Below are 281,058 nucleotides of genomic sequence, written 5' to 3'. Positions count from 1 at the left end.
AGAGGATATGGGAAACAGGGGGGCATGAAGAAGGGAAAGGAGAGGAGCACAGAGAGAGAAAAGACTCTGGACCCCATTCCAGTGGGTTCCAAGACAGGCTCGGCCTCCTTCAAACATTGTTCTTCCCTCATACTCTGGTTTCTTTTAAATGTGTAAAAGACGGAGGAAACTTTGCTCACCCAAGCATGTATCACTGGAAACAAACATTGCATTGTGTTCTCTGAAAAACCATTTGGGGTGCAGTAGGGACTTGGGGGTGCAAGTTCCAAGGGCTTGTGCAGATTCCACAGGTGGGGGGCACTGCCCTCTGAGAAGCCTCAGAACATCATGCTGCTTCTAGAAGCAGTTAGAATAGGGATTCCAGAGAACCACTACCTGGATCTCAGTCTTCACCCCCCGCCCCGTTCGGCCACTGGCTGACTGTGTAAGTAAGACAGGACCAGTGGACTATGGCTTTAGTTTGCTCATCTGTAAGATGGGCACGCTGAGGGGAAAGGGACCTACCTCAGGGGTTGTGGTAAGGGCTTAGTGAATTAGCTTACGGCAAGCACTCCACAGTGCCTGTTAACTGCAAGACCAACAAGTGTTAGCGAAGGCAAGGAATGTGGCTGCTTGTTGGCATCAAGTCCCTGGGGTCCTGAGATCTCTTGAGTGTGCAAGGTGCTGGGGCACAGGTGAATTTGAGAAGAAAGGAACGTAGATGGGTTATGCACCGACTGTGTTCCCAGAAGGTATTCTGGACACGTGGCACCCAGAGCTTCAATCCCTCAGGGGAACTGGCAACTAACCAGGTCCTTTCAGATGGCGACCCCAACACACCAGAAGCTGGGAAGACAATGGGGCTGACTGGAAGGCTTCTCTGGAGCCTGTGGTCAGGGAAGGAAGTGGTGGAGAGGACAGAATGTTCAAAAGCGCCAGCCCTAGGGAGGGAAGCCATCAAAGAGGGGACAGCACAGGCTGGTTAACCTGCTGTAAGGAGGAAGCTGAGAGAACTCACCTTTGTCCTGAGGACTTGCTGAAGGCCAACAGGCTCCCTCAGGGACCTCTAGTGAGGAAAGGAAGGAGCACTGGTTTGGGAGTCCAGCAGACTGGGTTCCAGGCCCTGCTCTACCACTTACGTGGGCAAGTCACCAGAGCACCCCAGTCTGTAACACAAGGCAATAATTCCTGGGGAAGGCCAGCAGGCCTTGCACACCATGTCAGGGAGTACTGATCTCAAGAGACTCGAGCTAGTCATCCCATCTTCCCAGCAGGTCTGTCCCACTGTCAGTAGGCCAGGTGGCCAAGGCTGGGTTTAAGACCCTGTACAAAGTTCTACCTGCATTCTCGCTGATCCTCACATGAACCCCACAAGATATGGCTTCTCATCCTAATTCTAAAATGGGAAATGGAGGCCCAGGGAGATCAGGGATCCCCCTGCCCTCTGTCCCCAGGTCACAGAGCTAGGAGGTGGCTGGGCTGGGACTTGAACCTAGATCTGTCTGACTGTCACATCAAGCCATAGGAATGCCTACTCTGGGCCGTTAACAAGCAGGCAGTAAGCAGGCTGAGCTCAGAATGCTCAGAAGTTTGTGGAGGGAGGCCCTGGGAAGCCAGGCCAGAATGCTGGGGCCAGTGTTCCTTCCCAGGCCCCTGAGGTTGGTGGAAAGCTGAGCCGGGATGGCACAGGGAGAAATGTGGGATCTCTTCCAAGCAGCAGGGGCAGGACTAGCCTCCAGCCTCCCTTTAATATCCCCCCCTACCACCACCAGGAGGTGATTTTTTTTCAACCCAGACTTTCCAGCCTCACTCCTCCCCTCCCTGGGCGTCCAAACACCCCGACCCCCCCTCTCCACTCCAGACCGCCTGCCAGCCAGCCCTGCCTCCCTCCTGGAGCAGCCGGAAGCCAGTGGTTGCTTTGCAGACACCCCCTGGTGGAAACAGCTCATTACAGGATGGGGAAAATGTGCTAGAACATTAGCTTAATAAATCAAGCGCTCCTGGAGCCCATAGCCACCATGGCTCCGTGAGGCAGGGCCTCGAGGCACCCACCCCCACTGAGTCTGGGGGGCAGGGGGGAGCCTAGAACACCCGCCAGTCCACCTGCGGGGCCAGGCTGGCATTCCCAACCCGCAGGGTCCCAGCTTGTACCCTCTCCCCAACAGGGAGGGCGCGCATCCCCCAACCTGTGGCTACCTCTCCCACAGAGCCTAGAAGCCTGTGCGGGGAGAGGGCTTGGAAGTCCTGGCCACCCAGGGTGTGAATCCTCCCACTGCCCCTTGCCACGAGTGCCTCCTGGAACCTCAGTGTCTTCATCTCTACAATGAGGCAATACAAGACACTATGGATTGAGGGCCAGCTAAGAGCTAGTAACTTCCATAACTCTCACGGCTCTGTGAGGTCCCTGAGACCACCCCATTTTTCAGAATGAATAGACGTAGAGCATGTAGCTGGGTTATTTCAGTCCTGTGAACCCTGTGCCCAAGGTCAGTACCAACCCAGGAGCCCCTACCCCCGCTCCTCAAGGCGACTCTACGTGAAGACAGCCCTGCAGGATAGCTAGGTCCTGAGGAGCACAGGCGGGCCTCCCAACCAACTCCACAGCCTCCCTGCCAAGGAAATCCCAACCAATGGAAAAGGGCTGTCTCCTGTGAGGGACCCAGGAGCTCCAGGCTTCTTACAACAGGCTGCCCCTACTGTGTCTCACACCAAACCCTTTCCAGTCCCTGTTCTCCACATTCCTGGGACGGTGAAAGGGCTGCCTCCAGGTGGCCTTTCCCTTCCAGCCCTGGCTCAGGTAGCCACCCACTTAGTGCCTAAAGAGAATTCCTCCTCTCCCAGTGCCTCAGTTTCCTCCTCTGTACACTGCTTAGTCCCAGAGAATCCTAAGAAGGCTCCTGCTAACCTTCCTCTCTTCCCACTGGTCTAGGCTGGGAAGGGGATGCAACACCAGAGCTCCTTAGCAGGGAAAACCGCTGTCTAGAGAACTAATTCCTCCTGCTCTCTGGGGGGTGGAGAGAGGGCTAGAGGGAAAAAAAAATTCAATTACCAGACCGACTATTTGTCAACTCCTCCCTCCCCATTGACTTAATTTTCTCCAACCAGACCCAGAGTCAGAGGAGTGAGCCTGCAGGCCCAGAGAGGGAGGGAGAAAAGAGAGCAAGGGCAGGGATAGGGAAGGAGAACCCCCTACATGGACACAGGGATGGACCTACTGGACACACACCAAGCCAGGAAGCCACACTTGGGAGGCCAAACACAAGCAAGCAGCACCCAGAGAAGAGGAGCAGTTTTTCTTATGTGCCTAGCCCTGGCCAGGAGCTCAGAGCAGCATCACTTCCTCCAGCAAGCCTTCTCAGCTCTCCCAGGCCAGGTTAGGAGTCTCCCCTGGGCTCCCACAAACCCTTCGGTTCCCCCAACACCACGCTGCTACAGACTGTCAACATTCATCCATTTATCCAAAAAATATCTGAAAAGCATAACAGCTTCCAAGCTCAGAGCGGAGAACAGAACTGAAAACAAAAACTAGAGTCTGCCTGAGAAGACTGACAATAGAATAAGGATAAACCTGTCTGGATTATCTACTGCCGTGTAACAAATCATGTCAAACCTTCGCGGCTTAAAACAACAATCACGTGCGTTCCTCTCGGGATTTCTGTGGGTGAGACGCGAGGGAAGGGCACGGCTGGGCAGTTCCGGCTAAGGGACCCCCAGAGGCTGGGGTCAGACAGCGCCCGGAGACAGCCCGGCAGAGGGGCCAGCGGCTGGGCCGGGGCCGAGCATCTCTGTGTTCATTTAGCCTCAGGACCCCTCTGTGGCACCGCTCCGTGTGAGCGCGTTTGGGCCTCCTCACAGCATGGCGGTTTCAAGCCAGCCATGGCCGTCAGCTTCCACCATGATGAATCTCCCAAGGAAACAAAGCAGATGGGGCATGGCATTTTTATGGCCTGGCCTTCATCATAGAAATCGTGGCCTTCCACCATGCGTTGTTGGTCAAGGAGTCATAAAGGTCTACCCAGGTTCAAAGAGCAGACATATTAACCCTTGATTTGAGGAGAGGAATGTCAAAGTCAAATTGAAGAGGAGCATATGGGACAGAAGATACTATGGAGGCCGTTTTGGTAAAATACAATCTGCTACAAAACCCACTTAGAGGGGCACCTGGGTGGCTCAGTGGATTAAGCCTCTGCCTTCGGCTCAGGTCATGATCCCAGGGTGCTGGGATGGAGCCCCGCATCAGGCTCTCTGCTCAGCGGGGAGCCTGCTTCCTCCTCTTTCTCTGCCTGCCTCTCTGCCTCCTTGTGATCTCTCTCTCTGTCCAATAAATAAATAAAATCTTTGAAAAAAAAAAACCCACTTAGAATTAAATAAGATCACCTGAAACCCTCCATTCCCCCCTTGGAAGCTAACTCCTCCACATTTCACTTTTTTTTTTTTTTTAAGATTTTTTTTTTTTTTTTTTGACAGACAGAGATCACAAATAGGCAGAGAGGCAGGCAGAGAGAGAGAGAAGGACTCATGACCTGAGGAAAAGGCAGAGGCTTTAACCCACTGAGCCACCCAATCACCCCCATATTTCACATTTCTCCAAATTCCCCAGGGACTGATCACCTCAGATTCCAAATTCCTGCTTCTGCCTGTGGGGTTGATTCTGTCATAAGCCAGGGAACTTGGACAGTAACTCCACCTCTCCCCCTAGTTTCTAAAACACTCACCTGAGGCAGACGAGAATGTAGAGTCTCTGCTGAGGGTTTAAGGAGACAGGGAGTCAGGCACCCAGCTCTAACTAAGGCATATGCCTGGCCTCTTCACGCTGCACCCCTCACCCCACCTCCCACCCCTTCTCCCCCTCCACTCTCTGCCTCATCCCTTCCTCACAACCCTGGCCCCTCCCGCCATCGTGTTAGGTAGGCTAAGCACTTCCGCAGGACCCCTTGCCCTTGTCTCAGCCCCAGCCATCCTTCAGGAGGCTGGAACAAAAGCCCTTCCAAGTTTGGAGCTGCCTCCCTTAGAAGTTTCGGGTGGATTCATTGATTCAGCAATGACCTCCACAACCCAAGCCAGGACCATCCAGTGGGACGGAGGCTCTAATGCGGAAGCCGCTTCTTCATCCGTACCACCTCACTTACTTTGTCTTTGGAACGACTCTTCTGCCCAGTCTGCCTCTCTCACGGCACTGTGAGATCGTAGACGTAAGAACAGCCTGAGTCATTGGGTCCTTGGAGCCCACACACAGGACCCAACCCTGGGAAAGCACTCGGAAGAAGTTTACAAAATGGCAGCATATCAAACGACTGTGACACCAGTGAGCGGGAGCTCAGACCCTTCAAGCCAACTTGATTACTCCATCCCCAGAGGACAGAGCTGCTCTGAGGCAGTTGCTATTAGCTGTCCTCGATGCTGACCTTAGAGCCCCCCACAGGAAGACAGATCAGGAAACCCAGCAGGAGAACGTGCGAAGAGCATAACAAGCGATTCACAGAAGGAGAAAACCGGGTGGCTAACAGATGCACGAAGGCCTACGTAGCCTCACAAATTCACGTGCTGCACCTGACATCCATCACACTGGCAAAAATTAGGGTTGGGGGTAATACCAAGTGCTGGCAGGCAGGTGGGGAGGCGGGAACTCTCAGGTGCCGCTGGTGGGGTACCAAGTGGTTCAATCATTCTAGTAACCTAACAATATTTAGTAAAATGAAGTAGATGTGTGTCCCATAACACAGCAGTTGTCCCCTGGATATCCCAGGAAAATTATCACACAGATCCACAAGGCAACACATCTGTGTCTGGGAACACATTTATTTTTTTTTTAATTTAAGATTTTTATTTATTAGTTTATTTACTTATTTAGAGAGAGCACAAGCAGGTGTGCCGGGGAAGGAGATGAGGAAGAGGGAGAGAGAACTCAGGCAGACTCCCCGCTGAGCACGGAGCCTGACCCAGGGCTCCATCCCGTGACCCTGAGATCATGACCTGAGCTGATATCAGGAGTGGGACGTTCAATCGACTAAGCCACCCCAGTGTCCCCGGGGACACACTGACAAGGGTGTTTTTTCAAGGAATTATTTGTGAGAAGAAGACATCGGGGACGACACAGATGTCTTCACCAGAAGAGTGGATGTGAAAATATGGTGGGTGTCCACTGAGGAAACGATCCAGCAACAGGAAAATCTTCAGACACGTAGTGGTGAGTAGGGGGGTGAAATGAAAGATTCCAGAGTGCCACCTCTAGCACCCAAAACCACACTCTTTTTCTCACAATGATACGTGCTGTGGGCTTCACTGGGGTGAAGTGGGTGCTCTGGGAAAGAAGCTCCCGGGAGAGGGGACTGAATAGGGGGCAGGGGCAGTTAAGAAGAGGGAGAAAAATCCAACATACCTTATGTATTTACTATGAGGCAGGCACAGTATGAAGAGCTTTGTATGTATCATCTCATTTAATCTCTAGACTCTTCCTTGAAGTAGGGATCACTAACATCCCCATTCTTTTCAGATGAGAAAACTGAGGCCGTGATGCTATCCAACATCACATGGCTGCAGGAATCAGGGGAAGTGTCAGGTTTGGATCCCAGGCCTAGGATTGGTGCTCCCCTCCCCCTGCCCAGCCCAAGCTCACCCCAGCTCCAGTTCTGCTGAACTCTGAATTCAGCTCCATGAGCCCAGCCTTATTCCTCTGTCGGGTTCTATGGCCTTGGGGTGTCTGCTGGGCTGCTGACACTCAAACCCCAGCTTCCTCTTCAGACTCTGCCTTTCTTCTGGATACCTCCATGCCTTGGGATTCCCCCCAGCCTTGCCCCCAGCACCAGTCCCTCCAAACCCAGCCCCACTGGCCAGCAACCATCACCCCTCACCAACCCCCAAAGGACAGATCCCTCCAAGAGAAGCTCAAAGCTAGGAGTCAATGGCTCCTATCACCTGTACTCCAAGGCCCACTTTGTCCAGATGGTCAAGGCCTTCTCCCATCAGACCCAGCTGACCGAGGTAGCCTCGCCTCCCATGACCCCCCTACATCCTTCCAACCCTGGCACCATGTCACGCTGAGCCTCTGGCTTTGACTTGCCGTGGACTTTCACAGCCATCTTGAACACCTCCTTTCAGGTGTTCTCTGCCAGTGGAACCCCCATGCCCTAGAAGGAGCACTTATTTCTGGGAAGCCTTATTGGGGCCCCTCAGATGGCTTAGTGGACTGAAAGTGGTAGGACCAACAAGAGCTTAGGACTAGGCCACATGGGTCAAGTTCTAGCCCTGCCTCAAGTCAACTATGCCTTCTCTTTTTTTTTCATTTTGTAATGAAAGCTAACTATTTCTCAGAGTTTTTTCATACATAAGAAATATGAAATGCTATGGTAGTTCTCTTATCTTTTTTTCATTTTCAGAAAATTGAGGTACCATTTGCATGTAAAGTCCATGAGTTTTGACAAATACCCTCGTGGTTTGGATAATCATTTCCCTTCTCCGAGTCTTAGTTTCCCAACCTACAAAACAGGGTGATGACAACCTTAGAGGGTTGCTGTAAAAGAGAAAAGTGACAGGCGACAGGAGGCGAACACAGTGCCTGGCACACAGAAGGCAGACAGTAAAAGTCTAGTACTACTATTCTCAACAACAAAAACAACTAAGCATCCAGTCTGAGCCCTGGGTGTGGACGACCTGGAGACCCCTGGGTCAGTCAGAGTTGGCAGCTACTAGTCTCCTGGGGATTATTCAGCTATGCTGGGATGGGTACTGGGATAAAGAAGGACAAGGGGAATTGAGGGGAGGAGCCCAGCCCAGCTTTGGGGACCATAGAGGGCTTTCAAGAGGGAGGGAGAGCCTCAGTGACATCTGGAAAAAACCAGCAGTGAATGAAGAAGGGGCAAGAGGCCTGGGAGCTGGGAAGGAGGATTCCAGGCAAAGCAAACAGTATGGGACCCTGTCTGATGGCTAGACAGAATGTGGTCCATCAGGGGAGTAGCAGATAACAGCTGGTTAGAGGGGAAGGAGTGGGAAGGGTGCAGTCGAGGGGAGACGGAGAGGCCATCAGGGCAGACCACCACAGCCCTAAGTGCCATGCAAAGGAGGAGGACTTGCCCTGAGGGCACAATAAAGAGGTTTCAAGCAGGGATGAACAAGGACACTTAGGTGTATATTTCACAAAGTTCTCACTGTGCTTTCTTCATTCTGTTTGACCCAGTTTATTCTTTATCTATCCCAGCCTACGAGCTCCTTGAAGGCAAGAACCATATCTGATTTTTCTTTAGATCCTTTCAGATCCTCTGTGGAAAGAGGCAGGAAATAAGCAGGGCTGAGTAAATAAAAGTAATCATTTCTGCATTGCCAGGGCCTGGTTGCAAGAGGGCGGGCATTCCCAGCATGCAGTCCAGCCCAGGGCTCAGAACCCTCCCCTGCTCCCTAACACAGGCATGGACCCTCTGGGTTTGGCTCCCTCCCGAACTAAATCTCTCCCCACTGCCCTACCCTCTTACCCTTCAGCTAGGCTGTCTTCCAGATTCCTTATGCGGCATCCTCTCACGAGCTGTGCCTGCCCACCCTGATGCTCATTCATGTCATTTGTCTCCCCCTGGGTTGTCTTCCCTTTTCACCTCCGTGTATCCTAGTTCTCCAATTCCTAGTCCTCCCCTAAGGACTCAGCACCTCCTTCAGGGAGACTTCCCTGATTCCCACCCATCCCCGCCCCACCCCTGGGCTGGGTTGAGGATCCTCTTAAGACCAGATTCCAGAGCCCTGAAATCCAGTCCCACATCAGGTACCTTGCTCAGCGGGGAGCCTGCTTCTCTCTCTGCCTCTGCCTGCTTGTGCGCTCTCTTGCTCTCTCTCTCTCTGACAAATAAATAAAATCCTTAAAAAAAAAAAAAAAGACCACATTCCATCAACAATTATTTTTTTTAAAGATTTTATTTATTATTTATTTGACAGAGAGAGATCACAGTAGGCAGAGAGGCAGGCAGAGAGAGGGAAAGGGAAGCAGGCCCCCTGCTGAGCAGAGAGCCCGACGCGGGACTCGATTCCAGGACCCTGAGATCATGACCTGAGCCGAAGACAGCGGCTTAACCCACTGAGCCACCCAGGCGCCCCCATCAACAATTATTATATCTAATATGACCATGCTGGTTGTGTTTGCTGTGGTCTGTGAGCTCTCTGCAGAAGAGAGTGGTCTTCTCGTTCACTTCAGTATCCCCAAGGCCTGGAAGGACCCAGGGTCACAACTTGTGTGAGGCCAGGAAGCAAGACAGGTTCCTGAAGTCACATGCAGGGTCACTAGGAACCAAAAGATACACTAGACCCAAAGGCCCAGAATGAGGCTGGAGAGGCAGACAGGCCCCGGGTCACAGAAGATCTATCTACCAATGCCCCGCTGATCCTCGTGCAATGGGAAACAGAGCAGGGACTGAAGCAGAAAAGGATGCACTTTGTGGTTCAGAAAGCTAGTCACAGGGGACAGTGTGGATGAAGGCTCAGGGGGAAGAATTCAGAGCCCCCTGGAGACCAGCAGTCTGACAGACCAGGGTGGTGCTGAGGAATGGGGAGAAGAGGACTAGAGAGATATTTAAGGGGAGAAAGGACCAGACTTGGTGCCTGATTGTTCGTGGGCAGTTGGAGAGAGGGAGGAGTAGAAATGACTCCCAGCACAGCTCCCTGCTTCTCTAGGGAGAGAGGAAGGAGACTGGCAGCCAACTCGGACACCAGTTACCTTGGACACAAATAACCCCCAGGGACCCTGGTCCGCCATCGCCTAGCTGCAGCCTCTGACGGCAGCCCCCCCACCAACCCTGTTTTCCCAAGGGGTTGACTTGACGCTCTACTGGCTCCTTGCCCACCGCTCCCTCCCACAGTCAGCTCCGCGCCAGCCCTGAGCGGAGGGGAGGGGAGGGGCGGGGCAGCCGCAGAAGCTCTGCGGCGGTGGAGCAGTGGGCGGGTGGAGGGGTAGTGCTGGCGGAAGCAGCCAGCCTAGCCGACCCCTAACTGAACAGAGCCAGGGAGAGCAGGAGAAGAGAGGCTGCGACAAACAAAAGACTAGGAGCAGCCTAGTGTTATCAAACACTAAGGGTGCAAGATGCCTTCCAGATTCTCTTGCCTAGGTCCCATCTTAGAGATGGAGAAACTGAGGCCCTGACAAGGCCTCTAGAATCCGGGTTTCAGCAGACCCACAACCCCTCAGCTGGAACCAGCACCTCTGCCCTGGTCTGGCAGCAAGGGTATAGAGCACCACAGGGAGCCCCCAGTGGAAGACTGGCCAGCTAGCTGAGCCTATGGTTTATGTCCCCCCAAAGTCCCCATGGCATAGACAGCTGGGCTGAAAGGCAGGGGTTCTATGTCCTGATTCAGCTGTGTGACTGAACAAGTCAAGACATCTCTGATTTCTCATTTGAAAATGTCTGGTAATGCCTCTTTTGACAAGCCACCGAGGTCAGGGATGAAAAAGGGCAAAGCCACAGGACCCCAGGAGGATTGGGTGCAAATCCCACGCCCCTATGCAGGTTATAACCCCTCTCCGGGTCTCAGTTTCCCCAACTGCACAGTCAGGGTGCTGGATCCACTGCTCTTAAAGATCCAGTCCATCATGGGAAGTCTGCAAGATGCACCGAACTATCTGTCCGTTTTAAACTCTAGAGCCGACAAACCCTTATCCCCAGGCCCCTAGAACTTGCGCTCGGAAACCGTCCTCTAGCTTGTCACTAGTCACTGGGAGTTGTTCCTGCGACCGCTGCCCAAGTACACCCGGCTGGGTCCAGAACTAACCTCAAGGCCCCTGCCCGCCCCGGCTGCGAACCTCCGGCGGCGGCCCCTAGGGGGCAGTGTTGCTCCGAACTTGAGCATCCTCGGCCGCTGCCCCCGCCCCAACCGGCGCCGGGAGAATACTTGAGTTCTGGGAATGTTTGACGCCCCCAACACACTCACCGCCCCCCGTTGCCGGCCCCAGCCCCGGGGGCTCCCGCGCTGCGCGCAGCCTGCCCGGTGCGGACTTGCCGCTGGCTCCCCCACCTCTCCCAGCAGAATGCACTTCACAGGGATAGGGCTTTTGTTTTTATTTTTTTGCAAGAGCTGGGGGCAGGTATTGGGCTCAGGCTGCTTCGCGCGGAATAGGATGTCTGTGCACAGAGATCCGAAGCAGAAATCTGAAGGTCCATGAGGCTTGTTTTCCCAAGAACCTGTCAGCTGCTTCCCCCGTCGTCCCCTTATCCGTTTGAGCCCCCCTACGTTTGGTGGGCATCCACCCCGTACCTTCTCAGGACCCCATATCCATCCATCTCCAGGCATCCCCCAACCCCACCAGGAAGAACCCTCCCCTGGGACTGGGGAGATGCGGGGGGGTTACAGAATCCGACGTTTCCGACCCCACCACCAGCCTTGCTTTCCCAAGCTCAAGCCCAGGCCCAGGGGCCAGACCACAGTCCTGATTTGAGGGGGTCCTGGGTTTTGGGGTGGTGACCCCTGCAGTGAAGCCTACCCCACCCCCAGCTGTGAGCAGCAAAGTGTGGGTTTGGAGCGCAATCGGTAGAGGGGAAACGGAGGGAAAACCCCATTCAAGTTTGGTCCAACGGTTTAACGGGAGAGAGGGGTGTGGGAAGAATTTAAAAGCCCCGAACCCACAAAGCAGACTTTTTAAAAAATTATAATTGAAAACATCTCGAAGTAAGGGCCGCCAGAAGTGGGCCAGCTCCCCCCGCCCCATCCCCCTCCCCTGCTCCCCGGAGTCCGATGAAGTCATGATAAGTAGGCTGCAAAAAAAAAAAAAAAAAAAAAAAGGTGGGGGGTTGGGGGCACAGGGGTCCCAGGCTGGGGCCCCGCGTGGACACAGTTTGGATACTATGGTTACGCGATCCGACCCAAACAGCGAAGGCGGACAACAATAGCGGCCGCCAGAGGAGGAAATTCCTTCCGGGGTGGACGGCGCGGGGGGAGGGGCGCCTGGCTGGAACGCCGAGGCGGCTGTTCGGCCAATCAGCGCGCGGCCGCTGGCGGTTTCAAGGTGCCCCGCGCCGCGCGCCCCCCCTACCCCCCACCCCGCGCGCTCCGCTCGGGCGCTGGAATTGCTGAGACGTTTCCCTGCACGCGCCCGGGTAACCCTGCGGGGGCTGCTGCCCAGGCCGAACCCCTCCCCAGCCCTTCTCCCCCCCAACCTCCCGAAGCCCACCGCCCCAGGAAGGCTGAGCGTTCCGCCGCTTGAGTTGCTTGCACTTGGGGGTGGGGGGGGGATCCCTCCAAACCGCCCGTTTCTATGGGGTTGGTTCCTGTACAAGCCTGTTTTCTATTTTAAAGCATGTCTCAAGAAAAAATGAGAGAGAGGAGAGCGAAGGTCCACCCCAACTCAAGAAGCCTGGGAGGCTCTGACCCCTGCCTGCCTGCCTATCCGCAGGGTCTGTTATATAATAAGCAGGGTTACTGATATTGGAGGTTCTGGCTGGGCATCTGGCATGAAGAGGTCCAAGGGCAGAGCTGGCACTTAGACCCCCTAGTGTCGTTCCCCCACCCACCCCGTTAATGTTACCTGCCTTGTAATGGACCAGAGAAACGAGGGGCTCCCGCAGCCGGCCTCTGGGTTATATATGCGGCGACTGCCCACTTCTCCCCCACCTACCAGGGATTCTGTGCCCCAGTCCCCTCCTTTAGAAGCCTCAGACTGGTTCCCAAGCCTCCTCCCCAGCCGCCAGGCCCTCCACCGTGCCTCTTGCTCTCTTGCCAACTACCCAAAGCCAAAGCCGCGTGCTGGGCACTGCCAGCACCGAGTTGGTCTTGTTCCTTTTTTAAGCTCCCTGAACCAGGTTTCTGCTTTCCGATGCCTCCTGGGCACGGAGCACCACTTCCGTGGGGAGTAGATGTCTTTTAATTCATTGCATACTAAGAGATTCACTTCTCTGGAAGGATCTAACGTTCAAAAAGTATTTGCCTCTCTCTCCTACTCTTTTTCTCCCTCTTCATATATAGTGGGGATAGCCCTAATTCTCCAGTTCCTCGTGTGTCTCTTTATAAATAAATAATGAGATTTTATTAATTATGCACATATAGTATCTGCAAGCAGATTGCTACATCTCTTGATGCTTAATAAAAAAAGGGGGGGGGCTGTCCACACTGAAGCTGGGTTTTTCCCCCTCTGCAAGCAAACAGAAACTTCAAGAGGCCATATGCCCTCCAAGGAGGGAGAGGAAAACAGAAGTTGGGGAGTGCGTGGAGTAGAAAGGGAAGGATTAAAGGGGGTTCCTTTGCAGATTTTCAAGGCAGCTGAAGGCGAATTTTGAGTTGCCTGCTTCACGTTCGTAACTGAGCTGCCTGTCTGAAAACATACCAAGGTTCGCTGGGACGTTTGTGCACTGGGCAGGATGGGCAGCTGTTAGTAGTAAACAGGAAACCAATGAGAAGAGAGCCAGCCCCAGCCCAGTCCCTCTCTCAATTCTGTGCCCCTCCTCCGAGCCCCAAACCCCCAGCTTTCAAAACACACTTTCTGGGCACTTGTGCCATCACCTGTCTCCTGAGTGCCCAGCACAATTCCTGGCACATAGCAAAAGCTCCACAAATACCGGCACATGGAAGGAATGGCACACGGAACACACATAGAGGGGGTGGGGGAGTGGTCTTGGGGCACCATGCCTCAGAGTTGTGAGAGTTGGGGCTTCAGCCTTCAGACAAGGGGGTGAGGGGCTTGCCTTTCAAGTTTTCTGGTTCAGGAAATGACCGAGCAGAGCTGAGTGTTGAAAAACGAATCTGGGGGGCGCCTGGGTGGCTCAGTGGGTTAAGCCTCCGCCTTCAGCTGGGGTCATGATCTCAGGGTCCTAGGATCAAACCCCTGCAGGGGGGCTCCTCTGCTCAGTGGGGAGCCTGCTCCTCCCTCTCTCTCTGCCTGTCTCTCTGCCTACTTGTGATCTCTCTCTCTGTCAAGTGAATGAATAAAATCTTAAAAAAAAAAAGAATCTGGATGAGGGAGACCAAAGAGTGTGCAATGAAATGGGTGACGTGAGGCAGAGTCAGTGTGGCTAGAGAGGAAAGGATATGGGATATGGGGGATGTGCCGCCTTGGTACCTTGAGCACAGGAGGGAGTAAAGGGAGGTTAGGGGTGAGCTGTGATTCAAAACCTTCTGGTTCCGGTTCTGAACAGCAAGTCTGTATAGAAATAGAGGTTTGAAGCAAGCGTGCCCAGATGAGATGCGGGGATGCCTCTAGAACAGGCACCTTAGACTGAAATTTGAAAAGCAGGAAAAAGCAGACCCCAGAGGAGGCACATATGATTGCCCATAGGGCTGTTTGTCCAGGGAGTTGCTGGGTGCCTAGAGGCCCCAAGAGGAGCAAAGACACGTTGAGGGGGAGGGGGGCATGCCTCCTTCTCGAGTACTCTGTGCTACATCCTCGTGGCAGCAGAGCTTTCTCGTCCAGCCCAGGGCAAACCAAGTGGCCTGACCAAAGGGTTAATTAAATTGGGCTCGTGATGCACAAGTTCAAAGATAAGTTGTTGTTGGGTTTGGTTTTTTTTTTTTTTTTAAGGGAGAAGTTCTGGATGCCATTTCTCCTGCCTGTGAGAGGTCTATATATCACCAAGGAGTTAAAACATAAAAATAAAATTGTGCTGGCTGAGGTTACCACAAAGCTATCAAGCTGGGTCTTGTTGCTGGAGACTTGGCATCTGCTGTGTAATTTGGGGAGCACTTAGTCTTCCAACCGTGGGTGGGGGCGGCCGTCTGACTTCTCTCTTTGTATCCTCCTAATTAAAAAGGACCGGGATCCCTTTCCACATGTGTTAAAGAACATTTTTTTGTGCCCAGGAAGGGCAAGGAGATGCAGATGCTCTAGGCATTTGGGATTTGGGAAGGTGGTGCCAAGACGCAGCACAAACCCCCAAACCTCATCTCGGAGAATACGTGACCTGCTGTGTGAACGTGGGCAAGGCCTTCAGTTTCCCCACAAATCAAACTTGGGGAGGAAGGAAGGCTGGTTGAAGATCAAGGATCCTTTTCACTCTCTGGTTCTAAGATACAGGTCCAGCTGGACCTCTGGCTCTTTTGCTTCTGTCTGCATGGAGCCTGTCCCCATGCAGCCATCACGCCGCCTATTAGATCCCACCCCCAGTTCCAATTGTGGGTCAAGGTCCAAAAACATGAATTACCTTTAGACTACAAAGGTCCCCAAAGTACAGACATGCCCAACTTGTAAGACAGTGTCTTACACACATGCGGCAAAATCCTGGGGTCAGACGGGGTCCAGGCTGAAAGGTCACCAAACCCGGATCACTTGGGATGCACATAGACCCTCTGCAAAATCTCAGGCTAGTGTTTGTCCACCTCCTGCTTGAATGCCATGCCTGATCAGCAGCCCACACACCACATGTGAACTCCAGCACATTATATCCTGACCACTTACCACTCCTGTCCATCAAGACCTCCCGCTAATTTCTCAAAGCCAGCAGGCACCAGCATTGAACTCGATGTTGTCGTCAACAGACCTGCTCCTCCTTCCCCTTCCTCCTATGTGTCCTAGATCAGAAAACTGGCACCACCAGCTAAAAACCTGGGACTTATTCCTGATTGCCCATACCCCCCACCCATCAGGCTCCAAGTCCTGACCTTCCATCTCTGTCTCTCCGATCGGCCCCTGCCCCTCATCACTTACCTATGTGATGACACCAGCTTCCTGGCTTGGTCTCCCTGCCTCCTGACTGGTCCCATTGAAATTATCCTCCCTGTTATGTAGCAGAGGGCTCTCTCTAAAGCTTTCTTCCTGAATACAACACTCCTTTACTCATAAATAAATGACCTGAGTTGCCCCCATAACCCCATAACCCAAATCCAAATTCCTTAGCACATCATTCGAGGCCTTTCTTGACCTGGCTGCAGATACCCATGCAGTCCCGCTGACCACTCACCCCCGCTGATTTGCCCTACAGGCAGCCAGACCAAAGGGCATGCTATTCCCTGAACATACTTTGTTCTCTCACTCTGGTGTTCTCCTCTCCACTGTGCCCTCTCCTGCGGACACCCTTCTCGACACTGAAGACACGAGAAGTAAAGGTCCCTGCCCTAGAGAAGCCCATATTCTAGAGCCAACCTGTCCACTATGGTAACCACTCACCACCGGACTGACTGAGCGCCTGAGGTATGGCTGATCCCAATTGAGACGTGCTGTTCAGTGCACAACACACACCAGATTTCAAAAAAGAAGAGGAATAATATCCATTAGCTTGTTAGCAATTTGTTAATATCGATTACGTGTTTATAATATTTTGGATATATTGAGTTTAACACAGTATATTATTCAAAGTAATTCCAACTGTTTTGTTTTGTTTCGTTTTTAGTAAGCTCTGCTCCCAACGTGGGCTTGAACTCACGACCTGGAGATCAAGTCACACACTCTACTGACTGAGCCAGCCAAGTGCTCCTATTTTTACTTTTTTAAAACATTTGTCACCTGCATGACACATGGACGGGCCAGTCGCCTCAAAGAGCACACACATAAAAAATAAGTGACTCTAAGGATAATGTGTGTGGAAACTCTGGGCGCCCGAGGCACAGGGCAGGTGGTCCGCTCCGGCTTCCCAGCACAGCCACCCTCATGGGCAGCACCTGCCGCCAGCAGGCCCGCGGGAACGAGTATTGCTGGCAAAAGGGGAGGCCAGTATTCACCTCTCAGCTCTCCCCTGCTTTCCCTGGGAAGCCATCCCTGACCACACTGTCCCCTGCCCCAATCTGGGTTAGATCCCCCTGGGGGCTCCCTCAGCCCCCTCTGCTTTCCTGTCACCCATCAGTCTGCATTGTCATCGCCTTTAACTGCTGTGACCGGCTGCCCACCCCTCCCCCCAGCGTGCGCTGAGGGCAGGGCCTCACTTCCCTCGCAGTGAGGCAGTGCGTCCCAGGGCTTGGAGCAGGGGGGTGCCCAGTGAGTGTTTGTTGAAAGTTGAATGAATTCCTTCGTTCAACAAACAGTCACTGACCCCGGGTGACCTTTCCAGCTACATCCTTCTCCAGTCCCACACATCGTTAGACGTGCCTGCCAGCAAAGGCTGTGTGCCCATGTTACCACAGACAGCAGGCTGGGCCTCACTGAGCCCCGACCACCGGCTACAGGGTTCTTAGGGTAATCTTGTCGCACACCTGCCATAACCCCGTGAGATGGGCCCCATATACGCCCATTTGTGAACAGATGAGGAACTTGAAGCTTGGAGAAGGGAAGTACTTGCCCAAGGCCCAAGGGCACACAGTAGGTCTGGACGGAGCTAACTAACAAATCAGCCCTCCAGCTCCCAGGCCTTTGGCCTAAGACAGGACCTGCCCAGGGTGTTCCTGGGACTGTCCTAGTGGACCGCTCTCCATTCTCTCCTCTTCCCTTACCTCCTTGTCCCTCTCCTTCTGTCTCCAGACTGTGCAAGAGCAGAGTTTCACTCAGACCCCAGCGGCAGGGAGGGCCCCCCACCCCATACTCTGTGCAGGGGAAGCCCCCCCCCCAGCAAGTGCTGCCTGGGGCTGAGCACCCCACCCCCAGCTGGGGAAGGGAGGAGGCTGGGGAAAGAGAAACCCACCGGGGCCTCTGGGGCACAGCCCTGGAGGAGCCCCGGTGTTTGGTTTCAATTAGGAGGACAAATTCCAGGAAGCCAGGCCAGTGCTGAGGGGGATGGGGGTGTGCAGAGCAGGGCTGAGAATGAGGAGGCTCCTGGAATCTGGCCTCGGGAAGAGGCTCCCGGAGGGCTGAGGGGCCCATGGGGGAAGAAGCCTGGCCCACAGGGTCCAGCCTGAGTCCCGGGTCCTAGTCACCAACTTGACAGCGTGCTGTCCGTGGGTTAGGTGCCTGGCACACAGTAGGCTCTCCATCCCTCAGTCCATGGCCGCCAGCGTCACTTCTGTTGATGCTCACATTGCTCTATGAATTACAGTTCTGGGGGTGGGGAGTGGGGCCTGGTGCCTGGCAAGGCAACCTACTGCTTGCCTCGCCCAGAGGGCTGGGCTCTGGGGCCCCTGGTGACCTAACAGGAGAGCTCACTCACAGTCCAGGAGTCACAGGTACAAATAACAGCAAGGCTTCGGGAGGCCAGCAGGAGAGCAGCAGCAGAGCCCTAGGGGACTCAGAAGAGGGGAAGATCAGGAGGGGAAGGACCCTCCTCTGTCTCTTTCCTGCTGATCTCCCCCAGCCCCCAGCCCTATCCCTGGCACACAGGAAGCACTAATAGTCATCTGTTGAACTAATGGGTAATGAACTCTTCTGGGAAATTTCAGGGAGAGCTTCTTAGGGAAGGGGGTGCGTCTAAGCAGGGTTTTAGCAAATGAATCCAAGCCGAGACAGAGAAAGGAAGAAAGGGCGTTCCAAGCAAAGGGACCAGCTGATGCATAGATGGGGCAGCAAAATATTCACTGATTCACTCCTTCAACAAATACCGATGGCGTGTGCCTGCGATGGTCCAGGGACTGTGCTCAGCAGATGGCTGTGGCTGGCCGGGAAGGGGAGGAGCTGGAGCAGGGAGCAGGGGTCAGACCGCCCAGGCGCCCAGGCAGGGATGGGAGTGAGCCTGTCAGCTGTGGGGAGGTCCAGAGGGGTTTCTGTCTTCTGGGAAGGAATCACAGAGCTCTAGGACTTGCATGAGGGGGTAGAGATCTCCCACACAGATGGGGAAACCTGAGGCTCAGAGCCATGTTAGCCCGTGCTCAGGGACATCTAGATGGACAACAGCGACACTGGGCCTCGGGTGTCACAACCCAGGGTTCACTCTCCTGGACCAGGCTTGCCCTCCCCTCAGACCCCGCCTCCTCTTCAAGCAGCCCCACCCTGGGTCAAAATCCTGGGTCCTTGGCTCCTGTTGGCTACTTCCTTACTGAATGACCTTGGTTATGTCTCCTCTTTCTCTGGACCAAAGGGCTTCCACTGACACCAAGTCTCTCAAAGTTTAGGTCAGGCACACTGACCCGTATGGTCCCAGACCCAGCGGTGCAGCACACGGAACCTCAAGCTCATCTCAGGGAAGTTATTGCTTCAGCTGAAGTCAAGAAGGAGACAGGGCCAGCGTGAAGCTGGTATGTGTTTAACACCTCTCTAACAGTGGCGCATCTCCCATGATGGCAAAGAGGGAGGGGCCTCGTAGCAAGCAAGAGTATCTAAGCTAGAATTGCTTTGTTTTCATTGAATTTACCTTTATAGTTACCTTCTATTTTTTGGAAAGCCAACACATCTAGAGTACAGACACAGTTTCCTTTGTTAAAGTTTTGTAAAAGTGAGTTAATTCAAAGAAAACCACTAAGCGGATGAGGTCGGGAGATACAGCAGAAAGCGTGGAGGGGTACCAATGACTGGACATTAGGGAAATCCTGGGTGGGGCACCTCAGACTCGTGGGTCTAACATCAACCATTCTTCTAGGAAAGTGACCTAAGGTCTCAGTGCTGTTGTTCTTCTTTTTATTTTTTTATTTTTATTCTTCTTATTATTTTTGTTCATCTTTTTATTTAAAAGCAGGGAAGGTAAGAATTTCACCTGTCATTTCATGTTGGAATCAATGCTACTGGCCAAGGAATTTTCCTCATTGAACTTCAATACCAAACGTAGTGCCTTGGCAACTTCCCCCTGCCCCCGTCATGAAGGTAGGGATGGAAAGGAAACCCAGGCTGAGGTGACTCGTCTTGAGCCATTGTCAACCTCCTTCTCCCACACCCCCAGAGTCCAGACCAGCTGTCAGGAGGGTCCTCAGCAGAATGTTTGACCTTGCAGCCCTTGGGGGTGAGGGGCCAGTGAAGTCAAGGACCTGTGGGGATCCCCTTCACCCCTGGGAGGAAGGTGAGCCTCCTTGTGTGGCATCAAACAACTGAGCCACCCAGGCACCCCAAGATTTTATTTATTGATTTTGTGGCACTCAAGACTCTTTTGTGGCACCCCCCAATCTGTCTTTCCACGTGCCCTGGCTTCAAGCCCCCTCGTCACCATTTCTGGGGAGCCCCTTCTCAAACTCTCCAGTCTGAGCCAGGGCCTCCTGTGGGATCCCAGCCTCCTTATCATCTCAGCCCCAACCACCCTAGGTCATCACAGCCTGTTTGCGTGCCTGTTGTCCTCAAGGACGGAAGAAGACAGTGTCTATTTTGTCTCTCTACCCCAGCACCCAACACAGGGTCTGCAGCAGGGAGATGGCCTGGGAAAGCTTTGCTGCATTGAAAAGGGTACATTTTAGTGTCCCTGTGGTGACATCAGTTCCTTTCGCAGACCTGCTCTTCCTCTGTTGAGTCCCCTGCAGGGCAGGGTGCCTGTGAAGAATAGTGAGCAACAGGGGGAAAGGCCAACAGCCAACACCCAGCAGATGTGGATTCAAATCCTGTTGATCTGTTCAACTGATGTAGCTGAACTGGAGTACTGACACCTCTTAAAGGGGGATCCTAATCCCCACCATAGAGGCAGATGGGGGTGATGAATAAATGAGAAGAAGTGAGAAAAGCCCATCCACAGCTCAGGTACACACTTGCCTGTTAAATCATGGAAGTGTTAGAACTGTAGAAAGTGTAGAAAGCCCAGATGCCCAGGGCTAAATGGGAACTCATTCTGCCCATAATGACACAGGGAGAGCCCTCTAGTTGAGGGAACTTTGAGTTGGGCTTTGAAGGATGACTAGGAGCTCCCCACAAATAGTCAGAGTATATTGAGATGAGAGTCACTTAGGTAGAGAACTCCCAACCTCAAAGTGGAGCCATAGCAAGCAACATTTTAAGATTTAAAAAAAAAAAAAAAGACTTCTCTTCCCAAGCTTTGGTAAGAATTCTAATCCAGGATTTGACTAAAGGTGTAAAATGACCTGAAAAGGGTCAAGGGCCCCTTTACTGTAAGTCACCTGGTTAAAAAGTCAGATGGTTCATACCTCTGTGGCTAAGCCACCCACATAACTTTGTCCCTAAACCTGCTTCTTTTGTGTTAGAAGTGAGTTTGCTTTGAGTGAGTAGGGGAAGGAGAGGCCCCCCTGTTTCCTGGGTTCCTAGCCAATAGGCTGGGCCCATAGCCAAGCAGCCCCCTTCCCTCCCTCTCCAAGAGGCTGACTCTCATCCTGCCTGGGTTCTTCATTTCTCTCTGTAACCTTGACCCAGGGCAATGATACCAAATTGAGAAATAAGCCCCCTTTCCTGGGATAGGGAGGGAGAGGAGGCAAGGCCCATTTTCTAGGTCAGAACTCCTTGCCCTTGCCCTTCCTCCCCAAGCCCATGTTTTTTAAAACTAGACCTTGGGGAGAGAGGCGGGAGGGAAGGCAGAGAGTGTGGATGCTTCTGTGTGTGTGTGTGACCGAGTGTGGACGCCTGTGTGGAGAGAGGGAGAGGGAGGGAGAGAGAACAGAGCCTGGGAGTGTGCGTGTGGAGAGAGAGGGTGACAGAGAGAGAGAGAGAGGAACAGAGCCTGAAGTGTGTGTGTGGGGCTGTGTGACTGCGTGACTGTGTGCTAGGGAGACTGTGTGGGGTGTGCGTGTGTGTGTGTGTGTGTGTGTGTGTGTGGCACTCCAGCAGCAAGCTGCACCTTAAAGGCACAGACCCTGCGTCTGCCCTGCTCCCCTCCCCACCCCCACCCCCAGCCAGAGCCACCTTCCACCACCATCAGCTGGGAACCAGAGCAGCAACTCCTGCCTGAAGGGAGAGAAGCAAGCCCAGTCCTTTCTGACAACCCCCATCCCTGGCTGAGGCTTTGAGCGCTCAGAAAGGGTGGAGAAGGAAGGGGCTTTATTCCTGAGGAAAGCAGGGCCTCCCTGAGAAACGACTGGGGTCTGGGGAGGTGTGGAGGCCCAGCTCTGGGGCCACACTGCTGGCTGGGGTCCCAGCTCAACATTTACCATGGGTGGGGTCGGTGGAGGGAGGCCACAACCTCCACACCCTCTTTGCAGGGCTGGGACTGCGGTGCCAGTGGTCTGGTGGAGACCACGAGGGCAGTGAGTGGTGGCGGGACCACCATGGGGGTCTCTGCTGCACACACGGAGCATGCACCTCAGGTCTGCGCTCACAGGCAGCCTTCCCGCCATCTTGGCAGCTGGCACTGGCAGAGCACAGAGTGGGGACCTTTGTTTCCCCCCACACACAGCACCTTGCCCCTCCCCCCACCCTGACACGGGTTTGGGCTCCAAAGCAGCAGGTGATGGGTGGAGCACTGGGAAGCTAAGACCTAGTTTCTCACCGCCCTGCCTCCACGACTCGCTGTGTAACCCTAACAGGTTCCTCACCCTCTCTGGGCTTCCGTTGCCTGCTCTGTATAATGGGGACGCTTGGGTTCACGGTGGGCAGGGAGGTGGTGGGGAGATTGGGGATAGAGGGGTGGGGAGGGGTGGGGGGGGATGCAGCTCTGCCAGCTCTTCTATTTCCGACATTCCCCTCATCTGGGTCCTAGGAAGGGCGTCATTTGATGCGAACTAAACTCACCTACATCTAAGAAGAGGATGAGAAATTACCCAACCCTGAATCCTCCTGGGCCTATCCCAGAGCCATAAAAACTATGTGCGCTGAAGCGTGCATGAAAATCTCCTGGCCTGGGGTCCCTGGGTGGCCCAGTGGGTTAAAGCCTCTGCCTTCTGCTGGGGTCATGATCCTGGGATCCAGCCCCCCATCGGGCTCTCTGCTCAGCAGGGAGCCCGCTCCCCCCCCCAACTTCTGCCTGCCTCTCTGCCTACTTGTGATCTTTGTCAAATAAATAAAATCTTAAGAAAGAAAGAAAGGAAGGAAGAAAGAAAGAAAGAAAGAAATCTCCTAGCCCAACTCCTCCTTTCCACAGTCGGGGAAACTGAGTCTAGGAGGGAGAGAGCAAAGGAAGTTACATGCCCCAGATGTACAGCGATGGGAAGCCGAGGCCAGGACGGGGCCCTAACCTGAAGCTCCGAGGGAGAGCCTGAATCGCCAAGGGAGCAGCGGGAGCGGGGAGGTAGGGAGGAGGGGGAGAAGCCCGGGGCGCGCGCCTCCAGCCACGGCCCCCGTGGGCCCCTTCCGGCCCCTCCCCCAGCCGGCGCACCGTCCCGCCACCTGCTCCCCCGCCCACCGGGGCGGGACTGCCGCCCCCCGTCCCCATGGCAACGCACGGCCCCGGCCGGCTGCCCTGGCCTCGCTGCCGCCGTACAGCCCATCTGGCCCCAAGCCCGCCCCAGCTGGGCCGCCCGACGCCCCGGTCGCCGGGGGCCCTTACAGCCCCGCAGAGGTCTGAGACTAGGGCAGAAGCGCCTGGCGTCTACCCATGCCAGCACCTGGCCTAGCCGCTGTGTTCATCCTGATGGGGCAGAAGCCGCCCTAGAAGGACCATCCAGGATGTGCCACACAAACCCCATCCCCGTCCCTGCCGCCGCCCCCCCCCCCACCGCAGATGCACCCAATACAGCAGGAGGCGGCATCTCAGGATTAGAGGTCAGCTTTCTGGAGCCAGCCACTGTGGTTGCAGATCCCCAGGTAGTGTGGGGCAATTTACTTAACCTTTTACCCACCTGAAATTGGAGATGATCATAGAACCTGTCTCATAGGGTGCTTGTGAAGGTTAAGTGGGTCAATATAGAAAAATACATGGAGTCAACACTCAATAAATATCAGCTATTATTTTGAGTGCAGGTGGCAGGTGCTGCAAGAGAGCCTTGGCAGCCCCAGCAGGGGTCCTGACCCAGCCTGGGTGCAGCAGGGGTGGCTTCCTGCAGGAGGCGGTGCTGCTGGAATCTGAGGAAGTAGCTGTTAGCCAGGAAACCCAAGGGAAGAGGGAACAGCAGCAGTGAAGACATAGACATAGATGTGAAAAAATAACGCAGGGGAGGGGAGGGGCGGGTGTAAGGGAGACTTTCAAAGCCCCTCAGTGTTCCTGGAGAGTAGAGAAAAACTTGGCTTTTAGTCAAAGGGCACTGAGACAGGAGCCACTGTAGAGTTGTGAACGGAGGCATGACCTGTCCCTTGTTTTTCTAGAGATCATTCTAGATGCTATATACGCAGTGACTTGGAGGATCCAGTGGTCTTTTGGGGAGATGCTGAAGCCTGAACCCGAATGAGGGAGATACAAGGTCAGTGGGAGATGGGGACAGATTCATGGCTATTAAGGAAGGAGACCTGGCAGAAAGGTGACCTATGGCCTGGAAGTAGCTGGAGGGGGAGCTGCGGATGGGCACAGACACTCAGACTTGAGCACTGAGAGTGTGGCAGGGCCAGAAGAGGGGCAGGTCTGGGGATGGGAGGTGCTCCTGCTTGAGAACACTTGAGTTTGGAGCCAAGAGACCTGGAGACCTGGGCTGGAGAGATCGCCCTGGGAACATGGATGCCTGGAGGCTAACAGATCTTGCCAGGGTCTGAGAGCTGCCCCAGAGTCAGCAGGGGGGGGGGGGCTCACCAGACCAGAGAAGAGGATTTATGCTTCACAATTGGATTCTAAGCTTTGTTTTCCTGGAACCAAGTAGAATATGTCCAAATGACTTCTAACCCAAATTGTCTATGTGCCTTTATCACTGAGGTTTTGGAGTTCAGGGATGAGGGACGGGCAGGAGAGTGCAAGTGCTGACCAGTCCTAGCTCTGTCCATTGCCAGCTGGGAGGGCTTATGCAAGTCTTCGGTTTTGTTTGTTTGTTTGTTTGTTTTAAGATTTTATTTATTTATTTTGACAAAGAGAGAGACACAGCAAGAGAGGAACTTCAGCGGAGAGGGACGGGAGTGGGAGAAGTGGGTTTCCTGCTGAGCAGGGAGTCCAATGCAGGGCTCGATCCCAGGACCCTGGGACCGTGACCTGAGCGGAAGGCAGATGCTTAACCACTGAGCCACCCAGGCGTCCCTTCGGCAAGTCTTCTCACCATGCCTCAGTTTCCTCCCAGCTACCTACCTTGTAGGGTTATTGTAAGAATTAAATGGGGGTCACCTAGCTGGCTCAGTCAGTGGAGAATGCAAATCTTGATCTCAGGGCTATGTGTTCAAGCCCCACCTTGCATGCGGGAGGTTACTTAAAAACAGAATCTTAAGGGGCACCTGGGTGGCTCATTCAGTTAAGTGTCTGCCTTCAGCTCAGGTCACAGTCCTGGGGTCCTGAGATCAAGTCCTGAGTTGGGTTCCCCGCTCAGCAGGGAGTCTGCTGCTCCTTCTACCCCTCCCACTGTTCATGCTCTCTCTCTCTCTCACTCTCTCTTTCTCGCAAATAAATAAATAAAATCTTTTAAAAAATAAATAAAATAAAAATCTTAAACAATAAGAATTAAATTAAAAGTAAAAGGTCATGGTCTCTGGCCATCCTTATTAAATATGCAAATTCTAGAATCTTCTCCAAAGCCCAAGAATATGAATTTCCATGAGTGGGTCTGAGAATCTGCAGGTAAAATTGGCCCATCATTGAACTAAAGCCTCCAACTACTGTGCTGGGACTCCTCCGACCCTGGTCCTTCCATGGGGTGGCCCACCCCTCATATTTGCACCCTGGGGCAAGAGTTCAAATGGCAATCCCCTTGCCAGTTCTTCCTTCTCTCCAAAAGTCCTTGTGTGCAGGCCCCATGTCCAAGCTCCCTCCTTGTCCATCCTGCAGGCCTAAGGTTGCAGCAGAGCCCCCGGAGAATAGACCCAGGTCTTGGGAGTGGTCTCAGAGCCCTTTGGGCAGGGAATTCCAGATACCAGGCCCTTGGAGTACAATCTAGAATGATAAACTTAGGCTCCAGGTGGCTGTCCCCTTGGCCCCGTGTATCCCACACCTGGGAGGAGGGGTGGGACTGGAGGCAGGCATAGGGGAACCCGAGATAACAGAGCCAGAGCAGAGGTCTGGCTGCTCAGGTCTGTGGGCTCCCCTGCCTCTGTTTTCAGCCTTTGCCACCAGGCCCTCTGGCCAGCCTATCACTTCCCGGCAGCCACACCATGGAGCCTGCAGCCTCCATCTGCCTGCTCCCTGCCTGACCCTGGCCAAGGTCACCTCAGACTTTGTTTCCAGCCTCTGCTGGACTTGAGAAGTATGGGGATCTGGGGCCTCCCATACAGCTACCCTGTGGGCCATCACAGTCCATTCATGCCCGTCCCTGGCTTGACATGACAAGTTACATCATTCTTTTTCTTTTTTTATAAGATTTTATTTATTTATTTGAGAGGTAGAGAGAGAGAGAAAGCATGAGCAGGGGGAACGGCAGAAGGAGGAGCAGACTTCCCTCTGAGCAGGGAGCCCCTCCTGGGCCTTGCAAGAGCCTTGATCCCAGGACCCTGAGATCATAACCAGAGCCGAAGGCAGATGCTTAACCCACTGAGCCACCCAGGCTCCCCTACATTATTCTTTAAAACAAGGACACTGAGGCTCAAGGCAAAGGTGGAGTCTATTAAGAGCACTGCTGAGGGGCGCATGGGTGGCTCAGTGGATTAAGCCGCTGCCTTCGGCTCGGATCATGATCCCAGGGTCCTGGGATCGAGCCCCCCATCGGGCTCTCTGCTCTGTGAGAAGCCTGCTTCCTCCTATCTCTCTGCCTGCCTCTTGCCGACTTCTGATCTCTGTCTGTCAAATAAATAAATAAAATAAATCTTTAAAAAAAAAAAAAAAAAAAAAAAGAGCACTGCTGAAAGACAAGGGCTGAGGTGATACTTTAAAAGACATGACCAGAGCTCCTGGATGCCTCAGTCCTTGGGCATCTGCCTTCCATTCAGGTCATGATCCCGGGGTCCTGGGAAGGAGCCCCACATCAGGCTGCCTGCTCTGCGGGAAGCCTGCTTCTCGTCTCCTACTCCCTCTCTCTCTTGTGTTCCCTCTCTCACTGTGTCTCTCTCTGTCAAATAAATAAATAAAAACTTTAAAAAATGAAAATAAAAATATAAAGGCATGGTCACCTAACACTCCTGTCAGAACGATCCCCCATTTACGAGTGAGGACAGGGACAGGTTGGCTCAAGAAGGAGAGGTCACTGGCCCCAGGATCGCTCAGTTGGTGGGAGGCAAAGTCAGAATTCAAACATAGGCTGGTCAGACCCCCAAGCCCAGACCCCAGGGATGCGTAGTAGGCCTTCAGTAAGGCCTGCCAAGAGGAGCTGAGGATGGTTGGAAACCGGGACAAGCCACCTCCTGGGAGGGAATGTGAGGAATGTGGTCCCCCTCCCACCCCAGGGCAGGGCTGTGGGCAAGGTGACCTTTGGGAAGATAAAGTCAAATTCCAGTCCTCTGAGCCTAGCAGAGGTAGACCTGGGGTGGTACTGCCAGGGACCAGAACCAGTTGCGTAGGGTTCCCCCACTCCCAGCCCCTTCCTGAGCCCTGAGTCACAACTGAGCCCTGTGGTGGGGGTACACGAGGGGAGCCACTGGTCCATGTCAGCCCCTTCTCTTCTCTCCACTGGAATCTGCCAGTGGCACCTTAGCCATGATGCCACCTGGACATTTCCATTAGGAGGGCCCTGAGAGTCTCAGCCATAACTGTCAGTAACTAAACTCACCATGATCCCTGACTCCACCATCCTCCCTGGGGGTGCCACCTCCATGCCCCGACTTGATTGCTCAGATGGCAGGGGGTTAGCCTTGCCTCTTCCTTCCTCCTCTTAACTCCATCCAGACTCAATCTCCTGAGTCTCCACCTTCTTGCCCTGGTGCCCACCCCCGGCCTCCAGCCTCAGACCCTCCCACCCCATCTCCCCAGGGCACAGCCAGGTTAAGTTGCCAGATGTGGCAAATAAAATATACCGGACTCTCCGTTGAATTTTAATTTCAGATAAACAATGAATAATTTTTTTTAAAGATTTTATTTATTTATCTGAGAGAGAGAGAGCACAAGCAGGGGGAGCAGCAGGCAGAGGGAGAGGGAGAAGCAGCTCCCCGCTGAGCAGGGAGCCCGATGCGATACAGGGCTGGATCCCAGAACCCCAGGATCATGACTGGAGCCAAAGGCAGACGCTTACCAGACTGAGCCAACCGGGTGCCCCAACAATGAATCATTTTTTAGTACAAGTATATCCTAAATGTTGCATGGGACATACTTATACGAAGTAATTTTTTTTGTTGTTTGTTTATCTGAAACTTAAATTTACTGGACATCTTGTATTTTACCTGGTAACTCTTTTTTTTTTTTTTTTAAAGATTTTATTTATTTATTTGACAGAGGGAGATCACAAGTAGGCAGAGAGGCAGGCAGAGAGAGGGGAAGGGAAGCAGGCTCCCTGCTGAGCAGAGAGCCCGATGCGGGACTCGATCCCAGGACCCTGAGATCATGACCTGAGCCGAAGGCAGCGGCTTAACACCCTGAGCCACCCAGGCGCCCCTTACCTGGTAACTCTAAGCTGGTAATTCCCTCCAGTGGTTCCGGAGGGGTGGAGAATGGAGAACAACACTCCAGCTCTTGGAGCACTCCTTCTCTGCCTGTTACCAGTGACCATTCCATTCTCAGAAACCACCTCGTCCAGGAAGCCTTCTGGGTGAGGGGCTGCTCTGTGTCATGAGAGGCCACCGTACTTCCCTTATGGGAACCCCAAAGGCCCTGCTGGGCTCCATCAGTAAGAGCTCCATGAGACCAGCATCTTGTCATTTTTGTGCTCTGTGTCCCCTAGCGCCTAGCACTTTGCATGTCACCTGGAACGACTTGCTGTGGAACCCTGAGAGAGCCCATTGCCTCCTCCAGGTCACAGCCTCCAACGGTACGAGAAAGGGCCATGTGAAATGGTCTCTGAGTCTGCTTCCGGCTCTGATGTCTGCCCATTTCAGCCTGACACTGCCCTCTGATGCTGGAGATCCTGGGCAGGGTGGCACAGGCAAGAACTTGGAGCTCCACTTGGAAGACTGAGGACATGTCCTGAGCTCTGTCCCTTTGCAGCCCCAGAAAAGTTCCCTACCCTCCCTTAGCCCAGCCTTTCTCTTACGCCAGGTTCTGGACAAGTGGGGATGACAGGGCCTGCTGTAAGGACCTGAGCAGGTGGGGAAGGCTTCGATGAAGTAAGTCAGGAAGGTAAGCAACACAGCACAGCACACAGGAGGCCCTCCAAAACACAAGATTCCTGCCTGCTCTTCCCACTCAACTGGAAGGCTGCATGGCCTTGGGGGGGGGTGCTCAGGCAGTGGGGGCTGTAAGAGCTCCAGGGGGAGGAGGGAGGGAGAAGCCAGGCTGGGAGCATTCAGGCAAGACTTTAAATCTGGTCTTGAATTTATTTATTTATTTCTTTTTAAAGGGCCTGAGCATCTTCTGCAAGGAAACCATTCAGCCCGAGAGAGAGAGAGAGAGAGAGAGAGAGAGAGACAACCTGAAGTCAGCCCCCACCCCACTCCATCAAGGGGGTTAAGGGTTCTGCCTGTGTGCAAGGTGGGGAGCATGTGGGTATAGGTGGAGCAGACCCCAGAGACCCAGGTCCAAGAGACCCCACCATGGGGGACTCTCCAGCCTGAGAGCTCCCATAATCTCCTCCAGACCCCTAGGGCTTCCCCAAGTAAACATGAAGCTTTCCGGGCTGGGATGGGGCGGGGGGGGGGGGGGGCGGGACACCGAGTGCTCCTTGGCTTCAAAACAAGTTCTTCCACCACCCCTGGTTTGGTTCCAACCACCTTTCAACCAGTGGGCCCACAAGATGGGGAAATTCCAGCAGGCTCTCCTGGTGCCCGGTCACGGCCTTCCCAAGGCCCCATTGTGGTCTCATCTGAACAATTTGGAGTAAAGAGCAGGGGGTAGTTCCTTCCTTCTAGGACAGGTAGCCCACGGTTCTCGAGGGTAAGATGACAGTGGGTAACTCAAGTGCTATGAGCCCCCAGAAATGAATTCCTGCCTCTGAACAGAAATCTGAAGACCCGCTCTCTCACTCCACTTCTGTCTCCTCCTTAGGCTCTGCCCTGTCCCCTCTCCTGCCTCCTCCTACCTTCTCATACTGTGTCTTTGGGGCCCTGCTGAACTAGCTTCCCTGGCCATTAATCAGGCCTCATCTGACCTCAAGGCCAAAGAGCTAAGGGGAGGGAGGCAGGGAGGAGGGAAGGAGGAGGGAAGAAGGGAATTCGCCTGCGTGGAGACCCAGTCAGTACTGCTCACCTTTGCCTCCCTTGTCTCCTAGAGATCCCCGAGTCACCCCACAAGGCAGAACCTATTTATACAGGAGCAGACTCACTCTCCAAGAGCAGAGCTTTTCTGACAGGCACCACACAACTGATAAGGAGCCAGCTCCCCTACTCCTCCTCCTTACTCTAGGGCTCCCAGGTGAAATCTGGGAGCTTAAACTGACCCTGGAGGAAGAAGAGCGTCTCCCCTGTCCGGGGCTCTGGGTTCTAGAGAAGGTCATTCAGGGCTTAAGCCAGTTAGAGCAGGCAGGAGGGCTGGCCTGGCCAGTCCCTGTCCCAAACAGGCTGGGTGGCCTGAGGCAAGTTGCCTCACCTTTCTGAAGAGCCCTTTGTCGAATTAAAATCTGGCCAGAGCGACCTCTGCCCTCAAGGGAAAAGTGGTAAGTGCCCTAGCTTAGAGCTGGGCTTGATTTCATATTCTGGTTCTGCCTTTCCCAAGTGGACTAGCTAGAGACCAGTCATTCCCCATGCCTGCGAAATGGGGGTGATCAGGCCATCTCCCTGGGGTTTCGCTGAAGATTGGGAGGTCTCCCAATCTTGGCCGTGTGGTGGGGAGAGACACGCTGAGAAAGCCTAGTGACAGTGTAGGGACCTAGGAACCCTGGCCTACAAGATTCCCACCACCTTGCTATGGGACCAGGGAGGTGGCTCCCCCCCACTCACTCCTCCCCCACAACGAGGCCAAAGCACTAGAGACTCATGTCTGACCTTTCACCATTTTGGACCCCCTGAGAGCACACCCTCACCCCATCCTATCATCCTTGCCCAGACATACCCATCCTGCTCCATTCTTCCCCATGCTGGCCCAGGGCTCTGTTCCCACCCCATCCCCCCAAAAAAAGGGGCATTCGACATCTTTGTCCTATGCAGTCTCATTCTCCCAGTGTGGGACCCACCAGGCCTTTCAGCTGGGACCAGCCACCTTCCCCCAAGGCCTGGCCCAGCTCTCAGAACGTGGCACTGGAGGAGAGAGAGCGCAGATGGGAGGGGCCTCAAAGGAGAGTCCCAACCCCCACCATCAGAATTGGCCGGAAGGAAACCTGGTGGGGGAGGGGAAAAGGGAGGGTGCCAGAGCGGCGAAGAGAGGACTACATTCAGAGGACTTGTTTGAGTTTGGGGTAGGGACTAAGTTAGGGCTCAAACCTACTCTTCTCCTGGCTCCCAGCCAGAGGCTCTTTAAAACTAAGTGGGTTTTTAGTAAATGTTTGAGAAACTGGTCCCAACTCTGCCCTGATTTCTAGTTATGACCTTGGGTGAGTTCCTTTCCCTCTCTGGGCCTTGGTCTCCTCGGTATAAGATGAAGGGAAAGAACCTGGGGAGTATCTCCTCTGAGATTTCCTGAGCCGGACCCTACGCGGGCGCTGGGATACCACAGACAAGCCAGGCTCCCAGAATCTGGCTTTAGGACCCCATCAAGAAGGAGCACAAAATGACTCTCAAGGTAAAATACGTTTCTGTGAGAGTTGGATCCCCCCAAATGAATCTAACCTCCCTACCCTCGAACTGATACAGTCCTAGACAACCTCCAAAGCCCTTTACTCCCCTTGGTCTATCAGTAAGCTTGTAAGACAAACAAGACCAAATAGTGTTCTCCTTTCACCGAAAATAAGGCTGCAGGCGTACAGAGGACAGGCCCTGACCTGCCTTGGGAGAGATGCCTGAGCCAAGGGGGAAAGATGGACAGCAGATACTCTGGGCAGGGAGGGTGTGGGGGGGCACGTGAGCAAGGGAGAGAGCAGTGACACAGGTGCCTTGGTTCCTTAGGCTGGGGCTGGAGTGTGGGCTATCCCTGAGGGGAGCAGACAGAGGAGGCTGAAGGCTGTTGGCTCTCTGGCTAAGGAGCCCATGCTGTGGGTGCTGAGGAAACAGGGGTTTCTGCCAGGCCTGTTTATCCGCTACTGTCATCGGAAGGGGAGTGAACGGTGGCCCGGACTGAGAGGGAGGGATCCGGGACAGCTGTGCACACAGGTAGCTTCTGACAAAGGGGCCAGGGAGCCTCCCTGCACCATGGGGGCGGGGGGAGCAGAGCAATTCCTCTCTCGGGAAAGAGGGGAAGTGAGCGGGGAGATGAAGCAGGGGAGAGGAAATGAAAGATTAAGTGCATCAAGGCCATAAAGCTCAGAAATGTCCAGCCGGATGGATTCCCAGCTTATAGATACATTTGTGCGCAAGGACCCTCAGCCAGGTCTGGGACCCCACCAAGAGCCGCCACCCAAGGAGGCAGAGGCCATCACGGAGGCTGGATGGGACCCTGCAGGCCCCTGGCCTCCTCTCTGGCCCGCGCCTCCCCCCTCCCCACCATTCCCAACCTACCCCCAACTCCCCCGGCTGGCTGACAGCCCAGCTGCAAGCAATTGTGGGAGCCTCCAGCCTGGAGAGCTTCGTCCCACAAAGGGCCCTGGTAAATAGCAGCCCACACCCCAGACGGCCTGCACACCCCCCTCCTTTGCAGCCCCCTGCCCGGAAATTTAAAACAACTGCTCAACATAGTCTTAAATCCTCCAGGAAGGAGCTCCGGTAAGAAGGCCAGGCAGGAAGCCTGAAACGGGCCAAGGCCCTGCCTGGAGCTCCCTCCCTCCACAGCTCCCACACTGAACTCCCCTGAACTATCACCCCCTAAAGCCTCACTCTGGGCTTCCCAGCCCCTGGGGTTCCCATGCTGGGGTTCACTGCAGCTCCAGCTTCTCCGAATTGCCAAGGACACTGCGAGCACCCCGCGCACAGGATGGTTTTGCCCCCTGCTTGCACCCCGCCCAGGGCCTGCCACAGAGCCCACGTGCAGTGTATATGTGAAGGGTGAAGGAAGGAAGCCACCAGGGGACCCTGACCCATCACTCTGTTCTTGGGCCCTCAGTTTCCTCATCTTTCAAATGGGCCTGATAACTTTTACCCTGCCTACTTCCCACAGTTGTGAGAGTTAAATAAGAATCTTTGTGCAAGCATTTTAGGAACTGCAAAGCTGGCCTGCGTTTCTGACCTTGGTGTGCTCATCTGTAGAATGGGGGTCCCTTCCAGCTTTGCTATTCTGAGACTCAGGATGTTCCTTAAATACTCGCTGGGCATTCAGGGAAGGGCAGAGGATGTAGTGTCTGGAAATAGAGTCCGGTTCAGGGCTCGGAAGGCTCCTACTTTAGTTAGAGTAGCCCGCTACTCACTGTATGATCTTCTCTGGGCCTCAGTTTTCTTCTCTCTACAATGGGCATGGGTGGACACGGAATGCCTGACCTCTCACATTCAAGCTCTGTGATGACAGGACCCTAGCCAGAGGGCAGTGGGGAATCACTGATGGCTTTGAGCAGGAGAGTCACATGATCTCAGTCATGTTTCAGAGCCCTTGCTCTCACACTGTGGTGGTTTCTGGGCAGAAGGGCAGGGAGGCCAGAGTCTGGAGGCCTGGAGGACAGCAGCCTGAGTGCCTTCTTCATGCTATGCCCAGGCTTGGATTATTCTGCCTCTTTCCCATGTCCCTGCTTTTTCAAAATCATCCAGGACACGGTTCAGAGAGTACTTCCTCCCGAGGGTCTTCCCAGCATGTCTCTGATGCGGTCACTTCCTCTGCCTTGTGGTTTCCCAGCTCTGCATTCCCCCCTCAACGGACCAGTGTGGTTTACTGTTGTGTGTGTGTGTGCACATGAGTGCATGCATGTTCTCTCCCGGGCTGTGAGCTCCAGAGGTCAGGGTGGGTCGTCCCCCCCCCATATTTTCTCTGGCATCTATCACCTGGTCTCGCCCAGAGGAGGTGCTCAGTACTTGCATACAGAGTGCTGAGGATCCTGGGCACCCTGCTCCCTGAGTCTACCTGCCGGATGGGAGACTGGGCTCCAGCCCCAGCTTAACTGCTGATAGCCCTGTGACCTTGGGCCGGTTGCTTCTCCTTTCTAGACCAAGGACCTTTTGTGGCCAAATAGGAATTATCCTGATTATTCATTCTTTTTTTTAAGATTTATCTATTTATTTGACACAGAGAGAGAGAGAACACAAACAGGGGAAGCAACAGAGGGAGAGGAGAGGAAGAAGCAGGCTCCCCAAGGAGCAGGGAGCCCGACACGGGGCTCGATCCCAGGACCCCAGGATCATGATCTGAGCCAAAGGCAGACACTTAACCAACTGAGCCACCCAACTGCCCCATGACTATTAGTTCTTGAGTCAGGCCTCTGAAGGAAGGGAGTAATTCTTAGGCTCCCTCCGCTGGCCGCCTGCCTTCCCTCTCCATTTCCTTGGCTGTGCCCTGGATCATGGTGAGCTGTGACCAGTGCAATTCCCACCAGACCACTGAGAACCTCATCCATGGGTCCTGCAAGGTGCTGCGCACAGAGGGGCACAAGACAGGCCTGTATAGAGCTGCTTGTCCACTCCATGGCCCCAGGAGAGGGAGCCTTGTAAGATCTCCATAAACAGTGGTGTGCATCAAAAGCAGGGCTTAGCAAGCGGCTGGGAGCGTCCAGTGTCCAAGCCCCAGCCCAGCCTCAGTCCCCACACCCTCCTGCCCAGCCATCCTCCTGGAGCTAGCTGGTCTGGCATCCCTGAGAGGTGTGGGGAAGGGGTGCTGTCAGCCCCCAAAGCAGATGGATCTTTAGCCAGCACCACGCTGCCCCAGGCAAGCCCTGCATGAATCTCAGCCAGAATCCCCCTCCCACTTCCCCGCCCCCACGGGCTGGGACAGACCTCAGCCAGCAGGCCTCCCAGCTTTGATCAATACAGGGCAGGCAGCCAAGGCGGCTGCAGGCTCCATCCTCCCAAGAGGCCCCAGCTCAGCCGGGGTCACATGGGGGAGGGGCCCCGCAGCCTGGCGAGGGGGCTCTGGGGGTAGGGCGGGGCTGGGGAGAGCAGGAAAGGCAGATACAAGCAAAGCTCCTGCCATGCTTCACTCCGTCACCTGCTCACTCCCTCACCCACATCGGTGGGGTCCGCAAATATTTGCTGGGCATCAGCTTTGCACCAGGCCCTGGCATTGGCCCTGGGGCACAGGGAAGACAAGGCAGCAGCTTGTGAAACTGATGGTAACTCTCATCTGGGAGAGAGACAGCAGGGGAATGAAACAAAGAAAAATAAGAGGTAGTTTCAAAAGGTGATACATACAGAATAGGATACAGGGACAGAAAGATGGGGCGACATGCCCCACGGTGAGCTAGGAGGAAGCCGAGGAGGGTAACGTCTGAGCAGAGACTCAGATGAAGATACCCACCAGGCTGCCTCAGTCCACCTCCCAGAAGCAGATGCTAAGATGGAGAGCCGCAGGCAGGAAGAGGTGAGTGAGTGAGAGAAGCAGGGCAGAGTAAAGGAGGGAGGACTGTGCACTCAAGTCACAGCAAAAGCCTTTGCTGACCCCCGGAAATCTAGGAGCAAGGAGAGCCTCTCCAGGCTGTCCCAGTTCCAGGCAACAAGCCCGGCCTTTGTGCCCTCACACTGAGCCGCCACTGGGTAGCTAGCTGCTCGCTGGACAGGGCAAGACTTTGGACAGGCTGGCTCTCTTCAGAGGAGACATTCCAACAGAGTCTCAACTGAGAGCAGACGGGGGAGTGAGCACCTCTGCCCTAAAGGGGAGCCTAGGTGGCACCCCTCAGCACTGAGGAGGTGTGGTATGATTTGCAGGAAGAACATTCCAGATAGAGCAACAGCAAGTGAAAATCCCTGAGGCAGAAATGAGCTTAGCTTGTCTAAGGCACAGAAAGAAGGCCAGCCTCGCGTCGTGGAATGAAGGAGAGTTCCAGGACAGTGGTCAGAGAGCAGGCAAAGGCCAGACCAGAAGGGCCTGTGAACCAAGGGACTTTATTCTCCTAGTAAAGGGCCACCCCAGAGGGCCTTAAGGGGAGTGTGAGCTGGTAATTCCCCATTACCCATTACCGCTACCCTGGCGTCTGGGAGGGCAGAGGAGGGGATGGGGAGAGCAGTGGGAGGCCCCAGGAGGGGTCCAGGTGGGAGGGCTCCAGATAAATCTTGGCTGTCAACTGGGTGTTGTAGCAATGCTTCCAGCACCCTGTGGGGGACATTAAACCAGATGAATTTGACTTTTTCCAACCTTAAGATCCTGAAATCTTGGGGCACCTGGGTGGCTCAGTGGCTTAAACCTCTGCCTTCGGCTCAGGTGGTGATCTCAGGGTCCTGGGATTAAGCCCCACATTGGGCTCTCTGCTCAGCGGGGAGCCTGCTTCCTCCTCTCTCTCTGCCTGCCTCTCTGCCTGCCTCTCTGCCTACTTGTGATCTCTATCAAATAAATAAATAAAATCTTAAAAAAAAATAAAATAAAAGATCCTGAAATCTTTTGGCTTGGGGAAGGAACCTCAGAGACTCTGTCTTCGTTCCTCTTCCTAACCTAGAAACAAAGTCCCTTTCCAAAGCCCTTGCTGTGCCCCCAGAGGGACTGAGGAGCTCACTCCCGCCATGGATCACTCTGTTGGAAAGTTCTGGGAGTTCACTCCTTGTAGCTATTCCCAGAGGTCCCTGCTCTGCTCTGGGCCACACTAACCACATCTGTTCTCTCTGTCCCAGTGGTCCCCAGAAAGTGAAGACATGCTCCTCTCTCCACCCCCCCCCCCAGATCTTGTCTGGTGAGGATCTCACATGATGCCCCCTCCCTACCTCGAGCCGGGATCCTTGCCAGCCCACTGACTTATTGCTGTGATGTGCGTCTGATTCTGCAAAGGTATAGAGAGAAGTCATTTTGTAGAATTTGTAAGAGGAAAACATCTTCTTCTCTTATTTTAAAGAGATTTATTTATTTGAGAGAGAGAGAAAGAGTGAACAGAGGAGGGTGGGGCAGAGGGAAAGGGAGAGAATCTCGGGCAGACTCCCTGCTGAGCATAGAACCCAACGAAAGGCTCTACCTCACCACTCTGAGATCATGACCAGAGCCAAAATCAAGAGTTGGACACTTAACCAACTGAACTGCACGGATGCCCCATTTTCTCCTTTAAGAAACATTTTTTGTGTATTTTCTTCTGAGCCCTGACGCATGTAGAGGCCTAAGCAGGCTGGGAGTTAGGACCACGGGGCTCTGGCCTGTCCATGTGACTTTGGACTAGTGTCTTCCCCTCTCTGGGCTTCATTTGCTTCTCTGTAAATGAGGCTGGCCAACTGGGTGGTTTTTAAAAGCTGAACCAAAATATTGTGAGTCTATGTGTAGATCTGCCCTGTGTAGATCTTCTTCCAAACCTAAGCCAAAGGATTTTTTTTTTTTAAAGATTTATTTATTTATTTATTTATTTGACAGAGAGAGATCACAAGTAGGCAGAGAGGAGGGCAGAGAGCGAAAGGGGGAAGCAGGCTCCCCACTGAGCAGAGCTCGATGTGGAGCTCGATGTGGGGCTTGATATGGGGCTCGATCCCAGGACCCTGAGATCACCACCTGAGCGGAAGGCAGAGGCTTCACCCTGCTGAGCCATCCAGGTACCCGCAAAGGATTGTCTATTTTCTCTTCCTATGACTCCTAGGGTCAGAGAACTGCAGACTCTTGGAGCTGGGAAGGTCTCAGAAAGTTTAAGCAACTCCCCCTGCTCCATGCCACTGCTTTGCTGCACTTTGTTTCAACACCATCAGTTGATTATCTCTACCTCCAGAGTTTGCACACCTCCAAACTTGGGAGGCTCACTATCTCAAGAAAGTTCTTCAGCTAAACACAAAGAGTCTATGAGTAACATAGTGACTCTTGTCTTGCTCTGTGTCACTGCTCACTTGTTCATTTGTTCATTTTCTTTCACTCAGCAGTATTTATTGGGCCTCCATCAAATGAAGCAGGATACTCACAGCCCAGCATTAGAGCAAAATCATAATTATAAAGGTAGTTTATGGTCATTGAGCACTCATGCAAAGGCTAGCATTTTACTAAGCACTGCATACACACGACCTCATTCAATCATCACAGTTGCCTCCTTGTTTACAAATGAACAAATTGAGGGTTAGGGAAATGTGACACTGGGTCCCAGTAGGAAACAGATGGCAACTGAAGGGTTTCTTGCAGAGTCACATAAAAGGACAATTTACAGAAGTGGCAAGGGTGAGGGAGACCTACAAGGGTTGGTGGGGTGCCCCGAAGGTTAGCAACAATGGGGAGCCGTTACCACCTATGGGTCTGAAGGGAAAGGAAGTGAGAAGGGCTCTCACTAGCAACTAGTGAAGCTGGGGTTGTGAAAGTGGGGTTACCTGATGGGAGCCATGGCTGTGGAAAATGGGGTTAGGAGGAGAAAAATGAGTTCCCTTTTCTCTCCCTCCTGCTGGGACTTCCCATTGTTTGAATCCATAGGGAAACAGAAGGCAGTGTTTTTCAGTGATATCGTCCATAGAGTTCAGGCTTCTGGGCACAAGGAAAAATAATAAATCTTGGTGGGAGTGTCCACACTGAATCACCAACCCAGAGAGTTAGGTGACTTGTCTAAGGTCTCAAAATCAGGGAGTCGTGGAGCCGTGGAAATAAAGACATGGTGATTTGTGTGCTGTATTCAAGTTTTAAGATCATGAAGGAGGGAGTTGTCAATGGGCTTAGAAGGGTTTGGAGCAGCAGTTTGTGGGACAAGAAAGGGGAAAGGATATTCCAGAAAGGCTGAAGGTGATGCAGGAATACACCTGTTGGGCAAGAGTGAGCCACTCTGCAGGGCTGGAGAGAGCTGGGAAGGTTCCAGGAACCTCTTGGGGGAGGTGGAGAGGAAGCTTAGAAGTGTTAGTATTGGAACAAGATAAAGCCACTACTCATCCACTAATTTACTTAAAATATGTATTGATTGAGCTTCTGCTGTTTGCCAGGGACTGTGCTAGGAGTTGGGGTTATGGCCACAAAAAGTGCAGTTCGGTTCTGTGCAGTCATGGTCCTGACCTTGTGGAGCTTATGGTCTATTAGGGGGATGGTGGAAGCCATGCCATGAGCTAATGGCAGTGGGGATCAGTGGTCTGAAAAAGAATCTGGATTTTCTCCTGTAAGCAATGGGACACACTGATGGACATTGATATTTTAAACTTTTTAAGGCTTTTAAAAAATTGGGGCGCCTGGGTGGCTCAGTGGGTTAAGCCGCTGCCTTTGGCTCGGGTCATGATCTCAGGGTCCTGGGATCGAGTCCCGCATCGGGCTTTCTGCTCAGCGGGGAGCCTGCTTCCCTCTCTCTCTGCCTGCCTCTCCATCTGCTTGTGATTTCTCTCTGTCTACTTGTGATTTCTCTCTGTCAAATAAATAAATAAAATCTTTAAAAAAAAAAATTGAGGTATAGCTTACAAACAGTAGATTGCCCAAATCTCAAATGTACGGCTTGGTAAATTATAACCACCATTCAGATCAAGACTCAGAACATTTCTCATGCCTGGAAAGTTCTCTCGTGCCCCTACCCAGCCATACCCCCAAGAAGTAACCACTATTTTGATTTTTACCACCATATATTTATTTTTGCTTGTTTTTGAGCTCCATATAAATAGAATCCTATAGCATGCACTTGTTTGTGCCTGGATTCTTTTGCCCTACATTTTGCTCAAAAGATTCATCTGTGTTGCAGCAATTGGCAATTGTCTCTTCCTACCCAGGGCTGTGTAATTTAGTGTGTGCGTTTGCGTGCATGTGTATCTGTGTGAATGCATATATTTTTTATTTATCCATTCTACTGTTAATGGACATGTCAGTGCTTCCAATTTTTGGCTCTTATAAATAATGCTGCTGTGAATATTCTTGTATCTTGCTTGCTTTTGGTGCACATAGACACCCTCATTTCTGTTGGGTGTGTATCCAGTAGTGGAATTCCTGAGACATATACACTGAACCTCAGTAAATACTGCCAGTTTTCAAAGTATTATATCAGTGTATTTTCCTGCTAACAATGTATGGGAGTTCTGGTTGCTCTACATCCTTGCAAACAATTGGAAATATTGGTCCATTTCATTTTAGCTGCTCTGATAAGTGTGTATAATAGCATCTCATTGTCATTTAAATTTGCATTTCACTGGGGCACCTGGCTGGCTCAGTCAGTGTCTCAGAGTCATGCGCTCAAGCCCCACATAGGGTGTAGAGATTACTAAAGAAAATAAAAAAAAAAATGTAAACTTCTTACTTATTTATTTGAGACAGAGAGAGAGTGACCATGAGCAGAGGGAAGGATGGAGGGAGAGGGGTACAGACTTCCTGCTGAGCAGCGAGCCAGACAGACCATGGGATCATGACCTGAGTCAAAGGCAGATGCTTAACCAACTGAGCCACCAAAGGTTCCCCAGAAAATAAATTTTTAGACAAACCATGAGAGACTATGGACTCCAGGAAACAAACTGAGGGTTTTTGAGGGGAGGGTGTGGGGGATGGGTGAGCCCATGATGGGTATTAAGGAGGGCTCCTATTGCCTAGAGCACTGGGTGTTATACGCAAACAATGAATTGTGGGACACACCATCAAAAACTAATGATGTGTGGCTCAGTGGGTTAAGCCTCTGCATTCGGCTCAGGTCATGATCTCAGGGTCCTGGGATGGAGCCCTGCATCGGGCTCTCTGCTCAGCAGGGAGCCTGCTTCCGCCTCCCTCTCTGCCTGCCTCTCTGCCTACTTGTGATCTCTGTCTGTCAAAAAAAAAAAAATTCTTAAAAAAAAACATGTACTTTCCATACCCAGCATAGAGCCTGATGTGGGGCTTGAACTCATGACCTGGAGATCAAGACTTGAGCTGATATCAAGAGTTGGACACTTAACTGATGGAGCCATCTAGGTACCCCTCAAATTTTATTTTCTAATTGTTTGCTGCTAATATACATATATATATATAATTATTTTGGGGGTGCCTGGGTGACCCAGTTGGTTGAGTGTCTGACTTTGGCTGAGGTCATTCATGATCTTGGAGTCCTGGCATCAAGCCCTGCATTGGGCCCCTGCCCAGTGGGCAGTCAGCTTCTTCCTCTGCTCCTTCCTTGTCCCCTTCCCCGACTTATGCTCTCTTTCTCTCAAATAAATGAATAAAATCTTTTAAAAAATATATAATTATTTTTGCATATTGTCCTATATCTAGGAACTATCTTGAATTCATTCTAATACTTCATTTAGAAATATTTGTGGGGGGCACCTGGGTGGCTCAGTGGGTTAAGCCTCTGCCTTCGGCTCAGGTCTTGATCTCAGAGTCCTGGGATCAAGCCCCACATTGGGCTCTCTGTTCAGCAGGAAGCCTGCTTCCCCCTCTCTCTCTGCCTGCCTCTCAGCCTACTTGTGATCTCTGTCTGTCAAATAAATAAGTAAAATTTAAAAAGAAAGAAATATTTTTTTAAAGATTTTATTTTTTTAAAAGATTTATTTATTTATTTTACAGAAAGAGAGTGAAGCCAGTGAGGGGAGGGACAGTGGGAGAGAATCTGAAGCAGACTCCCGGCTGAGCACAGAGCCCAATGTGGGGCTTGATCTCAGAACTCTGAGATCATGACCTGAACTGAAATTACAAGTCAGATGCTTAGCCCACTGAACCACCCAAGTGCCCCTAAATATTTTTTTAAAGATTTCATTTATTTATTTGTCAGAGACAGTGAGAGCACAAGCAGGTAGAGTGACAGGCAGAGGGAGAAGCAGGTTCCCTGCTAAGCAAGGAGCCTGAAGTGGGACTTGATCCCAGGATCCCGGGATCATGACCCAAGGTGAAGGCAGATGCTTAACTGACAGAGCCACCCAGGCATACCAAAGATTTTATTCTTAAGTAACCTCTATACCCAATATGGGGCTCAAATTCACAATCCTGAGATCAATCATTATATGCTCTATCAACCAAGCCAGCTAGGCACCCCATTCTATTGCTTTTTCTTGCCTTATCACCCTTGCTAGGACCACTAGTATAATGGCTGAACAAAACTGGTGTGATAGAACATTCTTGCTTTGTTCCTGACATCAGGAAGAAAATGTTTGATACTTTCCATTAAAAATAATCTTAGCTACAGGATATTGTGGGTGTCCTTTCTCAGACTGAAGAAGTTCCCTTCTATTGCTAGTTTGTTGAGTTTTATTGTAACTGGTATTGAATGTTATTAAATGTCCTTTTTCTCTATTTATTGAAATGATCCTATTTATCTTGTTCTGTAAGTATAATAAATTATATTGATCTATTTTAGGATATTAAGCTAAACTTGAATTTCTAAGAATAAGCCCCCCTTGATCATACCCATAAACCATCCATATAACTTGAAGCAGAGAAAGCAGGCCTGGAAGCAGTGAACCCAGTGAGAAGGCTGGTGCGAAGGTCCTGGTGAGAGGAGGAGGGCTTGGACTAGGGTAGAGGCTGTGATAAGTCAACAAGACAGTCTGAGAGGGTGGAGTGAGCAGGATTTAGTAAGAAATAAGATTTGAGGCCCATAGAGAACCGGGGCTTCTGGTCTATCTGGCATCTAAGTGGGTGATAGTGGTGTCATCTTCTAGGAAGGGGACTGTAAGCCTGGCCTGATAGTGAATGATAAATTCTCTTTGATGTATTATATATATCTAGTGGAGCTGTCCAGGAAACAGGCACCAATGCAGGGCCAGAACCTTTAAGGAGGTGAAAGAAGCCTTGAGAACAGAGGACCTGGCCTGGGGACGGAGTGAAGACTGAAGAGTGGAGAGGCCCAGGACGAGCCCTAGGGAAGCCCTCCCCACCCCCCCACCCCCCACCCCCCCACCCCCCCACCCCCCACCCCCACCGCCAATTAAGAAGTAGAAGATGAAAAGCCAGGAAGAAGATGTAGAAAAGAGCAGCCAGAAAGGATGAAAGGAGGAAGTATATTGTTCGGGTCACACATCACAGCTGTGACAAAACAAGGACCAGAAACATGTCACTCTAGGTCCCATACTAAGTCCTAGCCTTTTGAATATTTCTCCCAATAATGACAGCTAACATTTACAAAGTATTTACTATTTAGTAAATAGGCACTGTTCTAAGCATTTCATAATATCAACTAATTTAATCCTTTTTTAAAAAAGGTTTTTATGGGGTGTCTGGGTGGCTCAGTAGTTAAATGTCTGCTTTCAGCTCAGGTCATGGTCCCAGGGTCCTGGAATCAAGCCCTGCATTGGGCTCCCCACTCAGCAGGAAACCTGCTTCTCCATTACCCACTCCCCCTGCCTGTGTTCCCTCCCTAGCTATCTCTCTCTCTGTCAAATAAAGAAATAAAATCTTAAATAAATAAATAATAAAATAAATTTTAAAAGGTTTTATTTTGGGGGTGCCTGGGTATCACTGTTAGTTAATTGTCTACTCTTGGTTTCTGCTCAGGTCATGATTGTGTGGTCATGGGTTGGAACCCTACATCTGGCTCCACATCCAGTCCGGAGTCTACTTCAGATTCTCTCTCCCTCTCCTTTATTCCATTCCCCTGCCCCTTCTCTGGCTTGCTCTTGCTCTCTAAAATAAATAAATAAACTTAAATTTAAAAAGAGATTTTATTTTTAAGTAATCTCTACCCCCAATGTGAGGGCTCAGACTCACAACCCTGAGATCAAGAGTTGTGTGCTCTAGAGTTCAGCCACTAGGTGACTGCCTTTGGCTCAGGTCATGATCTTCCAGGGTCCTGGGATCAAGCTCAGCATCAAGCTCCCTGTTCAGCAGGAAGCCTGCTTCTCCCTCTCCCACTCCTCTTGCTTGTGTTCCTTCTCTCACTGTCTCTCTCTCTCTGTCAAATAAATAAAATCTTAAAAAAAAAAAAAAAAGTTGCGTGCTCTACCGACTGAGCCAGCCAGGCACCCCTAACTAATTTAATCCTCAAAACATGAGATAGGTACACTTATTTCCCATTTTATAGATGAAGAAACTGTGGCACAGAGCATGGACAGAGTCCATTTTCTTAAACATTTCTCTATAATCCCTCTTTCAAACTTTAAAAACTAACCCTCCATGGATTTGAAAATAAGGATCCTATCCTCCAACCTTGTGATTTCTAAGTCTGTATCCATGTTCCCCTTGGCCTCCACAAAGTGGTGCCCAGGCCTTGTCCCTCCTCTGCAGCATCCTTTGGGAGCTCCCTGCTGCCGGCCGCCTAACCCTTGAACTGGTTCTGGTCCTCCATGATCTGGCCCCACTACACGTCATCGCCCCCCCCCCCGACATTGCCTCCCTCTGCGTTTCATGCTGCACTTTTGGTTGTCAGCAATGGAATCCAGTCAGGCATGCAAAAGCAGAATTGGGGTGCAATGCAGGTTGTGAGGGAGTTCAGAGAGTCATCAGGAGCGAGAGGAACAGACTTGGTAATGCACTTCACTCCTCATGACACACTGCAGAACCGGCCATTGGAGAACATGCTGTCGCCGCCACTACCAACACCGAAGCTAGCACCTCAACTTCAGTGGCAGCTGGTGTAGCTGTGTCACAAGCACCTATGCCACATGTGTGTCAGGCTGTCCCTTACACCACCTGCTCCAGTAAGGTGCTATGCCCTCATGTCACTCTGTCCTGGATCGAAGTTCTGGACAAATGCGTATGCAGAGCCTATGTCACTTGTCTGCCTTCAACGTGCAAGAGAGGTTCGGATTTGGTGTTCCATCTTCTATCCTGGGAAGGTGGGACTCATTAGGGAGAATCACTCTGAATACAAAAAAGAAAAATGAATAAGAAGATTATTTGAAAATGATAGACATGAATATGACATTCTGTCTCAGTGTCCTCAGGGCACCTGGGTGGCTTAGTCAGCTGGATGTTTGACTCTTGATTTCGGCTCAGGTCCTGATCCCAGTGTTGTGGGATGGAGCCCCACATCAGGCTCCACACGTGGTTGGGGGGGGTGGTCTGCTTAGGATTCTCTCCCTCTGCCGCTCCCCCTGCTCACGCTTGCTCTCTCTCTTGCTCCCTTGATCGCTCTCCCTCTAACTCTCAAATCAATAGATAAATCATTTTTTAAAAGATTTTATTTATTTATTTGACAGATAGAAATCACAAGTAGGCAGAGAGGCAGGCAGAGGAAGAGGAGGAAGCAGGCTTCCCATGGAGCAGAGAGCCCGATGTGGGGCTCAATCCCAGGACTGTGGGATCATGACCTGAGCAGAGGGCAGAGGCTTTAACCCACTGAGCCATCCAGGCGCCCCTCAATAGATAACTCTTTAAAATAAATAAATAAATAAATAAATAAATAAATAAATAAAGGCATCCTCAAGTGTTACCTCTTCAGAAAGCTTTCCCTGGCTCCCAGCCCATCGCAGCTTGCCTGGGTTGAGTTAGGTGCCCTACAGATCTCATGGCACTGATAACAACTTGCTAACATGCTGTGATCACCCTCCCCTACCACCACAAGATGACAAATTCCCCTGAGGGCAGGAGCTGTCTCACTGAGCTCTCATCACAAGCCTGACAGCCATATAAGCTTACTGAGCGTTTGTTGAATGAATAAATAGTCAAATGAATGGATTAATAAAGAGGGTGAGTTCTCTTCTACTTGGACTGTAGCAGCAATAGAGTTCTTCCCTGGGAAACTGAGGCCGAGGAGAAGGGATGTAGTTGCAGGGGTGGTAGGTGGCAAACAGAAGTGAGTAAGGGAGAGAAGAAGCTGCTAATATAGCGGACCAATATAACAAACAGGGCTGTTAACATTGCTTGGAGAGTTCAGCCTCCTGGTTAGCTCTACCTGCTGTAGGAAGAAATATTTGGAGAGGGCTGGGACTAGGGATAGAATTTTGGGTTCCATTTGAAATCTGAAAGAGTCTCTTTAAGTTCCTGAGGCAGCAAAATAGAGCAGAAAAAAAAGAAGGCAGATGGACCTGCGCTTGAGTCCCCCTCTTTTTTTTTTGCTACTGTTCCCTGAGTGGCTTTGACAAGTGTTTTCCCTTCCTTGTGCCTCAGTTCCCTCATCTATAAAATGGGGATACTAATATCACGTTCCTCTTGGGTGGGTGTGAAGAGTATATGTGTACGTTTGTGGAAGTGTCTGGCTTAGGGTTGTCCCTCAGAAAATGGGTCCCTTCTTGCCCTGAGCCATGAGCTAAAGTTTCCCGACTCGCTCTGTCCTCCCCCACAGCCTCTCTCCCCCACCCAGTCCTGTTCTCCTACCCTTTTATGACACATAGCAAACTTTGCTCTCTTTTTAAAATGTTCACTTGATTTACTGAAACCCAAAAGTAACTTAAGAAACTCACCAGCTCACCAGTGTGAAGCTACATGAGTGTCAGCCGCTGGGACGAGGGCTGAGCAACACTCAAGACTTCCAGGGATGTTCACACCATCCACATGCAGAGCCCCTGGCAGGGATGCAGGCACCCCAGTTTTATGTGGAGCCCTGAAAAGGAGAGCCTTCTTCAGTCAGTAAACGTGTATTCTTCTAGAAGCACTAAGGCAGGGTGGTGGCCCCCTATATTATTTTGCCTGTTTAGCATTCATTCCCCTTCTTTGGTGACAAGGCTTGCTTTTTCCCTCTCAGGAACTCACTCTGTCTTACTCTTGGCTCCAAGTGAGGTGGAAACCTCAGGCTCCCTGACCCATCAGAGCATTCTATGGCCCTGAGCACAGTGATTGGCTCTTAGGCAGTCACATGATCCACATCAGGCCAACTAGAGGAAGACCTGGGATTCTTGGCAGAGTTACCAGGAGAGAAATGCTGCTTTTCCATGGGAATTACCAAGCAGTGGAATGTAAGGCTGGAACCACTGTGGCCATCCTTGAGGCTTTCTCTGGGAAGATCCTGTCTGCGAATGAAGCCCGTGCTAAAGAAAGCAGAGCCAAAAGTTAGAAACACACAGGTAAGGGTAATATTGGAGGCCCTGGACCCTGCCAGATCCAAAGCTAGCACTAGCCCTGAGCTTTTCAGCTACTTGAGCCAAAAAATGTCCTGTTTTGCATAAGCCACTTTGAATTAGGTTTCTGTCAGATCCAAATTAAGTCACCAGGTGTGGAACCTTTTTCAATCTCCAAAATCACATTAGGAAAAAGGAATGTAACAAAATGGTCACAGATGGGCCCTGGGGGTTGCTGTGGGACAGCAGATAACCCTTTTCTTGAGTATACAGATACTTTAAACATTTTTTGACTATTAGAATGTATTTTCAATTTTTTTTAAAGATTTTATTTATTTATCAAGGAGAAAGAGAGAGGACACAAGCAGGCAGAGGCAGAGAGAGAAGCTGGCTCCCTGCTGAGCAAGGAGCCTGATGCGGGACTCTATCCCAGGACCCTGGGATCATGACTTGAGCAGGAGGCAGCGGCTTCACTGATTGAGCCACCCAGGCGTCCCTGTATTTTCAAATTTTTAATATTTTCATATAACATTCAGTCATTTACATTCAAGCCATGTAACTTGTTATTTAAAGAACAATAGAAACAATTTGCTCACTTACCTAAACACATTCTCTTATTTCTTAATTACAGTACTACTTTAGAAAACTTGAAAAGTACCAAAATATTCTAAAGAAGAAAATCCAAACATCTACAACCCCATCATGTTGGCATGGCTTTTTTTTTTTTTTTTTTTTTTTGGTCTTCAATTCCTTTTCATGTTTTTATTCCTGTCATTGTTCAATGTTTTTCAATTCCACAACAACCCTATGAAGTAAGTACCCCAGTGCCCCATTTGACAGAAGATAAAATCAACTTATAGAGAGGAAATGTGACTCACTCAAATTCAGAGCTCCTAACTGATATATATATATATCACACAGACATACACATCATGCGATATAAATTAGGGGGGGAATGTCTCATACTATGTAAGCACCTTATATTCTTATGTTTTTCACCTAAAATTATATCATAAACATTTTCTATAACATTGACTATTTTTTTAAAAGATTTTGTTTCTTTGAGAGAGTGGGTGAGAGATGAGAGGGGACAAGGCCCAAGGGAGAAGCAGACTCCCTGAAGAGCTGGGAGCCCAATGTGGGACTTGATTCTGGGTCTCCAGGATCACAACCTGAGCCGAAGGCAGTGGCCTAACCAACTGAGCCACTCAGGCGCCCTAACACGGACTATTTCTTTAAAATATGATTGCTAATAGCCATAAAATATTCTGTAATTTAACTGAAGCATTACTAATTTATCTAATCATAACGTATGGCTGTTACAACTGTTTCAATGTTTCTTTCTTATTAATTTTGTTGGGATGAACTCCCTAGTATGTAATTGTCCACTTCTCTGATGATTTGTTCAGGTTAAGCCCCAGAAATGGACTTAGGGTCAAAGCACATGAATCCTCTTGGCACAGGTTGCCACACTCCCCTCCAAATGGGCTGGATCCAGGTAGAGTCCCAGCAGCACCCATGAGCATGCCCACGCCACCACATCTTCACTGGCCCTGGTCACAGGTTGTTTTATTTATTTATTTATTTTAAGATTTTATTTATTTATTTATTTGACACAGAGAGAGACACAGGGAGAGAGGGAACAAACACAGGGGGAGTGGGTGGGGGAGAAGTAGGCTTACCGCTGAGCAGGGAGCCTGATGCGGGGGTCGATCCCAGGACCCTGGGATCATGACCTGAGCTGAAGGCAGATGCCCAATGACGGAGCCACCCAGGTGCCCCAGAAGCAAGATTTTAACATAAATGATGAAACCATAAAGTGCTGGAGGAGGGGTGCCTGGCTGGTTCAGTGAATGGGGCATGGTAGTCCTGATCTCACAGTCATGAGTTTGAGCCCCATGCAAGGGTGAAGATGGCATAAAAAAAATAAAAAAGTAAAACTTTTCTTTAAAAAGTGCTGGAGGGGGGCGCCAGGGTGGCTCAATGGGTTAAAGCCTCTGCCTTCGGCTTGGGTGATGATCTCAGGGTCCTGGAATCAAGTCCCGAATCGGGCTCTCTGCTCGGCAGGGAGCCTGCTTCCCCCTTTCCCTCTGCCTGCCTCTCTGCTTACTTGTGATCTCTCTCTCTCTCTGTCAAATAAATAAATAAAATCTTTTTTTAAAAAAAGACTTTACCAAAAAAAAGTGCTGGAGGAAAACACTGATGAATTATTTCATAACCTAGGAATGGGCACAGACCTTTAAGGATGACATTAACCTAAAAGCTGTTAAAGAAATGAATGATAAATTTGAGAACATAGAAAACTATGAATTTCAATACGGCAAAAATCCTGTAAACAAACTCAAAAGATATTTAATATATGTACAGATAAAGTAAGAAACATTTATATACATAATATATGTATATTTCACATACAGTAATATATCTATATATATATAAACTACTATAACTTATAAACAAATGTCAAATTTCATTAAAATATAATTTTTACGGGCACCTGGATGGCTCAGTTGGTTAAGCATCTGCCTTCAGCTCAGATCATGATCTCAGGGTCATGGCTTGAAGCCCCGTTATCAGGCTTCCTGCTCAGCGGGGAGTTTTCTTCTTCCTCTCCCTCTGCCTTTGCCCCCTGCTCATGCTTTCTCTTTCACTCTTTCTCTCTATCTCAAATAAATAAATAAAACCTTTAAAAAATACATATAATTTAGGGGCACCTGGGTGGCTCAGTGGGTTAAAGCCTCTGCCTTCAGCTCAGGTCATGATCCCACGGTCCTGGGATTGAGCCCCACATTGGGTTCTCTGCTCAGTGGGGAGCCTGCCTCTCCCTCTCTCTCTGCCTGCCTCTCTGCCTACTTGTGATCTCTACCCATCAAATAAATATAAAAAAAATATATTTTTTAAAAGAATAAAAAATATATATAAATTTTTAAAAAGAATAAAAAAATATATATAATTTTTTAAAGATTTAAATAATTACAATATATAATTAATTATGTATGTATATACAGTATATATTTGTATATTGTATAAGAATACATAAAATATGTATTTTAATATAAAATATATGATTTTTAAAAAAATATTTTATCCATTTATTGACAGAGATCACAAGTAGGCAGGCAAAAAGAGAGGAAGGGAAGCAGGCTCCCTGCTGAGCAGAGAGCGCCATGTGGGGCTCGATCCCAGGACCCTGGGGCCATGACCTGAGCTGAAAGCAGAGGCTTTAATCCACTGAGCGACCCAGGTGCCCCAAAAATATATGATTTTTTAAGAAGATTTTGTTTATTTGTTTTAGAGAGAGAGAGAAATAGAGTGGGGAGAGGGACAGAGAGAGAAGAGAGGGAGACCCCAAGCAGACTCCCCATTGAGCATGGAGCCCAATGAGTGGCTTGATCCCAGGACCCCGAGATCACAACCTGAGCAGAAATCAAAAGTCGGCCACTGGATCACCTGAGCTACCCAGGTGCCCCAAAATATAAATAATTTTTATAAGTTGATATGACTAACAGACGTAAAAGCAGATAAAGGATACAAATAAGCTGTTTGCTGAAAAAACAAATGGTCAATAAACTCAGTAAAAAGATGAGCAACCTCGCTTATAATTAAATTAATTAATGTAAATTAAAACAAAGAGATACCAGATTGTCAAAACTGTCGATGAGACATCAGACCGTTGAGATGAAAAAGACTGCAAGAATGTTGACAGGGAGGAAAGCTAACCGCAACTGACTTGGGCTTCGGGACTATGGAAATGGGCACGATGATTTTGGAGGGTGATTTGTTTCCCTGTGCTACACAGTGCGATGAAGCTGTTACAGAGAAGGAGCTGTCCCCTTCTGTAACATGGAAGAGGTCTAGGATGTATTGTTAAGATAAAAGAGCAAGGTACACGGCACAGCACATAGAACATAAACTCATTTGTTAGAAGTAAAAAGGATATATCTGTGAATGTGTGTCGAGGCGTCTAGAAAGCATTTGGGAGGATGTGCAGGAAATGGCTAACTGTAAGCTAGTTAGCTATTAAGGCTGCCTAAGGTTTAGGTGGGAGTAGAAGACAGCAAAGGCTTGCACTTTCCACTTTTTCTGTACCACTTGAACTTTAAAAAAAAAAACTTTTTTAGGGCGCCTGGGTGGCTCAGTGGGTTAAGCTGCTGCCTTCGGCTCAGGTCATGATCTCAGGGTCCTGGGATCGAGTCCCGCATCGGGGTCTCTGCTCAGCGGGGAGCCTGCTTCCTCCTCTCTCTCTCTGCCTGCCTCTCTGCCTACTTGTGATCTCTCTCTGTCAAATAAATAAATAAATCTTTAAAAAAAAAAAACTTTTTTATATCACATACGTTTTCTTTAAAATATATAAAAATATGCATACAATAGTCTTATTTCCCAAATGATATTCTCAAAGGCTCCCCTTTTCCTATAGGATCAAGTACAAAATCCCTCACTACCTCCTACCATTACCTCCCTCCGGGTCCCCCAAGGCACGGTGTTGTTTTCCACTCTGGGATTTTACCCTGCTGATTCTCCGTCTGCGATTCCCTACTCCCTGTTGTCTGCCTGGACACTTCCCCATCCTTCAAGACCCGGCCAGGTACTTCCTCCTTTAGACAGTCTCTCTGGATTTCCCATGATAAAATACTCCATAGTGTGTCCCTCTTATGATTTTCTATTCAACTTGATATTTGTATCTGTCAGCTTTATTAGACTTGGAGCTCCTGTGAGGGTGCAGGTACCTGATATCGAAGCTTACTGCCCTTAGAACAGGAAAAAAACAAACACACGGCTTGGTATGTCTGTATTCCACAATTTGTCTTTATTTGCCAAGATGTCTTCTCTCCCAGCCTTTTCTTCATGGTTTCCCAAAAGTGACATGGGGTTGGTGAGCACTGGCCCTATCTCCGCTGTGGAAGCTGGTACACACATGCACACACACACACACACACACAAAGACTCATGCTTCAGTTGCAGTGTTAAATCCATTCTGTGCCCATAAACTCCTGAAGCCCCTTACTCAGGGTCAAGACCTTGGTCTAAGCAGACCCACTCCTAGAAGCTGTCCCGTGAAGACCCTCTTTCGGCCTAGGAGTGCACCCACCCAGGGCTTTTGAGGCGATACAGGCCATCTTTGCTGTTCTCAGAAAGAAGCATGGGTGATAGAGGCAAGCGTATCTGTATGCTCTCCCCGTAAGGTTCAAGTTCTTCCTCGGATTCAGAGGAAGGCTATGCCCTTAGGAGACAAGCCTTAGTCCTCTGATTTTATCAAGGGACCTTTGAAGAGAAACTACAGAACATGTTGTGTTACTTTCTCCACTAGTTTTTGTTTGCTCTTTGTGAACTCAGGTACTCATCCATTAGCATTTTTCTCCCATAAGCCATAGAAACTCTGGCTAATGTGAGCCCAAAAGGAACTCGCTGGAAGATTACGGTGTGGCCTATAAAACCGAGAGAAAAGCTGGACCACTAGGCCTTGGAGGGAACACGGGAGGAAGATTGCTGGAAACCCCGACATCAGGACCCAGCAGCCTTTTGGGGCCCATGACAGATATCTCTTGTGCCCTGGCTCACATCCCCTCACCCACACCCCTTGCCCCCGCTCCACCCCGCCCCACCCATGCTGCCTCTGTGGTCTTTCCTGTACAGGTTTTGACCCAGTTTGCAAGGGCAGTGTCTCATCTCCCAGAGAGATGCACTGCATCCTCTTACTTCCGCCCCAGCTTCTGATGCTGCCACCTGAGGTCCCGGTGGGAGCCTGCTGGGCATGCCTGCATGGGCAAGCCAGGGACGCAGGGGTGTCCACCCTTACCCAGTGGGCTCAGGGGCCAATAGATGCTGGCCTCTCTCTTCACATCTCCCCGCCCCCTCTTGCAGACTATTCTGAGACACACTTTCCTCCTCAGAAGGTTCCGGTGGGTTGGAGCATCCAATGTGATAACGTTGAATTAGATTTCTCTTCCCAGTTCCTCTCACCTGCTCCTTGGAATTACTTCCCAAATACACTTCCTGCATAGAAGCCCTTGCCCAGTCACTAAATTCAAGGGAGACCAGATGGGGATGAATAGTTCAATTGTGAGACAAGTCAAGGTTTGGATTCCAGGGAGACTATTTAATTGTCCAGGCTTGACCACGGTCCACCTTTTAGACCAATCGATGGCAGACACCACCACCCCCCAGCCCCAAAGCCTCTATCCAGTGTCTGGGGGATGGTTCTCCAAAGCCAGTCAAGGTGGCTATCAGAAGTAAGGTAACAGATGCCTCTCAGCAGCCTTCTCTACACTGCTAGCATCTTGGGGCACCATGCACAGACCACATCCAAACCAAGCTTTGTTGCCCACACAACTCTTCTTGCATGGCCTTTCTCAGTGCATGGCACCTCCGTTCCCCCAGATGCCCACGCCGGAACCATGGCAGGAGCCTCATCGCCCTCCCCTCTACCACACTCAGTTGCTCACCCAGCCTGGCAGCTCTGCCTCTTTCCCACCTCTTTGACTTTCTCCTACTCCCACCTCTCTGCCCTCGCCCGTGAGTACTCCAAATATCTCCTCGTGCTCACTCCTGCATGTGCTCTTGCTCTCTCTCTCTTTTTGCCTCTCTCTCTCTCTGTCCTGCAAATTGTTCCTTGCTACAAGAGTGATTTTCCTCACGTGGATTTGAACAAATCACTTCACTGTTTAAAATTCCTGGGCCAGGGGCACCTGGGTGGCTCAGTGGGTTGAAGCCTCTGCCTTCGACTCGGGTCATGATCTCAGGGGCCTGGGATCGAGCCCCTCATCGGGCTCTCTGCTCAGCGGGGAGCCTGCTTCCCCCTCTCTCTCTGCCTTTCTCTCTGTGTGCTCGTGATCTCTCTCTTTCTCTGTCAAATGAATAAATAAAATCTTAAAAAAAAAAAAAAATTCCTGGGCCAGAGGCACCTGGTTGGCTCAGTTGGGAGAGCAGACAACCCTTGATCTTAAGGTTCTGAGTTGGAGCCCCAAGCATGGTGTAGAGTTTACTTAAAATAAAAAATAAAAAAAAAATAATAAAACTCTTGGCCAGCTCCCCATTGCCCTCAGAACGAGGTCCTGGAAGCTTCAATGGCATAATCTTGTCATGACTTGGCCCTACTGGCCTCTCTGTTGTCAGCCCTTGGCGTTCCTCCTCTCTATCTATCTTCTCCTGAAGCCATACAGAACTGCAGCCCATTCTCCCTCATCTACTCCTAGTACCTGGAATGTTCTGTGATGGCATGCTTTCAGCTGCAAATAACAAGACATCCTTTTGCTCACTGGCTTACACAATCAGGAAAGCCATTATCTCACTTGGCATGGCAACAAGATGAACACTGTATAGTGTTCAAAACATTGAGGAAACAGCTCTTTTCGTCTCTTTTCTCTGCCCCCATTGAGATGGTGAATCTGATCAAATCCTTTCTGGGTTAAAAGGAGAGGGGCACCTGGGTGGCTCAGTTGGTTAAGTGTCTGCCTTCGGCTCAGGTCATCATCCCAAGGTCCTGGGATCAAGCCCCACACTGGGCTCCCTGCTCAGCAGGAAGCCTGCTTCTCTCTCTCCTGCTCCCCCTTCTTATGTTCCCTCTCTCACTGTGTCTCTCTCTGTCAAATAAATATATAAAATCTTTTAAAAATTTTTTCTGTAATAAAAAAACTATTCTTTAAATTAGGGTGTAGCAACCTTTATACCCTGTCTACAACCAACTTTTTCCATCTCATATAGTATAAAAATCTTTCTATCATATTGTATTATTTTTAAAAATAGCTACATAATATTTCATAGTATTGACACACTGTACCACAAATTATTTAACCAATCCCTATGGGTCGTTGGGCATTTAGATTGTTTGCAATTTTTCAGCATTATAAACATTGTTATGGTAAACTTCCTTTTACATAGATCTTAGACAAGTGTATCTGTTCCCTTTGATAAATCCCTACCAATGGTGTGTGATTTCAAGAAACAAATGGTTGCAAATTCTTTGATACTCCTCTCATCAAAGGGTGTGGTCTACATCCCCTTCCCTGAAATCTGGGTGAACTTGTGCAGCTCTCACCAGGAGAGTACAGTAGAAGGGACAATTCGTGCCTTCTGAGGCAAGGTCATACAGTCATGTACGTTTTTCCTTGGCTTTGGGGAATGCTTTTTCTCAGGATTCTTCCTTTTGAAACCCAGACGCCAGGGAGTAAAATGCCCAAGTTACAATATACTGAGCCCAACTTTTGAGTCATCCTAGCTTAAGTGCCAGATGTGTAAGAGAAGAAACCTCCAAAAGATTCCAGCCTCCAGCTATTGGGGTCTTGCTAGCTGAGTTCCCCAGACAGAGCAGAGACCGGTCACCCCCCACTGTACCCCGTCTAAGGTCCTGGAAATCCCTGAGCATTATAGAAGAGTCATTGTTTACACCACTAGGTTTGGGGTAGTTGGTTATACAACAAAAGCACATGGAAAACTGGGAATTTGTCTTATAGTGTACACATTTTAAACCATTTGACTCTCAATTAAATAATTAAAATTTTATAATTTAATGCAAGAACACTTTTGTCTCCTTTGAGAATCTGCCTCCATGACATAAGGGGGAGCATGTTTATCTGTGCTGTTACCTTGAACAAGTTTGTCAACACGTCCACTTAAGATTGGTTTCCCTGGTGGTGAAGGACACTGGGTGGCTCAGGTAAGTGTCTGACTCTTGATCTCAGCTTAGGTCTTGATCTCAGGGTCATGAGTTGAAGCCCTGTACTGGGCTCTATGCTGGGTGTGGAGACTATTAAAAAAAAAATTGGGTTCCCTGGAAAGAAACCCTGACTTTGAGAGTTGCAGCCCAAGGTTTATTGCGAAGTGCTCTTGGAAGATGTGCCTGTAAGGCAGATAGGAAGGCAGGATTGGTAGGAGGCAGAAACTGACCAGCAATGTGGCTATAATTGAAGACTCAGTTGATCCTACAGAGAGGCTTGGAGCTGGGATGGTCCTTCAGAAATGTCTCAGATTAAGGCAAGTTAGCAGGCTCTGCAGTTCCATGTTAAGCTACCTTTGGGAGTTGGGGGGGGTAACATCTGTTGAGGACCCGTGTGTCACTACCTCAAGCTGAGGAGGGGTGGTGTGCCTTGAAGAGGAAATCTGGGTTGGACGACCAGAGAGCCCACTATAGTCCATCCCCCGCCCTGTCCTGATTCATTGGCTGCCATGAAGTTTGACCCACATGGAAATCACTTCACTGGGATTCTGGTTGGCTTTGTTTCCTGGGAAACTTAAAAGAGAAGGGTTAGTGGGATGAACCACCTCACTAGTTGCAGAAGCTTCAAGGTCATAACTGATACTGGTGATTGCCTTTACACTATCTCACCTGGAGTGTCCTCACTTTCTCTGCCAGTGTCTCTTCTCACCTAGGGAGCTTTCGTGGTGGAGACCCAGACCTGCACCACAAAGGGTTTGAGCCCCATGTTACCATCACCTGCTTGACTTGTCCATGTGCCATTAAAACTGGGCAAATAGCACAAAGGACACCCCTGGAAATCACCTGAGCAGGACACACCTTCTCCCCTGCTCTTGTTGCTTAACTGCATGGCTGTATCATCTCCTTTTGACCAGGGTCAATTATCTCTGCTAGCATGGGGGTTCTTTTCCTTGCAGATGATTTCTTAGCTCAAGGAGTTCAAAAATAATCAGGCAGCAGCCACGGTTTAAAGTTCACTGGAGCTCTCCCTGTGTCCCCTGATGGAAACATGAGCTTGTTGGGACTTCTAGATCCTCCGAGTAGGAGTAGAAATCTCCTCTTGAAGGGCGTGTGACTTTGGATGAAGTTTCCCTGCAGCCAAACTCCCAGGGAGGAATATTTACTGCAGGCTGACAGCAGCTGAAGTCCCAGGAGCTGTGGGACGAGGCTGTTGGGTCCAGGACAGGGAATCTCAGTGAGGCACTAGCACAGAACCCACGGCAACATCTGAGATTCACTGGGACTGACCATGGCTTCCTGGCATGGGTACTAGGAAGGAAATGAGAGGATATCTGTTAAAAATCCTAGATTGTACTCAACAAATGTCAGTTTCTACCCTCTTTATGTCAGGAGTTCCTTAACTGATCATGTTTCCTTTTTTGCCTTGGCCGGTAGGGAACTTATAGCTTCATCCAGTGCTTGGTCACAGCAGATGAGCTGCTCGTTTCCATTCTCTTTTTCTTTCCCTAGTCTTGCTTTTTCTTCTTTTTGTTTTTAAAAAGCCTGGAATGGAATCTCTTTGTTGCAAGCTCCTTGAACTGGAATCATGTTTGCAGAGTGGCTGAGGATAAATAAATGCTAGTAAAGTTGCAGTTCATCGTCTAAGAAGTGACAGTCCCTCAGCTACAATACAGCCCCAGTACCTTGCTATACCCAACCAAGCACTCTGCGCCTAGGCCTTTGATTTGTTTTGGCATCTGCCAGCCAGCCAGCACCTAGGCATGGGAATCTCTTCACTTAGAGGGTGACTCAGAGCTCTGACAAGCTGGAAAAATACAAAAATTGCGGGGTGGGGGTGGGGGTGGTTAGTGTTATCAGGTATTCCTATCAACTAAAGACACTGCTGATAATCTTTATTCCTTCCCTCTTTCCAGAAGGACCCCTCCATTCACCTCCTCCCCACCCCAGGATGGCTCAGTTAGTCATCTCATCCCATGCTTGGAATTGAGCCATTTAGGGGACAGAATGGGGCATATGTTGTCCAGATGTTGTGACCAAGCTAGCTCATCCCACTCCAGGCTGCCCACTGGGTCTGGAGCCTACCTCAAGGCATCTGGGGGACATAGCCATGGAGGGAGCAGGCTCCAGATGTGCCCATCTGGGGTTTCTGCCTTGAGAACCCCTCGCTGTCTCCAAGATAATTCTCGTGAGCAAAACCTCCCTCTCTTCCTTCCTCCTTGGGAGGCCTCAGAGTGCCAGTGGGGTGCCACGCCTACTATTCTTGTTTCCACACCAGTGTATAAGATGAACCACACTCATGAATAACATTTCCTGAAAAGCACAGCAGCAGACACCCTTTTGCTGAAGGATTTCACGTGTTCCATCATTCATGGCTCCTTCCCTCTCCACCACCCCCCCAGCTCCTCTCCCATTTGTGGTTCCATGTCAAGTTCAAGAGCTTGCACTGTCCTCAATGAGCTTCTCAGGGCAGGGATTTTGCTCCCACATATTGCTTCCTCATGCAGTCACAGCACTGCCTGGTGAGAGGGCACATAGGAGCATGGTCAGGTACAATTTATGAGCTAGGACCCAGCTTCCTGGTTTTGGGCAGCTCTGGAAGGGAGAGAGAGGTTAAAATAGTGACAATGCCAAGAAGGAGGCTGGAGTCCAGTCCTAACCCTATCTCCTGCTAGCTGGTTGAACTGGTAAATTGCCCCTTCCATCCAAGCCTTGCTGCCTCCCCTGGAAGATGGGCGAAAGAACATGTACTTTTAGAGTCATTGTGAGAGCCAAAAAGCCAACATTTAGAAAACTAGTAGCATCTAATGTTTCCTGATCACACACCTGATCACACACTTGGCCAAGCACTTTATAGCTATTATCTCATTTAATCCTCCAAAAAACCCTAAACTGTTGATGTGATGATCCTCATTTTACAGAAGAGGAAACCAAGGCTTAGAGAAGGTCAGCGACACAGCAGTAAGTGACCTCTCTGACCCCAAAGTTAGAGCTAGTAACCAGAGACTGGCCTGTAGCCCCAGCTCAGGAACTAGTGCTATACAGACATGTACTGCGTCTTGGTTCCATCTTTCCTGGCATATCCAACACGCTGAGGGGGCAATTGAAATGATCATGCACTAAGCACATACTGTGTGTGAAATGGTTTATATACCTCGCTCTGAATCTCACTCCAACAGGACGACAGCATGACCCCCATTTTCCAAATGAAGAAGCAGAGGCTCAGAGAGGTTGAGTGGTTTGCCAAGGCCACACAGCAAATACGGAGTAGAGGTGAGACTGAAACAGGTCTTCTGCTGGTCTCCATATCCACGTTCCCACGGTCACATCACGCTGTCTGTTGGGTAGGGGGCTATCTGTGAGTTTGGTATCTGGGGGCATAAACCTCTTTCTGTAAACCTCCACTTACTGCCTTCCTTTGCATCTAGGGGCCTACAGGGGCCCCTAGAGGGGTGTCCTCCTCCTAGAGGCAAAACCTTCATCCTCCCCTAGTGCCCCAGAGAACAAATTTTTAGATAGGTCCCGAAGGAGTCTGACAGCGACTAGGGTCATACCAGGTCAGTGAATGGCTGGTCTCAGAACCTTTTCTACAGCAGATCATTGGAGGGTCTGATATTTTGGCCCCTGGGGGTCTTGCTGTTCAGGAGGGACACTGGGCAGAGGGAAACGGTGACCCAGGAACCAGCTGAAGCAGGCACTGGAAACAAATTTGCCAACCTCCCAGTTTTGCTATGGGGCTGGACACCTGGTCCTGTTTGTGACAGTAATTGGGGGGATGGGGGAGTGCATGGTGACCGCTAAGGGTTGGAGCTGCAGTACTGAAGTTAGGTTTCCTAAACCCACATCAACCTAGGAAACATTTACAGGGAAAAATGCTGCAGATGGGTGTGTGGGGGGGTGTGCGTGTGTGGGTATGCTCATGCGCATGCCCCCATGTGTAAAAGAGGCCGGCAGCCACCGACAGAATAGGGAGAGAGAGAGAGAATGAGAGAGACGGAGTGAAAGAAAAAGACAAAGAAAGAAAGGGGGAGAGAGAAGCAGAAGTCCAAAGACACAACAGCAGCAGATGAGGACAAGAGAGAGCACAGAGAAGGGAGGCAGACACAGGCTGGAAGGGTGAGAAACAGACAGACATGTAAAGACATCATTCATTTGGCAAGTGCTTGCTGAGTACCTACTATGTGCCAGGCACCGTCCAAGACACTAAGGATTTGACAGTGGACAAAAGAGACAAAATCCCTGTCCTCATGTGTCTCTCAGGTGGGAGAAGAGAGAAATCCAGAGACACAGGTAGAAACCCAGAGAAGCCCATAGAAAGGGACTGAGAGGGAACAGTATGGAGAGATCCAGAGACAGAGATGAGTCAAGACATAGAGACAGAGGAAGGAGAGACAGACAGGAATGCAGAGACTGAGCAACAGACTGCAAGATGCCCCAGAGGAGAGGGCAGGGACTAGGAGCAGAACTGGCAGAAAGGATTCCAGAGGCAGAGAGAGGCAGAGCCCAGAGGACACTGCCTAGCAAACCCCTTTCCTGTGAATCAGTGCCTGTGGGTGACCCGTGTCCTTCTAGTTCCTCCACCCAGAGTCCTCGGAAGCAGGATCCCAGCCCTCAGGGACCAAGAAGCAGGTCTCATGTTCTAGTGACCTCAGCCTTGGAAGAGAGGCTGACTATCCCTGCCCCCGTGCCCATTGTTCTGGGCACCCTTGCACTGATCTGGCAGGAATCTGAGGTGCCCAACATGTGTGTGTTGACTCCTGGTACTTTTTCCTCCTTAGATGGATGGATGGGCAAACTGAGGCCCTGGCCAATGGGTCAGGATGGCTGTGAGCTCTTTCGAGTCCAGGCAGCACTGGATAAAGGATGGAGCACTGAGCGGGGAGCCAGGGCCCGGTGTTCTAGCCCTGGCTCTGCCCTCACATCACAGGGAGGGTGCGACGCTCTGGAAGGCCCCTGCAGCCCCCACAATTGTGAGGTCTATGAATCACGTGAGTGTAAGTTTTGGAAGAGACTCGTGTTTGAAAGCTGGGACTTTGATGGTTGCCGATTTCTGTTTCCGTGGAAACGGGGCTCAGAATCGGAGAATGAGCCTGTGAGCTCTGCTCTGGGTGCCCCAGATAGTTGGGGGAGAGGGCATTCCCATACCTCTTCTCCCGGTGGCCTCAGAGGGTGGCTAGAAAGGAGGTTTGGAACACAGGGCCTCTGGGGACATAGCCGACATTTACTGGGGCACTAACTGGGGCCTGCCTAGGACAGTGTCCAGCGCTAAGGGAGAGAAGCGATGACCCCCAGAGGAATCCTTGCTAACTCCTCAACATCATCTTTAGGATAGACTTACTCTGTCTGAAGCGGAGCCTTTGTTACTCAACACTCGTGGAAGCCGGGTATTGGGCCACACAGAGGTGGACGTGACCTAGTCCTTGCGTTCCCTCAGGAGCTATGGGGGACCAAGGTGGGTGTCCATGAAGTCAATGTGGAAGGGTGAGGGAAGCACCCTGAACCCCCTCTCCTGTCACCACACTACTCCCCCAACCCCCAACCCCCATGCCTCATGCTGTCCTCTTGCTTGGGATCCCTTCACCACTGCTGCTCTGTCTAGCAGACTCTTTTTTTTTTTTCTTCAATTTATTTATTTTCAGAAAAACATTATTCATTATTTTTTCACCACACCCAGTGCTCCATGCAAGCCGTGCCCTCTATAATACCCACCACCTGGTACCCCAACCTCCCACCCCCCCGCCACTTCAAACCCCTCAGATTGTTTTTCAGAGTCCATAGTCTAGCAGACTCTTACTCAACCTTCAAAGCCCCTGCTCCAGGTTTACTTCCTTGGCAAAGACCCAGCCCTCACTCCTAGACCATGAGCATCTTTTTTTTTTTTTAAGACAGAGAGAGAACGAGCAGGGAGGAGCAGAGGGAGAAGGGGTGAAAGAATCTGAATTCACACTAGGTGTGGAGACTGACTCGGAGCTTGATCTCATGACTCAGAAATCATGATCTAAGCCAAACTCAGAAGTCAGGTGCTTAACTGACTGAGCCACCGAGGTGCCCCTACCAAGAGTATCCATCTGGAGGGCACAGGCTGGGTCTCCTCATCTCTGCGTTCCCAGAGGTGAGTGAAGGAGGTCGTCCAGCTGTGTTGAGCCCCTTCCCTTCCCACCTTCTCAGGGACCTCACTGTAACGTTGTCCTCTGACTTTCCAGTACACTTGGCCTCTCCCTCTCTACTTGCTCCTTCCAGTTAGCATTTACACGGGATCCAGTCTCTCTCGTCTTCAGCCAAAACACAGCAAAGCTCCTTACTCCTGGCACGCTGGCCTCTGATCCCCTTCACAGCCCAGCATCCGAAGAGAATAGTCTGCACCTGCTGTCTCTATCTCCCTTCCCACATTGCCACTGCTGCAATGAGGCTTCTGCCCGGATTGCTCCCCTAAAATGCCCTCACCAGCCATCCAGTTTCTGCAGAGCTCTCTGCTGCTTGATCACTATCTGAGAGTCAACATTTTCTTCCCCAGGCACCCCTTACCCCAGATTTCCTCCTCATGGCTTCTCTGAACAGGCCTCCTCCATCACCTCCATCAGCTCCTCCTCCATCAGACCTGTTGATGCTCCTCAGAGCTCCCTTTCCAGCTTCTCCTTGAGAGTGCTCATCCATTCCCACTGTCTGAGGAAGGCCAACTCATCCTAGCCACCTTCTGTGACCCACTGGACCGGCATAATACCCCTGCACTCTGCCCACAGAGGCCTGTACCCACCATGGTGACACTTGGCACATTGTACCATAAGTAATGGTAGACTTGCGTGCTTCCACCATCAGGCTACAAACTCCCAAGGAGCACATCCATCCCCAGTCTCAGGACAATGGGGAGCAACAGGCTGCAAAGGGAGGTAGGGGCCAGATTACGAAGGACCTTGAACTTTTTTGCAGAGGACCCTGGGCTTCATCTTGTATGAGAAGGTAGCCACTGAAGAGTTTTGAGCAAAAAGCATGTCACATCTGTGCCTTCAACACATCCCTCTGGCTGGCCAGGAGAGGCCAGAGGGTTGGAAGAGAGTCTGAAGGCAGAGAGATCTGCTGGGGGTTGGGCACTAATCTGGGGCTGGATCACAGTGATGAGAGTGGGGGTGGTAGTGGACAGGATGTGGGAGGCCCACGGATCACCCAGCTGGCTCTGTCAGTAGAGCATGTGACTCTTGATCTTGGGGTTGTAAGTTCGAGTTCTATGTTGGGTGTAGAGACTCCTTAAAAATAAAATCTTTTCGGGGTGCCTTGGTGGTTCAGTGGGTTAAAACCTCTGCCTTCAGTTCAGGTCATGATCCTGGGTCCTGGAATGGAGCCCCACATCAGAATCTCTGCTCAGCAGGGAGCCTGCTTCCCCCTCTCTCTCTGCCTGCCTCTCTGCCTACTTGTGATCTCTATCTGTCAAATAAATAAATAAAATCTTTAAAACAAAATCTTTTTAAAAAAGAAAAGAAAAATGTGGGATGCTTACTAGATCTAGCTGACCAACCCAGGTGCTGTAGAGGGGGCAGTGGGCAAGGAAGAAAAGGAGATAAGACCCACTGTTAGGTCTCTGGCCTGGGTAATCAGCTAGATGTTGGTGCCCTGCACAGACATGGGGAGTGGGTAGGAATTGAATAGGGAGAAATAATGAGTCCAGTTCATGACACAGGGACTTTGAAACACCTGGGGGACATCCAGGTGGGAATGCCTTTTAACTAAACAGATGGTGGTGGGTTGGGGTCTGGTACTAAGAAAAAAATCTGGGGCAGAGGGTGGATTCAGGAATCATCATGGAGGCTGGGTGTGGTCAATGCCACGGGCATGGCTGAACTCGCCCAAAGCAAAAAGTGAAGGTCAAGGACAGAGCCTGAGAGAAGCTCATTCACGGTAGGTAGCTTGTGTAGCAAATATCCACCTCTTTTTCCATGGGAGGCAGACACCTCCCCACCGTGCCGATGCTGGGGTGGCCACTGGGGAGCAGGCGGATGCTTGCGTGGATCAGCTTGGCATCTGGTGCTCCATTCACCCACTCTGAAAACACACGCCAGGCAGCCTCTGCCCTGCAGCCTGGGCCCCAGCAAGGGGGACCCTGGAGCAAACTGAAGCAGAGCCGCCCAGACTGACAGCAGACCTGTAAGTGAGAAATAGATGGCTTTTACAATAAGCCACTGAGATTTGGGGGCTGTTTGTTATGTAACATTGTATCAGCAATAGCTCTCCTAATAGAATTTTAAGAGGAGGCAGGAGGATAAGAACCCTTTCTAGAATCACTGGAAGAACAACCACAGGGGAAGGAAGGAAATCAGGAGAGAGTGGGAAGAGAGCCTCGGGAGAGTCCAGACCTCTGGTGCTCTGAGGTTTGGGGGGGACGTTCGCACCGTCTGCACCACGCCTGTATGTCTTCTTTCCCGCAGGTGATGCTTGGGTCACCTTAGCTGCCTTGCTGGGCTTGAATCTGAATTCCAGATGTGGACGACTCCCCAGGCTACATCTTCAAGGCAGACTTCGCTCCAGAGCTCCAGACTATAATCTCCCTATCCCTGGATATCTCCATCTGGACCTCCGATGGGCTTTTCCAATTCCGCATGTCCAAGACCGCCTTCCTCATACTTGCCACCGACAGACCTGCTTCCCTTCCGGGGTCCCCCGACGGGCAGCCCCCTCACCCACGCCAGAAACCTGGGAGTCAGCTTTCACACCCTCATATGCCGTCAGCGACCGAGCCCAGGGAACTCTCTTCCATCGGCTTCCTTCCATCTCACCTGCCGCAGCACCTCTGACCACATCTGCTGCTCTCACCCCCACGGCCTTGGGGGCTCCCGCTTCCTCTGGGCCCCCCAGAGTGCTCTTCCTTAAAGCACAAGGAGGTCATTCCTGGTGAAAGCCCCTGCCTACAGGACAAAGACTGAACTTCTTAACATGACACCCAGGGCCCTGAATGGCTCAGCTCAGCTGAATAAATCCATGAATGTCACTCATTCTTGTCTGGAATATATTCCACACCTGCCCCCAGCTCCCACTCAAACCTCAGTTGAGACCGAGCCTGGTCTCAACAGCTTTCCAGATCCTTCCTACCACCTTCCACTCTGTTCCGCCTCTCCCCCACCGGACAAGTTAAATGCCCCTTCTTTTTATGTTCCCCTTTCCAAGCCCCATGATGTCCCATATTGGACCCCTTCTGTGCCCTCCCTCATCACTCTTAGCTCAGAGCCTTTCCTTTCTGGTTTTTATTGTGGTGAAATATACGTTACATAAAACTTGACCATTTTAACCAGTTTTAAGTGCACAGCTAAGTACATTCACATCGCCATGTGCCCATCACCACCCTCCATCTCCAGAACTTCATTTTCCCAAACCAAAACTCTGAATCCATTTAGCCAGCACCTCGCATTCCCCCTGCCCTGCCTAGCCTGTGGCAGGCGCCGTTGCAGTTTCTGTGTCTGTGAACTTCACTGCTCTAGGTCCGCCATGCGAGTGGACCCAGGCAATATTTGTCCTTTTGTGTCTCCTTATCTCACTTGGGATCACATCCTCAAGGTTCATCTATGTTGTAGCCTGTGTCAGAAGTTCCCTCCTTTTTCAGGGCCGAGTAATACTCCACAGTACCTCCGCTGATGAACGAGTCAGCTGATGGGTCGAGTCCGTGTTGTGGCTGCTGTGAATAATGCCGCTATGATCACTGGTGTACAGATATCTGTTTGAGTCCCTGCTTTCAGTTATTTGGGGTGTGTTCTTAGAGGTGGAATTGCCAGATCATACGGCAGCTCCCTGTTTTCCAGCATGGTTGCAGCAGGGTACATAACCCCCTACACTGCTCGAGGGTTCCCCTTTCTCCACATCCTCCAACACTTGATATTCTTTTTCTTCTTTTCCTTCCTTCCTTTTGCTATACTACCTATTATAAGGAGCGTGAAAGTGATCAGCCCACTTGTGACTCCAACCATTGCTACAGTAACCAGCTTCTTGAAATGTTACTTGACAGCACCTCCCCTTCTATGCAGAGGTGCTCTAGTTCTCTGTTCTGGGGTTTTCTCTAATGCCGTGGCAAGGGGCATCTGCTCCTGTCACAAGGACTAGCTATCAATAACCCCACATAACAGAGCTCCTTCCTGCCGTAGACTTCACTTCCCTATCTGGAACATTCTTCCTTTGTGTAGTTAACTCTCCTGCATCCTTTAGAACTCAAATGTCACCTACACTGGGAAGCCCTTCCTGATGACCACTCCCTCCCCCACAGAATCAGACTCTGCTCATAGCATCCTCTCCTTGGCACGGTTTGTCATGACATATTTATAGTTGCCTATTGAATTAACCCTTCTCTTGCTTGCTGGGCTGTGAGCTCTGAACAGAAGAAGACTGGGACTGTCTCGTTCACTGCCATTCTTGCCACCTATCAGGGGGCACAGCCATTACCAGATGCTCAGAAAATCTTTCTTAAATCAATTATTTTATTCAACATTGAGCATATTTTTACTGAGTACCTGCTTTAGAGATAGGGATAAAATTCCCACAGAGCTTAAATTCTAATGAGGGGAAAGGTAAGAAAAACAAGTAAACATATACTATGGTAGTTGGTAACGGTTGCTTGGGAGGAAACTAGACCAGGACGAGAGGGGCAGGAGCCAGTCCACACAGGTTCATTAGGGTGGGCTCTGGCCATGTTCAGACCAGGGACCTGGAGGAAGGGAGGCATGCGCTGGGGGGAGGTGCTTAGGTAGAGAAATGACGGGGATAACGATGGAGCAGGTGAGGGCACATGGAGACGTGCTGGCCCAAGGCCAGTGAAGCATGCAAGGGGGAGCAGCCAGGGCACACTGTGAAAGGCTTCATGGTGGGTGGTATGAGAATGAACTCATGGCCAAGACATCCTGGAGAGGAGGTTTGGGGGGGCACAGCAGAAACCCTGAGGGACCCGAGCATTGTCTTCCTCTCCCTGCCTACCCCCGGCAACACCTTGCCTTGCGTTTTCTTGCATTTTTCAGCGTCCCTGGCTTAGGGCCCAGTGTCCAGCGCTTAGTAGGTGCTTTCTTGATAGAACTAACCGCATTCAAGAAAATGCCTAAAACCATTTTGCTCTAACAAGCTGTCTCAGCACAGGTGTGTGTCCAGAAGAAGACAGTTCAAAACACATTTGATTTTAAACTTCGCTTCCTTCTTCCTTAGCACCTCTCTTTTTGCCGGCTCTGCTGTGCTAATAACATCAGGAGTAATCATCTTTTTCAATTTAGAGAATGTTTCTCCAATTACTCTCTCTGCTGAGCTCCAAACAGCCTTCAAAGCGGTGACTCTCCACTGTTCAGAGGCGATCAGGAGCACGGGTTTGGCCAGCACTGATTGACAGCCCAGCAGGCAATTCCCCTAAAGTTCCTGGACCCCAAACCCCTGCCTGCCCTAGACAGGGACAATGAGGTCCTCCTTTCCCAGACAGGCTCACAAGGCGAGGTCACCAGCCCGACATCCACCAGACAGGCTTGGAAGCTGGATTTTTGTACCCCCTCATCGAGGCTCCTGATCCTTTCAGGGAAATGTCGGGAAACATGAGGGCTGACCAGCCTGAGCAGGAGCCCCGCTACCCCCAGCAGAGGAGCCCAGGGTTTTTTTTTTTTTTTTTTAAAGATTTTATTTATTTATTTGACAGAGAGAAATCACAAGTAGGCAGAGAGGCAGAGAGAGAGAGAGAGAGAGGAGGAAGCAGGCTCCCTGCTGAGCAGAGAGCCCGATGCGGGACTCGATCCCAGGACCCTGAGATCATGACCTGAGCCGAAGGCAGCGGCTTAAACCACTGAGCCACCCAGGCGCCCCGAGCCCAGGGTTTTGACCAGAGACACTTCCATTCAATTCCAGGACCCACTGTGTCAGGGCAGTAGGGGGATGGGCTGCATTCTCAGTGACCACCGAAATAGCTGCACCCCCCCCCCCCAGAAGGGGAGCCCCATCCTTCTAGCAGCTGTGTGAGGAACTCTGAAAGAGACCTGCTCACCAGGGAGAGGTAGGGACAGCCTCTGGCATCTTTGGCAAGCAGTTTCACAGCTTGAGCCCACGGGCCTGGAGTCTTTTTCCTTTAACTGCCACCTTCTGGAGGCCTGGCCATTGCCAACCTGATTCCAGAGCCCAGGCTTTCTGCCCTCCGGTTTCTGGCAGCTGAGTGGAGGAGTGGCCATTCTAGCCCACGCTTGGACTTGACCTCTCCTTCTCCTCTTCCACCTCAACTGCCTCTTACTCCTCATTCTGGTCACTCAGTGATTGGAGTCTCCTTTCACCATAGTTGCTGGGCACTGGAGACCCGCGGGTGAATGACGACCATTCCCCCTGGGCAGGAGGAGCTCATGCTCCCATGAGGGAGATGCACACATGTCCACACCTACACACTGTGGCCTACTGCAGTCTGTTGTGGGTTGTTGAGGGGGGTGTCCCAAGGGCTGCCAGGGGATTCCTGGCCCAGTCAGGGAGCTCAGGGAGGCTTCCCTGGAAGGCTTCCTGGTAGAGGCGGTACCTGCCCAGGCTGGATTTTAGGATTAGGAGGCATCTGTCACAGAAAGAGGTTTTTGGACAGAGGATTTCCCAATAGCATAAGCTCGATGGAGTAAGGATTTTTGTTTGGTTTATTACCCAGTACCTGGAACAATGCCTGGTATAGTAGAAGCTCAATAGACAGATACTAAAAGAAGAAAAGGGAGGGAGGAATAGAGAAAGAGAGGAGGAAAGAATGAATGAGCCTGAGGTGGATATACTAGCAATGACTGGGTGTATTCTGAGGACCAAAAGTACAGTAGTTCCTCGAGGCTGTGGTTTAGGTGGGTGGGGCTGGGAAACGGGCCTTATCTCATCCCATTGTTGCTGGTGTCCCTTTCTTATCTCCACCCTGGGTCCGGAGCTCCTTCGGGGATGAGACCATTTTTTCCTTTCCTGGTTCCCCAACCCCTGGTACATACACTGAGTTGATGTACACACAGGTTCTGAACCTGTGCTGGGTGGTGGAGACATGCAGATGACTCAGACTTCGTTCCCCTCCCTGCCAGCTCTGGCGGAGGAGACAGACAGTAAACAACGGCTACAACAAGAGGCAGAATGACCACAGAGAGCCACTACAGAGGTTCAAACAAAATGAGACCAAGCAGGGGAATGGATGAGTTTTGCTTTGGTAGTGAAAAGCATAAAGGTCTTAGAGGAGAAGATGGCATCAAACAGCATGTTAGCCCTAAGCAATAGTCCAAGGGGGATGTTGGGGTGGGAAGAATTCCCAGTAAAGACAGCAGGCCCAAAGATGTGGTCGCCCAAAGATGCGAAGGTGGAGCCAGGGGATTCAGCGGGGAAAGGGAGGCTGGGGTTTGGGATGCTGTTTGTTTTTAGGGGTTTGGACTGGATCCTCTTGGATCACCATGTGCACACTTGGTTGGGGCTGCTGAGTGGTCCCACTTCCCAGGAGCCTGTCAACTGCCTTCTCTCCAGCAGGCTGGGGGCTCCCTGCTTCCTGTCTGAGTTCTTTCTTTTAGCCTCACCAGGAACCTACTGACACAGAACCTCATTCTGGGTCAGGCCCTAGCAAAGGGCAGACCACAAAGACAGAGTGCTCGGCACAGGTTCCCTGAATGCCACTCCTCTCCTCTTGCCACATGTGCTCCCAAAGAAGGTGCCAGTTCTTTTTTTGGTGGGGGTGTGGGGATGTGGGAAGAAGGGAAATCAGCATCACAGAACATCAGATTCTCAAGAGATATTAAAGATCTTCTAACCCTCCTTTCTCATTTGACAGATGAGGAAAATGATGTCCAGACAGGTTTGTGCTGCAGGCCTGGTGCTAATAGGGCATAACCAACTTGGTAGATAGACACTGCCATAGTCCAGCCAGAGAAGGGCAGTGTTTTCCTTTAGGCAGGACCTGACCGATACTCATGATCCTCATAATCTGTGGGCCTTGCAGACCCAAGATGAGTCAGGCTTCTTGTGAGTCAGTCTGTTGACAAGCCATCCTTGGCCATTCCTAGCCCATCAAAAATAGAAGTCCAGGGGAAGGGGATGAACAGGCCAATTTAATTAGTGTGGGCTCTAAGGTACCTTAAGGTAGCCCTATTAAATTAAACTGCCTAGGGGAAAAAATAACTGTAATTATTTCCTTCAACTCCCTCCCAACCTCCATGCTTCCCTCATTCACAAAACAACCTTTAAACTAGGGGCTTCCATACAGACAACCGTAGACTAGGGTTGGGTATTTCCCCTTTTCGGTACCCTTCCCAGGCGATCTCCAGGTCCCCCCAGAGAACAGAGTGCGTCCAGAAGCATCCGTAGGGCCTGGCTGTATTCTAATTTAGGGAGGCTGTTACACTGAGTAGAACATTATTCCAAAAATGCACCGAGTCTCCTTCCTGAACCAATGCAGATCGGTTTGCTGCGGGGCATTTCTTTTAAAAGCCCCTTTTCTCTTTTCAACAGATCAAAATAAGCAAACTTTAATGGTAGGGAATTATTCTTTATTTTGTTGAAATTTAGTTCTGAGTTTTCCTACTTGAAACGTGTTTTCCCCAGGACACTGACCTATCCTTTAATTGTTTGGTGCGAGGCATGTTAGGGGGAGGGGCGTTACTTGTTTATTGGAACAGCGCAGTTAAAAAAAAAAAAAATCAACCTAGGCTAACAGTTTCAAGGCTCCCCTAAAGATGTATCCAAACAGGCAGCCAATCAGCGCTTACACAGCTTTTTCTGCTTGACTCTTTTAAAGAGACAGTGCCCACAGTGTTTTATCACATTTAAAGAGAACCGCGCTCTGAAAGCAGTCTGAAAATGGGGGACTCTTCCCCTATTTCGCTGGTTTCTGGTCTCAGAAGGGAGTCATAGTGTCTACTTGGGGTTCCCAGCGTGGACAGAGAGGAGTCCGCGGCAAATAGCTGGGTCACTCTGCCAGCACCCCCCCCATTTCCCATTGTACACCTGGGTCACTGACAATGGAAGCTTCCCCTCCCCCCAAGCCTGACTCTCATGCCCCCCCCCCCAACTCCCGAATTTAGCTCCATTTATTTGAAGTTTGCAGATTTCTGTGGCGCGCATTTCCACGTTGCAGGGCACCCAGGTGACGCCCCGGTACCCGGGAACGGCACAGTCTCCTGCGGAGAAGCCAAGGGGCTAACTTTCGAGGGCTGCCAGACCTTAGAAATTTGGGAGCAATCACTCTCCCTTCTCTTAGCACAAGCCCCCCCCCCAGGCTCCCCAAAGCACGCCGAGGACCTCTATCGCGCGGCTCCACTTTGGGGCTTTCCAAAGTATTTTAATGATGTAGTAAAGGAGCAGCCGCGCGCCTCGGCGCCGGCTCGGGCCGCCCAGTTCGCAGCGTGGAGCCCCGGGCCCGACACTCGGAAGGCCGACAGGGCAGGAGGGAGGGCCGGGGGCGGGGCGGCTGGGGAGCTGACTGGAGTCTGAGGAGGGGGTCGGGGTCGGAGCCCAGGGGGGGAGAGCCGGCGAGGGGGAGGGGGAGATAAGGGCTGGGCCGGCGCGGGCCGGGCTAGGGGGGTGTTGGAAAGGAGGCGAGGGGCAGATAAGGAAGAGGGACGTGGCGGGAGGGAGCCGGTGGCGCTCCGCTTAGGGGTCCGCGCCCCCTCCCCTCCGACGCTGCCGCAGCGCCCCCCGCCCCCCTATGGTCCCCGCCGCGGAGAGCGCCGGGCAAACCCCCTCGTCGCCGGGGCCAGGAGACGAGAGCTCCCCCGGCCCGATTCGAGTCCCCTCCCCACAGCCACAGAAAAGAGAGGCGCGCGCCCCCGGGCACCCCCGGCTCAGCCGCAGAAGCAGGGGCAGCGGCTCGGTGGAGGCGGCCGCAGCGGGGACTGCCGCGGCCGGGCGCTGACAGGGCGTCCCTCCCGGGCCGCCGGGCCCGCCCCCGCGCGCCGATTGGCCGAAGCCGCCATCAATCGCAGGACGTTGACGCCCGCCTCGCTTCCTCGCCCGGGTAGCCACGTTCGGTTGAGCTCCAAGTAGACCAGCGGCAGCGGCGGCGGCAGCGGTGCCGGAGGCGCAGAGGGCGGCGCAGGCGGAGCCGGGCGGGCGGGCGCACGAGCGAGCCAGCGGGCGGCCGGGCCGGCGGGCGAGCGGCGGCGGCAGCGGCACCCCAGGCCGAGCCGGCGCGGGAGGAGTTCCACGGCGATGGGGCCGCGGCCGGGGCTGACGCTTTGACAGCTGGAAAGAGCGCGGAGCCAGCGCCTGGGGGGGAGGGAGGGGAGCGCGGCGAGGAGAGCGCGAGCGGGCGAGCGAGCGAGGCCGGGGAGGGGGCCGGGAGCGAGGGGGCAGCTCGGGAGCAAGCCGGAGCGGTAGCGGCGGCGGCGGCGGCAGCGAGGCTCGGCGCCCTCTTCTCCGCAAACCATGTTTGCCAAAGGCAAAGGCTCGGCGGTGCCCTCGGACGGGCAGGCTCGGGAAAAGTAAGCCCTATTTTCCAAGTGGCGGCCGCGCCGTCGCCGGGCTGCGGGAGGGCGGTGGGAGGCAGGTGGGCGGGCGGGGGCTGCTGCGCCCCGGGCCCGGCGCCGCCTGCCTGGCCCCTTCCCCGAGGCCGCGGCGGGCGACGTGGGAGAGCCCATTGTTGGGAGGCGGCGGAGGCCGGGGCGTCGGGGGGCGCCGCCGGCGGAGGGGGCACCTGGTGGCCGCGGGGCGTGCCGGGCGCGGGGGCCCCGCGGAGAGGGGTGGGCGAGGTCCCGAGCGCGAGCCTGGGCGCCCGCCGCGGCGGCCGCACTTTGCCCCGCGGGCGCGGGCAGGGGGCGCGTGGCTCCCGTAGCCCCGAAGGCTCCTTTTGTCCGCCCGCGGCGTGAGGAGTGCGTGCCGGGGGCTTTGTTCGGCGGGGAGCGCTCTCCCTTGCCTGCCCCTCGGCCTCGCCGCCCGCCCCGTGCTCTCCGGGGCGCCGCGCTGGGCAGGGACGGCGGCGCCGGCTTGGCCCTGGGCTTGGGGGACAGTTGCTTGGGGGGGAGCTGATGAGGGTGGCGCTTTGCTGCCCTCTCCAGAGCGCGCTGAGCACCCCGGAGTCCAGGACTGAGTCTCCCCGGACCCTCAGAGCTGGAGAGAGGGTGGCAATGAGTGGGTCGGGAAAAGGAGGGAGGCTCTGGGGTCGGGAGGCTTACAGAGTTTGAGAGACCTAGGTGGATTTGGCCCCGACGCCAGTTGGAAGTTCAAGTTTGGGGGGCTGCTCTCTAGCTCTCAGGCTCCAGGCAGCGCGTCCCCTGGTACCCACCCCCTGACTGCTTCCACCCGCGGCCCCGAGACAGGACCGAGCTAGCTGCTCACCTCTGGTTGGGGCCACAATGGGACAGCGCAGACAGGGCTGGAAGCCGGCTGGCAAGGTCCAGAAGCGAACGCCCCGTGTGATCTGACGCCTTCCCTCTTTTTCTGTGCCCCTTGCCCACTTTCCAGGTTAGCTTTATACGTCTACGAATATTTACTGCACGTAGGAGCACAGAAATCTGCACAGACCTTCTTGTCGGAGGTGAGTGGAACTCCCCCCACCAACCCCCATCATCCAATTTCTTGACACCCCCTCTTCCCCACTATTCTTAGAGCCTTTGTTTTCAGGAACAGCCACTGTGGCCACCATTTTGAATTTTTATCACCTTTTGGCATTTATTGTTAGTTGGTCTTCACAGCCTTTTGGCTCCGGGAAGCCCCCAGCCCACCCTTCCTCTCTGCTCCTCTTAAGCGGTCTCTGCTCTCTGCTTTCCAGATTCGATGGGAAAAAAACATCACGTTGGGAGAACCGCCTGGGTTTTTGCACTCGTGGTGGTGGTAAGTTTGTGTGATAGTTTTGCGTGTGTGTTTGTTTTGTTCTGAGACCTGAGTCTGGGTGAACAAAGACAGGCAGCCTGGAGCAGAAGCCCACGCCTTAGCTTTTGGGCTTGGCACAGACCAGGGCGCCTCTGGACATTCAGACTAGGGCTGGTGAAGGAGGAAAAGGACAGCAGAGGCTGGTTCCTGAAGTTTTTGCTTCTCTTTCCCCTCCTATTGAGAAGCTCCTAAATCATGCCTAGTGTTTATATAGAAACTCCTTTACTTTCCTATCTCTCTCCGGGGCACCAGGCGGGGTCTTGAAAAAACCTTGAAGGATTTTTGTCAATTCTACATGCTGCTTTAATTAGAGGGAGTGGGGGTGGGGAAGGGTGGGGAGGATACCAGGTCTGTTTTACAGCTGGCCTGTCCCTTCCTTTTTCTTCTGTGAGCTACAAACCTTTAGAGAGCAGCTCTACTGGGTCCTTTCCCAGGCACCCTGAGAAAAAAAGCAAGAAGGGGCTGCCACTTCCTTTAAAGATACTGATTCAGACTGACTGGACTTTCCTCTCCTCTGTGGGCCCTCCCCCTAACCCCCAGCATCCCTAAAACCACAAAGTTTCATTTTACCAAGAACCTTAACTGGTTGGTGTTGACCTCACAGAGTGCTTGTAGTCGGTAGTTGGTAGTTGGTGGCTTTCCCTTATTTGTGACCCTTTCCCTCCTTTATCTGGGTCCTGCTGGTGTGGGACCTCTGTAGGTCCCGGTCTCTCCTTGTAGGTTTGTGTAAGAACACGCGCTGAGGGTCAGCAGGAATGAGTCGCTGTGAGTATAAGACCTGGCTGTTTCGCGGGACCGATTGGTGGAGTCTCTGGCGTCCTTTTGAAAAGGACAAGAAAGCAGAATGGCTTTTGATATTTTGGTGGAGTTCAGAAGGATTGGAGTGCCACGTCTTGGGATCTTAGCTGTGCGTTTTTACCTGACCACCAGTTCAGGTTACTGTTCCGAGTCTCTTTGAAATGGGGGGGGGGGCGGCGGGGGATGAAGTGTCTGTTCTAACTTGCACAGAGAAAATGCGTTTTTTAATTATTTCTGCCAAACTTGGAACTGCGGTGCTGTGGCCTGAGGATTCTACCTGTAGGAGTGGGTGATAGGTTTTCTGGGGTGGTTTGGGAGAGCAGTATGTGAGCAGGGTGGGTGCGTCTGACCATCACAGATTTTTGCAGAACCTCGGGTTTAGGAGTAAAAGTTACTGAGAAGGGGGCCAGGGAGTTTGTAGTGTTCGAAATCTTTAGTGTGTGCTGTTAATCCAATGTGTGCTACTTCAGGGGACAGAAAGGAATGTTTTTGAGCCTCTATCTGCAGCTATTAGGAGCCTCCTATTTTCTCGTTCTGTCTGATTTTCTTGTTGTGTCCATAAGCAGCACCCCCCAGCCCCCGCCCCAATCTTCTCCAGCCTTGTCTCAGGCCCAGGAACGGGGAGAGTCTGTTGTGCTGGACCTGAGCAGTGGTGGCTCTGAGCGGCTCTGTCTGTGGTCTTGTTAGAAGTTGCTTCCGTGCCATTCGACACTGAGCGAATGACAGCTGAGACTCTCCAGGTGGGAGGATGCCTAGGCGCTGATTCGGAGTTGATCAGGCCCCGGAATTTGGACACCTTGAGCGAGATGGCTTGTTTGATGATCTGCTGAGTCGGTTGTTGCTGTTGGGGACAGGAGCTCTAGATTGGGAGTCAGACTTATGCCCAGGTGCCCGTTTCCTTTGAGTGGTTCCCAGCCCTGGGCCTTGGGCTTCTGACCTGAAGAGCCTTTCTAGGGCCCTGTATTAATACCAGTGACTACCGCATGTTTGTGTAAGCTTTTACTGGTTGACAGATGACTTGTGGGTCTGTTCTCATGTAATACAAAGTGTTAGAGTGACTATACCAAATCTTGGAGGCCCAGATGAGGCAGAGATATCTAGCCCTGCCCCTTGCCCCCTACCCCCACCGCCCTTTGCTGGATTGGTGGACAGGTGCCTCTCTGAGGAGGGCTATTTCAACATGAAAGGACAAGATACTGGGTTGTCGACAGCCTCTCCTTTGGCTAATTGATATGCATTCTTTAGGGGTGTGGGGGGGATGGTTCTTGCATAAGAATTCCTTGGGGGAGGGCCTGGATGGGACTGAGGGGTGAGATGGGAGGGGTGGGGGTGTGGGCTCTGAGCTCTGGGATTAAGAACCTGTAGGTTTCCTTTATTGCTAGTCACCCAGATTGCTCCGCCTATGAATCATAGTCCTGACTTTGACAGTTTAACCTTTTTGTGAAATGTAGCCATTTTGGTTGGGGGGGATGGTGGTGAAAGGAGCACAGATGAAGGAGGCCCAGATTCTTACCCAGATTCCTACCTGTCCTATCTGGACCCCCATGAATGGGTTGTACTAATCCATCCAAGCTTCAGTTGCCTCTTGAATAAAGGAGGGTTAGTCACCTTCCTTAAAGCACCACTGTAGTACAAGCAAGGTCACGGTAGTACAAGCAAGGTCACGGGCGGGAGGCACCTAGCGCACAGTAGGTGCCTCATGGCCAAGAACTAATACTCTTAGGGCAAAGGTCTGGCTTGCCAGAAGATGTTGGTCCATTGTGTTTTCAAGCCCGAGTTTAAAGGCTGGAAATGTGGGATTAGAGCCTTTGGGAGACGCCGTGCTGTTAGCCCCATACGTTGTGCACTTGTCGCGGGTACACGAGTGATAATTAGTAACCCGATCTTATTTTATTTTTCAACTTGCAGCGTATTCTGGGACCTTTACTGTGCAGCTCCTGAAAGGCGAGACACTTGTGAACATTCGAGTGAAGCAAAAGCCTTTCATGATTACGTGAGTAACAAATTTTTAATCCTGGCAATAATTACAGGGTTGGATAGCTCTAACTTCTTTAGTACCAGAAGCAAATACACAGCCATTTGGCAGTGGTCTTTGTTTTCTCCTGGCCTTTTTTTGTTCTGCCCACCTCCCTGCTGCCCTTGCCCCGTTCTAACTTGGGGAACCATGTTTCGTAATGTGGTAATTATGCAAAAGAGTATAGATACCTATCTGGAGGATAAAATGGTGGTGTTAGGGCTCAGCTGTAAGAGGCTGATGTTCAGAGCGGACAGTTAGCTAGCTGGGAAGGGACTGAGTCTCCTTGGTGTTGGTTTAATTAAAAAATTTGCCGTCGCCACTGCCACAAAACAAAAACAAACACGAAACTTGTGTTTCAGAGCTGAAAAGGGCTGGTTGAGTGAGAGTTTGGTGAAATGGACTCCTTCCTTACTTCCCAGGGAGCAGCCTTTTCAAATTATGTTTTGAGGTGTGTGTGTACGAGTGTGTGTATGTGCGCGTGTGTCTTTGTTGGAGGGCTCAGGTTGTGCCCACTGAGACCCATGTGTACTTTGAAGTCCTTGGCTGGTCCATAATCTTGTGTCCAAAATGTTTTTGTGAAGATAGTTAATTTCATCACATCATAGCGCTTGCTACCCTATCATTCATCCTCTACCTGGGTGAGTTTCTTAAGATTTATGAAATGCTTATAAGAGCGACGTCTGCTGCATATCCATCTCCCATGGCAGTCCCCCTCAAAAAAAAATTAGACTCCAAACATGGGTTGGAGTCAGAATTTATGATCAGATGAAACACGATCTGGGGGAGGTGGGAGATGGAAGGGGAAGCGTCTGCAGTTCTTCCCAGCCTCCTTCCAGGCTTCATCTCCCGATGGCCTTGTAGATGGGTATCTGTGTGTGTGTGTGTGTGTGTGTGTGTAAGAGAGTGTGAGTGTGCGTGTGCACATGCACACAAGAGGTGGTTTATTTGGTCTTGCACTTTTTCATGAGGTCGGTAGGAATGGTCTCCAAGTTCTAGGGTATGGAAGTTGGTTTCTTGAATGTTGTCAGGGTCCACCCACTTGGTCAGGCCATGTGTGCCCTCTGCTTGCAGAGGGGGGATGCACCTAGGACACCAGAAACTGGCCTAGGACACGCGAACCCATCTGGTTGATTTTCACAAGTGCCATTACCATGAATGTCTTTATGGTGACAATTGCTCCTGTAGTAGACGGAGTTAGCCGCTCCGCAGGCGGCTCACTGGTTTTGAGACTACTCAACGGGATGAACTCTTGTTGTGACTGAAAAGTTAATGCCCTTGGACAAGACCGCTGAGGAAGTGGACCTGTTCTTGTGCCCTCTCCAAGGTTGAGAAAGAAGCTGGCGCACGGTACTTATGGTCTGGTAAACTTTTAGTAGTAAAAGGTGAGGTGACTGGTTCTCTTGTGATGTGGTTCTTCTGGGAAAATCCGTGGTGATGATCTTAGGGTTTCCTGAGCTGGAGGATGGGGGAGGAGGCCAGAAGGAACATTAAGCATATAAAAATAGTTGGTGAATTTGACCTTTCTACCTAGTAAAAAAAAAATCTTCCTCCTTTTTTTTTTTTTTTAAAACGGTTAGAGAGTGCATTCCTGTGTGGCCAGTCTTGGCTGTGCAAATGGTTTTGTTTTAAAGTAGTGAGGGATAGGTGGACATGCCTATTTCAGGTAAATCTCTTGATAGAGGATGTCTTTGCTCTCTTTTGCAAGTCGTTGAAGAAGTTAATAATTTTTAACTAAGTTTGGTGCTCTACCAAATGATGTAAGGTGGTGGCAATTTGTGGTTTGGTCTGCATCTTGAAACAAGACGGGTGGCAATGAAAGTGCACATGGGTTTGCTTTCCATAATTTATTAAGGAATGGTGGCAGAATTACGTGGCAAGTTGAAATCGGCATAGATGTGTAGAAGATGCTACTAAGTGTTGATGTCCCACTGATTGAGGCCCAGGATTCACAGATTTGGGGGAATAAAATTCTTTTCCCTAGATTGGACTCCGTTTGGTGTCATTGGCTTGAGAGTGAGGTCGCGTGGGGGGGCGTGTGGAGTAATGAATGGCGACAGGGAGGGAACATCTGTATGGTGGAGGAGTTACGGGGTGACATTGGATTGCCGGGGTGACAGAGGACCAACTGGTAAATTAAGAGAAATTTAAGACAATTAAGAAAAGGAACTGTCTCTTCTCTTTGGCCTTCTCAGACCTTCGTGTCTTCTGTCCATCCTCACGGCTACCATCTAGTTAGCCCTCATTCCTTCTTGCTAGAATTGTTGTTGTCTCTTTCCAAGCTCCCTTCCTCTTGTCTGGAATGCATGCCTCTCTTATCCATTCAAATCGTATCCATCTCTTAACTTCTTTGTGGACTTCTGTGATAGTTTCCAGCACACTCTGATCACCCCACCTCATTGTCTGTGGAGACCATCTATCTGTGTACACAGAGTCTTTGTTGGCAGCTCTCCATGTACTGGGCCCCCGTGCTGACCACTTTGGTTTAGTCTCTTGTTCCAGCTGCCAGTGGCCTGGTAAGAGGGGTATTGTTAACTCCCATTTTGCAGATGAGGAAGCAGAGGCCCAGAGAGGTGAATCCACAGCTAAGGGGTAGAATGAGGATCCAAACACAGTCCGTCAGCGACTCCAGGGTCGCGGCCCCTGACTGCCGAGGCTCAGCCCCGCTGGTCCGTGGCGAGTGTCATTTGTTCGCACCTGTTCCCACTACTTTCTCTTCTAGGCATGTCTTTCCAACCGCAGCTTGTTAATTTTTTCCCTGCCAGAGGCTGTTTATCCGTCTACAGAGCTGTCCGTCTCTGTAGCTCCCACAGTACCTTGCACACAGTAGGCGTGCATGCTCATTGAATGAAGGGGTTGAAGACCTACGGGTAAGGAAAAATAGGTCATTTGGGCTCACTGACGAGCCTGGCCTAGAACGGCCCTTGGCGTGTTGGAAGATGTTCCTTTGGTGCTTTCACTTTTGCTGGGTGGTCTTGAGCGCGGCGTTCTAATGCTGGTTAACTAGTTACCGTACATCCTGTCGGTAAGAGTGGGCAGTAACTAGCCTCGGTTTGCGGGGGTAGTGAGTAGCAAGTCTGCGGGGCAGAGGTCAGGGAGGGGTTGCCCGGTTGCTGCTGTGGGGCTGGACCGGTCTTGGGAAAGGACCTGTCTCCGCTCTCCTAGGGAAAAGATTTTGTGTTCCTGACAAATTGTCTCCCCTTCCTGACAGCGGGGTCAGGGGTCAGGTGATCGTAAAGGTTCCTCTCAGGTCAAAGCCAGGCAGTAGGGCCTGGAATGAGCCAGGTGACTCAGTGGGGGAGGGGGCTTAAAATTTCTTTGAATTGCTGAGTTTTCATTTGAGTCAGTCTGTCCTCCCTCCTGCCCTCCCCCCCAAGCCCCCAAACACCTGGAACGTTATTTGTAAGCCCTGATGTTGACCACGTGTAACGTGGAGTGTTTGGGCGTTCAGTACGAGAATAGACTTTTCTGAGAAATTGGTTTATCCTAAGTCAGAAGAGCCCTGAGGTCCTGGGAGGAGGCTCATGGGGACCCTGCTGTGGTTTTGGGGGGCTCTTCTACTCTCACCAGAGCAGTGCTCCTCAGGGCATCGGTAAAAGGCCTTGGGGTACCATTGGGTTCTCTTAGACCCTGTTGTTTGGGGCCTGGCCTTTTGTGGGGTGGATACCTGTTCCACCTGTGTCTCTCACCTTGGGCCAACTTCTCTGCTTGCTTTCCCCCCCTGGCCTGTGTGGCTGGTAGAAAGAAGTATTTTCGTTGTCTTCTTGGCTGCCAGTGGCCCTTTCCCTTGTGTGGTAGCTAAATGTGTGTTTTCTTCTTGGTGGAGAAATGAGTGGAGTAGGTGTGCCCTGGCGGTGCGGCCTCTGACCTGGAGGTGCTGGAGAGCCGTGGGGGCTCCTTGCGCGGCTCATGTCATGGCAGTCGTTATAAAGCCTTTCAGGGCAGGCTTGTAGTTGGGCCTCATGGTGCGTCAGGGGTTATTCTTGAGTTTCAGCCCCATTTCACAGATGAGGAAACCGAGGCCTGGAGTTCAGATAGTCTGTGCAGGGGCATGTAGTGGGGGTGGGGGTGGGGCGGGTGGCAGAACTGGGACCAAATAGGATTTTTCAGGTTCTTCCTCTCAACTTTTGACAGCCCTCATTTGTGAACAGAATTCCTGCTGAATGGAGGGGAGGTGCTGACACTTGACCCCAAGTGTGCCCATGTATAGTCACTGAGGAAATGAATTGGGCAGCGAGTTAGTCTGAAGCCCCTGAGAGGTGAACTGCGGAATCACTGGCAGGGGGGGACAGGAGCTCGGGAAGGGAGTTTGTTCTGGTACAGTGGCTCTCTTGGCAGGGAAAATGTGATAAAAGCTCTGGCCTTGCCTTCCAGAAAATACCCGTGTCCCCACAAAGGAGACTTTGTACCTGATTTCGGAAGGTGTGCAGACTGCTGCCCCTGACCCTGGCCCTGGCCCCTCTGTGATTCCCAGGGAAGAACTTGGGGCAGATACTAGACATGGAATCCCATGACCTTGACGAGTGTGGAACCTCAGTTTCTCCGCTCTGAAGACCTGAGGTCCCTTTCTGCTCTGCCATTATGAGCCCCTGACAAGGAGGGCCTGGCTCCCTTTCCCCTGGTGCCCCCAGCTGTGAGCCTAAGTCTCCAGGCTGCCAGGGGGGATTAGGCAAGTGCCCCAGAGGCCTAGGCGTGGACGTGAGCTGAGGTATTTGTGGCTCTGTGGCAGGGGTCCAGCGTCCTTGGTGGGTTTGAAATAGCAAAGTGATATTTGAGAGGGCTCTTCTTGGATGTGCTGAGCTGGGGTTCCTGCCAGGAGGGGAGTGTCCGAGCCTGCCAGAACCCTTGGGGGGTAGGGGCGGGAGGGGGCGGGAGAGGAGAGCAGTGCAGGCAGAATGGGAGGGGAAGGGCCATGACCCGCCTCTGAGGAGCTGTGGAGTGCTCTCCCTAGAGATAAGCCTGCCTAGCCATCTGCCCAGAGGTCCTGGCAAGTTCGTAGCAGTTGCCTTTGGCTCTGACCCTTGGCACCCTTGTGTGGCAGATTAAAAAAACAAAACATACACACAGTTATTTCTTTCCCCACCCGCCTTGGAGCTTAGACTTTGTGTTGCATCCTTTCTTCGGGCTCCTACCCCATTTGCTGCTATTCCTCTCACCCCAAAGGCTGCCAGACTCTTCCATCGGTAGCTAATTAAACACTAAATGAGTAACTGGAATTGCATTTTGCCAGCACCCAGGCTGTGCAGCCACCTTAATGGGTTTCAAGTGGCGGCAAGACCCCAAATTGCAAATCCTTGCCCTTTATTTCAAGGCAGGAGGTGGGGCCAGGGCAGGGGCGGGTAGAGTGGTGGGGACCCAAACAAAGTTTTTGGCAGTGGTCACTTCATTTGAACTCCAAGACCAGCCGTGTGCACGTCTCTGCATAATGCCATCTTTGTTAGCTAAGCATTTGCAAACTTGGACCAAGAGTTAGCTCTGTGGGCCACTGGGCGGGAGGAGCCAGAGACACCCAGCTCTCCCTGCAGTGTCCCCAAGGCTGTCTTAATTTTCCAGGGGAAGTGGGTGCTCTACTGGAGACCTCAGGCCAGACCTGCCCGGCCCCCTTCCCCCTGACTTTTCTGCCTGTGTGTGTGTGTGTGTTTAAAGAGGGAGAAGTGGAAGGGAGGTGTGTGCGCTTGAGAGCCTGTCAGCCAAGATAACAGAAATGTTACACTAGCTATAGCCTTTATAATAGTGTCTAGGGTTTAGAGTATTTAGAAAAATTAATCTTTTTTAGCTTGGTAATAATTCTGACCACGGCACAAGTGCATTAGACGATTCACATAAACTTCTTTAATACATGTTGCTAGGAGCTTACAGCAAATAGACAATAACGATTGTTTGTTTTTGATTCGCCAGGGTAATGGGGTTTTCTGGAGCCCTGGCGAATGGGCTTAAGAAATGCTTCTCTCCCGTGTTTTGTTTTGTTTTTTCTTGGGTCTTGAATCCTCTGGATTTTGAAGGGCTTGGGCTCTGGCTGGTGGCTGGGACACACACCTAAGTTCCAGCCCTCACTGTCGGTTCCTGGTAGGATGACAGACTTTCAGGTTTCCTGCTGTGTGGGTGGGGGAGTGGTGATCCCTTGGCATGAAGGGGTATCCCCTTCAATTGAGTAGTATCCCCTACATAGAATGGTTGTCTCTCTGTGCCTGGTGAATTTGTTTATTTTGTCTCTGCAGCCTTAAAGTTTTCCCCCAAACCTTTTAATATGATGGGGACAACGGCATCTTTTTCTGGGAGGGCAAGCTGACCTGAGAGAAGTGGACACTTTAATTTCCCATGGGTACCTGCCAGTGCCTGTGCTCCCCTGATGTGCCATGGCGTCCCCCTTCGATACCAGTTGTCTTTTCTCCTCCCCACACCCCTGCAACGGGCAGAGCGGGCAGTCCTGCCACAAGCTTGCTCCGATAAGTGCTCCCCGGAGACGTCTGCACCCCTTATCTGTGTGCGGCAGAGAAGTCCTGTCCCCATCCCACATGGTGAAGTGGTAAAGACCCAGAGGGGGCTTGCGACTTGACATCAGCAGAAATCAGGATTCAGATTTTGGCTCCACAACAACCCCTTGTTCCTGGGGGAGCCTCCACTGCTCAAGGTCCATTCTCTCCATGGTGGAATAGACACAGGGTCATCCTGGCTCATCCTGCCGCAGAGGGGTTGAGAGAAAGGCAAGGAAGCCCGGCCAGAGGTTAGTTGTGTGGTAAGGTGCTGTGTAGATGCTGACAGGGATGGATGGGGTCGAAAGCCTCTAAGTCGAGTTCCCCTGTTCGATATGGAGACTGCCCTTGCCCGCCTCCCGTCTCACTCAACTTTTTGGTGGTGCTGGGAGTCCCAAAAAGGAGCCTTAGGAAGCGAGCTGGGGAAGGGTCGCTGTTGGGGGTCTGTGGGAGGCTGGTTCTGGTGCTGGGGCTGCTTCCTGATTGGGCTTCCTGGCTCAGCCTGAGGGAGGTGGCGGTTAGTCGGCTCCCAGACCAGGAGCTGGAGACACTGAGGTGTGTGCGGTGCTGACGGGTTCACTGATGGGCTGCCTGCTCCGTTCACCGTCTCACTGAAGAGACAGGTGGAGCCCAGGATGGGATAAATGCTCCGAAAGTCCTCGTGCGCGACGATCTCCGTCTTCTGAGGGACCAGGATGCTGTCAGGACGGGTGGTGGGAGAAAGTGAATGGTCCCAGCCCCTGTGGCCGCTGAGAGATGTATAGTATAGATACATGCACATACATGTATACATGTATGGATGTATAGTATAGATGTACAGATGGTGTATATCTGTCTGCAGCAGGGTTGGAGGTGATGGAACTGGAGGCCACCTTGTCATCTAACAAGTAGGTCAGCTGAGCTGCAGGGGGGAACCTCACCGGAGGTCCCCAGTAGGACTCACACCCACAGACCCCATTGGGATCGAGGACACTTTCCTCTGCCTTGCTGCACTCCAAGCTGTGCAGACTCAGGCACGTCAGTTGGCCTCTCTGTTTCTCGATTTCCTCAGGTGAAAAATGGGGTTGATGAAGTATAGCCTCCTTGTAAGGTTGTCTCAAGGATGAAATGAGCTGAGGTGCCTTTATGACCCTACACCCTGCCTCTCTGATAGGGCCTGGCACAGCAGAAACACCGCACCAGTGTGTGTTCTTCCTTTTGTGACTGCACCTGGGGCCCTGGATGGATCCTGGTTTTCTGGTGGCCAGAAGGGCAGCAACAGCAGAGTGGGCTTGGTGTGGGAGGTGTGTGCCCGTGGACTTGAACCGTCATGGGCTCTCTCATCTGTTGATTAGTGCTCTGGATCCCTGGGTTCGAATCCACCATCTTCCAAGTACCCCTGATCAGCTGGGGGGTGGGGTCCCACACACAGCCTCCAGACCAGCCCCCGTGCTCGTGAGGATGAAATGAGACACGCCCAGGGGCACCCTGGCCAGCACCTGGACTGGGTTGTTTATTTAGGCGACCGTTTTCTCTTATGTTCTCCACGTCTCTTGACCTAGGAACCTGGAGCTTTCCCCGGCTCCCCCACTGACCCTTTCTATGGTCCCTGAGGTCCCATCTGTGGTCCCACCTGAGATAGGGGCTTTTTCCTCACTTGCCCTCTGGCCCTTCTGTAGGGCAGATGCCAGCCTGGAACATGGTGGTCTCCACCAGGCCTGCCAGGACCACCTCCATGGGAACACCCCTCCTTTCTTCTTCTTTTATCCCCAGGAACTCTGTGTCTGTATTCACTTGTTACTTGCTGCCCAGAAGGAGAATGGTTAGGGTCAAGGTTGTATCTCTTCCCTTCCCAACTTGTAGATTGCAAGCTCTCGAAGGGCAGGAACTACCCCCCACTCCTGTGTGCTACCCCCCACTCCTGGAGCTTATTGCAGAGTTTTGAATAAATCCCTAGACTGGGGAGCTGGACTCTGAGCCTCGAGAAGCAGGAAAGGTCTGATACCTGCCCAGGGATCAAATGTGTTAGATACACATTTTGATGGAGACGGGCAAGTGGCACATGGTAACGCCTTGTTTTGCAACCTGTGAGCTGTGACCCATTAGTGCCTTCGGAAATCAACTTAGTGGGTCACGACTGGCAGTCACAAAAAAATGAAACCACTGTTATCACACGGAGTAAGCATAAGTATTATTTGGGGAAATCTCTGTTTTCTGGGATCGCCTTGTGAATACACACGTGTCCTGAGTTTGCGAAGTCAAGTTTGTCTTCTTGGGGATCTTCGTCTAAACTTTGAAAGCCACTAGCCCAGAGAGGGCTGGGATTGAGTCTTGGGACCCAGAGGTGGGCTGACTGAGGCCAGGTGACATGCCGTTGCTGATCCTGCTTGGTTACCTGTAATAAGGAGGGAACGATTCTCACCGCCACAGGTTCTTGAGAGAGCCGTTTCCTCACCGTGCCTCGTGGTTTCCTCGGTGGCCGCCTGTGGTGTTTGCTGCTGTATTCTTCGTGCAGAGAACACGTAAAAGGTGCTTGGCAGATGCTTGCCGAATGTTGAACAAGCAGTAGCTCCCACTTGAAGGCTGCCGCTTGTCCCTGCTGGCTGGCCATGGGGCCCCTCCTCCCCGGGTGTCTGCGGGCGAGGCGGGGTCCCCGGCACCCTGCGGAGGGGGGTGTTTGAACATCTGCAGGGCTCAGCCTCTGGCCATGGCAAGAATCTCAAGAACAGGTCTCAGGGCATCCTGTCTGACCCAGGTTGGCCCAGCCTCCCAAATTCTCTGTCCCTTCTCGGTGACAGCTGTTTGCACAGCCCCTGAGGCAGGCTTTGTGTCTCCCGTTCTTTGTGTGCTTGGGGGAAGTGCCTGACATTTCACTTCTGTTTCACAGTCCTCTGACCTTAAGAAGCACGGCTGCTCCCTGGGGCCCCTGTCTGAGGTTTTCCTCTGATCCTTCTCTCCCGGTCACAAAAGGCCATTTGAGAGAGCAGGCTGTGGGGTGGCACGCCTCCCCCGCGCCGGGGATGCTCTATGCAGCTTTGTGAGCTCTCGGGGTAGGCAGAGCAGGGCTTTGCAGACTGGAGTGGGAGCGCAGTGGGCCTTTAGTCCCAGGTGTCTGCCGTGGGCCGGCTCTGTGCTGGTTGGTGTGGGGGACCGAAGCAGTGTCACGGATGGTACACAGTATTTGGACTTGGAGGACCAGAGGTCCAAGTGCTCGTTCTTCCAGATGGCCTTGGGTGAGTCATTTGGCCTCTCTGAGCCTTCGTTGGATCATCTGTGATTTGAAACGATGTGAAGGAAGGCCTGGATTTTATTTTTTTATCCCCCTGCCTCAAGCATTTGGGGTGTTGGGTGAGAGCCTGTGAAAATGGTTTGTAAACTGTGGTTCCCCTGTTGAGAAGGAATGTGAACAGACTATCAAATCCTAGAACGTGTGTTGAGAAACACGCTCTCAATTTACAGATGGGGAAACTGAGGCATAGTGGGACAGTAACACAGCCCGTCTGTGGTCAGATGGACACCTGATTCCCGCAGCCGCCACTGAGTCTGGAAAACCTTTGTTCAAGAGTCTGGTGCCTATGCCTGTGCCACAGCTAGGAATTTTTCAGCTTTCTTTGGGCGATGCTGTGGGCTTCCTATGGCTTTGGCCCTCCGTGGCCTGTGCCGAGCGGGGGGCAGATGGCCCAGTGGGCAGGCCTGGCGTTGGGCGTGTGCACGCTGCTGTTCTTTTCTCACTGTCTTTTAGAAGGCTTCCAGTAGCAAATGTTATCCTCTCTCTGGAGGCCCTTCCTCTTGGCAGCGCCGGCCGCCCGCCGCCCGCCAGCTCCCGCTTGTGTTACACGAGGCCGCCCTGGCCCGCAGCTCCGGTGGCAGGTTTCGCCGCGGATCTCCGGGCTGGGGAGCCACTGCAGACCGGGGGGGTGGGGTGGGGGGCTGTTTACGGCATGACAGGGAGCTTCAGCCACCACGTTATCTCCGAATTGGCCAATTGATGGTTTCAGCAGAGCATTTCAGCATCGGGGAAGCCAATACAATTTGAGTTAGTTGTGATGACTGCCACTTTAAATACCGCAGTGAATTTCTGTCAGGAGCTAATGCGTGGGATAGGGAATTGCAGAAAACTTGATCACCAGAGTGCATCAGTCGATTCTGACCCCAAGCTATAGAAAATGAACTGAAATCTAGTTGACTGTCGCCATGTACTTTCTTTGGCATTATTTTGCTAGCAGCATCTCTGTTCCAGGGAACTTGAAGAGAAGAGACGAGGTGAAAATCATGGTGTTGGACTCCGGCCACCACTGCTGGAGGGGGCAACCGTCCATGGAGGCTGAGCCGTTGGGAGTTGGAGTGGTAGTTTCTTACTGAGGGATAAGTAAACCGTGGCGTTGTGGCATAGTAACAACTAGTCCCTCGTCTGATGAAGAAAACTGGTGTTTATTGAGCATTTGCTATGTGCTAAGACCTTGAAGAAATTGTTCTTATTTAGTTTTGTCCTGTTGGGGTAACACAGGGGACAGGATCTTCTTCCCGTTTCACGAAGGAAGAACTGTTGAGAACAGTGAACAAGTTTAAGTGCTAACTGTATGCCAGGCTCTGTTCTGTTCTTTAAGCTTTATCTCTTGTCCTCGGAACAGCCCAGTGGGTTAGGTTTGGTCTGCATTCCCTTTTTGTAGAAAAAGGAAAGAAAAGGAAACAGAGGCACTGGAGGGATTCGGTCATGTTGGAGGTGGACTTAATAGGGAAAGTGCTTTTCACTACCACACCATGCTGGAATTAGTACCAGATTTGACGTCTTTGCTGCCTAATTAACTGATGACCCACTGCCCAGGCCACTGTAGTTTAGTACTAGCGTTGGGAGCAGTAGGTGGGTGTGTGCCATGAGGGTGGTGGGTGAGCTGAAGCCCTGCGCGTGGGCTGGATGGTGTCTTACCAGGCTGGTTTTCAGTGACCTCGTCTGGGAAGACCACCTCTTGCTTTGGGCCTGCATAACCCCCATGGAGAGCTTTTCCCATCTCTTCACTGACAAGGCCACCTTTTTTTAATCCTCCGCCACCTCCTGTGGACTCCATGCCTGAACATAGTTCATTTGCAAATAGATTGCTTGCATCGAGTCATAATTTTAACTAAGAAATAGGAAAAATGAGAACTATGGCGTCGCTGATTAGAGCTGCTTAGCTGCTCAGGGGAGCTGGTGTGAGCACACCAGGTTGGTAGAATTCTACTCAACAGAACACACTGGGAATTTTGGTTCCATTTCAGTTGAGGTAGACGGGATTTTTGTTGAGCCAAAAAAGAAAAAAAAAAAAAAAACCAAAATCCCCCACCAGCCATGCTCTAGTCTCCAGGAGGTTTTTCAAGAGACCTGGTTAGCATCCTCTGGCTGGGAACCTGTGGCTTCCATCCTAGCAGTGTGGGAGGCTCCTTTGGCCTTGTTTTGGAATGGCCAGGGGTGGGCTTTGAGGAGAGAAGGCCCTTGTGTTTTCCACCCCTGGGGGTTAGCTGGGGCAGAATGCAGAGTTAGTCCTGGGTGGGTCATCCTTTGAAGGACAGGCTGCTCAAAGTCTTCCTGTAGGGAGAAAGCTAGGGGGGTTGGGTGGCCCAAGGGCTGTAAGACTGCTTGGAAGGCTCCCATCTCCAGAAGATGCTCCCTGGACCCCTGACCCCTCCCCTACAAATAAGTCCCACTTTCCCTGCTATTCTGAGCTGGCATCCAGGGGAAGGGATGGTTCACTGGGTAGAGCTCCTCTATCATAACCAGACTTCCCCACTGACTGGTGGTGTACGTAGCCTTCGACTGACTTCACTTTCCTGATTTATCCTGGGGCTGGTTGAGGGATACAAAAGTGATTTCTGGAGCAGTGGTGACCGACCTGCATTTGCCACACACCCTGGGCCAGGCCCTGTGTGTGGGCATGACGTTTATTCCTGGTCACTCTCTGCCGGGTGAAGGCTTTTTTATCCCCTTCTCTGGACAGGGAAACTGAGGCTTAACTGGTGATGAGGTCATTAAACAGGGGAGTCATGCTTTGACCCCCAGGCCCTTATTCCTAGTCTTCCGAGCCATTTATTCTAACAGACTTTTGGGTGACTTTCAGAGTGGGGGTCCTCGGGGGTCAAAATGCACTTTGAAAGAACTGGATCATTTCTGGTGAAAACTGTAAATGTGCGTCTTTAAAAAAAAAAAAAAAAAGATGTCAGTGACAGTTTGCTTCCCAGTGAGATGAATGCCGGTAAACCTATTTTGACTGTTAACTTATTTTGTTGCTTAAAAGCCAGTGACATGTAGCGTTGAATTTATTTTTCTTCACAACGTTTAAGTGTTTGCCACTTCTCGAGTGACGTGTGTGATTTTGGGAATTGCCTGTACTTTGGGAATGTAGGCCGCCACTCGAATTTCCAGCTTTTGCCTTAAGAGGGACTTAGGGGCAGGTGTGTGCGGGGCTGCCCCTGAGCTGTGGCCTGGCGAGCCGGGTGTGTACCTGTGTCTCAGGGTGTTGCCGGAGCCAGAGCCCGCTCGGAAGTTGGGGTCACAGTGGAGAGCCAATCACAGGAGTCTTTGTGACTGGAAGCCTAAATATTTATTCTGTTCTGTCCCTAATGAAAACAAATTGTCAACAGTTGTTCAGTAACTGACTAAATTAAAATCTGTAATTAGTCAATTAGATTAAAGAGTTGGCACAACCTGATTGTATCATGCTGGTTAGGTTATTAAGAGAAAGGGTGTGATTTTTAATTACTGAATGCTAATTTTGACAGTTTCAAATAGAAACAGACGTGTTTTTCCCCCTTTCCCTAATTCTGAATGGTTTGGAAAGTAAAGATACTCAGTGTGTAAATTATGGTTGTTTTTTTTTTCTTCTTTTCTTCTTCTTCATTTTTTTTTTTTTTTTTTTTTTTGAGGGAAAATAATCCGCGAAGGCCCTGCCATAGAGTAGGGAGAATTTACTTAAGAGGCCACATTGGATTTCATTGGACGGGTTAGCTAGAAATCCTTCCTTCTTTGAAGGATGGATGGTCTGGAGTTTGGCAGCTTTGTTTTTGCTTTAAATGAGAAGTTGGATCTGAGCTCCAAGTAGTTGAGTCATTGAGTTAGAGTTCTTTTTAGGGTCTCCCCTCATCTCTCACCCTGTGGGGCTTTTCTGACCAACACCCCAGAAACAGTAGTCTGGAAGAGACAGAGTCTGGTGAGGAAACAGCTGTGTATGGGAAATGTGGTGGGACTCAGAGATGCCAGCACACGTGAAGAGCCATATCTGACTTTCTAGAAAGTATTTTCTCATGTATGGGGCAGCCATGTGAGAGCGACAGACGAGGTGTAAGTTCTTACTGCTCTGCTTTATGGCTGAGGAGAACCGAGGGCCTAGGACAGAGGTACCCAGGTGTGGGGTTGCGGGAGGGGTGGACAGGTGGGTGGGAGCAGGTCTGTGGGCAGGCAGGCAGACAGGCAGGGGTTCTGTTAGGCACGTGGGTCAGAGAGGAGAGGGGCGTGGCAGGAAGATGGGGTTGGAAGGCAGGGCCCGCTGGTGGATCTAGGGATATAGAAAGCCAGCAGAGAGTTGAGGATGAATGGAGTAGGCTGATTTTAAAGTGGAGCAAGTCCCTCTATTTGGTTTTTCTTGGGGATGCTATCTCATTGCCTCCCCTGCGAACCCTGGGATACGGGTTGTAAGCAGCCTTGGAGCTGGGGGATGAAATTGGAGCTGTTTCTAGACCCCAGCATAGCCTGGATCCCACCTCCCCACCTTCCTACTCAGCTCCCAGGAGCTCACATGTGGTCAGCCCTGAAGGCCGTAAGGTGCTCTGCCCGTAGGTCATCTTATCTGGAGAGCCGCAAGCCATAGACGAGGTCCAGGGGCTGCTGCAGAAGGCAATCAGCCCTTGCTGGCTTTTGCCTGGGTCCTGTAGTGAGGGATTGTGGGTTGAGACGCTAACCCTGGGTTCCCCAGCTGCGGGGCTGCTGTTTCCTTACGGCCCGCTGGGCATCGTCCCATGCCTCCGGGAACCACACTGAATGGTGCTGCTGACAATGAAGTACAGCTCTACCATTTGCCCTCCGAGTTTTCCTTGATCCATTTTGGAAGCACCAGTTAAAGTGGCCATTAGTTCTCAAGTTTAACATTAAAGCAGCTGGTGATCCACAATGAGTCTTTTACAATTTTTTTATGTTTATGTATTTATGTATGTATTTGTTTTTTAAAGATCTTATGTATTTGAGAGAGAGTGAGAGAAAGTGCATATAACGTGGGGGCGGGAGAGGCAGAGGAAGAGGGAGAACTCGACCCCAAGATGCTGGGATCATGGCCTGAGCTGAAGGCAGATGCTTAACCAACTGAGCCACCCAGGCGCCCCCAGGATGAGTCTCTTTTTGATGGAAGCAGTTTTGCTATTTGTATTTTGATACATATATGGGGCTCTAGGGAACCAGAGTTCAGAGAAGAAGGTGAAGCAGCCTGGGCTCTAATCCCCAGTAGGGCTTTTATTTATAGTGTAACTTGTGCCAGTTGCTTAACTGAGCCTCAGTGGCCTCATCTGTAAAGCGGGCTACACTTAACTTGCAGTACTGTTTTGAGATAGGATGCCAAGCACTTTAGAAAATGCTCTTAGTATTTCTGGAATAGAAGAACGAGAGGCTAAAAGGTAGCTAGTGCTGTGGGGGACAGTATCCCTGCTTTAGGGAGCTGCACCAGGAATGTGTAGACACACGAGTAAATGAGAGAGCCTGAATAAAAAGTAGGAAGTGTTTTCAAGTGGTGGTTTGGTGTGTGTTCTGAATTTGGAATTCCTCTTTCAGACTCAGGATCCATAGCCAGGGTTAAAGAGGGGTGTGTGGGGTTTGTGTGTGTGTGTTAAAGTGTGTGTGTGTGTGTGTGTGTGTGTGTGTGTAGCGACAAATAGAAGAAAGGAAGTGACATGGCTAGGAGAGAGTTTATTTAAAAGCTTCCCCACTGGGACGCCTGGGTGGCGCAGTTGGTTGGACGACTGCCTTCGGCTCAGGGCGTGATCCTGGAGTCCCGGGATTGAGTCCCACATCAGGCTCCCAGCTCCATGGGGAGTCTGCTTCGCTCTCTGACCTTCTCCTCGCTCATGCTCTCTCTCACTGTCTCTCTCAAATAAATAAATAAAATCTTTAAAAAAAAAAAAAAAAAAAAAAAGCTTCCCCACTGATAGATTTGTAGTCCTGGGTAAATAGGGAAGCTTGTAAAACTTGATTCATTTTCTTCCTGAAGTCTGTTTTTGCTGGGGAGTGGGAGTGAGGACAGAGCTTCCCAGAGAACCAAGTGCTTTTTGGTTAGAAGTATTTGTGTGTCTCCAGCACGCTATGTACAGGGCAAGAGCAGGGTCTCACCTCCACCCCTTGCCCCCAGATCTCATCTTTCCCTTCCCAGGACTGAGTGCCTGTTGCTCAGCTTTGGTCTGGTCTCATCAAGGGATGAGCGAGAACTTCCTGCTCTCAGGATGACTTCCTACTTCCTTCCTGGCCTGTGCTGCCCAGAGCAGGTTGGGTTTTCCCTTTCCCTTTAGTTAGGCAACATACTCTCCCTCATCCCTGTCCAGGCCTGTTCAGGAGGCACGGAGAGGCAGCCTGAGTGCCCATTGTCCAGCTGGGAAGCTAGGGTGTGTCATAAATTGTAGGCCCATGTGAGCTGCTCAGAAATTAGAAGCTACTGCACCAAGGAAACCACTGCAGGAATGGAAAGGTGGTCAGCAGGGAAAGGTGAGAAGGTGTTAACCTTGTATGTTGGAAAAAGAAAAAAAACTGAGGGAATTTTGGAATGTTGGCTGTGTATTTTTATGGTTAGGGTGGAATGTGAACCCTGAAACTTAGATACCAAACATAGCCAGGCTGTAGTTAAGGGGAGGGCCAGGCTTCCTACCTCAGGGCCTTTGCACAGGCTATTCCTCTTTGCTTGAAGTACTTTTTTCTGTTCTTTCTCCCCGTGGGGATCTTTATTCATTTTTCATGTCACAATTCGGGTGTCCCTGACTTCTAAGAAACCTCTCATAATCATCTTTGAGTCATCAGGCAGGACCCATAAACTTGGAGCTTTTGACACCTGATGGATATTTTCACATTTGTGGACTGAAAGTGATCAGGAAGTACCAAGAAGCTGCCCACCTCCCAAGGCACACCCCCCCCCCCTCTATGCATTTAAATGGCTCCCTGAAGCCTTAATACCCTCTGTGCATGTCAAGAGTTCTGCTGCCCTGCCCCCGCTGTTCACCTTTCTTTTCTGAAATACGGCTTTGACTTTTTTTAAAAACAAGGCAGTTGATTTAGCAGGTGAGTTGTTACACACTCCTTAGCCACTGTCCTGCTAGGGCTTTGACGTGTTGGTGGTGCTTCTGACATGAAGTGTCCTCAGAGATGTGTGGAGGAATGCTCCGGGTTCAGTTCGCCCAACCTTTTGCCCACTGCTGAGGTCTCTGAGGCTGGAAGCCCCGTGATTACTTCTGCCTGGTTTTAGCCTTTTGTATTGAGGGCTGGGGAGAGGGTAGGCAGGCACCTGGCTGGAGCCTCGAACATCGTCTCGCAGCTGGTGCCTGAGTGCGGCGTTCGCCTGGCATTGTGGGAAATAGCTGGCTTCTGATTCTCCCAAGACTCCCGCTTATCTGGGCAGGAGTATGTCATGATTTGACCCCCTGTCACTCAGCATCCGTGGCGATTTTATCAGGCCACACAAGTCTGCAGTTGGCCTGTGCATTATCTGAGAAGATGGTTTGCTTGGCGAGGAGGATAAACACAGTTCGGAGATGGGGGGTGCTCAGGCCTTGGGCCTGGGCACTTTGTGCTGTGGGGGTTCTCCTAATTGCAGGTAGCTCTTCACCTCTTCTTGAAGGAGGGGAAGTCTGGCCACACCCCAGTGGAGGGGCTGCTTTAGTTCTAAGCCTACCATTCAGGGTTTTCCCAAGGCTTGAAATCACTTCCTCCAAATACTACCTTTTTTTTGGTTTGTTTGTTTGAAGATTTTATTTGTCAGAGAGAACCCAGGCACAAATGGGGGAGCACAAATAGGGGAGTGGCAGGCAGAGGGAGAAACAGGTTCCCCGCTGAGCAGGGAGTCCCCCTGATGCGTGACTCTGGCCTGGGACCCTGGGATCATGACCTGAGCCGAGGGCAGCTGCTCAACTGGCTGAGCCCCCCAGGCACCCCCAGACACTGCTTCCTGTTGAGGCAGTCCTAATGGTGCTGTTTGGGGGGAACATTTTTTCCAAAATCCACTGAGGGCTCAGAGCAGATACTTGTTTTTCTCAGATGTTCATCCCGTGGTTTCGTCTTCTGTTCGTCAGATAGTTGGTGCCTCTGAGGTATGGCCGCAGACAGGACAGCAGCAAATCATTGACCCTCACAGAACTTCCCTCCCCCTTCTCTGGGGTTTCTGTGTTTTAAGATGCTAACCGCGCATCTTTGAATGCAGATACATTTGCAGGTCCAGTGGGCTTGTCCTCCAGGAGGCACCAGGGAATGCTCCTGGTGGCCCTCGAAAGCGGGTCTCCCCGGAAAGCAGTCCCTTGTGCCCCAGCCTGCCTCCTCCTTGTGGCTGCCACGGCCTGCGGCTCTGGCTTTAGGGCTGGCTGCTTGGAGTTGACAGACTGTTCACTTCCTTCTCTGCGAAGTGGTGGTAAATGATACCTCCGGGGTCCCAGTGTCGGTGTGTGTGCGGCTGCACACTGCTGAGCTGACCGGGGGCCTTGTCGGGTCTGGCTACGAGTTTGGAGAAAGCCATGATTGTACCTTGGAGACAGAAGAGGCGGAACAAAAATGACCTTGCACGGCTGTTATTCTAGTAAAACTTCTTTAAAGATTGGTTATTGGAAACATGAATCCACAAGAACATAAACTAGAGAAGAATGAAAGAGATGCTGGTCTAGGGATGCTCTCAGGGACCCAAATTCTCTCAGACCTGAGACCAGACTTTGCCAAAAGCACAAATCCTCCTCCTGGTTGGGGGGTCGGACATTGCCACTAGGCCGCGGGCCACCTTGGAGGCACAGGTATGTGCCGCCGTGCCACCCTCCTTTGGTGAGTCAGTGAGTTCTGGAATATCTCGTCCTAGGGAGGGCCAGGGTCATGGTCCAGGGCCCGGCCTGTGCAGAGCGGCGTTGACACCTGAGACACACGTGACTTCTTTCCCCCTCCCTATTTTCTGTATGAAAACGATTACGAGGACCTTTGGCGTTCTTTTTGTGAGGACAGAAGCTGTCATGGAGAGCTGAGTTTGGATCCAGAGCGGATTGGGGCCCAGTCCTTGGCCTGATGATTTGGTGGGCCAGTTGCAGGGGCCCCATCCAGGGTGTTACTGGGACTCAGGTGTTGGTCCTGGGGCTGAGGAGGATCCGTGGGAAGGGAAGCCATAGGGGAGGTGTGACTTTGCCTGTCCAGGCTGAAGAGAGGGTCACTCGCCCCTGCAGCAGCAGTGTCTGCTGCTCTGGGCGAAGGTCCACCCCTGACTTGATGCCCCCCACCCCCGCCAGCTGCCCAGCCTAGTGCACATGGGAGGGAGGCACCTGGCACAGTTCTCCCAACCTCTCTCTGGTTCCTTTGGTCCAGTTCCATTTTCCCTTCTCTGAGCACAGGCTCTTTACCACTCCTCAGGCCCCCATTGTCCCCGCTGCAGGACTGGGAGTGCCTTTTCCCAGTCTCCAACAAATGAGTGAGCCCCCAGTGCCTCACTGTGTGATTGCACACAGTTGGTGCTCATTAAAAGCCTTGAGTTTTAAAACAGTAGGAGTGGAGGACCTGTTGCCTGGTGATTGGTGCTTTTGCCAGGAGGATGGGGACTGTGCTACCTGTGCTGTGCCAGGCGCTTTGGAGGGGCTCAGTTCTGGGGGAGTCAAGTGGTTTCCGGAGAGGGAGTCTGGCGTGGCCCAGGCTTGAAGGGCACCAGGGAGGGAAGGGAAGGAGGCAGATGGAGGGAAGGAGCTAAACACAAAGTGCATAGGAGGGCTGTGGTCTGCCCACAGGGGCACCGGTGGCTCCTACCTTTCTCCTACTATCCCTGCTGGTGGTGACAGCCAGCCTCCTGGCTTCACCCTTAAACTGCCCCTTTGTTGTCTTGGACCCAGGCGTGGACGCCAGATTTGCTTTGTTAATGTAAAATGTGATGGCATCCTGTCTTTCCCCTATGAAAATCAAAATCAAATAAAAATGAAACAAATCAGGAGCCACAGTGCAGACCAGCCCTGAGGTTTCCCTGACTGTGGGACAGAGGCTCCACACCGTGAGCCAGACATTCCAGGTCTTTCTGGTCTGACCTCGCCCACATTTCAGATTTTGCCATCTTGATTGCAGACCTCATCCAGGTGCTGGACCCTCTCTTCAATGTAGATTAATTATCGCAATCTCCCAGTGGGGCAGGTGGTGGTCTTAAGGGGAAAAAAACCCAAAGGGCCAAGCAGGTAGGATTTGAGCGTATGTGAGGGTACAGAGGGTGGCTGGTGTGTGGGTTGCTGGTGACAGCCCCCCACAGACTAGAAAACCCGGCGCCTCGCTCCTGCCTCCTTGTTCCTGTATAGAAAGTATCATGTCTGTCACTGGCTGACACTTTGAGGGTTTGTCTTTTCTCCAAATAAATAATTCTTTGTCTCTCTTCAGGGTGGCGGATGGGGCTGGAGAGAGGGAGCTGATCAAAGGCAGCCTCCCTGACTTTGAACAAGTGGGCTGAGGAAAGGGGGCCTGGACAGGCAGGAGCAGGGGTGGGTTGGGGGGTGGCAAGGAGAGCCACCAATGTGCCACTGAGGCGGGAGGGGTGTCCCTGTCACCTGAAGCCGCTTCCCAGAATGTGTAATTGTGCATTCCTGGCCCGGGGATGTGTGAGTGAAATATTAGGCTAAATGGAGAGTTCCTTCCTCAGAGGAGAAAGCGGGCTCCCTTTTCCTGTCCCTTTGTCTCTTGTCCCCTTTGTCCCAGCCCTCCAGCTCTGCGGCCTCCCCTCCCCCAGCGGTTCCTTCCTTTGTGCCCCCGCCACTCACTCACCAGTGAAACTTAACTGGAACCTCCAGTGGTGCCCAGGCCCCTGCCTTGTCTGCTCCCTGTGGAACAAAAGTAGCTGGTGGGTCCTGGCCGGGCTGTCTGCACGTGGACTAAAAGGGACTAGACAGAGGGACCCCAGCCCCCCAAAAGTGGTGGTTAGTTTTGAAGTTTGGTGCTTGGTGCTTGCAATTGGTAGCCCCTCCAGAAGGAACAACATTGTTGGGGGGCCTGCTGCCCTAGTTAGATCTGGGGCTGAAGCTATGCCAGGGGACCCCCCCTTGCCTGGTGAAGGGCCCTGGGGTCCCCTTAAGAGCTCCTCTTTCTCCTGTCCTGAGCAGTTTGGGGGCCCTTTTGGTCACATGTTTCTGTGTGTGACACCTGGAAATAACAATAGGCAAACTCTCAAAGAGACAAAACCACATTTCTGGGTCCCAGAGCACCCACTTTTGGGACAAGATAGGCTTCATTATCTTTAAACCAGTGCTATCCATCACGTGGGGGTTAAGCAGAGATTGGGAGAGGAAAACTGAACTTGGGGAAAAATCTAGCTGTTAACTGGTTGAGAATATGGAGAGGATGAGCCCCCATAAGTCTTTTTGTGTTTGAAATGGGAACTCCAGTGCCTGGTTTCAAACCTGGTGGCCAAGGGTATGAGGCTGTGTGATTGCTGAGGCCATGTGGCCGGGCACCTCACATTGGACTTGAGAGAGCTGAGGCCTGTGGAGGTCAGGTAGAGGCGGCTGTGGGTTTGCTGAGGCAGAGCAGAACCGAGGCTGGCTGGTGTGGCTCTGTTGTTGCCCACAAGTATTTTTCCCTACTTAAAGTATTTTGAGTTATTAACTTAATGATGCACATTTAAAATCATGTTACAAGAGGGATGCCTGGGGGGCTCAGTTGGTTAAAACGTCTGCCTTTGGCTCAGGACATGATCCCAGGGTCCTGGGATCTAGCCCACATCGTGCTCTCTGCTCAGCGGGGAGCCTGCTTCCCCTTCTCTCTCTCCGCCTGCCTCTCTGCCTACTTGTGATCTCTGTCTGTCAAATAAATAAAATCTTTTAAAAAAATCACATTACAGGAGATAATGTGTAAATTTAGAAGTGTTCTCTTCTGCTCTCGACTTACATAAAAAAATTGACTTTAGGTCTCCACGTGCATTTTTGGCGTGAGTGTCTTAAATGCTGTCACCCTAGCCACTTTTTTGTCTTCTAACCCACTTTTTGAGCATGTTTCACCAATACTCCCATCCGAATCGTTTGATAGATGGTATTTTTTTAAATTTGTGTAGGATTTCGTCTCTGGGAATTTTATCCAAAGCCACAGGGATCCGTTAGAACATGAAAACGGGCAGATTTGTAACATTTGGCTCCTTGGTACCTGTTGCTGGGGATGCTTTGTCAGATTTGAGACCCCCCATTTTGATGCTGGTGAGCGGGGGGGAGGTGCTGCCCTTTCCACATGCCCAATGTGATCCAGGACAGATGACAGTAGTGCCGAAGGCTCACTTCTCAGGATTCAGGATGTGAAGAACGTGGGGTGGTGCCCTGTGGACAGTGAGCTTGCAGCAAATGCGCTGGTGGAGATTGGACTGGTTGGAGCACTCTGGCCCTTCTGGTTTGCAGAGTGACTTTGAGGGCTTATGAGACGAAGTCTGGAGACAGTCCTTGTCTGGAAGGCCAGGACCCCCGTGGTTTTGATTTGGGGTTTTGGAGTGGGGGAACCATTCCAGAGGGAAAGGCGTGGTGTGGCACTTTCAGTCTTGGGAGCGAGAGGAGGCCTGAGGCCCACGGCTCAAAGAAGCGGTCCCCGGGGCCTGCCCTCTGGCATTCCTAGAGTGGAATGTTTTAAATTCCCTGGGTTTGGAGCCTTTTTGCCCAGAAGGTAAGAGAAGCCTTGACCAGTCTGTAGATAGGACTCAGAAAAACATTTATGTTCTGTCTTGCATGTGTCCATACTTCAAAGCTGGCAAAAGCTTAACTCAAGACTTGCGGGGCCACCAGGTTCTGCGTGTGCCATTGACCAAACAATGGTCATTGTTTGCCATCTCACCATGTTGGGTGACAGATGACATGCACACCCCTGGTCCTGGGTGAGGATGGACAGTGGCTGCGGGATGTGTGTGTGTGTCCAGCTTTACAGGGCACATTTGCATCACCCTTTGTAAATAAGGGCTGCTTTGAATACCCACCTCAGGTGCACCTGTGTAGCGGGCCCTGGGATGCCCAATTTAGATGGCTGATGGTAATTTGAAACTGAAACAATCAGAAGTACGTATCTCGAGAAAAAAATAAGAGCAGTGGGAGCCAAGACCCTTCGCCCCACCCCTGCACCAGAAGTCATCACCCAGCTCAGGCTTTCCATGTGGATGGCAGCGGTCCACTTGGACTGCCAGGCCCGGGCCCAGGCCCTGCCTCTAAGCCAGACTTTTCCCTCAGATACTCTGTTTCATTGAGAGAATTAGCAAAATGAAATGGAAGTGGCAGGTGTGTTCACATTACTTTATGAAGCTCTAAGCTATGCATTGTTTTTTCCAGCTGTGCACTGTTTTCCCGGACCAGCGGTTTCTGGCCCCAAAATGAGAAATGAGTATGGGGGTGGTAAAAATCAGGGTAAAATTAATTTCTAAAGATCGGAGACCCTGAGGGATGGTGTGGGGGTGCAGGGGCAGGGGTTCTTTTCTGAATGGGCAAGGCCTAAGGACCTTGTAACTGTGTGTTTGTGTGTGTGTGTGTGTTTGTATGTGTGTATGTGAGAGGGAGAGAGAGAAGGAGGGAGAATGGAGAGGTTGTGTGTGTGTGTGTGTGTGTGTGTATGTGTGTATGTGAGAGGGAGAGAGATAGAGAGGAGGGAGAATGGAGAGCGGGCATAGGGTCAAAGGAGATACCAGAGAGGGACCTAAAGACCCAGAGGGAGTGGGAGGGGGCCCTAGGAGTGGTGGCAGCTCTGGGTCGGGGGAGGGGTTACTATTTGCATAACTGATTGTTGCTCCAGGGGATTGTGGTGGGGTAAGGGAGGCCAGCACAAAGGCTCTTTCCTCCCCTCCCAAACCCCTCCTTTCTCCTTTCCCCTTCTGTCCCCCCTTCCTCCCCTTCCGGTGCCAGGCCCTTGAGCCTGGTCAGCACCACCTGTGCCCCCATGGATGGCTCAGGGTTGGCCTGGCCCTGTTGCCTGGCAGACAGGTCTTGACTGCTCAGGCTCCTGTTGCAGGCAGGGCCACCACAGCTGCCTGTGGAGTCAAGATAAAGTCCAAAGGCAGGCCTCTGGCTGTGCATCTCTCTTTAAAAGCTGGTACTTTGGGGGCGCCTGGGTGGCTCAGTTGGTTGAGTGACTGCCTTCGGCTCAGGTCACGATCCTGGAGTTCAGGGATCAAGTCCCGCATCAGGCTCCCGGCTCCATGGGGAGTCTGCTTCTCCCTCTGACCTCTTCCCCTCTCATGCTCTCTCTCACTCTCTTTCAAATAAATAAATAAATAACATATTTAAAAGAAAAAAAAAAAAAAACCTGGTACTTTGGGGTGCCTGGGTGGCCCAGCCGTTAAGCAGCTGCCTGTGGCTCAGGTCAGGATCCCAGTACCCTGGGATCGAGCCCCGCATCGGACTCCTTGCTCCCTGGGAAGCCTGCTTCTCCCTCTCACACTCCCCTTGCTTGTGTTCCCTCTTGCTGTGTTGCTCTCAAATAAATAAAATCTTAAAAAAAAAAAGCTAGTACTTTATAAAAGGCAGTTTCTGTATGAACTCTAAAATGCTTGCCCTGATTGTCTTTTCTGCCTGAAGGCAAGACTTCTGGGGGGAGACTGTGGCCTATGTCCCCTCTCTTAAGGTGGTTTCCCAGGGCCTGTTGTCTGGGGCCACAACCTGCCACTTGGGGATCCACCGGGGATCCACCAGAGTTGAGGGTGGTTGCTGGAGGCAGAGGGCTGGTGGCTGGGGTGACCCGAGCAGCCTCAACCAAGTCTCGGAATGGGAGTCCCAGGCTGGTGAGCTAGAGATGGCCTTGAGTGAATTCCGTGTTTCGCTGCCCGGTGCACGCTGGAAGCAGTACTGTCTCCTGTGCACCCCCCCCTCCGGCTTGGTTAAAGCAGTAACTGAATGGATGGATGGTCAGGCAGGGATAAAAGAGTACCTAGTAGTTTTGTCATCCACCTCTGAGCCACCTCCCTGCCTGAGCCTCAGTTTCCCCATCGGTAAAATGGTGATGATGTTTTTCTGCCAGGCTGTCCTGAGACTCCAGTGAGATTCACTGGGGTGATTTTTGCCATAATGCTGAGCTCTCTGAGTCCTCCAGGCTCCAGCTGGAGGGGCCTGCCCAGCATCTGGGGACAGGCCCTAGACTGCTCTGTGTACAAGTAGAGACTGGACAAGTGGAGACCATAGGGCAGAAAACTAGTGGGCAGTGCGGGGAGCTGCGCTCGGGGGTTCGTCAGTGTCAGTGACCTCCAGCCTGTCTGTCTCACCTTGCCTCTCCTCCCCTCTCTCCCGTCCTCTCCCCTCCGCTCTTCTGTTTTGCTTGCTTTTTCACAAGACACAGTTATCTGTTGCGAGGTAAGACTCCTACCTGTTTACCCAGGGCCTGGAGTGCCATGCTGCCATTTACGTCTTCCCAGGGGGGCTCTTCTCCCCTCCCCCAGGCCAGAGTTCCATATTTGTGTTCTCAGGCTTAGGCTGTTACCTTTCAACTGAGTGAGGACGGAAAGCATTTCAAAGCAGATTCCTGCCCTGGTGGCCAGCCAGTTCCCTGATCACCCAGGTTGGGAGGGGGATGTGGGGGTCTCCAGGGGCCATGGTTGGGTGCAGGTGTGGGCTTGCCTTGGGGAGGCACGTGCCCATGAACAGCTTCACTGTCGGCAGCGTTCTCTGACCCACAGCATCTTCATCTGTGAGGTGGGGCAATCGTTGAGGGTGATTTGTGAACCAGTTTCTCTCTGGAAAATGTTAGGTATTTGGTATTGATAATCCTGGAAAGGCTTGAGCAGGTCACGAACTTGAGCAGGGAGGGGCAGGGCAGTGGATAGGATGAAGGAAAGGATGGCGGGCGCCCCTTTTGTGGCCAGCCAAAGGGATTAGTATCTAAGGGCACAGGGGCTGAGACGGCCCTCTCAGGGTGGGTGCTCAGAGGAGCCCATGTCCACCTTGTGGGAGTCAGGAGCCAGCCTGCCAACGGCTGCTCTGGCCACCCCCCAGATGCCCCGTGTGTCTCTGCCTTGTGAACTTCCTGGGTGCAGTATAGCTTGTCTTTCCTCCCCGAGCTGGTTTCTAGGCTCGTAGGGATGATGGGCTGAAAATAATAGCAGCTCTAGCTCCAGTGGTTGCAAATCACATATAGCCCAGGACAGGCCCAGCTCATGGCACACAACTCTGAGACCTCGGTGTGTATCCCTTGGCGGGGTTGGGGGGAGTTGAAGGGGGTGGGTCTGCTGAGCAGCTTTCCTGTTTTTTAAAAACGCTTGCTGACCCATCTAAGTCCATCCAGCATCCAGCCGCACCCCCCCCCGCCCCGCCTCCTTCCCTTCAGGCCCAGCTGGCTGGATTTCGTTAACTCTTCTCAGCTCCACAACTAGAATTAGGGAGGGCAGTGCCTGCTTTTTCTGGAAGAGGAAACTGAGGCCCAGGCAGGGAAGAGACTGACTTGATTGATAGAAAGAGGCCTCAGAGGCTCTTGCAAATTTCCCTCTAGCCCTCAGCAGCCGGCTGCTAGGTCTCACCTTGCTCCCAAGGCCGTTGCCATTAGCAACCAACTTCCCCTGTTGGTTCTGGGGGCCCTCGAGGGGAAGAGGGAAGAAGGTGGAAGCCTGGCTGTCAGTCAGTCAGGTGGCATTTGAGTGTCTGTGTCAGTGGGTTAGTGCAGGTGACACTGGGAGGAGGGCCTGGGCACATCAGAGCCATCCAGTGTGGGGGCTCGTTGGTTTGCTATTAATTGTTCCCAGTAACGGGGAGATTACACACAGGGACCCTCGCTTTGTGCAAAAAGATGCCACATGGCTGTTACACCATACATGCAAAAGAATAGAAAAGGGAGAAAAGCATTGGCAAAATAGAGGACGACTAGGCAGCAAGGTCTGCTGGAATTGGGTAGACTTTGCTCTTGTCCTGGTGGCCTCTCTGAGCCTCAGTTTACCTGTCCATAAAACAGGGCAAGGTACAGGTGTACGTTAGTTTGCAGGTGTGTGATGCTCGGCACCTTCCCTGACACTCCCAGCTCCTTAGTGAAAGGAAACCTGGGAAGGGTGGCTGGCCAGTCAGTCAGTTACATCTGTCGAGTGTTGTCTAGGTCCTGCCAAAAGCCTAGTGTCCGGGGATGCAAAACTGGGTGAGGATCAAGTTGATGGTCCAGAAGGGCAGACGGATTTGACCATCGAGTGGGTAGGTCTTGGTCTGTGCTGGGTTGGGGACCCCGGCAGAATCTGAGGGGAGCCCTGAGAGGGCTGTGTCTGGCTGCTGCAGGGTTTGGGGGGCTTTCTGGAGGGGACATTGCAGCAGGGCTTCAGAGAAGACAGGGAAAGAGAAAGCAGAGGGAAGCACATCCCAGGCAGGCGCAGGTCCTTGTCTTGGAGGACTGTAGGCAGTGGGCATTGGTAGCGGCTGACAGTTGGGCTCTTAGTCTGTGCTGGGCTCTGGTCTTGCCTGTGTGAGGTGACTTAATTCCCAAAACCAACCCTGTGAGGCTGGCGTTATCCCATTCTGCAGTTGAAAACCTGGGCCACAGAGAAGTTAAGGGACCTTTCCAGGGGCACACAGCATTCAAACCCCTAGAGCCAGGATCCAGAGACACCCCCTCCACCCCCCATGGCCTTGAGTCACTGCCTGGCCTGACAGGATCCAGATCTAGTTGCTGAGAGACAGAAGTTCATGAACTAGTGGTAAGAACCAGTAGTTGGGCGCGTTAGGGAGTCCTCTCCGCCTCCCTTTATCTGTAAAGTGAGAATAACACGTGTCCACGAAACGAAGTGAGGTTCTTGGATGGAGTCTGCTGGTGGGGCATGCGCAGAGAGAGCTCTGTGAGCAGGGGGCTGTCACCCCCAGCAGCTAAAGGAGGGGTGGTTGCAACTTAGAAAATATTCAACTGTAAGGCAGGCTCCCCTCCCCCACTGTCATTGTTTGAGAGGCCAGGAGCCTGTGGGACTTGGGCAGGATTAGATAAAACGTGGGCAAAGTGCCCAGCACAGCACTGGCACGCGCAGCCCCAGTAAACAGTAGTCATTTTCATTATTGTGTCTTATCTCTCGATATTAGTAATTATTATTGATGGTCCTCTCATCAGCCCTGTGGGTGATTTTAGCTTCACTTTATAGAAAAGGAAATAGCGTGGAGGGTGGGTTATGCGTCCAAAGTCACAGGAGTTGCCAAGACCTGGGGAGATTCTGAGCTGGGTGTGTCACACTCCTGTCCCTGCCCTCCTGTGTTACATCATGGGAAGGCTCCAGAAGGCCCTCCCGTGTGTCGTTAAGTGAGGTTTAACACTTGACCCAGGCCTTCTCAGAGACAGCCTTCCAAACATGCCAGTTGTGTAGGGCAAAGCGTGCTTGTGGACATGTGGGCTCTTAGTCTGTGCCAGGCTCTGGTCTTGTCTGTGTGGAGTGACTTAACTGCCATAAACGTGTGACGCAGGCATTTTGCCATTTTGTGGTTGAAACCTGGGCCACAGAGAAGTTCGGAGACTTTTCCAGGCTCACACAGCTTGGAAGACCCAGCATCCAGACCCCGAGAGCCAGGCACCAGAGACCCCCTCCCACTTGGACGCTTGAGCTTGTGACTCTCCTCTACCAGCAATGTTGTTGTCCTGGGTGCGGGTGTATGACCCTGCCTTTTGCCAAATCCAGGCCCAGAAGACCTCAGTCTTGCAAGAATGTGCAGCTCCTATGCAGAAAGTCCAGTATGGTGACCCAGTACAGTTCTAAAAATAACGCAGAGAGAAGCATCCGCAGCTCTGGGGCTGCTGGGGGAACCTCAAGGCCCCCTTTGGGTTGTGTTCTGGCAGCGATGCCATGGCTTTTCTCCCACCTCCCCACTGCTGGGGAGAGACGGTGGCCCTGTCGATTTGCACCCTGGGCCCTCTGGCTTTGGGCATTCAGGTCCCCAGGCTGTGTGCGCCCCCGCAGCACAGCAGCAAGCAATGCCGGGAAGCATCCGTGAAGACGCCGCGATCTCAGCAGCCTTCGGCCCTTGTGCCGGGAGCAGAGAACCCTTCCCAAGTCTGGAACTGAGCCTCACGTCATCGGGGCTGCCACCCTCACAGCTCCCGCGCCCGTGCTAATTCTTTGTTGATTTAGAAGCCTCTTCAGGATCGTGTAGTGCCTCAGGGCCACTCTTGTGGAGAGGAGCTGTAATCCCTCAAATATCATAATCCCCCGCACTGGGTACTTTGGAACGCGGGCTCCCGTACACGAGCTTTTTGGCACCCTCCAGCAGTCCTGGGGGAGTGATGGACAAGGCTTCTTATCCTGGTTTGTTGATGAAAAGGCAGGTAGGTGGCTCTTGTGACTTTACCCAGTCACACGTCCAGTGTATGATGAGGCTGTGAGTAAAATCCAGTCGGAAGGCCAGTCACGGGGTACGGGACAGATGGCAGGTGCTCGGCACGCACACCCATGCCCCTCCCTTGCCTGTGTCAGACATGGCACACTGATCACGGTGACTCTTTCTTGTGCCCCGGGTTCAAGGTTATTTTCACTCGTGCGTTTAGCCAGCCACGGTCAGCTGAAGAACATCGGCCAGTGAGAGGAGTTCCTTGTCATCATTGTCCCACACCAGCTGGAAGTTGGCCGGTGACGTCGTGTACATTTCCTGGTTGTTTGGATTTCTAGATAAGTGGACGTCAGATGCGTACTGTAACTGGATTCCTGTTGGAGTCCCTGGACCTCCCTGCCAGAGCCAGCTACCAGCTTCCAGAAGGCCCAGGAGAGTCTCTGTGAGAGGCGCGGTGGTTGACTGAAGAAGGACTGCTTCAGTCAGAGTGCCAGATGGGGCCCCAGAAGGGGATGGAAGGTGGAACGCACTAACTGCTGAGACAGGATCGAAGCCTCCTGGTTGGAGGAAGCGTAGAGGAGGCCGCATAGCTCCTTTCTATTCCAGACCCCCTGAGCTCCATGCCACACCAAGACCCTCATAGGATGTGGGGATCCTGAGTGGTGCAGGGGTGATGACGTAGAGGGGTGTGTGCGCCCAGGAGGCCATGGGGGACATCCTGGGGGATCCCTTCTCGGCCAGAAGGCCAGGGATATGTTCTCAGACTGGTTGGTGAGTCTGAATATTCAGGCCTGTGCTGGGTATCTTCCTACACCAGGTTTCAGGTGGAGGTTGAGTTTGAAGTTCTCATTCAAGTTGAACTTTGAATTCTGCATCTGACCTTGGATAGCCAGACCACGAGCACTTCTTCACCTCAGCCTTTTCCTCCGTGCTGAGCCACAGAAACCATCCGCCACGGTCACCTAACTAGTGGCTCTCTTGTTTTGATCACGTAACTCTTCAAACATCAGCCGATTTCTTGCTGTCAGCCTCCACGTGGATATTCTTGACCTTGGTTTCCAAGGTGCCTTTTCATCCGTCCACTTAGCTGCGCAGACCCTCTCATCTCCCCCAGCAGTGTCACCCCGCTCCCTGCCTTCCTGCCCACAGGAAGGCTCCCTGGTCCATCCCCACCTCTAAACCCGTGGAGCCTCTTTTGGAGTAAGTTCAGCTCAAGCCCTCACCTTCTCCGGGAAGACTGGCGCGGCCCCTCCATTTGAGAGGACTCTTTCCCACATGAAATACACATTTAAAGAAAGGCAACCGGAACGTTTAGAAGGGACCTTCCAGGCATAGGATTCAGTGGTTTTTAACTAACTTTTTTTCCCTTTGTAGCTGGAGAGCCCTTTCTTTAAATGAGGTCTTACATGGGAGACCAAAGAGTAAAACAGAAAACACAGCTGTCCACTAGTATAAGGGAAGTGGGGGGCCGAGAGTCCTGCCCCTGAACTTCCCACCTTTATGTTTTCCCTCCTGCCCCTCGTGGCCCTCTGATTTAGTCCAGCTCCCAGGTGGAGGGGTGCTGCCCCAGTGAGGGGGAGGCATGAGGATCCCACATCTGGGGTACTTCCTAGTCTGTCAGCATTCCCCAGCTCATCATTGAGATGTTCAGACAGGTTTCAGGGAAGGGTCTGCAGCCAGATGCTTGTGAGAAATGCAGGGGTAAGCGGTTTCCTTACCGTAGGGCTTCTTGAGATTTCAGCGCATCGGGTTGCATTGCAGATCTGAGAATTGGGGTAGGGGAGGGTAGTGGAGGCTAGACAGTGTGGCTAGACAGTACACAATACAGTGATTCTCAAACTTGTTTGACCACAGGACCTTATCTGGTTGAGGGATCCTAAAATGGTTTCAGAAATACTAAAGGTGGGGGGGCACTTACGTAGCTCAGTTGGTTAGGCATCCGACTCTTGATTTTGGCTCAGATCATGATCTCAGGGTCATGAGTTTGAGCCCTGAGTTGGGCTCCATGCTGGGCATGGAGCCTGCTTAAGATTCTCTCTCCCTCTTCCTCTGTTCCTCCTCCCACTCTAAAGAAAGAAAGATAGAAATGCTGCAGGAGGGAAGTGACTGGGTTGTGAGTAGGTGATTGATTCCCGACCCCTCCCCAGGACAACTGTGGGTCCAGTTGTCAGTGGAAAAACAAGTCCTTTTCCCCGGACTATGGCATAGGCTCTCCATCTCTCACAGCTGTCTGTTCTTCATGAAGCGTCTGGTTGGGTATCCGGCAAATGGCCCCCATAAAGCCTCTGCCCAGCCGTGTCATTAGATACTTGCTGTCTTTTTCAGTGATCACCCAAAGCCTTCTAAGGTGTGACACAATTTACCTGACCCTCACTAGGGAACTTTTGGGATTGTTTCATTTTTCTCGTACTGTAAACAGCACTGTGATGAACATCCTCGTGGCTAAAGGATTGTGCCCATCGGTGGGATGGCATTCGTAGATGTGAAGTGGTCGGGTCACGTGGTATCCACAGCACACTGTATAAACATGATTGTGTCCATACCACACTGCTTCACAGGCTTCTGAGTCTCACTTGCCCGCGCAGTTCTGGCAAAGGTGCTAACCAGGAGTGTCGGAAGATGCCAGCCGCACCGGCAGCCTTGACCTTGGTAACCAGCACCTGGGAAGTCCACGCATGGCCTCGTGTTGTGGGCTGCGCTGCCCTCTCCAGCCAGTTTGGCCCTGGAGGGCTGGGACCCGGCCCCTCATTCGTTCTCCTCTCCCCCTGCCTGCTGAAGGCTCTAGTGGTTGGGACTTCATACATATTAATTGATTTAGATTTAGATGTTTTTCCCCATGTAAGAGCTTGGTAGCGGAGACCCATTTATCTGAATGCTTTTTATGTCCCTGAAACCTTGTGCAAGAGGCACAGATGGGACGACAGAGACCGTGGGGCATCGGGGGCCTCGTTTGCAAGAAGGTTTCTGTTGCTGCTTTTATAGCCTGGATCTTGCCTGGCTCCTGAAGGGTGGCCGGCCTTCTCAGAAGGGGAGTCTCGGGGGTGGAGGTTTACGGGCAGTGGTGGTTGGTGGCATTCTGTTTTCGCCCACGTAGATCATTTTGGAGAAGTACCAACTCGTGGATATGGACTAGAATGAACCCTTCAGAGCCATGGGGGAGGCTGCCATACTCGGGCCTCCTGTATGCAGACCACATCAGAACCACATGCCACATCACTGGAGCCTCGTGAAAACCCAGAGCAGGAGGTCAAGTTCCCCTCCTGCTCAAGGGATTCCAGGCTCTAAGAGTTCTGGTACCTTGAACAGTGTCACACAGCACACAGACTGGCAGCCGGGTCTGTCGAACTCAAAGCTGGACTGCAGTAAGCATTTTGTTCAGGAATCTCTAACGTTTTATTAGAACAAAATCTGAGTGGTTACAAGTCTTGTAGGAGATGAGGGCAACACCATGCTTAATTTTTAATTATGTGATTAGTACCTAAGTACTTCTGGTGTTGAATATTGTTAAAACACAGAGGTGTATGAAATAAAATGGGAAGAGCATCTCCCTGCCCCTTGCTGCCCCTTTTCTGTGTGTTAATGTTTGCCCTGGCTCAGCCCTGAAGGCCATTGCGATTCTGACCGGAAGCCCTATTGTGTGCCTGTGCTGTTTCTTTAATTTCAGCAAACCTGAATTAGATAGCAGCGTGCTAACTAACTCTAACTTGGGTAAGTCGTGCATCCAAGAGAGAGTAAGTGTTGGATGCCTCATCTGTATCCTTGGGGTAACAGTCCAGAGTGTCACGGGGGTTTTGAGAGAATTATGAGATAGCAGTGTCATGGCCCAGTATGGCACAAATGAAGTTAGGAGAAGGCTACCGAAGGTTGTGCTCCCAGTGTTGCAGCCTATGTGGAACGGGTGTAGTTAGTACTCTGCCTGACTGAGAGTCACATGGACGACAATGATATAAATAGCCATGAATACAAAATAAGCTATAAGTCAGCTATAAATGCCACCAGAGAGGTGTTAGCAGCAGATGGGGCTCCTGGCTCCAGTGCGGAGCAGTTAAACCACAAAGGGAACCAGGGAGGGCTTTCTGAGAGAAGTGCCCTCTGAGAAGGAGGGGTTGGGGGCCTTCATAGTACGAGCTTATGTTGCCTTGAATTGTGTCAGTCAGTATTCACGTCATTCCATGTAAACCGACACGCTGGGAGCTCTGAGGCCGGAAGCGTAGCGTTCGTTCCAGGTGAGGGGTCTGAGGCAGACAGAGGGGAAGCAGCCCGCCCTGGGTCACAAAGCTGGTAAGTGTCCGGGCTAGGACTGGAGCTGAGGTATTCCGTATTCCGTGCTCTCGGTGGCTGTGTGGCCCAGGCCGCTGGATTTCCAGGAGAGTCTGGTTGGAGGAGTGGAGCAACCCAGGCCAGCAGGGCTGGGTGCAGTGGGGGAGGCAGCTGTTGGCAGAGCTGGGAATGGCAGGGTGTGCGGGCGGTGGGGGAGTGGCTGTTCCTGACACGGCGGGATAGGGTGATGGTAAGCAGATAAGGGAGCACCTAGAGCCACTAGCATCCATGGTGGTTGGGCCTCTTCCCGCTCCTGTTCCGTCCCTTGAGTGGGGGAAGCTTCTGGCCTTCCTGGCATCCACCCGATGAGTGATGACTCCCAACCTGCCCGCCCGGCTCTCTGGCTGCTCAGTGGCTCCTAGGCAAGCGTCACCTGCCGTTGTGGTCCTTCTAGCGTCTCAAACATTTGAGCCTTCTTGGTATTTCGGTCATTGCTTTTTTGAAGTTCATTGAAGAAAATCGACTTCCAGAGTTGTCTTGTAGTAGCCATTACACACACACGCACACACACAGTATGCATTCCTTCCTTGAAGGAGCCATGTTGGTGACACGACTGAGCATGTCCTCCCCTCTCGTACCTGTGGCTGCCAAGGCCCTTTCGACATTGTGTGTGATGCCCTTGCCCTTTGATTGCTTCACCGTGCGGCACAATGGAGCCTCTGTCAACACGCCAGCTCATTAATTTTCACTTGGTCCTATTGCTTCATCTCCATGCGCGGTTCACGTTGTCCAGTGTTCTCCCTGGTGCTGGTTTGAGGGAAGCTCTGGAAAGGGCGGATGCGGATTCTGACCCTCCCCCCGTCCCTTCTGTGAGGGCCCGGGTCTCTTCAATCTTGTCTCCCTCTCCACCCTGTTGTCCACAGCTGTCTTGGGGAGAGTGCTGGGCACTCCTTTTGGGTGAGGTCTTAATTATTAGAGTGTTAAAATGAGCACAAACCTCACTAATTTGGTCTCCTCCAGGGCAGAGTTGTGTGAGAACCAAGAGAAGCTGGAATTGCAGATAACTGGTAAAAAAAAAAGACCATTTTGATTCAGTACTACCAAGTTCATTGTCGCTGTGGCAAGGAGGAGTGGCCATCTGCCTGGGGAGGGACAGGGCAGGATTTTAATTAGCACATGTGCTTTGGATATGTGGAAGGGGTATTTCTAAAATTTTTTTTTTTAAGATTTTATTTATTTGTTTGACACACAGAGAGAGAGATCACAAGTAGGCAGAGAGGCAGGCAGGGGGGTGGGAGGAAGCAGGCTCCCCGCCGAACAGAGAGCCCGATGCCAGGGCTTGATCCTAGGACCCTGAGATCATGACCTGAGCTGAAGGCAGAGGCTTAACCCACTGAGCTACCCAGGTGCCCCTTTTTCCCTTTTTTAAAAATCTTTTTTTTTTTTTTTAAATTTTATTTATTTATTATTTGACAGAGAGATCACAAGTAGGCAGAGAGACAGGCAGAGAGAAGGGAGGGAAACAGTGGAAGGGGTATTTCTAAAGTGCTCAAAACAGTCTGTCCTTTTTTTTTTTTTTAATTTAAATTTTTTTTTTTAAGATTTTATTTATTTATTTGACAGAGAGAAATCACAAGTAGACAGAGAGGCAGGCAGAGAGAGAGAGAGGGAAGCAGGCTCCCTGCTGAGCAGAGAGCCCAGATGCGGGACTCGATCCCAGGACCCTGAGATCATGACCTGAGCCGAAGGCAGCGGCTTAACCCACTGAGCCACCCAGGCGCCCCAGTCTGTCCTTTTGAGTATGAATTTGCTTAGACCATCCCATGTCCTCTTCCCCTCCCCATTTTTTTTACATTGCTGGTGTTAACCGTGGGCTAAGTATTAATATATTTTTTGTAGAATTTGATTCTGTTTATATTTTTTCCTGTCGCCGATTTTTTTTTTTTTAAAGATTTATTTGTTAGGCAGAGAGAGAGAGAAAACACGTGATGGGGGGAGGGACAGAGGGAGAGAGAGACAGAGAATCCCAAGCAGACCTCCCCACAGAGCTCTGGTTCCCAAGGAGGATCCCCACGCAGGACTGGCTGTCAGGATTGCAAGTTCATGACCTGAGCCGAAACGGAGAGTCGGGTGCTCAGCCACCTCTTGAGCCATCCAGGTATGCCTGTCACTGGTGTTTTATTTTGTGTTCAGAGGAGTGCTAGGTTGAAAAGCCGGAGGCACCCCTCTGTCTCTCTGGCAGTCTGACCCTGGCAGGTCACCTCCTCCTCTCCATGCCTCGGTTTCTCCATCTCTAAAGTGGAGGTGCTGAACTAGCTGTCCTTGTCCTGAAACCTGGCTGTTTTTATGCCCCCTTGTGTTGGGCTCTGAGCTTTCTCTGCGAAGGGCCCGGTAGTTAGGCTCTGTGGGTTTTATGCTTTTGGTCGCAACCACTCAGCTCTGGATTAGAGCCGAAACGCAGCCATACAGAATACAGAAGCGGAGGGGTGTGTCTGTGTTCCAGTAAAACTTTGTTAACAAATAGCGGTTTGGGGCTGCCTTTGGTTTGTGTACCTTAGTTTGCCAGTCCCAGCTCTAGAGTGTTCTCTTGGGATTTTGTAATGTTTTCTTGTGCACGAGACTGGTCTGTAGGTAAGAATTTCTTACTTGAGTTAGAGACCAATATTTGAGCCCTCTGAGGCTTGACCTTGCCAGGAACCTCGTCTGTCCCCAAATGTTTCCCCTCTGATAACGGGGGAGGTGGCCTGTCCGGACTTTTCTCTAGAGAGCAGGAGTGCTTAGCCCTATGCAGATTGCCGTGTTCTGAAGAGTTGTAAGATAGGGTAAATCTGAGTCTTTATTGACTCTGAGTAAGGAAGTTCTCCACTACAAAATAGCATACCTTTCCCTTATGTCCTTTCCCTATGTATTTTCCCTGTGATACCCTCTACAGTGGGAGAGCAAAAAATCAAACCCTGCTTGCTTCTGTCGCTGTATGGCTTTCTTGTTGTTTTATTTTGACATTAATAAAAAAAGTTGGTGGTTCACAGGGTAGTTTTCAGGAACAGCAGTGTTGTGCTCCCCACTTGTCTATGATGTCTTGTTTCTTTTCTAGGCTACTTCCTTGAGGGCCCGAGGAGACTGTGTTTAGTGAGGGGAAAGGAGCATAGATAAAGGTTACCCCTCTTCTTTGTAACTGTCAGTGTGGTGTCAGATGGCTGATTTGGTAGCAGGGTTGTCTGTCATTTCTTTGAATTGTGTTAAATAATGCTTTTGCTCCAGATGAAGAAGCTCATTATTTACATTATTGCTGAAGTGTGTGTGTGTGTGTGTGTGTGTGTGTGTGTGTGTCTCCTCCTTTGGCCCTTCCCTTTTGAATGGAGGAGAAGGGAACACTTGTCCCCATTTCCCAGACTGGCAGACTGGCAGAACAAGGCAGTATGCCGTTACGAGCTTTGCTGTTCTGGATTGAAAATCGCATCTGGCTGCGACAGGCAAACGTCTTTATCATTTTCCTGTGGACACAGAGATGTGACTCAGCAAACAGTCTCTGGGCGTTCAGGGGTGCTGCATTAGAGTGGGCTTCCGACAGGCCTATGGCCTCCCTTCCCCGGGAATGCCCTCTAGAGAGATGGCCAAGGCTGGGAGGGTTCTGCCCCCGCCCTCTCTCCCAGACTCCACACGTAAATACGCGGGCTGCGTGAAGCAGCACTTGGAGACTGAGACCGGTCACTCCAGCCCACCACCCCCATCCCATCAGATGAGTACTCCCAGGATGAGCACACGGCTCTTGGAAATGCAAGTCTCTGCTGTTATCTGGGGGGAGAGAAAGGGGGGAAAAAATTCACCACTAAAAGCAGAACTAATCCCCAGGGCAGCCTAGCATGTGACTGAGATACTCTGGCAAATGTTTGGACAGCTTAAGAAGATAAACTAGGACTTAAATAAATAAAACCAACTACCTGGTCTATGAACAAAGTTAGATTTGGGGGCCTGCTATTTCCTGAAGCTTTCAAGGCCAGGAGCATAGTGGGTGGGAAAGGGGCCATTGGGCGTTCCTTCCTGGTGGAATAAGCTTCCTTCTCCAGATTGTGGGAACCTGGGCCCATGGAGGACCATGGAGGACCCACCTGGGGGAGCCTGGGGTGGGGTGCAGGTTTTAGCCTGATGGAGCCCTCACTCATCCAGTGGACTGCCACCCACCTGCCCCACCCCTCAACCCCAGGGGGACCTCGGCCCCACTCAGCAATTAAGTTAATCTGTCCATGAGCGAGCCCTGGTGGCCCCCACTCTTTGCCACACCTGGTTTTGGGGATCAGCGGAGAGTCTGCTCTGTGGACTAGCACCACTCAGTGGGCATGAGGAAGTTGTTTTTTTTTTTTTTTAAAGTAATCTCTATACCCACCGTGCGGCTTGAACTCACAAACGTGAGATCAAGCGTCTTATGCTCTGCTGACTGAGCCAGCCAGGTGCCCTGAGGAGGTTTGTTCTTCACTGAGCATCTGTGGGTGTTGGGGATGGACCAGGGAGGGACCAGTGTTGGCAGTGAACACCCAGCAGGCTCTTGGGGGAGCTCCTGGTTCAGAGTGAGGAAATGAATGACCCGGGAGAAAAGGGAGGGATTTTTCAAGCATTTTTCCCTTGTGAAGATATTTGTGTGGACGTGTTGACTTGTGGTCTCCCCTGCTTGTCCTAACCATGGAGGGGAATACCTGGGTAAAGATAATCAAATAAGGTGCCAGACTGGGAGTCAAGAGATGTGAATTCTAAATCTTGCCTTAAGCCACCCCAGAAACCTTTGCCAGGCCTCATACCCCTCTTTCCTGAGCTGTTTTAATTATTGCCCCCCCCCCCCCGTCTCTTTCCAAGAGAACTTCTGGTTGCACACTCATTTAGTGAGGCAGGGAGAGGTGAAGTGGGGGTGGGGTGGGGGAGAGCTGACAATACCTCCCAGTCAGGGAGAGTTAAAATGAGGCCTTTTTACCTTTTTTTCTTTTTCTTTTTTTTTTTTTTTGAGGCCTTTTTACCTTTTAATGATAACGTGCATTGCCCGACTATGTCGTAGTGGTGTGGAGGGCCTGAATGTGTCTAGTGTGTCCAGTAAGGTCACTTGTCTTGATTTGGGCTGTCACTTCTGCAGCTCATAGATGCTGTGCTGATATATACCGCTGATTAGGGCCTTGCTTGTCTTGCTGGGGGCTGCACTGTGGGGAGGAGGATCTGCACGCTCCTTTCATCCTCCCCAAGGCCTGGGAGGGCTAGCTCTCTTGGGGGCAGCGTTTCTCTGCTTGGTGCTTGCCAGCCATCAGCGAGAGGTGAATTGCAGCTTCTGAGGGGCTCTTGTCTTTTTGTTAGGGGTGGTCAGTTGTCTCAACTATTTCCCCTTCTCTTCTTCAAACCTCAGTTCAATCTTCTGAGAAAGGAGCAAAAAGCTCAAGATGAGCTATGTAAGATAGACATTGATATCTTTTTGTTAGGACAGGCCAAGTTACAGATTGTGAATCTTTGAGTAGTGTTATTTTGTGAACTTGTCTTGGTTATACTTTGTCCCAGATCAGCTACCTCCCGTTGAGGGCAGAAGTGATTGGAAGGCGTAGAGCTGGAAGTGGCATGGGTCCCTCTGTGAGTGAGGGTCTGTGAACTCCCTCTGTACTAATCCTAATCCCTGCAAAGGGGCTTTGATGTGCATTAGCCTGTAATCCAGGCTGCAGCCTGAAGAGGCAGCGAGGCGTGGCCTCCCATTTTGCAGATGAGGAAGTTGAGGCGCTAGGAGTTTCCTGAAGTGACATCCCTTAAATCCTGTGTCTTGAACTGAGCTGGGATTTAAACTCAAACATTTGGGTTCTAAAGCCTGTGTTCTTTCTATGGCACCACACTGCCTCCTAGCTTCCTCCCTCATGGAAGCTCCTGGGCAAGACCCAGGCAGGCTTCTGATCAAAGCCATCTGTAGGCCAGCTCCCCTGGGTCACAGACTTTGGAACACATTAGAACTGGCTGGGGACTCCCTGAGCCCTTTGGCATTAGCATTTTATAGTTGAGAAAAGATGGCCTGTAGAGAGAAGTGACTTGCCAAGACGGTGCAGTGACGGTGTTTGCTGATGCTTTTTAGATGTTCGTCCAGTACGCACCGCGTACCAGCGTTCTGTCCTGTGATTGAAGGTAAAGCAGCGAACGAAACAGACAAAATTGTTAACCCTTGTGGAGCTCAAATGAAGGGTTTCGTATTCCTATGCCATAACTCTTTACCCTAAGGTTCTAGACAGCTCCTTTATCGCACCATAGATTTGGAGAATGCAAAAATAATTTTCGTGTAATATTTTGAGCCCAAACCCAAGGAGAGAGGTGAATCAGCGGGAGGAAAGAAGTTATGTAATCGACTCCAAAACTAAAGGAGAAGATACTTGGTTGGCTGATTCGTTTTCAATACCCATTCTTCCTACAAGCATTTCTCGAGCACATGTTAGGTGCTGGGCACTGTTCTCCATCCTTAGCATTCAGTAAGTGAACAAAGCTCTGAAGGAAGGACTAGCGATTACAATATGCTTGGTTCTCACTGAGACCCGGCAGCTGCCGGAGGTCGAGCTCTGACTCCTCCGTGGGTGATTGCTGATCTGTGATCTGAACATTGTCCCCGTGTAGGTGGTGAGTGTTGACTGCTCTCTGCGGCTCACCGTCTGCCCTCGGCGTGCCAGGTTGGGTGATGCTGGGGTGCCCGCTGCCAGTGCCCCCCCCCCCATGATGAATGCCAGCCTGCCTCATTCCTGCTCTCGAGTCTGTGCTCTGCAGAGGCACCCTAAGCATTTGCATGTTTACATCATGGAACTTTCTTAGTTATCCTGTGTCCCAGTCACCACCTGCAGCTTTTGCCAGAAAAACAATGAACTCTGCAGCCCAGAAGAATTTGACCAAGGATGTTTAGGGAAACTTTCTGCTGATAAAAAGCCCTCTGCAGGTTAGTGAGGGGCAGGAAGAACATTTTCACATCCCTGAGGAGTCCTACGCTTTTTTTTTTTTTAAAGTCTATTTTAAAATATGAAAGGCCTGACTGCTTCCCTTTGCATTTCCCTCCCATCAGCATTTTATCCATTGTTAAAGTTCCTTCTGAAGGGGAGAGCCTCCCCAGCCCAAGTTTTCTCTCCAGCATCTGCTTCACCATCCGTGATGGGGAACTCACTACCTATGGGGCGGCACGTTTCAGTTTTAGGGAATTAGAATTAGTTTGACTCCTCCTTCCTTATGGTTTTTTTTTTGGGGGGGTGATAAGTTAATTATAGCAACTCATTCATGTTCTCTGTTCTTCCCATAAAATTCCTCCGCCTCCACCAGTGGGTTCCCATTTAAAATAGCTCCCGTTCTGTTTTGGAAGGCATCTCGCCTGGCTTCTGGTTTGCCAATGTTCTTCTGAAACGGTGGCTTCCCAGACTGACCTCCAGCCCCACTCTTTGGCCTGGCACCCTCAGAGTGTCTGGAGCTGGCGAGAGGGAGAAGGGTGGCAGGACAGCAGGGCGAAGACGCTCTGGAGTCAGGAGCTGGCCGTGATCGGCTTTGCTCTGTGGTAGGTATTAAGTACGTTCCCAGGCCCGTTTCCTGCTTCCAAATGCCAACATCCCTGCCTCTTATGTGAGGTTTAGCTTAATCCCCAACCTTACCTAAATGTTACTTCTATTATTATTCAGAGCCGTGGGTAGAATTTCCCTGTGTTGTTGAAAGCGTGGGTGGGGATGCAGCAGCCGGACACCCACTCTGCCTGGGATTCTCTTCACTGGTCCTTTGTTCTGAAGCCCTGTCCAGCCAGGGTGGTGCTGTTCCCCTAATGTTGTTTATTAGGATGTCTGCAGAGATGAGATGGGACGGCCTCCTCGGTTTACAGCAGGGGATACTGTGGCCCAGAGGGTAGAAGTCGGCTTGTCCCTATTCTTCTGTCCCATGGCCAGTGAAGTTGGCCTTTGTGGCTGAAAGCCAGGCTACTTGTCTCTTTTTCCTGGTCAGAGCTGCAGCCCCTATAAAAGGGTCTTGAGTTTAATCGTTGTGGAATTGTCTAGGGGGTTTCTGGCTGGTTAGCTTTGGCCAACAGGTACTGGGGTTTACGCAGAAACCCCAAGGTTCTGTCCTTGTCTTCCTCTCTGTCCAGCTGAACTGCGCATGCTGGCCAAGCCTTGGGGGCACACCCGGTGAGAGTCCCAGAGTGCAGTGTATCCTTCAGGTCCCAAGGGCCTGCTGAGCACAAGGCGGGGGTGGAGAGCTGGCAGAGTATGGGGCTGGCTACCAGGTGAGAGGTGCTCCTTGAGGGCACACAGGTGTGTCAGTCTTCACGTTTGTCCGCCTGGCACCTGGCACATAGTAAGTGCTCAATATGGATTTGTTGAAAGGATTTGGATAAATGAGACCAAACAATGGATGAAGCTTGGCGGTAGCCTGCCCAGCTGGTGGACTGAAATGGAAAAAGCCAGTTACTTTTTCATCTCCCAAATGTTCTTGGAGCTCCTGCCTTATCCTGGACATCCCTTAAGAGGGATGTAAAGGTGTGGTCACAGCCCAGCCCAAGTAGGTTAGGGAAGGAGACCCTACTGTAAGGACACCCCATGTCTGGACGGTATGGGAAGTATTCTGTAAGCACTGATTGCCTGTCTGCCCTGGCTTTGGAAGGTCCTCCCTTGAAGTGTCCCTTCCCAGCTGCTCTTGAAAACGTCCCTCTGGGTATCCCAGTGGCCAGGGTGTGCAGCCCAGTGATAAAACTCTAGCCAAAGCTCGCTCTTCCTCTTCCTGGGGATGGACCTGCCCTCAGCCTCCCCCCACCCCATGGCCTCTCCTCAGCTCCTGTTAAACTTGACTGACGGACCGCTCCATGCAGAGGGCCTAGGTGACAGTGAACACGCTCATAAAAATCATCACTCTCTCTGGGTGCTGTGCCCTTTGTGGCATGTCTTGTTAATTACTTGGCAAAGAGAACATGAGGACTTCAAATCACTTGCCTGGATTTCCTCCCAGGTGTCCCCCTGCGTGGTTGAGAGAGGTGGAGGTGGCCACGCTGGCTGGACAGTGGTTGAGGGTGGTAAGGTGACAGGGGTAGGCGGGGTTGAATTTCCTCCTTTTTCTCTGCTAATAGTGTCAAGACACTGGCAAGTCACCCCTTCCTGCGCTCCAGAAAACCCTGTTGAAGTACTGCCCACCCCCTTGTTGCATATCCTACCTCCTACCTGGCTTTCTTAAAAAAAAAAAAAAAAAAAAAAAAATGCTATTTATTTGAGAGGACCAGCCCATGGGAGCGTACAGGGTTAGGGGAGAGGGAGAGGGAGAGGGAATCCCAGGCAGACTCTGCATCCAGCGTCCAGCGTGGAGCCCAACGTGGGGCTCGATCTCAGGATCCTGAGATCTTGACCTGAGCTGGAATCAGAGAGGCAGATAGATGCTCAACAAGACTAAGCCACCCAGGCATTCCCCACCACCTGACTTTCTAAGTGAATCCACAGCCTTCTATCAGGAATGGGGCTGTGATGTGTGTGAGGCACTGTGGCCTTGTTTGTCCCGTGCCTCCTGCTGTGGATATGAGGGTGGGGTGGGGGGTGTGCTAGGCTCTCTGGGGACATATGGCAGCACCTCTTCCCGCTGATGCTGCCCAGTCTGTCCTTTGGGTCCCTCCCAGGGTGCCTTCTTCCTTTCCTCCCCTCCCTCCTGCCTCAGCTTTGTCTTTGCTCTCATGGGGAATTGGCACCACTCTCCTTGCTTCCTTCCTTCCAAAGACTCTCTCTGGTCCTCTGGGGAAACCATACTGGCCCCTCGCTAGTAGGTTCATGGGTCAGGAGCCTGTGTTCCCACTGATGGGCCCTGGCCCCTTTCTCCTTGAAGTCTGCCAGCCATGGACGGTGTGTGAGGTAAGGGGGCTTCACCCCAGTGCTGAAGCCTGTGTGGCGTTTTTCTGCCCCTTTGTGGTTTTATTAAGTTTCTGCTGTCAAATCTAAGAGGCTGAGGGAAGTCCTTTGAAAGATTTATTCCCCACGGACCCCATGAACTCTGGACCCGAATGCAAAGAGGGTTTAGTGGGTGGGGGTGGGTGGGAGGCTCTACCCCTGAAGGGAGAGGGGCAACGTCCCTGTCCCTGCCGGTGCATCTCCCATTTGTTGGAGATGCAGGGGATCAGGGGAGGGACAGACTGGCCCCCTGAGCCCCAGCGCCTTGGAGCCTGCACACAGTTTCCAGGAACTCTGTGTGTGTGTGTGTGTGTGTGTGTGTGTGTGTGTGTGTATGTGTATGTAGGGGGCGGTGGGGGGTGGGAGGGCTGCGGGGAGGTGGGAGCTTGTTTGGCAGCAGGCGCCTATCAGACAACTGGAAAGTGCCAGTGCTTTGCCTGGCCATCTGTCCCCCTCCGCCTGGCTCCTGTCCGCCTTCTGCTTACCACAGAAGGGCCCAGCAATAGTCTGCAGCGCAAGGGCACGGAGCCTGGCCGGGAGGGGCAGGCATGGTCCCATCTTGCCTTTGTTTACTCCCGGCTCCTCCCTGGATCCTCCCTGGCTCCTGTGCCCTGTACATGAGTTGCCAGGTGCCCCGAAAGTTTGCTGCCGCCTGTCGCAGTGGCCTGTCGCCGTGGTCCTGTCGTGGTGGTTTTGTGGCTTGGCAGCAGAGGCAAGGGAAGGTGGATGAGACTGCCTTTCTTTTCTCCAGTTTTATCTGTTTGCTTTGGTGGGACCTGCCCCATCCCCCTTTCCCCCTGCCCCGTGTTTTCCTCCAGCCTTGGTTTAATGTGTGAGAGCACAGCCAGAGCCGGCCAACTCTCCAGGGTTTGGACTCTCGGGCACACCACCCTCCTGGAGCTCGGGAAAGGGTTAAATATTATGGGGAAGTTCAGCCGCCACTTGCAAGATATGGTTGCCGTAGCAACAGGCCTTCTAATCTGGTAGGTGACCTGAGAGACTGGAGAAGATGTAGGGGTTGGTTTGGCATTTCATTATTTCATGAGGCTGCCTCTCCAGCTGGTTTCTCTGCTGAGCTTAAAGCTTGCTGTTCCTGCCACTAGAGTTACTGGCACATTCCGAAACAACAGTGTTGATGGCACTAGCAGTGCGTTAATGGGGGTCTGGCCAGGCAGGGTGGGCGGAGGAGAGGGAGCTGGGTTCCAGGAGCCCGAATGTGGGGCTTGTCCCCTCACACAAAGAGGAGGGTGTGGATAGAAGGCTGTGCACTGGGGTTCGCTTTCCTGCATACAATAGCTGCCTTCTTGGAACACAACCGTGTCAACTGAATTCTGTTTTCTAGTGTCTTGAGAGGGACTGGCTTTGTAGCTGGATTTTCAGGGAACTTCTTTAGTTGGATGAGAATCCTTAGATTTGTGGAAGGGGCTCCCTAAGGTGGGGGGAGGCCCTCCCTACTGCAGTGTCAACACTGGGCTCTCTCCTCTTATATTTTCCATCAGGTGGATATGGTCCAGAAATTCCATTCAGTTCTGCACATCAGTTGCATGTGTCCTGTGCTCCCAGCCCTGTGCCCAGAGCAGAGAGATGTGGGACCAAATGCTTAGTTTCATTCGCTCAGCAGACGTTGGTTGGGTGTTGCCTGAGTCAGGATCCGCAGAGTGCGGGGAGGTCACACCACTCTCCTGGCCAGAGAGGCGCCCCGGTCTACAAGAGGCCTTCCTTTTAGAGTGACCTTGAACTGGGGGCACCTTTCTCGGAGGGGTCTGCTCTGTTTCTCCTCTTTCCCCCTTGACTGTGATTGCCCAGAAACCCGAGGGCCTGATAATTGGCTTGAGTAGAGGCTGTGCTCCTCTGAACACTGTGTCCTATGTGGAGTTCTGTGTTAGCCCGGGCCCGGGTTCAAAGGGGTTTCTAGTTGTTTGGCTTTGGGTTTCTTGCTTTTCTGAATTTCTTCCCTCAAGAGAGGTTGAGTGTGCCTGGGATCTGTGAGGGAATTTTACATGCCTTCCTCCCTCTCCCTGTTGAGAGAATGAGCTCTGTGCAGAGAGGTCTGTGTGTTAAAGGCCCCGGCAGACAGCTTCGGAGGCTCTCTGTTCCCATTTCATAGATGCACAAGCTGAGGACCAGAGGCCGTGGCGTAACCACTTCTGGGCCTTCTGGATCCCAGACAAGGACTTGCCCCACTGGACCAGGTCCTGGTTGGGCTGTCCATCTACTGTGTGTATGGCAGATATGCAAGAAGGTCCGGCTAGAATGTGGGTCTTGATGGGTGGGAACAGGGCAGGAGGTCAAGGGACGTGCCCCCTCCTAAGATCAGGAGAGTCCATAGACAGTATGGTGCACTGGCTGCAGGCTTTGGCTTTCTGGTTCAGAGGATTGGCTTGGGGCAGTGGGATGGGAGGCTCCCCATTGCTGGCTAGCATGACCCTGTGTTCGGATGTGGGAGTATTCTTGGGAGGGCACATGATGTATCCCCTGCAGCTGAGGGCCTGCAACCAGCTCGGGTTCTGGTCCTCGTGCGCTTTGGCTGGTAGGTCCCGTCTGCATCACAGTCTCCCACCTGTAAAGCGCTGGCATTGACCTCGTCATCCTCTGTCTCTCTCCCATCGCTTAGTCCAAGTCCAGGGATAAAAGCAGCATCTCTGCAAAGTCTCTCTGTACTTTTGGGCTTCAGACTGGCTTTTCAGTTACTGTAGGAGGTGGCTTTAGGGTTTTGCCTAGTTTTTAAATACTTTGGGTATGATTTTTGTCCATTTAAGTGCATTTTAATGCATTTCTCAAGCTTTTGTCTTTGGGCTGTACTGTAGCATTGGAGACTGGGGGGTCAGGCCATATCTCGGGGGCAGCCTCAGGACCCTGCCCACTTTTGTCTGACTTTCATGGAATCTGGAGACGTTAGTCTGAATTGGGTCCTAATTCTGCGTGTGGTTCACTTCAGTACACTAAGCTCTAATATCCCTGTGGGGAGAGAGCTTCTCAGCTCCGGCGGAGGGGTGGGGAGGGTAGCAGTTACAAAGGGCCTTTAGCATCTCAGAACAGCTAAAGGAAAAGATCCTTAGCGTTGAAGCTGTTGGGGTTGGGCTATGTGTACGTGTAGGTGTGTGTGTGTGTGTGTGTGTGTGTGTGTGTGTTTGTGTGTGTGTGTGTATAAGTGGGTAAGTCACTGTGTAGAGTGGGGCATGCGGGTTGAGGTGAAGATTTCTGGGACCTCGGGGATATAAAAGTAGAGATGATTTTGTTCTTTCCCACCTTGGCGGAGATTTTGGTCCAAAGCTCTTTCTTTCACAATGGGCCTGATTTCCATGGAAAGAATAGATGTGCTGTGTTCTAATTAGAGAGCTGAGGCCTTATTGGACACAAAATAAATAAGACAGACTGTATTCGCTCCAGAGCTGGCCGAAGCCCTCAAGAGGCCTGGCTTCCCCACAGCAGGGGTGTGTGGAGAGCCTTAGCAGTTTCCTCACAGATGAGGAAACTGAGGGCCACATAGGGGATAGAATGACCGCCTGAGAACACATGACCATCAGGGCCAGCTCTTCCCTCTGACCCACTGCCCCCCAGTCTCTCCCACAGTTCTTGGGTTTGCCATCCAAGCGATGTGCCTCAGAGTCTGCTTACGTTATATAGGATTGGGTAGTTTTTATGTTTGTTATGGAGGGGGGGTTCTTAGTTGAGCCTCACAGATCCTGTGGAGGTTCTGCTATCATTAACCATCCTCTGTTTTAGAGTAGGGAAAAATGGTGAAGAATTTACCCCCATATTGACATTTTAAAGCAGTTGATTGAGATGATGGGGAGGTTTCCTCAAATTTTGCCTCACCTGTGTATTTCTATTAACAGTAATGATTGTAGTAAGTACCGTGCCTATCATGGTAGACCCTCGGATGGCCAAAAACATGAGTGAGATGCAGCTGCTTCCTGCCACAGAGCCTATGAGGCGAGACTCAGGATAGCCACCTTGCTCTGTGTTTGCCTTGTTGTGTTAATGTTGCCATAGTAAGACATGATATGGATGACTTTCTTCTCTGGAGAGTGGGAGGTGAGGGGAAGCCAGCCGTGGTTTGGAGATGAGATGAAGCCTCACAGGAAGGGGGGTGTGTGTGGACGCAGTGGGGACAGTTTCTGACAGAGGTTCCCTGAGGGTATTTTGTGGGAAAGTTTGACTCCTTTTCACGATGTCCCTTGAGGAAGCCTCCATACCTACCAGCCAAGAAACTGGGACCCATTTGGCTTTCCTGGAGAATGTCACTTCCTGGGCTAACAAGTTCTTTCTTGCTAGGTGAAGGAGCACTTGAATCAGTTTCTTTGAAGTTTCCTAAGGTGTCCTATGCCACTTCTGAAGTTTCGCATTTTGATGAGGAAGCTAGCGTCTCTAGGCCTTTGGTCCTTCTGTGTACCTTGATCCCTGTCTAGCCCAAGACTGTGCAGACGGAGAGTTATTTTTCATAATAAGGAAGCCTGTTAGTTTGCCTGGAGAGTTCCCACTGTTTCTTGGGGGTTGGTTATGGAGAAGAAACAGAAATGTTTCAGTGGGCGGATGGGTAGGTAGGAGGGTGGATTGGGTGGACGGCTGTCTGCTTGAGTGGGTTGAGTATGTGGCTCCAGGCTCGGGTGAGTTAGAAGTCTTTCCAGGGGCGCCTGGGTGGCTCAATAGGTTAAAACCTCTGCCTTCGGCTCAGATCATGATCTCAGGGTCCTGGGATCGAGACCCGCATCGGGCTCTTTGCTTAGCAGGGAGCCTGCTTCTTCCCTTTCTCTCTGCCTACTTGTGATCTCTCTCTATCAAAAAAAAAAAAAAGTCTTTCCAGAATGCCATGTGACATTTGAGGACTTCTCAACAGCTGGGTACAGGTAGCAGGCAGATCCTGAAAGGGCCCAGTGGAGTTTCTGACCATTCCCTTTTAGCATCTGCTGGAAGTTCCTTCCTATTAGGTTCATCTGTGGAGGAACCTTGTCTTTTGTGAGTATCCAACATGCCAAAGGAATATGGAACAATGGAGGAAGATTGTTTTTAAAGCTTAATTTATACTTGAATTATCACAGCTTTACCCTTGAGATCTGAGAATTTTTAGCATTTGTAGCTTCAACAGTTCACAGGTGACAGGAGTAATTTATAACCTCCCAGAGTGTAACTTTGATTCTCGGCTTGGCCCCCTAGTCGCTGAGCCTGGTGGGTAAGCCTGGCCCACTGTCCAGTGCCCACAGCTCTCGTGGGGGCTGCTTATTCATACACAATCTAATTTCATCCTTACAGTAACTGGGAATTGGGTGTAATTGCTGTGGCTTTTACACCTGAGAAAACTGAAGGGATTCTATGTCCTGTGCACACTCATTTTGAAAAGTAGAAGGAAGAAAAAGTCACCCCATCATTCCACCACCTGTACGAACACTGTGCTAGCTTCTTTTGCGGGGTGGGGGGTGGAGGGGCATATTTCCTCTCAGGCTCTTTTCCTTCTTGTCCACTTAGCATTTTTGTGTAATGGTGTTCTAGTTAGAAAACTAGCAGTGAAGAAGCTCTGTAGGCTCCGTTTCCAGACTCTGGGTGCCCCCCCCCCCGGAAGGTATGGTTTTTGGGGGACTAAGGCATGGGGCTTCTCTTCACAGTCCCTGGGCCCAGCTAACCCAGGGAGCAGGAGTCTTCCATGCAGCCAGCATCCCTGGCTCAGGCATTCAGACCCGAGCAGGGCCCTTTGTGTCTAAAGTAGTAGTTGATTGGAGTGCTAATGAATCAATTAGAAAATTACTTGCTGCTGAGGTCCTCAGCCAAGGGAGGGTGTGAGCGGTCTTAGAAAGCCATCCGAAGGCCATATGCGTGTAAATCTCTCTTGGCTGTGGCCCTTGTAAATTGCGCTGCAGCCTTTCTTGGACCGGTTCATTACTTGAGAAAAACGGGACCTCTTCCGCTTTGCAAGGGCTGCCTTGCGCGTGGGCCAGTTTTCTAGTGTGCACTTTGGTCTCTTCTTCCGTGGTAAGAAAGCGAAGACTGGAGCACATAGTAACAGCATCTGTGTCTCACTTTGGAAGAGGAATGTTTAGGAGCCATTCCCTTGTTCTTTCTTTTTGTCCTCTATAACATCCTGGTCGGGAGGGATTGTTACCATCCTGTGCCAATTTTTATGGCTGGCGGGACTGGAGCTCAGGAAGGGGAAGCTACCAGCCCTTCAGTCACCTGCCCAAGGCTGTGGTTTGGCCTTCAGATCCCTAGTCTTCTAGGTGGCCTTCTGTTGTCCTGGCCTTCCACACAGATGCCCCCCGAGTCCTAGATCTTAGTGAGTCTTCATAGTCCCAGGTGGGGAGTGGCAGGTAGGACATGGCCCTTAAGGGTGGCATGGTAAAGGCATTTCTAGTTCAGTGCCCCCGGGTTAGGGTTTGGTGAGGTTTCATTTAGGGCAGAGGAGTTGGAATGACAGCCAGCACATGGCTGAAGGGATCTGGGGTGGGTGATGGACTGGGGAGGGGGGTCCAGGTGGCAACTTGTGTTATGCATTTCAGGACACTTGCTGGGGTGTTCGAACCTGAACCCGAACCTCTCAGGTTAAAAAAGTGACATTTTTGTGAGTCGTGACCAAAGTGGGAGCCATCTCTTGAAAAAGAGGTCTGCAAAACAATGATCTTGATAGGTTTTTCTGGCCTTTCCACACCTGTTTCCTCCTTGGCCTCCTATCTCCTGTAGTGACCACCCCCCCCCATCCCCGCGCCCGCCCAGACCCTCAATGAAGACCACTATGGTGTCACTAGTCCTTTACCTTTTGCTCCAGGAGGGGCCAATGTGCTTCTCCGAGTCTGAAACCAGAGGCACTGGTTTCCTCTTTTAATCTGGTTTAGGGGCACCCTGTGGTCCTTCCATTCCCCAGTTGCATGGGGTTGGAGTGGCAGGACAGGATTCCCTGTTTATAGCCTCAGATTCCTGTCCTTGTTTAGCGTGTCATGGCAGTTTTGATGCCTCTTCCTCCAGCGGCACGGGCTTAGATCCGTGGTACCCAGCAGCTGCTTCGTTTGTCTAACGTTTGAGTATCCGTCTGTGTCCGTCCCGCTTGTTAGGTGCTGGGAGTGTGGTAGGGAACAGACGGGTGCTGACCTGGCCCGTCCTTGTGGAACTGACATGCTGGGGGCTGGTGTTGTGGGAGGCCTTGGGTCTCCACGCAGTTTGTGCGATGCACTTCAAGACACTTGCCGGGGAATTTGAACCCGAAGTGGACATGGGTAGAGGGGAGAGAGGTTAAAAAACACCAACCCACCAAGCTGGCTCTTGTAGGCATCTTCTGTTTGTCCCTGCGCTCCGTGCTCAGAGGGGCTTCATTAAGGCAGGTATTGTCACTCCATTTTTGCAGGTGAGGCCACTGAGAGCACCTAGCAGGTGCTCAGTAAAGGCACGTGTTGGCCAGATGCTTGGCTTTTGGCTCAAAGGCAGTGGAGCTGGGTTTTCTAACCCAGCCTGGGTTCTCGACAAGACATCAGGCTTCCTATCCAGCGCTGGCACCTATCCCTCGAGGCCAGCTTCGTTTTGTGGATTTGCTTTGAGTGTGAATGCCAGAGCCTAGGAAGATTATAGTACAAGGTCCTGCTGTGGTCTCTAACCAACTAGGTGTGTATTGCCATCATCGCTGCCGCTGTCCCTACTGGAGCATTCCTTTGTTTCTGGTGGTTTCATAGACGTGGAAGTGAGATTTAGCAGCCGCTCAGCTTTCCCTGCAACTGTTGTCAGTCTGCTGGCCTCGCTGCTTGTGTGCCTCCATCTGAGTGTGAGTATCGCAGGGGAGTGTGACCGGAATCCACCTGCCCTTGTGCTTCAGGACCTCTGGTGACTCTGCTCCTTAAGTGGGCAAGGGTGAGGCAGCATGTGGAAACCATGAACCTCATTTGTCTGCCTGGCCAGCATCTTGGTCATTCTGTGTTGACCTGGCCACACCAGGTTTTAGATACTGAAAATCCCAAACAAATCAAAGCATAGCCCCTGGTAGGAAGCAGGTTGCCTTTCTCCTTGTGGAAGCTCAAAATGCAACAGCTCTGTGGGTAGTCGGCTCTCTGGTGTTAACCTGCTTGGCAGGCTGTTGAAGTCAAGTTCCAGGGGGTCGTCAAGTTGGTGGAAGAGAGAATTACAAGCATGGGGCTGGCTACGGTGGGCAGGGTAGAGGAGGTCCACTTTCTTTGCCTCTTGTCTGTGCCCTTGACCTTCAGGTCCTTCTTGAACTTTCTCCTTTGCTCTCCTTCTTTCTGCCAAGTCTCTTAACTTCCAGCCACCTTCCACCTTATTCCCCACATCTCTGCATTTCCCAATACCTTGTACATTGCCTCAGATTCTCCTTAGCTGCACTCAGTTGGCAGGCCAAGGGATAGAGTCCACCACCCAGTAAAGCTGACCTTGTGTCACTGTGACAGGACTCTGTCCTGCCCCAGCAGATGGTGGTGGAAGGTCAAGGGTGGTTGCATGGATGTGTGAAGGTGGGTCACATTACACTGCACTGGGAACAATGCAGAGAGGGAGGAAGAGGCAGGTGAGAATATAGTTGTAGGTCGTAGTGTTGGAGAGAATTCAGGATGGATTCATTTGCTGGGTTGTACTAATAGACTACCACAAGTGGGCTGGCTGTAAACAAAAGAAATGCAATGTTTCATGGTTCTGGAGGTTTGAAGTTCAAAATCAGGGTGTCGGCAGGGCTGTGTTCTCCCGAAGGCCCTAGAGGAGGATCTGTTCTGTCTGAGCCTTTCTCCCAACTTCTGGCATTGCCAGCAGTCTTTGGCGTTCCTTGGCTGTGCCTCTGCTGTCACATGGTGTCCTCCCTGTGTGTCTGTGTGCCCACGTTTCTCTAATTTCATAAGGACACTAGTCATAGGTGAGGTCCCACCCTACTCCAGTAGGATCTCATCTTAACTACATCTTCAAAAGACCTGTTTCTGGATAAGGTCACACGAACAGGTATCAGGATTAGGACTTGAAGTGATCTTTTAGAGGGACACAACTCAATGCACAACGCAGGGTGATCATGCCAGCCCCAGATCCAGAGAGCATGTTCAAACTCTGGTTTGAAAGGGTCTTAAATTAAGAGCATCATTGGTTCTGTAAGTTCAGTCCGTCCAGTACATTTGTGTTATGGACCCTGCGTGTGCTGGGTTCTGGGCTTGGCCCTGCGAGGAGAGGAGAGACTCTGTGTGGCCTTCACGGTGAGAAGTGTCTGTGGAGACTGGGGTTTTATATGCACATACTTGAGGTGTGACCTGAGAAAGGTGGACAGGCTTTTCCCTTCCTGCCCTATTACTTTTGAGGCCACCAGGATCCAGCCAGGATTTCCTCTCCCTGCTCCCTGGAAGGTGATGGGGAAGGGGGTTGGGAACCCCTGGACCTGGAGGTTCTTTCAGTGTTCGCTTTCCTCCTCCTGAGTGAGGGGAGGACTTAGAAGGTTTCTAAGAAGGTGCTTCCTGGGGTCCACTCCTGGCATCCGTGGGAGCTTGGAACCATTTTCTTAGAAGGGTAAACACTATCGTTTGAGGAGGGATAGTGCTTCATAGGGGCCCCTGTGTTTTGTTGTGGGTAAAAGTGAAGCCAGGGGTGGGTGAGTGGCCTATGCATTGGGCCAGCCCCTTTTCTTCCCTCCCAGAAGTTTCCTGTAGGAGCGACGGGAGAACCGAGATTAGTGTACTTGCCATGCATGAGAATTCTTCCCAGGACTTTACAGTCTCCCTGTGTCTGAGGAGGATTTCCACACAGAGGACAAGAGTGGAGCAGAAAGCATTTGTAGCTATTGTGTTGGTGAAAACCAATGTAATGTAAATAGGAAGTTGGGATTATATGTATCCTCAAAATGCTGCCACTGAAAACCACACAGGCCAGATGAAATTGACAACACACGCCTGTAGCCTCCAGAGCGCTGTCTGCAGGCCGTGGGAGGTCTTCATGCTCCTCGCTGTCCTTCCTCTCGTCTGGTCTCCCACCCTCCTACCCACGAAAAAAAGAGAAGGAAATTAATTAAGCATTTCCTCCAATTCCTTCACCTCTTACAAGGCCTTCACCACCCTGAAGATACAGAACATGTTGAGTCCAGAAGATTCAGCGCCCTTTCTGTTGGTCACTACAGGAGGACAGTTGTATGTCCCTAAATGACCAAACCACAGGGGATCCAAGGAAGTATCTAGGAAGGACTTTAGTCTCCCCATTCTGCCTCCAGAGTGATAGCTCTCCTGGGAGTGGCTTGGATCCCCCATCCCCAGAGGGGGCCTTCAAGAGTCCACTTCTACAATATTCATGATGTCAAGCCTGGGGATGGGCTTCACACAGGTAACTCCGTGAGTGATGAGTTTCTTGTCTTACTTTCAAGCAGTGTTGTGGATGTGTGTTCATGGTGAAGGAAATTAGATAAAATTCTGGCACTTCCACTATCCAGGGATTGGTATTCTTAATACCTTGATTTGTATCTTGCTGGTTGGACTTACTGTCGGAATGCGTCCCTGCCCCTAGGAGGTCAGGTGCAGTGGGATGATATCTGTAGTCTACTTGCCTGCTTGAGCCAGGCCATCCAACTATAGGAGCCCCTCGGCCAGCACCCTTCCCACTCTGTGCCTGGCTCCTTGGCCACCACCTCCTTTCTTCCCCTCTGGTCTTCTCTTCTTTGGAAGTGCAGACAGCCTGCCTCAGTTTGCCAAATTTCACGTCCTCTTCTGAGGTTCTAGAACCCATGTCGCACATGGTTTTCCTTCCAGGAGGCTTGCCCACACACTCACTACCTGTGGCGTTCCTTTCCCAAGTCAGGAGCTCCTTATAACCCATGTTACCAAGAACCAGTTTCTTTCCCTTGGGAAGAGGGGAATGGGGTGTAATCCTTGCTTCCAAGTCCTAGAGTCCGGGACTGCTCTGCCAGCAGGAACTGCATGTGGGTCCAGTATGGAGCATGGATTTAACCTTCACAGGCCCACAGATTTCCGTGGGACTGATGAATTGGGTGTCCTCTCCTAACAGTATGGGTGGAAATCACTGTGTGTGTGATAAGTCTGGGGATTTGAAGACCTTTTAAGCCCTTCCCTGCGGCCCTTCAGGGAGAGGCGTGCCCTCTGCCACTGGGCGTGCCTTATGGCTGACTTGGCCCTGTGGTGCCCATTTTGTCTTCCCTAGGATGGGGGCGGTGACAGACGGCCATGTGCTGGTTATGCTGTTGGGATAGTGACTGTGGTTGTTAGTAGCAGCTCACGTTAGGCTGGGTGCCCACCCTTCCCCGTGATCCAGCGAGGGGCTATACTCTCAGCCCCATCTCGCAGGTGGGAAAACTGAAACGCGGAGAGGGGAAATAAGGAGCCCAGGGCCAGGGAATCAGAGTCAAGAGTCAGGACCGCAGCACGGGCAGTGCGGTTTGAGAGCACGTGCCAAATACCCAATTTGCCGCGAGGGATGTAGTAGGTGCTCAATAAATGGTAATAACAAAAGCCGCAGGGGGTTGGGCACTGCCAACCTGTTGGTTGTGGGGCGTCCCCTCCCCTACAGGCCCCCACCTGTCCTAAGTATCTCCTTGATGCAGGATCTGGGCTCCAGAGCTTTGCAGGTGGGTGGAGGCGAGCTCAGATCCGCCAATCCTGGGAAATGTGTAAAATCCTGTTCCTGAAAACCGGCCGGGTTCTCAAAGTGTCCCGGCTGGCGTGTTTTGCTAGTCACGAAACATGATCCATACGCTGTATTTTAGGACTTCCCATCTGTCGGCACAGGGAGGGTTTTCACTTGAGGGAGCTCAAAGCGTGGCAGCTCCCCGGGGTGGGGGGGAGGGGATAGCAGGGGAGGTGGGCAAGGGGAATCTGTGACAGCAGGGTGGCTCTGCGCCTACACCCATAGCACAGCCTGCGTGCTTGGGGAGCCTGGCACCTGGCGGACAAGATTGGGGTCCTTGGGAGGTTCCGGTCTGCAGCAGCCTGGATCCCTTTTCCCATTACTTAACTCGGTTTTTAGATAGATTCCCCCGTTTCAGTTAAGCAGACTGAGGTACAGGAAGGTTTAGTGTCTTGTCCGGGGTTTCCAGGCTGTTCTGACATTAGAACTTAAGTCTTTTCAACTGTCCAGTGTCCTCTCCCTTCCCTGAGTCTGTCCTTCTGCTTCTTGGGGTTCAGCTCTGTAGGTGGTACAGAGGAAGGTGTGGGAGACTTTGCCTGGGAGGGAGAGAGGACAGGGAGGGGTGAGGTGTGGGCCTGGTCCCTGGAGGTGGAGGCTGAACACCCAGAGGGCTATGGTTCCACCATCTCCTCTGAGGGAGGGCCGCAGCACATTCGAGGCTTTCTTTTTAAATATGCATTAACTTGACCGTAAACAGGCCCCCTGTTTAAAAATAAATTAAAAAAAAAAAAAAAAAAAGACAAGCCAAACAAGCAGGAGTGGGAGGCAGGGACGGATCAGAACTGTAGAAAAACTAAAAGTGTGTTTGAGGGGCGTCTTTCTTGACGGGCAGGCCAACTCCAGGCCAGGAGGCCATGCCTGGATTCTGAACCCAGGGACCATCCGGTCCTGTGCCGCTCTGCCCCAGTTACCTGCCTCCTTGGCTCAGTTTGTGCAGGAAACTTCACCCAAAGCCAGAGGTTCCAGAAAACCCCCTCAGGGTTGAGGGTGGGTGGGGATGGAGGAGGCCTCCCATAGAGTGTGGCCGGAAGCCACGTGTGCAAACTGGCCTGACCAGCCCCAGCACAGGCAGTTGGGTCTCCTTTTTCACCTGTAAGCCACTTGGCCTTCTCTCGGTTTCTCACAAATGCCATTCCCTTCCTAGAAGGTACATCCCTCCCTTCCCTTGCCCCCTGGTCTCTAGTTTAGCACCTGCCCATCCTTCAGATCTCCGCCCCAAGGATACTTCCTGATCCTCCAAGGGTCAAGCCTCCTTTCACAAAGACCCCCAAGGCTCCCAGTACTTCTCTTTCGTAGTGCTGACCGCAAGTGTAATAAAAGAATTAACTTACCTTTTATAGCATTTAGCAGTGAAGCTTGGGGCAGGCAGGGACTAGTCTGTCCTGTTTGCCCAGCACGGCACAGCGAAGGGGGTAGTAAATGCTGGTGGAGTGGGTGGGTGGCAGGTTTGGCCCATGGAGGCAGTATGGGTGAGGATGGAGGGGAACAAACATGGGGAATCAGAATTCACTGCGATTTCCTAATGTTTCTAGAGGCGCAGGCGCCATTCAAGGTCAGGATATGGTTTCCAGTGGAGCGCCTAACACTTGAAAACCAAGGAGACTTCTGCCCGCAACACCTTAGGCCAGGGTGCACAGCCTCCTGGAGTCTGTGTGTCTCAAAGCCGAGACAAGCTGGGTGAAAATACACGGAGCCCAGAACCCAGAAAGGACTTGGCCGAGATGGCACAGCAGAGCCTTTGTAGACCTTGAACTGGGCCCCAGTGTAGTCGTTAAAAAGACAGTGAATCAGGCTCCCGATGCTAGATGCTAGGCATTGTTCCCTCGCTCTGTGTGGCGGCTCCGTTGGGGAGGTACCGTTTGTGGGGGAGAGGTGGAGGCTCCGTGAACTTGGTCACTTGCTTCAAGGCACAGCAGAGGCGGCATCCAAACTCAGGTCTTTCTGATTCCACGTCCTGGTGCCTCCTAGCAGCAACAACCCCTGTTATCCGATTGGCTCTGGTGGGGACCCTGGCTCCTGCTAGCCAGTGGAGGGGTAGCGACTTAGAGGAGACGCCCCTGCTTCCAACCATCTGTGCTGGCAAGGGGGACTGGTGGTTCCCGGAGACCCCCTTTCCTTGTCCATCTGGCTTCACCTTTCTCCGTGTCCTTTCTCACCACCTCTGAGAGAGCTGCAGGAACTCCTCTGTCCCCTGGGCCTCCTGGAAAGGGACGGAGGGTGATGAGGCAGAATTTGCACTGTTCTGGGAGTAACTTTCCATCATTTGTGGCTAAAAATAAAACGTGCACTTGCTTCTCACTGCCTCTGGGCTTGCTTTTGGGGTTTCATGGGGAGCCACATGCCCCTTGGTTTCCCCCACCTTTCCTCTCCTCTGCGGGCATGGGGACTCCCACAGTTTGGGCACATGGGGTGGGTTTATGCTGCTTGCTGGCCTGAGAACAGAGCCCACGGGGCCTGGACGAGGAAGTGCCTCTGTGCTTCCCTGCAGCCGCTAACAGCTGTGCAGGTGGGCTGGTGCTCCGGCATGCACGGGGACGCCCGCTCCCTTTGAAAATACCACTGCAGCTGAAAAGAGAGACAGGCCCCCTTAGAGGGCTTTCTTTGTGCAGCCTGCTGCTTTCTGATATCTAGAATGCACAGAGACAGGAGAGAGAAATTAATTTGTTCAATTAATTTTGTAAATATTGACTGAGCCGAAGTTTTATGCCAGTCACATGGCCGGGACCCGAGGGCTAACCGAAAAGCAGCAGGACACAGTCCCTTCCTCAATGGTGCTTATCCTCTAGGTGGGGGAGGAAAGATCTGAGTGTTCAGATAGAACCAGAGCTGGCAAGCTATTGGGGTCCTGACTCCCCACAGCACCCTTCCTCCCAGAATTGGTTTGCAGTGTCCGCCAGAGTGGGAGCTAAATGCAGAACCACACATTTTGCCGTTCCCTCTTTTTAGGCACTTTAATTCCTTTCTCCCCCCAGCCCTGTCCCCCAGGGGAAAAAAAAAGGGGGGGGATCCCTTATTTATTTATTTATTTATTTTGGGGGCTGGGGCTGCGTACCCCTCTAGTACTCTACTTGCATTCATTTCCCTGGACTCACAGTTACCCTGGGAAGTAATTTTTACTCTCATCCTTATTTTTCAGTTGATGGAAGGGAGGCCCAGAAAGGTTAATTAACTTTCCCAAGATCCCACAGCGAAAATGTTGCAAAGCTTGGATTCAGATGTAAGCACATTGATTCCTGACAGCTCACTCTCCTAACTGCTAGCTGTGTGGACACGTCTACACTGAGCATGTGTGTCCGTTAAGCACCTACTCTCTGTTCAGCATGAGTTATCCTAAAGGTGCTTTCTCCCCCCCCCCAAAAAAAAATCTTTACTATGCTTTCCCTTTGATCTTTAATATTCCTAGTGACCCTGTGGGAAGGAATTGTACCCTCAATTCCCAACTTTCCTTTAAAAGAAAAAAAAGAAACCCAAGTTCTCTGTAGAAGGCACCACCCTTTAGAGGCTGCTGTTAAACTCTCTTCCCAAAATCTAGATTCGAGCTGGTGGGGGAGAGAGAAGTCCTCCGAGAGCATTGTGCAGACTGTAAAGTGGCCCACGAAACGAAGGCCGTGGGAAAAAGCTGTGTGCTCAGAGGGGCCCATGGTCCTCATGCATCATACTTGTGGACTTCTTGCACTGTTGTCATGGTCTGGTTTCAGGTACCTGTGAAAAATTATGGTAATTAAAATGTAATTTGGAATTCCCTGTTGGCTCACAGCAGCTGGCCCAGATGCAGGAGGCTGGGGCTGGCCCCCGCTAAGCAGGCTAAGGCTTGTTAGGGGTGTCACTTTGTTCTGCCCTTTGTGTTGCTGAGGAGGAGGGTGGGGGCAAGAGATAGAGCAGCTATTTTTACATCGTTCACGTCATGTTCAGCATTACTGGATGTTTGTGGTTGGGTCCCTGTTTAGCCTCAGCCGGGAAGAGAGAACTCCCTCTGCTGCCTTGGCCTGTATGGAAACTCAGGCTCACATCCCTTGGGTTTATGTATTTTCTAAAGGCAGAGGGACCCAAAGTGACCAGGCAGTCACCCTGGATAGGCTAGAGTTGTCTTATTAGGGCGAAGAGTTCTGGGGCACCGCAGACTCCTTCCTGGGGTGGAGGGTGGCCTCAGAGGCGGGAGGCCCTCTTGGCTTCCCACACTCCTTTATTACGTTCAACAGATGGGTTTTCAGTGTGAGATATGCTGCTGGGTCTCTTTGCAGGTCTTTGAAGAGTGAAGTTGAGCCTTGAACAAACTCAGGGGTTAAGGGTCAGCCCCTACTCCATAGAAACCCACGTACCCCTTTTAACTCCCCCACAACTTCACTATTTCTAATAGCTTCCTGTTGACCAGAAGCCTTACCAATCCAAACAGTGGATGAACGCAAGTTTTGTACGTTCTGTGTCTTCTGTAGTGTGTTCTTAGAATGAAGTGAATTTGGGAAGAGGAGATGTTACTAAGAAAATCATAAGGAAGAGAAAATACGTTTATAGTACTGCACTGTAAGAAATCTATGTGGAAGTGGGCCTGTGTGGTACAAACCCGTGTCGTTCAAGGTCAACTGTATTACCCCTCAAGAATTTCGTAGTCTAGTTGGGGAAATGGAAAGTAAATGTTGAATTTGGCTGGGCTTTGTTGTAGGTACTGGAGACCCCGTACTGTCTTAGTAGGGGCCACAGGGGCTGTGGGAATGTGGAAGAGGGGCACCGGGATCACATTGAGGCATCTGAGGTGGCTTCCTGGAGGAGGTGTTGAGTTGTAGGACCTGACTTAGGGAATTGGGGGACAAGAGATTTCAAGTATGCATTTTGGTTCTCTTTACTGTTGAGCTTTACTTGTATACATACATGACATTATGGGTGGCTTAAGTCATTGTATCTTATTTTATTACTCAGTTGAAGTCCTGGCATTTTATTTTTATATCCAAAGGGCGTGCTGTCTTTGAAAAGTTTGAGGGGGGGAAAAAATGCTGTGTGTCAGCCAAGCTCTTGTTGCTTCAGAGGCTGGAGACTGGAGGTCAGCCTGGGCCACACAAAGCCTGCCCTTGAAGTCTCCATCTCTCCAGGCCTGTGGGCACTTCAGCACCTCTTCCTGCTCAAAGGGCAGACCAGGGTGGGTTATTGCATCAGAGGGGTTAAGGCAGCTGGCTTCCCCAGACCCTGGGCTCTGGCCTGTCTAGTGCCCCGAGCCCAAGTGTGCGTGACGGGGCCAAGCGTGTGGTCCTACCTGCATTGCCTGCTGTTTGAGGCCTGTCACTCGGGGACAGTGGGGCTGCTGGCGGACCCTACTGCGAAGACCAACTGTGAGAGCTGTTGCCAAGTGACAGTGTACAGAGCAGAGGGCACTGGGCCTGAGGTAGCCTCACATGGTATGGCACTTCAGAGCTGGACCTCACACCTCGAGTTCGCGAGAGTACCGCTTCCTTGTCCTTTCCACTTGCTCTGTTCGTAGGCATTCATCGATCTGATCTAGGTTCTGCCAGCAACGTAGCAACTCTCTTCCCCCATGCGTGGGTGCCATGTTGAGAGGCCAGTGAATTCAGGACAGTCCTGCCCCTGAGGGGGCTGCCAGTTCTACGTGGTCCCCATGCAGGTGGCCATGGGGCCCGATCTGCCGTGTGCAGTCTGGGACCCTCTGCAGATAGCTGGAATGTCTTGGCGTGTCCCCACCATCCCTGTGAGCCACGTGCTGACACTGCAGCATGCCAGCCCTGTCCTTGGTGTGGGATTATTTGCAGTTAGTATTCCAAATGTCAAGTTCCCCTTGACTGGAGCTGAGCAGACGAAACAAAATGGCAGACAGATTAGAAGGGGCTTGAGAAGCCTTTTAGGATTTGAAAACCTTCCGTTGTTGACTTTGAGAAGCTGCTGAACCAGGCCAGTCTGCAGAGGTGGGATGCCTGCCAGGTGCCCATTGGCTCTCGGGGCTTGGGAGGCTCCAGTCAATGCTGGCTTTTCTCCTCCAGGTGGATGGCAGCTGGGGTGCCCACTAAGCTTGGGTGGGAATTGGATCCAGTTCCTTTCTTGTTAGTACTCCCAAAGCAGGAGGGGAGGAGGGTGGGAGGTGAGGGGCCAGGGCCTCTGAGGGCTTTGGGAGGGATTTGGGTGGGTCCCCCAAGATAGGGGGCCATGTCAGGCAGTGTCTGTTTAATCTACGTTTTTTAAAAAAAAAGATCTTATGTATTTATTTGAGAGAGAGGACAGATATAGTGAGAGAGAGCATGAGTGGGGAGGAGAGGGAGAAGCAGATTCCCACCAAGCAGGGAGCCCAATGGGGGGCTTGATCCCAGGACCCTTGAGATCATGACTTGAGCTGAAGGCAGAGGCTTAACCGACTGAGCCACCCAGGTACCCCTGTTCAATAGATTTTCCTTGCCTACTGTGAAGACTCAGTAGGTAAAAGGGAACTAGGCACCCTACCGTATTAATAGTTCCTCTGGATGGCAGTGAACAGTTTAAATAGGGCTTGCCAAAGGTGTGGAAGTTCCTGGCTAGAACCTGAGGGTGGCTGCTAGGAGAACCCTAGGGGTGGTCCTGTTCATTCCCTATTTCCTGCAGATGTGGGAGCTGCAGCTCAGATAGGTTAAGTCATCTGGGCAAAGCTGCACAGGAAGCCGTGAAGCTGGAATTTGAGTCTCTCTGGCTCTGGTGCTCGTGCTTGCACCACGACGTCACGTTGGCTCTTGCTCCCGGTCGGGGTTGGTCCTTCTGAGAGACTCATGTGCCCTGCCCTTCCCCCAACTGCTTCCTTTTCCTGCCTGCATTCCCCAGGAATCCTCTGCTTCATTCAGCCTGGGAGAAGTCGTAGGAACTGAAAGTCTGAGTGGGCACCCAGTTCCCCAGCTGCTTCTCCACCACCTTCCAGGGGACGGAGTGCTTGTCTTCCACGATGGTGCGTGTATTCTCGTCTGCCCCCCTCCAAGGACAGGCCATGAGTCTCTCTCCTCGTTGGGCCGTTCCGAGTCCCAGAAAGTGAAATTGATAGGTCTGGCCTCAGGGGAGAGAGGCTTTAAATGGCATGAACCTCTGCCGACTGTGACGGGCCAGTTTGAGGTCTGGCTGGACGTGTGATCTTGAACGCCATCCTTGAGTCTGCCTCTGTGTCCTGCAGCCACCATGGAGTGGATGGCAGAAAGGTCCTTGTGTATGACGGCTTCTGCCAGTGGCCCGCTATTGCCAGACCCTGAGTCCAGGAGACAGATTTCACTCCTCTTCTTGCACACTTAGGCACAAGTGCCTTTTGTTCCCAGGAAGCACAGCTTGCTCGGTCCCCATCCTGGAACTATCAGCAGAATGTCATAAATCTGATTTGTGTTGATATTGAAGAAAAGAAACACATTTCTGTGGGGGGAATGCAGTGGAGGCTTCGAGAAGGGGCTTTGTTTGGGACAACAGTTGACACGTGTGGCTTTCATTTCGAGAGGATGGCGCTTTCTCTCCTGCCTTATAGGACTCGGTTAGTCAGAGCCATCTCGTGTCCTGGCATTGGGCAGACAGAGGGTAGCGCTGGCCCCGGGCCCTCACAGCTGCAGCTGTCCCCTGCCTAGTTCGAAGAGGCCAGCTTCTCTGGACCCTGTCACCTCTTGGGGATCACGGTTCTGGGGACAGCGCCTCCGTGCTGGTTGAGTCAGAGCTGATGAGCGAACCCTCCTTGCTCCCTTTCCAGGGGGAAAACAACAGGATGGAATTTAATAGGCATAAATGTAAAGTCCTGTACATGGGTTCAAAAATTAACCAACTTCACAGGCACAGGGTGGGGAAGCTTCATTTGAACAGCGAGTGAGAAAGTGACCCTCAGCTTTACCTGATGGTTGGGTCCGTGTGCCAGCGGTTGGCCGTGGCTGAAAGAAAGGAATGCAGGCTCACCGAGCAAGGATCGCGTCCGAAAGGACAAGGATGATGTTGTTGTTGTTAATAATTCATAATAATAGTGAGGAGCCTTCCATGCATTCCCATTCCATCCTTAAAGTCCTCCTTTGAGGTAGGTCAGAGGATCCTCTTAATTTGGAAGAGGAGACCAAGGCTTTAGAGACAGAGTTCTTTTCTTTTCTTTTTTTTTTTTTTTAAGATTTTATTTATTTATTTGACAGAGAGATCACAAGTAGGCAGAGAGGCTGGCGGGGGTGGGGGGGGAAGCAGGCTCCCTGCTGAGCAGAGAGTCCAATGCGGGGCTCAATCCCAGGTCCCTGGGATCACGACCTGAGCCGAAGGCAGAGACTTAACCCACTGAGCCACCCAGCCGCCTCATAGAGACAGAGTTTCTTGCCCCTTGTCACACTGTGAGGAAGTGGCAGAGCCGCCTGGAGCCCAGGGCCCATGCTGTCTGGAGTGAACTAGAGGGTCACCAGATGGTGGGGGAGCTGGATGAAGAAATGCCGAAGGAAATGGCTGGTGTTGAGCTTGAAAGCGGTTTTACTGAAGCCTGTCTCCTCTGTATGGGCCCTACTGTGTGCCAGGCACGTTCTAAACTGTTTATACTTATCAGTTCCATTATTACACTGTTTTGCTGATGAGGAAACTGAAGCACGGAGAGGTTGCATTAAGACCCGGAGTTGATAGGGCTTGGAAGTTTGGAATTCAGACTTGGCTTGTCAGGCTTGGAGTTGTTACTGTCTCTGCCTGGCAGCCTTGGAGAGGATGAGTGTGGTCAGGACGAGGGTGGTGGGTGAGGGAGGAGCTAGCTGTGCCCTTTGTTTTGCCAGGTGGCTGGTCTGCAGGACACTGCTGTGTTTGGATCCAGGGGAGAACCACAGCCCGCGGGTGGATGTGTACACAGGAGAGGCTTCTGCTCTCCTGAATCTGGACCCCAGGTGGTCACAGAGGAGGTCCCTGGAGGGAGGTAGTGAGCTCTCTGCTGCCGGGTGACTACCCACCCGTCGGGGATTCCCAAAGAGGTAGGAGGATTGAGGAGCCGACGTGTGTGTGGTACAAGAGGCCCCAGGGCCCCCTCCATGTCGCTGGCTGGCTCCCAGTCCTTTGTTGAGGACAAGCCTGGCTTTCCTGGCACCTCCCCCACCCCCAGGCAGTGGCGCGTCCCCGCGGACTGCTAGAGGGGAAGTGACCGGGTGTCCGCCAGGTCCAGCCTGCCCTATTAGGAAGCCCCGGCTGTCAAGCCCGGCAGAAGTGCTGACGGAGGCACCGGGAACAATGCTGCGTGGGAGGAGGCGTGTGCATGTGTTTGCTCGCCTCCTGACCTGAGTGCCAGCAGTGACACACTCTATTTGTCCCCTCCGGTCCCCGGTGGGCACTCAGCCTGCCTCCGAAGCGTTTGACTCCTACGTGGGCCCCTTGTTCTGGGTCAGCGATGGCCATGGCTCGGGGGAGCCGGTCATCTGGGGGCACGCCTCTGGCTTCCCTGGCCTCCTGGGAGTTCTTACCAAGGAGCCTCGCTTTCAGCCCGGTCACATCCTCTCGTCCCAGGCCAGGGAGTGAAGGCCCAGAGAGGTGAAGTGGCTCACCAGAGGCCCTGTAGCGGGCAAGTGCAGCCGAAGCTACAGTCAGGGCTGGGAGACTGGCTGTGGGGGCCGGGGGCTTGCAGGGTCCTCTTGTCCACCTCGGGAGACAGGGCCCACCGCTGCACCTTGACCTGGTCGAGGCATGGCCGGTTGTCAGGGGCTTAGTCGAGACTGGCACCCGGGGCTCCTGGCTTCTGGGCCCCTCCCTCCTGCAGCCCCCTCTTCCACGTTGGGGTTCCTTGTGACCCAGGTGTGTGCGGCTTCTGCTGCGCTGACTGATGTAGTGACTGTGGCTGCCACCCAGGCTTCCTGGCCATGCGACTGCCGCCACCGCCGCCTTCCTTGGCCGCCACCGCCACAGTCTGATTATCCCCCTTGTCACTTCCTTCACCTCCCAGGACTGGGAGCAGCAGCTGGTTTCCAGGAACTTAGCCCAGTGGAAGGAGCGTGGGTTGAGCTAGGCGGCTTTGGGATGTAGTCACAGCTCTTCAGCCTGTGAGCTGGGTGACCTTGGGCAAGTTGCTTAACCTTTCTGAGCCCTGGTTTCTCACCTGGGAGATAAGGTGATTTGGACGAGATAACCTCCAGTGAGTGACCTTCCAGCCGTGCAGGTCTGTGACTAACGATTTTCAAGAGAGTGAGTGGGACCCACATGGACCTGTGCTTGGAGGCTCTTTTGGGAAGGGCAGGTGGCGTGGTCTGGTGGGAAAGGCCAGCATGGGGGCTTTGGGTGCTAGTGGGCCTTGGGGCATGGGACCCCCACCATTCTGGGCCCCTTCTCTGCCAGTTCTTCCTCCTGTGCACCTGGACTGCGGGCACCAACACTGCTTGTCCTCAGTGGCAGCTGCTCAGTGGGGAGAGCTCGCTGGCGAAGGCCTGGCCGGCTGATCGATGTAGCCTGGAGGCAGGCATGATAGCCAGGCACAGGCAGGAGCCAAGCCTTGCCACCCCTCCCCTGCATTGGATGCCACTGGATTTTGTCGTGGGAGGAATGCCAGCCCTGATCTTAGGCCTAAGGTGGACCCCGTCCCCTCAAGGTGAGATTACACAGGCAGGGTGGAGGGAGGGGAGTTAGAATTAAACCAGGAGTCTTCCTTCGGCCTTTGTAACTGCTCAGTCCCGTAGTCCTGTCGACTGCCTACATGGTTTTCGTTCTTTGGTTTTTGCCTTGGCTGTGAAGTTGCACTATTTAATGAACTAATCCTGTTTTGTGTAACCTGAACCCAACTATCTGGACATGAAGGGCAAGCATTTTTCTTCTCTTCCTTAACAAAGGCTGTCCTAGACAGTAGCATCTGGAAATGATTCAGCATCTGGTTTAAGTGCTGGGTCCATGCACAGACACACTTCCATGGTGTAATGTGCCCTCGCCCAGATACTGGGCCTTTGTCTCTCCAGCAACACACGCACCTCTGCTGCTTTCTACATCGTGATTTCATATACAGAGGTTATCTTGCTGGGACATGTGCTTGTGTGTACACATGTGTAAAGCTCTTTTTCTACTTGGACTGAGGAAATATTCAAGGGCTTGATGTATAGAAAAGCATTTGCATTGATGGATGTTGCTGTATTTTTTTCTTTGCAGAGTTTAATAAACCATATAACAGTTCCTTCAGTGACTGTAATTAGCTGATTCTTCATTATTCCTCCCGTTGGCCTCAACAGGCACCCTAGGACCCCATCCCCACTACCAGTGTGGTGGTCTCCTACCAGAGTTGAGTGCTCTGGAGAGCTGGCACAGTTAAGGGTGGCCGATAGTGGCCATCTGTTCGTGGTGTCTCTTTGCTGCTTGCTGTTGGTATGGGTGGGAACCTGTTTTGGGGATTTTGGAGCAATCTGTGTCTTTCAGATTTGGGCTTGGGGGAGGAATGTTGGGATGGCACAGGGCTGGAGCTGTTGGTCATACTAAGGTTTGGTCTCTTCAGCAGACAGACCTTGTATCCTCACCATGGGCATGATGGGCAGGAAGCTTTGAGACCTCTGTGTTCACTCTGGTGGAGAACGGCCAGGGGGAAGTGAGGTGGCCAGTGATGGTGGAGAGGGTCCCCTGTGAGCAAGGAAGGGGTCACCCTTGCTCCCCATTACCTAAAGGGACTGCGGGCAGGCTGACTTCTAGTAACATCGTAGACTCGACATCAGGAAGAATTTGGTAACCATCGGAGTGAATGAAATAAAAGCAGACGGGTGGTCTTGGAGGAGGTGCGTGGGGGTGAGCAGGTCGTGCCGGCTGAACCGGGGGCTGTATTACTAGCTTCCTCCTAACTGCAGGTGAATTGGGGCTATAAAAGGTAAGGTGGGTGACACCTCCCTCGTGGTCACCACCAATCATTCTCCTGGCCCCAGTACTCCTTGAGGCAACCCTCCCTCCATGGTGGCAGCAGTTTATGGTTTGTTACTTTTTTCCATTAACAGCTGAGTTTGGCCCAGGTCTCCCTTGGGCTTTGGCGGGGATGGAGAAGTAGTCTCCCGTTGGTTTTCAGTTCTGTCCTTTTTGCTTTGGGGGGGCTGCCTGCCGCAAAGGATTTAATGCAGGTGTCTTTCCTACTTTGATTCAGGCTCTGGTAGGTGGGTGCGAGGGACCGTATAATATCTGAACCAGGACACTTCTGGAACCAGGCCATGCTCTGCATCAGTGTGCTAGGCAGTGGGTGTCAACCGGATTGTTTGGGATATACACGGTTCCTTGGTTTATGTCGGTGGCTCTCCCCACAGCTGATGCAACATTGGACCAAAATTTGCCCAAGAAGCCATCCAGGGCTCCTCTCTCTTGCGTGCCCCAGCCCTCACGTGCGCTCTGGGGTGAGGAGGACAGCCACAAAGGCCAACCCCTCCCGCAGAGAGAGAAGCGGCCAGGACAGCTGTTTGCTGTAGCACCATTGGCTGCTGGGGCATCCAGATACCTAAGAAGTGGGGGGCTCCCTGCTTGGGATCAGCCTTGGAGCAGTCGATGGGGAACTGGATCCTGGAGTTAAGTCCAAGACATGTCTGTTCCTGGTGAGCCTGTGCAGAGCCCGTGGCTCCCTTGAGGGGAGGTAGCTACCCTGTAGTTCAGGGCCTGGGCTGAGCCTGGGGGCCCAGGTGGGCAGCAGAGGCTCAGACAGGGTGTTTTGTGTGGTGGCAATCTCCAGCTCAGCCGGCTGTCCTGCTGCCTCCGGGTCATGACTCGGTACAGATTGTTCGGGAGGCCCAGGCTCTGTCACATGCAGTAAGCCTTGCTCCACGGCAGGCATGCTCCTTGAACGGAGAGAGGAAGTGGTCTTGTCTCTGGTACAATGTTGCCTTTAAAAAAGCACCTTGATTGAAGGTTCCCCTTTTTGCAGCATATTTAAAAATGTCAGAAAGATAAATACTCAGCTTTCTTAATGTGTCTGCTTTGAACAGTCTTTAAAAAAAAGTCTGTCATCAATTCTCAGGGTCACAGGCTTATTCAGACTCACAGCTACTCTCCTCGCATCCGTGGTGTGTCCGTCTCTCCTCCAGGATCAGAGTTTTGGTGGGGACAGGGACTAGACTCTCAAAGTCCCTTTTTTCCAAAAGTCCGGGAGATACATTTGTTCCCCTGGTTTTGAATCTGGTAGTTTCCAGAACAGTTTTTTGGAACTTTACTGTTGGACCTGTGAAACAGGCATTGGCTTCTAGCTGCTTCCATATGGGACCCTTCTCACTTCCCATGAAAACCCACCATTCAGAGGATCTAGGGAGGGAAAGTGTTGTACGCTCCAGCCCTGGGTCTCCAAGATGGGCAGACATGGGCTCCCCTGCATTCCAGGATAACTGGGAGGAAGTCAGGCTTGGTGTCAGAGGAGCCCCCATTGTTGTGGGGATGCAAGGCACCACATTTCCAAGGTTGGGGTAATGGCTTCTATGCTCAGTGACAGTTCTGGAAGGGGGTTGGGCCACAGGTTGGGGAACACCATGAGGGGGTCAGATCAGTCAGTGGCCTTTATATCCTGTTGTCATTGCTTATGGCTTTTTGTAGACACCCGGGTGACCGGGCTGTTGATTTTTCTCCCAGAAGGAGATGCAGGAACCCCAGGTCTTTCAAGATGTGAGTGAGGATGTCAAGACAGTGTTATGCTGGTTGAGGAGTGGGCAAAGCCGCCTTCTGCCTGAGGGAGAGCTGCTGGGGGCTTCTGGGTTGACTGGGAGTCATGCATAGTTTGGCCTGGGATGAACCTGGCGTGTTCTCTCTGGGCTGGCCTCTGCCATGCTAGAGATGAGGAAAGGGAGGCCCAGAGAGGTGCTGTGACCTGGCCAAGGCCACACGCAAGATCAGCAGTGAAACCGGAAGCTTGTAGTTACCTCGCCCTACAGTCTCTGGTGGGCCTGGCTTTTGAGTCAGAGGCCCTGACTGTGGCGTGTCTACAGAGCTCTGGGACACACCTGGCCTCTCACAGGGCCTCTGTCCTCTTCTAGCCCAGCGGGTTAGATCTCCTGATGACTGTCCCTTTGGCATTGGCATGGAGGACCTTGCCTCCGCTCATCACTCCCCTGCTGGGCCCTGGTGTGTTCCTCACAGAGCACAGGGCGAGGAGGGGAGGGCAGGGCTGTCTGTCTGGAGAGACCATCCCGATGGCTGTGCAGTAGGGGAGGGAGACCCCCCCCCCCCCCGAAGAGCTTCCGTTCTCTTGCCCAGTCCCCCAGTCACTCTTCCTCTTCCCCTAAAAACCATTTGGAGGATCATAACATTTATCATGAGCTTTATTATGGGAGACTCTTCTTCATGTTTAAAAATAAACGCTGGCTTACGGAACTATATTTGGTACATGGAAGCCGTTTGCATGTAAATGTGCTTAAAGGACACTGCTTTATTTAAGATGCAGAGTGTGCCCTGGCTAGGGGGGTGCACTGGGGTGGGCTGTGGGAGGGACCCCCGGGTCTGCCTTGCTCAGGGCAGTTGGCTTGGAGTCTTTAGTCCCATTGACTCTGTCCTCCTTTCCCTGGGGACAGTTGCAAAACAGGATAACTGGTGCTTAAAAAATGCATAGAAAATGTTTCTTATCACCACGTCATAATTGTTATGACTCAGAAAAGTAGAATTGCCATTCTCCTCTGCCTGTCTGGCCTCACTTTTGTTGCCTACCGAGTCCCCAGCAGCAGCTGCAGAATCATAAAAAAAGGGAGAGAGAGAGAAAGAAAGAAAGAAATCCAGGGCGATGCTTTATTTATGTTAACGGCTACATTTGACTTGAAAATTCCGTCCCCTGAGCCTTGGGGTCAGCACGTTACAGAGTGATGGATGGCTGTCAGGAGCAGGCTGGGCAGCAGATTGCGAAGGGGGAAGTGGACAGATGACGCCACGGGCTTTCGGGGGCTTAGCAGAACTCAGACCTTGAAAGGAACGCAATGGAAAACAAAAGCAGATGGAGAGCTCTGCTTTGGGCTCTGCCCTTCCCTCTTCTCTTTCTTTCCTTTTCCCTCCCTTTCCGTTGAACACTAGGAATGGGGCAGGGGCACCCCACTGCACCAGCACACTCCAGAATGTTTGTTGGGGTGAGTCTGGGCCTGAGATGGTGGGACCCCCACCTGCCAGTGTCTAAGTCCTGTTTAGAATCCAGGGGGCTCTTCCTCTGGGGCATCTCTTGGTCAGAGCCTCATAGACCTCTCGGAGTCCCCCACCTTCTTCTTGGCCTCATTTCCCAGGTCCAAAAACTAAACAGGAAGGATCACCTCTTCTGGTAGACCGGTCCCACCTTAGATCCAGGCTACTTTGGATTACGTTTCCAGAGGGCTTTCTGGCTAATCCTTGTATATTTTCGCCCGTGGAAACAAATGGCATTGGACCCACAGGCCTGTTTACAGATGGGGAGACACGGGAATGATGGAGGAGCTTTGAATTTTAAACATTAGCTAATGAGATTGCAGACGGGGGCACTGGGTGGAACGGCCTGGGTATTCCCAGGGAACACTGAGGGAGAGAAGCAGGCCAGGCTTGCTTGCTCATTGGAGCCATGGACCTTTACGGAGCCCTTACCCGGTGCCAATAGCCACGGAAAGTAAGAGCTCTGAGTGCTGCTCTGGGGTGTCCCAGCCTGGGTAAATAGAGGGTATGCACAGAACTCTGCAGGGAAGAGGGTGCCAGGAGGACGAGGCTGATACTTCCCAGAGGAGGAGTGGGAAAAGGGAAGGCGCTTGGAGAGAGCATTCTGGGCCGCTGCTGGGGACATAGGCGGGCATGGAGGAGCCCAGCCCCAGGTGAGGCTGGAGCAGTGAATGTGTGCTTTAGAATTGGGACGCCTGTTCCCAGGCGGACAGGATGGCCATTGACTGTGATTCCTCATTTCCCTTGCCTCTGCCTCTCCCTCCTTGCTGCTCTCGGGCAGTTGTGTTGGAGACGGAGCTGGCTGTTCATTCATCCGCTAATTGTTTTGATAAGAGACTCTAATTATCCACTGCGATCATCAGATTACCGTGAGCTCCTGGAGGGAGATTGGAGAGTTTGAGCCCACTGCTGCAGCCACTGGCAGCCCCCTCTCCCCGAAAGGGACCCCACATCAGCACCTAGCCCTTTGTGCCCCATTCCCAGTTGGTACCCACTGAGCTGTGGCATGGAGGTGTCCCAGATGGCTGGGGTGGGCCCTGGAAATCCACTGGAAAGCACAGCCCTGATGTCAAGCAGGACTTTCCCTTGGATTATCTTTGCCACTGTGTTAAGTCCACAGATAAGGGTTTTGGTTCTAGGGATTTCAGAATAAGGTGAGGAGTATGGAGAAAATCAGAGGAGAAGCAGTAATGCCTCTAATGCATCGACATCAGCAGTCGAGACTTCAAATGCCTTTTTTTGGGCTGTTTGATTAAGTTCTACTTACATGTGATTTTGGTATAAAGAGAGCAATAGGCAAAAAACAACCAGGAAGGCAGATTATGAGTTAATCCAATAATCAAATCCTCCAGCAAAGGTAATGGGGAATGATGATGGTGTTGTAATCGATCTGATATGGATTCTTACATCAGTGGGAGCTACAGAGTGAGGGAGCATCTCATCTTGGGACGATGATCGTGATCGCATCTGTCGCCCACGGAAAGATCTGGGGTGGCGTGTGTGATCTCTCCCTGCTCAGGACTTGTTGGAGGGGAGGGTTGTACCCTCAGGGATTGTGTCTGCCATCATTTAGGCAATGTCTGTAGCTCCCAGATGAGCTGGTGAGCCTGGTGACCCCTGAGCTAGAGATGCACAATGCCATCCTGCCTTCTCCCTGTGCTATCAGATGTGAGGCTTTTTGAGAAAAGGACAGGCCTGGGCAGTGCAGTCTGGCTGGGGACTGGAGTCGGGGGTGGGGACAGTGGTCAGGGGCGTGACTGCCCAGGGTGGTCAGAGACACCAGCCTGCCATGTGTGCTAGTGTCCAAGGCTCTGTCTTCCCAGTGATAAGATGGTATCCCAGTGGGTGATGCCAGAGTTCCCTCTTGGCTCTCTGCTCTCTTGAGTGCCTTTGTTCTCCAACCTTCCCCCACACCCAAGCACAAGCAGGAAGCCAGAGAACTTAAGTTCGTCTTTCCTTGGTTCTCCAGCATTGCTGCTCCCAACTTACTTTTCCCACCTCCTAGGAGAGGGGGGTTGGCTCTCTACCTTGGCTCTCCCATTGTCTTCACATTTGGGGCTCAGCTAGCTGGGAAGTTTGGCAACACCTCAGGCCATATATCTTGTAAACTGCCCTCCAGAAACGACCTCGTTGAACAGATTTACCGATGTAGTGGGCCTGCCTGTTCTCAGGGGCTGCCGTACTAAATCACGGCAGGTCCAGTGGACTTGCACACCTCGACACAGAACTTTGCAGAAAATTTCAGGCAGGATATATCACTGCCCCATTAACTCCCTGCCATTAATCTCTTTTTCCTAAAAATCTGGAGTTGTCCCCAAAGCACCTGGAACTTGGTGGAAAACGGACCCATTTGGTAAATTCTGTAAATCAGGCTGGCTTTTTCCTTTCTTGGCTCCCCAGGGGGGCTTGCCTCTATCGCCTTGGGGATGGAATGCCCTGGGATTTGGAGGGGGGCGGGCAGGTGAAGCTGCATCCTCGCAGGCTTTCCTAGGAGCATCCTGGGAATGGACACTGGCCTTGAGGCTCTCCCACTACCTGACCTGTGGAATCAGTGAGTGAGCAGTGTTCTCTGGGGGTGAGGACCAGGGCTGTCATCCGTGAGGGCTGCCAGAGACTGTGGTGGCCCGTGGAGTGGCACAGAGGCTGGTGAGAGAATGGGGCCACGCCAGAGGACTGTGTGAAAGGTGCAGTCCCTGATTGCCGGAGAGGGATTTTATTCTTTTTATTTTATTTTATTTTTTAAAGATTTTTATTTATTTATTTGACAGACAGAGATCACAAGTAGGCAGAGAGGCAGGCGGAGAGAGAGGAAGGGAAGCAGGCTCCCTACTGAGCAGAGAGCCCGATGAGGAGCTCTATCCCAGGACCCTGGGATCATGTCCTGAGCTGAAGGCAGAGAGGCCTTAACCCACTGAGCCACCCAGGTGCCCCGGGATTTTGTTCTGCCAGGGTTTTGCCTACGGCCCAAAGACTGTGGAGAGCCTGTCCCCACGTCTGGAGCCTGTGAGCTGGGGCTTTAGAGTCCACAGACCTGGGTTTGAATGTAGCTTCTTTGGTCACTAACCACAGGAATTCAGGGGTATGTGGAAAAGAAAAGATGTGACTTGGAAGAGTGGGGCCTAGGATGGTCAAAAGGAAGAATGAGAAGGAGCAGCTGTGAACTCCAAGAAACAGGTTCTGTGGGCCCCAGCTCCTTCATTCTGTGTCTGTAAACTGGGGGGAGCACACTCAGCGAGCATGTTTGAGGATTAAATGAGAAGGTTCTTGTAAAATGCTTAGCATAATACCTCGTGCCACCCAACTTTCAATAACTGATACTCAGTAAATCTTATTGGGGGGGCACAGGAAAGCTGCTGTACCCTACTTGTTTGTCCTGCTGGGGTGGGCCCAGGCTAGCCTGAAGGGAGGGGGACTCTCTTTTTTTGCCAGTTCCCCACTTCCACCCCCCCCACTCTTGCAACCTTACTTAACAAGTAAGTAGAAGCCCAGATGGGACAGTTGCCATAGACCTTGCTGGGTCTGTACTGTTCACCTCTGGATGAATTCCCCTCAAGTCTTCCCTGTCCCTGGAATCCAGGCTTCTGGAATCCCAGATGGAACCTTGCCCCCCACCGCCCACTGCCTCTGCAGGCCTTCTCTCTGCCCTCTGCTTGCCGTGAGGCAGGTAGCATGGCCAGGAGCAGTCCTCCACTGCCTGTCGGGACAGGGTCTGGCTAGCAGGCTGGGACAGGAGGCTGGAGCACTACCTTTTCCAGGGAAGATGCGGAGCCTTGGTATCCTGCCCTGCTGGAGAAACTGGTTTCTAGGGCCTGCCTCCCAGCCCCACCTGCGAGAGGGGTCCCTGGGGCTGGGGACATGGATCTTGTCAGTTACCAGGAGTAGTTTACTTTTCTGCTCTTTTGGCAAAAGTCAGCGTTATCTGTGCATCTCTTGGCCTTTTACAAAGCTAATTAAGCCCTAGAGGCAGAGTTTTTTTCTTTTTTCTTTTCTCTTTTTTCAAAGATGTTTCTTTCCCAGCTAAAGAGTAGTTTTAGGTGCTTTGGGAGCTTAATTGACTTGCTCCAGGGCTGACCAGAGGTTGCCAGTGCTAGGGGATGGGTGGGGGGAAGGGGGAAGGGCGCTGGACCTCTCTCCTCTGTCCTCCCATGGAATGTTCTCATAACTCAGATACCCTGCCCTTTCTTTGTCCAGGAAGCCTAGAGTCTTCTCCTGAGTTCCTTAAAAATCCGAAGACTAGGTTTCAGTGAATAGAGGGGAGTGTAAGTCATTATTTATCAGTATTGTCCCAGAAGGTGGCGAGCCTTCTGTTTTTATTCCCAGGTCCCCACCCACCCATCCCCCATAAGGTGCTGGGTGCAATTTGGAGGAAACAGAGTCATTGTACAGGTTGTCTGCCCCATGACACATGCTGTGTTAGACTTTCAAAGCTGCCTGGTGACTCGAGTTGACTTAATATTTGAGGTCCAAGTGGGCTGCTGGTTTTGTCTGAACCTGGCTTTGTTGATTGGAGGGACTGGGGAAGATAGCCGTCTTACTTCTTGGAGACCACAGCTCTCCCTTCTTGTTCTTCCCTTTGCCCATCTTGGGAGAAAGGGCCTTGCTTTCTGCATCTCTTAAGTGCACACCCCGTGTCGTTGCCTGACCTGGCCTGGTCGTTATCTTCGGGTACCGGTAGGTGCCATCTTGAATTTCTGTGCCAGATGCGTTATTCTGTGGTAGTGATAAGAAAGAACTGTTTGTAGTGGGTCCTTGAGGGACATGCCTCCTGGCCTGGATCGGAGAAGGCTGGCCGTTGTTGCTGGTGGCTGCCGGCCAGGGCCGCTTACAATCCACGGAAGTGATCCAGTTCCCCCAGCCAGCTCCGCAGTGCCCCCCGTCAGAGCTCAGGTCTGTGCGGTTCTTCAGTCCGCATCAGTGCTGTCCACCACCCCCTTGCTGCCCGAAACTGTGCCTTACTCTGTCTCAGCAGCCAGCCAGCCACAGGAGGGAGAGCGGGTACTTGTGACCAGACCAGAACCTTCCTGAACAGTGAGCTCATAAACGGTGCCTTGGGAAGGCTGGAATCAGGCCCATAGCTGTGCCCCAACCATGGCCCCGTAGGTTGTGGGTAGACTAAGTTTTCAGTCCTAGTCTGAAAGGGCAGGGTAGAGCAGTCCATAGTCCATTTTCCCAGCCAGCTTTCTGGTTTTATCTCAGGCGGTCCGGCATTACGTGAAACGTCATGGCTTCCCTCTTTTCCTTTCTTACCCAGCCCCTCACTTCACAGGCTGAGGGCCTCACACTGCACCCCCCGTGCACCATCCCCTTCATCCACCATGGGGAGGCATTCTGTCCATTTTTGTGCTGGTGGTCTTCCACTCCATCTCCTCCGTTCTGCTCTTCCTGATCAAAATAGCACACGGTAGGCACTCAGGGACGTCAGAATGAGGGACTGCGGTTGGTCTGTCCCCCGCAGAGGGCTTACTGGCTGCACGCCGATGCGCCTGAGTCTTACCTGTCTTCATTTGATCTGCTCTACAGCTCCCTGGGTTTAGCCTGCGTTCCCCCGTCTTTCACGGGGAGGCAGAAGCAGGGGCTCGGGCAGGTGAAGGCCCGCCCGGGCCCCAGAGCTGGCCGCCTGCTTGTACAGAACCACCCAGAAGAGCCCCTGCAGCGTCCGTGGCGTATCCGGGTGATGTAGTGCACGCACTCAGGACAGTAGCTGGGTGGGGTGAAGGGAGCCCCTTCAGGGACAGACGCCAGGGATGGACACCCGCCAGCCGCCGGGCCTTAAGCAACGGCTGGCTGCGCTCAAGTCCCTCACCTGGACGCTGCCGCTGGAGCTCTTGCTCTGCAGCAGTCGTCCGGCCGTGCTGCACCCGTGTCTTGATGCTACTGCTTTCTCTTCTGCTTCAGGTACAGCCCATGCTCTCCAGCTGGGCCCAAGGTCTTGGAGGCTCGGCGCCTTTGCTCCGGGGCATCCCTGGTCCCTCGCGAACAGAGGGGCTTCTTGGAGTTCCCTGGATGTGCCACGTTCCCGTGTGTCACTGGGCCTTGGTGCGTGCTGTTCCCCTCCACCTAGGATTCCCGATGCTCCTTTTGCATGCCTGGAGGGCCAGCTTGCCTTTAGGACTGGGCTCCAGGTTCTTCCCCAGCACACCTTTTCTGCCTTCTTAAGGCGCTCACATTATTCATTCATCCCACACATGCATTGGGTGAATGTCTCCATTTGCCAGGTACGTGCTGATTGACTGACTGAGATTGGGGATTGAAGTTATCTGTGCTTGTTTCTCCCACGTAGGTTCCTTGAGATCAGGGCCTGTCTGTGTGGCTCTGATTCAGGTTCCAACACCTGGATGATTCTTGGGATCTTGACTGTCCAGCAATTGGGCTGTTAACTTAAAACCTATTCTGTGTAACCTTTGTCTTAGGCATCTTTGAAGCCCGGCCTCTCTCCTCCTTGGATCCTTTTTTCTTTTTCCTCTTTTTTGGGAATGGGGGCTGGAACCCAGAACCAACATTTCTCATCTTAGAGGCTGGCCTTTCTTCCACATAACTTTTTTTTTAAAAAGATTTTATTTATTTATTTGAGAGTGAAAGCACAAGAGAGTGAGCACAACCTGGGGGACAGGGGAGGGGCAAAGAGAGAGAGAGAGACTGAGAGAGAGAGGCAGATTCCCCACTGAGCAGAGAGCCTGACGCAGAGCTTGGTCCCAGGACCCCAGGATCATGACCTGGGCCAAAGTCAGACACTTAACCAGCTGAGCCACCCAGGCATCCCATCTTCCACATAACTTTTATCTGATGCCTTTCTTCCCTTGGAAGTCACTGGTGATTGTGGTGAATCTCTCCCCCACTCGACTGGAAGACCCTAAAGGCCGGGGCACATCAGATTCACCTTGAAGTCCTACCCCCTTCTCTCTGCCTGGTGTGGAGCAGATACCTGAGCGTCCGTGATGGCGGGAGCAGCAGGAGGTGGCCTCCAGTTGCTGGATTTCAGGGGGCTCTGTGAGCTGAGAGAGCCCCCCTTCTGTCAAAACCTGAAAAACTGTGGAGTGTGTCCAGACAGTGAGTTCGGAACTGGGCTCCTGAGCACTGATCTTTGTGGTTGGCTGGTTCCTTAGGCCTTTCCCACACCACCTGCTTCCTTGAAAGAGGAAGGGGCCAACAAAAGGATAGTAAAAATACTGGAAACACCATGTCTTCACTGCCCCCCTCCCCTTCTTCTGGACCCTTTTTAAAGCCTAATAAATTGATGCAAAACCTGCTTTGGGCCATTTTTCCTGGAGGCAGTCATTGTGCTTTTGGAAGGCTGATGCCTGCCTGGAGGGTTGATTGTTAACAGACTCAGAGAGGGTCTGGGTTGGAAAGCAGGTAACAGAATGGGTTTCCTGGGAGTGGGGGGAGGGGGAATTAAGAATCCTCCTAGTTGTTGGGCTGAAGGTGGGCTCAGTGGGTGGTAAGGTTTTGGAAGAAGCTGCTGAACTGCTGATCTGGGAGGCAGCGCCCTCCTCCTTGGAGAACCCCTGTCCCATGCTGTTGCCACCACTGCCGCTTGTGTGTTTAGAAATTTCCCCATTAGAGGTAAATCCTCAGGAGTTCCTTTACCCTGGTTTTTGCCTGCCTTTCTCCTCAATGAAAGCACATGTCTACACTGCTTGGTGTAGGCCTGGCTGGGAGCTACACAGGTGGTTTGCAGGCTGGTTCCTGGAGGAACTTTGGACAGTTGAACAGGGGCGGAGGTGGGCTCAAGTCTAGCTCATCACGCAGAAGCTGTGTGAGTAGGAAGTCAGCTCTTCTCTGAGCCTCCGGTTTCTCATCTGCGGATGGGGGATGAGGCTCGAGTTCCTCTTCTCCAGGTTAGAAGAATTAGAAAGAGTGTGTGTAGGGGGCACCCGGGTGGCTCGGTCAGTTAAGTGTCTGCCTTCCGCTCAGGTCACGATCTCAGGGTCTTGGGATCGAGCCTCATGTCGGGCTCCCAGCTCAGCGGGTGAGTTTGCTTGTCCTTCCCCCTCTATGCACTCTCTCTCAAATAAATAAAATCTTAAAAAAAAAAAAAAGAGTATGTGTAAGAGGATTTGGCACATAGTCAGTGCTCAGTAGTGGTTGGTTCCCTGTCTCCTGTTGAGTGTGGTCTGCAATAGCCAGTGTGGTGTAGAAAGTCTAGAATGCAAAGGAGTCAGCCACAGAAGGGCAGCATCTCCAAGACTTCTATAAAATGGGAGTATCTCCTGGTCAGGTTGCTGAGGGGAGAAAAGGACATCGTGGGAAGAAGGTGCCTGGTATATCCTAGGACACCATGACCTTCTCCCGCCACTCACCCTCTCAGTGAGTTCTGAGGCTATGTTAAGTGGTGGAGGTCAGGCCAGGGGGAGTAGTCTGCTAGTCTGGAAGACCTGTGCAGTGGCAGAGGGGAGCAGAGGAGGGGGAAGGCTCCTGAGTGGAGCTGGGGATCTGGGAGCAAGGCCTGTGGGAGGCAGTGCCGCCTCCCTCTTCTGAAGGGAGACCCTGGCGCCTGTGGTGATGAGGGGGCGGGTTGGGGGGACGTTCTGGGGATGTGGCCCTTTCCCAGCATCCTGTTCCTTTAAGCCTGTGCTTCCAGCTTCTCTACGGGGAGGTGGGACTGCAGAGAGCTGCTTGGAAAGCTCAGTCCGCCCCTCCCCCAAACGCTGGGGGTGTGAAGATGAACTGGGGTAACTACAGCTTGGTGTTTTGGTGTCTGGGAGAAAAGCAGAATTGGCTCAAGCTGCTTTTGCAGTTAAGGGGATTTAAGAAGAAAAAAAAAAAATTTAATCCAACCCTGGTGATCAATCTGACACCTTCCCTTTGAGCCCCAGATGGCTGACTGGGGCAGAAAGTTGGCTGCCGCGGCTGCTGGGGAACGAAACGGTGTCCCTGTCTCTGTATACGGAGAACCGCGCACTCTGTATAATAAAGCCCGTCTGCCTGGTTTGGGTTTTTTGGGGAGGGTATTTAGATATTCCCAGAAGGCTCCTGTTGGTTAAATGTCATTCTCGGAAGTGTCGTGTTAACAGAGAGCTCCACTCACCCGGTTTGGCTGCCATGGTTCAGAGTCTTCTCACCACTTGTCCCCTTGCCGAAGTCCGGGGCCTGGTCACACACTAGATGGATTTGAAGGAGGACAGAGACCCAGGGCTCTTCCCCAACCTTAAGCAGGGTGGCCTGTCTTTGGAGTCCATTTGAGGGACAGTTTGGAAAGTGAAAGGAAAATGTTCACTACACCATTATCTTATCACAACTTCTAGACTCGGATTAAATGCTGTCCAGGTCCACACATGTGTTTGTGGCCTGCTTTTTCTTTGGATAAGCATGCTTCTTATTACTCCTAATTATACTTTAATGGCTGCACAGGTTTTATTTAACTGTCGTTCATCTTACTGGATCTTCCTTCCTGTCCTCCCCATTCCCACCCCACCATTGTACATAACACTGCAGTGAACATCTTAGCATTTCATTTTTGAATGATTTCCTTGGAATAAATTCTCAGAAGTGAAATTACCGGGTCAGAAAGTATGGGCCTCTCCTTTCAAGATCCTTGAGTCATTTTGCCAAATTATTTTCAAATGGATTGTCTTGATTTACACTGATGCTGGAAGAGATGAATGGGCATTCTGACTGCATTTTTGCTTGCACTGGGGATTATGAAACACGATTTTAAAGGAAGCTCTTTTTTTTCCCCTCTAGATGAGAAATGTTCTAACCCTGACTTTTCTGCTTTTTGTACCAACCCCCATATCTGACTGCTGTGTGCTTCTTGGAGCACCAAGTAAAGTGTGCCGAGTCCTTTCTGCTCCCTGGCTGCTGAAGGCTCACAGCAGCCCAAGAGAGAGGAGAGGGTGGCTGGTGGGAACACAGGTAGGCCAGGTGTGATATCCTGCAGGATGAGCTTCGAGTGCTGTCAAGGTTCAGGAGAGGAAGTTGCCTTGGAGAGCCTTGGCCTTGAGGAATGGGCGTGGCCAGTGCTTGCCAGGCACCCCCTCGCTCATCGTTTTGTTCCCCAGTGTTTATGGCGCCTCCTGGGCACCACACTCAGTGGGGATGGGGAGATGGATAGGAGCCAGACGTCTTTCCAGGCAGACAGAGTCACACACAGGGAATTTCTATATGATGTGACAGATGGCTGGAGAGGGTGCCATGGGTGATCAGGGCCGGAGTGACAAGCACTGTGGTTCTTTTGTTCTCAGGATTTTCAACTCCCTTCTCCCTTCCCTGTTCATCAAAGGCTCCCCTTACGAGCAAGGAAGGCTGGGCAGATCAACAAGTATTCCTTCCTCGTCCAGTATTCATACCCAGGTGCCCTTTGACTTCACGGACTTATGCTGGGAAGAGGCGTTCGAAGCCAGCAGCCTGGTACCTGTTGGGGTACAGTGGGTGACGGGGTGCTTACTGCCTAACTAGGCTGCTCACTCCATGCCCTTTCCCTCTAGGGCCCTTTTGGGTCCTTTTTAGGAAGGATCTAAGGAAATATTTAAGGCCTTAGCATATTGGTCCTGGGAAGCAGGATTACAGGTGTCAGGCCCAGCTTTTCCCCATCCAATTAATAATCTATGTCCCAAGTCATTTTTGCACTCGGAGGCTTCCTCCCATGTGTGCTAGGCGGGGAGGCCCTGTTGCCCCACCGGCATTGGTGAGACTGCCCCAGCCAGGTCTGGGCACAGCAGAGAGGCTACAGCTCCTGGTCACATCGTGTCACATGGAAGGTTCTTACGCCCATCTTCTTGTGGGTGGAAGAGCTCTGTGGTGTAGGGGAGTCCTGTATTGTTTCTGCTTCTCCATGGAGTTTGTGCGACACATTAAGTCTTCAGACTTGCTTTTTAGGATGTGTCCCACATGCTAGGTTGGTGTGGTTTGTCATTTGTCATTTGTCCCTGCTGTCCATCCACCAGAGAACCAAGTAATCCTGTCTCCCATTGGGGACTGCGGCTAGGGTTAAATGTTGGGGCCAGGGGGCCGTTTGGGTGCCTGGGAAGAGCCCCAGGATAGGAAGGGAGGTCTGGTGCTGGGCCTGACTCTGCTGCTTACTCACTAGCTGGCTGGGCCCTGCCAGGCCCCCATTTTCATCTCAACCACCTTGATTCTTTCTAGGTCTACAAAACGAAAATCCCAGGATTCCTGGTCACTAGCTGTCCTGAGGTTCTGGGAAAGCTTGTTTGGGGAAAGCTTGGCCATCTTGAACCTAAGTAGCATGAGCTTAAGCCCTCTGGGCAACCTTCAGCCATCCCCCCAGGGAGGAGACTCTAGTCTCTAGTGCTTTATTTAAGACCTTAGGTGTGGACCCCAGGGAACTTTTTGCTGATTTCAGAAAACTTGGGCCCACATCTGGCTTTGGTATGGTCATCTCCCTTTCCCCTCAAGTGCCTGGTTGGGGAGCAGAGAAGCCTGGAAGTGGAAGAGGACACAGAACCCCCAGATTGTGCCCGGGATGGGGTGGACCATAGGACCAGCTCCCAGCTGCCTTCCATTGTCTGCCAGGGCAGTAACCTTAGCCCCCTCCCCTAGGTCCTCCTTTTGAGAATAAACATATCAACAGGATTGATTACTCCATGGGTCCCTGGGCAGCTGGCTCTGGCCGGCATCTGGGGCTGATTTCTCCGCTGTCGCACATCCATTGTCTTGGATTATTCACTTCCACAAATCAGGTTGGCTTCACCGCCCTAACCCTACCACGACCCCCAGATGCTTGTTTGTCGGTTGAATGAACACTTCCTGCTCAGTGGGGCCGGCAGGGGTGGGTGGGGCGGGGTGGTGTGGGGTGGTGTGGGGAGAGCCTTAAGCACACGTGGATAGCCTCTGAGCCCCACCCCCCTGCCCTGATGCAGACAGGATGTTCCCATCCCAGCTCCTCCCCAGCCTGCCAGCCTAGCCTGCCTCTCCGAAGTGGATTCAGAGTGGAGGAGACATTTCCAGGAAGCTGGCTCAATCCCCTGATCTGGAAGGAGAGCTTGGTGGGGAGGAGACTCTCAGGGGCGTCAGCTGGGCGCTGTCCTGTGGCCTCTGCCTCCCAGGTGGGAATGACCGGTCTTGAGCCCTGGCATCTCCAGGCATGGGGGTTGGTCTGTTTTTAACACTGGGCTCAGGAGCTGTGACAAGACAGGACAGCCTTCAGGGCAGAAAACAGGTCGTGACTTTGCTTTGAGCCCAGAGTGAAGGCTATGGAAGCGTGAATGGGAGCATGTTCTCTGAAATCCCGTCTATTCTTCCAGGCTCATCGTGAGCTACACCCTCCTTGTGAAAGGAAGCCCTCTTTGACCACTTGCCCCATATAATCCCTTTCCTTTGAAATACTACAAAGCTCAGAGATGGTGCTGTGGGCTGGAGCCCTTTTCCTGTGGGCTGCTGCTTTGTTGCACAAGAATGAGAAAAGGCAGGTAGGCCAGGGAATGCTGGGGAGAGGCAGATGGGTGTCGGCTGAGACAGGTGTGGACGAGAGCTTCTGTCGCTGGAGGGTGTGCCCTGTGTATCTGCCCAGCTGCTGCGGGTGCCACGGGGACCCCCGGCTCTGTGGACCCGGGGACACAACACAGAGCTCAGTTCAGATGGAGTAATTCGAGGACTGCTTCTGTGTGCTGCCTCCTTCCTTTGGTGTGGTGATAATGGTGTGGCTGGTTCTCCAGGTGAAGACCCTAGAAGTTGGATCCTCTCCTCTGCACTGGACATGGGGTGGAGGGTGGAGGGCGAGGAGGGGTAGGGGGTGGAAGGGCTGCTTGTTCCGTGTACTTGGGCTGCTTTCCTGAACCTCCTGGCTTGCAGCTCCCTCCCAGAGTAACGGTGGGGATAGTGGTGGTCGCAGGGCCAGGGTGCATCACCTTCGTGTGCTGCACTTGATTTGTGCAGCCTGTTTGCTCTGACTTGATTTGGAGACCTTGCTGGTAGGATCCTTGGTAGGGCTCCAAGCCCTGCAACCGCACCGCCCTGGGTGCTCCCCACTGCGGTCTAATGCGTCAGGTGGGTTGCTGGTCTTCTCTTTGCCCCAGAAGTCCTGCAGGGTCCCGCCATCGAGCAGGGGTCAGCACCAACTTTAACTTCCAGGTTCTCCACACTGCCTTGCTGCCTTCTGGCCTTTTGTTCCGAAGCAGAGGGTCCCTGTGGCTCAGCCCTTCCCCAGGGTGTTTCCAGTCTGGGAAGACCGGAGCCCTCACTCCAAGCCCTTGGTCGGTTCCCTCTACCTTGAGCCCAGGCCGTCCAAGGCCAGACCGGAACTCTGCTGCCCCCTTCTGGGATGGCCTGCTCTCTCCCCATGCTTGTCCCCACCTTGCTTTTGCTTTCCTCTCTACGAGGAGGAAGTGTTACTGGTTGGCTCAGTGAAGCGTGTGTGGCTCAGAAGACATGAGACCACAGATTTCTTGTTGCTCAGGACTCCGGAGAGATGAGGGTGGGGACCTGTGCTCCTTCCATTAGCCCGGGTGCCATTAGCCCGGAGCGGAGAGTACTGGATAGGACCCCGAGGAGACCCTTCTCACTGGCCCACGGCTCACCGGCACCCGTGGTTCGCCTTGTCTTGGGAAGTGGAGTTGTTCCCCCTGCCTGTCACTCGGGGTGTGGGCGATTCAGTTCTCTGAGAGACCAACCGGTGAAAATGCTCTAAGGGGGGAACTCTTCTCTTCCCAGGAGCAGAAGAGGCAGAGCGGGAAGTGTGGCCTTCCCGCTCCCAGCTCGGGATGGTGCCCACCCCAGCCCAGCTTTTGCACTTAGCTCTTGTTCTTCCCGTGGTCTGGACTAGTACTTTGCAGACTGCATCAGGGAACCACTTACCCCGATTAAAACAGCCAGGGTGGGGGCAGGAGGAAATGGGCCTGGGGTGCTTTGGGAATGTTTTAGCTAATGCGGGGAGTGCTTTTTAAAAGGCAGGTAGAAAAGTTTTTTTCTCTTAGTAGATCAATTAAAGATCTTTCTTAAAATTAACCCCTGGAAGGTGTGTGTCGGTGGGCTCTGTTTCCCGATGTATACCCAGCACCGGGCAGACCTCCCCCACCCCGCAAACACATACTCTCGATGCCTTTAGCAATTTCTATGAAAGGTGACCAAGTGTTTTTCAAAAGAGCTTCCCCTCTGTGATAAATGCCAGGTAGTGACTGAGCCCGCGGCCCCTGGGGAGAGAGAAGAAAGCCTGGCCCAGCCCGGAGAGCCATTTCAGGGAGGCGGGGAGGCTGGCTGTGCCGCCCTGAGGTCTGCATGGCCTGCTGGCAGCAGCAGGCACGAAGACGGGCATCTCGTCAGAGCCAGGCAGATGGCGTTCACCTGCTCGGGACATGCTCCCTGGTGCCGGGGCCCTTGGAGTCGCTGGGATAATAACAGACAGCTGCCAGCTCCGGGGCCGAGATCTGCGGGCATTCAGACACTTGGGAAGTGTGCAGGGGAGAAGGAGCTGGCCCCAGGCCTCCCCTCCCCACCTCGGTTTGTCTTTTGTTTTGAGATTTGTGTGCAGGGGAGGGGGGGCCGCCCCCCCAACATCCGAGCAACAAGAGTGTTTTAATAGAGGACAGTTCTGTTTTGGAAACGACAAGAAAGCGCCTTGTCGAGTGTGACCTGGCCTCCTCTTTGTCCAGCCTTCTCCCGCTTTGTGTGCACCCGCAATGGGTTTTGTTCCAAGGGGCAAAGGAGTTGGACATGGATTTGCTGTGTTCCTGGGGTTTTCTTTCTTTTTCCTTTTTTGGCAGCGGCTGAGGCTTTTGGTTATTTCTGAGTACAGGGCAGTTGGGGAGCTGGGGATTTTCAGGACCACTTCAGAGTCTTTGAGTTTTACCGGGTGGTGTCCGGAGCGGTAGAGAAGCCACCCAGAGCCACCTTGCTGACAGCCTGCTGTTTTCCCACCCCACTGAATATGTGGGGGAAGGGACCGGGAATTTCTCACAGCGCCCACAGCCTCGAATCCTCACAGGGAGGTTTCCCCACCTTGTAGTCCGATGCAGGGCTGACTGTTCTGAGAACCGGCTTCATTTCCCTTCTCTTGCCATGCAGGGGAGGGGCGCTGGCTGAGGCCTCCCTTCATTCTAGGGTCCTGTACCGTGGCTAAAGCTCAAGCCTGGGTTGACTTGGTCTGGCTCGTTGTGGAAACTTCGGCTCTCATTGAGGCAACTTACAAAATTGTGTGTTGTTTGGAAGCAGCTCCGTCTGATGGGGTCTGATGGAAATTTTATAACCGCCCTCCAGGCAGAGCTCGTGCCTCACTCCTTCAGGCCAGGCCCGGAAGGCAGGTTTGCCAGTGGTGTCCTAAGGTGCGGGAAGATGACAAAACCTGCTTGATAGTCCACACGCTTGAAGTCGCGTGCCCTGTTTGCCTTACACGCCCTGGGAGTGCTGTTGACAAATGGGCCTGGTTCAGTCCCTAAAGCTATAGGCTGTGTGTGCCTCATGCAGTCAAAAAGTGCATTATCACATTGTCACCGTGGTAAGTCAGACCAGCTTTTCCTCTCCTCTCTCTAACTATTCCAAATCCGTGAGAAGCCAGTGGCAGACATTACCTTTTTCTTAGGTATTCTTCATTTTCAGAACGGACCTAGGAATGAATCCCTGCCCCTCTGGTTTGGGGTGCATCGTTCTAATCTTCTTTGTTATTCTAATATAGTTCTGGTGAGGGAGCTTGGGAGTTTTTGTTTTGGGGGGTTGTGCTTTAAAACATTCATTCTTCAGCATGAGAGATTCAAAGATTAATTAGGATGGGATCTTTGCCCTCAAGGAGTCCACCGTCAAGGAAAGCCAGACAGAGCATTGAACACAGTACAGCGTGTGGTTCCATGCAGGGCCCAGGCCAGGGTCAGCCGGCACAGAAGAGAGAGAACGGGCGATTCTCTCGGGTCAGGGGCGACATGGAGTTGGTGTAAAGATTGGTAGAGGAGGTGATGGTAGGGCTGATCTGGTAGTGGAGACTGGTGTTTGCCAGGCAGCCAGAATGGAGGGAAGCTGTTTCCTTCAAAGCAGGCAGTGTGCCTGAGGATTCTAGGGCCCAAAGAGCAAAAGGAGGAGAGTGTGATGGGAGCATAGGTACCCCAGGTAGCAGGGCTTGGGTGGCCCAATGAAGTCTGGCTTTCATTCATCCTGGGGGTTAGGGGGAGAGGGAACAGCTGGAAGCCTATCTGAGTCTTCCTGGTTTCACTCTGGGAATCTGGAAGTTGAGTGTCAAGGTGAGTAATGGTGGTGGGCACCAGGGGGAAAGACTGCAGTTGTCATGGAAAGAACCCAGTGTCAAGCAGGTGCCAGTTCTGCTAGCTATGTGTGACCCAGCTCTGCTAGCTCTGTGACCCTTGGCAATCCGATCCTCAGTTGCCTGCTCTCTGAAATGGGTCATATAGAGAATTTACATCTTGGGGTTGGTGTGAAAATAGATAAAGAGACATGAGCATAGCAAGTGCTTTGTACCAAATAAACACATACTGTTGCTATTGGCTTTATAATGATACACCCATAACAGCTCCTAAGAAGCGTCAGACACCAGGGTACTGGTCCCACTCACCCCCACCTAGGGATTATCCAGGAGAGTGCTGAACATGGCCTCATATGAGGCCATTCTTTTGCCGTGGCTTTTTACCTCTCTTATGCCAGTCTGGTTTCAGATAACCTGATGTTTGCTGATAATGAGCCTGGTGTCCTGGCCTGAAACTCTATGCCTGTTCGGACTTGTAGCTTTTCCCCTGTCCTCCTTGGGTGCGCTCAGTGACACGGGACTGACACCAGCTTGAGGCTTATCGCACCAAGGTGTACATTATCACATCCCTCCCGCTCTTTCCCTTAGCTAGTGTATCATCTCCACTCTGTCCTTGGGAAGGCCCCGTGGGTTCTGTGCAGGCCAGACGTGGTCTTGTCCAATGGGGTGGGCTGGGTGGGGGGCTTACAGTGTAGGAGGAGGAGTAAGGAAGGAACCCAGGAGCTGCCAGCCTGGAGAGAAGGGAGCCAGGAGATGGAGTGGGGGAGGGAAAGGCGGCACGGTCAGGTAGCGGGGAGTCTGGGAAGGGCTACTAGAACAGTGGGTGCTGTTTCCCTGGGACCTCGAGGGTTAGGGTGTTTGTACAAACGATGAAGAGTGGGAGCGGATCTCGGTAGAAAATGGGGGGAGGTGGAAGAATGGCTAGCAGGTCAGGGTGCCTGGGATTGGGACAGAACTGGGAGAGGGCAGAAGAGTCTGCCAGAGAGGGAACCAGGTAGTAGTAACTCTCTGCGAGCCATGACCTCACCTGAGAGCTTCCTTGTGCCTCTGGCGCATCATCTATAAGAAGATCAGACTTGGAGTGCCTGGGTGGCTCAGTTCGTTAAGTGGCTGCCTTTGCTCATGTCATGATCCCGGAGTCCTGGGATCTAGAGTCCCACGTCAAGCTCCCTGCTCGGCCTAGAGTCAGCTTGTCTTTCCCCCTCTACCCTCTTTGTGTGTGCTCTTCTCTCGCTCTCAAATAAATAAATAAAATCCTTTAAAAAAAAAAAAAAAAAAGATCAGACTTGAGTACATTGCTGCTTTGCTGTGGCTCAGAGCTGCCCAGGCTGCAGAGGAAGGCAGTGGCCTCCAGCTTGAAGCTTCCTTCTCTTTTTAAAAGCGTTCCATGGCCCTGTGATTGCTCGCCGACATAACTTTCTGCTCTCCTAACTGCATCTAATTTGCTGTCTCTCAGCCGTGACATCTGATAATAGAAAACTTACTATTTATTGAATGCCTATCATGGGCTGCCCCCATGCTAGACAGGTGCTGTACCCTCCCTGACCACAGAAAGGAGACATTCAGGGGATGGGGAACACAGGGAAGGGAAGGGCCCGGGTCTCTGCTAGGGAATTTGCATAAGGACCCTGGGGAGTAAACTGGAGTAAGGTTGTGCTTCCCCTCTTACTCAGCTAACAGCCCAAAGGCTCTCAGAGTGCATATCAGAGCTAGGATTTGTTGCTCCCAGCCTTGCTCCCCATACCACACCTCCTTCCAGATGCCTCAGCACTGGACTCTGCCTAGCTTTTCTCCTGTCATGGTAAATGTCTGCTGGCTGTGCTGGAGGGTCCCTTGGTCCTGTGCATCCTTTCCCCTTTGTGATGGCGGTGGGGGTGGGGGTCGCTCTGGGTTTCTCTGGGGTTGCCTTCTCCATCAGTAGTGGACAGCTGAGAGGTCCTGGGCCAGGCCTGAGGGTTGTTTCCACAAGTGAGGACTGGTCCGTTGTCCAGCCACATTCCCAGCCTCAACCTCCAGCCTTGCACCAACAGTATTTATTCCTTATCAGCAGGACATCCTGGCGCTGGAGCCAGCGATCCCTCTAGGCTCTGCTCTTCTGCCTCTGCCTGCCCCCTGGGCATGTAGCCTTTGCACACAGCAGACCTTCTTCCTAGAATGACCTGTTCTTCTAGAGCTCCACCTGCTATGTCCTTTCCCCATCCCCTCTTCAGCCTTACCCGACCAGCCCCCCCCCCCAGGCCTCTTTTGTACCCCAATGTGAGACGAACCCTGTGACCACAGAATGTCTGTGTCTGGTTGGAATGAGTGTTTCCTGGCCCTGTGGGGAGACCCTACCTAATGCTCCTCAACTCAAGAAACAGAGGAATTGCTGCTGTGTTCTATAGGGCAGTGGGGTGGGCCACTAGTTCTTGGCCACGAATCTCACTTAGTCCTCGTTCCGAGCTCTCTTCTCTGTGTGGTCCGTGCTCTGCCTCCTGTTCTCAGCAGAACTCCCAGGTTCGATTCCTGCTCTGCTCTCCACGTCCTCTCTCATTTGGCACCGGTGAACCTATCTGACCAAGCCCTCCCCTAGTTCTAGTCAGATGTCACCCCAACACCCAGTGTACGGGGTGGTGCAGGGCTCGGGGCTGCCTGCACCCCCCCTCTTTCGCTCCCTCCACACTTCCTGTTGTCTGAAATACCGCCTTCAACACCCTCCTGTCCTCTGCTTCCTGCTCATTCATTCACAAACGTCGTGGAGACTGCTGGCCCTGGAGCTAGACCCTGGAGTAAGTCGAGCTTCCCCTCTTACTCAGCTAACAGCCCAAAGGTTCTCCAAGTGCACCTCAGAGCTAGGATTTGTTCCTCCCAGCCTTGCTCCCCATAGCACACCTCCCTCCAGATGTCTCAGCACTGGTCCCTGCCTGGCTTTTCTCCATGCCTGTCCTCTTACCTTTTCTCATCATCCCCTTAAAAAAAAAAAAAAAAAAAAGGTGAAAAGAAATGGCAGGAATTCATTTCAGTAGTGTACTCTATTTACTCCTAAACAAATAACGTCCAAAACACTATCATTTTAAGTTGTAAGCGGTGTCAAAATCATTGATGAGTTACAGATTTGTTCTTTATTCCAAGTCCTTGAGATCTGGTGTGTGTTTTACTGTCTCCTGATCTGCCTGCGTCTCCAAGAACTCAGTTGCCCCTTGGGGACGGGGCTTCCATGCTGGACCCTCATGGGTGTGGAGATTTAGGAGCTGGAGATCTGCAGAGCAGTGGATCTATTTTATATTGTCTCTGACTCTGCCATTTTTGGCCCAGTGGCCTTGGGACGGTGGCTTCCCCTCTCCAAGCTTACTATCCGCAGAAGGCACGTGGCCTCACCTTATGGGGTAGCTATAAGGCCTGGACGAGACGGGGAGCACAGAGGCTCATCACGGTGCCGAGCACGTGGGACTGGTGATTGTGCGTGTCGAGATGACCAACCCTGAGCGATCACCGGGGGGCTGGCTGAGGGCCAGGACCTGCCGCTTGCCCCCTGGGCTGCCCATGCACGTGGCGGATAGCAGATTGCCCGAAGAAGGACCCGGAGTGACAGAGGGCTCTGTAAGCTCAGGGCAGGAGCTAGCAGGAGCCCTGAGGAAGGGAGTGGCAATCTGGAGAGGCTTCCTGGTGGAGGCCCCACCCCAGATGCTCCTTGGGTTCCTATGTCTCCAGAGCACTCCTCTACAGCTCCAGCGTCCAGGCAGCTCCATTTGCTCACTCTTTGTCCTGTGTGATTAGTGCAGCATGCTCCGCTCTTGTCTCTGATTGTGTCGACAGCGCATACTTTATTCTATCCGTACAATGCCATCGGCCGGGTGATTATCTTGTTCACTAATTGTTCCGCCTGTCTGTCTCGTCGGCCTTGCCAGATCAACAGCGTCTTCGGAGCAGTGAGCCCGTCCTTGGTGCCTTTGGTCTCGTGCTCCATGGCAGGCTGGGCCTCGGGACCCAGGTTCGAGTGCTGTTGTCTGCCACACGGGCTTGTCAGTGGCTGCCAATGAGGTGCTGTCCCTCCTTTTACAGAGGAGCAGGGTGACACCAATGATACAGCTAAGCCGCCGTTCGCCCCCCCCCCCCCCCCCATTCCCGGACTCTGGCTGTCCCTCCACTGGTGGATCTTCAGGGTCCTCAAGGTGGTGAACTGTCATTCCTTTGCTCAACCAGGTATCCATTGAGCACCCTCGAAGTGCCAGGCATTGGGGAGGTAATGAACAAGACAGGCATTCTGCCTTCGGGGGGCTTAAGGTTTAGAGAAAGGAACAAATTGCAAAGGAATAAAAATGGCAGTATACTTAATTGGAGTTGTGTCGACATTCCCTCAAGCAGATCTTTGCATGTGTTCTGCACGGCCTTGCCCTGTGCTAAGTAAGCACTGGGGGTGTCCCAGTGAATGACCCAGGTGGCCCTGACCTCCCGCTTACGGGGCGGAGGGATAGACAGACAGGGATGCACTCGGAGGATGCACAGGCAGAGCTGCCCTGGGGGAGAATAGGGGTCACCTGGCTGGGGAGCCCTTCAGAGGTTGTGTTGCCCCTCCTGCCCACAAGCCAGAGGGGAGGGCGCAGAGCTGGCGCCTCCCTGTTTCCCGTGGAAGTGTGTCCCGAGGCCGGGGTGTTTGTGCTCCCTGCACTTGTGCGTCTGACTTGGGGGAGGCTCGGGGAGGGCTCTAAACACAAACCAGATGAAGGCAGCGCCTGCGGGTGCCTGGGAGCAGGGGCGGCCCCAAGAGCATGTGGCTGGGTCACCCTTTGTAATTATCACACTGTGGTGAAGGCCCCGGAAGCCGGGGTGGCGGCGGGTGGGGGAATGCCGTCTTCCCATCTGCTCAGCCTCTTTGGGCTCTGAATGGATTAGTTCTGTTTGGGCTGCAGCTTACTGTTGTGTGTGTTTTTCATCCCCTCCCGTTTGTTCTCTCTCTGGCCCATACGCCTGCTCGGGAGCCGTGAGGGTCCTGGGGCAGGAGGGAGAATTACGAAGGGGCCATTATCCAAACAAGAAAGGGAATCATTGGAGTTCACGTTCTTCTGGGCCTCTACGGAAACGAGGATGTGGCGGGGGTGATGGGGGCGGGGGGAGGTGGCGAAGCCTCGGGAAAGTGAGAAGGTGGGGTGCAACTGTAGAAACGGGGCTACAGTATGGTTTGTGAGTAACCCTGCCTGGTACGGTCTGCCCCACAGGGGAGTCGGTGGTGTGAAATCATAGTTGGTGTGCCGGTGGTGGTGTTCCTTGCACGTGGGATGTCTGGGTGGGCACTCATTCATTTCTACCAGGCGAACTTGGGGATCCTTCTGTTGGAGGAAACTGTGGGCAGAGCAGTAATGTTATGGGCAGTGTGATGTGAAAGACCCACGTGGACCTGCCGCTGACCTCCCCATGTGACCCCACTCCAGGCTTCAGTTTTCCCAGTCTATCAAGTGGGGGCGTTGATTCCTGTCTTACAGAGTTGTTGGCTTCGGGGCCGGTGGGGGGAAGCAGGGAAGGTGTGGAAGAGACTTAGTGCCGTCCACTGGACTCAGGAAGTATTCAGTAGAGCCTAAGAGTGCCCGTCTCTAACGTCACACAGGGGGACAGGGCAATTGGGGTGCTGGGAGTGCCCCTGGATGCTGCAGGATTTCTTGATGAGTGCCAGGGAGCTTCTGCAGGTAAAACAGACTTGGCGGGAAGCCAGCGTTGCTTCTGCCTCCTATTTCAAAGGAAATAGAAGGGTGTGGCCCTCACCCCTGTTGGTGCACTGTCAGTGTCTATGAGGAGCCCCATGGAGGGGACACCTTGGAGAGAAGGGCTGGGGACGGCAGGGGAAGCAGCCACAGCCTCTGCTTCTCGGAGTCCACATTCTAGCTTAGAATCAAAATTTCACACATGTGGAACAATTAGAGAAAAATAACAGATGGTGTCTGATCAGATGTCATTGCTCTGTGAAGCTGTCCCAGACTGCCCCACCCTCTGGCAGAAATAATCCTTCCTTTCTTTGGGATCCTGGAGCCCAGTGCAGGCCTGTGCGACACCATGCATGGCATTGGTTTATACTTGGTCATTTGTGCCATTAATTGTGCAACAGCAAATGTATGTTGAGTGCCTCCCTGTGCCAGGTCCTGTCCTTGGTCCTTCCTCCTGTCCTTGTCGAGCACCTGGTCAGGACACTCTAGCCCATAGTCTCCACTTGGGGCTTCCAGGCTGGCCTGTGTGTTTCCTTCTGTGGGGTTCCTGAGTCCCCACTTTCTCCCAGGCTGCCTGTAGTCTTCTCTTGTGCCCCGCTTTCTCGTAGCACTCTCCTGTGTTTGGTCTTCCTGTGGGGACTTTGGGCTGATCTGGAGGAGTCAGTGAAGACTCTGGCCAGCCACCAGCCAAGCGCTGCTAATGGGTTGTTGTGTGATCTTAACACACTCTGGTTCTCCCTGGGCCTTCGTTTTCTTGACTTAAAGCAAAACAAAACAGCCAGGATCGGATTGAACAGTATCTCTAGTATTGGTTCTGAGACTTAAAGGTTGTTTTGTTTTTGTTATTTTTTTGGGGGGGGGGATTGTGTGGGCCTACAAATACCTTTGGTGTGCAGGACCCTTAGCAGGGCCCTGGAGATGCCTAAGTGACTTTTTCGTGGGATCTCACAGTCAGCGGGAAAGAGGACATAGCGGATGCTGATGCTGCTCCAGTGGACCCAGTGGCTGAGTCCCAAGAGAAGGCTCTGCCCGGAGGGCTTCCTGTATTCAGTGACATTTTCTGTGGGTCCCACAAAAGAAAAAGGAATAGAAGTTGGTGATTGAAAGAGGGGGTGTCTGTGAGGAGGGCATTGCCGGGTAAAGGAAACATCTGCAAACACTTGGAAGCTCAAAAAGACTTCTTTGTTCAGGGAGGAGGGTTTGTGTGGCCAGAGCTGGAACTGAGAAGGGCTCAGCCAGGCTAGTGTGCATCCTATAGCAGACAGTCTACTGAGCTGATGAACTGGTGTCGTTAGTGGCTTGATTAGGTCAGTTTGGGGAAAAGAGTAGGAACAAGGGGAGGACTGGAGCAGCCACACGGGTGAGGAAGCTGGTGGGTGCTCCAGGCCTGAGGACCGAGTCCAGATGGAAATTGGGGTGCACGGGCACTGGGGCTGTTGTACGGGGCAGAGGAGTTGGCCTGGCCCACTGAGAGCTGGCATGATTGGTGGGTTGCCTATACCCCCTCGACCCTCAGCATTTTCCTAATAACTTGCTGCTCTGTGTCCAAGAGGGTGGGCTTAGTGGTGATTGTAAGCAGCTTAGATTTGCTGAGGGTATTTAAAAAAAAAAAAAAAAAAAAAAAGCCACCTCTTTCCAAATGATCCAGAGAATGAAAGCATAGTGGCATAAGAGGCACCCTGGCCAGGTTCTGGGCATGTCTGTCTCCTACTGGGGGCCTTTGTTTCCCCTTTGGTAAGATGGCAGGGGGCGGGGGAGACATGGGCCCAGTGCCCGAGATGCACTAGCCCACCCCCATGACTGCCGCCTTTGTTTCCAGGGGGTTGAGGCTCACACAGGGCAGGGTGGCTTCATTCTTGGCAAGTGGAGTGGAAAATGCCAGTGTCTTAAAGCAAGTCCCAGAGGGGGTGGGGATGGGTGTGTATGTGTACTTGGCTGGGCGTGCCCCCAAACATCTCCCTTGGACAGGGCATCTGTGTGAGTCTGGCTTGGAACCTACACGGAGTCCCTTCCCTTCTAAAATATTATCCTACCTATTAAATATTAATACTAACCAACCTCTCTCAGCAGGACTGAACCCCTAGCGTACTCTGGCTGGTTGTTGCCTGTGTATGTGTGTCTCCACGCCTGTCCTTGACCCAGTGTGGCGCCTTGAGCAGAGCAGAGAGAGAGAGAGAGAGAGAGAGTGTGTGTGTGTGTGTGTGTTGTTTTTGCTATTTTGGAACCATGGCAGAATTTCTCACCACTGCTAAGCTATTTTCTTGGGATGTATTTAGATGGAGAAGATGACCGAGAAGTGGGTGACGTGTAGAGATGACCGAGAAGTGGGTGACGTGTGTTTGCTCAGGGATGTTTGTACACGTTGACTGTGGTGTTCTCAGAGCTGATGTCCAGGAGCTGGATACTTCCTCAGCCTTCCTCACACACTTGTCAGGAAAGGATTTCGGGGTACCTCCTCTCCGAGAGTGGGGGCGAGGGTGGGTGGCAGGACAGGTCTTCTCTTCCAGAGATGCAGCCCTCTGGACCCCAGCCCGTACTCCTCTTCCCATTGCGTCTCAGGGATGGGGAGCTGCTGTGAGCCCTGCACTCTGCCCCGAGGGGTGGCTGTCTCATGGTGTGGTGTGGGCGTTAGCACACCCTCATAAGATAAATAAAATTACTTTTTATTTATGTATTTGCATGTATTGAAAGTTCTGGGGACAGCACCGGCTTCCCAGGGTGAGTAGGCACAACTGGCCCTGAACCCCCCAGCTCTAAACACTTCCTGCCTGCCTGCCCCATTTGCAGTGCGCCCCCCCCCCCTTCTGTCTGATCTTTGACATCCACATGGCAGCATGGCACGGAAGGGCAGAGAGGGGTCCAAGTTGGGCCAGGGGCTGTGGTCCAGCGCACTCCTCTTGGGTGTCCCCAGACCTAATGAGCTTACCGCGGGCAGGGCAGTGCTCTTCTGTTATTAAATGCAGAGCTGTGGTCTGCATGAGGCAGGCAGCTTTAATGAGATTAGAAAGCTTAACCGAGAGGCCAATTATATCTGGGCCCGTACCTGTTTGGGCGGCTGTCTAAGCCCCGACCTGCATCCGGAGGCTTCCTGCAGGCCTCATGGGAGCCTGGAGGGTGAGGGGCAGAAGAGGCCTGCCTATGTGACTAGTCCTCACTGGACCCAGGGTCTGTTTTCCCTGGTGAGGGCAGAGGCAGAACCCAGGAGGAATCTGCTAGAACATCTGATCCAGGGGTTCCCAAAAACCTGGATCCCTGCAGCCTGGGAGGGTGGGCAGCTGGGTAGTTGCAGAGCTCCCTGGTGCTTCTGAGGTATGGCCCGGCTTAGGGACCAGGAGTCAAATCCACACCCTTCATTTTATAAGTGAGGGGAAGGGCTAGTGGGGGGATGGGCAACCAGCCAGGGATTTGTCACCACAGCCTCCTCCTTTCTTCCCACCCCTCTGATGGTCTGGGGGCTGGGGGTGCTGTTGCCCTTCTGGTCACACCACGCTTTGTGTTTGTTTCTTGATTTGTGTTCCACATTCCTGCACGAGGCAGTGGCAACTTTCCATTTTACAGATGGTCAAGTTAAGGGTGAAGAGACCCACCCCAAATTGGGCTCGGTTGCAGGTTTAAGTTTAAGACTGAGGTCTTCTCTCTGGTTCCTACGGGTGTGGTAGGGTTGTGTGGCATGGGTTTGTGATGACTGGACCCAGCCGGGAAGAGCTGTGACCTGGTGAAGAGGCTTGCCCCTCGTGATCTTCGCCAGCAAGACAGGTCAGATGTGAAGCAAAGGAGTGGAGTTCCGACCTCCCAAGTTGTTGGGGGGGATTGGCTGTCCCCGGCGCCTGCCTCTTGTGGCAGCTTGTTTCCGTTGCTGGGACACATGGCCGGCAAGGGATGGGAATGCTCCAGGGGGGTGGGGCAGGGCTCCACAGGTGTGTGCTGCCCAGCCTGTCCCCTCAGGGTGAGGCCCTCCTAGGTGGAGCAGAGGCAGAGAAGAGAGTTTAGAAGCCGTGTCTGTTTAGCAGTTCTCTATGGAGTACCCGAAGGACGTAGGCCAGGTAGAATTGTAGGGGAGGCCATGGAAACTTTCACAGACTCTGTGAATCAACAAGGGTCATTAGCCCAGTTTTCTAGATGAGACCACCAAGGTATAGACATCTTGGGATACCCGAGTCCTGGATCCGATTCCTTCCCTTGACCTAGGTCTTTGAGCTGGAGGCTGCATCTACAACAGAGGGACTGTGGGGGACCCCTCCTGTTCAGAAGTTCTAGATTCAGAGTTTCTGAAGGCCGGCAGATTACCTAAATCTAATCAAAAACTTATGTCTTCAGTGGAGAAGACCCAGGCTGTGGTCTCAAATGGAATTAGACAAAACAGGAGAAAAACAAGACTGTATTAGACGCATTTGGGGCGGGGGTGGGGTGGGGTGGTTGTGGCCCTTGACCATCCACTAAGGGTAGTCCTGCCACAAGTTTCAAGCTAGGACACAACCAGGATTCAAATTCAAGCCTTTTCCAGGGTTTCCATGTTTGTCTCTTGCAATGATTGCTTGAGGAGAAAAACAGAAACACGGAGAGATAAGGCCCCTCTTTGTCCCTTTTGACTTTGGGTTTATGAAAGTCTGTTCTGTTCTTTCAAGTTATGTCTTTATAAAGGAGAAAAACAAGGAAGAAATTTCCCAGAAGGGCCAGGCCTAGCTTTATCCAAAAAGCCCTTTCATAGCCCCCAGTCATTCGATGGTTATTGATTATTAGGCATAGTAAATATTTGGATTCTGTTCTTTGGAACCAACAGTCCCGCAGGGAGATAGCTTTTGTCCTTACAATAAAGCCACATAGAAAGTCCTGGAAGAGTCATAGGTAGAGTTTCACATGGGATTGGAAGATGAAAAAAATCATCCTGCCCGGTACCCAGGGCTGCCCGAGGGCCAGGTGGAGGGTTGAAATGGTGATTGGGATGTGTGGGCACTCTGGGTGGAGGGGATGGTCTGTGCATAGGCTGGAGACCAAAGAGTGCTGGTCAGGGCTGAAGCTCAGGGCACAAGAGGAGGGAGGTTGGAGTTGGGGGAAGGGAGTGGCTGACATTTGTTGTAAGTCTCATGCCAGCCCCAGTAAAGGTATCGTCTTGTATTGGGGGAGTGTCTGGAGTCAGGGTGAATTGCCTGCCTATCTGAATTAGCCGGGGAGTTGGAGGAGCCGGAGCCCTTCTTCCACAGCTCTCTGCACTCTACTGCTTGGCAGCCCTGGGTCAGGAGTTCATTGGTATTGAATGTTCCATTGGATGCCTCTTGAGACACTTGCAGGTGGAAACTGGTATCTTCTGATACTGAGTTCTAACTCTGGCTGAACCTGCTCAGGGACTAGTGTTTGCTCTGGGCCGGGAGGCAGGGACATTTGAGGTTGGCATTGATGGATGACCAGGAGTTCTATAGGTAGATCCGTGGAAGGTGATAGGGAGCCTGTCTGGGACAGAAAGCAGAAGTAGCACAGTGTCCCCCGGGGAGTGGAGGACCTGAGACCTGGTTGGGGAGAGGCTGGAGCCATTCCCAGGGCCTTGTAAGCACAGGGAGGGGGCAGAACAGGGTGCAACTGGAGGACCCTGTGGGCTCAGAGAGCCTGGTCTCTGCCCTCCTTCTCTCTGCCCTTCTCAAGTTCTCATTTCATGTCCAGCAAGGGACTGAATCAGGGAGGAGGAGGAGGATACATTCTTCCCGAGTGAGCTCAGGGCTTGCACTGTAGCTCATCTCTGATCACAGGAACCTTGTGTTTTAGAAACTTGTGGTTTGGGGGTTCCAGCTGTGAAGGGCCATCCTCACATTGGTAGAGGATTCCTGCCTGTGGGGTGCATTTTATGGGACATGGAGAAAAGCATCTCAGGATGGGACCTCTGCCTCGCTGTCCTGCTCAGCTTCCAGCCAGGCCCAGGAGGGCCCCTCCCACTTTGGATGTCCCCAAGCCCCAAAGGTGGTAGGCAGGTTCTCTCCACCCCATTAAGAAGCCTATGGAAGGGGCACCTGGATGGCTCAGTGGGTTGAGCCTCTGCCTTCGGCTCAGGTCATGATCTCAGGGTTCTGGGATCGGGCGCTACATTGGGCTCTCTGCTCAGCAGGGAGGCTGCTTCCTCCTCTCTCTCTGCCTGCCTCTCTGCCTACTTGTGATCTCTCTCTGTCAAATAAATTAAAAAAATCTTTTTTAAAAAATGGGGGGGGGCTGCATAATATTAAAAAAAAAAAAAAAAAGAAGAAGCCTATGGAAAAAGAGGCCCCTTGGTCAGGGGAGCAGACATCTCTCTTCAGGGAGGGGGCGAACCAGGGCATCCAGCCTCTCTAAGAATAACCAACAGGCTTTGGTTTGGAGGCAGAAGGGAGGCTTGGCCAAGAGAGCTGAGCTAGGCAGCCAGATCTCAGCCAGACGCATTAAGACCACTGGAATCTGTTCACTGCGCCCGGTCCACTGGGCCCGGTCTCGATTTCCTTCCAAAGTGGGAATGGTTGTCTGAGCTCTCTGAGGCTACCCTGCTCCCTGTCGTTGCCTGACAACCACTGCTGCTTTGCCCAGATGTCAGCTTTAGTTAATTCATAGCTGTCTTGGGAGGAGAGGTATCCAGACGATCCCATCCTACTGTGCTGGCCAGGGACTCTAGGACAAGTGGCCTGCCCAAGTTATTTGCCAGCAAGGCCCAAGCAGCACCGGCAGGCAGGTTTTCTGATGCCCAAAGCTTGGGTTTTGCAGGCAGAGGGAGCGGTGTGTCCTAAGACAGGCCTGGATATGGTAGTGGTGGCGGTGGTGGGTGTGAGTGTATGTGTGTGTCATTTAGAGGGGATGGAGTAGTTGTATGGATCTAGCCAAACGGTAAATTAGTAGGTGACTGAGTTAGCTAGCCTTAGAATTGGACTTTGTGGACATGGTAGATATTCTTGAAAAGCAGGATTTCTGCAAGGATTTTATTCACCCCCCAAAAATATTTACAGAGCCAGCACCTTGTCTGTGCTGTGTACGCCCCTCTTGCCCCGTCCCTGGGAAGAGAGCTGACGACTTGAATAAGGAATTACCAGTCAGATGTGACACGTGCTGTGATGAAGACCACATAAAGGACAGAGAGGCAGCACCCTGGGAGGGAGCGTGCAGGAGCGGTCCGGAGAGAGGCCTGGACCTGTGCCAAGAGCGGTTGGGCGTGTGCATCAGGGAAATGCGCGTGAAGGGAAGGCCTTTGTGAGTCGGGGTCCTGAAGCTGTGCATGTGACAGTGGTGGCTCTTTCTCCATGGGATTTCGAGCATCTCACTTGTTGGACCCTGATGCACGTCTCCATGAAGACCTTTGTTTTGCTTTCAGTTCTGTATGGGGGAGGGGGTGGACTGCCTCTGTGGGAAATCCTGGGTCTGTTTCAGAAGCCACATTTGGGTCCAAATTCTCAGTAGATAAACTCCTCTGTCCCCTAGAAGCCTTTGACGAGTTAGGTCCTCCCAGGCTGGGCTCCTGGCCCCACCCCATGAGCGGATTTCTTACTAGGACACCGAAAGATAGGTGTTCTGGGGTGCTCTGGACCTGTTATGGGGCGATCATGGCAAGAGAGCCATGGCTTGTACACCTGACAGACACCTAACAAGTATTTGTAAGCTCTGTGGGAGAGCTCTGAAGGGCCCCCCTGCCTTGCCTTCCAATGCTTCACGGGTTGTCAGTGGGCCCCTGAGCTCCGTGCACTGGGCTGTACTGAGGACTGAAGCTGGCCAGCTCTCACTGGACGCCTGACCTGGCTCGGGAGCCCCTCTGTGTCACTTTGGAGCAAACTAAATAATCACCCTCGGAGAGCTTTAGAAGGCTTGCCTGGGTGGGCTCTGTTCTCCTGTGCCGCCAGGCAGGGTGGGCAGGTGATACGTCTTTGAGTGGCTGATATCTGTGACTAAAGAATTGGAGTCAACCAGACTAGTGTTTGGTTCCTGAGGGACACCAGGAACCAGAGCATTTACCTTTCCTGCTTTAGAGACAGAGACCTGTATTCCTTCCCCCGCCTCCCCCAAATCTGTGACCCTGTAATCCTCTTGGTTTTTTTGGAAAATAATGACCATTCTGGTTCCCCTGTGTCCGCACCACTCCCTGTGCTTGCTCACGGCCCTAGGCATTGGGAGCAGAGCAGGAGGAGAGCTGCTGCTCTCTGCACGGACCCCGTGCAGCAGACCTTCCCTGTGCACTCCCGGGGTCCCGGCCAGGTCCTGGCGGGGGTGGGGTGGGGGGCTTCCTGGACCTGCTGTGTTTGGGCGGGGGCTTGGAGGCCAGGTGGGGCAGCAGGGGACACCATGGGAGCTCCCGCTGCCAGTATGAGGAGCATTCATGGCAGAAAGTGGGCACTGGGTGGTGTGACCTGTGTTGGCAGCATGGCCAAGCCACCAACATCCCCGCCCTGGGGCCAGTGCTGCTGGCGGTGGGAGGAACTGAGTCCTGCAGCCCCTCCTGCCCCAGCTGGAACCTCAGGGCTCCCCCACCTTAACTCTGTCCCTTTATAAATGAGGCACCGGGGGCTCTGAGAAGAAGGGGGCTTCTCTGCTCTTGGTCACCCAGCTAGTTTGGGTTGGGCTTATTGCTTAGGTGTCAGCTAAAGGGGGTGTGAGAGAGGGGAGGGCATGTGGACTTTGAAGTCACGTGGACCTGGGTTTGATGCCCAGGACTGCTGTTCCTTGGCCTGCTGTGTGACAGCTTGTTTTCTTCGCCAGCTCGGGGTTGGTAATGCCACCTACCTCCTAGGACCTTTGCGAGGGTCAGAGAAATTGAAGGGTCAGGTGTCAGGAGACACCTGTTACTGTCAGCTGTTGGTGTCCCCGCACTCCTGTGGGCAGTGCAGGAACGAAGGGACTGTGGCCGGAGCCTGTTACCTCCACAGGAGTAGAGTCCTGGCTGGGGGCCTCTCCCTGGCCTCCCCACTGCCCTGGAGGGCTGCCACACCATCCCAGCCATTGTAGCCCAGTACGCACTGGGTGGGGGCCAGTGGAGGCTTCTCTCCCCCTTAGTTGCTGGTGATCATGCCTGGCAGGTGCCTGGAACCCAGCTGCCAGGGGCCTCTGGACAAGGTTCTCTGCCTTCTACATCTTTGGCAACACCAGTGCCTGAGCAGGAGGCAGTCTGGCACCCGGATTTCAGGCAGTAGAGCCAGCTCTGCTGTCCACCCATCTGACAGCTGGGCATGGAGGGCTGCCCGAGTGGACAGTGGCATACTCTCTCGGTGCCCAGCTTCTCATGGTGTCGTTTGGTCCAATTTCCTTTGCGTTGTGACCTACATCATTCTCTATTTGCTAAACCCTCTAAGCAGGCAGCAGCAATAAATCAATTAATGACTCCGATGAATCGTTTAATGGCTGACAAAATAACACTAAAGCCAACAGCTTGCATCTCTCCAGCAGTACCAAAGGATGCTGGTTGACTGGGGTGGGGGACGAAACAGAGACTGTTAGCTAAATTAGCGCAATTAGCGCATGCTTTCAAGGCGTAGGTGGCATCTGCTCAGCTCTGAGCCTGTGCCCCAGCCGTGTAGACCGCAGTGGTGGGCTGCTCACTGGCCTCCCACCTGGCCCAGGGTCCGTGTCCCTGGCCTTGATATCAGGAGACCCCAGTGCACTTCACAGACTGCACATTCGTCCTGTCACAGTAGAGGCTGATCTGAGGGCAAGTGGCTCTGTCCCCGCTGAATTTGGTGCCAGCCGAGCAGAGTGTGGGCTCCCGTTTTTGGAAAGATGTTCCGAGGGTCATGCCTTTAATGATTTGTCTTAACCTTAAAAGTTTCTGGAAGCAGGCGATTTTTTTGTTCTCTGCACACCTCAGTCCTGGCAGGATTAAGTTGTCATTGGAACTGAGTGTGTGTGTGGGTCCACGCCAGGGAATTTTCCGCTTTGCAGAGGCAACTGCCAGTGTTCTTGTTAAGGAGCTGTCACTGGCCTACTATGACATGTTTGCGGTTGTAAGTAGCTCCTTTAAGACTGTGTGTGTGTGTGTGTGTGTGTGTGTTGCTAATGGTGTAAACCCAGGCCATGGAGCTCATCTCTCTTTAAGGAGAAAATCAGCGTTGTACAAATAGTGTGCTGTTGATCCACTCTTACTGTTCATTTGCGGGGGCACCTCTAGCCCTTAATCTTCCTGGTCTTGGGTGTACACGCCTAGAACCTGCACCCTGTGCTGTGTGGCCTAGCCATGGGGTGTTTGCACATGGAGGAGGGTGCCCTGGCTGGCATCCACAGTATAACCAGGTATTAATTATGTGGGGTTCCGCCTCTTACACAAACGGTACCCTTTGATCTAATTCCCAGAAGAGGTTGGGTGCTCCATGGGATGGACGGGCAAGGCCTGGTGGGATGGTGGCGGTGGCCTTCTCAGTTCCGGGACGGAAGCCAGTTCTCCTCTTGGAAGTGTACTGATGGGAGTGCCTTTGTTTCATTTTCTAAAACATGAAATCCTATTTCTCTAACATGGGGTAGAGAGAGACCACTGCTCAGAAGAGTGGCTTTTGTTGAGCGGAATATGTCCTCTGACAGCCAGGACCCCCTTTCCTTCCCTGGCCTGGTCTGCGTTTGTGGAATCACGGAGACCCAGCAGGTCTGTTGTCTGCCTTGGTGCTGTGTCGCTGGTGCAGGGGCTTCTGCTTGCCGATCACCTGTCTCGGCCTCAGCCCATTGCCTGAGACTCCAATTTAACTTTCCCACGCCCCGCAGAAGATAGAAGGCTCCCCCTCTACAGAGGACTATGAAGGGCTCCTGGAGAACGGAAGGGCTGGGTCTCTTCCTCACTTGACCTCTCTGTGCTGGGTGACTGTCTTGAAACATCATCTTCAGTACTGAGACCTGAGAAGCTGGGACGCGGCCGAGATGGGTTTTGGTTTTAGCACATCTGGGCTTGACCTCCAGTTCTGCCCCTCCGAGCCCTGTGACCCTGGTCAAATCCCTTAAAGTCCTCAGCTAGAGTACTGACTGGCTTGTTGGGAAGTCTAGGGGAGAAACTGGGCCAGCACAGTCAGCCTCTGCACTGGGTGGCTGACTCCCCTCCCACAGAAGAGCCCCCGCTGTGGAGGAGGGAAGTGAGTCAGGCCCAGCCCGGGCTCCCCCACTCCTAAGCTGGGCTGGGCTGGAGCTGCTGGGCTGGAGCTCTGAGGAGATGGAGGCTCCGTGGCATCTGCGCTCTGAAGGAGCGGAGCAGCTGTCAGAGGCCTGGCTCGCAGGGAGGGTTGAGATGACAGCGGTAATCTCTCACCTCTGTATCACCGCCTGCATCTTCGAGTCCTGCCGTCCTTTAAGGCCCTGGCTTGAGTGCCACCTCTTCCATAAAGCCTCCCTGATCCAGCTAATCCCCACCTCCCCGCGCCTGCCTGGAGCACCTTCCCACACCCCTCAGCTCGCTGTCACCGCGGATCATTTCATCCTCCAGACCTTGAGGGCAGAGCCACGCACTGTCATCTGCCTCCCTGGCAGGCACGGCGCGCCCCCACCGCCCTGGGAGCGAGCGTTTGCTGAGAACGTCCAACGTGTGTAAAGCACTCATAACCTTTTTAAGTTCCCACCTACCTTGTTTCTCCTTCTCTTCCCAGGGTAATTTGCCAGTTAGATCCAGCAGCCTCTTCTGTGGGTTCATGCATTCCTGCACACACACTTGTACGCACGCGCGCGCACACACACACACACACCCCTTACCACACCTTTTGTTGAAGGCCGGGTCCCTCAATTATTTGCTGGAAGGAGCAGGGTTAGGTCAGTCTCCTTAGGGGGAAGAGTAGAACAGGTAGAGAGGATCCCAAATGCAGAGAATGCCTTGTGCTCGCCCCATGTCTGTAATGATCTGCCGTTTCTTTTCCTAAGTGTCAAAAAGCATACAGAACTCCCCTTGCAGGGTTGGTTGGAGACTGCTTTGGAGTTTCTGGACCCAAGACTGGGGGAGGGGTGGAGGAACAGAGAGACTAAAGTTAGAGCCACTCATGGCCATGTGCTTCTCTGTGCCTCAGTTTCCTTATGGTAAACAGAAATGACATCTCAGTGGGGATGTAGAAGAGTCCGTCACACCATCCCCTCCCCTGATCTCTGGGGTCAGGACAAAAGGCAGTTGCTGTTCTCCACATCCCTTCTCCACATCATTGACCCCCTCACCCAGGACACTTGGGAAGAGGCTCCGGTGCCAGGACAGCTCTCCCTGGGGCCTGATGGCCTGACTGTGGCTGGTCAGGGCTTTTTCTGCCTACACGTGGCCTTTTTTCCGGTTGCTCAGCTAGAGCTCAGTGCGATCTCCCTGTTTAATTGAAATAGCAGGACCTCAGCCACCTCGTTTGGAGCTGAGCAGAGGCCAGGGGCAGGAAGGCTTGCTGTTGCCTAGGTCACACCGTAGGTGGTGCACAGCCAGAGTGGGAGCCTGGTCCAGGGACCCTCACTCCAGGGGTCCTCTATGCTGCTAATCTCCATGCAACACCAGGTAGTGGTGGGTAACCGAGGGGAAGTGAGGCTGAGACAGTCCACATGGCTTGGAGTCGGAGAGCAGAGATCGAGCCCTGCAGTTCAGATCTGCAGTGTGCTTTTGCTGTGTCCCAGCCATGAGCCACCCCAAGTTCACATAGGCTACCACTTCCTGAGGCAGCTTATGCTGATGCTCAAACCTGGAGAAGCTTTTTGTAGCTCAGTGCGTCTCCTCCTGGACCCAGAGCTGTCCCTTGGCACCAAGAGAGCACGTCCACTCCTCCTTCCATGTGACAGCCCCCTGGCTATTTGGAGGCAGGGATCCTGTGTCATTCACTCCCGTGTGTCATCTGAACCTATTTTTAATACCAGCTGGTTCTGTCTCTTCACGTAGCAACAGCTCTGTGTTTTCTCCAGGCTGCAGATTTAGAGCCCCTCTTCTCCAGAACTGATTCTCTTCTGTGGTCTGTGCATAAAACCAAGAGGCCTCTTCCGGTCCCCTCTCCCTCTTTTGACCCTGCTTCTCTCTGTCTTGGCCTTTCTGTCTGAGTGATGATATTCTCTCTGCTCCCTCGTCAACATCTTCAGCTCATCTGTCCTGCTTGGGTTAACAAATCCTCTAGGAAACTCGGCCGAGAGGGACGGAGCTTTTTGCACAGATTGCTGAAACCCCTGTCTCGACACCTGCGCAAGCGTCCCTCCTTCTCTGGACACAGGCGTCCCACAGAGACCTTCATTTCTCACAGAGGCAGCACAGGGATGCCTTCACTCCTCTAAGGGACCTCTCTTCCCATCTGCATGCACCCAGCCTATACGCCACACATCCTGTGGTGTCCCGCGTGCTTGGCCATGTGACCTGTGTTGAGTTTCACTTAAGAAAGGCCGCATCCTTGGTGGTTTTGCGGGTGGGCTTTGTGCTGCTACACGCGGAGGCCTGAGTATTGGAGTGGGGCGAGGAGGGAGGGGATCGCCAAACAAAGTTGCATTTTGCAGCCTTGTAAACCAGGAGGGGCTGGCCAAGCTGGTGGGAGTCCTGCGGTTCACTGAGCATTTGGTTTTATTCAGTTCGCTGGTGATTTCTGTTTATTTATTTCTATTTTTATTTATGTTTAAGATTTATTTATGAGAGAGAGAGAGAACACATGTATGAGCAGAAGGGGCAGAGGGAGAGGGAGAGAAAATTCCAAGCAGACTCTGTACTGATTGTGGAGCCCAGTGTGGGACTTGATCTCAGAACCCTGCGATCGTGACCTGAGCTGAAACCAAGGGTCAGATGCTTAACCCGCTGTGCCACCCAGGCACCCCGGGGATCACTTTAAAAGATTGAAAATGAGTACAAAGGCCAGGGCTGGGGGGATCCCATGCTAATTTGTGAGTGAGGATAGCTGAGGTTCCCTGGGTGGGGGTTGGAAGAGAACACCTTGCAGGGACCATCCCCCAGACCCACACTCGTGGAAGGAAGTGTGACCACTTGTCCCCTAGCACAAGATGCTCTGAGATGCGAGATGGGAGGTCCTGGGAGCTTGTCTTGTCCCTGCTGTTCTTGGAGCCCCAGGGGACTTACTGCTACAGAGAGAGGAAAGGGCCCGGCACCACATCTGGACTTGCCACGTGCATTTGTCTTCTACTGGTGTTGGGTGGGTTAGTGGAGGGTGCGTTGGGATGCTCGGCACTAGCCAAGCGGGGGGGGGGGGTCACTGCTGAAAAGCAGATGTGCTAGTGCGGACCGCCTTTCGTTGGAGGGCATGTGGGAGACCAGCCAGCTGGGGCTGCAGTGCAGGGCAGGCTGAGGCTCTGCGGTGAGCCCCGGACCTGGCTGGCTTTGTAACCACCGTGGGATCGTAAAGAAGGCCTACTCTTGAGGGAGAGGGTTGTGGGATCAGTCCTCCTTGGAACGCTCCCAGGCCATGAACAGAAATACCATACTTTGCAGGGGACCTCGAGGAGCTTCAGGCAGTTGTCTGTAGGCACCTTGAGCTTGTCATGTTGACTCTGATCCCCGAATCTTAGAGGAGGCAGCTGGCTGCAGTGGGCCCTGCCACCCAGTGCAAGGCCTGTTTTCTATTTAGAAAAGAATTTTAAGTTATTTTTTTTTTTTAAAATGCATGAGTTACCAAACTGCATGCCTGATTTGATTCTGTTTTTTTTTTAGTCCATGTACGTATGTGTATTTAGATAAATGTGGGTGAGGAGGGCCTGGGCCAGTCGAGCTCAGATGTCAAGGCTATTACCTGCGGGCTCTGATAACAAAGAGGTGTCTGGGTGGTTTTTAATCTTTGATCTCTTACGTGTTCTTTAGTAAGCAGAAAAGAGTTAAAATTCGGAGTCTTCCAGAAAGAGGACTGTCCTCCTGTTCATGCACTAGCTATTCTTTCCCGTCTAACCCTGCCATTGGATGCATGGGAAAACTGAGGCTCCCAGCAAGGACCTGAGCCCATAGGGAGGTCTCTGGCTTCAGAATCCTGTGCTCTTTACTTCCCTGCCCTAGTGGGAGGTTCCATCCCTGGACCCCCCACAGCCCTGACAGCTGTAGGCTGTGCTGAATATCAGGGGCTTTTGGTCTGGATTTTGTGTTTTTAGAGAAAACTCACATGAGACGCTTTGCTGAGTGCCTTAATGGAGCTCTAACTCAAAGCTAGAAACCGCAGGGAGAGGCTGATTTCTAGCAATCTGTACAGGCCTGGCTCTAGATGGCCAGGTTTGAGCAGGTCTTTGAATAATAAAAGTCATAATCATTTATTGAACACCTGCTGTATGCCCTCCCATCTCAGAGATGGGTATAAAACAGCCCCTGCTCTCAGGTGTGGGGGTGGGAGGAGGGGGTCTGGAGGACTGGGTTCTGTGAACCACAGGTAGTACTTAACCCTTTCGTTGCCTTGTAAATCTGTTGCTGCTTTTCATTTCCTTCTTTGTACTTTTTTGCCCCTTTGAAACTTTTCCATTATTTGCACATATTTCTTTCATAATCAAAGAATAGCAGTATCTGTCATAATTCAAGTTCATTATTTTGCTTATGTTTTCTGCTGGATGAGGCTTTGAATGATAAAAGTTGTCTCCTCAGCTTCCTGCTACCTTAATCACTGCTAATACGGCTTTCCTTTCATTGGAGGCTAGCAGAAATCTGTCCTCCCCACAGATGTCAGAGAATTGCACCATCCACGGTTACCCCAGCCCTGCATTCAAAGGACCATGGACCCTGCACCCACCCACCCACAGTTCCTAGAACCATGAACTTACTTCTAATTTTGTAGGAAAAGGAACTCTCCAAGGGAGGGAGACTTGTAAGTCATGCTCCTGGGTTCAAATTTTCATTTAAAAGTGTGGGGTATTTTTCTTTCTTTCTTTCTTTTTTTTTAATTCTAAGATATCCTTATGTGATATCCTTAAAATATAAAGAGCTCTTATATATCACTAAGGAAAAAGTCAAATATACCGATAACAAGGAACATGGACATCTTTCCATAAAAGTAGATCTTTAAGTGGCCAGCAGAGACCATTTCAAAAGGTAGTGACCCAAAAAATAGGTTCGAATACAAGAGAGGCACCATTTGGTAACTGTCAGAGTAGCAAACACCATACTTGGTTAAATAATGTTACCTCTGTATAATACTAGATTCGTTAAAAACTCATGTTTTCTTCAGCCGTGTAATGAGAGGGGACACGCTCTTGACATTATTTAAGAAAACACGGTCACTAATTTTCTTTTTCCTTTGCTGCGTTCTATAAAAAGGAAGCGTATATGAAATGATAAACGCTAATTTAAAGAATCAAGTTGGTAAGACTTTCCAGATCTTTCTGTAAAAACAGAGCACGGATCTGGGTTGAAGGCTGGAGAGGAGTAGATCCAGACAAGGAGGACAAACGGGAGAGGGCTGTGTTGAGCCCACTCTCCTCACGAAGACGTTTGTGTCTCTGTCAGGCGGGGTGCTCGTGTCCATCTAAGAGGCTGGCTGGGGGTTCAGGGAGAGAGAGGGCAGGCGAGTGGCAGGGAGTACCCAGCCGGTTTCTAGCATCAGGCCCAGTGGCTCCTGACAGGCATGCCACCTGGGGCCTCCCCAGTCAGGAGCTCCATCTTTCCTGTCCTCATCCCCTAGACACGTTGGTGCCACATTTGTTGAATAAAACATTTAGTCAGTTTTAGCAAGACAAGGTTTTGCTTTTCCCGGTGTCGCCTACTCCTACCTTCCCGGTAATTACTGTCGCTGCCCCCGCACCTGCTTGACTGCGGGATTTGCACAAAGGTGTGAGTCATTGGAGAAAGACCGTGTCCTGGGAGGGCACCTCAGTTTGAAGAAAGATGGCATTTCTTCTCCAGATCTGTATTCACGTATATGCATACATGCATTGGGGGTGTGTGTGTGTGTACGTATACATGTATATGAACTTTCTTCTTTCGGTAGGAGGGTGACCTCTATGAATGATCTGATGTTTGGAGGGACAGGTGGGTGAGAATGAGCCAGAAAACTTCCACTGAAGAGTTGGAGGAGAAGGTCATGTCCACGGTGAAACCCTGATCATGACAATGGAACGGTAGAGACGTAGGACAGGATTTAAAAGCACAGAAAGAGACCCAAGCCTTTGTCAGGATTTTGCCTCTGGATTTCAAATGAGTGGGGCAAAATCGTACTGAGGCCACTGCCTGAGAAGTAAAACCTATATTCTGTACCAAAACAACTTCCTGAAGGATTAAAGAGTTAAATGGAAAACCGGTCTCTAACAAAACTTGAGGAAAACGTGGGTGCCTGTTTACCTCCCTATGATTTTTCTTTAAAACTTGACTGCCCCTGCTTCCAGGGAATGATTGTTGGCTGTAAATCCCAAGGTTTCCTTTCCACAGACCCACCAACCAGAGATTATAAAATAGTGCAGCTAATGGATAGCCTGGCATATTCCCCCAGGTGGCCCTTGCCCAGATAGTAGTGGGGTGAGCAGGGTGGTGGGGGGGACCCAGACAGAGGCAGTCTGGCCCCTCATCCTCCTGAGTGGGGCTCTCACCTGAGAATGTGGAAAGACCTCATTCGTGGTGTTTGGGGTTATTGGTCACACATGACAAGATGGTTGGCGAGAGAGAGTTGCCTGTCGGTAGGCAGAAGCATTTGAGAGGTTGGGCTGGCTTGGCCAGTCCATCTCCACTCCAGTCTCTTTAGCGGGGTCTGCTAAGACACCCAGTGCCTGCCCATAGTGAGCCCTCCTTGCTTTCAGATTACCGAGCTTTCCTGGTGCACAAATATAGGCCATTCTGTCCCATGATCCTCCACAATCCCAACGAGCAGGCAGGACAATGGCGACCCCCAGTTTGTACAGGAAACCATCTGGAAAGCCACGCGGCTTGCCCACGGCCCTCTGTTGCTGGTACGGGTAATGGCCCTGGAGCCCAGATGCAGGGGTCCCCGGGGTTGGGGGGTATCTGTTCATCTTGCCACAGCCAATGGGATTCACACATTACCTCATTTCCTTCAGTCACAGTTGGAAGTTAGGACTTCTGGTTCCTCTTTCCTGGCTGAGGAAAGGGAAGAAGTGAATTCTGCTGCATTTGTAAGAGAAAAAGCGGCCTCCTTCTGTTTCCTGACCCCAGGGGGCTCTCTCTTGTCCCAAAACCCCAGGGGGCTTACTCTTGTCCCAGAGAACAGGTCAGAGCCCTGGGAGGAAATTGGTGATTGAGTCTCAGATTCTCATTGCGGGGTATGTGTGAGGTTGGTGACATGGAAGTGGAGTAAGGGGGTCCTGCAGGAGGAGTGGGGGTGGTGTGTGTGTGCAGGGTGGCGGTGGGGTGGGGGCGTGTGTGTGTGTGTGTGAGACTTGCCCCATCAGTCTCACCCTGCCTGTGTGCGTGCAGGCCCAGGTTCAGACACACTGACCACATGGCAGGTGGGACACAGATTGCCTGGAAGGAAGCCAGGCTGGGGAGAACGTCTGTTCACTCCCTGGAGGCATTTGCTGAGGCAGATGTACTAGGTAAATGCTGGAATAGCAGCATTTAAGAAGAAAAGTGCTTCCACTCCCTGTGCTGCACGGCCCATCTCATCTCTTGTGGCCCCCCGAGACCCTGATGGGCCCAAAAGAGCCCTGCCCTCCTCAGGCTCTCCAGGGAAGTTTTCCAATGGGTCTCCCTGTTCAAGAGGCATGCAGCCTCTTGGAGGGGACGCAAACGTTTATAAAACCTCCTTCCCCCCACTGCCCTGCAGGGACCCCATAAAGCAGCTGAATGTGTAAGGCAGGATGTCCATACAGTGGCAACAGCTGCCGGGCACTGTGTTCTGCGGTGCGTGTGCAAAGCGGTAGATGATGTTCTCCCATTTTAGAGATGAGAAAACAGAGGCTCGAAGAGTTCATCATTTGCCCAGTGAGAGACACACCTGGGAGGATGATGTTTGAGGAGGGTCTTCGAAGGATGTGGGCAGACCGGCAGACTAGGAGAATGGGGGCAGGGAGGGGGAAGGGGTTGGAGCTATACGTCTCTCAGGGTGGATCCCACCTCTCACTCTCCCACTTCTTGTCTCCACAGAGTGCAGCAGCCGCCCCGAGCCCTGTGCTTGGCAACATTCCCCCCAACGATGGGATGCCAGGAGGCCCCATCCCGCCAGGTTTCTTTCAGGTACGTGCTGGGCCCCCTCGGTCCCCTTCTCCTTAGGCTCTAGGCCAGGCCCAGGTGGGCAGGAGGGAGGGAGAGAGAAGTAAGTAGCAGCTCAGTTTGCCATGGTCTAAATACAGTTGCTTTGTGCTGGTTCCAACCCCTCCCATCCCTTTCTCCACCCCTTCCAAAACCTGAAGAGGGGAGAAAGAGATGGGAGCAGCCGCCCTTCCCACACCCCCCCCCCCCGCCCCCTGCACGTGCTGTGTCACTTCATGCACGTGCTGTGTCACTTCTGCTAGAGTGGGTTTTCTTCACACCATCTTCGAAGGCACAGCACAGCACAGCCCATCGGAGAGGCAGTGGGGAGCTGTCTTTTATAACAAAAGGCTTTTTTTTTTTTAAATAACAAGTAAACTGTTCTTTGTTTCTGTTGTGTTGCTGCTGTCATCGTCATTGTTTACTTTGCCTGTCCAAACTACAAACCTTAGGCGTAATCTAAAAAAAAAAACAAAAAACAAAAAACCCACCATCCTGGCAGGTCTCAGAATCCTTTCCCTCTGGTTAACCACTTCATTTTTTCCGAGTGCAATCGCAGTCGGCATTCCGCAAGCATCTGTGCCCGTACTCCGCCCGCAAAAGGCAGGGGCACATCCCACATGGGGTGGGAGTTTGGTCTCTTCCCAAAGACCCCTTGTCAGCCTCTGGGGGCTTCATCTCCTATCAGGGTTGGGGGTGGCTGCCGGGCCTCTCTGTGCCTGCTCCTCCTCCTATCTCCATGGTTCCCTGGCACAAGGGATAGGGGGTTTTTCGATTTTAAGCAGGCTGAGACCGGGGGTGCCATCTCAGAAAGGAGTTAGCATGCAGGGCTAGAAGGAGCTTCTCTGAGTGTAACATTTCATTCATTCAGACCTGTCTGTGATAGGGTTTGAGAACCTGCCTGTGTTCCCCACCCTTTTGAAAGGCTAACACTTCCAGATAAGACTATGGAAAGAGCTGTCATATAGAAAAGAATGCCGGGATTTGTCTGTGAAGCCCAAGAATTCAAAACTGGGAGCACTGAGACAAAGTCCAAGGAGAATTTTGCTTGGTTTGAACCAGAATTCCACACCTCTTGCTTCCAATGGTGAGACGCAGACTGCGGGAAGCGGGGCTCCCTGTTACTAAGACATCTAAGCTAAAGGGGGAGAAACCCCTCTTAGGGATGTTCAGGGGATTTTCTCCCCCTGGGTGGAAGATGGCCTAGGTGACACTTCTCCCTTGTAAGATTTCACATTTGAGTTGATCTTGACTCTAAGGAGAGAAGGGTTTGGACATGCTGCTGACTGTCCAAGGAGTGAATCCGTGAAATTTAGGTGTTCCCCAAAACCAGAAAGAGCAGGTTGTCCACCATCAAGATGGTGGTGAGGGGAGTCATAGAGATGGCGGTTGAGGGCTTTGGGTGGCCACACATACATCTGTATATGTTCCCAGCATGTCGCCCGAACTGGAGGCTTATCCTGGGGTGGAAAGGGGTACAGCTTCAGAAATGGGGTGCGTAGGCTCTAGGTTAGACCAGACCAGGCATTGCTTGGGGCTTGGCTTGACGTAAGCAGGAAGAGGGGCTAGACGTGGAAGAAATGGGACATTCATAACGGACCCAAGAAAGAAAGGAGGCAGACAGGCTTTTGTCCTTTCCCCAGAGGGTAAGCCCAGGGGCTGCTGTCTGTGATGGGCCTTCATGCCAAGGGACAGCCATCTTCCTGGCCACTGCAGGTGGGTGTCCTGTACCTGGTTGGTCTTTCCCCCAGGTGTTACCTGCTTTGGCCTTCTTTCCCAGGCTCACACATCCTCCTACATGAGGCCACGGGTGCACCCTGGACACAGTGCCGTTGTGGCTTTCCTGCCTGGTGGACAGAACCCCGGTTACCGGTCTCCACCTGCGTGTCTGTTGAGGCTGCTTGCTAGCGTCTGAGTGCCCAGTGCAGGCTGCTGTGGCGGGAAGAGGTGGACAGTAGCCAGCTGCATTTGTTAAATAGGCCGTTGACTTCTATTTTGGCCTGAGTCTGGGGCTAGGCAAGGTCTGCCTGATAATGTGGGCAGCTCATAACTTCCTGCTTTGGTAGAATTGTCCATGGTTAAGGCCTAATTCCAGACATACTTCTCGGGCCCTCCCCTGTGACGTTCAGGGGTGTGTGGTCAGAAAGCCCAGACCGAATCCTGTCCTTATTTGGCCACTTCCAGCCACCATCAAACAGAGGTAACTTTTGGATCCTCTTGAGTGGAGGTCTTTTCTGAATCCCAGTCAGGATGAACCCACCAAGAGTTGGGGCGGGGGTGGAGGGTGGACATGGAGCCAGGGACCTGTGTGCCCCAGACTCTCTACTTCCTGGGCGACTTTGTCTGACTTTGTCCCCGCCATACCCTCCTCAGATGAGGACATTGTTTTCTAGTCAGGTGAATACGAAGGCAGAGGAGGTGCTTCCTGGCTGTGATCCTGACCCCCTCGGGCTGGGTCAGTGCTGAGGGGAAAGGGTATCTCTCTGGAAGGAGGTAGTGACTGCCCATTTCCGGAGTAGGCCAGCTCACGACCAGAATATCAGCTATCAATGCGGCCCCTGCCTCGGCTCTCCCACCGCTGCTTTGCTATTCGAAGGGAAATAGAGATGCTATCGGGTTTAATCGGCTGCCAACAATTGCACTTCTTCCCCAGCTTGGCTGCAGTCTGCGCGGGCAGCTCTGTAGCTGAGGGGGTTTTGCACCAGGATAGCCGGCTTGGGTTGGCTGACTCAGCTGTGACCAGATCCCGTCCCCTGGTGGCCGGCCCAGTTTTCACATCAGGACTTCACCCCTGGTTGGTGCCAAGTTTCGAAACCAGTGGGGCCTCCCAGGTGGGTTGGTGGGTAGATAGTAGCTGTCTACCCATCCCCCCAACTCCAGCCGTACAGAAAGGAACACAGGGGACTTCCTTAGACTGCCAGGCTGCGAGGCTACTCCTGGGGTCGGAAGGTTTGGCCATCCAAGCCTTAGGTTCCATCCATTGGCTTTTCTTACTTAGTGTTGAGGGGTCCTGTGGCACGAGATGTGTCTGATAGCAAGCTGAGGGCTGGTGGAGAGATGGTTAGGACCTGGCCTGACCATACCTCACAGTATTGGAGAGTATTTTGGGGTTCTTGGGGTTACGGTAGAACTTAGCCAGGACGTTCTACTTCTGTGCATTCCTTGTAAAAAGACACCTTCATCTTGGCATCCCCAGCATCTGGCATGCATGAAGGACCCGGGGAGAGTTTGAACTGAGTTTATTCGTGCTGCTCACGTTACCAGGAGTAGAGCCCCGCCAGCCCCAAAGCTCTAGATCCTCATTCTGTCCAGGCTTGGAGGGTCCAGGGGCCGTATGCATTCTGGAGTGGGGAAGGATACAGAAGATGAGAGCCTGAGGACACCTGTTCTAGTCCCCTGCTTATCCATACACTTGCTGAGTGACCTTGGGCAAGTTGCTCGCTGTCTCTGGACCCCAATCTCCTTGCTAGTAGATAAAACAGGGTGGACCAGATGGTCTCTGAGGGCCTTTCCAACTTGGATTTTCTGCTTGGGATCCAGATGGGTTTTACATAATCAAGCAGTGGCATTTTTTTTTTTTTCCATGCAGCTTAAGCCAGTTGGGCTGTACATCTGGCTGACTCTGCTTAAGTTTTGGCCAGGCCTGCTGGTCTGAGTGGGCCCCCTCCCAGCCCCTTGGCCCTAAGGTAGTTCTAAGGGAGGTGCCCTTCAGTGAGGATTTCTAGGTCTAGAGCTGGGGAATGGCAGGACGGCAGGGGTCACGAAGAAGGGAGCACTGAGTACAGACTGTTTTTGTTCTTGTTTTGTTTCAAATTCCAGTGATTGTTTTCAGTTATGTCGTGTTTTTAGACGTGTGACTTACTTTCATTTTGATCACCGCGCTTCTGCAGAGGGGAGGCATGGCTGACTGGGGGAGAGAGACTGGGAGAGGTGACTGACCTGCTCAGTAAGCAGCTACGGGCCATAATCGGGGTCTCAGCCCAGGCTTGCTGGCTCGGGACCTCAGTGTTCTAACTCAGTGGTCAGATGCATGTCTGGTTGTCTAGAGAGAGAATAGAGAAAAGGAGGGAAATGATGGAGGGAGAAAGAGAAAACTCGAGCCATCGTCTCTAAAAAGCAGGCAGTGTTTCTGCTCTGGTGCCGGCCCTGATTGGTTGGTGGTGGCTGCTGGACCACTGTTGGGAGTGATTCTAGAGCCGTGTGTGGGCTCAGCGGATATTGGTAGGCGTTGTCTGCCATGAACATGCAGATGTAGATGGTAGTATGTGACCTCTGAATTTGCCATCCCTGATCAAGGGCAGACTTTGTATAGATGCAGAATGGATTGTATAGATGCAGAATGGAGGCCCAGAGGCAGATGGGACTGTGGTTTGTGATAGCGATCAGCCCCCTCTGTGAGGGCATGGGACTTGACTCTGGGCAGAACTGATCAGTCCTGGTCTGTCCCCAGGAGCACCAAGCCTAGCAGAGAGGCTTGATGGGTAACATGCCCTGGAGCAAGAAATGAAGGGGCCTGCCTGCCAAGGGGCTTCCTGGAGGCCACATTCTGGGGTGGGGTCCCAGTGACGGGTAGTATAGGTAGTTGCTCTGTAGGAGACATGGCTGGAGAGTTTGCTGGCAGCTTTTGCTGGACCTTGTGGAGAACTGTGGGCTCCGTCCAGAGGTAATGGAAGCCACTGGAGCACCCTCGTCTGGATAACGCCTGGGCCAGGTCTGTGTTCCTGAACAGTTCACTCTGCACTGGCTCTGTCCGCTCTTTGGAGGCGGGAACCTAGGGGCAGACCACACTGAAGTTGGAGACTGGTGTTGCCAAGATCCAGTCAAAGGGTTAAAGAGCAGGTCTTCTCTGGAAGAGACAGTCTTGGGGGAACCCAAGCTCCCTTTGCCAGAAGCTCATCATGTTCTGCTGTGAACATCCCTAGATACTTTCTGTTGTAGTGGGACACAATAGGGGTTGACATGTCCCGTCCCCTGACCTCCCCATTCCAGTGAGTTCTCATTCTGGCCAGCCGAGCCCACCCACCTCTGAGGTCTGCCTCCAGAGAACCCTCCCCACCAGTTAAGGAGGAGTGGAGAGAAGAAGCATAGTCCAGAAACCTAAGAAATTATCCAAAAATGAGAGGGAGAGGCATGACCTTGGACCTTGCCTGTTGAGATTATAGGGAGCACATGCCTCATTTTTTGCAGAAGTAGCCAAGGTTTCTGTGGGAGAGGAGCAGCCTCAGGAAGTCTCTGATGACTGACTTGGAGTGTCTGAAGTTCGGCCACATAGAAGATACTCAGACCAGGGGTGCCTGGCTGCCTCAGTCAGAAGAATGTGCAACTCTTGATCTCAGGGTTGTGAATTTAAGCCCCACGTTGGGTGTTGTAGAGATTACTTAAAGAAAGAAAGAAATCTTTAAAAAGAAAAAAAAAAAGATACTCAAACCTGCCTCCTCAGCCCTTCGATCTCAGATCCTTCAGAGAAAAGAAGAGGGAGGCCAGTTTGAGTCTTAGGATGTAAGACGGTTCTACCACCTGCCTACTTAAAGTAGTGAGCTCCCTGGCACTCAGTGGTAACCAAGTAGAGACTCTGCCCAGTAGAGAGCCCTGGGGACTGAGCGCCTTGGGGTGGGATGGTGTGTTTCCAGGGAGGATCAAAGCCCAGTAAATAAGGGCTTGGCGGTGGTGGCCGCTTAGGCAGTTCCCAAGAGCTGGGTCGAGTGCTGTCCATTTCCTGCCTTCCTCTCTGGCGGCAAGCAGGCAGCAGCACAGTGAGTTGGCATTCCTCTTGCCAGAAAGCTGCAGCGGCAGGAAAGACCTCTCTGCTGACTAGAGCCAGGGTGGGACGAGGAGAAGCTTGGAAGAAGCAAACCACCTTGTTTGTGTGGTTTTCAAAGCCTGCAGCAAAGGGAGGACTTGGTGGTGGGGGATGGGGGGCATGGGTCCGCATCTGATGGATGGTCAGTCTGAGGCCAGGACCTAAACCACGTGAGGCCCAGCAGACTTGCCGGTCATCCTGTAGCCCATTGGCCAGACATGGTCTCTAAGGCCACAGTGACCTAATCACGCAGCCTCAGTGAGCACCTTGGATAAAAGAGGCAGCCCTGTACCCGCCCTCAAGGGGCTCACAGTCTGGTGGAGGAGGCAGGGAATGATTACACCAATAGTCCCGTACCACAGGGGGCAGGCGAAGGAGCATCTGGCCTAACCTGGGGTCCATCTGGGAAACTTCCCTGAGGGGCTAGCCTAGAGGAGTGAGGTCTGAGCAGGAGGCAATGGATGGCAGGAGGCCTGGAGAGATACTTAAGCTTAAAGACAGGGGAGCCATGGAAGGTTCCTAAGAAAGGAAGTGACCGGGTTCCAGGAAGACCCAGTAGCCTGGAGGGGCTGGACTTGTGGCAGGCTGCCATCGTGTAAGTGTGGATTCCAGGCTGTGGTCCCGGGGGTGGGGAGTGGCCAGGCCCTGGGCAGCAGTGGTGCCTCAGTGCAGTGGCCTGTGCCTCCCTGCCCTGAACTCACAGCGTCTTGCTGGATGCAGGAGTGGGGAGAAAGCAGAGCTGGGGGGTGTGCCCAGGGTTCTGACTTGCACTGGACTGCGGGGTACTGAGAGGCTGTCATGTGCCTCCTACCCTGTCAGACCCTTCACTTTCGAAGGGAGGGGGCCTGGCATGTGGTCCTGTGGCTGCCCCCTTGCCCCTTGAGGCCCCCAGCCCATGCTCTCAGGTCCTAAAGTAGACCTGTCTGACCTCCTGTTGTAGTTGGTGGAACACTCTAGATTAGGAAAGGTATCCCCATGTGTGATTCCATTTGACCCTGGGAGGTAGGCCTGAGAGCTAACAGCATTTCCACTCAGGATGAAGAAACTGAGGCTCCCATTGGCCAGAGTTGCTCAGGGAAGATGGGTGTGGACCAGGTGGTAGGCTCTAGAGCTTCTCGATGAATGCCCTGTCTTGGGTGAGGAGGAGCAAGTCCCCTCTCTTTCTGGGCCCCACGCTCTGGTCCCTGACCCTTGCCCTGGCTCCATCACTGAGAGTTGGTTGGGTTGGTCAGGGAGTGTGCCAGTACCTTCAGGGGACAGAAACACCCCTCCTCCTTGCCCCTCACCCTGCTGTCTGCCTCCAGACTGACAGAAGGCAGGGTCACCCCTGCTGAGAAGGATTAGACAGGAGGCGGGGCACCCCCAACTGCTGGGCGCTGGGCTGCCCCCACCCCAGTCCCACCTGTTCCAAGTCAACAGAGTGCCCCCAGTCCCGCAGCAGCACCCCCACCCCCCCAACAAGCCAGCAGTGGCTTTAAACCCAAAGACTCCTGCCCTTGGTGTTGGATATCCTGGTTTGAGTCTAGCCCTGTTGCCAGACTGCTGGGTGTCCTTGCAGGGCCATCCTCCCCTCTCTGGGCCTTAGGTGCCTTAGAGGACCCTGGCTGCTGGGAAACCCTGTCACCTGAGCTGTCCCCTGGCCCCGCCATGGACCCACACACAGCTCTCCCCCCCCCACCCCCCCACAGCCCCTCAACAATTGCCTGGCCTTTGTGGCCAAGGCAGGAGAGAAGGTGGGGGGAGGCTTTTCTTCTTGCCAACACCACCTCCACAAAGGTCAGGCTGTGTTCCCGCCCCACCCGGCAGCCAGCCTGGTGCCTAGCGTCTGCCCAGCGGCAGAGTACCGCTCCGGGGCTCCTAGCAACCGCGGACAAAAGGTTACTCCTGACGTGCCAGGCTGCCGGCCCCCTCACCCTCCCTTTGGAGAGGAAAACAAAGTTGTGGCCTTGACTGGCGCGTGTGCCTGTGTGCACGCGTGCGGGCGTGTTTGTGTCTGTCTGCACACTTGGGCCACCTCTCCGCCCCGCTGACAAACGTGAACTCCGCATGTCGCGCCGTAACTCTCGCTGATGAAATGGAAAGTTGGACATAAATCAGTGTCTGCCGCCCTGTTAGCTACGCACCAGCAGCCAGTGCCTGGGAGGTTTGCTCGGTAACAAAGCACCGGGCCTCTCCGCGGGCCTCGGCTGCCCCCTAACGCGGAGCCAGCCCCGCAGTGGGGAGCCCAGCACCAGGGAGCCCAGCCACTGGTGGCCTTCGCCTCCCTGCTGAGGACCTCCCCTGCCACAGGTCTCTGCTCCCTTTGCGGTGAAAGGAAAGGGAGTGCTTTCCAGAAGGACCCTGGGACCTGGGAGGCTCGCGCTAGTTCTTACTGCTGCTCCTAAAACCCCTGGAGACCCCAGGGTGTCCCCTCTCTCCTCCTGAGCTGTGAGCTGATTTGGGTCTGACTTTCAGGGATCCCATTGTCAAAGATTGGTGTCAGCAGCCCCTTCACCCCTCGGGTTTTAAAAGCTTGGGCCGATTTATCCTTTTCCCCTTTAGTCCTGGTTTTTTTACTTTGAATTTCTCTTAGATTAGATTCCCCCCCTGCGTCTGGGAGCTGCTCTGCCGTGTTGTCCTGTCCCCTGTCCCAGCGCCATGACTGGGTCCGTCCCCGCCCTCCCCCTGCCACCCCCGCCATGATCCTCCTGCCTTTCCAGAGGGTGGAGGAGCCCCCTGTGTTTTTGTTTTGTTTCTTCATAGTTGGCGGAGGGGGTAGACCCTTCTGTGTTCCTGCTTCCACCTTCTGTGCAGATCATGCTGAGGGGTTTTTTTTCCCTTTAAAAAAAAAGGTCACATTCCTCAGCCCTTGTAGCAGAAGAGGTTGGAGGAAGAGAATTCCAGTGGAATCCTATAATAACATGCCTTGGCATTATGTGGCTCAGGCTAGACCCCCCCTGAATAAGATCACACCACGCTGAAGGAAACTGCCCTTTGGGGAGTCTGGGCTGGGCCAAGGGGCCGGGCCTGGGTCAGAGGGCTTTCTCACATCTCGCCGAGTGCTAATTGTGAGGTGCTGTTCTGAGAGCTGGGATGGAGCATCCCATCCACAGGGCTGGTTTCGGGCTCCTGTCCTGCTTCTGCCTAAGTGAACTCCTCAGCCCGCCTTTCCCTGGAACCTCTCCCTCCCCCAGATAAGGTCTTGGAATAAATGAAGGCCCTGGGCCAGACCCACTGTTTGCCCAGCAAGCCCCTGTCTCTTGCTAATACCCAAATGGGGGTGGTTACACTTGGTAAGAGTATGGCTGGGGGACCGCAGCTTTTATGCAGTGTTCTCTCCAGGCTGGGTGCTGGGCTCCCTAACTGGGGGCCACCACATCAGCTCTGCACACAGTGCAGGGATGGGGCATCGGAGGGCAGCAGCCCTGGGAGAGGCCTCCTATGGACAACTTGGAATAGGGCAGCGCAAGGTGTGGTGGCTGTGACCGGGAACTTAGGAGGAGGATCCCTGACCTCCCCCCTCCCTCCAGTGCCACTTCCTGACCATGTGTTGGGAGGTTACCCGACCTCACTGGGCACTGGTGTCCTCAGCTATGCTGAGAGCACTCATTCATTAAATCACAGTGCCTCCTTGGCGGGGCTCTGGTAAGGACGGACTCTGCATAGAAACATGGAGCCGTGCTCAGTGCTGGTTTACTAGCCGTGGAAACATACCCGTGGGCTTTAGGATCCACATTGATGAGCACCTGGGCCCCTGGAAGCTCATCTGCCATATTCCTCTCCCTCCCCCCTCCCCCCTCCCCTCAAGGCCTTCCATCCTTCCGGGAGGCCCTGGGCTGGCACATGAGTTGCCTTGAGAAAGTCCGCTAACCCATCTGGGCGCCATTGCTTCACCAGACAGCTGGGGTGAAGGTAGCCCCAGACTCCCGGGCGCCTGTAAGGAGCCAGGAAACGAGGCCCATGAAGCCTTGCCTGGTGCCCAGCGTGGCTAAACACTCAGGTGTCTGTCTTGGGGACGCATATAGGTCTGTCCTGGGGCTGTTCTTTTCTCAGAGCTAGGGGTCACGGCGGAGCTAGGTCCCGCAGCTCGTCCAAGGGCACGGGCCACTGTGGGTGCTCTTCATCCAAGAAGGGGCTATTCCTAGAGGCTCAGCACAGCTTTGGTGGCAGTGGCGCGTGGGAGAGGTTCCGGGCTCTCTCCCACTAGAGAGACCAATGTGGCTCTTTCCCATCAGTTAAACCGATGTGTTTGGGACCTAGCAAGCAGCAGTCCCCTTTAATGTGTTACCTCACTTAATCCTGCCCTACGTGGCTTAACTCCTTGCTCCCCGGTCCACCCAGGGGGAGTTCAGGGGAGGTAGAGGCAGGGAAGCAGGTTGTATGGCCGGGAGCTTCTGATTCTCTTCCTGCCGGGCTCATTAATATGAACTCTTTTTTGCGAATTCATGTTGACTTTCCCGCCCAGGCATTTGGGTCTTTGCTGGGCATCCTGAGTTCTGTTACCAGCAGGCCTCACCTGGGTGTCATTTGAGTGTCCACTCCCCACCTGTGAAGCAGGAACAACTTCTCCCTGCTTCACCAGCTAGGACTTTGGAAATGCAGTCGGAACGAAAGGCAGATCAGAAATCCGCACCAGCCCTCCTTCCCAGGGGCTTGCGTTCAGCCATCTGTTCCTTCAGTACACATTTGAGTGACAGCTCTCTGCCCAGCCCTGCGGGCCTCCCACGGTCGGGAGGCCAAACGGAACTGGTATACAGGGGTTCATAGTCCATGGGGCTGACCCCAGTTCTTCCTATTGATGATGTCCTTGTGTTAAAGACACAGAGTCTGGGCTCTTGGTAAGATACTCACAAGTCTTTGTGATCTAAGCCCTGCTACCCTCACACCATTACTGGACCAGCTGTTGATCCCCACGATGGGCCAGGGCCGCTGCTCTTAAACCCAGCCTCTGTACCTCCAGCATGACTGCGTGGCCTCTTCTGTAGACAGCAGCATTCTCCTCTGCCTTTCTAGAAGGCTCTTCAGTCTCAGGTCAGTGTTATTCAGGAGACTTGGGCAACGTCTTGCCCTATCCTTGCCCCAAGAAACACATGCCCCGACAGTGAGTCTGATGAAGAGCCTCGTCCTCGGATCAGTCCCGAGAAACTTACTCAAGAGCGTGGAGAAGTGCAGTCAGTTCTGGGGCCGCGGCTCTACCGTTCTGGGCCTTAACCTGCCTGTGTGTGACATGCAACCCCATTAGGGGGCAGGCACGGGAAGGGTAGTGGCAAGCAGGGGAGACCCAGCTCCTGTCCCCTGGGACATCAGAGGCTTTTGGGGCAGAAGAAATAAGTGTCCATGTCAGGGGCCAGACAACTCCAGAAGAGTTGGCTGAGGTGCGCTCAGCATCAGGCTGGCTGCCGGAGGGCCGTGCCTCCAGCCCGAGGCACGGCAGGCCAGGAGGCAGCACCCTGGGATTAGGGTCCTGGGAGAGCCTAGTCAAAGAAGTGGGTGCTCCCGAAGGATTCCTTAAGGTGGGGGAGATCTGAGCCACCTCCTCTGCTGAGGGTCAGTTCCCAGACTGGACTGAGTACTTGACTCTCAGTGTCTCAGTCCTCCAGCTCTCTGGGAAGAGGTGAGTAAGAATGGCAGGGGTGGCAGACGGTGCTCCTGGCCATGACTCTGGGGCACTTCCAACAGCTCCCCCACTCCTCCCTGCACACACGCACTTAGCTGTCCCTTGTGCTTCTGTTGAGGTTTGCCCAGTTGCATAACCCACTGCCCGGTGACTCTGGGCGGGCTTCCTAAACCCCTTTCTTCCCAGAATTCTGGTTCTTTCCCTTGTCCCATCCTGTTGCTTCTGCTTAACTGAGGAAGGAAGATGAGCTCTTAGGCCATTCCCCAAGCTGTTCTGTCTTTGGGAAAGAGGAGGCATGAGACCGTCCAGGCATCCAGGGAGCTACAAAGCACAGGGAGAACCGTGGCCGACTTTCCTGTTGCCAGCTCAGCCGTCTTCCGCTCAGTGGACAAAAGGGGATGGATTCTGGCATTCGGGATGTGGGGCTTCCAGAGCCCTGTGCCTTCCCTTCCAAGTTGGATATGATGAGATCCTTACTTTGTGGATCGTCTTTCGGGGTACAAAGGGGTAGCAGGGTGAAGGCTGTGTGCAAGCATGTGCTGGAGAGCTTAAAGTAGAGCAGGAATTCTCTGGGTGGATGAGGCAGTGCTTTTTAATATGCACCTCGCTTTCCCTGTGCCGCTGTGATTAACAGCAGAGCTTGAGCGCTGGTGAGGGTGGAATCGAGGCTGGCGGGCAGGAGCAAGACGTATCTTTGCAGCTTTATCCATTTGCAGAGCAGAAGGCAATCTTTTGATTTGGAGTGGGGGGGTGGGGATTTGGTTCTCTTGGCAAGGTTAGGTGTTCCTAGTGATCAGCGTGCTTCTGGATCCTGGGTCTGTCTCTACCCCTCCGGCTTACCCACAGAGTTGGTCTCTATCGCAGTGAGTCTATGTCAGGGAGAGAGAGGTTTGCTCTCTGGATCCTGGCCAGAAACCCACATGGCTAGGACTGGGTGTTGGAGACCTTTCCCCAACATGAAAGAAGGCTAGCTGTTCGGGGCCAGAGTGTGGCTTAGTGGGAGAGTTAGCTCCCAAGACAGCCATGAACTCAGTTTTCCTGTGGCTACAAGTCTTGATTTCTAACTTGAGAAGCGCCATAGAAACATCTTTGGAAAGGAAAGGAATGGATGTGTAATTCCCAAGACCTAGATCTGATTGGCACGCTCATGCAGGAGCTCCTAAGGGTTAAGGGCCCTGCTTCTTAGCCTGGAGGGCCCAGCCCCAAGGTCTCCATCTTGTGCTCACGGCCCTCCAGCACTATGGCCACACTGCCCCTACAGCATAGAGGCCAGTCTCTCAGCCCAGAAACCCCTTCTCTTTCTTCTCTGCCAGAGGACACCTGTTCCTCCTTCCAGGCCCTGCCTCAGTGTGCTAATTATCTCACTGCTGCCCTCCTGCTCTCTAGGGCGCCTAGTCCTGTGCCTGTTGGGGTGCTGCCGTGGTAATAGACCTGGGACACTGGTCCACAGTACTGCTTGTTCACGTGTGTCTGGTGTTCAGTGCACCCTCAGCCCAGGGTGCTGGGACCCAGTGGTTGGATACACTCCCAGATGGACTGGGTCCCGTGCGTGCTTTTGTCCCATGTCCCTGAAAAGGATGCCTGGTTATACAGACACAGGCACATACAAAGAATCTCCAGCAGGGGAGCCCCAGAAGTTTAGTAGCTGGAGGCATGGTCATCTCTCTTCTGCCCCCCACCTCATTCCAACCATAGCCCTTCAAGGTAGAGGCCCTTCCCAAGATGACCCTAGAGAAATTCACTGCAAAGGAGAGGGTCACACAGTGTGAATCTGCTGAAAAAACTAAGGGCTGGAATCGAGTCCCCAGAATGTTCTATGTTGGCATTCGAGGGATGAGCTCGTTCCCCAGCACTGTGGTGAGAAGGAGGCTGGGAAGGTACTCCGGGGCCAGCCAGCTGGATGTGAATGCTGGCTGTCATGTTACAAGGATGAAAGGTCATTTGTGCAAGACCAGTGGTTAAGAAAACTGGGGCTCTGTGACTGGCTGCATGGCGTCATGGCAGGAGAACCACAGCTCGGGTTTGCTGACCCCTGGTCCAGCTTTCATTCTGTTCATCCGCAGTGGGAAAAATTGTGGCTCTGATGAAGAACACTGTAATGTCATTGGACTAAAGTTTCCTTATTCTCCGTGGGGTTAATTTTTGCTTCATTTGTCTTATTGGGGAGATCTGAGGCTAACAGTCAGAAAGTAGATATGGTACTGTTTTATTTTACCTTGAGGATTTTTTTTTTTTTAAGATTTTTTTTATTTAACAGAGAGAGATCACAAGTAGGCAGAGAGGAAGGGAAGCAGACTCCCTGCCAAGCAGAGAGCCTGATGCGGGACTCGATCCCAGGACCCTGAGATCATGACCCAAGCCGAAAGCAGAGGCCTACCCCACTGAGCCACCCAGGTGCCCTACCTTGAGGATTTTAAAAGACCCCAGTTTTCCCCCTTTTTCCACCTTGAAACCCATTCCCTATCCCAAGGGTCAGCGTATACTTTCTTGTCTTTCTTGTGAAGGACCAGATAGTCGATCTCTGAGGCTTTGTGGGCCATCTGGTCTCTGTCACAGCACTGACATTGACAGACAGCTGTTGTGTGGCAGCAGCTGTGGACCGGGCACAGATGCGTGTGGCTGTGTTCCGATAAAACTTTATTTGCAAAAGCAGGCAGCAGGCTGTATTTGGCCATGAGCCAGTTTGCCAGCTTCTCCTTTAGCTCAGCATGGTGGCCGTGCTCTTGGGGTCCTCACCCTGCAGCTGACCCCAGCCTCCGTTCTGGGTCTGCAGCGTGGTGCAAGCCACCAAGCCTGGCCCTGGGACTGGTGAGATGGAGCTCAGTCTTCCTGTCTGTGCAAGGGCTGGGGGAAGAGGCGGGGGCGGGGGGCAGTACGTGCCGGAACTCTGCATTAGGTCTTGGACGCTGCCACTACTTTCATTTGCCACGCTTCCTCCCTTTGTTTTGAAAACCATCGCCTGCTGATTCTGCGTCTCTGTAGGGCAAGCAGGCCTCATGTCTGCTGAGAACGTTCGCTGAGCACCTCCTGTGAGTGTCTTGGCACCAGATTCACAAGTAGGCAGACCTCTCGCCCTTGCCGTCCACCCAGCCCCATCCCAGCTCCTTGGAGAGGTGCAGTGAGAAGCGGAGGTCAGCTGGGGCCTTTGCTCAGACAGAAATCAGAGTCTTCTGCTGATCTTTGCCCAGAGGGGACCTTGGTGGCCTTATCAATTGCTGATGGTATGCAGAGGTGACCCCAAGGGGGAGACATGGTGTACTGTCCTCCCTCTAACTGGCCAACTCCCCACCATCCCAGGAAAAGGGGCTGCCACCACTTCACATCTCTCTGGCAAAACCCATCCTCCTGGTCTGGTGCCCCCAGAGGGTTTTGATTCCTGTGGGCTCATGTCCTAGGCAGCCCACTGCCCCTGACGTGGAGCTCTCGGGGTGGGGGTGGGGGTGTGTGGTCATGCCGTCAGGTGTGGCCCAGCTCAGCCCCCTGAGGACCGGCTGGGTGTGTCCTGGACTCACACTATGTGGACACACAGATGACTCAGGCTCCCTCTGCCCTCGAGTTGGTCATCGCAGCTCCAGTTCTGGCCTGTACCTCCCACATACACATGCACAGAGAAGCTTCTATGGAGAGGGGATGGACAGAGGCAGGAGAGGAAAGCAACGGTGCGAGCCACTGCCAGCTTGGTTCCCATGGGCCAAAGTAAAGAAAGAACTTTTCCTCTGCTGAGGTGCATGTTAAAGGGGAGGGGCGGCTAAAGCTCTCCCTCCCTCACCTAGCCACGTGGTCAAGTTCACGCTCCAGGGACGAGGTGGACTGCACCAACGGACGTGGTGGGGGGGAATCAGTGGCGCTCGGGCACTCCTTGGCCCCCTCTCCCCAGAATGGGCTTAGGCCATTTTCTGTCAGCATTTGTGTCCAAGGAGCAAATTGGATTGTCTGCCACATGCCTTTTACCATGTGTATAATTAATGTAATTTTATATTCTCTCAATTAAAGTGACACGCCCAACAGGCAGATGACACAGGACCCTAGTAATATAAGTCGTCTGTCTCCGCAGCCTGTCGATAAAACACGCCCCCAGCCTTGCCAGGCTGGCGGCCACTGGCCCCATGAGTGAGGAGGGATGAAGATGTGTAGAGTGTTGGGTCTCTGAGACACCTGAAACTTCCAAGTGCCATCCCCAAAGGCCTCCTGTGAAGACAGAAGGCAAATTTTGGCCAGTGGTAAGCACATAGCATTTTGCGGCTTACAGAGCATTCTCCTGGCTTTCCTGTGAGGAACCCGAACTCCATGTCACCTGAACTCCTCCCCTTTGAAGATGAGCAGCCCACACCCCAGGAAGACAAGGCAGGACGCCAGCCCGAGTGTCCTGGGCTCTGGAGCCCAACATTTGCCCTGGCCACAGCTCATTCTCATATGTGTTCTTTCCCGGGCTCGCCTCTGCACCCAGAAAGCCTGGAGTTAAGCCTCAGCTCTGTTTCCTTGACAGTCCATGCTTTCCAGTCAGGGAAAGGCAGCCTTGGAGAGTGTGAGGTGGCGCCAGGTGAAGGAGCAGTGAGTTTTAGAAATATTGAACTTAGCACTTAGCTTTTATTATTTTTCTCCTTAAAAAAAAAAAAAGTACTGTTGTTTTAATTTGACTTTTAATTTTAAAGCGCTATCCTCTCTTTTCTGTGAGAATCTTTAGTTCAGAGGACCAACTCAGTAACCTCGTTGGTACTATTCCGGGTCCCTTAACCTCCGAGGGGTTAGATGTGTCCACCCAGGGGCTGGCTCACTGTGGCTGTGGGGTCCGCGTGTTGGCCAATCCTCTCTGCCCTGTCCGGCCGCTGCCCAGCATGTGCACACTGCGGGGAAGGCCGTGCCCGTGCCCTCAAGCAGCCTGCGTGGAATCTACGGATTAGACACAGTGTCTGAAGAGGAGCGCCCCGTGTGGGCTTTCAACAGGCTGAGGGAGGCGCTCCCAGCAGAGCGGGCCTCACTGCTGCTTTCCCCATAAATGGGCAGTGAGGGGCCATCGGAACATGAGGCGTGAATGCGCGGCCACGGAAGCCTAGGGACCTCCCGCACGCCTAGCGCTGTCACCTGCACCACCCCACTGCAATGTCCCTTTTTCCTCCTGAGGGAACTGGCCTCACCGTGTGCCCCGGAGATGCTGGAAGCGTTTGCCATCATGCCATAAGCCCATGTACCTCCCGAGGATGGCTTTAGGGGAAGTGCAGGGACTCCATCAAGCCAGCTGCGACCCAGAGGCATGGGTGGCTCATGCTGACACTCTGAAATGCCTTTCTGCGGAGACCATGGCTCTCTTGTGCTGTGGGGCTGTTCTGCTCCCCTCCCCGTCTGTGACCAGAAAGCGTCTCTCACTGAACTCCCAGTGTCGCACCGTTGCAGAACCTCCCAGGCCCCCAGGCCCTGCTTACAGGGCCCTCGGAGGCTGTGAGATGAGACACTACCCAGCGCTGGAAAACAGGGAACAAAAGGAGAAGTGCGGGAGTTCTGGATCTCCGGTCAGAGATGTTGGGACCCTGGAGACAGAGTGGCAAGTCCATTAACAGGGTCTGGGGCAGAATGAAAGCCCAGGCAGGAAGTGGGCACGTTTTCCGTTCCCTTCTCCCAGATTTGGTTATGGGGTTTCCCACTTGGGGTCTCTCCCTGGTGCAGGCCTTCCTGGCATCACCCCCCTGCCCCGCCAAGGGGGCTAGTGCCCTGCAGTGGAAAGATTTCTGACCAGTCAGGGGACCTCAGTTCTCAGCCCAGCTCCCCATTGGCCTTCCTTCTACAGCCACATTTCCTTCTACAGCCTCAGTTTAACTGACACCTTCTCTTGGACCCCATGGCATTTTAAACGGACACAAGCTCATTTGTCACTGTGTCCTCATCCTTCCCAGCTAGCCTGACCAGTCTGATGCGCCTCCATCACCTACCCCCAGGATATGGATGGGGCTGGCTGGACCCCCGAGGTCAGCCTCCAGAATAAGTATGTGGGTGGGTGAGTGGCCGCACCCCCCAGGCTTGAGCCTCTAAGAATTGTTCCTCGTGCTCCATGTGTGACACGGAGGCACCCCTTGTGGGCTTGGTGGAGTAGTGGGCCAGCTCAGGCCCCCTGGAGCTCTAGAAGCAGACTTGGAGCCTGGTTCCACCGCTGAATGGCTTTGCCAGTGGCTTCACCCTTTTGAGGTATGAAACGGAGCAGCTGCTAGCCTTTCCAGCCATGAGTCCAGGGTCATGTGAGCTAATGCAGGTGACGTGCGGCTTTATTACTATCTCCATTTCTCTGACGAGGGAAGTGCAGTCAGTGGCTGAGTCCACTTTACCTACAGTGGACAGGAGTATGATTGTCATAAAGAGATTCCCCGACTGGGATTAGGCGATGTGGCTCTGCCACCAGTGCATTCTCTGTGGTCTTGGACAGGTCACACCTCTGTCCTGGGCAGGTCACACCTCTGTCCTGGGCATCACTTTCTTCCCTGTAAATGCAGGGCACTGGGAGAAGCGACGATCTGTCAGGGCCACCCACTGCAGGCAGGTGTAGCTCTCCCCAAGCTGCCAGTGGGAGCCCCAACTTGGTTCGATCCAGTACTCTGTGCACCTCAGATGTCTGCCGATAACCATGTGCTCTGTGGCATCCTGGGAGGGTGGATATGCTGTTCGTGAGACGGAAATCCTTCAACATCTAAGCAGAGCTGGACTCAGAGGCTCTTTTTGGCCAAATAGGCTTCCAGATGCACCTAATGTTGGTTCTTCTGAAGCTTTCAGCAAATGCAAGCCAGGAGGCCCCATGGGGCAGCCATCCTGTGTGGGAAAGTTCATCAGTACCATCAGTGTTTGGACTCCCTCCTTCTCCCACCTTCTACCTGCACCCGCTCCCCCGGCCTGCCGGATCCTTTCAGAGTTTGGGGAAGAGAAAAGCCCAACAACCCAAAGAAGGTCAGAGCCTCAAGCAAGGTCATTTGTGGTCTGCCTCCTCTGTGACCTTTTGACCAAGTGGGTAAGGAGTTGAAAAGACCATAAAGTCTGTCTTCTTAACACCTACCTGTTGGTCTCCTGTGGAGAAGGCAGGGGAGGAGAGAAACTCCTCTTATAGGTGCACTAAACCACAGGGCAGCAAATCCCGTTCCTCCTTGTGGAGCTGGGAATAGGTCTGTTATCGTCTTAACAGAAGCAGCCGTTTTCCGTGTGGTGCCCTGTTCTCTGCCCCAAGAATGCATCAGGCCTGCGGGGCGCCTCCCTGTGCTGTCACACACTGTCCCAGGGCCAGAGTCTGGACGCAGATCGAGTGGCAGACAGCTCCAGGCCAAGCAGATGTAGTAGAGACCCGGAGGATGGCACTTTGTCTGGATGCAGGTGACCACCAGGAATCAATAGGCTTCTGCCTTCATGGAGGAAACACTTTTTGGCTCACAGAGCTCCTAGCCGTGCTAGGTGCTGTGCTGGGAAGTACACGAGCGGAGCCTGGTCACCACGTACTCTGGGGTAGGACAGGAGCCCCCTGCTTTGAGCCGCGTCTCCACCTGTCTCGAGATCATGGTGGGGTTTTCTCTCCAGGCAGCTGGCCAACCTAGGCCAGCGTTCTTTTGTCCTCAGTGTTCCAAACCCGGGCTCCAAGTCATGGGGGAGACTTCTGAGAAGGCTGCTCCCTCCCCAGACTTCACAGTCCACTCGCCACCTCTCCCTCCCAGCCAGAGAAGTTGCTGGATCAGCCCAGAGCCTCTCGGACCAGCCGTGCACTCCCGGCCCTTATACTCATTGGCCATCTGTGTTGAGGGGGCTACTTGGAGGTGAACTTGTACCATAGCCACTTCTTCAGGGGCCAGTTACCAGAGTCTGGCAGGGAGCTTCTGAGGGAGGTAGAGAGATGAGGCACGTGTACTGGCCTGGCCTCTGAACGTCAGGGCGCCCAAGCAGCCATAATCTAGGGGCAGGAGACAGCTTGGAATGGCCCTCCAGACCCAGTTTCGAGCACCGGCCCTAAGCAGGGGCCGCTGCTGTCTGAGGTCCCCTGTGGGTGGCAGACACTCTGGGGTGCTTTCCATACCTTTTCTACAGTCAGCCGTCAGGTCAGCTGCTGCTTGCCTCCCCTGGCTCACAGGGCCACAGGTGTGGGGGACCTGCCCGGAGACACTCCGCTCGCACCGAAGGAGCTCCAGATCCTACCAGGGAAGGGCCACGAGAGTTGGAGGGAGGAGGCACTTTCTTCTTGCCAAGAGCTGGGAACCAACAGAAGGCCTTTTGCCCCCTCTTGGCAACTGGACCTCACCCTCGAACCCTCTTCTTCTGTTCTTTTTATTTTTCTTTTTTTGGGGGTTGGCTTTGAATTATCTTATTTTGTTTACATTGCACCCAAGTTTCATGGTACAAAAGACTTGCAGGTGCAAATATGTCCCGCCTTCATTAGCTTCCCCTCCCTTTTTAATTTATGTGATTTCAATTTTCCTTCCCTGTACTGTTAATTAGGGGACCCTCTAATCAGCGCCATTATCACAGTGGTATTCATGTTTAGGAAAGCCGCTAAACAAATGCTTGCAAAATTGCTAAATGGCTAATTAATGTCTGTTAATTAAGAAAATTGCTCATGGTAACAAACCATGCCGTTGCTGGCAGCCGCTAGAAAGACACACACTTGTTGAAATTAGTAGCGTGGCAGGTAGGGGAACATCTGCTCCACAGAGCTCTCCGGAAGTGAGCAGCCCTTCACTTGGCCAAGAAACTCCAGGCCTGTCCTCAGCGGTGCCCCCGCCTTCCCGGACGGCCCCCTGCCGTCTTTCCTTGCACACCTCTTCTCCCTGTCTTCGGGCCCACCGCCCAGTACCAGCCCCTCCACCCCGCCCTGGCTCCAGACTGGGTTTTCTGAGCAGGTGGGAGGCTGGGCAGCCTGACTTTGAGGGAGAAGGCTAAGAGAATTCTACCCGCATCTCAAAGATTCGCTCTCCCTTTCCTTTTTAATGTAACCTCCCCCATCCCCTGTTCAGGTTTTGGACTTTTCTCAAAAACGACTTGCGAGAGTAGTGATGGCATGGTCTAGGGTAGAGAAGAATGAATTAGGGTGAGCTCCTCGTCACCAGCCCCCGTGTCCAGCTCTGAACATCCCGAAGGCCGGAAGGAGCTTCCAAGATGGGCCTTTTGTGCTTTTTGATTGACCTGCAGTAGGAAATACGTTTGACGTGGCGAACCAGTATACACACACACATATGTATAAATGTGAAAAGAAGTGGGTGAAAAGATTTGCCTTTAGGAGCTGTTAGTTTCTATTCTGTTTTTTTACTCCGTTCCAGGTTTTTAGGAAACAATGGTTGCAACCCACTAAATTGATTTCACCATCCACTAATGGGTTGCAACCCACAGTTTGACCCATCCTGTGGTTTGAGTGAATTCACCTGCCCATCTCTTCTGGGGGGAGTCAAGGTCAGCATAGCCCAGGGCTTCTGGTGTCAGCTCGGGGGACCGTGGGTGGCTCATTGCTGGCTAGAGTGGAAAGCCCAGCCCCCCCCCCACCCACCCAGAAGTCAGGGGCCTCCAGCCCCATCCCCCTGCCCCTCTGCACATGCCAGCTTGAGTTCTGGGCTACAGAGTCCAGGCGAGCCTCGGGGCCATCAGGCATCTCATCCTGGTTTTGCCGTCCACCAGTTGTGTGGCTATGGCCAAGTTCCCTCATCCCTTGAGATCCCGTTTCCTCATGGGTAAAAAGAATGAGAAACCGCACTTCATGGGGGCCCTTTAAAAGTGAAGGTGAATTAATAAAGTTCACGGCATGGGTTCTCTGTAACCATCCGTCCTTTTGTTCCCTTGTTTGTTTGATCTCTGGCCCAGCCTGACTCCTCCTGTCTGTTCCCGTGCACCCATCAGGCCCCCCTCCCCTCAGCAGCGAGGCCCAGGAGCCTGCATCCTGTCTGTGTCCCCCTCCAGACCGGAAGCTCCCCCAAACCAGGGTCTTGCTATGCGTCGCCGTGCTCTCCGAGCCCATCACAACCAGCGTATTTAACATGGCAAACTCCTCTCCAGCCGTAGATGGTGCCCGGGCCCCCCGCTCCTGCATGCTTTGGCAAAGGAGCTGGGTTTTATTTCCCGTCCCTGTAAACCGCCCCGTGAGTGTGTTCATCGGCTTCTCTCCCTCCCGCTCTCTGCGCCCACCGTTGAGCCTGCGACCCAAGCCGCCGCGCACCTCCCCGCCAGCCAGAGCCCGCACGCCCGCCCGCCGCCTGCCCTTCGTTTTGGTTTAATTTTTGTTCTTTTAAGCTTCTGCGCTTCTCCATGTGCTGTGATCTATAACCTGCCTCTACTGTCTGGCCTCACAGGGTCCTCCGGGGTCACAGCCCTCGCCGCACGCACAGCCTCCACCTCACAATCCCAGCAGCATGATGGGACCCCACAGTCAGGTAAAAAGCACTGTGGCTCGCCCGCCCGCCGGGGGGCGCGGGGCACGAGGAGGACAGAGCCAGCAGAGGAAAAACAAAAATCAAAAATGTGCTCTAGTCATTGCTTTCGAGTCTTTATGGACAAATGAAATTAAAAAGAAAAATTTTTCACCCCCTACCCCCAAAGACAGTCTTCATTCCTTGGACATCACACCCAGCTTGGATCTGAAACCAAAAGAAAAGCAAATATATTTCTGTGACCTTGTCAGCGGCCTTTATGTTTTTGTTTTTTCCTCTCTCACTTTTGGTTTGGTTTTTGAGTTTGGTTAACCATTTGTTCGTAACCGAAGCTGCATCCCTAGCCTTTCTCTGTGTGCGCTCTTGCTGCTCCTGCCCATCGCCCCGCACAAGTCAGGGAGCCCGCTGGCCCCTTACTGTTCTCATTGTGTCCCCCCACCCCAAATCCTCACTCCCCTTCCCCACCCCCTGTGTCAGTGGTTTTTGTGTGTGTGTGTGCGTGCGCGCACGTGCACGCGCGTGTGTGTCCAGCTCTGTCCGCATACCCGGAACATTTTGTGTATGAGTCCCCTTTTGAGTCGCGATTTTCCCTTCCTGAGAGCAGAGGTCTCTTCCTCGGCCCCGCACCACTATAACAGCTCCTGCCTCCGCGCCCCCTGCCCAGGCCCAGCTGCGCTCTCCAGCCACCCAGAGTAGATGTCCACGGGCACACGGGGAACGCGGAGTTGTTCCCTCCGCCCAGAGGAAGTTGTGCCCAGAGGGAAGAGGCCACCGGGAGAAAGAGAGTTGGAAAGATGGCCGGTTGTAACAAAACTGGACTTGGTGGCTTGGAGCACAGTCATGTTTGTCCCTGGGCGGGAGTGCAGGCTGTCACTGAACTACTTCCCTGTAATTGCAGCCTTTTATGTCACCGCGCTACGCAGGCGGCCCCAGGCCCCCGATCAGAATGGGAAACCAGGTACTGTACCTTTTCATGTTCTCTCTCCCCTCACCCAGCCACCGTTGGCCCCCGCTGGACTGTGACACCAGTCCAAACTCGGGGAAAGGATTTGGAGGTGGAGGGACAGGTTTGAGTGCTGGAGATAGCTTATAGGCCGGTCCCCAAGGAGGGCCCTTGGTCCGCTCCATGTTCACCATACAGCCCCTCTCCCAGCATTGCCTCTACCTCTCCTGGTGGGCTCTGGGCAGCAGAGCAGAGCCTGGTGGTTCCTGGAGCCCAGAGGGCAGCAGCAGAAGCAGCCCCAGTGGGAATGCAGGGTATCAGCTATTCTAGGGAAGGTGGTAATGCCCCTGCCCCCTCCCTTCCAGGCCCTTCTTGGAAAAGGGTCTTCCTCCTTAATGAAGTTAATTGACAACGTGCATTTTTTTCCTGGAAGCTTTTGAGAATTGCCAAGGCTGGTAAATATAATCCTGCTATTAAGGGGAGAAATGGCCCGTAGGAATGCTTAGATCAGGAGCCTGGATGCAGCGGAGCAGGACGCTTGTGAGTTTCTAAGCAATGTCTGCCTGTTTCCCAGACCCAACTCAAAACAAGAAAGGATTTGTTCGTGTAATTAGAAAAGTGGTCCGCGTATGGGGAGGGCTTCTCGGCCTGGGGTTGTGTGCCTTATGCTGGCCCATTAGGGTTGGCAGTTCTTAGGTGGTCTGGAGAAATCGGCGCCTGTGCCGCCATCCCTAGTTCAGCCCATCCGGGGGCGGGAAAGGAGCTGGAGAGGTAAAGATAAAATATCTTTTGAGGATCGACAGATTTAAAAGAAAGTTAAAAAGAAATGTTAGGGAGGTTTCTTTTCATGCTGAAGTATTTTTTTACATAAAATTCTTTGAGTGACCTTGCAGAAACCCTTCAAAAGATGTGACTGCATCACCAGTGCCTCTAGCCCCTGCTGCCTCTGGAGCTTGGGAGTTCTCTTAGCAGCCAGAGAGGCCTTGTTGTTTCTGTTCCCTGAGCACTGCAAGGAAGGCCTGCCTCCAGGTGCTGAGCTGCAGGGCCTAAGGCGAGACCCTCATAGTCCAGGGCCACCAAATTATACTGTTAAAATGCCTGTCAGGTTTCCAGTTATTTTTTTTTTCCACCTCCAAAAGTCTTTTGTTTTCTCTTTCTCTGACATGAGGGAGAGACACAGATAAGAATCAGACACCCAGCTTTTTGAACAAGGAGGGACCATTGGGTATGTCCCAGAGGAGGAAACAGGTCAGAGTGGAGGAGTGGCTTCCTGGAGTCCTGCAGTAAGCCAGGTCATGTGCGTCTGCAGCTCCCAGCTCAGCACCCTTCCTTGGCCCCTCACCCGGTTCAGTTAGTGTTCAGAGTTGTGAATGTGCTGGCCCAGCCACCGCGAGGGTCCCCACAGCACCTTCTCCCCCTTGCCCGGTGCATCCAGGAGCTCTCCTTGGCCCAAACTGGACTCCTCCCCATGGAGGGAACAGATGCTTCCTTATCATCACCGTGGCCTTTTCTCCAGCAATTAGGGGACACGAGAGGAAACATGCATGTTCCTATTTATCAATTAAGCATGAGCCAGAGCCCAAGAGAGCAAACGGAGAATAAATCTGTCCTCTGCACCTCACATTACAAAGCAGTTGGAACCTTCCCCCCAACCGCTGCCCCCCACCACCCCGCATTTGGAAATCTATACCAATTTCCAATTTGCTGTGGACTCAAGAAGTGTTTGCCCTCCAGGGAGGGATGTGCCCCTCTCAGGGGTGTTGCACCTGGGCAGGGGGTCGGGGGGCGGCGGGCGGAAAGTGCCTCATTTGGCGGTGGAACAGAACCCTCGGCCACCCCAGTGCTCTCAGGCCTAGCTGAGGCTCACGGGACCGCCTGTGGTAGGGCAGTGGAAAGGGCACTGGGTAGGGGACAAGAAGCTAAGGACTGTTGACCTGTCCTCTGAGCTTTACAAGGCTATCCTCCCACCTGCCTCCCTGGTGACAGATTTGGGGCCATATATAGAGGTGAAAGCCTTGCTGTTTTTCCAACGAGAGTCGGCGGGTGGGTGGGGAACAGTGGGGATCAGCGGGGCTGAGGAGAGGAGGACTGGGACCTGGGTTTCTCAGGCAGCCCTCCCGTACCCGTCCCAGAGGAGCCCCTGCTGGCCTGTGGCTGACGGGGGCAGGCAGCTGGGTGACCGTGCAGACGCTGCTTGGCCACTCCCTGGGCAGATGCTTCCTGCACCAGCCCCACAGTGCTGCAGGAGAGCTGCTGGCCTACTTCCAGAGCCCGCGGGATGGCCCCAGAGCATCGCTTCCCTCTCAGGCTCCGGGAGCGCCACAGCGAGCGCTTTCAGCCCCACGTATGAGCCGTGCTTTTGCTTCTTCCTTATATTGGAAGGCCTCGGCCTCCTCTGTGTGAGACCTGTTATCTCCGTCACAGCACATCTGCCTTCCCTTGTAGAAGAGGCCAAGGTGGCCCTGTCCCCAGTGCCGGGTCACCCCAGTGAGGGTTGGAGGGAAGTGATTCCCAGACTCCCGCTGAGCAGGCAGCCCTGCTCTGCTCCCGGGTCCTGACAGAGCAGGGTGCCGGGACCCCAAGGAGGAGCTCCCCTCGAGGTCTGTCCACCTTCTTGCTAGGCTACCTGGAGGGGGAGTGATTGCCCGGCTGCCACAGCTGCTTTGTCAGGGTCATAGGTGGGGACAGTCTGTGACCTGTCCACCTTGATATCCTGGGGTCCCCCAAACCAGACAGCCTCAGAGGCAGGCCTGCCTTGGTCCTCTCAGGTCCCTATAACTGGGGTCTAGAAATATCCCAAACCCACAAGTGGGCAGACCCAAACCGGTCAAGTGATTCAGAGCTGGAGACCTTGGGGAGAGGAAGCAGGGCTGGAAGAAAGCAAGAGGTCCGAAGAGCTAAGACGGGGGGCAGGAGAGACAGACTGTGAGTTAGAGGACAGCAGGTCCTCCCAGGTTTGCGTGGCCTCCCATGAGTACCCCCACGCACAGGACACACACACACACACACACACAGATCCCATTCTGGAGCTCGGAACAGTACTGAGAACTAGTCTCTTTGCTTACCACCACGCCCGTTCCACAGCTGATTTGGAGGTCCCCGCTGGGCCATCCCCCCAGCTGCGCTCAGGATCAGGGGGTGCAGAGGGGGCAGCTGTCCCAGTCCCAGGGGCCCAGCCTCTGAGAAGCGCTGGCGTCTGCAGAGGGAACAGGTGGTCCGCTTTCCCAGAAGCTTTCCCTCTCAAAGGCAAGGGCCTGTGATTAAGTCCTGAGGCACGGGGTTCCAGAAGCACACACTTCCCCTCCAGCTCTGCTGCTTGTTTTGTCCTTTTCTTCCCGATTGCTGCTGAAATCGCCTCAGTCCCAAGTCAGTCCGTTTTAGCAGGTCCCCACTGTGAGTGTACCAGACGTCCACTCGGGAAGCCCGTGGCACCCTGTCCTCCCCTTCTTCACAGCAGCACACCAACACCTGCCACTTGGAGCCGGCTCTCGGGAGGCAGCTTCTCCTTCAGTCTCCTGCTCGCCCCTCTCTGGGAGGCCTCTTTTTCACCCCTGGGGCCGGAAGGGAGCATTTCATATGGAGGACGAAGACAGGGAGTTGGGGGCTCTGAGCGCTCATCCTGGCTCTGTCAGTAGGTGACCAGGGGCCTTTGAGCTTCTGGACCTCAGTTTCCCCATCCAGATCTCAAAGGCCACCTGCTCCCCTGTATAAAGATCCCTGTGTAGTGATAGGATTTTTAGCTGGGGGGGGGGGTCTCCTGGTCCCTACACTTGAGGGGAGGGGATAAGGTGAGTTACATCTCCGCAGGTGAAGGAAAGACAGGGTATGGCTTAAACCGCTGGGGCCAGGGTTCGGGAGGTGAGTGCAGGGGGTGTGCTGCTGCTGAGGGGCGTGTGGCTGGGGCAAGGCCAGGATGAGCCCAGGCTCTGGGAGCACAGACCCGTGGAGAGAGCAGGGTGTGTGATGCTTCCTGTCCCACTGCCTGCCGCTTCTGGGGCCCTTGCCTCCAACACCAGCCGGCAGGTCGGGGGTCCATGTGAGGCCCCAGGAGGGTGGTGGTGGGCTGGGCCAGGCAGGTGCATCTCTCTCCAGCCCCCAGCTACTCAGCGTGGCTCTCATGTCTCTTTCAGCCTCCGGGAGGAGTTCCTGGGACCCAGCCGCTGCTGCCTAATTCCATGGATCCCACCCGACAACAAGGTAGAGGGCAGGGCAGGGCCACCCGCTGCATGGGGAGTCTGTGCTGTCTGACCCCCCTCCCCACCTCACAGCTCCCCTACTCTCTCATGCAGGGCACCCCAACATGGGAGGATCAATGCAAAGAATGAACCCTCCCCGAGGCATGGGGCCCATGGGGCCCGGCCCACAGGTAACCCCCTGTCTGTCTGTCCATCTCCCTGTCCATCTATGTGCACCCGCCTGCTCTCCTCCTTCCACAGTCTGTCAGTCGTTCACGTCACTCAGCTCGCAGGGGTGAGGGGAGAGAACATGGCCCAATCCCCAGCTGCCTGCTCTGCCCACGCCTGGGCTGGCCCCCCACACAGCCAGGAGCAGCCCCCCTTGGTAGGCAGCAGGCCAGATTAAGGGGCCTTCCGGGAAGCTGGGGGAGCGGGGCAGCCAGGTGTTGCCAGATCCTGCCGTGGGAGGGTTTTGAAGACTTTGGGAGGTGGAGGGTCTGGTGCCTGAGTAGTGGTGTGGATTCTCTGGGAATCCCAAAGCCTCCTGGGTAGAGGACTTGAACTGGCTTGGGGTCCCGATTTGTTGTGACCCAAAGGCGGGATGAACAAGGGGCAGTCCTAGCTCTGCCTGTGACTCACCATTTGTCCGTGGGTGAACCTTTGGACCTCGGTGGGCCCTAATAGGCCTTGGTTTCCTTGTTTGACATGAGGGGATGAGGAGTGTGTCTACACCCGTGGTTCTCGGTGATGCCACCCCAGGGAGAGGAGGCCAGGCTGGCCAGGAACCCTAAAACCCCCTTCAACCCAGAGCCTCAGCCAGTTTCTTGGCCCTGGCTCCAAGCTAAGATTTCTTCTTCTTCTTTTATTTTTTTTTTAAGATTTTATTTATTTATTTGACAGACAGAGACCACAAGTAGGCAGAGAGGCAGGCAGAGAGAGAGGGAGAAGCAGGCTCCCCGCTGAGCAGAGAGCCCGACATGGGGCTCAATCCCAGGACCCTGGGATCATGACCCGAGCTGAAGGCAGAGGTCCCAACCCACTGAGCCATCCAGGCACCCCCAAGCTAAGGTTTCTTCTGACCAGAGAGGTTCCATTGTCAAAAAGGATCCCTCGGAAACCTCTGGGAGACATGCTGTCAAGTGCCCTGCCCACCTCTTTGCAGTTACGGCACAGCGGTCAGTCCTTGTGACCCAGCTTCAGGCCCCGCAGGTACAGGCTGGCTCTCACAGGACCACCTGGCAGGGGTCGGACAGGCCATTCCTATTCTTGAGCTTTCTCACAGTTGCTTCCCACCCTCCGGAGTATTTGAATGTGGCCTTGTTTTCCTCTAGTAGCTGTGGCAGAGGGTTTGCTGATCTGACTAGCTAAAAGAAGCTGCAAGTCTAAATAAGGAGAAGGGAATTTCATTTAGTGAGATCGGGAGGGTTTTGCTGTAGGGTGTTCCTTCCCTTTTCTGCCCTGCCTGGAAGCCTGCTTGTCATCGGGGGTCCATCCCCCCAACTCGGTGTGCAGATGTTTGCATTCTCTGGGCCCCTCCCCGGGTTTCCGGTTCCCTCAGGGAGGAGGAGGAGTGCTCCCACTCCCGGGCTCCCAGACACGTGTCCCGCTGGGAGGGAGAGGGGTCCGCCCACACCGAGTCCTCCGCTCCGTCTGGAGCTGTGTTTACAGCACCCCCCGCCCACTGCCTTCTTCTTGGTGGGGGCTGCAAACATCTGTGGTGCTGAAGGATTTTAGGGAGGTCCTTGTCTGCTCTTGGCCCCGTTATCCTACAGTGAAGCAAGCGCGCGCCAGTTCCAGCTCTGGTTTTCTTGTTTGTTTGTTTTCTTTCCTGAAATCCCCAGGGCTTGTGTTTTCACTGGTTCCTTTTGAGCCCCCAGAGTGGCCCCTTCCTGCCGTGTGGCCATCTCGAGTGGACCCCAGCTGGGTGGCTCCACTGAGGAACTTGTGGGAGGGGCCGCGGGGTCTGAAGCAGAGTGTTGCCTCCCCTGAGTGAGGAACCTCTGAAGTCTCTGAAGTCTCTCTCTTCAGAGAGACTCGGGGTGGATAAGCAGTGACCTTGGACTTCCACAAAGTCCTGAACTTTGGGGGAGCCAGAGGTTGGAGTAAGAAGGCCCCCACCTGCCCCTCTGGGTTCTTGGAAGCTTAGCAGCTGCATCTGTAAAATGGGCAGGAGACCAACACTGGCCGTGTAGGAGTGCTCGAGGGGAGGCTCAAGTTCTCGGCCTGGCGCTTGGCATCGGGTGCTCCTCGTGAGCAATGTATGTCTTCCAGTGGGGGGCTTACATTCAGTTGTTCAGGACTCTTGTTGCCTGTGTTTGATGATTGCTTTGAGCAGGGTGTGCTTTTGGTTTTTTAAATTTTTCCTGGCCAAGGCCATACGTTAGCGGTTCATTAAGCCTGTAGTAATCCTGAGGTTCTGGGAGCTGGGAATAGACGGCAGCAGACTGACCGAGAGCAGAGTACTCTCTAAGTTTAGGACTTCCTCTTGGCTTAGCAGGTGTCTCCTCCTGTCAGAATCCCCGACCAGAAGTCTGGCACACTCTTGTGGCATGCTTTAAAGAGGGGAGGCTCCTAAAGGCTGAGGTCTTACCAGACAAGGCCTCTCGCGTCCAGCCAAGCGGTGTGCAAGGGCAGAGCTCTCCTGTAGGCCTTGGGAGGGGTGACCCAGAGGGAACGGAGAAACCAGCCCAGGGATCAGGCCAGTTGACTCCCCCACCTCCACCAACCTCAGGAGCTCTGGAAATGTCTCCCTTGTTCTTTATTTGACTTTATTGTATTGACAGAGAGACCTTAAAGTGCTTTGCCCATGTCTCCTGTACCCATCTGGGTAGAGTGCAGTCTTAAATTCCAGGGCTAAAGCGCCCTTAGAACAACCCAGAATGTCTGCCCCTACTCCTCACTGGGGACAGAAGGGGCTGGCCTGGTGTGGGGCAGGTTTTGGGGTCAGCCAGGAACAGGTACAACAGAGCCTAGAAGTTTGGACCACAAGGCTGAGGGTAGGACCTCCCCACCCCCTGCTTACAGGCCTTTCTGTCTGTCCCCATTGGTGCACTCTTGCTCACTCCTAATGGACAGGAGAGGGATGAACTCAGAGCTTGGTGATGGAAAACAGGGCTGCAGCCTCTAGTCCCTCATCTGCAAAATGGGCGATCTCCTGACAGGGTCCACCATAGGCCTGGTAGGAACAGCATGAGCTGCCTGCAGGGTGTTCCACAGACCCCATTCCCTCCCCAGTACACTGGCTCAAGGGGGCAGAGCGGGCAGTGCTGTCTCTGCCACAGCCTGGGCTCTTAGAAGAGGAGGCCAGCCCCTTCGGGCAGCCTTTATAAGCACCACTGTATGCACAGTGCCCTGCTGAAAACAGGCACAAGGGTGGGAAAACCATCAACCTGTTAGTCCAAGTGGGGCATAAGATTGCTAATAGCCAGTGACGACTCTGGCTTTCCGAACAAAGAAGAGCTACAGTGTAGTCTTGGGGCTGCTTTATAGATTTCAAAGCCAGACGGAGTGACATTTGCCCTTTCTGAGCCTGTGTTGGGTTTTAGCCTAAATGTCACAACGGACCTAGCAGACTAAGCATTGCCCTGCCCTTTTCCCTGAGTGTCTCAGACAGATTTTACTCTGGTTCGGTGCAATGGCCAGTGCCAAAAAGGAGGCAATACATACCCACTTAGTTACAGTCTTTCTTTGAAGAATTGTGTCAGCGTCTGAGAGGAGTGTTTTGGCTAAGGTTTTCAGAAGGGAGTCCCGTTGGGGGGAAGCTAGACCTGCACAGGCTTCTGCTCCTGTGGACAGAACTGCGGGCCCCTCTGAGATGCTGTGGCCCGTAGACCCCCTGGGTGCCGATGACTAGCGGTTCTGCTGTTCAGCCGGGGATGGATTCTGCACAGGCGGGCATGAGATTACCATCTTAGCTTGTCCGTGTTTGAGAAAGTTCACATAAAGGATAGCCCCTGATCTCTAGGACCACTCCTTATGCCACCTGAAAGAAATCACGTCTCTCTGTTGGTCCAGGACAGCCCAGCTCTTTCTTGGTTTCTACTTGTGGCTTCTGAGCAGCAGCCCCAGCAATAGAGGAAGGATCATAAACCCGGCCAGAGCAGCTGGGGGCTGGGTGGGGAGAAATTGGGGCCCCTAAAGCACTTTACCAGGGGGCCCCATAGAGACCCCCGGCCCCACATGATGAGTGGGAAATGGAGGACAGGATCCTGCTGCCCAGGAAGCTGCCCACATGGTGTGTCTGAAAGACTGGAATATTCTTTCCCTACTTTAAGGTGAAGATAGTGCTGGGAGGGCTGTGGGCAGCCTCAAGAAGGAGGAGCCCCTCGGGCTGGGAGCTGCAGGGAGTAGGAGCGGGCCCCTGCAACTGCCGGCTGCCCAGCACTTTCCTGTGTCCAGCCACAGTCCCCTGCAGGGGGGCCCTTCATTGTTCCCGACAGCTGGCCAGGGTCTCTGCCCAGGGTCTGGGGTGCCCGAGTGGTGACAAGGGGGAGGGGTGGGAAGTCAGGGACCACCGCCATGCCATGAACGTGGCCAGTCCCATGTTGCACCAGGGTTCCCTCTCCTCGTGCATCTAGCTGCCCCTGTCACTGAAGAGCCATGCAGATGGCGGAGGAGTTGGGGGGCATCTGGCTGGTGGTCACCTTGCTGTCCGGCGCCATGGACAGGTGGACACGGAGGGAAGAGAACCATTTCCGTTGAGTCTCTGAAACCATGCTTCCAAGCCCTCTCTGAAAAGGCTGCTGTTTGTGCTTTGAGAACTTCTCCCCAAAGTTGACATTTAGCCTTCCTTTCAGCCCTGACTTAGCATGCACCCCTGGGCAAATCTGTGGTCCCTCCTGCCCTCTAACCTACTATCTTTGAATCAGGAGGGCATATGTGGCCCTCCAGGGTCTGTGCCTCTGGCAGGGAGGACCTGGTGGGCAGTCTCCCTCTCGGGAAGCAGGCGTGCTGCTATTAGGGAGATCGAAGTGGGAACAGCTACTGGTGCCCCAGAGCCTCCTAGGGGCAGCACACTGCAGTGTTCCAGGAGGGAGCCTCTGGCTTGTGGGTGTGTTCCAGGAGCGAGCCTCTGGCTTGTCATCTCCTGTCGCCCTGTCTGTGTGCTGCTGCAGCCCAGGCTGGCTGCAGCAGCCAGCCCACAGGCTGGCCTTCCTCTTGCTCCTCGGTGGTCAGGAGAGACAGCAGGCTGTGGCCAGAGGCCCTGGGAGGGGTGTCTGTCTATTGTGGGAGAGTGGGCTGCCTGGGGAGGGGGCAGGCTCCCTGTCCTGAAGCGGCAGAAGTGAGGCCGAGGTTTGTGGAAGGTTTAGTTGCTGCACATAGGGCTTAGGAAGGACCCTTGAAGACCCGAGGTTCTGTGATGCTTAAGACAGCATTAAGGGCTTTGGTGTTCGTTCTGCTGCTAACATCCTAAATCAGAGCACACCTCTGAGAGCTGACAGAGCACTTCAAAGCCATCGTTCCATTTGATCCTCACGGGCCTGTAGGGCTGGGGGCTCTCTGCCCCTCAGCATTTTCATCTTTCAGGCGGGGACCTCAATGGGGCCGTGGTCACACACGTGTGCCCGAGCCGGGGCTAGCCCTCCTGGGCTCTGACCTCACGTCTGTAGCTCCGCCTGCCAGCCTGTGCCACCGTGGATTGAGAGGGCTCGGCTCCTGCATGGGGACCCTCTGTGGCCACCCGCTCTGCCTCCTCAACCCAGTGCCCGCTCTCTGCCAGTCGGCTCCAGGCCGTTCCCGTTACTGTCTCCGCACTGTGGGTGTACTCTTTCAGACTCTGAGCCGCTGTCAGGGGGACCAGGCAGAGGAGGTGGGCCCACAGCTGTGAGGTTCAGGAGCCTGACCTTGGCTGAGGAGGCCTCCACCAGTGTGACGTCGGCTCTGAGTTGTCACCAGATGCGTGGTGGAGACAGTGCTGACCCAGAGGCTTGCAGATCCAGCTTTAAACCCCAGCTGAGTCACTGGCTTACTGACATTGGACTGATCTTTCTCCCCTCAGATCCTTGGTCTCCTGTTCTCTAAAATGGGAGCAGTACTAGCTTAGCGGCGTTGTTTGTTCTAAGGACAAGTCAGAGACTGTGTAAAATGTGTTATGTGCTCAGCTGCTGCTATCAAATTTCCACCAACCTTACTTCGTTCAGATACTACAAAGGCAGAGCTTAAAGCGCCAACCAGGCTAATCTTTCTCTCTATCCCTTTACTTATTCACTCCTTCATTGGTTCAGCATTGAGTCTGTGATGGCTGGTGTTGGGGTGACGCATGCTCGGAGCTCATTCAGATACAGCCCCCACCTTCAACAGGTACTCAGAGCCCCGTGGGAGAGACACGTGGCCACAATCATAGCCCGGTGTGGCAGGGGTCAGGGGATTGCCGTGCATTATGGGGGTGAGCAGTTAACCCCAGGAGATGTCCAGGGAAGGCTTCATCAAGGAGGTGCTCTTCAGGCTGGTTCTGGAAGATGTGTAGGAGCCCAAGTGGAGAAAGGAAGCAAGGCATTTCTTCGGCAAAGGAAATAGCACTGAAAGTGGGGAGTCGGGGTGGCTGTGACTAGAGGTTCCTGATCCCGACAGTCTCACGACTCACCACAGTCTGCCTTGGGGGTTTGTACTGAGCTGAGGAGGGACTCTTCCCTCAAACAGAATTGGTGACCCCTCCCACCGCGAGCGTTTCTTCCTGCTTCTCCAGCACCGTGTATTTTGAGGGCCCCAAAGGCTGACCCCTGAATCAGGCAGCCTGATCCAGGGGTTGGGGGACAACCCAAGGGCGGGGGGGCAGTGTCTGTACGTGCTGGACCGTGGGGACAGCCACCGGCCAGGCCTTTCAGGATTCCTTCCCCTTCCACATTCAGACCCAGCCACGACCCCCAGGCCCAGAATTTCTGAGCTGGGCAGTGTTCCCCAGTCAGTTCTGTTACAAGTCCATTCCGCCCACCACCGCCAGATCTGAGATGTGAGGGCTTGCCGGACATCCCCATGCTTTTGAGAGAACCATCCCGAAGCCTCCCTCTGTGCTGGCTTTTCATTGTGGTCCCATCACGTGGTCCCCACCCCCTCACCTTTTTTTAACAAATATGTTTTTTTTTTTTCCTCATCAGATCCTTTCCACAGACTAATCCTCTTGCTTATATTCTGTTTGTCTTTCCTCTCCCTCTCCTCCCTCCGGTTCCCCTTCTCCTTCTCATAGACTGACCCTTGGTTATCGTTGCAGAATTACGGCAGCGGCATGAGACCACCGCCCAACTCCCTCGGCCCCGCCATGCCCGGGATTAACATGTAAGGCACAGCTGACCCTGCTGTTGGCTCAGAGCCCTCGGCTCACCCACCCTCCAGCTGCCCAAGACACGCGTGGGCAAGGGCATGCGGGGCACCTCTCTGGCGATCAGTCTCTTAGCGGTGGTGTGGGCTTGTTGGCCATACTGCGGCGTGTCTGCACTCGGTGTGGCTCTGAGCCTGCGGTGGCCCTACCCACCCACTGTTCCAAACAACCCTGGGAGCTGGTGGTTATCAGCACCCTCCACTTACAGATGGGGGAAACTGAAGTCCAGAGAGGTGTTGTAACTTGCCCAGGCTCACACGACTCTAAGAGACCAGGTCGAGATTTGAACCCCTGTATTGTACTGGTGACCACCAACTGCTTTAGTCCTTAACCCTCCCCCCCACCTTGCAGGGAGAGAGCCCCGTGAGAAGCTGTGAAAATGCGCACGCGCAGGAAATCTTAGATACGCTGCACATTTTCTGTGTCATTCATAGGAGCTTGTATGCTTCCACCCACGGAGCTGCCCATGGCACCCCGAGAGCCAGGTGGTGCGTAAGACCCTAGGCTCCTGAGGAGGACCTCCTGTTAGTGATGTCAGCCCACTCGTTCTGGCCCTGCCGGCACCACCCCCTTGGGGTTGATAAGACCTTGTTCATTGTCATAATCTTCTCTCTCTCCCTCTCTCAGGGGCCCGGGAGCTGGCAGACCCTGGCCAAATCCTAACAGTGCTAACTCAGTGAGTACCCAGGTGGGATGGGATGGTGTGTGCTAGGGAGGGGCTTCCGGGGTCCGGGGTAGTCTGGCCCCAGGTCAGAGGTGTCATCAGAGGCGGAGTTGGAGCAAGACTCCCCCACCCCCATCCCCCAGTGCCTGCAGGGAGGAGCGCCGCTTTTAAGTGGAGGCGTGGGAGGACCGTACTGGGGCCTTCCAGGATTCGGGCCCAGCCCAGCCCGCTGCTGTGCAGGAACCCTGATGGGTGAGCTGAGGGCTCGCTTAGAGAGTGCTGTCCCCTGGCGATCCTCTCTTCCCTGACAGGGCTGGCTGCCTGCATTCAGAGGGCAGAGCTGGGAGAGGGCACCACACAGAAGGCCAGAGGGCTGGGGAGAAGCTCTCATTTTCCTGTCCTGAACGGGAGGCTCTCCCATGTCCGCACCCCCTGCCAGCTCCCTGCCAGGGCTCTCCAGATCAGTTCAGTGTGGAAACCGGGCTTTGTTCACACAACTGGTCCCCCAAGGGAAACTAACCAGGGGGGGCCCACCACCTCTCCCCAAAAGAGGGGGTGCATCTCTGGGTGGACTGGGGAGCCCAAGGGCACCTGAGTATTTGAGGAAGTGACTCTGATCATGGTTCCCCCACCTCTTGTTTCTAGATCCCATACTCCTCCTCATCACCTGGTACCTACGTGGTAAGTGTGGGGGTAGGGCACTGCATGTCAGACGACACGTGACTGACACGCACAAGATCTTCTCCCAGGGTCCCTGTCTCTTTCCCCTTCAAAACACATTCTGAGCACACGTTCCAAACCGTACTAGAACCTGCTATCGCTATTCAGGTTTCTGTACCTTCCAGTGGCCTGAAAGTCCCCCAACGAGACCTAGAGTTGGGTCCCCATCTTGGGGACTGATCAGTGGCCCACTTGGTTTCTACCACAGGCATCTGGTTCCACCCACTGGTGTATGTTTGTGTACATATGCACACCCACGGCTGCCTCTGGGTTTGAAGAAAGGACTGGGGTGGGTGTCGGGGGTGGGGGGAATCCAAGTCCAGCCCCCCCAAGGCTTAAGCACTCGGGGTCTCCTTGAGCTTTATCAAGAACTGAATACCGGGCTGGGCCCTGCGTGAGCTCTTGTCTTTGATGTCGCTGGAGTTCAAGTGGCTTCTCCTAACCTGTATCATTGTCATGGGTTTTTGACTGCCTTTTTAAATCTCATTTCCAGGGACCTCCTGGCGGTGGTGGTCCCCCAGGAACACCCATCATGCCTAGTCCTGCAGGTAAGAAGGCTTGGGGAGAGGGTGCCATAGTGGGAGCAAGGGGTCCTGGAGGGGCGCAAGTTCAGGCCCAAAGCTTACCATCCCATGCCTCCTGAGCAGCATTTACCCTACCAGGTATCTTAATGGCAGGGATTTAGGGGATGGAGGCCCCTGGCGCCACTCAAACCTGCCCGGTGGCCTCAGCTAGGCCACTCCTCTCTGGTTCAAGGATGGGGCAGAGTGGGGAGATCCAGGAATGAGGGGTCTCGCTGTCCTCGGCTCACACCAGTTGGTGAGCACCTGTCCTGGCTGCCTATCTCTAGGTGACTAAAAAGGGGCTTTGTAATTCTGGCATCCTGGGACCAGGACCATGTAACATGATGCCTCAAGTTCCCAGCGCTCTTGGCTTCTGGTCCTCTCTATAGGAGATCGCTTCTCCCTCTTTCCTGGATCGGAAGAGGCATGTGTGCGCACCTGCGGGCATGCACACACATGCATACACACAGAGCATCACGTTCCATGTTTCTCTTCCAGCTGAGACTAACATACTCCGTCTAGAAGGAATTTCGCCATAGTCGTTACCTACCTAGAGGATAAGAAGGGGGAGGTAGCTGGATTTCTGCCTGAGCAATGGGGGACCTGTTCCTGATAGAAACATGTTAGCTGATTTTCTAAGGAGACTTTGCCACTTAATTGGGGGAGACGGAGGGATCCCTCTGTCCCCAGACTCCTCAGCCCCCAGTAGCAGGGGAGCCGTTCGGCTGCAGTGGCGGAGCTGGCGGCTATGATGTTCTGGCTCCCACTCCCGCTCCCTCTTTCTGCTGCTGCATTTTGATGAGCTGCGTGACCTACATTCAGACTGGGTCACATTAAGCCACTCCATATGGTAATGCATCTCGAGCCCCATCCTTGCCTCTCCCTCCTGCCCCATCAGTGTGGCAAGGTGGCCCCTGGGTAATTTGTGGCGTTTCTGTCCCCGATTTGATTAAAGCTGCTGGGCGGGATTGGGAGGAGAGCGCAGGTGGCTGTCCCCGTGTGGTCCCCGGCAGTGTCTGGGGACCAGATTGGGTTTGGGGTGGGGAGATGAGAATGCAGACCTGCCGCTCCCCCTTTGCCACATTCACGCTGCTGTCCAGACAGGCATCCTGGAATTCTTCGTTTCAGGGTTGAGTGGTTTTCACAGTTGAATTTTCTGTGATTAAAAACTTTGTGAATCTTCATTAAATACAAATTAGCCAGAAAATGGTGGTACTTAGAGGAGATTTTAGGTGATAAAATACAAAAGAATGAGTTCAAGTGCCACGAGTTTGTTTTAATTAAGAAATGAATTAATCACCGCGACTTGTGGGTTTCCACTGTTCTACAGATTCAACAAATTCCAGTGACAACATCTACACAATGATTAATCCAGTGCCGCCTGGAGGCAGCCGGTCCAACGTAAGTCCGCTTTCTAATAATTTACATATCAGATACCATAACAAATCATAATTAACTTCATCAGCTGAGGGGAAAGCAAGTTTAATTGATTTCAGCCATTTGTTACCAAAGATGAATAAAATAAACCGTCAGAAAAGTGATTAACTCTTGGGGAACTCGGTTTCCATTTTGCAGCGGGAGAGAGGGGGGATGGCGTGATGCCCTCCTGTCCAATCTGAGTCGGGTGCCCGGCCTCACTGGGGGGTCCCCGCCACTCCCGGTGGGGTGTCCGTGAGGGAAAGCACCAGGCTCTGGGTGGTCCTGGGTCCCACCCTGCCCTGCTGATGGGCTGGGCCGCCCTGCGCAGTCTGTCACCCTCCCGGGTCTGGAGCCCATCAGGGGACCCGCCTGCCCTGTGCCTCCAGCCCCTTTGGGAGCCCCATGACTCTTGCACCTTGCGGCTTCTAGGCCTCTCCTCCTGTCATTGCCTGGCTGAGAAGCCACTCCCTCCCTCTGGGCTTCACCAGGTCCCAACCCTCAGTAATGTCGCAGCTCAAATTCCACTTTGTCTGATTGCTGCTCACCCACCCCCTCCATGTCCTCTGTCCTGTGCCCGATGGCCCTTTGACTCTGCAGCTGTGGCCTGTCTCCGTCTCCCAGCTGGGAGCTCCCTGAGGAGAAGGCTGGTCTGACTCACCGTGGCACAGAGCCCTTCTGCACCAGGCGGGGGAGGTGAATCACTCTGGCCTTGCCTCCCGGAGCGTGTCTGGAAAGGAGACTGCAGGGGGACAGAATGAATAGTCTGGACTGCAGAGCCAGAGGATGGGCTTGGGGCCCCCCAGTTATTCTGGCCTATTGGAGTGCTTTGTTTGGTTTTGTGGTTTTGGGGTCCTGATATGATATCTGAATCACCACGGGGCTAAACACCCATCGGGGGGCTGCCCCATGCTGCACACTGCATGTGTTCAGTCCTCTAGCAGCCTCTGAAGTGAGTGTTTCTGGAGGCCTCCTAGGTGCGGTGAGGACTGAACCCGAGCATCATTTTGACCGAGAAGCCTGGGAACCCCACTCCTTCACCCTTGCTCCACCATCCCTGTCCCTCTCCTGGGCAGCTGGCACCCCTGTGACCCCTGCTTCTTATTAGGGTGACCACCCATCAGGTTTTCGTACTAAAAGCTTGACATCCCAGGACACCCGAGTGTTTCAGGGTTTTGGCGGTGGAGGCAGGAGATTAGGGGGAAGAGAGTAGGGCTCTTACAGCAAACCCCGGAGCCAGGGCCTGAGCTCGCTGGGCTTTGCATCAGCTGGAATTGGCACAGGGGACCATCCTGCCGTTGCCACCTGCATCGGTTGCCTGCGGCTCCTAGTGGACCATTGGCACCATGGCCCTCTGGGGGCTGCGGGTCAAGTGCACAGGGGTCTGGACAGGGTCTGCCTGGGCTGCGCCCACGGGTTCATGGTTGCTGTGCTCTGTGTCGAGATGGTGCAGGCCTCATTTTACCCACTGTGAGTACCAGGGCCGTGGTTTCGGAGGTGAGAGGCTGGAAAGGAAAAGGATGGAGACCCTGTCCACCCCAGAACAGCAGGCGCCAGGCAGAAGGACACACGGTGGCTGTGGCAGTGGGTGTGGATCAGGGCCATGGCCACGGGGATGGCAGGCAGAATAGAAGGGGGAAGGGGGCAGGGAGGCCCTGGCACGCGAGGCCTGAGAGGTGCCTCGGTGCAGTCAGGGAGAGCGGCCACATTAGGGCATAGCCCTTGGACATGTCCGCCACCACTGCCAGGCCGAGCCCTCTGTGGCCCCGGGGACCGAGGTGGCCCCATTTCCAGGCCCAGAGGCCCCACCTGTGTGTCAGCAGAAGGGGGAGTTTCTAGTCAGGTGGATTCTGTCGGCTCTCACCAGCCATCGGGGGACCTTCCCACAGTCTATCAGGTGGTGCCTCATGTCGTGGTGACAAAAACCTGTCCCCTGGCTGTTTGGTACTTGGACTGCAGAGCTGGATGGGGCTTCACATCAGCGTGTTGGGTTCTGCAACGATTTTAATGGAACTACAGAAAACAGATCAAAGATGGCTCTCCTCTTGTCCAAATGCAAGCTAGGCTTGGCCCCTCTCTCTGCAGATTTGGCAGACAGCTCGCAGTTAATTTGGCCCATTTCATCTGATATAGGAACTTCTTACCTGTTAACTGTCCCGCACACCTTGTCCCTGGCACTGCTGCCGAAGGGTATGGCTTGCCTGCCTGTGAGAGCGGGCATGGAAGTTTTGGCTCACCTGTCAGTCTCCTTGAGATGTGCAGATACAGCGAACGAGACTTCGGACTTTGTCGAGTTGGAGACCCTGACACGAGCCTGCACGGTGGCTGGCATTACTGCTGGGCCGCAGAGAAGAGTCAAAGGCTCAGCCCGCCATGACGTCTTTCTCTAATGGGAACTGCGCTGAGAAGAGAACGTTGAGAGGAATTCCAGGAAGACGGAGATGTGTATGCTGTGGCTCCAGAACCGTTCGGTGATGTCGCGGGAGGGCCCCAGAAGCCTAGAAGAGGATGAGCAGACCGCACCTGAGTCATTGGGGGTGGTTGGAGGCTTGCGTCAAAACCTCATCGACCAAATCATAAGGACTTGTGTTTTGGAAATGAGGTTGCCCAAGAACTCAAAAGTTGTCACCAGTAAAGAGCAGCCACGTTAAATGGCACTTTCTCAGCTTCTCGATTAAAACTGTAACTTATGAGACCCCTGGGTGGCTCAGTTAAGCGTCTGGCCTTCGGCTCAGTTCATGATCTCGGGGTCCTGGAATCTAGTCCTGCATCAGCAGAGAGTCCGCTTCTGCCCCTCCCCTCTACAGTCTCTCCTTGCTCTCTCAAATAATAAAAATCTTTAAAAAAAAAAAGAAAGAAAAAGAAAAACAACTCACTTGGAATCCAGCTTGGAGCACACAAGTACATCTCCCGTCTCTGCTTTAAACCATTTTCCCGGAGAGAGAGGTTTAAGTGAGAATGACATCGTGGTGCTTTGGGAAGTTTAGAAGTGATGGATGTCTGAGACAGGACAGCCCAGCTGATGGATTTAGGGATGCAGAGAGACCTGACTGGCAAGTGCTGGTCTTCCTAAACCAGCTTGTAGATACAGAGTATGATGGACCTCTTAGGAGAGCTGGAGGAGTCTCCTCAGGTCCCCAAATCCGTGCAAGTCAGCGACCTCCCAGCACCCCAAACATAGACGCATTTGTGGAGGGAGTTTTTCCGGGTGACCATGTGGGGCTGACAGCAGGGCCTGATTAGAGCAGAGTGGCAGCTCACAGTGACTTTTGCATTTGCCACTACCTAAAGGAATTAAAAAACCTGGCCTAGAGGCTGCGGGCAATCCAGAGAAGTGCTGTGGGGAAAGCAGGCACTGCCTAGCATGTTGCACCTACAAAAGTAAGATGGGTCACCCCAGCAGCTCATCGACCTGGCCTGGCCTGGGCCCATCCGGAAATGTGCCACCTGTGTTCCCATCCGATGCTCAGGATATCCTTGCTTCATCAAGTTGGACAAATGACCTTCCTTGAATGGATTATCTAAGACACCTAACCTGAAACCATGCTAACTACCTCTTCATACAAAACTTCTTTCTAATCTTTGTAAGGGGGTGGGGTGTGAAAGAAAATCCCCATTATAATATAGGACAGAAAGAAACATGAATTTTTTAAAAAGATTATTTATTAGGGCACCTCGGTGGCTTAGTTGGTTAAGTGTCTGCCTTTAGCTTGGGCCGTGGTCCCAGGGTCCCAGGATTGAGACCCATGTCGGGCTCACTGCTCAACTGGGTTTCTGCTTCTCCCTCTCCCTCTGACCCTTCCCCCTGCTTGTGCTCTTATTTACGTTCTCTCTTTCAAATGAATAAAAAAAATATTTAAGAAAATTTATTTGAGGGCGCCTGGGTGGCTCAGTGGGTTAAGCCGCTACCTTCGGCTCAGGTCATGATCTCAGGGTCCTGGGATTGAGGCCCGCATCTGGCTCTCTGCTCAGCAGGGAGCCTGCTTCCTCCTCTCTCTCTCTGCCTGCCTCTCTGCCTGCTTGTGATCTCTCTCTGTCAAATAAATAAATAAAATCTTTAAAAAAGAAAGAAAATTTATTTGAGAGAGCTTGTGTGGGAGTGGGTGGAGGAAGGGCAAAGGGAGAGAGAGAGAATCTCCAGCACACTCTCCATTCCACTGAGCGCAGAGCCTAAGGGCTTGATCCCATGACCATGAGATCATAACCTGAGCTGAAATCAAGAGTCAGATGCTTAACTGACTGAGCCACCTAGATACCCCAAGAAATGTGAGTTTTAAAAGTCAAACATAAGTGGTATCTGTTTAATCAGTCCATTGCATTTAGCTTCAAGGGAAAAAAAAAAACCTTACATTTGTATATTGTAGGACTACATTGTAATATAGTCTATAGAATTTAAATATCCAATAAAGAGCTCAAATAAGTCACTGTATTAGAAGACAGAAACATAAAAATGTTACTTTTTTCTTACAGAAACTGTTTATTTAAGTAGTCCTCTATTCCCTGCTCCCATTAACCAGCCTTAATATGGCTTTATTGAGATGCTAGCATTTATGTAACAAAGTCACTAACACAGAATAAAGAAGCAGTGCAGGGACAGTGGGTGTCCCCAGGCGAGTGCGTGATGCCGAACTGCTGTTTACACCGATACCTGGAATCCATGCAGCAGACTCTGTCTGCCCAGTGTCACCGAAGCGATAGAACGCTTCTAGGAAAACAGAGGTGGACATCCCTGTGGCCTGGACAAAAGCAAAGCCTTCTTAGCTAGGACCCTGGAAGCCCAAGCGACAAAAGCAAAAAGCGGATGAATGGGACTTCATCAAGATTGAAAACTTCTGCACTTCAAAGGGACACCTTCCAGAAGGTAAAAACATAGACCAGAGTGGAGAGAACGTTCGCAAATCAGAACTCTTGAAACTCCGTCAAGAGAAAACAACCCGGTTTAAAGAATGGGCCAAGGATGGGAACAGACATTGCTCCAAAGACGTGCCAATGGCCCTTAAGCACACAAAAGGATGCCCCACTTCGTTGTCAGGGAGATGTGAGTGGAAACCACAGTGAGCTTAGCCCTGTGCACCCACTAGGCCGGGGACACCTCAGAGCCCTCCTCTGCTGGCAGGAAACAAAGAGGATGCGGCCGCTGTGGAGAACCATCTGGCAGGTCCTCGAAAGGCCACACAGAATCATCACGTGACCCGGCGCTTCCACTCTGGAGTCGGTCTCTACCCGTGAGAACCGTGATGTGTGTCCACGTAGTGACGGTACGCAAGTGTCGAGAGCAGCAGTACTCGTGATAGCTGCGAAGTGGGGACACCCTCTGTGTCCGGGGACTGAAGGGACTGATGAAATGCATCCTCGCCGTCTGGTGGAACGTGATTTGGCCAGAGGAAGGAGTGAGGCACTAATTCACGCCCCAACATGAGTGAACCTTGAAGGCATGCTGAGTGGAGGAAGCCGACCACAAAAGCTCACGCAGGATTTCGTTTATACAAAACATCCAGAACAGGCAAATCCATAGAGACGGGAAACGAGGTAATGATTGTCTGGGGCTGGGGGTGTGATGGGGGCTGGGGAGGGACTGCTGATGGGTACAGGGCTTCTTCATGGGGTGACAGAAAGGTTCTAAAACAGATTTGGCGGTGGTTGTACAGCTCTGAATACATGAGAAACCTCTGAATTGTGGGCTTGAAATGGGGCAGTTGGGTGGGATGTGAATTCTATCTCAGCAAGGCTGTTAAAAATAATACAGAAGAGGCACGCCCAGGTGGCCCAGTGGGTTAGGCATCTGACTTGGTCTCGGCTTAGGTCTCAATCTCAGGGTTATGAGTTCAAGCCCCATGTTGGACTCTACGCTGGGTGTGGAGCCCATTTTTTTAAAAAAAATGCTAATACACAAAAAAACCACAATGATCTAAAACTTAATAGAATTCTCATGCTTGGAGCTGTTTTGTCTAATGGAGTTGTGACCCAGGTTGACTTCATAAACCCTTGTCTTCCTCTCATTTGGATTAAGAAGTGTGAACTTTGTTGCCACATGACGGAAATGTGGCCCTAGGAAGCCTCCAGGGTGGCGGGAGGCAAGGAGGCTGAGACTTCGGTGGCTGTGAGTGGGCAGATGGCCCTGAGGCGCCCCCTCCCAGGCTGGGCACACTGGTCTCTGCCCTGGCACTCCCTGCTGCCACCTGCCTCTTGTGCTCACCCAGGACCCCTGCCTAGAATGGCTTCCATGCCCTATCTCTGCCTGGCCAAATCCTGTCCTTCAGTTATTTTGGCCCCCTGCCACCTCCATGCAGAATGTTCTGATTTCTTTGCCCTCTCCGCAGTGCCTCTTCCAGAAGCTTTGGCCCTGCCTTGTCTGCAGCTCCCTTTGGAACTCAGCACGTCTGTCCCGTGGGGTGGTTGGGTGTCTGTAGCTGTGGGCTCCTCTTCCAGGCTAAGGCCCAGCCATGACTCGGCTCTCTGTCCCTAGCCCCCAGCACAGGGCCAGATGCCACATGGTCCATCCTTGTCCACCCTGACATCCGGTGTGCCTCACCGGACCTTGGCTGTCCAGACAAAACTCAGCCCTCCCTTCATGACCATGTGATGTGACCTCCAGCCTTTGGTCTGGTCTGCGAGCCCCGCACAGGCCTGAGGCCCAGGCTGGAGCTGACTCCGCCTCTGCCCTGTGACCCGCCTGCACCACCGCTTCAGTGTAGGGATGTCGTCAGTGGCCTCCCTCTGTACTGTCCCCTGCCCAGCTCCTCCCCTCCCCAGTTACTCAGGAGACCCCATCTCCTCACCAGCCCCATGGAACTCTTTCGCTTCTGAGGAAGCACTCAGAGGCTTGTGGAACAGCTGCCTGTGCCCTGTCCCAGCACCTCCCATCTCTTGAGGGGGGACGGGGACCTCTGGCAAAGCATTTCCTACTCTCTCTGTGCTTTAGTTTCCTTATCTGTAAAATGGGGAGAAGAAGCATTAGTACTTTCGGCCCCTGGCTGGGCACAGGCAGTCTTCCTGTGTATCTGTGTGTGTCTGTGTGAGGTTCTGACTGGTGAGCCACACACTCCACCCCAGGAACATAGAGAGCCCAAGTAAGTCCATGCCATTTGGTTAGAGAGTTGTCCCAGTATGACATGGTGTGGCCTCAGCCCAGTGTCTTTCCCTACCTGGATTTGGTTCCTCACCTCTGCCCGCACAACTCTGGGGGCCAAGGAAAGGGCCCCGTTCCAACCTCCTGGCCCACGTCAGACGGCTCTGTGTGCCTGACAGAGGGCCTCTGGCAGAGTGGATGCTCCCTGAGGGCACTGCTCTTCTGCAGCTGGGTGTGGGAGCCTGCGAGAGAGCTGCAAAGGGCCTGGGGCCCACTCAGCCACCACACCCTGTGCTTCTCCCCCAGTTCCCGATGGGTCCAGGCTCGGACGGCCCGATGGGAGGCATGGGCGGCATGGAGCCACACCACATGAATGGATCGTTAGGTAAGCAGGCACCGGCCCCATGGCCACATTCTGCCCTGCCCAGCCCTGCGCCAGCGTCCGTCTTCGGCTCAGCCGGGCCTAGTCCCCCACACTGGCCTTGATGGGCCCGTAGGAAGATGCCCAGAGCTCCAGCCAGGAAAGGAGACTCTCTGCGCAGTAGTGTGGGATCTTGGGGTGGTCTGGAGGCCTCTCCGTGGAAGAGCAAACACGAAACTGAATCCGAGCTTTCCTTCCTTGCAGGGTCAGGTGACATAGATGGACTTCCAAAAGTGAGTGTGTGTTCTGTTTCCTCGCTGACAGCATTCACCCTGCCCCAGCCTCAAGGCCCCAGAAAGCTTGTCCCCCCATCGGGTGGGCTGGTTGCCGGGGCACTGGGGCTTACCTTCTCTCTCCTCTCCAGAATTCTCCCAACAACATAAGTGGCATTAGCAATCCTCCAGGCACCCCTCGAGACGATGGTGAGCTAGGAGGGAACTTCCTCCACTCCTTCCAGAATGACAATGTAAGTGCTGTGTCTCCCCTACCCCCACCCCGACTCCCATTTTGCCCCTGGATTCTTCCACTCACCCCCGCGGCCAGGGATCGTTCCTTTAACAAGTTCTGGAATGCACTGTCCAACACCAGCCTGGCTGGCTGGTGTCCCAAGAGCCGCGCCACTGGCTTTCTCCTTGGTCATTTTTCTCTACAAAGTGCAGAGGCCCCTCTGTCCCCCAACCCCCGCTGCATGGCCCCAACCACTGCCACCTGGACCGCTGGCAGGTCCTTCTGGAGGCATCAACAGTGCCCGCAACACTGAGAAAGCTAATGTGGCTGGAAGAGCCCCGGGTTGGAACTCACGAGGCCTGGGCTCTGGCGCTCTGGGGAGCATGGTCTCTGGGGTCCACTTCTGTCTGACCTGGGGAAGAAGGTTTGTGCAACCAGAGACTTCTGAGGGTCTCCATGCAGAGGGGCCAGCTTCTCCTTACAACTCATTTGAAGAAACAGCGTCCTGCTCCAGCAGCTTTTGAGAACCCCAGACCATCCCCCCCAGCAGAGCCCTGGCCCACCCTGTGTGGTGAGGGCAGTATCTTCTGCTTCCTCAGCTGGAAAAAGGGGGGGCTTGAGAAAGGAGGGGGCAGAGGGGACCCTTAGAGCTCCCACTGTGGCGGGGACACAGGTTAGTCCCTGAGTGGGCAGTGCCATCCCAGGCTTCCCCACACCCCCAGATGGGCCCTCTCCAGTTCCGAAGTCTCCCACACCATGGCCTCACAACCCTGTCTGCTTCTCCCCTTCAGTATTCTCCAAGCATGACGATGAGCGTGTGATCCCCTCCTCTTCTCCGAGACGCTGAGAGAGCCGGCATTGCAGGCGGGAAGATGCCAGAAATTATGCAAGAAGAAGTGAGGTGTCATTACCCAGGAGCTGGGGGAGGGGCATCTCCCTGCTCCCCCTCAGCCCCCACTCTCCTCCTCCAGTCCCCCAACCTGTCCCAATTTTAGTTTCATGCAATAAAAAGGCCTAACTTTTTATTCCATAAAACATGAAGGACAAAACTCAAAATAAAAATATATTTCAAGTCAATGACCAGAAAAATCCCACCCCTTACCCATTCCCAAAAGGACCTTTTCTGTACGTGACACTTTTTTGTTGTTTTTGTTTGTTTGTTTGTTTGGGGTTTTACCGTTACTGGGATTTTTTAATTTGTTTTCAAGGGGGGTTTTTTGGGGGAAAAATTTTTAAAAATGGAAGCTTCTAGCGAGCCCCCCCCACCCCACCCCAGTCAACCTCTTTGCTTTCTTCTTTAAAAAAAAAAAAAAGAAAAAAGGACAAAAAAAAAAAAAACCAACCACGCCCTGCTGTATGTCTGTACCCAAGCCCTTCCACCAGGAAAGCTAGTCTAGGTGTGAGGTCTCACGCTGTCTTTGTAGCCATCTAAAAATAATGATAATAATAATAAACTGGGCAGTTTACAATCAGTGGTTTCTTTCAAAAGGCCTTTTTTGGAAAGAGAAAAGAAAATCACCTTTCTCCAGTTGGGGTTTTTGGTTCGTGGGGATGGGCAAGGGAGGATCAGGAATCTGTTTGGGTTTTGCTTGGTTTCTCCTGGCCGAGGTGGCACCGGCAGTTGCACACCTGGGATCCCAGAACCGCCTCCCCCACTCCCACCCCATTATGTGGCCCGAGGGGCCTGACCACCTGACCGCTTTCAGGACTCCGCGGCGGCGGAGACACGCTGTGACCCGGTGGCATGCACTGTGTTCCCAGGACCGCTTCCTCCTCTCTCTCTCCTGGACCTTCCCCTGCCCGGCCTCTGTGCTGCTCCGGCCCCCTCCTCGGCCCCCACCCCAGTCTTCCCAGCGAGAATCCTGCAAGCTGGGTGGTGGCCTGGACAGAGCACAGTGGGGGAGGCCGCCCCCAACAGGATGGCTATGACCTGGGACATGGCAACTGTGACCCCCGCGTTCTTGTCCCGTGGCCCTGGCTCGCATCATCCTTGTCGTGTGTGTGGGGGCACCGTAGGGCTGGAGTTTGGGTTTTCTTTTGTTTTTTCCTCTTGATTCTTGCTTCTTTTTCAAAGATGGGAAATTGACCAGAATTGCTCTGTATACGCTTGGAACTGGATGGAAAGACTTTGGAATAGCTGTGGGGGCGGGGGACACCAACCAAACAGACGTGCTGTTTCCGGTCCTGTTTTTATTTTCAAAAACCGACAAATGCGACAGTGGAGCCTGTCCCCTCTCAGGAGGGGTGACACACGGCCTCCCTCACCTCACCGGTCCCATCGAAAACCTCCCGTGTCTCACCCTAAAGACACCTGAATTCTTTGTACATTTACAGCCCCTCCTCCCCACACCCCTGTAGCTGCTGTCTGTTCTCCTTCCTCCCTCCCTGATCCATGTATATCATACTATGTGAGATACCATCTGCCTGAAAAAAGACCTTGTGCGGATTATTGGGAACATTGTAGCTGTTTCTGTGTTTTTTCTTACCTTGTAGTCTGGTTCTGAATTAAGAGAGGAAAAAAAAAAGTAATTATGATACATTGTAGTTTGTGTACGATATATGTTGATAACGTTTTATTAAAGGGACATCTTTTTTCCGCAGCCCTTCCTGACATGTTTGGGGGGGGGTGGGTCGGAGTTTATCATTCTGACTACAGAACACAAGGTGGCTGGTTGTGGTTGCCTGCGGTTTTGGGGCCTGGTGTGTAACAAGACCTTGTTTTGTGTTCAAGGTGTTTATGCTCTTCCTGGGCATGTTAATCTGCAGTTGCTATGTGGGGTTGCAGTGGCCTTTGGGGAAGGGGGTTTGGGAGGGAAGACCACAGTCTCCCTTCAGATATGTGGGGGTACTCTAAAATCCAGCTTCAGCTTTGGGTCTCAGACACACACCGGTGTGCCAGAGGCTGTTTTTCAGGGCGTAGAACAGGTGTGGGCTGCCTTGTTCCACAGAGAGTCCGTGCAGGCCACTGGGGTCCCCAAGGCTGCAGCCACAGTGCCTTTCCCACTCAGGTGGACGCTTCCCCAGGCAGGGGCTGGGGAACCCCCCCCCCCCCCGGACATTGATTTTCCTGTTTTCAGTTTGGTCTTGTTTTCACCTCCAAGGCAAGGGGGAGCTCTTGGAGGACTTTCAGAGTAGCCTTTGGCATTCTGGAAGGCAGCTGGGTGGCGCTGGGCAGACGTGGGGAGCCCCAGTCTCAGCCTCCATCCACACATGGAGAGCTGGGGTGAAGTAAGCAGTAGGGTGTGTTGGTTTGGACACTGAGAGAGTAGAACTTTCTGCTTCCCTTGTGCTCCCAGGACCTTGCTCCAGGCCAGATGTGGGCTCAGTACACCTTTATAAGGTCTGACCCTTCCAGACACTGTTCTGGCCACTACTACTACCTGTGGCCATGGACAAGTTAGTTCCTACCTGTGTCCTATTTTCTCATCTGTAAAGCTTCCTCCAGGGGCATTGTGAGGATGAGCTGGTGTTTGTGAGCAGTTTAGAACAGCGCCTTGCATCCGTCACTAACAGCAGTGCTGGCGGTTAGGGCCCCTGGTAGCCCTCCCTGATGAGGTAGTCCAGAAGGGACTGGAGGACCCAGAAGCTCACATCTCGCCCTTCCCTTCTCTTGAACAAGGCTTCTGGGCTCTCCCTCCACATAGACCTCTCTAAATGACCAGGCAGGTGGCACTCAGCCTGACCCGCATTCACACAGCTCTGAAGGGTTTGGTTCCCTGAGCACACGGCCTCTGCCATGCGGGCCCCGTGCCACCGCCAGTGCTCTCCAGGCAAGCGGGAGCCATGGTGTGGGGTGCTGAACTGGAATGGGATCCTGCCTCTAGGTCACCGGCTCCCCCACCTCTGCTTGTAGGATGAGAATACCGAGTGCCCCCCCAGCAACCTCCCAAGGCCAGGTGTTCCTCCAGGCTGGGGACATTTGAGTGTTCCTTGTCCCCAGAATCACCCAGCAGGTGCTGTTACTCACGGAGGAACCGGGTGTTTGTTGGGTAGTCACGCCTGCATACTGTCCCCTCTGTGGTGATGCTTGCTGTACCACCTACTGTGGGCAGGTGCTCAGGCAGGGGAAAGGCGGCCTTCACGGCTTCCCTAGACCCAGAGGAGACCCACTGCTCTGTCAGCATCTGCCAGCAAACTGGGAGCCCCTGGAGAAGAGACCAGGGCTCCTTCTGTAGCTCTGGCTCCAGCTCCAGCTCCAGCTCCCAGCACGAGGTCGGGCAGGGCACACAGCAAGTTTTTAGATTGGGCTGACTGCTGGACTGCCCCGGAGGTCTGCAGCAGGGAATCTTAGGGCTCGGGCCCCAATCCTGATCCGGGCTTCAGTTCTTTCTCGACCTGGCTGGGGAGGGGACCTGCGGCCTGTGGGCTAGAGGGGGCAGGGCTGTGCTGCTCCCCACAGGGGGGACCCTGGATGCAGATGGTGAGGCTGAGGCTGCAGGCTCTTGGGATTTGGGGGAAGCAGACACCTCTCTGTGGAAAAGGCAGCTGCCATCATGTGTGAGACTCCCAGCTCTTCACAACACCTGCTCTCTGAGCCTCAGTCTCCCCATCCGTAGGGGGACGCAGTCCTGTCTGCCTTGCCTCATAGGTCAGCTGCGCTGGACCCAGAGCTCAGCTCTGAGATCCACAGGGGACAGACCAAAGCCAGCCACAAGGGCTGTAGCCTCACTCAAAGTGGGCTGTGGCCCAGGCCCATCCTGCAGCACCGGCCTCTCCCAGGGCAGCCTCGAACCACAGGGTCATCTGCTGGCGGCCAACTACCGTGGCCAGCTGACTCAGCCTCGCTCCCACAGGCTCCAGGGGTTTCAGCCAGCCCAGCCCGGCTTTAAGCCGCCACCACCATCCCACCCAAGCCTAAAAGTCAAGTTGCAAAGTGGCTAGAGGATAAGCCTGGGAGCCACACAGGGGCAGAGCTCCACTTGGCCATTTACCAGCTCTAGTGGCTCGTGCTGCCCGTGGATCTCCCCTGAGAGGCCCTCCAGCAGGGCCAGCCTCCCGGCTTCCCTCCAGGACTTGCCCTCCTCCCTGCTGCACCTCGGGCTCTCTCGCTCTGAGGAACAGTGTGCATCCGATGACTGGTGGCAGGCCAACAGTGTCTGCAGAAAGGCTCCACTCCTCACCTCTGCTCCAGGGCACCCAAAGAACTAGGAACGGGTAGAGACCTCAGGTGCAAACCCACAGACCTCGAGCTCTCTGCCCAGCACGCCCCATCACTCCTCACAGGGGCTTGTCCTCGAGACCTTCCCCCAAATCACCTGCACATCTCCAAGCGTTTACCTAGGAAGCAGACCTGTACCACCCACTGTGTGACCTAGGTGGCCTTCTACTATCTGAGGTCCCTTAGCTCGAGGGCCCAGAACAGTGCCCAGCACACAGGCATTCAAGCGCTTCCCTGAATATGGAAACGACACGGGAGGACGAGACAGGGTGCTGGGTCTACGGTGCGGGGCCCAGGGCAGGACTCGGAGGTGGTGTGCACAGAGAGGCCAGCCGAACCAGGGAGGTACTTGCTCTATTTACCCGGATGCTAGGGAGAAATCTACAACGAATGTTCCAGTCAGAGTTTCTGCAGCCCTGATGAAATGTGCCCGCAGTCTGGAGAGTCCCTTGAGAACCCAGGGAGCCTCAGAGAGCACCTATCCTGTGGCGGCCGCTCCGTCTTCACAACATGGGAGGTCATTATCCTCAAGTGTCAGATGAACAAGGTGAAACTCAAAGAGACGAAGATTCTTATCTGAAGTCATCTTAAGTCAGAGTCGGCTGTGGGCAGAGCCTGGCTTACCGGGGGCAGGTCAGGCTTCAGGACCCACACCCACGCAGAGGCCGGCTCACGGTAGGGCTCAATACAGCTACGGGCACCCCCCTCCCACAGCTCCCCCACACGGGCACAGGCTCCAGGGCAGCGGAAGGGCTCTCTGTCGGCAACCAGACTACAGGCCGGGTGAGCGTGGAAGCTCGGGCGGCCGAGCACTGCTCTGGATACAGCATCTTGTGCGGAAGGGGCCGGGGGGGCTCGAGACCCCAGAGTGGTCCTGGGTTCACACAGCACCGTGCAAGTACAGAGCTAAAAACTTCCTGAATGTCTCAGGCTGGAAACCAGTCGGCCCAACAGGTTCCTGGAAAGAACACAGCCCATTAGGATCCTGCTACGAGGTTTAATGGCAGCAATGAAAACAAAGGTGGATTTTATGTAAATCCTAAAATGCCTGGATAATGCCGGTCTTCTCCTCTCATGGAGCAAAGGGGGCACCAGGGAGCCGGCAGCGAAGAGATACCAGAGAGGCTGGGCTGGAGGACATGAAGCTCTCCTAGGGCTGTTGACACCGCCCCCCGCCCTACCCCCTCCCTAAACCACCATGAACCAATGGTCTGCCTCCTTTTCATTCCCAGGGACAAGAACCCCTCACTCATTCACACACATCGATCAGGCCCCTTCTCTCTGTACCAGGCCTGTGCCCCGTGCCAGAAACCCAAGAGTGGCTTGAATCTGGCTCTGTCCTCAAGGAGCTTACAGCCAGATCTTGGAACAGTGACGGTAAAAGCTGACTGGCCTCACAGCAGACATAGGGAAAAGATGCTCAGAAAGCAGAGATGATTCATGGTTTCCCATGAGTATGAACAGGGCAAGAAGAGTCTTACAGGGCAAGAAGCAGGGGCCGGAGTTAAAAAGAAAAGGCAGGCTGCCTCTGAGAGACGAGTCTCTGTGCCAGCACAGGTAGGAAGCAGAAGGGCAAGGCTGGAGCCCAGGGCCTGTGCTGGGGGCCCAGGGCTGGGGGGCGGGAGACATCTGACCAGCCAGGATGTGTCTGCCACTAAGTCAGTGTTCTGGAAGGGAGAACCCGGAAACATACAGGAGAGAAAGAGCAGGGTAAGAGCAGAGAGTACAGAGGCAACTGGTGTGGCTGCAGGTGACACGCAATGGTGTCGGGCCAAAGAAGAGGGCCCCGCCCGGAGAGGCAGTTCTGGGGCAGAAACAACACTGGCAGACACTGGAGAGCTAAGCAGGCAGCTGCCACGCCAATTCTGTTCAAAAGCCCAACACCAGCTCCACGCAGCACACCAGCTCAGGTCCGTGGGGTACCCAGGACATAGCTAGCCACAGACCCAGCAGCCCCCAAGGTCCCCTTGTCCCTTCAGGGTGCTTATCGCTGCCTGTCCTCGCATTATGAATCAGAACGGTCACTGTGCGCTGCACAGAAAGCAGGCCGAGACTCTGCCAGTGGAGCACCAGAGACAGTGACAAGGCCCCAGAAAGAATCCCATGTCTGCGGGAAGAAATGAATGAAGGCCTCGTCCACGGGACCCACCTCTGAGGAGCTTAGAGCTCCATTTGATGGAGGAGAAAAATCTGGAAACTGGGGGACTGTGCTGTGATGGGGGAACACGGGGGCTATGGGGACCCACCTGAGGAACTGCAGTGGGGCTAGCAGTGGGATGGGGCGGGGGCAGGGAGGTCCTTATGCTAGACCTGGAAGGACAAGGAGAGGATGGCCCGACAAAAGAGAAATGGAGGGCAGGGGGAGAAGGGAGATGCCTCCTACAAAAAAGCAGCAGCACCCCTGAGGGGCCCGGGCCAGCAGCAGCAGGGCATAGGGGGCCGTGGTGAGGAGCTAGCCATGCTGGGGACACAGGAAAGCGGGGGGATGGGGGTGGGGGGGTGTCGTGGAGGGCCAGGCAGGGCCCAGGACAGGAGAAGCGCTCCTGGAGAGATCCTGGGTAGGACGACCCTAAAGCCAGGGTCCCCGCTGCAAGCATCCCTTCAGCTCCACCCTTGAATTACTCTGAGGACACGGAGTCCCGGTCCCGGTCCCATCACCAGGCTGGAGATGGCAGGACTTACCACAACCACCTTCTTTTTGATCACTGGGCGACACCAAAAATGCTGATAGAGGAGCTGGTCTGAGTCCACCCAGACCAGATTCTTGACGCCCTCGTTGGAGGCCAGCTGCGTGGTGTTCAGCTGCAGCACGAGGAACTGGAAGACACGTCCGTCGGTGCCCACGCTCTGCACAACCACAGGCTGTTCCAAAACCTTAGCGTCATTCTGAGAGGGAAACGGGACAAGGAAGTCAAACCAGACACAGCAGGGTGTTAAGAACAGCACTGAACCGGCAGCTTCCACAGCCAGTGCCCGCTCCCATCTAAGGCTCTGACCATGGGGCAGCAGCCAGGGCGAGGCCGTCCCTCCCTTCTCTGGCCTGGCTCTGCCTGACCCGGTGCCTCCCGGTTGATAAACACACAGAAACAGTAATTCCTGCTGCTGCGGGGGGAGGACTGGGCCAGTGGCAGAGTACAGGAAGGTGAGGGGAGCCTAATGATGGGAAATCCCTCAAACCCGTGGTGTTATCCGATGGCAACAACAGTGATGCTGGTTCCACAATGGGTCAGTGAATATATAAGCTCACTCCCTTCCCACTCTACTTGCCAGATGAGGAAACAGTCTCAGCAAGGCTAGGGACTGGCCTGATGTCCCACAGTGGCCCAGCCAGCGCTATGCCTACTTGGTTCCCACAGCGCCTTGCTCCCAAGGGCCTGGCACCCCAGAAAGCCTGGCCCTGGACTTCCCCAGTGCGGCTCTGAGAAGGCATTAGGCTGCCAGGCTATCTGCACCGGCATGTCGGCGGCAGGCTTTCACCTGGCAGCCTGTGTGCTGGTGCTCCCCTTTAAGAAGCGCCACTCAGTCCGGACCCCCGCAGCAACCAGCTCCCACACACCTTGCACACGCCATTTGGGTCACCAGCTTTACAGCCACCAGTAAGCTCACAGATCCAGCAGTCTGTCCCCACTTCGCAGATGGGGAAACTGAGTGTCAGAGAGGTGCTATCATTTGTGCAGGGCTGCCCCGCGGGACGTGAGCCAGGATCAGACCCCACGCCAGGAAATCATTGAAACCCCTCCCATCGTGGCCGAGCCCTGGCAGTCCCACACCATGGGACAGGAGTACCTCCTTTCACTCCCAGGAGTGTCCCAGGGTGGATGAGAAATGACACGCTCAGCGCCCCCCACCCCCGAAGCTTCCAAACGGTGCAGCTGGGTGAGGGCCAGCTTCTGGACAGAGAGCCAGCAGGCAGGCCCTGGGAAACAGAGCATCCTTGATCCAAAAACACTGCCTACATCCACCCCTCCAGAGCGGAATGGGACATTAGAAACAGCTAATGTCAGATGGCGGTGTGAGCCACACCGGGACTGCTGGCCTTAGAAATACCTGTTCTTAGCTGCACGAGAAATAAATAAAAAGAAAAGTACCTCTAAGTGTTAGCTGAGATTCTGTATTGACTCTTATCTCCCTCTACAGATCAATAAAACTGCAGGTAGTACATAAATTTCTCAGCAATTTTACCTTTTACATGGAGGCTCTTCCCGTAATTGCTCAACTTCACATCCCCAGGAATAATTCGTACCTGGAGGGGTGGGGGAGGTCTCCCCTCCTACCCAACCGGGTGGCAATTAGCAGCAGTGTCTCTAGCCATGCTCCGCCGGCAGCAGCTGGCACAGGAGCGGCGGGGAGCCTACAGAGCAGGTCCCTGGCGTGCCACCCCGTCTGCTCCGCTCCCCTACCCGGGAGGTGGGAGACAGCACATCTTTTGAAGCTAGAGGGATCAGAGCGGCAGTGCTTGCTTCCCCATGCAATAGCTGTGGGACCTTGGGCAAGTCAACCTTCCAGAGCCTTCCTAAGTACATAGTCAAAGAACGGAAACAAAGATAACCTTCAAGGACTGAAGAGACAGACACAAGAAGACACAAGAAGAAGACACAAGAAGAGACACAAGAATACATAAAGATGTAACAGCTGCCAATCTCTTAGCTGTGTGACACTGGGAAAGGCACTTGGCCTCCTTGAGCCTCAAGTTTCCTCAGCTATGAGGCCAGGAGCATCTGCCACGGAAGGTTGCTACAGGCAGTGGTTTTCAAACCTCAGAGCTGTGGTTCTCAAGCCCGAGCTAAAGCCAGCACCACCTGCAGGGCTCCGGGCAACACCGGTTACTTCGGCGCCACCCCGGAGTTCCTGATGCGGTAGAATCTGTACCTCCACCAAGTTCCCAGATGACACCAATGCCACTAACCCAGGCCCACACTTTGAGGAACACAGATATAAAGAACACTGGAACGTAGCAAATGCCCAATATAGGCAAGGTCCATTCCACACCCTATTGGGTTTGCCCAACCACACCCCTCCAACCCCACTAGTTCCTAGACCAAGTAGGATGGGAAACAGGGAAAAGAGAACATCGTGAGTCTCTTCACTCCTACTGGAGGGCCTCAGACCTAGGAGCTGGCAGGTCTCAGCACTCCCCCAACACAACCCTCCCCCACCCACCAGGATCCAGGGATCCAGTGTCCCAGGCCTGCTCGAGGAATCCCATACTACCATTCCCTACTCCCTCCCTCGAGGCTGTTGTTCCCTGGCCAGGCTTTCCCCCATTTTAGGGACAGCTCTGTGGGACAACTACTCAGCCCGCATTCTAAACAATCCAGGTCCTTAAGACCTCCTCCCAGAATCAAGGGGCTATCACCAAGTGGTGTCTTGGTCCCCAAGCCTGTCCCCGCTTGGCACACAGGTCTGTATCATCTCTGTTTCAACTCCTCCTGCCCATGGAGGATCGTGCCCCCGTTCTGCTCTCACAGAACCACGGGGGTGTATTAGAGCAGGAACAACAAAAGCCCGAGGAACTGGGCACACCCAGTTCTGCCCCCTTCTCCACCACTCACTGCTGTGTAATGCTGACAAGCTGCTTAGCCTGCCATTGGTTCAGGGGCATAACTGGAAAATGGGGATGACAAAGAAACCTTGTGGGCTATTCTGATGAATACACCATGTCTCTTATGTAAAAGACAGGCAGGCATACAGGAGGCCCCCAGATGCCAGTTTATCTCCACAGGGTGCGTGGAAGTGCCTGTCCCTGAAAGTCCTCAGTCAAGCAAGGGATCCCTCTGCACCTTCCTTCTTCCTTTAAGCAGTGTAAGGTAGGAGGCCAACACCGTGTCAAGTAACTCGGTGGTCTTCTCCGCATACATACCCCATAGAGGCGCCGGGCCTGGAGCAGGGCGTTGCCGAAGGCAAACAGGATCATCTTGGCCCGCAGCTGATCTGGTTGAAAGCGGTGTGGCCGTAAACTGGCCGTCTCCAGGAAATACAGGGTGTGGGGATAGGGGTAAGGATAACCCTCCTGGAATCCTGCAAGGTACATAATCATGTGGAGGAACGGAAATTAGTATCAGCCTGTCCCAGAGCCTTTGGAAAGTCACCTCACCCTGGCTCAGTGCCAGGCACCACAGAGACTCTGTAAAGGCAGATGTCATCACTATAGCTCCAGGGATGGCAAACCAGTCTGCCAGCCACATCGCCCCCGGCCCCCGCCTGTTTTAACAAACAGTTTCTAGCGGTGCATAGCCATGCCCACTCACAGACACAATGTCTACAGAGTAGCTGTCGGAGACCCTGTGTGGCCTGAACAACCGAAATATTTACTATTTTGGCTCTTTACTGAAAATGTTGCCAACCTGTGCCAGGTTGACTTCTGTGTGCTAACTCTACCCCTTTCTCGCTCATTCAAGCACACAGGGGACAGCAACTGCTAGTAGAAGAAAACGTGGATGCTATGCTAATTATTTTTTCAAAAGCCAATCATTAGCAACATCTCATACTTTATTATTCGCGATAAAGGCCTGGCCTCGTGCCTCCCAAGTGCTCTGCAAACACTGGCACTGCGGATCAAAGCCAAGCCCTTGTTCCTCCCAGCCACAACACTGCCAGGCCACCACGCGCGTCCCCTGTGGCCAAGAGTAAACCCTTGGTAGGCTGGCAGCTTCCAGAATGAGCAACCCAGATTAGTGGAAGTGGGTGACAAGGAGGAAGAAGCTGGGAAAACATGGGCTCTGAAAAATCCCAGAATCAAGCACTACTTAGAGACGCCCTCCCTCGGGCCTCCGTCCTTGCTTCAGCTGCTCAGCATTCCCTGTGCTCCCAGTCTGAGACAGGCACCAGGGTCAGACAAGGGCCAGGAGCAGAGGCTGAGCGTGGCCTGTCACTGCCTCTGAGGGGCTCCGTCCTGGGTTGGGGGGGGAGGGGTCTAAGAGAGGGACATGTAAAGATCTGAGAGGAGTGAGCTGGGGCTGGGGAAGGACAGAGGAAAGGCCCCTGATGACAGATGAACTACTGAGGGGAAGAAAACAAGAGGTGGACAGCCACACACCCCAGGCAAAGGGAAGAGGACACCCTAGAGCCTGTGGTGAGAAAGAGCACAATGTGTTATGTGTAGCTGGACTACGGCAGAGGGCGGAGGGTCGGGGGGGCAGCAGACTCCTTGAGTCTGAAAAGAGGGACCAAGACCTGAGGCCCTCATGTTGTAAGCTGAGGACTTCCACCTGTACCTAACAGGCCCTGGGGAGGGGGGACGGAGGACTGAAGGGAAGGGACAGAACGTGGGTGTCAGAAGGGTGCTTCTGGAACCGGGAACAAGATGGACTGAGAGAAAACAGCCCAGGTCAGGCTGGCCAGCTAGCTAGGAGGTTGCAGCAACGGGCTGGGCCTCTTGGAAGCTGTCACAGTGGAAATGAGGTTAGAAGGAAGGTGCTACAGCTCCTAGGGACGGACTGGAGGGCGTGAGCCATGGGCCTGCCTAGCCTGATGCTCTGGCTTGTCGCCGCAGCCAGGGGAGGTGGTGGGGCCTTATTCGATGGAGTTTTGATGAATACCCCCATTCAAGGCCTGGGGGGGTTCCTCAGTCCTAGCAGGAGTTTGGGCAGGGTTTATGGGTACACAGGAAGAGGGGTGTCTTTCAAGGGACTTGTGAATAAAGGAAACACTTCACACCTGGCCAGAAGCCCCATAGCTACCCATTACAGTTCTGACGTAACAGTTACCTCTCAGGGGTCAAAAGCAAGTGGTGATACACTGCTATGTGGCTCTCAGAAGAAAATGTCCGTGAGGTGCGGAGCACAGACTCAATATTTAATATACTCCTTCCCTTCAGAAAAAACACGTCCCTCATCTCCACACTGTGCAGAGACGCGAGGCTGTGACACTTACCTGTGTTGTCTTCCACATCATAAACATTGGATTCCTGAAGATCAATAGTGGGAGATATGGGATAGAAGGTCTCAAGAACATGATTCTTAGTAGCTTCAACCTCCTCTCTGGAGGCGATGGTGGGCAGAGGATCCTTGGCGTTCAGCCGAGCTCCACTGGAACCACGAACCTGAAGGAGAAAAGACTCTACAAGGGGAGAAAGACGATTAGTCTACCCTGATCCAAAGCCTTACCTCAGCTCAGCCAAACCTAGAGCCTTCATCCTACCATGCTTCTCAAGTCTTAACTGCTTTCCCAGCTGATCAGCCTAATCGCAGAAAACAAAACTTTGGTCAAGATGTTGAGAAGGGGACCAACCAGAGCACTCTTCTTCCTGTGTTCCCTTGCCAATGACCTGAGGCTACCTGGCAGTCTGGATTCGGGGATGCCCACACAGATCTTCCCAAGCACCTGCTCTATGCTGGGGACCCAGAAATGAGTGAGAGCTACCCTCTGCTCTCAAGAAGCTTCCTAGTTGGTAAGTGTATATGTAAGTACAAACCATACTCAAAGACAGCAGAGAAGTAAAACTGACCTCCTCTGAGAGGCCTGGGAACCTTCCTGAAAGTGGTATGCTTTTGAACTGGTTTCCAAAGGATGGATAAGAGCAGAGTTTCTCAACTTTGGCCCTTTCATTTTGGACTGGCTAACTCTTTGATGAGATAAACTGTCCTGTGCACCGTGGAGGTCTGCCCGCACCCCCGGTCCCCACCCACCAGATGCCAGTAGAACTCCCCCCGTTCAAGTCATGATAATCAGAAGTTCTCCAGACCCTGCCAAATCTCCCTTAGGGCGCAAAATGCCCTTGGTTGGTTAATAGTCACCCAGGAAAAACATTTTAGTTCAGGAGGAACATGTGCAAAGGCACACACGTGTACTGCCCCATGGCAGAGTTTAGGGAGACAAACCAGGTGACAACCAGAATGTGGTAGGGAAGGAGGGAGGGGGCGAAGGAGGAAGAGACTAGAGGCTAAAAAGAAAGGCTATTAAACTCAACAACCAACAGTGAGGGAATATCAGGCCAGTCAGAAAGCCTCACCTAAGACAGATCGGCGTCCTGGCTACACAGACATCAGTTTAAGAGGAAACACACACCTGACATACCAGCAAAGCTGCCACTGTGAGCATGTGCACATGCCCCTATCCGAGGTCTCCACAGGAGGCCTCATGCCACCAGGCAAGATGTGCCTGAAAGGCTCCCTGAGAACAGCCTCCTGAAGATTCTCCACGGAGCCAAATCTTCCTCTGGAGGTGCTCTGGACAGTCAAATCACAGCACCACGGTAACAGGTCAGGGGTGATGACCTTCTACATCTAACAGCTGGTTTGGGCCACAGCACTGCCACCTAATTAGCACGTGGTCTCCCTCATTGCGTGTGTAAAGCAGGGATACCACGTCTGTGGATGGATGAACTCTGAGCTGCTTGGTAAAACACATCACGCCCACACCTCAGGAATAGTTTCCTAAAATATTTCCTGTTTCCTCACATATCATCTGCAAGGAAGATAAATGTGCCTGAACCTCTCCTAACCTTGGGTTTCAGATTCTCCCCACAGACCACTCTAGTGTGGTTTCCAATTCAATTCCCTCCACATCCCTCCTCCAGTGACAGCTCCAAATGGGGCAGTTTAATTAGAGGTAATAGTTGATGACGGGCCAACAAGTACTCCTCTATTAATGAGGTTCACTAATTTCCTTAGTGGTGCCATTACCTCTGCACAGCTGACTCCTTGCCAGGAAGTCCATACTCAAAAGGGGCAAGCTAGAGAAACCTGACCAAGCAGATGCCCTGAAAATCCCCAATCATTCCAAAGCCGGTTTCCCTGCGCCAGGATTCCGTGGTACATCCCTGCTGGAAACCTTTGGGGTGGTCATCACCCACCCGACCCTCGGTCAGCGCTGCTCATGTGCCAGGAACTAGACACCGTGCACAAAAATGAGCGAGACACGGTCCCCAATGTCAGGAGTTCACTTTAGTGGGAGGACAGAGGAGAGATTAGAGAATTCCAATACGGTACAACATTGCTCTAGTAACGAGAGACACGATGGGCACCAGGAGCACAGAAGCGGACTAGCTGATGTCCGCACTCACGTAGGAACGGGGCTGGAGCTGAGCCTCACAGACAAGCAGAATTTAGCCAAACGAGGAAAGTAGAAAAAAGCATTCCAGACAGAACATACAGCACAGTGCAAAAGGTATAAAAGCTTGATGCCAAAAAGCTGCAAGCAGCTGAAGTTTACATTTGGCCTGGGGGTGTGCTGGGGGTGGGGTGGTAAGAAGGAGAGAAGACCAGAAAGCCCAGCTGGCGGCCTGATCAGTGGGGTGCATCTGATCATAAATGGCTGAAGTTCCTGGGAGGCAGAGAAGGGTCAGAAACAGGGGAGGGAAGTGAACTTTAGAAAGATCACTCTAGGGGCGCCTGGGTGGCTCAGTGGGTTGAGCCGCTGCCTTCAGCTCAGGTCATGATCTCAGGGTCCTGTGATCGAGTCCCGCATCGGGCTCTCTGCTCAGCAGGGAGCCTGCTTCCTCCTCTCTCTCTGCCTGCCTCTCTGCCTACTTGTGACCTCTCTCTGTCAAATAAATAAACTCTTAAAAAAAAAAAAAAAAAGAAAGAAAGAAAGATCACTCTAGCAGCTACGTGGAAAATGGATTTGGAAAAGGAGAAAAGCAAGAATGGGGTAATAAGGCTCTGACCATTGAATACGAGCTTTGTGAAGGCAGAGACTGCCTGCGCTTTATTACTTGTTATTTTCAACATTTAGGCTCTCATGGGCACTCAATAGATACTAGATACGGCTGAATTAAGTCATGGGGAAGAAGTGAGGAAAAACAAAAAAGACTGAGGAACACCCGGGGCTCAGTGGGTTCAGCGCCCTATTCTTGACTTCAGCTCAGGTTATGATGTCAGGATTGTGAGATTAAGCCCCACATCAGGCACCATGCTAGGCAAGGAGCCTGCTTAAGATTCTCTCTCTCTCCCATCTTTCCCTTAAAAAAGAAAAAGAACTGGTCTGTCGCTCAGGACAGGAGGATGTGTCTGATTCTACAAAAGTGGTCTGTGAAAGTTGGAAATGAGCACAGGCAAGGACACGGTGGTGGTGAGCAGGTAGTGGTGTTAAGAGTAGAAAGATAAAAAACAGACCAAGATGACCAACCTCGATTCCAGGTGGTAGATAACCTGTAGTTTCTGGCATAGATCCGCCTGGCCAGAGAGGGATGCTTGAGAATCTGAGATCTACACAGCTGTAGCAGACTGTCCACAATGACAGGGCTGGGAGGAAAGAAGAGACATTTGGAGATTTAAAGCACAAGGCTGACTCTAAAATCCATCAACTAGAAACCTTACTGAGTTGGGGGAAACTTACCAGTAGGCCTCTCTCTTGGGGGTGTCTTCAGTGGAGTGCCAGAGACGGGCATGAGAAATCACGTTCAAAAGGCGTTCATCTTGGTTCTCTATGCAGTTCTTTGGATCAGCGACGAGGCTAAGCACTTTCTCAGGAAGTCCTTCTATTAACTTGGTCTTGGTAAGCCAGAGGGCCTGCTTTACACCTTTGGGGTCATCAATCACAAAAACAAAACAAACAAACAAACAAAAAAAGAAGACAAGTATGAGCTGCTTAGGTCTGCCAGTAGCATCTTGGGAAGAGGTCTGCCCTGAGAGAGACGGGATTTGTACTGTGACATCTGAGGAGTCAGAACAAAAACAAGAGTGGAAGCCAGGACAGCCGATTCCAACTCGATGGCAAGCATGACTGTCGTCCAGCGGATGGTCAAACTGACTGAGGTAGTGAAAGCCTGCACAGGAGCGATCCAAACAGCAGTGGAGACGGCTGGGGTCGTAAGGCTGAATCTTGTGGGAAACAGTCCATCTGTTGCCTACAAAATTCAGACAGACTCCAGACTCGAGGACTAGATCAGTATGCCAGTGTTTCAAATCCTCAATCCCTTTATAACCAAAATCCAAGTCCCTGATTAGAAAAGCCCATGGTTGGGGCACGTGGGTGGCTCAGTGGGTTAAGCCTCTGCCTTCGGCTCAGGTCGTTATCTCAGGGTCCTGGGATCGAGCCCCGTATCAGGCTCTCTGCTCAGTGGGAAGCCTGCTTCCCCCTCTCTGTCTCTGCCTGCCTCTCTGCTACTTGTGATCTCTCTCTGTCAAATAAATAAATAAACTTTAAAAGGGGGGGAGGAAAAGCTCATATCTACCAAATAGATCCCATGTATTAGGTGTGGGCCAAGGATGAAGCCCATGCTGCCATATCAAGGGAAAACAGCTTCTGGACATAATGGAATAACTTACTAATCATGAATAACTTCAGGGGCCCTGAGTTTGGGAGCACTGAAACAGATAATCTTTCACAACTCACCTAACCCTGAGCTTCTACAATGAGCTATCTTTAAGCAGATTTTTATATGCAGAAGCCCTATGAAATGGACTGCCGTGATTTTTCAGAAGGATCACACATTCTATTTATTACACAGGATCTTCCCTGGCCTCGGTACTGGAAGGTCGGGCTTCTCCTGGGGTAGTACAGTTTTGTCTTACAGACATGGTGAACTACATAACTGAAAATGTTCCTCTCTATACCAGGGAGCAACAAACTTTTCCCTCAAGGGCCAGATAGTAAATATTTTCAGCTTCTGAGCCATACATTCTGTCACAACTGCTCATCTCTGCCGCTGTGGCAATGGAAGTAGCCAGGGGCTACAAGTAAACAAGTGAGTGTGGCTGTGTTCTAATAAAACTATTTACAGAAACAGGCAAGTGGCCAGGTCAGCTGACACTGCTCTGCACCCTTAACAGGCTGAGAGCCAAGTTTGGGGCTCCCCTTTAGCAAACAGAACCTCACAGAATGGATTTTTTTTATTCAACTCACTGTTTTATTTCTCCTTCATGTAAATTCCCTGACCTGTATGTTTTTAATTTAATTTGGCTGTGCTGTAAAGTTTCTGTAATATGCCTGAAATACTTTTCAGGAAATGATGGGATATAAATAAACAAAAATAGATTTGATTCAGACTGCTTCGTTTTCAGACAGTAAGGAATGACAGCTATTGCCAGTGGGATGGGCTGTGATGCCAAGCAGAAGTCCCTTGCTCCCCCTTCCCCAGATCTGGCTTCCCTGAGGGAAGAACTGGCCCAGCGCTAGGGTCCTAAGCTCTGCATCAAATCCACATCCCAGTCCCCTACCTTCAGAACAAAGTTAATACTGTATTCTTGTCCATGGCTGTAGTCACAAATTGACAGCAGGCTGGTGATGGCTTTGGTTAGCAGGCTACTCTCGCCAGCACGTATCTTCGTTTGTAAAGCTATGCCTGGGATTAAACCGAACCTAGGATACTCTGGGGGGGAGATACTCTCAAGCAATCTCCTTTGTGCTAATAAATGAAATGCTATGAACGCAATGAGACTTTTCACTTTGAGGCTTATAGGACATGGTAAATAAAATCATTTAGAAATATAACTTCTGGATTTTATGGTGCAGCAGAAAAAGCCCTGGACCAGAGTCAGATAACCTGAATTTTAGTTCTGGCACTGCCATTGTTCCTTAAACTTGACAGTGGATTAAAATATTGAGATTTCATGGTTCCCTAGGATATAAATAATCATTAGAGCTGCCATTTACTGAGCACCACCATCTACCCTGTGCCAGGAACTTTATCTACAGATCAGATGGGATTTTATGGACTGGAGGATGTAATTCAGAGACTAAAGAATTTGTTTCAAGTCACAACCCTGTAAGTGATGATGGAGAGGAGAACCTGAGTCTGTCTACCCTAAAGCCTAGTAATGTTACAAGGGTCACACAAAGGTGGGGCACCTGGATGGCTCAGTCCTTCGCATCGATTCTTAATCTCAGAGTCGTGGATTCTAGCCCCATGCTGGGTGTGGAGCCTACTTAAATTAAACAAAATGGGGGGGAGGGGTGCCAAGTCCTGTGAGGTCCATTACAATACCCAGGTAAGGCAATGGGAATGTTTTAGATGCTGGAAATTCAGCTTTCAGGAATGGGTTTGAGCAGCTTAAGAGGCTGGCCATTAAGGTTTTTTTTAATCTAGGATTTATTCTTTGGTTTAGTCCCCAAATCCTGCCAGGTCTCTTTCTTTCCTAATTACTCCTTGGAAAATACTGCTCCCACTGACCTTGACCATTTTGTGCTTCCAGAACCTGCCCCTTCCCACAGTGATTTGGGGACTAAAGAAGAGGTAAGAAGAGTAGGGAAAGAGACGCTCAAAAAAAAGCTCCCTCACCCCCATGGACTCTTGAAAATAATTCTGGTTCTGCTCTAGACAGACTGGTTTCATTCAGCTCAGTCATTATGACCTGTTCTTAGTAAAAGGAGAGCAGAAATAGGCTAGATAGCTTTTAGGTCCAGAACCCTTTCGTGAAAACATCTCAGCTCTGACCTCTGACAGAGGACACTGACCTAGGACACAAGACAGGTAGGCCTGGGTTCACTATTAACCCACGGAACCTGTGTGGGCACCTCTCTGTCACATTCACCAATCCTGCCAAAAGAGGCCATAGACCAGATTAAGCATGCTTTCTCTTTCCACTATAAACTCCCTCCATCGAATCATTCAATGTACAGTTACATCTCCAGGGTATTAAGAGCTGGAAGGGTCAATGTGGATCACCTAATCAAAACCACTGAGTTCACAGAAAATGGAGGCTCTGGAAATTTCAGCCACTTGCCCCAAATCACACAGAGTTAGATGGAGGCAGGGACGGACCAGAAACCAGGTCTTTTCACTTCGCCATTCAACCTAACACTGCCTCACAGAAGCACACTTCTCATCCCACTTAAACCTGAAACCCTCAGAAGACGTCATCACTACCCATTTCGCAGCCGAAGAAACCGACACCCACAGAGTTGCAAGGCCACGGAGAGTTGGGGTCAGTGCTGGGCCTAGGAAGGTCCCTCCTGCCCGTCCTAGGGCCTCACCCTCGAGGAGGCGGCAACGCTGGTGGAAGACGTAGCAGGCCTGATCCTTGTACAACGGCTGCTCGTGAATCGGGATTGGGCGGCGGAACTTTGGGTGCGTCCAACCGGGGTCCCAGGGCGGGAAGACCGGCCTCGCCAGCCCCGGCACGAAGTGCATCTTCCCCGCGTACGTGATGGGCTCCAGTCCCGGGATCTCGTACACCCTGTCCAGGGGACGAGGCTCGGGCTTCCGCGTAGAGCGCACGCCCCACTCATACGCCCCGCGTCTCGGAGCCCCGCAGTCCCCAAGGCCGAGCCTCCCAGGGCGGACCAGTGCCCGCCTCGCGGGCCCCGATGCCAACGCCATACCAACTTGATCCCCCTCAAGACCTCCACCTGGACGCCGCCATGTTCCTGCGCGCAAGGCCTGCTGGAAGCGAAAGGGGCTGGGCGCCGGGGCTCGTTTTATGAGTGGCAGCCACTTCAACCAATCATATTCAGCACATTCTTACCTTGCCCCACCTCTCCGGCTATTTTCACTTTCTCATAGGTGAGCCCTTCTTCCCGCCTCCCGGGAAGCACTGTGGGGGGCGGGCGGCACCTGGAGGAACGCGTCTCGAGGGGAGGCGCGGGTGTGTAGGTGAGTGGTCTTGTTAGAGGCTGCAATAGGACCAGTGTTAGAATACCAGTACTTCAAACCCGAAATTAGGGCAACCTTGACCGCTTACGGGCAGCTGAAGGTTGGGCAGGGCACTTCCCTCCGAGCCCCAGTGTCCCTCACTGTAAAAATGAGTTAGAAATGTGTAAGTTAGCGTTCCTGCACAGCTCCCGGGCCGAAGTGGGTGCACTGAAGTTTCTTGCCTCATCACTCACTTCCCACGCTGCGGAACCTCGACCGCTGCCCCTCCCGGAGTCCGAGAGTGGCCCTGGCCACCACACCAGCGCTGCATCCGACTGCGCGCCCCTTCCCCGGCAGGATCTAGTTTCCTCCCGTTTCCTCGGGGTTTCCCTTCCCTGTCTGCCTCCTAGAAACAAGGCCTGAGCTATGGAGGTGTTCGTTGCTCCTTGTGCCCACCAACACCGGTTTATCAAATGATTGCAGTGTGTCAGGCGCAGTGGTGAGCGTCGGGTTTTCGTTGGTGAATAAAATAGCTATGGGATGTAGAGCGTATGGGCAGAAAGTAAGTAAAGTCAATAAATAAGCAATTGGAACACGCACACGTATTTCCTATTCCTTTCCCCTTTTTTCTTTTTAGCACTTAACACTAAATGTCGCGTTTTCCATTTTGATCTTGTCTAATGACTGTCTCTTCCACCAGAATGTAAACTCCATCAGTGCAGGGGGCTTTGCTTCCTCGCTGCTCTATCCCTTGCACCTAGACGAGCGTTTAGCCCTAGTAAATACGCTAAATGAATTAATACATAATCGAACTAAATAGAGTGAGAGAAAGTGACCTTTAAGAAGGCCTGAAGGATGGGGAGAATCATCCCACCAGGGACAACAGGATGTGTCAAGACCTGGCTTAAAGTGGTGTGGCTTAGACTGAAGAAAGAAGTGAGGCTAGGAGGAGGCAGGAATCAGGTCTTTAAAGTTCACGACAGACTTGGCCAACTTCCCTGCCAATTTCCAAAATACCAAAGGAAGTAGGGTAGTTAAGACACGGAGAAGGTAAGTTTAAGGCAAATACTAATAGGAATAACCCTCACGCTGTCTTGCAGTTTACAATGAATAAATAGAACTTTCCCTTCTCTCATTTTATCTTGCAAAAACTTCAGGAGTAAAAAAAGCATAAAGAGGGCTCCAGACTTCATTTGCTCACCATACACACCTGGTCCATAGCACAAGATAAAAACGGGTTGCGTTATTATGACACCATGTTAGGCTGGAAGCTCTCTAAAGTAGAGAGCCTGTATCCTATTTATGTCTTGTGTCCCAGCATGTAGCACTGTGCCTGGCTCTCAGACCTTTTCTATAAACTGAATGAACATTCACCATTCACTTCCATATGCCAGCCTTGTGCTTAGTGGTAGAATAGAGAAAGAATAAAACATCATCCTTGTCCTCAAGGGGGTTGCAGTCTGCTAAATCTTCCTGAAGTCATAGAGCTCATGAACAGTAGATCCAAGTTTTCTGAAACCAAACCCTTTCTTGTATAAGAGAAAGATATATTGCACACAGAGGGACTGCACTTCTAAAACCAAGTGGTAAGAGAATTTGGACAAGTTCTGATCAGGGGACCAGGGAGGAAGATTGGATTCAAGCCAGAAGGCAACTGGGGAGCTGTTAAAGTTTGCTAAACAGGAGACTGGTGTGATCAGAACTGGTGGCAGGTATGCTGATGGATGGTGTAGGGAGAGACTGGAAGCACATTGTCTGGGACCGTGGAAAGCTCCAGTGTAAATGGACATGGGAAGCAGGATAAGTAGAAAAGGTCTTAAAGATTAAGAATCACGGAAAGTGTTTGGTAACCGAGAAACCGGACCTCCCTGTCTTAGGAGTTAGGTTGACCTTGGGTATGTTATTAACCACCCCCAGACCCCAGTTTTCCTATTTAAAAAATGACATCTCTAGTACCAGCCTCATTATAAGGATTAAATTAAATGCAGCAGTTTGGTGGGTGACTTACCGAAGGAAAGAAATTAGACAAAAGGGACATCTGGGTGGCTCAGTTGCTGAAGCGTCTGCCTTCAGCTCAGGTCATGATCCCAGAGTCCTGGGATGGAATCCCTCATCAGGCTCCTTGCTCAGTGGGGAGTCTGCTTTTCCCTCTGCCCCTCCCCCCACTCATGCTCAGTCTCTCTTTCTTTCTCTCTCTCTCTCTCTCTCAAAAAAATAATTTAAAAATCCAAAAAATATATACTATTTAAAAAAGAAACTAGACACAAGAGAATACATTGGTCTGATTCTGTTGACATTAAAAAGCCGGCAAAGCTGAACTACAGTGCTTAAGTTTCTACACAAAGGGGGCAAAACTAAGGAAAAGCAAGGGAATGCTTATACCAAAGGTCAGGATGATGGTTACTTTGTGGGGGTTGGGAGGTGATCAGGAAGGGATACTTATGAGGGGGTTCTGGGTCACTAGCCAGGTTCTTTGTACTTGACTATGTGGTAGTTACAAAGGTGTTCCTAACATTTTAACTTACTTCTAAATAATTTTGATAACTGCTAAATTGTACATAACTATTATATTTTCTCATTTAAACTATTTTTTTAAATTCAGTGAGCTATGTAAAGTGCTTATCTGGCACCCAAAGCACAGGAAGAAATTAGGAAACTTTGGGTGCCAGCTCTGATCATTGCACCCTGTCTGCCTGCCTCCCCTTCCAGGCAGCAGGACTAGGGTGAGTCCTCCCTGACCCAGTGCTCACACAGAGTTGGGCACCTGCGGGCCTCAGGGCGAATGGGAGCAATCAAGGTGACCAGAGTGTAACCCACATGTTTTCCCTCTCTCTCAGGCCAACAGGGGAGGCCCCGGGCCTGTGGCCTCGAACTCGGACCTGATCTGGGAAGAGTACCAAGTTGACCCTCCCAGGCTGCTCAAGCCCCAGCAATGATGGATGAGAGGGAGGAGGATGCCGATGAGGAAGCCTGGTTGCAGCTTCGGCCAGTGGAGCCCTTGCCCTCCCAGTGCTGTGGCAGTGGCTGCTCACCTTGTGTGTTTGACCTCTATCACCAAGAGCTGGCGAAGTGGGAAGCAGCCCGAGCCAGCAAGGACAGGAGCCTGCTGAGTGGGGAGGAGTCACAGGTGAGGGAGGACTGCTCCTCAGCCAAGACAGGTCAAGGTGGCAGTGTCAGCACCCTGCACCCATGTGGGGAAGATTTCCCTGACTCTGCATGGCAGAGAGATTCAGGTTCAAAGCCTGGCCCAGAACTAGGCATGGGGTCGGCCCAGGTGTGGATGAGGTTTGGGCATTTTACAGGAGAGAGATCTGTGAGTCATGACATTCAGAGAAGACTTCCTGGAGGAGGTGCAAGTGAGTGGAATGTTAAAGGTGGTGGGCTGAAACTTGGAAGACGTGAATTTGAATTCCTGCTCAGGGTGTGACTTTGGACAAGGAAGCCACTACCACTCAGGCCTCAGTCTCCCCACATGGAAAATACGGATATTAGATTAGATCATCTCAAGGTCCCATCAATTTCTAAATTCTACAAATCTGGATTTTTAGCAGCTTTGAAGGGTGAGTAGGTATTTCATACGTCGGAGATGAGTGTTCTGGGTAAAGGGCACAGCTTGAGCAAATAAAGACTCCCAGACAGGAAGCAGCAAGGCATTCTTGATAGAACAGAGAAGAAAAGGAGGCTTGAGGTTCGTCCACAGAGCCCTGGAGTGTCCAGCCAAGGAGGCTGCACTTTATCCTGGGGCTGACGGAGCTGCAGAAGGCTTACAAGTAGGGGAAGCTCAGTGTGAAAAGCTCGGGCCTTCTTCGATCAGAGCATGAAAGGGAGGTGAGGTGGGACTACTCTGTATTATTCAGAAAACTGCAGAGAGATAGCCTGTTCGGAAGGGAAAGCGAGAAGAGTGCTTGCACCTGCTTGCATGTCTGCTGGGCCCCAGGTCCTAGCTGTTGGATATTTTCCTGTTACAGAGCTGTCCGTCCAAGCTGAGCCCAGAGACCTTCCTGGCCTTCCGCATCAGTGCCATGGACAGACTCACCGAGGACACTTACTGTGTTCGGTTCGCACTCCCCAGGAACTGCCAGCTCGGCCTGCGGCCTGGCCAGCACCTCATCCTACGGTACATTCAGGTAGTGGGAGGCCAAAGCTTCGCAGCCCCGCTTGGCCGTTTTCTTGCTGTGTGGCTGAAGACAACTTGCTTAGCCTCCCTCGAGCCTCTATTGATCACCCTTAAGATAAACGTAGTGCCCCCTGACTCAGAGGATTCTGGGATTGTGTTTTCATAACAACTAACAGCAGCGACAGTAACAGCAAACACTTCCGTGGCATTTACTCTCCAGCACACAATTCTGTGTGCTAGGACTGCCTCCTAGAACACCTAGGAATTCACTGCATCCTCACAAAACCCTGTACAGAAGGTACCATTATCATTCGCAAGAGGAAACTGAAGTCAGAGAGGTTCAGTAACTTGCCCAACGTCACACAGTTAAGAATTGGTGGAGCCACAGTTTGAAGGCAAGCAGTCTGGCTCTAGAGCCTGTGGTATGAATCTAATATTAGTGCCAGTTGAGAGGAAGGACACTTGTCCTTGACAATAAGGGACTTGCCCAAGATCACACAGCTAGTAAGTCCTGCAACCAGGATTCAAACCCCCAGCCTAACTGCCCAGCTAGACTCTACCAGTCCTCTGAAGTTACTTCCTCTTACCAGCCTCCTTCTACCCTCTCCCTCAACTTTGAGCCCCTCCCTCTGCACTCTCCCACACTGGTCCAGGGACAAGGCCCTTTGGGACCTGCAGGGGGAGGCATCTGCTAGGTGGTTGACTCTGGGTCAGAGGCTCAGCAGAGAGACAGGAGCTCTAGATGTGAGTGTGGGAATCACAGCCGGCACCTGGGTGGCATTTGGGGGTGTATGTGGCGAGGAAAGAGGGAAGGATGGAGGACCGAACCCTGGCAACTCCAGCATTTGTGGTATTAGCAAGAAGGGGGGAACCAGCAGAGCCGACAGAGGGCAAGGAGAGTGTCTTACTACGGGTCACACTCTAGCCACTTGCCTCATGCCATCCCCCGGTGTTTGCACCCAGTGTGTCCAGCCTGAGGCCTGGCTGGCTGTCATGAAAGCTCACTATCTCAGTGGCTCCAGGGCAAGCCACAGCCCCATGCAACCCTCCATCCACAAGTCAGGGCTGCCCAGCACTCCCTGTCCCTAGCTTGGCGCCTCTCCTCCACCCTCTATGCTGCTCCAGCGACATTCCTAACATAGGTAGCTAACCGCATCCCTCCTTTCTCGTGTTCCAAGGAGGCTCCCAAGGCTCCAGTTTCCTTTCCCACCAAGTCCTCCCTCCTCCTTCCTCACACATGTGCTTTGCTCCAGCCCCGTGACCCACCCACCAGTTCCTGGCTTGCTCTGCATTTCCTACCTCTAAGCTTTTGCCGGGCTGTGCTCTCTGCCTGGAATTCCTTCCCGTCCTGTCCCCAATTTCACCTGTGAGTGGCCTGCCTTTTTCATAGCCAGGAGGGTAACAAAAGTTCTAGGAGGCCTCCTGAAGCTCCCCAGATGAGAGTGGTCCCTCCGTCTGGAGCGTGTCTGTGTTTACCTCTGTGATGGCAGATGTCATAGTATTCTTGGCATCCAAGCCAGGCCACAGGTTGTGTTTCTTATTTCCCTGTTTGTTCCCCAAGCGTTCCTTGAATATTTCTGTCTAGTTTCTTGCTTGTGATGCATTAAGATGGGGCCTTTTAATTTTTTATTATTTTAAAGACTTTAAAGATATTTATTTATTTACTCATTTATTTATTTGACAGAGAAACAGCTAGAGAGGAAACACAAGTAAGGGCAGTGGTAGAGGGAGAAAAAGGCTTCCCGCTGAGCAGGGAGCCCAACTCGAGGTTCGACCCTCAGACCCTCAGATCATGACCTGAGCTAAAGGAAGCCACTTAACGACTAAGCCACCCAGGAGCCCCTTATTTTTAAGATTTTATTTATTTATTCATCAAAGAGAGAGAGAGAGAAGGGAGCAGGGGGCAGTGGCAGGCAGAGGGAGAAGCAGGCTCCCTGCTGAGCAAGTAGCGTGTTGTGGGACTACATCCCAGGATCCTGGGATCATGACCTGAGCCAACGACAGACGCTTAACTGACTGAGCCACCCAGGCATCTTTTTTTAAAGATTTATTTACTTATTTGAGAGAGAGAGTGCATGCCTAATTAGGGGAAGAGGCAGAGGGCGAGATTCTCAAGCAGACTTCCCAGTGAGCACAAAGTCTAAATGGGGGCTTGGTGCCAGGACCCTGAGATCATGACCTGAGCCAAAACCAGAGTTGGATGCTTAACCAAATGAGCCACCTAGGCGCCCCAGGGTGGGGTCTTTTTAATCTTTCCACATGTCCAAGAAGAAAGTTTTGCATACAGTAGGATTCAAAGGGGGGAGTGCTTGGGTGTTTCTGGGAAGCTCTGAAGTATTAGAGCTAAGGATGGTATTTGGCTGTGTGACCTCAAGCAAGTAACGTCCAAGCCTTGGTTTCCTCATGTGAGTTATTGGGGTCTTTTGGGGTTTTTTTGGTTTGGTTTTTTTTTTTTAAGATTTTATTTATTTATTTGATAGACAAAGATTGATAGTAGTCAGAGAGGCAGGCAGAGAGAGAGGAGGAAGCAGGTTCCCCACCAAGCAGAGAGCCCAGTGTGGGGCTCGATTCCAGGACCCTGGGATCGTGACCTGAGCCGAAGGCAGAGGCTTTAACCCACTGAGCCACCCAGGTGCCTCTTTTGTTTTTTTTTTGTTTAAGATTTTACTTATTTATTTGAGAGAGAGAGAGGGAGAGTGCATATGATCACAAACTGGGGGAGGGGCAGAGAGAGAGGGAAAGCAGACTCCCCAGTGAGCAGGGAGCCTGATGACACAGGACTTGATCCCAGAACCCTGGAATCTCGACCCGAGCGGAAGGCAGACCCTCAACCAACCAAGCCACCCAGGCGCCCCTGGGTTATCATTTGTTAAATGAGATAAGATGCACAGTATGCTTGGTGCGTAGTAGTTATTGACTACAACATGACTGCTACAATTATTACTTGTCATTATCATCCTAGCCCCATTGTTGATAACATCATAGAGAGGATTCGCGCATGAGGTCAGGCTTTGGACTAGGGCACCGTTGAGGATCCTTCTAATTCTGATGCTCCTGGTACGTGGTAATAAGTGTTTAATAAACATTAACGGTCTTTCTCTTTCTTGTTGTGTGGTCGAGAAGAGGTCAGGAAACACCACAGTGATGTCCTATAAACAGCCCCCATCATCAGAGGACTCTTTGAAGACTTTGCCATCTCTGATCCCATAGAACCACATCACAGGGACACATGTGGTTGTCCTCACTTTACAGAGGGGCAGCTAAGGGATCACTGACCTGCCTGGGTCTCACAGCCAGCGCATGGCAGTGGGGGAGCCCAGTGCCCCTTTTTTCTGCTCCACCTTCAGTGAGGACCACTGGAGACAGCTGGGCCCCAGGTCTCACCAGCCTGGCACAGAGGAGGTACCTATAAGCGTTTGTTGGCCTGGCTGACTGCCTGACCATATATTTCTCTTCCCCAGAGGGAAGGTGGATGGCTTAGAAATTCAGAGAGCCTATACGCCCATCAGCCCTGCCAACGCAGAAGGATACTTTGAAGTTTTAATCAAGGTGAGCCGACCCACGCGGGTGCCCTTCAGATGGTGGACTGACTCCGTTTGGCAGTCAGGATGGGTCGGGATGGGGTGGTGCTCAGCCATGTGGGAAAAGCCAGTGTGTTCACATGGGAGGAGGCTGGCTTGCGGAAAGAGCAGGGGGAGTAAAGGAAGCCTTCTCCCATCTCCTCCTTTCCCGAGGCAGGGTCGGGGTTGGGGGTTGGCACCTCAGACCCCAACGGAGACTGATTTTAGGAAAAGGAAGCTCAGACTGAGAAAGGTCACGCTGTTCCCTCGTGCTTTCTCAGCTCTTCGTGGAGAGCAAGCCCTGCGCCCAGGGAAAGGGGTGGTCGAGTCACCTGGCCCCTGCTGTGTACTGGTTGCTGGGCTCCAGAGAGGAGTCAGAGAGAGTGCCCGCCCTGGGACAGACGGCCAGACCAGGGCAGGATGATGGGATGGATGCCGTGACAGGAGGCCCCAACCCAGTTCAGGGCAGCTGGGTGCAGGGAAGGCAGTGGGCCTTCCCAACAGAAGCTGAGTTAGAGCTTCGAGTTGAAGTGAAGGAATGGAGAACCGGCAGGGAAGGGTGAGAAGGAAGCTCTCAGTGCTGTGTTCCCAGCATGTGCAAGGGCAAAGGAGGCACAGCTGGGGGAGCCGTTAGTGACCTGTCCCGGCCTAGAAGGGGGCGAGCAGGCAGAAGTTGGGGCACGCAGCACCTCGTGAATGGGACTAACCTGAGACCATTCTCAGGGTGGAGACGGTGCCGGGGTGTTGGAGTTGGGCCTTGACCAAGGGATACAGATTGGCAGTGGTAGGAAGTGGCATTCCAGGCCTCAGCCTGGGCAGATGACCAAAGGGAAGGAGGTGTGAGATAGGGTCTGTGGGAACTGTACCCAGTCTGATTGGCAGGAGGGATGCTCATGGGGCAGCCAAGGTGGGTGTGGCACTTGGCAGAGATGAGGTGAACAAAATAGTCTGGGTACAAACCGCTCCCAGGCCCCAAGGTGTCGGCACCAGATATATAAGAGATCTTGAAGATCCAATTATGTGGAAAAAATAATTAGGTTGAAGTACATGAAACTTCTGATACTCTAACATTTTTGACTTACAGAAACAGTGGTTTCATACAGGTCAACCTAATACACAGTCGACATTGTCATTTCCCACACAGAACCTTAGGGAACAGCGATATTTAAGAATAGCTTTCACATCCTTTATCATCCCTGTAGCATGGGAATTATTATTCCCCTTTCACTGATAAGCAACAGGAGGACCCGAGGCTCCACAGGGCGTAGGAAGTGTGGCCGGTGAGTGAGCCTGGCCTCCTGCCTCCAGGACCCGAGCACTGTCTTGGCTCCTGCCTTCCCTGACTGCACTCAAAGCCCGAGTGTTTATTCCCTTACACAGAAGCTTGGATGGGATCCCTTCTCCACGCAACTGTTTGTCTGGGAGATTCCACAAATCCTCTCCAAATGGCCTGCTTCCCCAAGCTGCTCGTCTGGGTGTGTTTCTGTTGAAAGGATAAGCCTGGAGACAGTTCTTCAGGGCAGCTGGATCTCTCCCAGCTGCAAGGCTGATTTTCTCCTCATTTACCGGAAAGCCTCTCTTTAGAGAGATGCTTAATTATCCCTAAGCCGCTGGCTGGGAAGAGCTGGAAATGTCTTTGCAAATTGGGAAGGCACTCGGGTTTTTTAGGGTTACCTCCCGTGTGGATGGGAGGGAGGAACTCTCATCGCTCAGGCACCTTCTTGGCACCACGCACTCTTTCCAGCTTTCCAGCTGTTTCCATCTCCTTTCAGCCTCATAACCGTCCTGCAGAGTAGATCGTATTATCCCACTTTACAGATAAAGAAACTGAAGCTCAGAGTGGTGATGTCACTGTCCCAAGGCCCCTTGGGTAATGTGACCCCACGTGGAAGAATAGAAGTTCAGGGTCGTTTCTGTTGGACAAGTGTGTATTGAGCAGGCTCCATGTGGGTGCTGGAGGCACAGAAGAATCCTTCCTCTCTCCTTGAGCGCTGTCTGTGCTATAGGGCCACTCAAGCCACAGCTCAGCCTGTGCCTTCCCCAAGACTGGGTCAGAAAACCGGTGTGCTTGCCTCCAGAAAGTTAAGAGAACTGTAACCTCCCTTGCAGATTTCTGGCAGGAAGGCTGAGGCCTTCCCTTGCTTTATACATATGGTACCCAGCGAAGTCAGCGATGCTACCAGAGGTAGCTGTGGTTGCTTAAAAGTACGGCTGGTAACCAAAGCCCAGTCTTCTTCAAACTGAGTTGTATTCTCACTCCAAACACCCTTTCAGTCCTATTAGAGCTTCCCCCTTCCCCTCACATTCCTGTCTTGGACTGTGCTACCTTGACCATACCTGATGCCCAGAACCCTCTCTGTGTTACTGCTCCCATCCCTGGTGAATGCAATCTTTTTTTTTTTTTTTTAAGATTTTATTTATATGTCAGAGAGAGCATGGGCAGGGGAAGTGGCAGGCAGAGGGAGAAGCAGCAGGGAGCCTGGTGAGGGACTTGATCCCAGGACCTTGAGATCATACCTGAGCTAAAGGCAGACGTTTAACCAACTAAGCCACCCAGGTGTCCCTAGTAAATGCAGTCTTCCCTAACCTGCAAGGTCCAGCTCAAACGTCTCCTCCTCCGGGAAGCCATCCTTGATATTACTCCATTAGAAGTAACTGTACCTCCTCAGGGCTCTCTCAGCATTCTGTCCTTTTCATGGGGTGTTTCAAGTGTCTACCTTGAATGTATCAGACTTTGGTCCCTCCTAGTTTGTGAGCTCCTTCAGGAGGGGTCCTAAATCTGGATTAATTGATTCATTCATTCATTCATTCATTGAGCTATTTATGAAGTCTTTCCCAAGGTTCAGACACTGGCTGTCTTCATGGAGCTTAAGATCTAGCTGTGTTCCCTATAGCAAGCATGGTGCCTGGCCCCAGGGGGCAGGCCCACAAGAAATGTGGACTGCCCGCTCCCATGAGGGAATCCCCTGCACAACCTTTACTTTTGTCAGCCAGTCAGGAGATAGTGACAGGTAACACAGAGGCTGCAAACAAGTGGCCTAAGAACTGATTGCAGCACATACGTGTATTTGGTTTGGGCCTACACAGCATTTTAAAATTTAGAATTAGTTTCTGACATTTCAAAGATGGGTAATTTTACATGAAAATGTGGATCTTTTGCCCTTCTTAGAAAATCAGAAGATAGGGCATCATCAGCCCCACAAACTACATCCCAGGATCAGCAAAGTGACTTCCTCCTTTAGAAGGAGCATTCCTGCACTCACCAGTTTACCACAGTCCCCACCACCCCCTGTTGCCTCCCTGATACTGAGAGTAAGTGTCAGTTGACATTACTCATCTCTTACCCAGTTCTGTACTCTGTGATGTGACATGCAGGGCACCTGTGGTCCCGTGGGTCAGAGACCTCTGAAGGTAAGGCTGTCAGCCCTGTGGTTCTTATCCCAGCCTCACCATTTCCCTTCTGGATAAGCTTCTGGGTTCATCTGAAAATTGGGAATGAGAGTACCAACTCCGGGGCAACTCGGAAGGTCCTCTGAGATGGCACCTGTCAGGCACGTGGCCTGCCGGAAAGGCCACATGTTAGTGGCTGACATGGTTGGTACGGGCAGCACGTACATGTCTCAGTGAGGTCTTTTTGTGTTTGCTCCCAGTGCTACCCGACTGGGCTGATGTCCCAGTACGTCAGGTCCTGGAGCACAGGAGACACAGCTTTCTGGCGAGGACCTTTCGGCGACTTCTTCTATAAAGCCAACCAGGTCAGTGCCAGTACGCTAGGTGCTCAGGAGACGCCTCCCGCCTGAGCCTCCAGGACCACGGTTTCCACGTGTCAGGCTGTAGAGTCACACTGTGCCATTCTTCCTGAGTCCAAGCCCAATCCCAAGAGCGTCCTTCGGGTTGGACGTGGGAGGAGACGGAACGGGCCTCTGCATATGCTCTAGAACTCTCCAGGGCTGCCCATTGCTTAGCAAATCCACACTCACAAACTTAGTACTCAGGAATCCTATGCCGCCAGACCCTGCAATATCTTTCCACTGTCACATTCCAGCTACAAAAACATGGAGACCGCTCCCTTAAATACACCCCATACCTCTCCACTCGGGAACCCACTGCATCCCAGCCTGAAGGCTCTTCCCCTCATCTTCCTGGCATGTGCATCTCCTTCCCTGATGGGCCCAGGAAGAATTAGTCATTTCTCATCAGTTGGTGCATATCTAGAAGGCAGCTTGGCAGTGTGTACCAAGAGTCTTAAGAATCTTCAAATCCTTTGACCCGGCGATTCCACTCCTGGAAGTCTGTCTTGTGGAAAGGATCCAAATGCTGCCTCTTGTGCACATGTTCACGGAGGCTTTATTTATAATAGCAGGAAATTGAATATGCAGCCATAGGGGGACAGCTAAGTGCACGGGGTTACAGGTAATTGATAGAATATTATCCTGGATTTTAAAATAATGTTTATAAATGATGCTATATGCTTATGCTATAAGATCAGATGACAAATGCTATGTATGAAACTGAATGTGCAACAGGTTTGGGAAACAAAGTTTAAATGCACAGAAAATATGCGAAAAGAAAATGCAACGCAGGGGTAGCGACTCTGGGTGGTAGAGTTATGGGTGGTTTTTGTTTGCTTCATTATACTTTCCAAATCATCCACAGTGAGCCCCTACTATCTTTATAATTAGGAAACAATGCAAAACAAAAGCAAATGAAAAAGAACGAATCATTCCTTTCTCTCCATTGTTTTTATTTCCTTATTACACATACGATGCGTGTTCATTACCAAAAAAAAAAAAAAGAAAGAAAGAAAAAAAGAAATCAGATGTAGACAGGCAAAAAGAAGAAAGGAAAGCACACCTGCAGGCCATCTACCCAGACACACCAGTCTCACTACCTTAGCATATAACTTCGCAGCTCCTCTTCCACACATGGTGGAATGCCCATGCACGCATCCATGTTTGTGTGTGTAACAAGTGCATGCACCCACATACATGTGTACAACACCATGAGACACGTGTGTGGCGCTGCCTATGGGCCAGGCCCTCATGTCTGTGCTAAGGGTTTAGTTTACCCCACCACCGCTCTGGGGTACTGGTACCCCCACTTACAGACATAGCCGGTATCTGGGTGGCAATAATCCTCGGCAGCGTGCTCCCTGTGTCAGCCTTGCTCAGCCTTGCATTTTAGCTGAGAGTGTCCCCGTGTCCCCCAGGCCCTTGTCAAGGGACCCGAATTGTCCCTGTTTCCCCCTGACCTGGAGGGGACTCCTGATGCACACTGTCTTGACCATCCCTTCTTGGGGGTGCCTCCCTGCGCCCACAGAACACCCTGCAGAGCCCCGGCCCTTCCCATCCATGGGTATTGTAGGGCCAGGCAGTATAGGGCCAGACAGAGACATGGCATCTCACACACAAACTTGGCCTCTGGGATGCACAAAAGCGTGGTTCTGCGCCCGTGGGGACGCTGGGCTGCTCTGGCCCTCTCCCTGGCCCTGTCTGGCCGCTCTGCAGTCACCTTCATTGTAGATGGGACATCGTGACCGCCCTGAGAGTGGCACGTGAGCATCTCTCCGTGCGTTCCCGCCAGACGTTCACAGGTTTCCACATGGGTCCGTAGATGGGGCAAACAGACGAGGCCCTGTCCTCCAGAAGCTCACTGTGTGATGGGGGAACAGACACCCACACAAATGGTGGTGGTACAGCATGGCCTATGTCGTGAGGAGGGAGTACAGAGGACTGTGGGGATGCAAAGGAAGGACCCCTCACATGCTCCTGGCCCGGGGAAGACTTTACAGAAGAGACCCCGAGGGGTGTTGGGAGGAAGAAGAGGAGCAGGCAGGCAAGGGACCAGGAGGCTGGGGACACGCACACAGGACAGGATGGTGCAGATAGCAGCAGGGCTCAGTGAGGGAAGGGAACTGTGTGGGAGCGCCAGGATCTGCACCAGGCACTTGATGGCATCTTGTTTAATCCCCACTACAGTTCTGAGACACATGTTACTGTGGGGAAGGAGCTGTTACTCTTTTTCACCTGTGAGGAAACCAAGGCTCAGAGAAGTGAAAGCACTTGGCCAGATCATTTGGCTGAGGATTTAGACCCAGGTCTGCATGACTGATACTCGAGGAAGTATTTCATGCTGGGGTGTGAGAGGCATTAGCCGTCGGTAAAGCTGGTGGAAACTTGGGCTGCATTCTCAGAGGCCTAATCTCTAGAATGAAGGAGGTGACTAGCTTGCTGCATAGGTTGGACACTAACCTTTAAAGCACTGACCTTAAAGAAGATCACATCTCCTAAAGAGACCTAGAGCCAGGAGATGGATTCATGGATTCAGTAATGGGCTGATAGAATTGGGCCCTCCTGGGGAAGAAATTCGCTTTTTTGAGTGGCTCTTCTGTGCCAGTGCTGGGCACTTATGTGTAGTAAATATCTCAGTTTAGAGCAGGCTCAGGGATCCATGCCAGGGCCCTCAGATCTCTACAGGGCTCCCCTGGGGCAGAGAAGGCAGCACAGAGGGCAGGGCTGTGATAGGGGTGGCAGACTAGGCTTTGGCAGGAGCAGGTTTCAGCTCAGTGTGAGGTGGAAAGACCTCTCTGGCAGGGGAAGTCAGCCTATGACAGAGTGATCTGCTTTGGGAGGTAGTGGGCTCCCTGTCAAGAGAAGTATGTAAGCAAAGTCCTGTGGAGATGGGTAGGAGAGCAGCTGAACCACTTGTAGGATGGGCTACACCTTTTTATGTTCCATTTCAACCTCCAGATTCCATAATTTCTGTGACACAGACTTCATAAGCTGTAGGCTTTCACAAGCAAGGACGGCTTCCTGAAGGATGTGGAGAGGGGACCTCACACGGGTGGGACCCCCAGGAAGGGCTGTGCTATGCTGCGCAGTTCAGGCAAGCCCAGGAATGGACCATGTGGCAGGTGGGTGGGCTGAGACCTGCCCTCTCCCCGTTCTGTTCCCCAGTATGGTGAGCTCCTCATGCTGGCTTCAGGCACTGGCCTGGCCCCCATGGTGCCCGTTCTGCAGACCATAACAGACAACGCAGAGGATGAGACCTTTGTCACCCTGGTCGGCTGCTTTAAGACCTTTGAGGGCATCTACCTGAAGACCTTCCTCCAAGAGCAGGCCCGTTTCTGGAACGTCCGAACCTTCTTTGTCCTCAGCCAGGTGAGCCCAGCATCATGGCCTCCCTGCCCCGGGGCTGCAGTAGGGATCCTTGCTCCAGGTAGGGACCGCCACCCTGTGCCCGGCAAGGAAGGCAGGTCTGGTTCCATTTGGTGTATGTGGATGTGGGAACTGATGCTTGAGAGGTGGGGGCACTGGCCTGTCTGTGCTGGGGGAGAAGCCAGATCTGGAGCCCCAGGCTGAGCTCTGGCCCTCCCCACCGTGCTGTGCTGCCTGTCAGATGCCCCCTGGCCTCACCAGATATATGGGCTGGGGGGCCTATGTGTGGAGTCAGTGGGACAGGCCGTAGATGTCCCCAAAGCTGGGATAATCTCCTTTGGGGCAGGGATCTCATGTCTGGATCACCAGGCTCCCTTCGGTGTTCAGTAGGGCACCAAGGATTGGTGAAGCAAGCAGATCTGGGGTCACTGCATTTATTCAGGTCCCTCCCATAGCACTTTGCCCCTACATGGGAGGAAAGCTGCTTCCAGACTCTCCAGGCTGCAGAAACTTGAACTAGAAGCAACTCTGCCTCCTGACCCCTGCCCCTCGGATTCCTCCTCCCTTCATGCACTCAGACCACCTTGTCCTCTCCCTCCCCTCTGGCCCATAGGTTGGGGGATGGGGGGGTCTTTTTCCTTAACCCAAGCCAGGCCCTGAGCTCCCTTCCCCTTGGTCTGCAGCTTTATTTCTCTTCCATGCGCCCCCAGACCTGGGTCCCTGCTGGGGCCCCTACCCGTTCTGTGTTGCTCAGGGTCGGCCTCACTGCCCAGAACTTTGGAGCACCCTTCTCATCAGCTTCCTACTTGAGGCAGCCTTGGAGTGTCCCCAAAGACTGGCGTGATCTTCCCCAGCGTGACTGGGTGGGGCGCTGTCAGGAAACCGGCTTTCCCTCCCCAGTACCAGGGCTCTGGGATCCTTAGGGACCAGGTTCTGTGGTCTTGTCCATGGGACAGAAGGCCCAGTGGCGTGAACATGAGGAGGGCCATGCTTAGTGAGCGTTTGCAGCGACAGGAGAGCTGAAGGCTGGGGAATGAAGCAAAGGCTAGTGTGCAGCCCGACCATGTGCCCAGGATGGGCCTGTCCCCTCTGCTTGGGGCCCAGCTCAGGGAAGGTGGGAGGAGTGGCAGCACCACCAGGCTGTTGACCGGCCTTCCTGTCCCCTGACCGCATGCCAGGTGCCCGGGATAGGGAAATGAAGATGGCGTGCCCTGTCCTCCAGGCACTCACCTTGCTGTGGGGAGACAGCCCCAGGGACAGGGCTTCACCGAGCACTTTCTCCGTGCCTGGCACTGTTCCAGGCCCTCTGTGGGTATGAAATCATTTAATCCCACCACAATTTTAGGAGGCTTGTGTTGCCATCATGCCCGTGTTGTAGAGATGGCACAGAGAGATTAAGAACCCTGACTGAGTTGGTAGAGAGTTAGGTGTGAGACCGGGGGGTCCTGGTCTAGAAGCCTGCTTCTACCACGTGTTGATATAAGACAGCACATGGGGAGGGCACTGAGGATGCTGGCAGCAAGCACGGAGGGCTTCACAGAGGAGCTGGCATTGAGCCTGGGCTTGAGAGCAGAGTTAAAGTCTACCGGCAATTAAGGGACTTCAGCCCTGGGCCAGGGCTTTGATGATGCCAGCGGCCTGGGCCTGGGCAGATGTGCGGGCTGGCTGTCAAAGGCAGGGACAGGTAAGGGGCGATGGAGTGGGAGGTGCCCCCTTGACCTAGGATGCTCCCTGGCCTGGCCAGGCTGTAGCCGCAGCAGCCCCCGGGGCTCCCTCTCCAGACACTCCCTGCCAATTGGCCCTTCCTCTTGTAGCCAAAAGGGCAGCCCTGACTCCTCCACCACCCTGCTTCCAGCCCTTCCTTGGCTCCCCACTGCTCTCAGGATGATGGTCCAGCCTGCACGGCTGCACCAACCCGTGTGGCCTTGTCTCCTAGCACCCTCCCTGCGTGTCCCAGTGTCACTGATCACTGGTCTGCTCCCGGCTGCGAGGGCACCGTGCTCTTCTGGCTGGCTGCTGGGCCTGCCTGTGCTGGTGCCATCCCCCCTTCCAGAAGCACTTTCCCCCGCCTCCTCACCTAACGCCTGCTCAGCCTGCTCACCGCGCGTATCTCTCTGCTGGGGTGTGACTCTCTCCTGAAAGTTCTCTAGAGCCCCCAGACTGGCATAGGTGTTTCAGCTGTCATAGCCAGGGCTCTCCTCCTTGACAGCAGCTACCCTGTGGTGCCATCAGTGATTGTGGGCTCCCTACCCCACCTGGGCAGCAACCAGACCCACCGCATCTCTGGGTGTGCAGTTGGGGGAGGGGGACTATGCCAAACCTAACTAGCCTGGGGGAATTGGGCAGCGGGAGGAAGAGGTGAGGCCAGTGGGCCCTGCGGTCCCAGCCCACAAGGGCCCTCTCGGTGGGTCAGAGCATGGAGTGGGCATGGAAGGTCCATATCTCCAGAGAGGATCCCCCACGAGCTCTGCAGTGGGGTGAGATGAGCTCTGTGGGGTGGGCCTCTGAGGCAGTGTGAGAAAAGGCCTGCATTCATCACAGTGGCTCACAGAGGTCATGGTCACTCAGCCGGGACATGGTGGCAGAGCTTAGACTCCAGCCTCCTCTCTCTCCTTCGCGTCTCTCTGCTTAGGCCCAGAAGCTAGAAGCCTGCCTTGATAGGGTCTGCAGAGGGGACGGTCCCGTTCTGGTTTTGTTTGTTCAGATGCTGGGCATGTGGTGTCTTGCCTCCATTAGAGATCATCAAACTACACATACTTACTGACTTGTGCGCTTTCGCTGTGCGATGGTACTTTGGGGGAACGTCCACTTAAAAGAGAGAAGTTCCTCCGTGTAAGCTGGAGGTGGGGCTTTTGTTTTGTGATCCTGAAGATGAAAGCCATCGGCGAAGGCTAGAGGAGCAGAAAGAGAGAAGCCTGGATCACCGGGGCACCGTGCACACTGGAATCCTTCTTCCAGCCTTTTTATGTGAGAAATAGCACCCCCGCCTTGGTTAAGGCACTGCTGCCTCGGATCCCCAGGACACAAAGCCGGAGCGAGACCAGGAAGCTCGTCTGTTTTGAGCAGCTGCCACATCCCGGCGCTTAGCATGGTGCAGGGCACAGAGTGCCGACCCAGTAAAAATGGGTTCCATCAACAAGGTCATTAAAGCCTGATGAAACCAATGAACACATGTCATGCTCCCACGATGACGGTGGTGGACAGCCTTACAAAGATACGGGGAGGTCCCCAATCTTGGGGAGCAGACATCCCCCTGGAGTGACAGGTGCAGCAGCCCCTGGAGGCAGCGAGGGGCCCTGGGGTGTGCCTCCTCCTCCCCGTGTCTCACCTGGGAGGATAAGCAACCCCCCATCCCCGGGCTTGTTACGAGGGTAATCAGAGCCCCCATGCCAAGAAGTCTCTGGCCTGCGGTAATGCTAGCTAAAGGTTGCCTTTCCCCGGCCCCCTACCTCAGTTTCCTGGTTCGAGAGCGAACTGGGGGAACTCCAAAGACTTCCCAGTAGTCACCTGCATGTTTTCTCATTGTCTCAGGAGAACTCCCCGGAGAAGCTTCCCCAGAGTTACCAGGAGAAGACCCACTTTGGCCGCCTGGCCCAGGGCCTCATCGAAGAGCTGGTTGGTTCCTGTCGCAGAAAGCCGTTTGCGTTGGTCTGTGGCTCAGCTGAGTTTACCAAGGACATGGCCAAGTGCCTGCTGTGCGCAGGCCTGGCCGAGGACTCCTACTTCCTCTTCTAGCCGGGCCTCCCTTCCGAAGCTCTAGCCAGGGTCCTGCCACTGGAACACTGGGAGAAGCACAGACTGGAGTGCAGGCCTGGCCCACCGCTCACTGGCCGGGTGACTGTAGGTGAATGTCTTCCTCCCTGCTCCTCCAGCTCTTACCTACCCCACAAGGTTGCTGACTCCCTCAGGCTGACATACTGCTGGGTGCAGGGAAGATGGGGCTGCAGGAGCCCCAGGAGGGGGCGTGGGCATCCCAGAGGACTCCCGGGAGAAAGCCAGGTCCATGCCAGGCCCAGGGATAAGTAGGAACTGGCAGAAGAAGGTGCAGGAAGAGCATCCCAGGTGTCTCAGATTAGAGGGCTTGGGGCCTCCCATCACACCCTGCCCTAGAAATGCCTGTTCTAAAATGTGCTTTCCCTGGAAACTGCGTGTCCTTGCTGTGGTCTCAGGGCTGGCTCTGATGCGTTGCTTGCTGAGTGTTTAGGGAATGACCATAGGGGTAGCTAAGAGCTCTTTGGAGGAGGGACTTGCCTTATGTACCCTCCTGTGCCTCAAGCCTGACACAGCGCTCTCGGGTTCTGTGACCTGGTCACATTCTCCCAGCAAGGTGGGTCCTGAATTACCTTTATTTGTAGGGGGCCCAGGCCTTTCCTGCTGCAAACAGCTCCACTCGAAGTCTCCCTTCCCTGGCTCAAGAGCCCAGCCCAGAGTCCTCTCCTGAGCAAAAGAGGTACAGAAACAAATACCCCTCCCTCCTGCAGGCAGCCAGCTCAGCCTGCCTTTAGCTCTGGAGCCCTGGTGACGGTTGCTATGGAGATCTAAAGATAGAGCAGGAGTCAGGAGACCTGGGTCCCTCTCCCTGCTCTGCCCACTGAGCCGCTGCTGATTCTGCTCCACCCCCACTGCCCTCCCTACTGAGCCCCTCCAGCCTACGTGGGGCAAGACCTCCTCAGGGACCTGGTGCTCCCAGGCAACGGGTGGGGTACTGCGGGCAATGAATCCTACTTTCCACCACCTGGCCTCCACCATGCTGCCCCAGCTCAGGCCAGCTGCGGGTGCTCCGAGAATCGGAATACTAAGCCATGAAATCTCAGAGCCAGAGGACCATGGAATCAGAACATTACAGTCGTGGAATCACAGCCCTCCTCACACCAGAGATTAAAGTTTAAGACTCCAGGAAGCATCGCATCAAATAGACTCGTGTGTGAACAGGGAAAGCAAGGCCCCCTGTGGCGAAGAGATGGACCCAAGGTAAAGCAGTTCGCTGCAGAGCTGGCATGAGAAACCAGGTCCCCTGATGTCACCTGTAAGGAGGGTTGGGTAACTGGTGGTTTTCAGACTGGGCTCCGTAGGACACTAGGGTTCCATGCATGGCAGCAGTGAAGGGACAGCCCCAGGGGGTCTCCAGGCCCCCTGCAACCAGAACAGTTCTGTGGTCATCCCACTGATATATCAGGGTGTGTGGTCACCTCCATTTGTGAAAGGGGGTTTTCCTGCATGGCCCAAAAATTTGCAAGCACATCTCCATCCTGGGCTGTTGTTCGGGAAACAACCCAGCAGAGGCATCTGGAGGCGGTGCCCGAGGTTTCACACTGTGCTTTCCGGGCAGAATTTGACAGTCACTTAGAGGACAGGAAGACTGCCTGGGACCTTCCCCCAAAATCCTAGGCACCTGAGCATATCAGAAAGGTCTAGTGATCATGAAATCGCTTTCATTTTGTTTAACTCAGAGTTTCCCAAGCTTATTTAACTATAGGACAGTCCTGTCCACTAGAATCTTTTGAGAGCAGCATTCTATGGGCTGTACTTTGGGACACGCTGGTCGGTGGCACAGCCCCCTTGCACACCCCTGAGTGTGGTGAGCTATGAGGCCTGCGCTAAGCCTCAGAGGTCCCAGCGAGAGCCGTGATCTCTTCCTGCCTCTCCTGTGACTTGGGCAAGACACTTCTCCCTCCGGGCCCCTCAAATGTGGGCATCTTCCTTCCCCGCTTTCCCCTCCCCTGGGGCATTCTGCTGATGCTCCTCACAGATGTTCCTGGAGGGCCCGTTATGAGCCAGACTCTGTTCCAGCACCAGGGGAACTACCAGCAGTTCTGGTCACTCCGCCACAGAGCCTATAACCCAACAAGGAGTGCAGAAATTAAACTCATAATTCTAAAAGGGATGAGTGTTCTAGAAAGGGAAGTATGGATACCAGACGAGTGGATGGCAAGGGCTTTTCACCTAGTTCTGAGGGGCCAGGGACATGCCACTGCCCCAGGGGTAGATACTTCAAAGGCAATACTGTCACTCAGAGCTAGGGGTGGTAGGAAGTCCCACATTAGAAATGGAGGCCTGGGGGGCACCTGGGTGGCTCAGTGGGTTAAGCCGCTGCCTTCGGCTCAGGTCATGATCTCAGGATCCTGGGATCGAGTCCCACATCTGGCTCTCTGCTCAGGAGGGAGCCTGCTTCCTCCTCTCTCTCTCTCTGCCTGCTTCTCTGCCTACTTGTGATCTCTCTCTGTCAAATAAATAAATAAAATCTTTAAAAAAAAAAAAAAGAAATGGAGGCCTGGGGTAGTTCTTTTGTGTCTTTGTCCCATTTTATGTATTGGGTGTTTTAGACATTAGACACAGCCACTCAGTGATAGCCATTAGCCCCTCTTGTCCTAGAATGTGTTGCCCTCCCCTTCCCCTCACCCCACATGGCATCTGTACCATCTGGATAGAGTGGGGTCTCTTATCACGGGATGATGGTGAAGACCCAACCATGCCCATGGTACCAATATGCCAAAAGAGCTCCTACCATCCAGAGATTGGAAACCTCCTGCCTTGCAAGATGGTAAGAGCCTAAGAAAGGGATTGGTTGGGGTGTATGAGGATGGCCTCTCTCAATATGAGGGTGGATGGCTCTGCCCATCCCTCCTGATGCAGCCACACCCACTGCATGGTGTCGGGGCATGCCTTCGGGGTGACGGCAGCCAAAGGACTCCCACCTGAGTTTGGCCCCCTCAGTGTTTGGCCTGCAGCACTTCCACATTCCCCTGGCGGTTTTCCCAGCTTCTCCCTTCATTTCCTCTATACTGCAGCCAGATCTGGTTTTGCAACTCCAGTAACACTTAGCAAGAGAGCTTCCCCCCCAACAGATTTTGTGCACAGTGCATTATTGTTGACCCAAGTTCCTATATTGAACAGCAGATCTCGTGCAGATCCGAGCTTGTCACTCCCTTGCTGAAAATCCTTCTGTGGCTCCCTGTTGCCCTAGGACACAGTGTCACAGCTCTGTCTGCCTCTCTAGATGGCTTTCTGTCCTTGGCCCCTTACCCCCAGCTCTCAGGTTCTGTCCAAGCACTCTTGCTCTCTCATCAGTACGGCCCTTCCTGTTTGCTGCTCTCTGGGTCTGGGCCATCCTTCCGCCCTCCCCTCTTCCACTCGCCTTGGCCTCCTCATCCTCCAAGGACTTACACAGCTCACTACCCCTTCCTCTCTGAAGCCGTGCCTGCCTCGACACTGCGGGCCAGGCTAGCCAGCAGGTTCCCATGTATCCTGGTGCGGCGGCGTCTCTCTGACTGCCTCGTTGACAGGTGAGCACATCATGGGCCTGTCTCGGGGCCCGTGCATCATGTCCCCAGCATGGGAGTGTGCCCGGCATATCCCGGATGTCGAATACCCTCGAAGTAAACAGGAAATATACGTGGAGTACTTTACAGGTTGCAGAATGCATCTCTCTATGTTGAAGCCCTGGATTGTCCCCAAAATGCCCATGATTTTATTACCCTGTCTACTGATGAGGAAAACCAAGCTTCCAAGACATGAAACAGTCCTACAAGGTCACATCGGAATGCACAAATTCCAACATGCTGCAGTTGTCAAAAAGGTTATATGGGACACGTGAGTGCACCAGGAGATACGTATAAAGATGTTCTTTGCTGCACCATTTGAAATAGCAAGTAAAAACTGCCCATACGTCCATCAGTAAGAGAATAGGGAAATAAACTATATTCATCCAGTAAAATAACACACAGCAGTTAAAACGAATGAATGAGATCTATATGTATTGACATAGACTCAATTAAACACAATAACTGAGTGAAAATCAAATCGTGGAAGGCAAGACAGTGAGATACCAATATTATGAAAGTTTAAAAACACAAAATAATGTCAAATGCTCACCGAGGGGGTGCGCCAACTGCAAGGCCAGTGGTGACCTCAGGGGATGGCATGGGGTGAGGGCTTTTTTTTTCTTTTTTCTTTTTTTTAATCTGCCTCTGCATCGCTTCACTATAAAGACATCTGCAATGAATATGGCCAGATACGAACATCGAGTGACTCTGGGTGATGTGGTCCCTGATGTCCGCTTTTTCTGTATTTGAAATCATTCCATAATGAAAGATTTAAAAAAGAAGACGAAATGCACCTAGTCACACTGCTTCGGAAACTAGAGGCTTATACACAGTCATGCCCGCCCCCCTCAAGTTAGGCTGTGCCCGTTTATGCCCCCAGGCTTGTCTGGCTTCCATCTGAAACCGTCGTGAGCGCCTGCTATGTGCCTTGGTCCGGGTGCCACAGCAAGTAGGAGGTGCACCCTTGGCACTCAGCTTACAGCTGTCCCCTCTGCTTGTCCCTCTGCTTTCTGTTGTAAATGCAAACCAGAGCGACTTTCTAGACACCAGAGTTTGGGGCTCGTTTGGTTCATGTTGTTTTCCTTTTCTAGAAAGGCAGGCCAACATTCAAATCTCTGCCAGTTGTATAAGTATCCAGAGCAAATAATTTGGCCTCTCTGAGCCTCAGTTTACTCATCTACAAAGCGAGGACAGTTGCAGCGCTGCCCAGGCTTGTGTGAGGATGAAGGGAACGTGTGTGGTGGGCAAGTGCTGCACCTCGCCCAGAGCAGGTGTGAGAACCCAGCCCCATCCTTTCTCCTGTCTCCCTGGTGTCTCCCAGCCGTGCCTGGCTCATGGCTGGCCTCTGAGGATAGCACTTGTTCTCAAACTTTCCACTCTCAAGAACTCCCCTTTTTACTATTTTCTCCATGCTTTGGAAAGATTTTGATCCCAAATTGCACGTATTAAGTCATTATTAATTTATCTCGCATTTTTTATTAATCAAAGACTAAGCTCTGGCCCTTAGAGCTTCGGATCTGCACAGCCAGCTGGGGGGCTGCACGTGGTTGACATCATTCCCGCCAGAGGCGAAGGAGGGCAACAGCCAGGGTGGTCCGAGTGGCCTGAGGAGGGGCAGTGCAGACACAGCATTTTCATTTCCTCTTTCGCATTGACCGTGAATTGTAGGAGCCGCGGGCGTCGCCTGGCTGGGTACTATTTGCACAGGTCTCTGGCTGGCACAGGGCCCCCATGGTTCCGGGAACTTTCATGCCACAGGGCTCATTCTATATAGATGGCATGGACCAGGGCCACACAGAAGAGCATGAGGTTTACATAGGGGGAGGTGGCAGAGATGTCCTGCACGTGGATCCCACAAGCTCTGGCTGGAGAGCTGTGTCATCCTGCCCCCTGCTCCCAATGTTGATGAAGCACACTGGCTTGTAACAGGGCAGGGTGATAGCCTTAACCAGCCCCGGTCGTAGCGCTCAGCTTAGAGACACCCCTGGCTTCTAAGTGGCTCAGCCTACAGTAAGTGCCACAGGGGGTTGAGGCTTGCTCTAGGGAACCAACCCCCTACACTTGTGGCCTCCCAGGGATGGGCTCAATGCCAGGCCACCAGGGGAGCCCTCACGCAGAGAGATGCAGGAGCCTGGTGCTTATAAGGACTTTCTGCAACTTCCTCTGGGTGCATGAGTGGGAGAGGTGGCCAGTGATCATCATCCGCTAAGGTGTCTCGGTGCTCACCATCTTTAGAGAGCAGTAGCTTCCCCGTTTTGTAGGCAAAGAAAATGACAGATACTCAAGAGGTAAAGCACCAGGTGGAGAAAGTGGTGGTCTTGCATGAGGAGAGGGGTCTGTAGCTTGCCCTCTCTCTCCCCACCACCCCAGCTAGCACGCTGTCTGGCCAGTGAATGTGGACGTGGCATCTGTGGAATAAATGAATGAGCTGGTGGGAGTCCATGACCGTGGGTTGGGGTTGAGAGGGTGTAAGGAACGTGTGCGGTGCTGTGCCTAGCCTACAATGGGGTCCCCTTGAGCAGGGATCCCCTTCCTCTGCCCCCTCTAAGGGCAGCAGTGCTCTCTGCTCAGAAGGGAACCTTCATGCCCAGGCCTATGACCACCTTCAGGGAGCTGTCCCCCATGCTCCAGAGAGAGGGCTCCAGGGGATCTCCAGCAAGCTCTACAGGCTCCATCCAAACAACCCTGAAGCCTGTCCAAGCTTGTCCCATGACAACTCAACAAAACCCAGCCCTAACCTGCCTTTCCTCCATGTTATTCCAGGGAAGAACATGCCCTTGGTCTTTCAGCCTCTCTGCCCTCCTTCCCTCCCATATTTTCTGCCTCACCTTGAAGGGCTGCCTATAACTTGTGGGGCCTCCTTTCTCACCTCCCTTCACTCCCAACCCCCTACACTCTGGGGCCCACCCCACATGTGTCCCTGGAATCTGGAGATCGTTTTCCAGCAGCCTGCGATGCTGTTGTCAATTCCTCCTTTCTGAGCCTGTTTCCTCAATGGCGTAGTAAGTCCTACCTCTCCAGATTATTCTGAGAACTAAGTAACCCCTTCCTCCATGTATTCAGCAAGCATTTTTGAACACCTGCTTGTGTGCAGGCTTTCTGCCAGGTTCTTCAAGACACTGACTTTGGAGGTGTCTGCCATTCCCCCGGGGTCATGGAAGCTATTAGAATAAATGTGGAAGAGCCTGGCATTCTGTCTACACTCTGTGGGGACACCCTATGAAGATGGGCTCTGTCTCATTTTTCTGCCTTCCCTGGCCCTCAGTTTCCACAGCTAAAAAATGGGAGGGAAAGGGGCTTGGACTTGCTCTCTGAAGTCTACCCAAGCCCAGATGGCCCAAGGTCCCAGCCCACCCTCTACCTTGCGCTGCCCCACCCCTCCTCCTTTCTGTGCCCTTCCCTCCCTCTCACCTTGACTCCAGGTAAACCCTCCAGCAGGGAACAGCGATGAGGTCCCGAAACCTGAGTGTGGCAGCTTCTGTGTTTGGAATTTGTGAAGCTCAGGGGGACCCCCCTTCTTTTTTTTTTCTTTTCTTTTTTTTTTTTTTAAGATTTTATTTATTTATTTGAGTGAGAGAGAGAAAGAGATCACAAGTAGGTGAGAGTTAGACATCGGGGGACAGGATGAAGGCTCCCCACTGAGCAGAGAGCCCAATGCGGGGCTCCATCCTAGGACGCTGAGATCCTGACCTGAGCCGAAGGCAGAGGCTTAACCCACTGAGCCACCCAGGCGCCCCAGGGCCCCCCCCTTCTTGATAGGGGACCTGATGAGGGAGTGCTGCTTCCCTGACCGGGATAGCTAGTGGCCTGAGGGGAAAGCCCGGTGGACAGGTTGGAGGCAGGAGGGACCAGCGCTCTCAATGAAAAAGGCTGCCGGGGTCTCGCCCCCAGCTCAGCCTCTCCAGGCATCTCCAACCCTCCGTCCCAAGTCTGCACACCAGCTCAGACCTCATCTTCCTCCTCAGAAACGGGCCTCCGTGTGGGTAGAATTGGTGTCGTGGGAAGAACACACATGGGCTTTCGAGCTGGTTATACTTTGGTTCAAATCCCAACTCCACCAGCGAGCAGCTGTGTGATCTTGGGCAAATCACTTCATTACTCTGAACCGACTTTCCTCTTCTGGAAGCTGGGGATACTTTTACTGCTTCTCTCAACAGATATTTATCAAGCATTTACTCTCTGCCATGGGCTGAAATACAGCCACGATGAAATACAGGTCTCTGCTCTCCCAGTGCTCAGGGGCTCAGGGAGACAGACAGCAGCCAGGGGTCTCCCCCAGGGTAGTCGTACCTCCCAGGAAGGGTTTGGAAACCTTGGGGGATACTAACACCTCCTCACAGAGCTGTGAGGGTGAAGTGACATAAAGTACACAAAATATTGAGCACTGGCCTGGCACACAGTAGGCGCTCCATAATGCTTATTGAATAAAGGCACTGATAAAAGCAACTCTCTCTGAGCTCTGACTACCAGACCATAAAATGGAGCTTGGTAATCCTTTCCTTAACAAAGTTTTTGTGAAGATATTGAACTTTGCTTAAAATAATAAATTTAAATCAGCAAATAGAATGTACTACTTGCCAAGTACTGTTCCTCTGAAGATTTTGTTTATTTATTTGACAGAGAGAGATAACTAGGAGGCAGAGAGGCAGGCAGAGAGAGAGAGGAGGAAGCAGGCTCCCTGCTGAGCAGAAAGCCCGACTCGGGACTCGATCCCAGGACCCTAGCATCATGACCTGAGCCGAAGGCAGAGGCTTTAACCCACTGAGTCACCCAGGCGCCCCTTACTTATTTATTTTAAAGATTTTATTTATTTATTTGTCAGATTTATTTGTCCCGATGTGGGACTTGATCCCAGGACCCTGGGACCATGGCCTGAGCCAAAGGCAGAGGCTTTAACCCACTGAGCCACCCAGACACCCCAGTACTATTCTTCTAAACCCTTTGCAAATATTAACTCATTATTCTCATTTCACAGATAAGGAGACTGAGGTACAGAGAGGAAGGTTAAGGAACCTGCGCATGGTCACACAGCTTGGATATGGCTGGGAGTGAATGTGCCTGGCAAACAGTAGGAGCTCAGCAGTTGCTGAGAGGCAGGGAGGTTTTAGGCTTGGGATCCAGTTCGAGGCAGGAGGCTCTGGAAGGTTCCCACGAGCGGGAGCTCTGGGTGGGGATGAGTGGAGGTGGAAGAGGTGGAATGTGGTGGGTGGGTGAGAAGGACAGGAGGGCCCAGAGCGGTAAGAGGAGGCAGTAGAATACTCCAGACACCGTCCTGGAAGTTGTAATCCTGGGACAGCCAACGCAACCGTGTCTCCTGAGGCAGGGAATGTCACCACGGCAGCTTCCCTCCCTGTATGTAAACTTGAACCTTGTTAAATGTCCTAGCTTGCCAAAGAAGCAGGACTAATGGGCCATCAAGGGGAAGGGAGGGAAGAAGCTGGGCCAGCAATAGGCTTCCTTCCTGAGCCTCCCCCGTCCCTCTGCTCCTGGCCCTACAAATCCTCTTCCAGGACCACCCCCCCCCCCAGTCAGTACTCAGCCCCAGCTTTGCAGCTCTGCAGTCCTGGGTTGGAATCCCACTCCTGCCACTTAGAGGACTGTGATCCTGGGTCATCGCTGTGCCCCAGTCTGTGCACTGCGCGATGGCGGGGCCTACTCGGAGGGGATATGTGGATTACAGGAGATGACCTGACCTATGCAAAGGGCTTCACCCACCAACTTCATGCCCACCCTAATTGTTAGTGTAGCACATCCAGACATTGACAGTGCACAGCTCTTCACAGTTTGCAAAGCCCTTTTGCCTCTTGGACCTTGCATTTAACTTGCACAGCAGCCCAGGGAGATGGAGAGCAGGATTAGTAAGCCTCTTCACACAAGAGGAAACCGGGGCTCCAGGGGCAAGTGAGTGACTTGCCCAAAGTTACATTGCCTGTCAGGTGTGAAACATGGGTCCAAACCCAGGACAATCTGAACCCAGACCCATCACCCTTTCCATTAAACCCTGGCTAATGGCAGTGGCCTAGCATTGCTGAGAGGGAGCAGGGCCCATGAAGGGGCCTGTCCTCTGCCTGGCCCCCAGTTCTGTCCATGTCCCAGGACTGAGGGCACCCACCCTGGCCAAGTCCAGCTCCTTGGCTGTGCTGTGGGGGCACTGTCCCCTCCCTGCGTGATTGGGAGATTCAGTGAGATATGGTGTCGAAGGACCCAGGGCCTGGCAGGCCCCACAAATGGGGGCAGTTCTGGCCCCTCCTCACTTTCTTCCCATGGCCCAGGAGCCAGAGGCTGTGAAGGTCACACCCTCATCTGGGCCCTCCCGGAATACCTGGTCCTTGGCCCATCTGTTCTTCTGGGACATCATTCCTGGTATGTGGCTTTTGCAGCACAACCTTGGGAAAGAACAGGGCAGAGCAATGGAGAGAAAAACAGAGACACAGAGAGAGGAGAGACGGGGGAGGGAGGCAGTGTCTTCTTCACAGAGTCCCAGACCTGGGGTTGGTTTGTGGCTCCTGGTTTGTGAGGGACATCCCCTTTCTGCTGTCCCCACACCCCCAGGGACTCTAGTCCAGCCCACCATCAGCCTTGTCTCTGTCA

At 52.8% G+C, this 281,058-nt stretch overlaps 3 protein-coding genes across 7 annotated transcripts; 2 read left to right on the top strand and 1 right to left on the bottom strand.

The window, feature by feature from the left end:
* Positions 1–71,420: 71,420 nt before the first annotated feature.
* Positions 71,421–232,771, top strand: SSBP3 (single stranded DNA binding protein 3). Of its 3 annotated transcripts, XM_044238302.1 has the most exons (18): positions 71,421–71,545; positions 72,525–72,597; positions 72,832–72,893; positions 75,639–75,723; positions 186,096–186,185; positions 207,889–207,969; positions 208,865–208,924; positions 213,040–213,106; positions 213,199–213,275; positions 220,292–220,356; positions 221,027–221,075; positions 221,709–221,744; positions 222,277–222,331; positions 223,677–223,747; positions 231,138–231,216; positions 231,457–231,485; positions 231,617–231,718; positions 232,491–232,771. In XM_044238302.1, the coding sequence occupies exons 1-18, from the start codon at positions 71,490–71,492 to the stop codon at positions 232,518–232,520; spliced, it is 1,167 nt and encodes a 388-aa protein (XP_044094237.1). In that variant the 5' UTR covers positions 71,421–71,489; the 3' UTR covers positions 232,521–232,771. The 3 variants fall into 3 exon arrangements, with proteins under 3 accessions (XP_044094237.1, XP_044094238.1, XP_044094240.1); XM_044238303.1 differs by lacking the exon at positions 207,889–207,969 and having other exon boundaries at positions 71,422–71,545; XM_044238305.1 differs by lacking the exons at positions 207,889–207,969; positions 208,865–208,924 and having other exon boundaries at positions 71,422–71,545.
* Positions 232,772–237,192: 4,421 nt separating this feature from the next.
* MRPL37 (mitochondrial ribosomal protein L37) lies at positions 237,193–252,118 on the bottom strand. The gene is made up of 7 exons (XM_044238301.1): positions 251,714–252,118; positions 248,135–248,318; positions 247,925–248,040; positions 244,730–244,915; positions 242,718–242,875; positions 239,540–239,743; positions 237,193–237,815 (listed from the first exon to the last, which is right to left on the bottom strand). The coding sequence occupies exons 1-7, from the start codon at positions 252,057–252,059 to the stop codon at positions 237,738–237,740; spliced, it is 1,272 nt and encodes a 423-aa protein (XP_044094236.1). The 5' UTR covers positions 252,060–252,118; the 3' UTR covers positions 237,193–237,737.
* A 132-nt stretch (positions 252,119–252,250) lies between these two features.
* On the top strand, positions 252,251–273,239 carry LOC122900001 (NADH-cytochrome b5 reductase-like). Of its 3 annotated transcripts, XR_006383160.1 has the most exons (8): positions 252,251–252,332; positions 255,149–255,438; positions 256,280–256,428; positions 259,890–259,977; positions 263,639–263,743; positions 266,945–267,148; positions 270,677–270,989; positions 271,501–273,239. XR_006383160.1 is itself a non-coding variant. In XM_044238299.1 (7 exons), exons 2-7 carry the CDS (start codon positions 255,244–255,246, stop codon positions 270,878–270,880), a joined length of 945 nt encoding a protein of 314 aa, XP_044094234.1. In that variant the 5' UTR covers positions 252,251–252,332; positions 255,149–255,243; the 3' UTR covers positions 270,881–273,239. The 3 variants fall into 3 exon arrangements, 2 of the variants coding, with proteins under 2 accessions (XP_044094234.1, XP_044094235.1); XM_044238299.1 differs by having other exon boundaries at positions 270,677–273,239; XM_044238300.1 differs by lacking the exons at positions 252,251–252,332; positions 255,149–255,438 and adding an exon at positions 255,453–255,871 and having other exon boundaries at positions 270,677–273,239.
* Positions 273,240–281,058: the final 7,819 nt, after the last annotated feature.

The sequence above is a fragment of the Neovison vison genome, chromosome 2 (assembly GCF_020171115.1).
Source record: "Neovison vison isolate M4711 chromosome 2, ASM_NN_V1, whole genome shotgun sequence".
Classification (NCBI taxonomy): Eukaryota; Metazoa; Chordata; class Mammalia; order Carnivora; family Mustelidae; genus Neogale; species Neogale vison.
This window is presented reverse-complemented; position numbering and strand designations above follow the sequence as displayed.

Excerpts from the sequence above, each read along its gene's own strand:
- SSBP3 (XM_044238302.1), top strand. The coding sequence starts at position 71,490 with ATGTTTGCCAAAGGCAAAGGCTCGGCGGTGCCCTCGGACGGGCAGGCT. Across the intron at positions 207,970-208,864 it reads TGATGGGACCCCACAGTCAG|CCTTTTATGTCACCGCGCTA; the intron begins GTAAAAAGCACT and ends CTGTAATTGCAG. Across the intron at positions 231,217-231,456 it reads CCACATGAATGGATCGTTAG|GGTCAGGTGACATAGATGGA; the intron begins GTAAGCAGGCAC and ends CCTTCCTTGCAG.
- MRPL37 (XM_044238301.1), bottom strand. The coding sequence starts at position 252,059 with ATGGCGTTGGCATCGGGGCCCGCGAGGCGGGCACTGGTCCGCCCTGGG. Across the intron at positions 248,041-248,134 it reads CCCAAGAGAGAGGCCTACTG|CCCTGTCATTGTGGACAGTC; the intron begins GTAAGTTTCCCC and ends CTTTCCTCCCAG. Across the intron at positions 242,876-244,729 it reads TGATGTGGAAGACAACACAG|GATTCCAGGAGGGTTATCCT; the intron begins GTAAGTGTCACA and ends TGTACCTTGCAG.
- LOC122900001 (XM_044238299.1), top strand. The coding sequence starts at position 255,244 with ATGATGGATGAGAGGGAGGAGGATGCCGATGAGGAAGCCTGGTTGCAG. Across the intron at positions 255,439-256,279 it reads TGAGTGGGGAGGAGTCACAG|AGCTGTCCGTCCAAGCTGAG; the intron begins GTGAGGGAGGAC and ends TTCCTGTTACAG. Across the intron at positions 267,149-270,676 it reads CCTTCTTTGTCCTCAGCCAG|GAGAACTCCCCGGAGAAGCT; the intron begins GTGAGCCCAGCA and ends TCATTGTCTCAG.